Source organism: Mus caroli, unplaced genomic scaffold (assembly GCF_978045245.1).
Source record: "Mus caroli unplaced genomic scaffold, Mus_caroli_1 scaffold_12, whole genome shotgun sequence".
NCBI classification, from domain to species: Eukaryota; Metazoa; Chordata; class Mammalia; order Rodentia; family Muridae; genus Mus; species Mus caroli.
In genome coordinates, this window is record NW_028227267.1 from 34114641 (window position 1) to 34402998 (window position 288358).

Genomic DNA, 288358 nt, shown 5'->3' on the forward strand with positions numbered 1-288358 from the left:
TAACAAATAGTTGTGTGGTGTAGATAAAATGGAAGATTTATACAGGAAATGACTTAGTACAGCTGTTGTAGAAAACAGTGTTGGGATTACTAAAAAGAAAATAAAACAACCCCCAAAACTAGAACTATTATGTCTGGCAATATATAGACTTGAAATGCAATCAACAAACCAAAACAATACTTGCACACTTATGCTTATTGAAGCATCATTCACCATAGCTTAAATATGCCAACAGCCTAGGATATGCCTATCAATGGATGAATGCATAATGTGGTATAAATCCACAGTGGGATATTATCCATGCATAATAAAAAAAAACCCATCATTTGTAGAACATTGGTAGATGTGAAGAGCATCATATTAAATGAAAACCAGACACAGAAAGACAAATGCCCCATGTTCTGGCTTTTATGGCTACTAAAACATATGCCAACCTGAATGTAGAATAGTAACTAGTCAAAACAGGTGGGAAGGGGGGCATCGATAACACTAGACTGGTTTGACTAGCTTGCATTGTTGTATGTGTGCTCTTTAAGAGATTCATAACAAACTATGGGGCAGGGATAGCTGTCAAAGAAGAGGAAGTGTAGTATGTTTTTGTCCCCACAGAACCCTACCCAACACACCATATCCTCAGACGAAGCAGAACGAGAAGGGGTTTAGAGACTAAGTCCTATGCAGAGTATTGGAGAGAGAAGAGAAAAGAGATGAAATTCCAGATTTGAAAACAAGAGAAACCAGGCCTTCCCAAGGCAAGAAGTGCAATTAAGATAGGCTGTATTGTAGCCTCCAACAAGCCTGAAGCAGGCTGAGCCAGACCTTCACTTTGTTGCCACTAAGGAGATTACTTAGGGTGGAGCCTGCCTCCCTAGATCACTCTGTTGTTCAGCCACTGTCCCTGCTGCTACCTGCTGGGAGTCGGCCTAGCTGTTCTGGAGTCTACATCTGATCCTACGGGTAGTCACCTGCAGCTGGGCTCCAAGGATGATTTGGTGGGAATGGGCTTCCCCTTTTCTTTATAAAGCATGTCCACCATTAAAAATTTGAGCCTCGATCAGAATACTGTCTTGGTTCCATCTCTCTCTCTCTCCGCCTAGTTTCCCTCTTCTTTTTCAGCTCCAGGCTGCCTCCCAGGCTTGAATCCGGACATGAGACCTGCAGGCCAGCCCCAACACTGTATGTGAATTTTCTGGAAGATTCTAGACTTCCTAGTCTTTCCCATGATGAATCACAGAGAGTTACATGGCAGGGTCACATCACATATCTAGCGACGCATCCTGCTGAGGCAGGTACTCCTTGATTTACCTTAAGCATCTCCTAGCCTGAGGTCTCACTACAGTGACCGACAGATCTAATCCTTGCCCCCACATCACCTGCTCAAGAGTGTCTCTTCTTAGGCTCCAATTGCCCCTTTCAACAAATTCTGGGGACTGGCAGGTATCTAAATCCTCCAAAGAGATGATCAAAAGTGACTAGTGGTTTCTTTGCCCAAGGCCCAACCAAAGAGCAGGAAATATAAAGGGATGAGACCAGTCCCTAGACCACTGTAGGATAAAAAGCACCCAACATTCAATCCCCAGCTTCCTCTGGGATCAAGAGAGAAATAGAGATCTCAGAGAGGGAGCTGCTACATCAAGTCCCATTGTTCTTGTGGCTGCTCCTGGATAAGTCCACTTTGTTTTACCTTAGACCTACCTTCTCTTACACTTTAATCCATTCAGCCTACTTATTCTAAGTGTCATTGGCTTCCTTCTAGCCAACCAAAATGCAAACTAGGACAAGAAACATAGTATTTTTTCCATATGGAGTCTTCTTGTTTTAATTCAAAGCATTATTGAGCTACCAGACAACAGGAAAGGACAGAGAGAGCCTTGGAGCACAGCAGCAGGTGTTTTAAGACAAAGGCATTCTCCAGAGCTCCCTGGGACTAAACCACCAACCAAAGAAAACACATGGTGGGACTCATGGCTCTAGCTGCATATGTAGCAGAGGATAGCCTAGTCGGTCATCAATGGGAGGAGAGGTCCTTGGTCCTGTGAAGGTTATAGGCTCCAGTATAGGGGAAGTTCAGGACCAGGAAGTGTATGTGGGAGTGGGTGGGTTGGTGAGCAGAGGGAGGGAGAAAGGGATACGGGATTTTCAGAGAGGAAACTAGAAAAGGGGATAACATTTGAAATGTAATTAAAGAAAATATCTAACAAAAAAAGCATATAAAAAAGAAATTTGAGTTCTGGAAAAAAAAAAAAAAAGAAAACAGAAAAAAAAAAAAGAAAAAAAAAAAAGAAAAGAGAGAAAGGCATTCAAAGAGACAAGACGTCCTGAGCTTCATGGCTGAACGAACCTGTGTGGAGCCATGGCTGTGGCTATCAGAACTCTGAGACTGTTCTTAGTCAAGCAACAAGTATTCTACATCAACACAGATATCTGACCCAGAGGTCAATAAATGAATATAAATTACATAGAAGGGGATTGCTAGAGATAGAGAAGTTATTTATAGTTTTTTAATGATACTATTTATTGAAATAATAATCTTTCAATTTATTTTATAGCATTGTCATTCAACTTTCTCCTTAAGATCAAGATCTTTAAGATGAAACCTACTTATTAGATCCTGGTCTTATGAACAGAATTTAAGCATTTGGATCCTGTCTGTACTCAATGGAACCTAAGTACCTGAAGAAGCTTATTTCTCCAATGTCTTGTGAGATTTTCATGACTTATACAGCTTTAATGATGGTTGCTCCTTTTCACTAAGACTTGAGTGCAACAGATTACTCGTTCAACAAAGACCTTCCTTGGAGCTTTACATTGAGAACAACTGTTGATAAATTATATTTGACCAGACTTTTTCATATACGTACAGGAGCACATTTTTGGCTCCTATGCCCTCACTCTACCTTTTAGGACTTATTGTATTTTAAGTGTGTTTGGTGTGCATGTGTGTGTGTATGTGTGTATATGTGTGTGTGTGTGTGTGTGTGTGTGTAGGTACCTCTAGAGTTCAGAGCAGGGAGAGTGTCAGTTTCCTTGGAGCTGGAGTTATAGGTAGTTATTGTAAGTCATCCAAAATGAATGGTGTATAAGAAATAAACTCGGGACTGACAAGATGGCTTAGTGGTTAAGAGCTCTTCCAGAGGTCCTGAGTTCAATTTACAGCAATCACATGGTGGCTCACAACCATCTGCAATGGGATCTGATGCCCTCTTCTGGTGTTTCTGAAGACAGCTACAGTGTATTTATAGGCATAAAAAAATTAAACACACACACAAAACCAGACAGAAATAAACTCAGATTTTCTGCAAGAGATGTGTCCCCTCTTAAACACTGATACATTTCTCCTGCTGGAGAGCCTCAGTGTTATGAAAAGTTAGGAAAGTCAGTTTGGACAATTGAGGTTCATGAAAAAGATAGGAAGTCACTATCGCAAAAGGAATGACACCGACAGACCTGTGCCCTTATTTGAAATTTGAGGATGGCAACTGAGATTCTTTGTAAAACCCAGTGTAATATCTCTTAGGAAGACCACCATACTTCAGTAAATTCTAAGATGTCAATTAGTGTTACATGTTACATTTCCAAGGCTGCCCTCTTGCTTTACCTGTATGAACAGTGAAGCCCCTGTCTCTGGTAATGTAAATACTTACGTTAGGTGACCCACTAATTACTACTTGTTCCACAGGAGGCATCCAAGGCAGTATGGTATTGACCCAATGGTAGCATCACAGTGATAGTATCCACAGGAGCAGACAGATTCCTTTGCTTTCTTGACATGTACAGTGGGAGGAAGAAGGTATATGTTGGGGTATCACACATAGGGAGGAAATTTGGGTGAGCTCTTGCCAAAAGACAGAGAACCTGACTTCCAGTTTGGGATCTTATAGCCACCATCCAATTTCTGAAGGCTTGCTGAATTGGAAACATAGTATTTGATCCCATTGAAGCTTCAGCTCAGGGGTAGTGTGTCCCTTCACTTGTGTTGCTTCTTTATTGAGTTCCCCACTCTTGCCCATGAGACTCTGCAGGGTCAGTATTTTGGGGGCTAATTCCTTTGCTTATTAGTCCTACTGGTAAACTAGAGAATACACTAACTTAGTCAGCAGGAACACTGAACTTTGCCCAGAAGACTCAATATAAAATAAAGTCTTTGGCTCCATCATTTGTCAAAGATTATTTGGTAAATATTATTCTCACTTAGAGACACACAAGCTGAGAATTTGTAATACTTAGTAGGTGTCTCAGTTAGAGAGGTAGCTAACAGTCAAGATCTGTTTAATGTAGAAGCCTTTGTTCTTTTAACTTTACCATCCCCCACTTTACCTGTTAAAGAAGACTGGTATGTTCCTTGTGGCTTTTGAAAGGATTAAATGAATTTCCAAGTGAATACCTGAACACAAAGCTGTACAAAGAAACACAAATTCCAATATCCCCTTGTAATGTTTTAAGTGGGTTCTGCCAATAAAATCTGTTTATAAGTCTATGGAGCCTCATTTTTCCCACCACATTTGCAGTGTAGATAAAATATTAAAAACTAATTAACATTCCCCATAGGCACCATTTAATCAAAAGGAACAATTGCTAACTGCTGGAACAGGATAATATCAGGAGTTTATCCATTCTCAGAACAAGAAGAATCCAGGGATCCCAGGGGAGGAGTCAGGTCAGCTGGATTATGAGAGGAAACACATGGTGGGCTAAAAACACACCCTGTCCAAAAAAAAAAATATGTTTGGCAGGAAACATGGACACCAGGGGGAAACTCAGTTCCTAGGAGGAAGAAGTTCATATCCAAGTTGATCCCAGATCACCTGGGGGATCAGGTTAGTTCACATTCCAACCCCCTATTCCCAGCTTACCTGGATCACCCTTCTCACCCCGTGGACCTTCTCTCCCATCCCGTCCATCACGACCAGGCAGGCCATTCTCTGTCGGGCTACACATAACTAGGGTGCAGGTGTTGGGTACTGATCTCTGAGAGAGGGTCTTCATTTCTGCTCCTAGATTTCCCAGGGGCTGTACAAGCAAGACAAGCATGGAGAGAACGGGCAGCATGGCCTGCAGGGATGAGAAAGAGAAAAGAGGCAATGATGGTTCTAGGCTAAGGTTCTAGGTAGTGGCTACTAAGTCCAGAGAAGAGAAACCTTCATCCCCCACATCGTTCCCCATGATGAACACCCAGAGCAATAAGACAGTAAGACTCCAAAAGCAGTTTATGGAGGTAGGTACATGGTCTGGCCTTTGAGGGAATGAATAGCCTGACTAGCACTCTAACACGGGTTGACTTGTTGTGTTCATCTCTGGTGCCCCATGAGAACAGTGGCTGAGTCTAGTGTCCATCACTGAGGACTGTCTCATCCCTGGTCCTCCTTCTATGTTCTAGGACAGCTGGTTTAACTCATTTGAGGCTGAGTCTGCATTCTCTCCCTGGCTTCTGGGATTAGCACCGACATTGAATACCACTGATCCAGAGATGAACCTGGCTCTGAGCACTTCTAGATGCTTATACTGAGTTCAGGCTGGAGTACAGCCACATGCTTGCCAGGCTGTTTGGCATTCCTGGACCAGGCAGAGTCCATATGGAAAGTACTAGAGAGAATGCAGATAAAGAGCTTGAGAGATATTAAGTTGGCAGTTGAACAGACTCAGAGATACCCAGAAGTCTACAATCTGAGAGGGCTCCAGGGAAAAGTTTTGGTGCTGGGGGGGGGGGGCTGGGAACATTCCAGATGGGCTTATTTAGATTGGAGGTTGGTTTGAGGAGGAACCAAGAGAAAACATTTAGCAGAGTATCCATCCAGTCACTGTCTGAGAGGGACATAGTCCGGCTGAGACCTCACTGCAGGATGCTAGACTTTGGTAACTCCCTACACAGGGTATCAAGGTCTTAACTTCTCATGACCAGCATTTTCCAATAGTGACACAAGGCTGATAACTATACACGTCTGGGATATAGGATACAGGGGGCCAAGACCTGAATTATAATAACATCTTTCCTCTCAAGGAAGGAAAGAGCCCATAGGCAGCAGGGTGGCTGAAAACAAAGCCAAAGAGGCTTCTACAATGAGGAAGAGTTTCAGCACAGCTGGGGGTGGATTGCATGTTTGTCAGGTTTCCGGACCTGCTGTTTCTCTACTTGGTGATTCTGTGTTAAATCTTTGTGCTTCTTATTTACAATTGCCTCAGGTCTCTTGGGACTTCCTAGAAATACCTTAGTGAGCTCACAAGCCACTTCTTTACCATTGTTTTAGCAGAGGTTCTGTCCTCAGTACTGAAGGGCAGGCCCAAGTCAGAGCAAGGCCACTGTTCCTTGGCTAGTAGCCATCTTAACTTTGGGGCCCCATGCCTCATTCTGTGGAAGAATCAAGAAAAAGGGCCTTCTGATCTACCATCGGTTCACCTTAGCAATAATGAAGTCTGCAGAGATCAGATCTACAGGCTTCCAGATCTGAGACAGATTAATTAGCTGGAGCAGTGGATGGAGTGTGCAGAGAGAGACACAGCCCACAGTGTGCGTAGCACTCCGTGCTTTGAGAGTAAAAGTTCATTGAGAACAGAAGCTGTTTGTAATGTTGGCTGGCAAATCAGAGGCTGTGAGCTGTTAGGTTTATTGTTTAATAAAGGGTTTAGGCTAAGAGAGAACTCATTTTGTCCTTGTTTCTATGCTTTTGGCACCAGCCTGAGCTTAAAACCCCAGCCTAGGGAAGGCTAGGGAGTTCTTCCTCTATTATTTTTCTTATGAAATTGAGATTCAACCAAAATTCACCTGAGTTCTCCATATAATCTGTGTAGGTCTATGGAATCATCACATAACATGCATCAACACGACTCCATCTCAGAAACCAAATTTTTCTCTGAGTCAAGGAAGGTGACACAGGGACGGGATTCTTTTCCCTCACTGTGTCACTCACCTCCACCCCTCAAATCCCTGGTCCCCATCCAGAACCTAGAACCAGAATCTTATTCCCCTTTCTCAAAATCAGTGGGATAAACAACCCAGATGGACAAAGCCATCTCCACAGGAGGTAGGGAAATAAAATGAGAAGTAGAGGCACTCACAGATTGCTTCCTTGTTGGCCCCAGGAGGTCCAGGTAAATGCACCTCTGTTTGTCAGGCTCAACTATTTATGCCTGCCCTATTTATGCCTGCCCTGTAAGTGGATCTACCCAGCATTGGTCTTCTGAGAAAAGCCACACACACACACACACACACACACACACACACAATTTTTTCCTGTTGACTCACCCACTCTTACTCCACCTACACTCTGGAAACCTGCCTTCAATATACTTAACACTATGGGCACCTGCTACCTTAGCCATGCACGGTCGGGCAGTGAGCTCTACAACCCTTCTGCAGCTCCAGGAGTGAGGAAGTATTCCCAATGCCTGAGTGTTTGAGATGTCCAAGAATCTGAGGTCCAGAGCCCATTATTTTGCACAGTAGCCTACAAAGCTTGAAGAAAAAGAAAAGAAAACCCTCACATTTGCATATCTCCAAAGATAGAATCCATTGCTGTGTCCACTTCCTTTTTCATCTGAAAAGCATTGCAGAGATGTTGAGAAAGAGCTGGGAGCTGCTTGGCATAGCAAGGAGGGGTGGGGCAGATAAGGAGGCTACAAAGGCAGCAACCCCTGGGGATTGTAGTACAGGCAGCTGCAGCCTGGAAGGAATCACTGTTTTGAATACTGCTCTAAAATACAAAGAGCTCATCACTTATCATCCATGGAATGGACTTCCCTTAGCATGTGGCATGTTGGCCCTTGTTCTTCCATCTTCCTAGCAATAATTTGACTTGTATGTTGCCCTGGTCATTAAAGAGACACCTTGAACTCTTGATGGATCAAAACCCATCAGGCAGCTCTTAATTTCCAGAGTTTATTGGGAAGCTGTCTATCTTACCACCATTGTTATAATCTTTGTTTCTAGATTCCTGTGACTTGAGGGTTTTTTTTTTCTTCCCAAATTGCCCCCCACCCATTGTGTTTATGCTCACCCATTCAAGCTCCATATATCTCAAGGTCAAGGTGACTTTAGCTCCTTTTCCTAGAATTAAGACAATATTTCTCTTTCTAAGCAAGTTTCATTCTGATGAAAGACAATTTAGGTACTTATTTCTCTAAGTGAAAACAAGAGATTACAACATAAATAGCTAAAGGAAACACAACACACATACTCATAGGGCCAGCAGGGACAGACAGTACCAGCCTCTCTGAGAGGGAAGATGAGTCAATACAGTTGACAGGGAAGACAATGACGACCATATCCATAGCACTAAGGCTGTCATTAGTCCTCTGAAGTGCCTGATCATAGAAATGGATGGCTGTGTGAACGAACTAACCCAACCTTTCCCAGTTATTCCAGACAAGGTCAATGGCCCTACACTCCATATTGATCTGGACACGATTCTATGCAATGTGTGCACACTGTAACAAACCAGTATGCCTTTCTCTTCATATATAAGTGCAGAGGCTCAGGCCCAGGAAGCTATTGAACACTTTCAGAGAATGGTGTTGCCCTCCCCTTATGAAATGGCGTCTTGGTCTGGGCTTGTATTATCTCTGAGACCCTGGTCAGAGGTTTCATTTTTTTTACCTGTTAACTAATTTGTTCTTTTCTCCAGTTTGTTGGCATATGTGTTATATAGCATACTCACTTATGTATCCCAGCAGTAGATACAATCTATGGATGCACAGTGGTTCCATGTCAGAAAATTAAAATTTAAGCCAAGAAAAATAAAAGTTGACATATTGACATCTGAGCCCTTGACAGAATGTATCAAGAGGAGCAAAAAGTAATTTTATGTGTGTATGTGTGTGTGTGTGTGCACACACGCGTGTGTGATTCTTTTGCCAGAGTCGTATAACCTCAGTATAATTACAACAAAATTTCAGACAATCCCATGTTGAGGAACAATGCAAAACAGTGCATCATTCAGGTCCAAGGCATGAGCTGTACCAAGTAAAAGCATGCTAAGGAAACATAACAACTAAATTGAATGTGAGATATGGACAAAACCCTAGACCAGAAACATAGCATGAGAGCAGAAACTTGCAGAATTTGAGTAAAGCCTTGGATTCCCAAATAGCACTGAGCCCAGGTTAATTTCCTGAACTAGGTTATCGTACTGTGGCTGTGGGACATTATAGAAACCCTTGAGCCAACACCACATGTTGAAGAAAGAATGCTTCCTTCCCTGAGACTGGTTATCAGTGTCCCTTGCCACTCTACTGAAGGCCACTACTTAAGACATGAAGATAGGAAAATATGTCATATTAGAAAGAAATTAAACTGTCTTTATCCATCACTGGCACGTAAGAGTAGGAAGTCCTGAAGGACATGCATAGAGCAGCTTCAGTTAGCAGTTTTCTGAGGTTACAGGAAGCAAGATCAACATACAAAAAGCAATTGCATTTCCACATGATACACACATTTAATAACAAGAAATTTGGCAATGGCACAAAGCAGCCAAATGGAAACTATTTCTAAATAATTTAAAATATAGTCAAGATATTCACACTGGAATCCTATAAAACATCCATGCAAATTTTAAATGTTAAGTAGGTATGTTTATGTTGCGGCCTGCCTGCAGTCCACAACACGAACGGTTCAACTGAGAATGGCAGTTCAGGCTGAAAAGAGAGGAATCTAGACGGGGCGGAAGAAACAATGGAGCCAAGACAACAAGTTCTGATCAAGGCTCAATTTTACTAATTCCAGACACTCAGTTATAAAGGAAGGGGGAGGGAACCCAATATCCCGCCAAGTAACTCAGGGTCCAGTAGCAGGACGAACACGTGTGTGCCTCCAGGCAGCAAAGGCAGGTTCCAGCAGTAGGTAGGCGTGACAGGACGAATGAGCACGTAGCTCCACCCTTGAGCAGGCAGGTTCCAGGCTGGGGGAAGGGAGGCCACATGTTTATATAATAAAGGACTTAATATTGTTAATTCAAATTCTTCTGAATTGATCTACATACTCAATTCAGTACCTATCAATACTTTAGTAGTAATTATATAGAAACTAACCTGACTCTAAAATTGATATTAAAATATGAATTTTTATAGACAACCTATACTAAATATAATATAAAATAAAATGTATAATACATATAATATTATATAGTATGCATACTTATAACATTATAATTAATATGTCAAATAGTATAATATATAAGATATTATATTACATAATATAAATAGTAATATATAAAATATGATTTAGTATAAAATATAGACTATCTAGAACATAATTTAGAAGATATGTACTACTGATTTTTTTGTATGTATTTCTTTTTCTTTCCTAAACAGACCTCAAATGTGTATCATTCACTTGATCTTATTCAAAGGTGGCAAGATACTTTAGTGATTGGTACTGGAACACCATATGGGAAATGGCTGCAAAAAAAAAAATCATTTCAACCTTATTTACCCCACAAACATGAAGTTGAGATGGATTATACAATGTTTTTTTAGCTGTATTAATTGACCATTCTGGAAACAACTCAAGCCACAAACCATAAATGGATAAATTGTCATATATAGGAACAATGAAATGTTGCTCAGCAGTGACAAGAGGGATAAACTATTGACAGGCACAGCATGAATAATCTCAAAAAACAGGCAGAGTAAAAGAAAGAAACAAATAGACAAAAGAACATGCTGCCAAATGAATCCCATTATTTTTTAATTAAATAAAAATAACAAAAAGTAAGAGGATATTCTTCATAATTATGTGAAGTTCTGGAAATGAGAAGCCCTGTGTTTTAACAGAAAGCAGAGCAGTGGGTCTGGGCCTCAGTGGCTAGAGGAAATTACTGAAGAGGGATTGCCAAGATTGTGGTGGTTACAGAAGGAGGAGGCAGGAAGATCATAAGGTCTAGGCTAGCCTGGGCTACATAGCAAGACTGTCTCAAAATGCTGAGATATACTCATCGATAGAGTGCTTGCCTAGCATCACTGAGTCTTGGGTTCTTTTTTTTTTTTTTTTTTTTTTGAGACAGGGTTTCTCTGTATAGCCCTGGCTGTCCTGCAACTCACTTTGTAGACCAGGCTGGCCTCGAACTCAGAAATTTGCCTGCCTCTGCCTCCCAAGTGCTGGGATTAAAGGCATGTGCCACCACCACCACCCAAGTCTTAGGTTCTTAACGTTACACAAATAAATAAAAGGTAACTATAGATTGGATTTTTATGACTTTATTTCATAATAATCATTGTGTATTACCCAAGAGACCCATTTCAAAGCTCATCTTCCGAGCTCAGCACCCCACACCCCTTGTCTAAAAGGTGCAGTTAGGGTCTGGAGAGATAGCTCAGTGGATAAGACAAACTTTTGTTGATCTTCAGAGGACCTGAGTTTGCTTTCCAGCACCCAAATTAGATGGCTCACAACCCCTTGTAACTCCAGGTTCTAGAGATCCAATGTCCTTCTTCTGACTTACACACACACCGTTTTTAAAATTACTTTTATTTTATTTTTTTTACAGTTCAGTTGTTACCCTTCTCTCTGTCTGTCCTCCCACTATTCCCCCTGTCTCCAAGAAGATGTCCCTACCCCTCTACCCACACCTCCTGCCAGACCTCCCCACTCTCTGGAGCCTCAAGTCTCTCGAGGGTTAGGTCTCACTGAGGCTAGACCAGGCAGTCCTCTATAGATTCTGAAAGACCCACAACATGAGGACTCCTCCACGTTCTGACTCAGGAGAGCGACACCCCAAAATCACACATAAAAAACGGTCTTGCTGCAAACTGCAAGAGGATTTTTATTCAAGAGTGCTCTCAGGCCCACGGTCATACACCACGCAGGGGTAGAGGACCGTGGCTCCCTGAGTAGCTGGATAAGGGGGTAGTTAAAGGGAGAAACCACAACTCAGGGAAGTGGGGAGGGCGTTGGTGGAAAAAAAAATACCAAAGATACCAGTTAAGAGTCACAAGGAGTAGCTGGGCGTGGTGGCGCACGCCTTTAATCCCAGCACTCGGGAGGCAGAGGCAGGTGGATTTCTGAGTTCGAGGCCAGCCTGGTCTACAGAGTGAGTTCCAGGATCAGCCAGGACTACACAGAGAAACCCTGTCTCGAAAAACCAAAAAAAAAAAAAAAAAAAAAAAAAAGAGTCACAAGGAAGTGCAAAGTCACAAGTGTCACAAGGAATACCTGGTAATTCTCAAGACAGTTTCTAAGAGCCCCTAACAATCTAAGAGCCCCTAACAATAGCACATTTGCATTGCAGGTTCCAGTAATGGTCAGGGTGACTTTCTTTGAATGAACACTCCTTGAACCCAGGAAGCGGGTGGGTGGAGGAATGTCACTATCTGTTTTATGATTAGCGTACCTTGGAGCATTGAGTCATAGAGGTCACATTTACAAGCCTGGGCCTAAAGGCCTAGCATTTTGTTTTTACGTTATCCTTCTCAATTCCATGCAATCCCCATTAAAATTCCAACTCAATTCTTCACAGAGTTAGAAAGGACAATTCACAAATTCATCTGGAATAACAAAAAAGACAGGATAGCGAGAACTATTTTCAACAATAAAAGAACTTCTGGGGGAATCACCATCCCTGACCTCAAGTTGTACTATGGAGCAATTGTGATAAAAACTGCATGGTATTGGTACAGTGACAGGCAGGAAGATCAATGGAATTGAAGGCCCAGAAATAAACCCACACACCTATGGTCACTTGATCTTTGACAAAGGAGCTAAAACCATTGGAGGGTTTTCAGAGGGGAAACATTTGAAATGTAAATAAAGAAAACACTTAATAAAAAATAAATAAAAACAGAAAGAAAAGAAATTAAAAACCGGGATTTAGGGAACAAAAGGAAAAAGCATTGCTGAGGTAACTTTACATCTTGAGGTAGTTTACTTAGCACAGCTATGCCTGACTTTGCCCTATATCACAATGGTCTTTTCACTGTGGTCTTTGCATTGTCAGGAGGCAGGGATCCCACAAGCATAGGCTTTTTCACATGCAGAGAGGCCTTCCTTTCTTCCCTGCACACTTGGTGGTATTGTTCAGAGTAGCTAAAGTGCATCACCTGGCTAATATGCATTACAGTCAGTACAGTATCAGGAGGTGGAGGCCTAGCCTCATTTAACTGATGGGCACTGTTCTCCATAATGGTTAATTTCCAACAGGATCTCATTGAGCCTGGTAAATTAACAAATTAAGTGTGTTCACCCCTTTGTGTATAATGTGGCTGGTACTCTGGTTTGTTTTCGGGGACACCTTAAGCAGTCAGTTAAATATTCCTCTAGATTAAAAACAGAAACAACATTCTCCAATTTACTAAGCTTACCAGATGATGGACTTTAAGCTTTTTTGGGAGCTCAGGGTTGGGTTGTAGTTCAATCATCACAAGGGACACACCCCAATGCCTGCCTCAGCTCTTATAAGAGCACATGGGTAGACTGAGAGCACCTTTGGGCCATTCAACTCCTCCACAGAAAGGAGACTTTACCAAAGGGAGCTCATATCATTAAAATAGACTTTTAGCAAATATAAAATCCACCTGAGAGAGAATGGTGGGAATCAGGGACTGTAGTCAGCCTGAAAGGCCTCCTTGGGGATACCCCCCACCCATGTCATGAGATAGCGTGCAACCAAAGAATCACAAGAGACCTTCTTGATGTAAACACATAAGGTAGTTTAATGATGGAGCTCCGGGCTGACACGCATCTCATGCAGGAGACAGGGGTGTCAATCATGAGGCTCAGAAGCTAGGGTTTTATATAGGAAAAGAGTGGGGGTAGGGGAAGAATTGGCTTGGCTGCACACAATTGGACAGTTTAAACATCAGCAAACTGTACGTGCAGATCGAGGTAACAGCAGAGCATCTGGTTAACATTTAACCCATGTCAGAAGGGTGGGAGATAGGGAGGCGCCGGGCCAGTCTGGACATTCTTGTATGTCTTCCCTATCTTTATGGCTAGTTGCTTCCTGGGATGATTTACAGCCATTGTTCTTTGTTCTAGGCCCCAAAAGCCCTCCTAACTAGCAAGCCACATGAGTCGTGGACCTTGAATTTTAATTTTCTTTCAAGCCCCACCCTGAAGCATACAGCACCACTCCCGTGAACCAGGGTACCATGCAGTACCCAAAGGGTTATAGGTGTGGTAAGGTGGGGAAGTCCCAGCTGGATGGGAGAAATTTCTGTTGTGTCAAATTTTCCAGATCTGCAAGAATTCAGCCCCCACCCCCATCCCCACCCCCCTTTTATGATGTCAAAAATGGAACCCAGGGTCTCGTCCATGCTGGGCAAGCACCCTGACCAGGGTGGCCATTTAGCTTTATGATGGCTTGCCTGGTCTACTCTCAGTTGGAGTAGGTAACATTGGCCACTGCGCCTCACTTTCCCTGTTCACTTGTTCACAGTTCTCCACTGTACAGTACTGAGCCAGCAGGCTATCTAGCACTTCCCATCAGAGCTGAGGTAGAATATTTTGGATCTGTATTTTCTAATTCTTTTTTTTTGGGGGGGGGGAACCAAGGGTTCAATCTCTAGGTATTTTCCTTGCAGTTCTACTTTCTCTGATGATTTAAAACGAAAACAAAAACAAAAACAAACCAAAAAATAAAAAAAAAACAAAAATCCGGGCAGTGGTGGCCCACACCTTTAATCCCAGCCCTTGGGAGGCAGAGGCAGGCAGATTTCTGAGTTTGAGGCCAGCCTGGTCTGCAGAGTGAGTTCCAGGGCAGCCAGGGCTACGAAAAACAAGACAACCAAAACCAAACCAAAACAAAAGACATGAGGTGGGGGGATGGGGAAGAAGGATGGGGAAGGGACATTAGCTAAATTCTAGAGTTCCTGGGGCCTCCTAGGAATCCAGAAGCCTGTTGGGGGAAAGGTTGCTCCAGGCTTGGTAGAACCCATAATTTCGTTTTTTTTTTTTTTTTTTTTTCGTTTTATTTCCATTAATCACGAGGGCTAGTTGAACAGACTGCTCAGATTTTGGAAAGATGTGAGCATTTGGGTGAGCAGACTTCTTCAGTGGCTCCAGAAGTGTTCACTCTTTTTTTTTTTTAATTAGGTATTTTCCTCAATTACATTTCCAATGCTATCCAAAAAGTCCCCAATACACCCCCCCCCAGTCCCTCACCAACCGATCCCCACCCCTTGGCCCTAGCATTCCCCTGTACTGGGGCATATAAAGTTGGCAAGTCCAATGGGCCTCTCTTTCCAGTGATGGCCGATTAGGCCATCTTTTGATACAAATGCAGCTAGAGTCAAGAGCTCTGGGGTACTGGTTAGTTCATAATAATGATCCACCTATGGGGTTGCAGTTCCCTTTAGCTCCTTGGGTACTTTCTCTAGCTTCTCCATTGGGAGCCCTGTGATCCATCCAATAGCTGACTGTGAGCATCCACTTCTGTGTTTGCTAGGCCCCGGCATTGTCTCACAAGAGACAGCTATATCTGGGTCCTTTCAGCAAAATCTTGCTAGTGTATGCAATGGTGTCAGTGTTTGGAAGCTGATTATGGGATGGATCCCTGGATATGGCAGTCTTTAGATGGTCCATCCTTTCGTCACAGCTCCAAACTTTATCTCTGTAACTCTTTCCATGGGTGTTTTGTTCCCAATTCCAAGAAGGGGCACAGTGTCCACACTTTGGTCTTCTTTCTTCTCGAGTTTCATGCGTTTAACAAATTGTATCTTATATCTTGGGTATCCTAAGTTTTTGGGCTAATATCCACTTATCAGTGAGTACATATTGTGTGAGTTCCTTTGTGAATATGTTACCTCACTCAGGATGATGCCCTCCAGGTCCATCCATTTGGCTAGGAATTTCATAAATTCATTCCTTTTAATAGCTGAGTAGTACTCCATTGTGTAAATGTACCACATTTTCTGTATCCATTCCTCTGTTGAGGGGAATCTGGGTTCTTTCCAGCTTCTGGCTATTATAAATAAGGCTGCTATGAACATAGTGGAGCATGTGTCCTTCTTACCGGTTGGAACATCTTCTGGATATATGCCCAGGAGAGGTATTGCTGGATCCTCTGGTAGTATTATGTCCAATATTCTGAGGAACCGCCAAACTGATTTCCAGAGTGGTTGTACCAGCTTGCAATCCCACCAACAATGGAGGAGTGTCACCTGAATTTTTGATCTTAGCCATTCTGACTGGTGTGAGGTGGAATCTCAGGGTTGTTTTGAGTTGCATTTCCCTGATGATTAAGGATGTTGAACATTTTTTCAGGTGCTTCTCTGCCATTTGGTATTCCTCAGGTGAGAATTCTTTGTTCAGTTCTGAGCCCCATTTTTTAATGGGGTTATTTGATTTTCTGGAGTCCACCTTCTTGAGTTCCTTATATATATTGGATATTAGTCCCCTATCTGATTTAGGATAGGTAAAGATCCTTTCCCAATCTGTTGGTGGTCTTTTTGTCTTATTGATGGTGTCTTTTGCCTTGCAGAAGCTTTGCAACTTTATGAGGTCCCATTTATTGATTCTCGATCTTACAGCACAAGCCATTGCTGTTCTATTCAGGAATTTTTCCCCTGTACCCATATTTTCTAGGCTTTTCCCTACTTTCTCCTCTATAAGTTTCAGTGTCTCTGGTTTTATGTGGAGTTCCTTAATCCACTTAGATTTGACCTTGGTACAAGGAGATAGGAATGGATCAATTCGCATTCTTCTACATGATAACCGCCAGTTGTGCCAGCACCATTTGTTGAAAATGCTGTCTTTTTTCCACTGGATGTTTTTAGCTCCCTTGTCAAAGATCAAGTGACCATAGGTGTATGGGTTCATCTCAGGGTCTTCAATTCTGTTCCATTGGTCTACTTGTCTGTCGTTATACCAGTACCATGCAGTTTTTATCACAATTGCTCTGTAGTAGAGCTTTAGGTCCGGCATGGTGATTCCACCAGAGGTTCTTTTATCCTTGAGAAGAGTTTTTGCTATCCTAGGTTTTTTGTTGTTCCAGATGAATTTGCAGATTGCCCTTCCTAATTCGTTGAAGAATTGAGTTGGAATTTTGATGGGGATTGCATTGAATCTATAGATTGCTTTTGGTAAGATAGCCATTTTTACAATGTTGATCCTGCCAATCCATGAGCATGGGAGGTTTTTCCATCTTCTGAGATCTTCTTTAATTTCTTTCTTCAGGGACTTGAAGTTCTTGTCATACAGATCTTTCACTTCCTTAGTTAGAGTCATGCCCAGGTATTTTATATTGTTTGTGACTATTGAGAAGGGTGTTGTTTCCCTAATTTCCTTCTCTGCCTGTTTATCCTTTGTGTACAAAAAGGCCATTGACTTGCTTGAGTTAATTTTATATCCAGCTACTTCACCGAAGCTATTTATCAGGCTTAGGAGTTCTCTGGTGGAATTTTTAGGGTCACTTATGTATACTATCATATCATCTGCAAAAAGCGATATTTTGACTTCTTCTTTTCCAATTTGTATCCCCTAGATCTCCTTTTGTTGTCTAATTGCTCTGGCTAGGACTTCAAGTACAATGTTGAATAGGTAGGGAGAGAGTAGACAGCCTTGTCTAGTCCCTGGTTTTAGTGGGATTGCTTCCAGCTTCTCACCATTTACTTTGATGTTGGCTACTGGTTTGCTGTATATTGCTTTTATCATGGTTAGGTATGGGCCTTGAATTCCTGATCTTTCCAAGACTTTTATCATGAATGGGTGTTGGATTTTGTCAAATGCTTTTTCAGCATCTAACGAGATGATCATGTGGTTTTTGTCTTTGAGTTTGTTTATATAATGGATTACATTGATGGATTTTCGTATATTGAACCATCCTTGCATCCCTGGAATGAATCCTACTTGGTCAGGATGGATCATTGTTTTGATGTGTTCTTGGATTCGGTTAGCGAGAACTTTATTGAGGATTTTTGCATCAATATTCATAAGGGAAATTGGTCTGAAGTTCTCTATTTTTGTTGGGTCTTTATGTGTTTTAGCTATCAGAGTAATTGTGGCTTCATAGAATGAGTTGGGTAGAGTACCTTCTGATTCTATTTTGTGGAATAGTTTGTGAAGAACTGGAATTAGTTCTTCTTTGAAGGTTTGATAGAACTCTGCACTAAACCCATCTGGTCCTGGGCTTTTCTTGGTTGGGAGACTATTAATGACTGCTTCTATTTCTTTAGGGGATATGGGACTGTTTAGATCATTAATCTGATCTTGATTTAACTTTGGTACCTGGTATCTATCTAGATACTTGTCAATTTCATCCAGGTTCTCCAGTTTTGTTGAGTATAGCCTTTTGTAGAATGATCTGATGGTGTCTTGGATTTCTTCAGGGTCTGTTGTTATGTCTCCCTTTTCATTTCTGATTTTGTTAATTAGAATACTTTCCCTATGCCCTCTAGTGAGTCTGGCTAAGGGTTTATCTATCTTGTTGATTTTCTCAAAGAACCAGCTCCTCGATTGATTGATTCTTTGAATATTTCTTCTTGTTTCCACTTGGTTGATTTCACCCCTGAGTTTGATTATTTCTTGCTGTCTATTCCTCTTGGGTGAATTTGCTTCCTTTCGTTCTAGAGCTTTTAGGTGTGTTGTCAATCTGCTAATGTGTGCTCTCTCTAGTTTCTTTTTGGAGGCACTCAGAGCTATGAGTTTTCCTCTTAGAAATGCTTTCAATGTGTCCCATATTTGGGTATGTTGTGTCTTCATTTTCATTAAACTCGAGAAAGTCCTTAATTTCTTTCTTTATTCCTTCCTTGACCAAGGTATCATTGAGAAGAGTGTTGTTTAGTTTCCACGTGTGTGTTGGCTTTCTATTATTTATTTTGTTATTGAAGATCAGTCTTAGTCCATGGTGATCTGATAGGGTGCATGGGACAATTTCAATATTTTTGTATATGTTGAGGCTTGTTTTGTGACCAATTATGTGGTCAATTTTGGAGAAGGTACCGTGAGGTGCTGAGAAGAAGGTATATCCTTTCGTTTTAGGATAAAATGTTCTGTAGATATCTGCCAGATCCATTTGTTTCATAACCTCTGTTAGTTTCACTGTGTCCCTGTTTAGTTTCTGTTTCCATGATCTGTCCATTGGTGAAAGTGGTGTGTTGAAGTCTCCCACTATTATTGTGTGAGGTGCAATGTGTGCTTTGAGCTTTACTAAAGTATCTTTAATGAATGAGGCTGCCCTTGTATTTGGAGCATAGATATTCAGGATTGATAGTTCCTCTTGGAGGATTTTACCTTTGATGAGAATGAAGTGCCCTTCCTTGTCTTTTTTGATGACTCTCGGTTGGAAGTCAATCTTATCAGATATTAGAATGGCTACTCCAGCTTGTTTCTTCCTACCATTTGCTTGGAAAATTGTTTTCCAGCCTTTCATTCTGAGGTAGTGTCTATCTTTTTCTCTGAGATGAGTTTCCTGTAAGCAGCAAAATGTTGGGTCTTGTTTCTGTAGCCAGCCTGTTAGTCTATGTCTTTTTATTGGGGAGTTGAGTCCATTGATATTAAGAGATATTAGGGAGAAGTAATTGTTGCTTCCTTTTATTTTTGTTGTTAGAGTTGGTGTTCTGTTCTTGTGGCTGTCTTCTTTTAGGTTTGTTGAGGGATTACCTTCTTGCTTTTTCTAGGACGTGGTTTCCGTCCTTGTATTGGTTTTTTTCTGTTATTATCCTTTGAAGGGCTGGATTCGTGGAAAGATAATGTGTGAATTTGGTTTTGTCGTGGAATACTTTGGTTTCTCCATCTATGTTAATTGAGAGTTTGACTGGGTATAGTAGCCTGGGCTGGAAATTGTGTTCTCTTAGTTTCTGTATAACATCTGTTCAGGCCCTTCTGGCTTTCATAGTCTCTGGTGAAAAATCCGGTGTAATTCTGATAGGCTTGCCTTTATATGTTACTTGACCTTTTTCCCTTACTGCTTTTAGTATTCTATCTTTGTTTAGTGCATTTGTTGTTCTGATTATTATGTGTCAGAAGGAATTTCTTTTCGGGTCCAGTCTATTTGGAGTTCTGTAAGCTTCTTGTATGTTCATGGGCATCTCTTTCTTTAGGTTTGGAAAGTTTTCTTCTATAATTTTGTTGAAGATATTTGCAGGTCCTTTGAGTTGTAAATCTTCATTCTCATCTACTCCTATTATCCGTAGGTTTGGTCTTCTCATTTTGTGCTGGATTTCCTGTATGTTTTGAGTTAGGATCTTTTTGGATTTTGTATTTTCTTTGATTGTCGTGCCGATGTTCTCTATGGAGTCTTCTGCACCTGAGATTCTCTCTTCCATCTCTTGTATTCTGTTGCTGATGCTCGCTTCTATGGTTCCAGATTTCTTTCCTAGTGTTTCTATCTCCAGTGTTGCCTCAATTTGGGTTTTCTTCATTGTCTCTACTTCCTTTTTTAGGTCTTGGATGTTTTTATTCAATTCCATCACCTGTTTGGTCTGGTTTTCCTGCAATTCTTTAAGGGATTTTTGTGCTTCCTCTTTAATGTCTTCTACCTGTTTAGCAGTGTTCTCCTGCAATTCTTTAATGGATTTTTGTGCTTCCTCTTTAATGTCTTCTACCTGTTTAGCAGTGTTCTCCTGCAATTCTTTAAGGGATTTTTGTGCTTCCTCTTTAATGTCTTCTACCTGTTTAGCAGTGTTCTCCTGTATTTCTTTAAGTGTGTTATTAAAGTCCTTCTTGATGTCCTCTACCATCATCATGAGATATGCTTTTAGATCTGGGTCTAGCTTTTCCGGTGTGTTGGGGTGCCCTGGACTGGGTGAAGTGGGAGTGCTGGGTTCTGATGATGGTGAGTGGTCTTGGTTTCTGTTAGTAAGATTATTACGTTTACCTTTCGCCATCTGGTAATCTCTGGGGTTAGTTGTTATCGTTGTCACTGTTTAAAGATTGGAGCAGACTCTGTGTTCCACTCACCAGAAGTCTCAAAATCCTGTGGCGGGTGTCGTGGGTAGCTGGCAGGTGTTAGCCGACCTTGTGCTCTAGCTACCCAGGTGCTGGTCAGACCCAAAGAGGCTTGTGGCCCTACTCAGGCCGGTTTTCTGCTTCCCTAACTAATGCAGTCTCAGGCCCCGAGCGCAATTGGATTGGAGCAGAAGCTGTGTTTCACTCACCAGAAGTCTTAAGATCCTGTGGCGGGTGTTGTGGGTAGCTGGCGAGTGTCAGCCGACCCTGCACCCTAGCTACCCCCGTGCTGGTCTGCAGAAGTGTTCACTCTTTACAGGCAGGTAGCTTCAAGGAGGGAAGCCCGGATCTGCCCAGTCTCTCTGGGGCTGAGCAGGATGGTGGGTGTTGGCTGCCTGAGAAGAACCACACTGTGCTAGGAGTCTTGACGAAGCAGGAACTCGCTTTATTGCTGCAGTCTCTCCGTTTTATAGAGCAGATTGAAGAAGGGGTATGGGGTGATCTGGTGGGGCCTATGAGATTATTCTACATCAGTAGTTGCAGGGAAGGCAAGGGTCTTGTAGGTTGTGATGAGTCACTCTGCAGTGGAAATGACCAGGATAGGTCACAAAAATCAAACCAGGCTCAATCCGTTCCAGGATAAGGCCCAACACAGAAGTAGAAGGAAGGAACCAGGGGACAGCAGCACCCTATTTCTCCAAGTGGGGGGGAAGTAGAGAATTAAAACTTTATTTTCCTGCAGAGCCATGGAGGAGAGCTTTGGCTAACAGGCCCAATTGGGGCTACTGGGCTAGTGCAGGCAGGAGGGGTTCGAGGCAGCTTGGCTGGTGGAGAGGGTCCCTCCCTCGGCAGACACACAGCCAGCCTTAGCTTCTCTGGAAGCAGCATGGCAACCTGCTGCTGCCACCGAGCCAGCCCATGTCCTCATTCTTAATAGCTGAATAGTATCCCACTGTGTAAATGAATCACATTTGCTGTATCCATTCTTCTCTTGTGGGCCATCTGGGTTGTTTCCAGCTTCTGGCTATCACAGAGAAGGCTACTATGAACATAATGGAGCACATGCCCCTGTGGCATGGTTGGGCATATTTTGGGTATATGCCCTAGAGTGGTATAGCTGGGTGTTCAGGTAGATCTATTTCCAATTTTCTGAGGAACCTCCAGATTGATTTCCAGAGTGGTTGTACCAGTTTGCAGTCCTACCAGCAATGGAGGAGTGTTACTTTTTCTTCACATCCTTGCCAACATGTGCTGTTACCTGAGTTTTTGATCTTAGCCACTCTAATTGGTGTAAGATGGAATCTCAGGGTAGTTTTGATTTGCATTTCCCTCATCACTAAGGACTTTGAACATTTCTTTAAGCACACATACCTTTTGAAGGAGGCACTTTTATAGCAAAATAATTGTAGTAGGTTCACCTCTAGGATCTATGCTTTGAGTATATCAGCCAAAGGCTCTTGGTCAGATTTATAGTAGCAGACATGAATTTCCTTCTGGGAAGCATTCTGTATGTTGGGGTTAACCCCATGATATTCATGCTACTTTTGCATGTGTATCTTTCCAGGCTGGTCATTACTATAACACGCAGTATTCACAAGTGGCTAAGACAGATCATACTTTCTCCAGGCAGCATGCTGTGAGACTCAGAGTAGAAACTCACAGGTTCATATCTCCCGCTCCCACATGGAATTCCAGCAATATCAGATGGCTTGCTAGATATCCTTCTAAACACTGGCGAATTAGTAAGCTCCCTCCTCCCCCATTGGTTATTGTAAATGTCCCCTGATCCCAAGGGAGGGCTGTTGAGCTCCCAGCCACACTGTGGTGCCTTCGGGACAGAGGCATTACAGTCTTCCCACTAACCCTTTGTTCTAGGATGTTTTCCCTTGGGTGAGATTCTTTCCCTTCTCCTCTGAGTCCTGTCCCTTTTCTAGATGCTGGGTGAACAATTCTCTGGCCATTGTTCAGGGCACTGGCCCTGAGATCAGCCCTCAAGTTCACTTTGTGACAACCTAGTGATCTGGCTGGCCATTTCTAGCTACAGCATTTGTCCTCTGGATGCCGGAATGGACAGATAGCTATCTCTCATCCAGAAGGGAAAGTCTTCAACGCCAAACTTCCTGGTCTAATTCAGAGGCTAAATTTGGCCCCTAATATACCCACCAACAAATAACTCTAAATAGCCATTTACTGGATCTTTAAAGATAAACATTCACAACTCTCTTGCCAGTGATCTGTGGTCTTTCCCTACTCACCATTCTCTCACCACTTGCCCTCTGCTTCGGGTTCTCTGCCCCCTGACTTTGCTTCTGGCTTTCAGCCCTGCACTTCACTCTCTTGTTTCCTACCTGATCTGGCTCCACAGCAGCCAAGCCAGCTGGTGTGGCCCTGCCTGGGAAATGGCTTCACTGCTCATTCACCTGCTTCCTGCCCCTGCCCAATACTCCACTCTGCAGAGCTGCTGCCCATGCTTCCTTGCTCCTGAGGCTACTGCCTCCCACCAAGCTGTTCCTCACACCCCTTGCACTGTGCTGTTTCTGTTTGTCTGTATGTTTGTCTCTGCCATGCTTCTGCTATTCCATTCTAAGATACACAGTCTCATTTCTGCCACTCCATTCTAAGTTATAATATATGACTTTCCGTGCCATCTTGTTTGGGGGCAGTTCCGTGACTGTCTGCCATCTTTGTTGTGGTCAGATAAGGTTTTCCTATGCTATTGCTTCAGTGCTATGTTAGCTAAGGGCAATCACGTGGTGGACTGTGATTCAGCTCCATCTTAACTAAGGGTAGCCACAGGACCATCCACCATCTTTGTTATGGGAAGTTCCCAACACACTGCCTCCTTACCTTTAGACAGCCTGACTTAAGGTTCCAAAGACACTTTCCGATTAGGATAAGGTTTTCGTTTTATCCTGCCTTGGTAAATAATGATTTTTTTAGTGTTAATTTAAAGATTTATAACAGTGAAAAAGTTAAAGATCACTGCCTTAAATATATGTTTAGCCTTGCTTTTGTTACTGTCATTAAGTCACAGTGTACTCTCTTTATTTGCTAGATACATCCAGGACAAGTAATTAAACAAACACAGGTTGTCTAACTTAGATATGCTTAATAGATAGATACTGGCTTTCAATCTTGTCAGAAATCTGCCACCTATAATGTTAAATATTCAAGCTTATTATACTAGATAGAGACTCCCAAATCCTGATGGTTTACCAGCTAAGGTCTCTGAGAAGATATGAGCATAGTGACAAGATTCTGCCTGGATTGTGGTATGATGACCATTGAAAACACTGCTCCTCGCTTTGCCAGATGCCAGGGCTCAGTCTTCACTGTGGACAAACAGAAGATACCTAGAGAGTTAAATGTCTCATATTGCCTAGGTCAAGGTGGGTCATTTCTCCCACATACCTACTCTACAAGAAAAAGCTTTTCATCTTTTGGGCCTGATGGCCAGACTGACTCTGTTCAAGTTATGGGAAGAGACCACAGGGACCTGGGAACTATTTAGGTAGTGGACTCTATAGACCAACCTCTGCCATTTTAACCAATACAAGATGTTTAGATGACAATTTATTCTTCCCAGATTTCTGACTACATTGACAACTAAGACAACTGCAGGTTGACAGTTAGAAAACAGACCTCTCACTCCTTACCCTAAGGTAACCCACCATCTTATTAGCTCATTAGTCAATTTGTTAACTAGTTAGGATTACCAGATATCTTATCAAAGAGAGGCAGATTTGCCTTACTTACAGACTTCATGATAAATGATATACAAGTTCAGATGTACCCTTTCACAGATGTAACCTTCTGCTATTTCCTTATGGAAACTCAGTCTCCAGTGACTAAATGCTTCAGACTTTCTCCCCTTGTTATGCCACTATCCTAAAAGTAATCAATAGAGTTCTTATAAATTAGTCTAACTCTAATAAAACATTCCACTATATGATTCAACTTTTATAATCACAAGTTCAAATTTTAAGTTTCCTTTGATTGTCTTGCAACTGTAGACTTAAGGTGATCAACTATCATATTCACAAGGTCAAGGTTTTAAGTTTCCTCTAGTTGTCTTTTAAATGTAAACTTAAAATTGTTTCTCATTATGATACATATATATATATGTATATATGATATATGTATATGTGTGTGTGTGTGTTGGTGTGTGTGTTAGCATCTTGCCAAGTCCAGGTGTTACTCAAAATCTAAATCTACATCTATGACAGCTTGTGTGTATGTGTGTGTGTGTTTTAGCATCTTGCCAAGTCCAGGTGTTTACTTGAAATCTACACACATGACAGCTCCAGAGAAGCAACCCATAGATGGTCCAATCTACTCTCACAATCACAGATGCTTTTACTGGACCTGGTTTTACAGATCCTAGAAAGCAAGGGAACAGCAAACTCTCTCCTAAGACTGGACCAACAGTCTCATCTTTATTTTCTTAGGTTTCCCAGAGATATGGCAACCCTATTCCTGCTTAATCACCTCTTTCTAGGTTTTCCTTTTTAAAATTAAACCAAAATGGAGGAATGTTAGTATTCCTTCTAGGCTCTGCTCCACAGTTACCTGGCAACAGGTAGGTATGCCTGGCTTACTATAAAAGGGGCTGTTCACCCCCTCCTCACTCTCTTTTTTACTCTTACTCTCTGACCCTTTTCTCTCCTTCCCCTTTCCCCTTCTCCACATGTTCCTCTCCTCCTCACCCCTCTCTCTCTCCATACTATATGGAACTCTGTTCCATACTATATCCATTGTATGGCTGGTTCCTCAGGGAGAAGGGATGCCTCATCACGGGCCCACTGAGGCACCCCTCTCACCTCATCATTCCTGGCACCTCTTCAAACATATCCTTGGCTTTTTCTTTTTTATAAAACACAACAGCCTGCATTTCACCTTCTAGTTCTATGGAAGCTAGTCAGCATGGAGGAATCTTTCAGGTCAATAGTATGACCTGTGCCTGAGGCTGCTACTACTAGATGTCTCTATCAAAAACCAGGAGGCAGATGTTGGTGGAAGAGACATTTTTTATTCAAGTCTGGCTTGGGAAAATGAGGAAGACATTATGCCTCTTAGGAAAATATTTCTTATGTTTGAAAGAGAAGGTAGACTCAGGAGGTTTTATGGGGCACAATTTTAAGAAGCATTAAGAAGGCAGTTCTCCCATGCTCCAACGTTGCTCTCTTTTTTTGGACTTTTTCTTGAGGTCCTGTAACATTCTATGTCTCTATCAATGTACTAATAGGTAAAAGGGAGACTTCTGGATGTTGGAAGAGCAAGTAAACAATGTTACTAGGTAAGGGTCAGCAGGGCTTTGCTTATTTTGTCAATCAACGCTCATCTGAGGGATGCTATAGCTTCCTGATGAGCCATATCCCCTTCTCTATATTTAGTCAGCTCTGCTACACTGCCAGCTTTGTTACTTAAAGTCCTGCCACTAAGTTGTAGTGTCCTCAGCAGTAGGTTCCCACTCTAAATTCTGGTGAGTAATGAAGAACAATGGCCTGTATTGTTTTGGAAACTCTCTGGGATAGCCTTGACCAACAGCTTGAGGGAAGTATTTCACACCTGACACAGGGACGTTTATTTGGCAACTTATGGCTTTGGGAGAAGCAATATCTCCATTGGTAAATCCATTAAACATATTTTATAGGTAGGTGTGTGTGTGTGTGTGTGTGTGTGTGTGTGTGTGTGTGTGTGTAGGAGGCTTATGAGATACTTGGGTTTTATATGGTTTTGTAATGCCTTACCTTTCTGATACCTCCTTCCCCTCTTTAACCTTTTCTCTGAGTATCTTCTTTCACCCTCCATAATCACCTTGTTCTATCATTCCTCTATTAAAACCTTCTTTTCCCCAGGACCACTACATCTTAAATTTCTTAAGCTGCCTGGGACAACTGCTTATCACCCACATTTCCTACTTAACATCCTAAAGAGACATTGCAAATAAGTGGCTCTTTGGTCTCTCCAGACCTCCTCCTGGTCCTGTTATAAAGTATAATAATCTTGGGCCTTGACCAAGGATACTTTACCCTCCCTGTTATGTCAGAGAGCCACTGTACATAAACGCATCTGTTGGAAGAGACTTACAGTGATGCCCTTAGCTTAGGGACACTTCGCTTGCTTGCCTGATTCTGTCATTTTTTTTTCTGTCCTCCACAAAGAGTGACAGCAGAGAGCTCCTGGCACAGTATTTGTAGCCTTGGCAGTTCTTTGTTGTTGAGTCACCCAAACTAATGTTCTGGAATACTTTACAAGACTGGTGATAACAAAGGGTGTTAAAGGCTGTCCAGGGTGCAAAAAGTCATAGGGAATGGTAAGGACACAGAGAGCTGTCCTTGCCTCCCTACTTAACTCGCCCTGTTTACAAGAAGCTGACTTTTCCAGAAGACTTTCTTGGGATACAGGAAAGCCCTTCAGTATCTTTCCCTGCCCAAAGCAAGAGACCTGCTTCTTCCTTTTATGATAAGAATTAAACCAGTTGAAATTTCCTGCTGCACTTACAAGCCAAAGCTAACATACTGTGCTCTGTTTCTGTACTTCTGCTGACTTCCTGCATCAGCTGAAGCCCCTTTCCTTATCTTGAGAAATGTGCACTTGCAAAATAGCTATTCTAAGCTTATTGGTCCCACTTCTATAAATACTTGCTGAAGAGAAACTTCTGCTCATAGTCTTCAGTAGGATATGCTAAAATTCAAACCCACCAATGACCTGAAAGGTAAAAAACAATGCTGAATAGTCTATACACTTTGTGAAAAACTCTGGATTGGGGCCCAGCCTATCAGAAAATTAGCACAGCTGTCCCATAGGTGCAATAAATCTGAGTTCTCAACCTTTCTGGGTGTTTTCTGACTTTTGTAACACTGAGAAACCTCTCACTACATCATCTGTGGGGAACTGAAAATTCACTTTCCAAACACTGCCGAGAAATGGCTCTTCCCCTCTTTAAAGTCTTTCTATTCAGCCAGATGAGGGAAAAATGGCTACTGAGAAATTAGGTCCACATGAAGGCAGAAGATAAAAGATTAGTCTTCTGAATTTTACAAGTACCTGGGGAAGATCCACAGAGCTGTAGAGTGTGTGTGTGTGTGTGTGTGTGTGTGTGTGTGTGTGTGTGTGTGTGTGTGGTGTGGTGTGGTGTGGTGGTGATAGAACAAAGAGAAATGACGTGAATAGTGATCATGATTTCATCTCATCAAGATGCCTCAGTAGAAAAAGTTAATTCCAGCCACTGTGCTATTAGCAACAGGTATGATAAACTATTAAGCAATCATGTTGGAGCCACCTGAGGAGTGGGGCTCTCCAAGTAAGCTGTCATGTACCAAAACCAAGGACTTTCAGGTAGATTGTGATGATCCAATCCTTGACTCAGGAGGCTGAGGCAAGATGATCAGCAAGCAAATGGCCAGCCTGAGCTATTGAGACCTAGTCTGAAGTGGGAGGGTGGGGGGAGTTGAGCCAAGTAGTAGTTACCTGTTTCTCACAAAGAAACAGAGAGAAAACATTTCTACTAAAGCTCCGAATGCCAGCATGAGCAGTTAGTACTGCAGAGGCTCTCAGAAGAGTCCTTCTGAGATCACACATGTTCCTCCTAGGAGAGGTGGCACTGCCAGCTCTGACTGACAATGTGAATGAGTCTGCAATAACTATGAGAGATGAAAAGGACAACAAGGGACAAGAAAGGGGCACATAGGATGTACAGTGTTACAGAAACCCATTTTGGTGCAGCTCTGAATAGTGAAAAACAGTGAGAGCCATGAAGCCAGCACAGCAGTTTGACACAGCCTGGAAAATCTGAGTCGGATGCTGTTCTTCTCACCAGTGTTCTCTCTTTCACTTCAGGTTTCTGATCTCCATGTGTTACATTGGTAGGGGACTTTTTACATTATTTCTGCTCCCAATGAGGTAACTTTATCTGGCCCTACAGGGAGTCTTTCTTGCCACAGAGATTGTGAAAACCACAAAAACAAACCAAACCAAAACCAAAACCAAACTAAAACCAAAAACCAAAAACCCAACAAAACAAAACAAAACAAAACAAAACAAAACAAAACAAAACAAAACAAAGCACTGTTGGATAGCCCCAGAGGTCTCTTGGCACACCTGTCTCTAAGCAAACTGAGAAACAATAGACTTGGCAATAAATCAGATTACAGGATTTCTCCTATACGTAGTCTAAAGGACATTGATCCCAGAAAATAAAATTTAGTAACAAGGTTAGCTTTCCTAAAACAGCCTTTGATAACATATATAGATGATATAAATTTAATATAAAATTAATTTGCCAATAATAAGTAGACTGGTTTGCATTAAGTTACAGTGAGGTCTTTTAACTAAAATGCAAAGGGAAAACAAATGACTAGAACAAATCAGCCTGTAGCTAGGGAGAGCTTTCAAACTTTGTAGCTAGGCTAGCTCACAAGTTGTATTACAACCACTTTGCATTGTTCAAACCTTGGGAATGAAAGACCCACAATGTGAGGACTCCCTCACGTTCTGACTCAGGAGAGGCAACACCCCAAATCACTCACGAGAAACGGTCTTGCTGAAAACTGCAAGAGGACTTTTAATTCAAGAGTGCTCTCTGGCTTACGGTCATACACCACTCAGAGGTAGAGGACCATGGCGCCCTGAGTAGCTGGGTAAGGGGGTATTTAAAGGAAGAAACCACAACTCAAGGAAGTGGGGAGGGCACTGTTGGAAAGTACCAAAGATACCAGTAAAGAGTCACAAGGAAGTGCAAAGTCACAAGTGTCACAAGGAATACCTAGTAATTGTTCGGGTTATCTCTCAAGACAGTTTCTAAGAGCCCCTAACAATAGCACATTCTTTGAATTAACACTCTTTGAACCCAGGAAGCAGGTGGGTGGAGGAATGTCGCTATCTGTTTTATGATTAGCATACCTTGAGCATTGAGTCACAAAGGTCACATTCCCAAGCCTGGGTCTAAAGGCCTAGAATTTTGTTTTTACGTTATACTTTTTCAGGAACTTGTCTAGACTGACTCAGATATTTTTCTGTTTAATATTTTACTTTCCTGAACAATAGAATATCATATGCCATAAATGCATATGTAGTCTAAAATGATTTCAGATTGATAGTATCTATGCTTTCTGTAATTTTTACAGTTTTTGACTTAGTGGTCCTGAATTCCATTCAATTATTTAATAGTTAACATATTTTTTTCTCTTCAGTTATGACCATTGGAATTGTCAGGTCTAGTAATCTGAGTTAGCAGTTATTGCTTTTTATAGTTTGTAATGTGTCTCTCTATGCCCCCTTTCAACAACAACAACACCACAAAAATATCTTTAGAATTTTGAAAACACTGTTAATCTAGTGTGTTCCATCATGTCTATGATATGATCTGGGTTAGTTAAATTCCTAACATATCCCTTCTTCCTTCTATAGATTTGTGGGATGTTCTTTTTTATACTCAATAACTTAAAAATCTGCTCTGACACGAGCCTATTTCCATCCACTGTACACTGGACATTGGATGAAGGCCATGCCCACACTATCACAAGCTCTGTCACTGAGTCACATTCCAAGCCTCAATGACCCTTTAAATCTAAAAATGCAGAGATCCACAGGATGCAAACATTACACCATCGTCAGAGCATCTTGTGGAAGAGTTGGGGGAAGGGTTTGTGGGAGCTGGAGGGGTTAGGACATCACAAGATCTACTGAGTCAACTAATCTGGGCCCATGGGTGCTCACAGAGACAGAACCACAAACCAACACCACGCAGGGGCTTGAACTGTGCCCCCTACACATATGTTGCAGGTGTGCAGCTTGGTTTTTGTGTGGGTCCCCCTAACAATTGGAATGGGGGCTGTCTCTGACTTAGACTCTGTTAACTGCCTTTGGATCACTTTCCCATAGCTGGGCTGCCTTGTCTGGCCTCAGTGGAGGATGTACTTATTCCTGATGCAACTTGATGTGCCAGGGTGGGTTGGTACTGGGGGATAAAGGAGGTCCCTTTATTTGGGGAGAAGGATAGGAAAATGGGGGAGAAGGAGTAGGAGGGTGAGTGGGACTGAGAAGAGAGGAGGGAGGTCGTTGTAATCTGATGGAAATAAATAAATAATTCAATGAAACACATCCTTTGGCTTTTGGAGACTTTCTGTTCAAGTATGTCTTTGACCATGTTCTCCATGGTCTTCTCTCCCCTCCCCTTCAGGCAATGCTCCTACCTCCTTCCCTATCACCTTCTTTTTTTGAGACAAAGTCTGTAGTAGAACCAACTTAAGCTTATCCCTGACTTGCTCTCAAATAAATGACTCAGAATATGGTTATTTGATCTGTCTTTGACAATTACTGTGGGAGGTGATGTGTTTATAAAAAAAAATAAAGAGAGAAGGAATATGTTTTGATGGATGTGTGGTAAGGTATCTGGGAAGGAGTTGCCTCTGTGAGCTCATGCCAAGGCATCCCTTCTCCCCAAGGAACCAGCCACATGATGGTATAGTATAGAATAGAGTTTATTCATGGCATGGGGAGGGGAGTTAATAGGGTAGTAAAGGCAGAGAAAGGCAGAGATAGGAAAACAAGAGGCATCAAGAAGTAGAGGCTTGTCATAAGCACTTGTGACCTGTCCAGCAGGTCCAGTTATTCGAGGGTCTAAGAACCAAATGGGGGGAGAGAAAGACGGACACCAAGTGAGAGGAAAGACATGGAACCAGTCTGAGTAGCATCAAGTTGTCACTGTATTCAGCAAGGCTCAAGGCTTAAATGCACAAGAAAAGGAGGAAGTACTTCTCAGCAGGAGGGATGGGGCAGCAGAAATGCACAAGCAAAAGAGGAAGTACTTCTCAGCAGGAGGAATGGGGCAGCGGAAATGCACAAAGGAGGAAGTACTTCTCAGCAGGAAGGATGGGGCAGCAGAAATTTTTCTTTTGGCGACTACAGGGGGAAGCAGGAACTTGGTGGTATCAGGGTACATCTTGTAGTCAGGACATCTGGAGTTGACTTAGGGCTGGAACAATCTGTGGTTATTCTCGGAGCGGTGCGTTGGTGGCCCGCTTTTGACCCCCTTTTCTTCTCAGGGGGAGAGGCCCAATTCAGAGATCAGGACAATTGTGTTGTCTTAATAGCTCCCAACGCACTTGAAGAGAGAGAGGGAAGGTAAAGGGGAGAGAGGGGGGAAGGGGCGAAAGGAAAGAGAAGGAGCAGGAAGCCAAAATCAAGAGAGTGAGGAGGGGCCAAGCAGACCCTTTTATAGTGAGTCAAGCATATCTGTCTGTTGCCACATAACTGAGATAGACCATACCTGGCTATTGCTAGGTAACTGTGGGGTGGAGCTTAGACAAAATGTGAACTGGAGGAGTAAACCCTAATCTACCTTTCTAACTGTTGGCCTGGCTACCTCCCCAGTGGTGCACCCTAAATACTTGCTGTTTCTCCTCCATATGTGCTCATGGCACCTCTCCTCCATGGTGCCTTCTCCTCTCTTTTTTGTAGTTTCTTCTCTTATCTCTTGCTTCTCCACCCACAACCAGGTAACTCAAAACTCACCTATGTCTAATCCCTCCAGTAAATACTGGTAGCCAATTTTATTTAAACAATGGTGTTAAATTAAGAAACAATACTTACACAACAAAAGCTTTTGATGTGAGAATTCTGTCCTAGGCCCAGAGCTTTCCAGGAACAGAATTTAGCATTACAATACATAGCAAGAGATGGAACCTCAAGGAATGTCTTAAAGTAATGAAAGTGACTTAAAATTCCTTATGTAGTCAAGGATGCTCCTGAACTCCTGATTCTGACTCCCTCCCTAGTGCTGGGATTCCAAGCACGGGTGTGAGATGTCAGTAAATCCAGTATCAAGGGATATGGTGCTTTCTTCTGTGTCTCCTGACACCATGTACACACACAATGCATGGAAATACATGCTGCCAAAATACCCATCCATATATTTTTTAAATAGTGATTGGAAAGTCTGATTGCATGGAGAACTTTTCATATAGGTTTAATTTTTATTCTTATATGAGAGTATGGACAAGCTCATGCTACTTTGTGAGGAGAGAGAGGTCAGAAGACATCCTTGGAGAATTATTTCCTTCAACATCTGCCCTATGGAGCATACTCAGGTCATCAGGCATAGCAGCAAGCGCCTTTACGTGCTGAGGTATACCAATGGCCCATGTACAAGTGTTGGCTGTGCATCTTTCTGTATGTGAACTGGTGGGACTATTTCCTTATAATAAATATATTCAGTATTCTTTTGTTAGGCCTGTCCGAATCCCAAAAGCAGATTATTCATTAGTCCCTGGATGCACTTGACTTGGAGCTGAAAGAAGGCCTGGGTTCCACAATTTATTTGTGAATATTTGCATTATCCCCTCCTATAGGTATAAAGTCCCCTTAAGAGATAAACCTAAAACCTCCCAACCTCAGGCACTTATTTAATTTGATTCTTAATAAAAAAAACCCAAAATCTCCACAAACTGTTTAGACTGCATTGATTTCATAGCATTCTGTCTGCCTGTGCCTCTCCTGGTATTAAAGGCAAGTGTCACCATACTAGGCTAGATTACTGTGTCTTGCAAGATTGAACTAGATCATCTGGGCCACTGTAAAGTGATCTTCTGGTACACATAACAGGAAAGTAGGACCACATCCCTGTCATGTGAGTGTCCAGGGAACAAGGTGGTACATGATTAATCTATGTGGGCTGAAAAGAGAAGGAGAATGTTCTTCAGAGGAATGAACTACAGCAATGACTGTTTCTTCTTGACCTTGAACCAACTCCACTGTATATATTCAGAATAGAAAGCAATTGTCTCAGCAGCAAATTCACAAGACAGTGACTTTCATCACTATCCTTATGCTGCCTAGACCACAGATCCAAAGACCTTCTAGTAGTGGGAATACCTTCTAGCCTGGAAAACTATCAGACACTCTGTTCTAGGCCTCTGCCTGCCCCTCACATTCCAATGTCTACTACTAGGTCAATTTAATCTTCTCAAAGTCTACTGATGTCAGCCTGGGCATATACCTTCATCTTAGGGTCCTTTGTACTTTGCAGCTGGTGTCTGCTTAAACCTAGGAGTGCTAGCACTGTAGACTATTTGATAACTTATTGTGTCAGAGGATGATATTTGCATATGGCAGTACAGGTGACCTGGACCAGCTGTGCATCACCCAGGTAAGCCATCCTCACTAAAGCTGACTCTGACATCTAGTGAGGCTTCAACAGGCCACAGGGATTAGTGCGAATTTCATCACAGTTTTTTGTCTCTTTTAGGTAATCAAAGGCATACAATAAAGCAAAACAATAGCAACAAAGAAACAGCAATGAAACAACAGCATCAGCTACAGTTGACCAGGCATATATAGAAAACCATTTAGAGCAGTTTGGACCACATGATGTTCTCACCTCAGTTACAAGTTCCCTATATCCATAATCCCTAGCCTGTGTTTCAGGTGTTGGTCTGATGCTGGCCTCCTTGGTTTCTCTAACTTCTGGGCAACAAAAGTAAAAATAAAAAAGTACTGAATCTCTGAAATGGAGCACAGAGTCATATAATTACCTGTGTGTATCAGATGGAGAGTTCTCAGTGTAAGTGAGCAGGGGGAAACTTGAGCTGCTAAGACCTGGCACCCCACCTACATGAAAGTCAGGGGACAATTTATGGAGTTGTTTTTATCTCCTATCATGTGGGTCACAGGGAAGGAACTCAGGTCTCTAAGCTTGGTCAAATTACCTTTATCCACTGAGGCATCTTGTCAGCCAATCACCACAGACACAGAATTTAATAATCTATGTATCTGTATTTATATTCTGAGTTATACCCCAAGTATGAAAACTTTCCCCAGAGAATATATCTACCCAATTAAGGGCAATAAATGGAGTCTGGGGGTGGATCTATGAGGAGGGTGGCAGACTTTAAAAGCCTCCATGGAGCCTCACAGTTTTTTGTCTCCAACAAGTCTCGATGAGATGGGGTAATTTTTCCTTCTCTGTGACCTCCCAGTGCTATATGATTGAACCTAGTAAAAGTCCATGCTCCCTGAGTTACATTCCAGGCCTGTAAATTCATTCATCTGCTACAACAGATACAAGGCAAGTGGCAATTTGAGACTCCATAGTCAGTTTGGCTGCTACAAGATTGGTCCTTGAGAATGACTGACAGAATGCTTTCAAGACAAGGAATATCTATCTGAAAGAGAAAAGGAAGTGTCTCAGTCCACACTGCATACTCGGGACAGTTTAGTCATTTAAAGGCTGATGTCAAGCTGTTATCTACCTGCATGAACAGCAGTAGTAGAAGCCAGATTAATCTACCAGACAGGTAGCATTTACCAAAACAGCCAAGCAGTATACTGAGAACCTACAAATAAGTAAGGCCCAGGCTCCACCAGAGAATTGAAAGATGGACAAGAAGACCCGTATCACTTGATGATGATTGGTTTCCTGTGTGCTTACAGGTGTCCCTTTCTGGTTCAGAGTTAGCTTAGAAAGAGAAGGTGTTCAAAGGCAGTGAGTAACTGAACCCATTCCCCAATCTTTCTCAGCCTGCCGCTGAAAAGCCCTGGTTTGACAGCATCAGTTTGGGGAGCCAGGGGATTAATTCCTTCACACATCAAGTCTCTGACTCACTGTTAGTCTCAAATCAGATCTGTTCCAGGAGATCTTCACAAGAATGAAGCATCCACTGGAAGAAATATTTATTTAACACACTCTGAGATCTACTGTGGTTAAACATCAGCATCAACCATTGCTCTCCCTTTCTAGCCTTGCACAGACATGCTATCCGCTATAGATATATGTCTGCTTCAGGCTCCATCCATGCAGGGTAGTTTGAAGCTTCATCTCAACACTGGTTAGCTGACTTTAACTATTCCTCCCTCTACCTCTACACCCAGGATGAACCTCTCAATTCTTCAGTTCATCAATTAGGCATTTCACGACTAATCTGCATGGTTATCTTAGATGAGAGGTGACAGATCTGCTCCAACCTTGACAATTCTATGACATTATCTTGAACCCACAATAGTTCTGCATGGGTGCCTGTTAACCTAGGAAAATTAGCATGCCATCTTCAAGCATCTGAACCTATAGGTCTCCATAAACTTCTATCTTTGATTTTGGATGATCTTGTTCAATTGAAAACCACACAATCTGGAAGGACAAAGAAGAAATGTAGGGTAGGGACAGGAAAGAAGGCTCTTCCATTAAGAGCATTTGTCTATCCACCAGAGGGCCCCCAAGGCCATTCATCTCTGGGTTGAATACCATGCCTTCTTGTGGCCTATGGAGGAATTTCATGCATTTGGTGCAAAGACATCCAGCAGGCAAAAAATACATATAAACAAAAGAAATAAATAGCAACACTCTAAATTCACCCAAATAAACAAAACCCAAAAGGCTTCAAATGTGTCGCCACAATAAAATTACCTAAAAAGAAAGCCATGTCTCAACATGTCTGGGAAATCTCAACATGGGTATTTGGGAGGTCTTTTTCTGGAAAGTCAGTATTTCTGCTTTACAGTTATCACCAATGCTGTATTTCCAGGAAATGAGAGGCAGATAGCTCTGGGTTTCCTGAATTCTTATGAGCCCCCAATGAAAATTCATTTCCTAAGAGCAATACAGTTGGTCAGCATGACTATTACAGGAACATGTGAATGCCATGTACCATGTTTTAGAGGTATCTAAATATATGACCTAAAGGATACAGTATAGATACATTTTCTATCATGAAGTGCTTATACACAGAGTAGGCCATGACATCCACGCCCCCAAAAATGTACCCCTGTGAAGCCCTGGCTGTCTGGGAATTCTCAATTTAGGCCATGATGCCTGGAGCTTAAAGAAAACCATCTCTGCCTGTGAATTCTGGGGCTCCAGGAGTTTGACACCATACCTGGCTAAAACCACTGGCCTAAGAGTGAAGGCTTTGGACTTGTTTTTTCTCTCTTCTTTTCTTTTCTTTGTTAATACATAAAAATGTAGACATTTCACTCAGTATGGGTTTAAAAAGAACCTCTCTCTACTCAGCTGGATTAGTATATGCAGAGTATATAGCTTCAGCAAAATATCAAAATAACAACCAGAAAAAAGAAAGAAAATAAATATCAAACCCTCAAATCAATACAACCAAAAATTCTAAGCCCCAAAGCAAACAAAACCCAAACCAACAATCAAATAAACAAAATATCAAGTTAAACTGTATTCTCTTGGGGCAGTTGAGTGGCACTGAATTACAACATGTGGTCAACCTTGAAGACAAGCTAGAAAGGCAGTTTCAGATGTAATAGCCTATCAAGGCAAGCGTTGCCATGTTTCTTTGGGGGCTTTGTAAGTTAAGTCTTCATAGGACAAGGATGAGACATATTACAGGATTTTGCTCAGTCTTTTAACTTTACTTAACTCACCTCCATTAAATATTCTTGGTGGCGGGTGAGGGAAAGTTTTAATTTACAGCCTTAGACATTTTCTCCTGAATGCTGAGCAGCTCTGAATGTGCTTCTGCCTTCTCTGAAGCCCTGCCTGGTGCAACCTCAGCAAGAGAAGAAGCCCATGCACCTCTGTGTGGAAATAAACTGCTCCTGCCGACCTGGAACATCATCTAACCTCTGTTCATGTCTTTCAACTCCTAAGAAGATGAATGTCTTCTTGATGTACAACAATAATTTTGTAGTATAACAAATATAATGTAATATAAACAATATAGTATAGAATACAATTTGTAGCAACCTAAGTGTTCTTGATGCTTTGTCCTGGAAGCACATAGCTCCCTCCCCCTTTTTCTGACATGTACTACACACAGCAGCACAGATCTGAGTATGGTATTGCTCCCTTCTCTCTGAAATGGCTGTTGAGCCTAATGAACTCAAAGCTTTGTTCATCCCCAAGTCTACACATTTTACATTAGCTGCAAATAGTGAAGTTTCTTAGGTTCTCAGCTTGGAGCATGATAGAAGCTCTTATTGTCCATAAACAGTTATTTCCTATAGTGACCTTGTCCAACCCTACAACTTGGAGAAATGAATGACTGCAGTTACACACTACAACCAGTAAAATTCTCTGAAAAGCTCTTTTGCAACATGATTTACAGTTACACCTTTTCAGATAATCCGTCTGAAACTCTAAAAGGTGTTCTATTGCTGCCACTCTGAGGATGAAATTTCCAGGGTTTGCACATGCCTCAACTGCCTCTTGCTCCAGGCCTGCTTCCCTCAGCCTCAAGCTCTCTGGCCTCACAAAAATCAATAGTCTATAATTCATTAAGAGCTTCTTGGAGTCTCCTTACAAACACACCCAAAGGAAGTTCCCCATGCCTTCATTTAAGGATTTTTTATAAGATAGCCTATGGCTCTTGGGGGAGACTTTTTATCTCAGTAGCATAGCTCTCTCTCTCTCTCTTTCTGTTTCTCTCCCTCCCTCTCCCCTCCCCTTTCCCCTCTCCCCTCTCTCTCCCCCTCTCCCCCCTCTCTGTGACTGTGTGTGTGTATGCATGTGTTATACAATTTTTATAAATATAAATTAATATGACCCCTTAAGTCAATTTCAAAAACTTTAGTGTTAGTTATTCCTACAAATTCCCTCTCCTTCTGTATTGTCCCCTTCGTCCTTCTCAAATTCAACCTCTTCCTGTTTCATCCATTTTCCTTTTCATATCACTTTATCACCTGTATCCTGCTAGCCTATACTACTCCCATGGTCTCCATTTACTTTTTTGTTTTCTATGTTTACTGCAGGTTAATACCAATTGAATAGTGGTGAGCTTTTTTTTTTCAGTATTCTACTCTTCAGAACACAGGTCATCAAGAGAAGAGATAGAGAAACATTAGAATTAAATGATATTATGGATCAAATGGACAGATATGTGCAGAATATTCTACCCATCTACCAAAGAATAAGCATTCTACTCAACAATCCAGGGACTCTTCTCTAAAATAGAGAAATTCCTGGGCTACAAAACAAATTTGAGCAAAACCAAAATAACTCCATATATCCCATTGCAACACAGTACAGTAGTACTTAAAACCAACAGAAAACAAATCTGTAATATGTACAAAACTGATTGTGATTAAACAACTCAGTGCTGGACAATGATACATCAAAGAAGAAATCAAAAAAAGAAAAGAAGTAAAGATGGACTATCCAGAGACTATCCCACCCGGGGATCCATCCCATAATCAGCCACCAACCCCAGACACTATTGCACAATGCCAGAAAGATTTTGCTGAAGGGACCCTGTTATAGCTGTTTCATATGAGGCTATGCCAGTGCCTGGCAAATACAGAAGTGGATGCTCACAGTCATCTATAAGATGGAACACAGGGCCCCCAATGGGGAAGATAGAGAAAACACCCAAGGAGCTGAAGGGGTCTGCAACCCTATAGGTGGAACAAAAATATGAACTAATCAGTACCCCCAGAGCTCGTATCTCTAGCTGCATATGTAGCAGAAGATGGCCTAGTTGGCCATCACTGGAAAGAGAGGCCCCTTGGTCTTGCAAACTTTATATGTCCCAATACAGGGGAATGCCAGGGTCAAGAAGCAGGAGTCAGTGGGTAGGGGAGCAGGGCTAAGGGAGGGTATAGGAAACTTTTGGGATAGCTTTTGAAATGCATATAAAGAAAATATCTTTTTAAAAAAAAAGTAAAAATTTCTAGGAAAGAACAACACAACAAAATTTCCAGCACATGTCAAAATCTGTTCTACAAGGGAAATTTATATCTCTAAGTTCCTCCATTTTAATAATATTTCTTCCATTATATGTCTGGGATTTCAGGTCATAAAACTGTGCCACCAAACTACAGGGTGGATCTTCTGTACCCAGTTAATCCTTTTTGGAAATGTCCTCATATATATATCTGTAGGTTTTACCTCATTCAGATAATAGGTAGTTCTTAATCCAGTAAATTTGGCAAAAGAAATTAACCATTCAATGTATATTTGGAACTTACATTTTCAGAAAATGTGTCTGTGGCCATCATGGCTGGAGAGTATGGCATCAGGCGGTCAGGCAGTCAGTCATTGTGCTAGAGCAGTAGCTGAGAGATTACAGCTTCATCCTCAACAAGATAATTAGAGGGACACTAGGAATGGCATGAGCCTAGTGAACACACACACACACACACACACACACACATACATACACATACACATACATACACATACACAAATACCACATCTCTAATCTTTCCCAGTTTCACCACAGGAGAGCTGGTCCTGGCTGTCATCTGCAGTGAGGTGGCCAGAATTCAGCGGAGATGCCCTACCTGCCCTTACCCTTTGCCACCTTAGGTAGACAGGAATGAAGCCCGAGGGACAAGAGAGAGTGACAGCTTACCCACCCCTCACAAACTATAACTGTTAGAGCAGCACACCCAGCATATCACCTGGGCTGCACACTATAGCTGAGCCAGGTTGCAGGAGCAACAGTGACCCTTCTCCAAGAATGTGAGTACAGCAGAGATGATTCTGACACTTGTCAGCTGAGAGGTGGCATGGGCATCGGAGATATGTTGTCCCCAATTCCCCAATGGTGTGCCAGGTAGGGGAGCAGCCTCTACTGACAGGGGATCTTTTTGTTTCCAGTAGAATGTACCAGACTTGCATCTTTGCTGCTTGTGCAAGGGCTTTTTAAAAACATAAACACCCCCTGAACGGGCCTCAGATGCAAAATTTCTAATTCTGTCCTTTCCTCTCCAGACCAACTGTCTCAAAATCCTGATGACCTCTTATTAGTTTGCTCCAAATCTCTATTTCTTGGGATTAGTGAATACTGCTCTAATGAAGGAGAAGGTAACATTGTGGCTTAGAGTAGTGCCTGAGTATTAGAATAACCATTAGAGCTTCCTGGAAGATACCAATGCCTGATCCCATTCCTGCTGTTTTGAGTCAAGGACTGTAGAGTATCAGAGTGAGCCTTTAGTATAAAGACACCTCCAGTGGTCAGCATGCATAACCAGGGTTGACAATCACGGGAGCTCAAGGGCAAGGCCCCTTGATTTTCCTAGCAGGAATAAGAGAGAGGAAACTGGAGATGATCCCATCACAGGTTTTATTCTAGTCTACTTTTCTTTGATTATTGGCACAAAAAAGAGGAAAACTTCACCAAATCTCAGTAGGTCTTCCAAGTTTGAGGAGATGGAGGACTATAGCTATACAGAGTAGAAGAAAGTCACCATGACAGTGAGGAGCTGATGGCATGCAAGGAGAAATGGTAGGGGCAGCCTAGGGGGTTACCCAGGACCAAAGCCTTTCACTAAGTACTGAATGCCTTATGTATTTCTTTCACTAAGTACGGAATGCCTTATGCATTTCTACCTTCAGGTTCTGCTTACAGATCATTGTTCTCTGAAGAATGGAAAGTCTGCGGCAGGGCATGACATTCTTCAATGGTTGTTAGATAAATAATTTTTATAAAAATGTGTCTGTGTGTGTGTGTGTGTGATATATGTAGTACACGTGAACATTTTAATATGGAGGCATACACACATTTGTGGCATGTCTAGGTCAGATAAGAACATCAAGTGTCCTGTTCTATTATTTTCTGTCCTATTACTTCCAGAGATTACTTACTGCCTGGGTCATCTTTCCAGGTCTTCCTTTCTTTAAATGTATTTTTCTCTCCTCCATGTATCACCCCACTGTATATCCTCTTAGGATCTAATTTGGCCAAAAGACATAAGTTATGGTTATGGTATGGTTAGTGCATAGGTTGTGTGGGGAGCAGAGCAAGGATGTATGATGTGTGGTGTGATTTCAGAGATGATGAGATGGTTGTTGCAGAGATTTGTTTAGAAGTAAGGAGACAGATGTTGTTAGATAAAAGATTTCAAACTACAATATACTCTAGAAATATACTCTAGTACTTAACACTGTAGAAGGGAAAGTTCACTTCCCAGAAACTTACTATATATTTTATGGAGAACTTAAGTAAATAGTTCATAGTCTCTAAATGGAAAAATGTGAAAGGGTGGACAAATGAAAAGGCTCATTAAAGGTGGTAGTTTCATTTCTCTTGCTGTGATGAAATATCCAAGACAAAAAGTGTCTTAGGGAAGAAGCAGTTCATTTAGCTTATGTTCATTTAGTTTTATGTGACTGTCCAGCATTGCAGGAAGTCATAACAGCTGGTGCTTGAGAGTACTGGTCACATCACACTGACATTCCAATGCAGAGACAAATGAACACAGATATGCTCACTAGCTTGCTTGAGTGCTTACTTGTGTTCAGCTCAATTCTCCACCTTTATGCATTCAGGACCCCCTCCCTGCCTAGGGAATATTGCCTCTGAGAGTGGGCTGTGGTTTTTGACATCAATTAATTTGACTAAGAGAACTAACCACAAAGATGTACACATAGGCCACCCATGGATAATCCCTTGATGAGACTCTCCTCCCAGATGACCCCTGGGTGGATCCAATTGACAATTACAGCTAACCCTCACAGACAAGTTTATGGTTACAGCAAGTACTTGTTTAAGAAAAACATTTATATACTACTCACTATGTATTTAAGGCTATAGAGGTCATTTTTTTTACCAGGTAGTCAGACACTTTCTCTTTTTCAGTTTAATGAGGCTGAGTCCTGCCATGATGCCCATGCTGGCCATGAACTCTTGCCCTAGTATTCCAAGGTTGAGAGGCCTCCCATCTCTGCTCAGGTAAGCCAGCACTTTAAAATAAATAAGGTTCCAAATAAGAACTTTTATATTCTAACTATTTTGATGAAAAGTATCTTAACACACTGTGCCTGTTTTCTCCACATTCCATATTTCTTTCTTTCTTTCTTTCTTTCTTTCTTTCTGCAAAAGAGTATTTAGCAACTTTAAAGCAATCTGGCAAGTTCTGTATCTTCAGGTTCATATGATAATGGACATTATACCTGTCAGAATAAAATTCAAGGGTCAAAAGCTGCTTCTACCAAAAAACAATCCAAGAAGAAAACATTAGGTCAGTCAGAAATGGGAGTTCAAAGCTCCCAATGAAAAGAAATGTTAAATGATTTGATAGTTTTACATTGCGTTCTTGTATTGAAGCTTCAAAAAAACATAAATTTGCATGCCAGTTGAAAAACCTTAACATTGCCAACCATCCTGCTAGACAAAGCGAAAAGTGATTTTGCTTAAAACGTATTTTTCTAAATCCAGTACAGAAATATAAAGAAGACATGTTCCCTCAGTGGAAAGTCAAAACTTTATCTTAGAGAAACAGGAAGACTGGGGTTGGCTAGTGTAGTGTAGTGTAGTGTAGTGTAGTGTAGTGTAGTGTAGTGTAGTGTAGTGTAGTGTAGTGTCCCGCGCTGATTTTCCCGCCAGCAAGAAACAACGCGGCACACAAACAGGATCCTTCTGTAGCAAGCTTTAATGCGTCTTGAGAGGGAGAGCATCAGCTTCACAAGGCAGAGACCCCAAGCCCGAAAACCGCCTCCCTTATATAGGAGATTTCTCTCGCCTCGGACGTGGCGATTCCCTATAGGCCAAATTCTTGTCACCCGAGGTGACGTTGTCAGGCGGGCAACTGGCACCATGAACGGTTAATGCCAGCACATGCGCGGATCACTTGTTCATCTCCAGAGGCAGGCGATGTCGGTGCCATCTTATAATGGCGACGATGTGGGGTGGCGCCCCACATCTCCCCCTTTTCTATACAAAGGCAAGCCAGCCACCCATTCAAGGAGGGCGGAAGTAGAGGCCGAATCCCCAAAGATAATTTAAAAACAAAAGATATGTGCAGGGGTCTTGTCTAGGCTCTAGGTGGGACCCGACATACTCCTGACCGATCTCTCTGTCGTTTTTCTTGAGGAAGGGACACTAGGACAGGCAACCCTTTTCAAGACGGCATGCTTCCCAGAGAGAGCGGGGGTATCTCTCTGTGCGATGCTTAGCTCAACAACCCTCATGGGCTGCTCAAACCGGGCACTCATCCTCGTGCGACGCATAGAGATGCTGAGGGTGCAAGAGCTGCCTGGCCGGCGACCGGCTGCTAACATCTACTGCCGTTTTAGTGCCGCAAGCCAGACTTCCGCTGACCTTCCATGCTCTAAGGCCATGAGTGCCTGAGTTATCATAATTTTTTCTCTCTTGTTTTTACTATAAATTTTGCAAATTAGCCAAAGCATAAAGCCCAGTCCGAGGCAGAAAAATGCTCCAAACATTCCCACCCCCACCCACTCTTTAAAATAAGAAAATGCTGAAGAAATCCAGGAGGCGAGGCCTTTGGTGAGGGACAGGTCTAGGCGGGTGGAGTTGATTTGTAATATCGCTGTTCGGAGTTCCCGCAGGGTCTGGTCAAATTCAACTGTCCAATTCTGTAACAAATGCTGGGATAAAGCTTTAGAAAGATTAGCAGCCCGTGTGAAATTGTCATACTGTACAGAGGTCACACAAAGACCTGGCAATCTTCTTTCGCACCCTAATTGGGCAACTTGCCACAAAACATCTAATTGCTCTTGGACTAAATCTATGCGTTGATTCACTAGCAATAACCTGCCTTGAATCTGGGTATAAGCTAGATGTCCAGCCTCCATGGCCGTGGTCACCGTAGAGGACAATTTATTTATGGTGGCAGCCGACTGCACCGTGCCCGAAAGGGTCAGGGCCGAAGCAGTAACCGATGCTGTTACAGCGGTGGCTGCGATGATGCCCACAATTACGGCAGAAATTCCAAAATCTCTCCTTTCTCTGAATAATGCCATTGAACTTGGGGCCTCCACAGGAACAGGCACAAATCGGGGCAGGCGTGCTACCAGGGCCAAGGGGAACTCAGAAGCATTCCAGCACAGAACATAATAACATGGTTGCATCATACAATCAAGCTTATCGGAATTACTTGGCAAGGAAGCATTACTAACAATCTAAAGAAAAGGGGGCCATACGCATATTGGCATCCTGACCAAGGCAAAGGGGAATGCGAGTCCTCCTTTGCATGGCAGAACGGGGCCAACTTTGGTTGTCTGAGACCTTCAGAATAATTAGCCCAAATAATTCTGTAAAATTCCCGCCCCAATGTGTAGCATTTGTCCATCCATTAATAATATTTGACATAGATTGAGTATGTAACCCAATATAACTGGGCACCGTCCCATTGATGCTAAAGCATAGGCTACCCAGAAGGTAGTGAGTTCTATTATCCACTACTCGTTCTATTTGAGAATCCCAGGGCAAAAACGGAAGGCCTAATTCTTTATCAGTAGTAAACAAGCGAGGGAAAACTTGGGCGTTATACATCACCGGCATTGGAAGTGGGAAGGTTGACATGATTCCCCATCGAAACTCATGTGTCCTTATCGTTGGCGCTAGGGTTATCCACAGAAAGGTCAGGAGAATGATCATCTTCTTGGTTTATACTTCGTGTTAGCCGCTCCGGGATCCAAAAAGGATTTTGTTCACTCTGTGGAAAAACACAAACAGCTCCCCTGGATCTTATTAGGATAGGATCCGGGCCTTTCCATTGATTAGTCAACACATCCTTCCATTTTACCAATTCTTTTGGTCTCTTTGGTTCCGAGCAGTGGCGCTCTGCAGCGCTCCTTCCTGCATCGTCCAGGTTTAAGAAATTTAGAGTAAAGAGTGCCATGGATAGTGCCACTCTTGGGCCAGGGGGCAACTCTGTTATCGCTCCCCCTTTCTGTTTAAATAAATAGGATTTGAGCGTTCGATGAGCTCTTTCAATGATGCCTTGTCCTTGAGGGTTATAAGGAAGTCCAGTGATATGGGTCACCTGCATTTGTGCACAGAATTGTTTGAATTTATTTGAGGTATAAGCAGGTCCATTGTCTGTCTTAAGACATTTTGGTCTACCCCAGGCACTCCAGGCCTCGAGGCAATGTTGAATTACATGAGATGTCCTTTCTCCTGAAAGTGGAGTTGCAAATAACACACCAGAACAAGTGTCAATAGACACATGAACGTATTGCGTCTTACCAAAAGATGCAATATGAGTGACATCCATCTGCCAAACTTGTAGGGGGGAGAGTCCCCTCGGATTGACACCATAATGAGGTGTGGGCAGAAACTGACAACAGTTTTGGCACTGTGTGACTATCTCGCGGGCTTCTTTCCTTGTTAAAGAGAAGCGCCGGCGAAGTGTTTCAGAGGTAACATGAAACTTACTATGAAAATTTTTGGCGGCCTCTAGTGGTGAGGATAGTGCTGTGGCCACAAGTCGCGTAGCCTGATCTGCCAGCTCATTACCCTCTGTCATGGGGCCAGGGAATCCAGAATGGGCTCTCATATGTACGATATAAAAGGGATGTTTTCTTTGTAATAGAAGGTTTCTAATCTGTTCAAAGGTTTGTGCTACCCTACTAGAAGGTTTTATTAGGCCCGCAGTTTCTAGCAGGCGAACTGCATTAACCACATACAAGGAATCAGAAATAATATTGAGCGGGCAATCAAATTGCTGTAAAACTTCTAATACTATCAAACACTCAACAATTTGAGGGGAAACCTCCGAATATTGTCTGATATGGGTAATGTTATTAACTACATAGGCCCCTTGCCCGGTTTTGGAGCCATCTGTATAAATTACAAGACCATTTTTAAGTGGGAAATGACTTGTTACTTTGGGAAAAACTAATGGATGGGTCAGGGCAAAGTGTAACAATGGGTGCTTTGGATAATGATTATCAAATTTTCCACTAAATGTGACACATAGAATGGACCAATCATTAGAAGCAGCAGCTAACACCTGTATTTGATTAGGGGTATAGGGAATGACAATGATATTAGGTTCAAGGCCGAAGTATTTGATTGTCATTTTTAATCCCTTTAATGCTAATTGTGCTACTGCGGCCGGATACCAATCGATAATCTTTGCAGGGGAGGCTTGTGGATGAACCCAGCATAGGGGCCCCTCTTGCCAAATGACAGCAGTTGGTAAGCCTCGAGTGTCCAAGATACATAACAAAACCGGCTTGGAATAATCTATTCTAACAAGCTGCGCTTGACTTATTGCTTTTTCTACTTTATTAAGTGCCTCCACTGCCAAAGGATTCAATTTTCTAGGAGAGGTGATATGAGAATCCCCTTCCAAGATATCAAACAGGGGTTTCAATTCTGTTGAAGGGATTTTTAAAAAAGGTCTAAGCCAATTGATATCTCCCAACAATTTTTGAAAGTCATTTAAAGTATGTAAATTATCCATCCTGATTTCTATTTTTTGTGGCTTAATAATGTTGGGCTGTATAAAAGAACCTAGAAACTGTCCAGAGTCTGCCAATTGCACCTTTTCAGTGGCTATCTGTAGCCCCCATTGCTCTAATGTTTTCTGTAACACAGGAAAAACCTGTTGCAGTACAGATGGATTCTTATGGCAAAGCAGGACGTCATCCATGTAATGGATAGACACTATTTGTGGAAATTGTCTCTTTATCGGGGCGAGTGCTTGGTCTACATACAGTTGGCAGATAGTAGGGCTATTGGCCATCCCTTGGGGCAAGACTCTCCATTGATACCTCTTATCTGGTTCTGTATGATTGATAGAGGGGACACTAAAGGCAAAGCGAGGTCTATCCGCAGGGTGTAACGGTATGGAAAAAAAGCAATCTCTGATGTCTATAATGAGGATGTTCCAGCCCTTAGGAAGGGCGGACAGCATAGGTAATCCTCTCTGTACAGGCCCTAACAGGGACATCTGTCCATTTATAGCTCTTAAATCATGTAACAGACGCCATTTGCCAGACTTTTTCTTTATTACAAATATGGGGGTGTTCCAGGGGGAAGTAGAGGGTTCAATATGGCCGAGTTTTAGTTGTTCTGCAATAATTTGTGTTACAACGCTCAATTTCTCGGAGGTTAGCGGCCACTGAGGAACCCACACAGGATCCTCCGTTTTCCATGGTATAGGTCGTACTGCCTCAGTGGCGCCTAGGAAAAACCCAGGCCTGCTCTGTCCTTATTGGCCTTGTGTGAGATTGGGCGCGGTTCGCCTTGTTCATGGCGTCCCAAACCCTGGCCTTCTTGATAACCCATTTTCTCCATCATTTCTCTAAGACGTAATGAATAATCATTGGTCAGAGTCAGTCCTAAATCTGTCATGACATCTCTCCCCCAGAGATTTACAGGTAGGGGTAGAACGTAGGGGGAAAAGCATCCTTTTAAACCCTCTGGTGACGTCCAGACCAGCCGGTTGGTACTAATGTCTGGACTGGATTGATACCCCAGGCCTTGTAAAGAATGAGAAGATTTTGTCACTGGCCAAGCTTTAGGCCACCAATGTGTGGAAATAATACTCTTATCAGCTCCGGTGTCAAGAATGCCCTCAAAATTTTTACCATTTATGTTAAGGATTAATTTCGGGCGCGAATCAAGTGACAATGTCAAATAGGCCGAATCCATTTCTGAAGATCCCATAAGTTTTTTATCTTGATTGGGTAATTCTCCCAGCAGCGGGAGGAGGAGGAGCTGAGCAAATCTGTCCCCTTTTTTAATAGAAAATACACCATGAGGGCTGGAGCATAGAATCTGCATATTTGGGATGTGTTGATTATCTGTTATGCCTGGATGGACTATTAGTCCGCATGCGGTAAGGGCACCACGGCCAATGATAAGTCCCACCGCGTTGTCCGGTATGGGAGGCCCTAAGGGCATGGCAGGGACAGGTTGAACCCCCATCTGAGGTGTTAATAAGATTGAGGTGGTGGCGCACAAGTCCATTCTTGTGCCTTGGCTTGATCTGCCTCCTCGCTCAGGGGACTGGTCCCAGCGAATTGGGTCCCGTATTTTTGAGGGCCCCGGGGCCGGGGGCCCGCAGGCCCGTTTTTTGGCTCCTGTCTAACAGGGATAGCAGGCGGGAGGAGGTTGCCTTTAATGTCTCTAGTTGATCTGCATTGACTGACTGGATGGTAACCCTTTCTACATCGGGAACATAGGGTAAGAGTTCTCTGGTTTTGCTTAGGTGCTCGGCAATCTTTTGCGAGATGCCCTGATTTCCCACAGTTGAAGCAGGTGCGACTGCTGCCCCCCGTAGGGGGAGGTCGCCTTTGTGCCTGTAAAATGGCTGCGGCGAGCCCAGAGTTACTCAACGGTCCACCAATCTCTCTACATATTCTAAGCCATTCTGACAATCCCTTGTTTTTCCTCGGCGCTATTGCACTTCTGCACTCCTGAGTGGCTTGTTCAAAGATTAATTGCTCTATAAAGGGTCCGGCACAATCAGGATCCCCGAAAATCTTTCCTGCTACCTCCATCATCCTGGCCACATAGTCTGAGAATGGTTCCTGAGGTCCCTGTATAATCTTGGTGAGCTGATTACTAGTTTCTCCTTTACGGTTGAGTGATTTCCATGCTCGTATAGCAGTACTGGATATTTGGGCATAAGCTCCCCAATGATAATTGACCTGATCTGCTGCATAAGGACCCTGTCCTGTAAGGAGTTCAAAGGTCCAGTCTCTTTGCTCTGGGGTCAGGGCTGCGGCATTAGTCCTAGCCTGGGCCTGTGCCGCCTCATGCCATAGGGCCTTCCATTCCATGTATTGTCCCATGCTTGGTAGCACAGCTTTCACCACTGTTTGCCAGTCACTGGGCGTCAGGGCGGTTAATGCCAGTCGATCTAACTGCATTAGAGTAAAACTGGCATTTGCTCCAAACTTTCTAACTGATTCTGCAAGCTCCTTTATTTGGTTATAATCAACAGGAGCATATACTCTCCCACCATCTTGCTCATAGACAGGGTAAGCGAGCCTGAGCTTGCGATGCACCTTTTCAGGTAACAATGAGAAAGCTTTAGGGCGTATCTCATAAGGTGGTGGGGCAGAGGGAACTGTCTGTACGGGATTCCTGGGTAAAGCATTAGGTTTTGTTGAAATGGCAGGTTTAGAGGTCCGTTTATTTAACGGCCTCTCATCAGGATAATACCTCTCTCTCTCATATCTGGTTGCTTCCTCATCAAGTTCTTCCTCTTCCTCTGTATCTAGTCTCCCACTCTCTGCTCCGGATGACTCTTCAGAGCTTTGAATATTGAGTGCTTCAAGCTCTTGGGTTGGGTACAACCCAGGCTTAGATATAGGTTGAAAAATCGGTACTCCCTCGGAGTCCGATTCCTCATGTGGGGAGGCAGGTATACTGCTTGTTCCCCTCTCTCCCGCCCTCTTAGGCTTCCTGGGAGGTCCTTTTTCACTTTTATTCTTTGGGATCCTCTTCCTAGTTTGTGCACGTGCACCCATCCTCTCACTACGCTCAGATTCTGACATGCCATCCTGAACGGTCTCCAAAGCTATTTGTCCCTTTTTTCTGACTTCCTCACATGTTTCATCCTCAAGGCAGTTTTTGATCATCTTCCAAACTGCTTTGGTGCCCATACGTAAGTCGGGGCACAAATCAAGATCCTTCCCCAATTTTTTCCATGAGGCCAAGGTCAAGGAGCCAGAAACGGCATACCAAGGGGCAACTCTATCTACCTCCTCAACAAAGTGCTTAAGAACCTTGTCCCCTAGCTTTAGGTCTCTTTTCTTAAGGAGATTTTCAAGTGATGTTTGGATTGACTGTGACGACCCCATAACGGGTCAAAAGTAACTGCAGCTTATCTACGTCCGCCTTAAGTCACTGTTAGAATCAAAAAGATGTCTTGGCGCGGCCCACGGCTTATCTACGTCCGACTTACGGCAACAGCGAGAAACCGAAAGTACGGCTCGCCTTTCTGCTCTTTCATTTACAAGAGACTAATTTGGCGCCGCGATGGAGTGCAACGCCGCTTATCTACAACGGACTGATATGCTGTTGGAAACTTGTTAACACCACCGCCTATGTTCACAGATATAACTGGCCAGGAGGAAGAGTAGAAGAGCTAAAATAGCGATGATAATGGCCTCTGGAAATCTAAACCACAATCCGGACAAACCCAATACCTGGGAAAGAGTTAAAGAAAAGAGTTCATGTTCAGGCATACCTTTCCGATGCGTAGTCTAGCCACAGTTCTGAACCCTCCCCGTCGCCGAGGGGTCTCCGAAGGTGCTGACGATGGTCTGGTCACAATTCCCGGGTTTTTCGGCACCAAATGTCCCGCGCTGATTTTCCCGCCAGCAAGAAACAACGCGGCACACAAACAGGATCCTTCTGTAGCAAGCTTTAATGCGTCTTGAGAGGGAGAGCATCAGCTTCACAAGGCGGAGACCCCAAGCCCGAAAACCGCCTCCCTTATATAGGAGATTTCTCTCGCCTCGGACGTGGCGATTCCCTATAGGCCAAATTCTTGTCACCCGAGGTGACGTTGTCAGGCGGGCAACTGGCACCATGAACGGTTAATGCCAGCACATGCGCGGATCACTTGTTCATCTCCAGAGGCAGGCGATGTCGGTGCCATCTTATAATGGCGACGATGTGGGGTGGCGCCCCACAGTGTAGTGTAGTGTAGTGTAGTGAAGTGAAGTGTAGTTTAATGTAATGCTCAATGTTTAGTGTGCCTGAGACCCTGGGCTCCCTCTCTAGTAATGCCCACTTAGAAAAGCTGAAATCAGAACAGCAGGTGACAGATCTTGGGACAGATGTTGAGAGGGTCATGGTAGGCAATGAGTTGCAAACTCAGCTACCAATGGATTACCTCTTCTGTAGAAGTACTGTGGTGGGAAGCAATTGGCCAAATATCTCCAAGCTACTGCTAAAGAGGAATTGGTATGTTCTCACCACACCACACCACACACACACACACACACACACACACACACACACACACACACACTAATGTGATAGAAGTCTGACCTGATGGATGTGCCAATTACCATCTTCTTCAGCAATGTGGTCTTACCACTGACTTCTGGAAAGTATCCAAGAGCAATCACAATAGCCTTTAATGTTTCCTGAGTGGGTATTAGACTTCCATGATGACCAACCCAAAACAAAATAACCTAAAACTGCCCCTGTTTTATTTTTATTTTTATTTTTTTTTGTCTCTGTAACTCCTTCTATGGGTGATTGTTTCCAATTCTAAGAAAGGGCAAAGTGTACACACTTTGGTCTTCGTTCTTCTTCAGTTTCATGTGTTTTGCAAATTGTATCTTATATCTTGGGTATACTAAGTTTCTGGGCTAATATCCACTTATCAGTGAGTACATATCACGAGTTCTTTTGTGATTGTGTTACCTCACTCAGGATGATGCCCTCCAGGTCCAACCATTTGCCTAGGAATTTCATAAATTCATTCCTTTTAATAGCTGAGTAGTACTCCATTGTGTAAATGTACCACATTTTTTGTATCCATTCCTCTGTTGAGGGGCATCTGGGTTCTTTCCAGCTTCTGGCTATTATAAATAAGGCTGCTATGAACATAGTGGAACATGTGTACTTCTTACTGGTTGGTTCATTTGATAGTTTATGGGATTTAGGGGACGAATTGTCAGAGCATAATAGAGGAATTCTATTTAAACATCGTTTATATGAATTTGTATATTATAAAGATACTACAATTGTTGGTTTCCATGAAGCCTTTCAAAAGTCTTCAGTCACTTATCCCACCTCCATACTACCTCCTTGTCTTGTGCAGTTTTGCTTTTTGCCCTGCAGTAGAGGTGTGGAAAAGCCACTGGGCAGACCAAATGCAGAGATGTTAGACTATATTTACCATAAGCCCACTGTCTGGTATTGACATGGATGGAAATGCAGATACACTACTTAGAAGGTAGGAAAATGTAGCCTTGGATGTGGGAGGTTGAAACTGGGCTTATATTTTCAAAATTTTAGTACATTTTTGTCTTGGCAAAAGCATGGCATCATATGGGCAGACATGGTGTGGGAGTTCTGTATCTGTAACTCCAGGAAGCAAGAATACCTGTTCTGAGCTGGTGAACCTTTAAAGCTGTTTTTAATAACAGGAATTACAGAGGGCTACAGACACAACATAGTGTTTGTGCTTCTGACTATCATGAGCCTAAGGGGCTCTCTGAGGCAGCCCTGTTCTTACGTTTCACCATACTTATGGCCCTTTGGCTTGGGACAGTCTCAACCCCAAGCAACTCAGTCTTTCAAATCATAACACCTTGAACAAACTCCAAGGAAGGGAGACTTAGTGAAGCATAGGCAAAGTTGGAAAGAAAATGGTAGCAGGCAAACAGGAAAACAAACTAGGATGCCAAGAATATGCAAGAATCCCCCTGGTTTTCCAGTGTGCAGTTACTATTCACCAAGTACAGAGAAGGAACACAAAGGCTTAGCCAGCCTTTTTGACTCTCAGCCAAATGGGTTTAACACAGCAGACTCATCACTAATTCCAGGTTCCTCCTTCCTTTCTTTTCTTACAAATGATTTCAATACAGATAAGCACTTTTCCCTCTATAACCCTTCAAAATCTGACTTTACACCATGTTTGTCTCCATTTGTTCTAGTGAGCTAGGTGGAGAGGCATGATGAAGAGTCGTTTCCCCAATGCAAAATGAACCGACTGAGTACTTTTCTCTTTTAAGTTGTCCTCTATTATATCCTTTAAGATGTTTGCTCACCAAGTGACTATGTGAATATAAACAAACAAATACATACAAATGTGTACAGAGACACATGAATACGTGCCTTCACTAATACATGCACACACACATAAAAGAAAAGAATACATGAATGAACAGTACTATATACTAGCACCTACAACAAGCACCTACCATTACACAAATATGACACATAAACATGCTCACAAACACCTGGACAAAAACACATACACACACACAGACAAACACACACACACACACATACCAATGAAAATACTGCTATATTACAGCACATTTCTTGAAAATTGAGGAAGTATTGGGACCTCAGCTGTGTAATAGATTCTTAAATTAACCCAGCCTGTCCTACCTTGGCCTGTACTGATTTCCTTCTCAGGAACTTTTTCCATGCAGATATTTGCTGCTTCTACAACTATGATATAAAACAGACAAGTGGGTCTTCTGCACAGACAAGTTGGTCCACACAAGATTCAAGGTTCTAAAAAAAGAGGGTTTCAAGAACATTCTCCAGCAAGCTCCAAGTGGAAATATATTCTGCTCTCTAAACCTAAGTTAGCTACTTCTCATAAGACTCTTGTAGCACCAATAAAAACAGTTAGCCATAGATATTATCCAGTAGCTGCAATTCAACACATTACAGTTCATGTGATATAATGCCAGGGCCAGGAACCAGGAGAGGGTGAGTTGGTAAGAAGGGGAGTGGAAAGGGAATTGGGGGAGGTTTTTTTTTTTTTTGTTTTTTGTTTTTTTTTTTTTTTTTTTTTTAATGAGGGGAAACCAGGAAACGGGATAATATTTGTAATGTGAAAAAAAAGAAAATACCCAATTTAAACACACAGGTGCGCGCGCACACACACACACACACACACACACACACACCATTCCTAATGTCAGCCAAAATGAGATTAGTGACTTAAATGCCTTAAGTTTTCTGAAATGAAGCACTCTGCAAAATAATGAGGGGGAATCTGTACAGAAGCGAAGTCATTTCCATGATACACTCAGCAAAACGATGTCAGCAGAGGGATGCACTGTAGGATTCCATGAATCTGCTTGGTGAAGCCAATAAGACACTCATTAGATTCCAGGGGTTTATCTTAGTGCAATGAAGGCAAAGGAGTCTAATTTTTATTTTTAAAATGCTTACCTGTTTAACTTTTTATTACTAAAGACTTTAATTAGAAAACAATAAAACTGGAGACTGTCCTTCTGTCCTAGGAGTTCTGTCCTAGGTGCTCTGAGATAGCTGCCATAGAGAAGATGGGAGGACCTGGTTCCTAGATAATTCCGGAAGTGACATCCTGAGGCACCTTTCCATACCATAGAGCTGGAAGGGTTTGCTGTCAGGTGTCCAGGAACTCCTCTGCCTAGAAAGAAAAGCTAGCAGTGACCAGCTGGGAGGGGGACCAGAGCGTGTGGCTGGATTGGAAGTAGCCACAAAGGTCACATCTGGCCTGGTCTCCTGACCTCCTGACCCCAGGGTCTGAGTATCTCCTGTGATCCTTGCTGGCGTCCACGAGGCAGGCAAGAGAAAGAGTGCTTTGTGAAGGCCTTGCAGCAAAAGACAGACACAGAAGTGGAGCTTCAGGAAGAAGCTTGATCCCCAGGGCCACTGGAGTCTGAGGACCAGTAGATGGAGAGCCATGAGAATCCAGGTAAGTTGGCTTCTGTGGTCCCTCAAACAACACCAATGCTTTCCCACCAGGTCAGGGAACCATCTTTTGTGACTCCAGGGTGCCTGGACTCCTGCCTCTTGGCCTCCAAGAACCCAACACTCCCATCATAGAATGATAGGCTGGTGTTTTAGGTTCCTTAGTGTTCTTTCAATAGGACCACACAGATTCTTGGAGCTCCGTTTTGTCTCATGTCTTCAGCTAGCTGTTTTTGAGCACCCCTTTTGTGTCCCATATTATGCTGGGGTTACAAGGGTAACATGCCTGCTTCGTGGTGGATTTTTTTTTTTTTTCACATGGGTGGGCCTCCAAACCCTGGGTCTGGAAGTTGTAACGAATGAGGGAAGGACTGGGAAGGGGAATCTGAGGTCACATGGTAAGATTTGGAAAAGGTGGGCTGGACTATCTATGTTTTTATTCACTTTTAACTGTTGGCAACATGGTTTCTCTTGGTTTAGTAAGGCATTTGTGGTTGAAACACTCAACCGTGGGTAACATGTAGCCCAGGTTTCTTGGGTAAGACCCACACTGGTCAACCCCCTCCCTACTACTACTCCCTAAACTTTCCATCATGATGAGATAAAACTCATGAGAAGGCACAGTGGGCCAAGTTGTGTGTCTCACACTTGGAGCAGACAGCATTGGCTTCCTCCTTGTTAATGAATTGGCACTTACAAAAACAAACAAAAAACCCAAAACACTAAAATGTTTGTATAAAGTTGTAGAAAATGCCATCATAATCTTCCTAGCTATGAGCAATTGAACCTCCTAACAATTAATTGAGTCCAAACCATACAAGGATCTCTGCCTGGGGGGTGACAGAAGATTCAAAGATGCTGGTAGGATAGCTGAAGCAAAAGAGGAAGTCTCAGGTTCAGTGACAGACCTGGGTTCTAGGGAATATGTTACAGAAAGACTGAACAAAAAACAAACAAACAAAAAGATGCTGTCTAAATAAATAAATAAATAAATAAATAAATAAATAAATAAATAAATAAAACAAAAAAAGGAAGACTGATAAAAACCTTACATAAATAACTGGGCTTTGAACACACTCCCAATATACACATTGGTACAGATATGCTTATGCCACACACAATCTCTCTCTCTCTCTCTCTCTCTCTCTCTCTCTCTCTCTCTCTCTCTCTCTCTGTCCAAAAATCATAAGTGAGTAGAAAACTATGAGGAGATAGCAATGGATGGTAGAGAAACAGTTGAATAGAGACTATGAAAGACTTCTGTTTAATGTGAGACACAGGACTCTGCTATGCATCCCTTGGGCACTAAAAATTCTTAGGGGGCACACTTCTTATACTAGGTTGAGAGTGTTAGTGAAATTTCATTCTTGAAGCCTCACATCTCTCACACCAACACTCAGCCTGAGAGAAGCCTTTCTCACATCCCTGTTGATCCAGTCAGCTCCAGAATATAAGCTGTAGGAAAGAACTCTAGCAACACTGACAGAAAACAGTCCTGACAAGTACCTGCTCAGGCTCTTGCAGTGTGAGCCAAGATCTAGGCAGAGTGATGAGACCATCTTGCAATGCAGGGAAAGGGGAGAGAAAACATAAAATCCCCCATCCCCGAAAAGCAATGATAACCACTCATTTGGCAATTCCACTGGGATCTAATACTTGCAAATTTTGTCCTGCCTGTGATCTCACGTGACCCCTAAGAAGCAAATGACTTCATCAATCAACATTCTGTGTTACTACAATGGAGGCAAGCACCTAGAACACATTTAGCATACTGGCATGTGCTTGTGTAATGTGTGTTCAACATATCTATCATAAGGAAATGCAGCTTTTATTTGAGCAGGATTGTTTACTTCCCAAACATGTAGTTTCTTGAAAGAGGATAACTGCACATAATATATTGGAAATGATCACAGATATGAACACCTGGATGAGACATAGGAGAGAGCCTGGATAAGGTGCAGGATGGTTGCTTAGGCTTGACTGTGTTTAAGGTTAGTCATGACTGCAACCTGCTCCTCATGATTCATGCATCCTACCTTCTGCTGCTTGGTACATAGGTCATTGGTCTTCAGGCTGTCTTCTTTACACAGCCTCTTTGATTCGTTGGAGCATTCTTCTAATCCAATCTGCTCCTCTAGCAGCTGTCTGCTCTCCTTCCACAACATCCTGACTTTGTGCTGGAGATGGTTAGATTCACTCTGGAGGTGGCAGTGCCTGATGCTGACTCACAAACAAAAAATGGTCACACAAATCAGCATCCATCTTCCTCCCACTCCTCCAAGGACCAACCCTGTCACAATGGGCCCTGGTCCCCAGACATCCCCAGCCAACTGTCCAGATTGGCCATGGAGCATCACATAGAGGGAGGTCAAATCCAGAGGACAGCCATATTTCAGAAAAAAAAACTGTCTACTCCCAGGTCAATTTAATCGTTTCAAAGCCTACTGTTGTCAGCCTGGGCATATGCTTCCATCTTAGGGTCCTTTGTACTTTGCAACTGGTGTCTGCTTAAACCTAGGAGTGCTAGCACTGTAAACAATTTCACTCTGTGTCACTGATAACTGCTATTTTGTCAGAGGATGATATTAGCATATGGCAGTACAGGCGACCTGGACCAGTTGTGCATCCAGGCAATTCATCCTCACTATATCTGACTCTGACATCTAGTGAGGCTTCAACAGGCCACAGGGATTAGTGCAAATTTCATCACAGGTTTTTTTGTCTCTTTGAGGTAATCAGAGGTAGACAATAAAACAAAACTATAGCAACAAAGAAACAACAATGAAATAACAGCATCTACTACAGTTGGCCATGCATGTATTGAAAACCATTTAGAGCAGTTTGGAACACATTTTCACACCTCAGTTACAAGTTCCCTATATTCACACCTCAGTTACAAGTTCCCTATATCCATAATCCCTAACCAGTGTTTCAGGTGTTGGTCTGATGCTGGCCTCCTTGGTTTCTCTAGCTTCTGGGCAACAAAAGTGAAAAAAGAAGAGGACTGAATCTCTGAAATGGAGCACAGAGTCATATAATTACATGAGTGTATCAGATGGAGAGTTCTCAGTGTAAGTGAGCAGTGGGAAACTTGAGCTGCTAAGACCTGGCACCCCCACCTACATGAAAGTCAGAGGACAATTTATGGAGTCGTTTCTCTTCTATGATGTGGGTCACAGGAAAGGAACTCAGGTCTCTATGCTTGGTCTCATTACCTTTATCCACTGAGCCATCTAGTGAGCCAGTAACCACAGACACAGAGTTTAATGATCTATGTATTCGTATTTATATTCTGGGTTATACCCCAACTATGAAAACTTTCCCTAGAGAATATATATACCCAATTAAGGGCAATAAATGGAGTCTGGGAGGGATCTATGAAGAGGGTGGCAGACTTTAAAAGCCTACATGGAGCCTCACAGTTTTTTTTTTTTTGTATTGTTTTGTTTTGTTTTTTGTCTACAACAAGTCTCGATGAGATGGGGTAATTTTTCCTTCTGTTTGACCTCCCAGTGTTATTATTGAACCTAATAAAAGTCCATGCCCCCTGAGTTACATTCCAGGCCTGTAACTTCATTCATCTACTACAACATCTACAAGGCAAGTGGCAATTTGAGACTCCATAGTCAGTTTGGCTGCTACAAGACTGGTCCTTGAAAATGGCTGACAGAATAATTTCAAGCCTCAGAATATCTATCTGAAAGAGAAAAGGAAGTGTCTCAGTCCACTCTGCATACTCGGGACAGTTTAGTCATTTAAAGACTGATGTCAAGCTGTTATCTACCTGCACAAATAGCATTACTAGATATCAGGTTAAGCTACCTGACAGGTAGCATTTACCAAAACAGCCAAGCACTACACTGAAGACACAAGTAAATAAGGCTCAGGATCCACCAGAGAATTGAAAGATGGACAAGAAAACCCGTATCACTTGATGATGATTGGTTTCTTGTGTGTTTACAGGTGTCCCTTTCTGTGTCAGAGTTAGCTTAGAAAGAGAAGGTGTCCAAAGACAGTGAGCAACTTAACACATCCCTCAATCCTTCTCAGTCTTCTGCTTAAAAGCCCTGGTTTGACAGCACTAGTTTCAGGATCCAGGGGATTAATTCCTTAACACATTAAGTGTGTGATTCACAGTTAGTCTCAGAAATGAGATCTGTTCCAGGAGACCTTCACAAGCATGAAGCATCCACTGGAAGAAGTACTTCCTCAATAAACTCTGAGATCTAGTGTGGTTAAGATCAATATCAACCATCACTCTCTCTTCCTAGCCTTGCACAGACAGGCTCTCCACCATAGGCATGTGACCTCTATTTCAGGCTCCATCCATGCAGGAGAGTTTGAAGTTTCATCCCAATACTGGTTAGATGGCCTTAAATGGTTATTCCTTCCTCTACCTCTACTCACTGAGGAACTTCTCAATTCTGCATTTCATCAAGTAGGCATTTTATGCCTAGTCTGCCTGATTATCCTACATGAGAGGTAACAGGTCTGCTCCAACTTTGTCAATTCTATGGCCTTATCTTGAACCCACAAGAGCTCTGCATGGGTGCCAGGTAACCTATGGAAATTAACATTCCATCTTCAAGCACCTGAACCTATAGGTCTCCATAAACTTCTATCTTTGATTTTAGATGATCGTGTTCAATTAAAAACCACACAATCTGGAAGGACAAAGAAGAAATGTAGAGTAGGGACAGGAAAGAATGCTCTTCCATTAAGAACATTTGTTTATCCACCAGAGGATCCAGAGGCAGCTAACAATCCTATTAATACTTCTCTGGGTTGAACACCATGCCATCTTCTGGCTTCTGGAGGAATTGCATGCATTTGGTGCACAGATGTGGTTATGGTGGGATTTCTAGAGTCCCTGCTGGGTGCCTGTTGGGGCCTGCCCCATGTGCCTGGCTCACTTGCTGGTACCAGGTGCAGGTTGCAGCAGGCAAAACATACATATAATTAAAAAAAATAGCAACGCTCCAAATTCAAACAAATAAAACCCCAAAAGGCTCCAAATGTGTAGTCAAACTAATATTACCTAAAAAGAAAGCCATGTCTCAACATGCCTGGGAAATTTCAACATGGGTAGTTGGGAAGTCTTTTTCTGGAAAGTCAGTATTTCTGCTTTACAGTTATCACAAAGGCTGTATTTCAAGGAAATGAGAGGCAGAGAGCTCTGGGTTTCCTGATTCCTTATGAACCCCAAATGAATATTCATTTCCTAAGAAGCTTTAGAGCAATATAGTTGTGACTCTTGGAAGTCGCTACACAAGCCCCTCTTCTCACACCTGGGAGACCTATGTTTACTGCCCCTGAACCCCACCATCTTAAGGGCGGTTGCTTTTGCATGGGTTGAAACTTAAGGGCCAGTCCCAGTTAGCTAGAAAAGTCCCCAAGTTACTTTTTCAGTACAGGATGAGTCCTGAAAAAGTGTGATGGATCTGCCTTTCCTACACCCTTGGGATCTTAGTGTTTGTGCGCGGGTGGGGGTGGGTGGCACGACACTTCTCCCCTTCCAGGGCCCCTCACTCTCCCACCTCTAGTAGTCCCAGCCCTCCCCAACCAGATGGTCTGTCCTCCCTGAGTACCCACCAGTTAGGTCGTCTGAGTTGGAGGAGTATTTCGTCTCCCACTAAGCTTGCCATACTCCAAAGACCATTTGTGAGAGCTAGTCCCTTTCAAATGTCTCCCGGTACAAAAACTGAACGTAGAAAGAAAGGAAACAATCTCCAAGCAGATGTCTGACCACCCCCACTGGCGTATTGGCAGCATGGGGTTACAGGGTCCTAGGAGCCCCAACCCCGTTCTGCGGCCCCACACCGGTGAATCCCTGGTGCTTTCATGCCAGCTTCCGAATTACCCCAGGTCGCCCCGTACCCCGCACGATTAGGACCCAGTAGTCAGAGAGGGCAGGGGAGAACAAAGATATAGGTATAAATATTGAGCCATGACATTGAAGCGCCCTGCTCCTCCCATCCCCCGCGCTCCGGGCAGACTCCCGGCTGCTCGGCACGCCCCCTCTTGTCCCACTGCTTCCCGCGCGGCACTCATCCCCGAGGGTCCCCAGCAACCTTTCCCTCCCGAAGACTGCACGAACCCTGCTGGGGAAGAAAAGTAACTTGGTTTTTCTCCAAGAAACCCGACCGGATTAAGCAGCCAGGGCGAGTAGAGGGGAGGAGGAGGGGAGCTGGTGGAACCCAGTGGAAGTCTCCCGAGCAGTCTGATCACACTTTCTCCTTGTCCTCCTGTCTCCTCCTCCTAGGTGCAGAGATTGTGGGCAGACTCTGTAATCACTGAGGAGGGGGAAGAGGAGGGATCGGAGCTCTCCTGTAGTGATGGCGCAGCGCGGCGACTTGGCTAGGCGGAGTTTCAATGGCGGCTGCGCCCGAGGTCCTTCCTTTTAGCCTGGCGGCCGCGAGTCCAACTCCGTGCCTCCCGGAGGCCTCTAAGGCAGCGAGTGCGCACCCCGGTTCCTCTGTGTCATGCCGGCAGCCTGCAGCCAGCATGGAGAAGAACAGCCTGAGTCGCGCCGATCAGCAGTATGAGTGCGTGACGGAGATCTGCTAAGGCGCCTACAGGAAGGTGTTCAAGGCCCGCGACTTGAAGAAAGTCTACCTCTTCGTGAATCTGAAGTGCGTGTGAGAGTGCAGACCTGTGAGGAGGGCATGCGGCTCTCCACCATCCGCGAGGTGGCGGTGCTGAGGCACATGGAGAATTCGAGCACCCCAATGTGGTCAGGTGAGCTGGGAGCCCTGGCCATGGGGTCCAGGAAGGTGCTGGGCAAGGGGCGGCTGGTGGCCCAACTAAAGTTAAGAGTTGTGTTTCCCCAAATAAAACCGGTGACCCTGCTAGACAGTGCAGAAAAGTTGACCTGCGGTGGCTTCCAAGCAGCCAAGCTATTCTGAAGAGCTTTTGTCCTGCCTGCCCCAAGGGGTCCAGGGGTGTCTTTTAGGGACAAAACCAGACAAGCCCAGAAATGTCCGTCCAGCCCTTACTTAACTTTTCCCATCCGTGGGGGGATTTTTGAGAGACAGAGTGAGATAGTTATCCAGCTTGCAGATAATTAGAAGGAAACTTTAAGGGTAGAGCATAATGTAAATAAAGTTTAAGAAAATGCAGAAATGTGCAAGAATGTGTTTGCCAATCACACCCACAGTGGTGCCATTGTTATATAGTTGTAAATTGGCTTCTGATAGTCTTAGAAGTTCAGAAGTTTAGACTCTGACATCTAGTGTTAAACATTGTTTGAAAAATGTCTCTCAAGGCTGGGTACTGGGAACATTGAACCAGGAAGATCTAGAGTTCAAGATCCTCCTGAGCTACAAAAGACTCTGTCTGAGAAAAGAAAGGGATGGGGAGTAGATAGTAGGGTGGAGGGCAATTGCTTCTCAAAAGGTTTTCTGATTGTATCATTTAGTATCTGTGGACTGGTATGATCTGACTTAGAATGCCTCTCTCATTGGTTAGATGTGAGTCTGTGCTTTAGATTCTAAAGCCTCTGTTTTCCCTGGAAGAGTTGTGCAGGTGGGTGGGGGAGGCATTCCTAACCCACTCTCCTGTGATTGAAGAGAATGGTGTTTTCTTAAGGATGCTGGGATTTCCCCATTGTGCCTTTTCTCATTCTCTTTTTTAAACAGATGCATAGCTGGAAGTTAAAAGGGAAATCACAGACTTTTCTACAAATTAGGTGATGAGTTAACATTCTCAGGTCTTCTTTTTAGAGGGATGATCTTGGCGTCTTCATCCTGTCTTCTCATTCCTGTAGGGATTACTTAAAACAAATATGTGCCTACTGAATGCCCTGGTGTATCCCAGGCTTGATGAGCCAATAGTGTCCTACACATAGATTTGCTCTAGTTTTACAGTTCTTAATCTTGAATTCTGGAGCCTTTGTCAGAATAAGACTGTAGAGCCAGAGTGTTCCCATTCCACAGGTGAGTTCTGTTTGTCATCCTTGTAGACTGTGAATCTATCTTTGGAGAAAGTATTCCATGGCCACTGTGTGCTCCCTGAGATTTGTGTTTACTCCTTCAGGTTAGTCCAGCCTTGAGTAGACTTTGAAGGTACAGATAGAACCAGAGGCTGATGGACACCTCTTCCAAATGACTAACTTGTCCAGTCACTGGTTTTTAAGCTTTTCCCATGTTATTTTATTTCGGGATTATCAAATTGACTCCTTTTCTTTGATTTCTGGAGATCATCTGCAGACTTTGAAATGATAATTCCACTCAATCTTATATAAAAGCACTAAGGTTAGTTGTCCTGAAACTACTTAAGCAGCTACTCAACATCCTGTAGGAAGACAAAACACAAAATTAAGTACATATAATAGGGGACAATTTACTCCAAAAGAGAGAACAGGGTTTGTAGACAAGAGCAAACAGCCAATAAGGCTAAAAAACCGGTGGGGCTCTGCAGCCTGGAAATGGGACAACAATGTATGGTTCTGTGCCATTACTGACAGTCAAGGTCAGAATTCTTCCTCATCCTTAGGGAATAAGCCACCTCCAGATGAAAATTAAAATTCTTTCTTTCTTTCTTTCTTTTTTTTTTCCTGTTATGGGACAATTTGAATAATCTTAACTTACTCCATTCTTTTTTTTTTTAAGTTTTAATATTTTTTATTACGTATTTTCCTCAATTACATTTCCAATGCTATCCCAAAAGTCTCCCATACCCGCCCCCCCCCCCCCACTTCCCTACCCACCCATTCCCATTCTTTTGGCCCTGGCATTCCCCTGTATTGGGGCATATAAAGTTTGCAAATCCAATGGGCCTCTCTTTCCAGTGATGGCCAATTAGGCCATCTTTCGATACATATGCAGCTAGAGACAAGAGCTCTGGGGTACTGGTTAGTTCATCATGTTGTTTCCCCTATAGGGTTGCAGATCCCTTTAACTCCTTGGGTACTTTCTCTAGCTTCTCCATTGGGAGCCCTGTGATCCATCCAATAGCTGACTGTGAGCATCCACTTCTGTGTTTGCTAGGCCCTGGCATCGTCTCACAAGAGACACTTATATCTGGGTCCTTTCAGCAAAATCTTGCTAGTGTATGCAATGGTGTCAGCGTTTGGAAGCTGATTATGGGATGGATCCCTGGATATGGCAGTCTCTAGATGGTCCATCCTTTCATCACAGCTCCAAACTTTGTCTCTGTAACCCCTTCCATGGGTGTTTTGTTCCCAATTCTAAGAAGGGGCACAGTGTCCACACTTTGGTCTTCGTTCTTCTTGAGTTTCATGCGTTTAGCAAATTGTATCTTATATCTTGGGTATCCTAAGTTTTGGGCTAATATCCACTTATCAGTGAATACATATTGTGTGAGTTCCTTTGTGATTGTGTTACCTCACTCAAGATGATGCCCTCCAGGTCCATCCATTTGGCTAGGAATTTCATAAATTCATTCTTTTTAATAGCTGAGTAGTACTCCATTGTGTAAATGTACCATAATTTCTGTATCCATTCCTCTGTTGAGGGGCATCTGGGTTCTTTCCAGCTTCTGGCTATTATAAATAAGGCTGCTATGAACATAGTGGAGCTTGTGTCCTTCTTACCGGTTGGGACATCTTCTGGATATATGCCCAGGAGAGGTATTGCTGGATCCTCCGGTAGTACTATGTCCAATTTTCTGAGGAACTGCCAGAATGATTTCCAGAGTGGTTGTACAAGCTTGCAATCCCACCAACAATGGAGGAGTGTTCCTCTTTCTCCACATCCTCGCCGGCATCTGCTGTCACCTGAATTTTTCATCTTAGCCATTCTGACCTGTGTGAGGTGGAATCTCAGGGTTGTTTTGATTTGCATTTCCCTGATGATTAAGGATGTTGAACATTTTTTCAGGTGCTTCTCTGCCATTCGGTATTCCTCAGGTGAGAATTCTTTGTTCAGTTCTTAGCCCCATTTTTTAATGGGGTTATTTGATTTTCTGGAGTCCACCTTCTTGAGTTCTTTATATATATTGGATTTTAGTCCCTTATCTGATTTAGGATAGGTGAAGATCCTTTCCCAATCTGTTGGTGGTTTTTTTGTCTTATTGATGGTGTCTTTTGCCTTGCAGAAGCTTTGCAGTTTCATGAGGTCCCACTTGTCAATTCTCAATCTTACAGCACAAGCCATTGCTGTTCTATTCAAGAATTTTTCCCCTGTGCCCATATCTTCAAGGCATTTCCCCACTTTCTCCTCTATAAGTTTCAGTGTCTCTGGTTTTATGTGAAGTTCCTTGATCTACTTAGATTTGACCTTAGTACAAGGAGACAGGAATGGATCAATTCGCATTCTAGATCAATTCGCATTCTGGATCAATTCGCATTCTTCTACATGATAACCGCCAGTTGTGCCAGCACCATTTGTTGAAAATGCTGTCTTTCTTCCACTGGATGGTTTTAGCTCCCTTGTCGAAGATCAAGTGACCATAGGTGTGTGGCTTCATTTCTGGGTCTTCAATTCTATTCCATTGTTCTACTTGTCTGTCACTATACCAGTACCATGCAGTTTTTATCACAATTGCTCTGTAGTAAAGCTTTAGGTCCGGCATGGTGATTCCACCAGAGGTTCTTTTATCCTTGAGAAGAGTTTTTGCTATCCTAGGTTTTTTGTTGCTCCAGATGAATTTGCAGAGATCTAGTTTTCAAATAGACCTTAGCCTTTTCCAGTGACATCATCAGTAATGCCTCCTTTGGCCAATCTCTTGTATCTAGGAGAGAAATAGAATCTTCTGTGATGTCACCTGTGTCATGGTGACAACACCTGCCTTTGGGATATCCCTTCAGTGCCTTTTGGGTTCTCAATCATTCATGTTTTCCTGTCTGTGCAGGCTATTTCACAAGGAGAATGGAGATCAAGGAGACAGCAGACCAAGGCAGAAGGAATCTGTCATCATTTCTTGTAAAAATGGAAGAATGAAATCATTCTGGGGAAGGCACAGTGAGTCCTGGGCAGAGTTGGGGAAATTTCTAGAACAGATAGGCTTGAGCTGAGCCTTCCATGAGTAGATATTAAGAGCTGGAGCCTTGGAGTTTCTTAATGACTGACCAAGAGACTAGAATTTCTGACAATTCATTTGACAGAGGCAGGAATTGACAAGCCTGCAGCTACTTTTCTGGGAGCTATCTAATTTCATTTGGAGTGTCAAAGAATGCCCTGAGAAGGCACTATGAGAATAACAATGTGTCCCTTATTGGTAGGGAGTTGAAGCACTTCGTCTTCTAGATTACTGTAGGATACATGAGTCTCTGATGCAGAGAACAGAAAAGGATTCTATCCTGGTCATGTGTTGATGTCTCAGACACTTTGAGTTTGAACACACATGACCAGGTATTGTGGTGCTAAGCACTATGAACTTCAGGTTTTCTTGGTGTAACTTATGACATGAGCTGAAAATGTTCCCCAAATCTTTGTCTGAGGCAGCTTATGAATTTCAGGAATGGGTAATGTCATAAAGAGTGTGTGGTAGTTGTGACCAACAGTGGTGGTTGGGAAAAGGAACATAGCTTAGCAGACCAGCTCAAGTATAGCCTTTCTGCTTTTTCAGTGATTAATCCTGTCTCTAGCTTTTCTCTTCCTCAACCTTCTCTTTGGGACTCAGAAAGATCTCCCCTGCCCTGGGCCATCAACTATGCAAATGAATTTGTGTTTATCTATCTTCAGTGTCTGCTGGGAAAACATCATCCCAAAATTGCAACATCACTAATCATATGAAGAACATGAATAAACTAGAAGATATGAAATTTTATATCAGGAAGATAAATGCTGAGAGGTTAGAACTTTTTCGGATCTTGGACATTGACATGAATACTGATTTGAACTACAGGTAAAATGCCCAGTTTCTTGTTGACTGTATTGTGCCCTCTCTGTTGACCAACATTTTCTCCCATGAATGGAGTGTGTCATCTCTCACATTCATTATAAGATGTCTTGACAGTTGTTAAATTGTTGGATGAGATAATTGCTGTGAGTTCTATGGTCATCCTCTTTTGTACTTGCCCTTGTGGTACTTGGAGTCTGATTGGTTCTGTCAACAGCTGGAAGGACCTGGTCACAATAGCTGCCTTACTGTGTAAGAATGCAATGTCTACAGGCCATTACTGCTTTACTCTTGTTTTCTTCATTGTACTCTGAAACTATGGAACCTACCTGGATTTATTTGGCATTTTAATTTTCATGTGTGTGAAGTTTGTTTTATGCGTTTTGTTCACGATCTGGAGTTATGGGAACTTTGTTGGGATCTGAGGATTTGTGTGATGCACAGTTTGTAGGGCATGCTACTGTTGAACCTTTAGAGGCTCATATTGATCATCAGGGTACTTTGTTCTCTGTGTTTACCTTGGTGTCACATAGGAATGGCCTGGAGTAGGAGGTGTTATGAAACCTTTTTCCTTGTAAATACTAGTTATGTCGTCTGAGAATTCATGTAGCAATAGGAACAAAGGATTATCCCTGCCTTAAAACTAAGAGGAGAAAAAAGCCTTAAATCTAAGGACCAAAGACTATGGCACAGTCTTGTAGAAACATCTCACAGAACTAGTATATTCCTTCAGACTCACGTAAGAAACGCTTGGAGATCAGCTATCTCCATTTGATCCCCTGGCTCTGCTGTCCTCTGCCCAAGATATTTAACCAATAGGACCCAGTTGGAAGGAGCAAGGATGTGGCATACAATTGGCTTGGGTAGTCCACATACAGCCTTTTTGCACATGATACTTGATTGCTTAGTTCAGAGGATTATTTGCTCTTTGGGCCATGCTCTACCACAAGATGAACATTGAATTTGCCATCATTAAATCACAACATGAGAAGACAATGTTGGATATGGAAAAAATGATGCAGTCAATAAGTGATACCATTGAGAAGTACAAGGAATTCATAGAAGATAAGGATTCCTACAGGTGAGTCCCAGACACAGCTGAGACCCTGCACTAGTCAGGGAATGCTTGTGGCCTTCCAGGACTTTGACCAAAAGTAATAGCTCTGTTCTATAATATCTGTTTCTTAATAGTAGACCTTCCTTGAGGCAAGAGTCTTGGATTTGTACCTTTGGACACAGTTTTCCTAAGTGTGAAGATTGTCGAAGATTGTCTTTATTCTTCCAAATTCAGGATCCTCTTTATAGAAACAATTTCCACCATGCTGAGAATCACAAGCAACCCTGATCTCTAGGGTTCTGACAGCAGATTAAAAGATATGGGATCCATGACAAAAATGGAAAGATTTTATACCTTTTGGGTCTCCTCTCCTCCCTCAGAGGGGATTTGCCCTCTCCCTACTGATGGTTTTCTGGTACCACAGACATATAAGCACCCATGGCGAACATTTCCTCTTCTGTGATGTACATGGGACACTGTTGGTGTCAGGGTTTTCAGAAGTCCTTTGATTCTTGTGGCATGTGGCTGGTCTCTGGATTTGACCTGCCTCTATTTGGTACTGATGGGTATACTGTGGACTCCAGTCTGGGGCTGTTTGGGGATCAGGACTCTTGCAGGGATCATAGTACTTGGAGGAGTGGCAGACAAAAGGAAGCTTGCTGGGAATCACCTTTTTTTATTTGTTTGTTTGTTTGTTTGTTTGTTTGTTTGTGGTTCAGCTTCACGCACACCTACCTCCTGAAAGAATGCAATCAATTGAAGGAAAAAGTAAGGATGTTGCTGAATAAGACCAGAAAGCTGCTGGTAGAACAGGCTGACCAGGAAGCATCTTATGTTGTAGAAAAGAGGTTCTGTGATGAGGCGAGCAAGAACATGCATCCCAAGTGCTAAGCAGTAGCAGGTAGGATGATGTGTATCAGAGGCAGATTGCCCTCATGGCTACCCATAAACATAGACAATCCAATGAAACAGTCCTCCAACTTATCCAGGCACTCCCCGATGTCTCCTCCAAGTGTTTATTTAGGTGATCATCTACAAGGCTTTCTCTGGAGGTAGCCTTTTTTAAGAAACTATATGTTTAGCAAGCAAATATTTCTGCTCTGCTAGAATCTGCAGTTTACTAAGGGAGATTAGTTGATTGCACATCACAACTCTACATGACATTAAGTTTGTAGGGTGCTGGGCTGGAGCCTTTCTTTAGAATAGTAGAGATGGAATAGTAGAGAGCTTTGAAGGAAGAAGTCCTGAAGCTCATTTGCTTTATGGGGATTAGGTGGGATTCCTGAAAGGAAGTAGATTGCCATGGATGAGAGCTTAGTGGAATAGACAAATAAGTGGATTTCATTGTTGCCTTTTGGAAGTTTTTCCTCCCCACCCCAACCCTTTCCCCTGTAGATCTTGACTCACACTGAGTGAGCCTGAGTAGCAGCTTGTCAGTCCTATTTTCTTTGAGTGCTGTTGGAGTTGGAGTTCCTGGGCTTTGTGGTCTGGACCTGGCTGAATGAGCAGGGATGTAGGAAAGGCTTCTCACAATCTCAGTTGGTGTGAGAGTTTTGAGGCTTCATGAAAAAATTTCTCTATATATACTCCTCCTTCTGACCAAGAAGAATGTTGTCTAGTTTCTATTTCCCTAGTAAGAAAACCAGAGTTGTGTTTCTCAGTTGAAACATCTGCTCTGCATAGTCTAAATTTTTTGTTCCACTAGCATGACAGATTCTTCATTGTTTTTTGCTCCTTTATGATTTTAGATGTGTGTGTGTGTGTGTTTATGGATGCTTATGCCAATCTGTACCTTTGTGGATATTTTGTAAGGCCAGTTAAGGACATCTGATATTTTGTACTCATTCTCTAACTTAGTTCTTTGGGCCTACATCTCTCAATAAACCTGATACTTCCTATTGTCTAATGTCCAGTAGAGTTTTCATCTCCTATCCACTACCAGGTAGAGATCTGTTTCTTCTTTATATCAACAAATCATTAAACAATAATACTATTTTTAAAATTAGTATTACATTTCTTAATTTTTTCTGCTTAGGGTTATTGCCTGGGAGATTCTGGCTTGTCTTATTGGCTTAACCATCGGCATACATAGAAGCCTACAGTGCATCACTCTACTGACGTTGTTTTGCTAACTGTATTTTGGGCATGACTTTGTTTCAGAATAGATTCTCACTCAGAGTTGTGCAGAGTGCTGCATTTCAGAAATGTCACAGCAGGTCATTTAACTAGATTTCTCCTGACTGATTTTGAGGATGATTTAATATCATATTATAAGTAATATGTTGAAAAGATCCTGAGTAATGACCAAAAGTCACAGTCTTCCTCGGATGCTCAAAAGGACTCAGTGTAGGTTTAGTGACAGGGCCTTGATGAGTCAAAATGGGGCTTACTGGAGGCTATACACAGAAATCTCTTTCATGGCAATTTAGTGCTGTGTTGTCCAGGATATCTGTGTAGAGCTTGTAATTTCCTTGTAGGACCAGCAAATATTTGCATAGAAAAAGTTCCTGAAGAGGAGATAAGTACAGGTCAGGGCTGCGAAGCCCCCTTGAGTCTAAAAGCCTTGTACACATCATAGGTCCCACTACATGCTCATACAATAGAAAATATGCTAGATAAGAGCAAGAATTTCACTGTTCTATGTGTGTTTGTGTCAGTCTTTGTGTGGTTTGTGGTGTGTGTGTGTGTGTGTGTGTGTGTGTGTGTGTGTGTACCAGCTGTGACTCAGTGTGTTTATTCTAAGTTGTGTGTTTGTATAATGCAAAATGCCTTTGCAAGTGTTTGTGGTATGGATGCTTGAATATACAACTGTGTTTGTGTGTGTATATGTGTTTGTATGTGTGTTTGTGTGGACATGCAACCATGTTTGTCTGTAGAGGCCAAGCATGATGAGTAAAGCCCCTGAGATTTCAGATTGCCCATGAAAAATCAAATAACAGCAGTCCAATTACTGTGCATCTCTACCTAGCTCCCAAGGGAAAAAAAAGGACACAAAAACTCATGTAAAGTCAGACTCTCAACTGACTAGGCACCATATTGCTGATCCTCATTGAAATCCTTTGGAGAAAATCAATGGAATATGGTACATAGTGTTGAGGAGGAGGTTGGTGTATAAAACCCATGTGTTATGTCCCTTTTCTGCTCTGGAAGAATTAAGAAGGCCCACTGTAATGTCAGGTGGCTCACTGTGTCTTCTCAGCAATCCAGATTGTTTCCATCATTGCCTTCCTCCATCACTTTCCGGCTACCTGTACTCAGTAAAATGTTGCCTTATAATTTGGCTTGGATTCTAATCATTGAGAGATTGAGTTGCACGTAGCTGTACATGCATCCAGCAGAATTCCCATACTGTGGTACAAAACAGGGCTGTTTCAGGAACCCCTTGAGGATCATGATAATCTAAAGAACTCACACTATGTTATCTGTGTAGCATTCTGCAATTGCTGTTATTCAAAATCATTTTCTCAGTGTTAAAATCAGCCTCAACAGAGGTTGGGAGAAATGAGGACCTTCAGACAGGTCTGGTAGTATAAAATCAGGTAGGTGTTTGAGAAGCGAGGTTCAGAAAGTAGAAAAAAAGTCCCCTTTGACCCACTGATTGCAGAACAAGTACATATCCAGAGAGTCTCTAGGGCACATGAGGTCTATACTGGTCCTCAGAGTAGCCCAGAAAAAGATGATATCCTGATGTCAATCAGGTAAAGAGTGAAAATATACTATGTGATGCAGCCCTTTCATGAAGTATAGCTCAGTGTTAGATAATCCATGTAAGTATTTTACTTTCAACTAGTTAGCCTCATCTTACTCAAAATATCCATGACACATTCACATTATTGGGTGAAAATTGGTCCATTAGATACTATTTATAGTGACTTCCTGTTTTTCTGGGATCATACCTTTGGAAACCAAGTCAGTCAGGCAATGACAAAGGGAGTCTCTAATGGAAGGAACTTTTTACTTTGGGAAAAGACTGAAACAGTGAAGCAGAGGCTAGTCCACTACCACCGTGTGATCCTTTGCTGGCAGACAAGCCTACTCTACATAGCTTTTGGAACTTGCTAAGACATATTGGATAATATGCCAAGAACCCTGATTCTGAGTCTGTGTTTATGAGGGGAAAGCTTATCACTGACTGAGCTGTCTATATGCTTTGCTCATTACATACCTATCCCATTCAAGATTTGTTTTTTATGACTCCAAAATATCCTGGGAGATTTTATAATAGCATTAGCTAGGAAACTAAACTAAACAGGTTACTGAGGTATACTGTGCTTGTGTTATGTGAACACAAATAATTTGCATATTTGAAAGAGTGCTCTACAACAGTCTTAGATGTTCAGGTGTGTTGTTATGTTCCTTCATGACCATCACTTTTAAAACTCAGTTCCTAGTCTTGGGAACATTTTCAGTTAGCACATTCTTTCTGATTTTAGGACCCATGCAGTGCTTGTGAATTTCATGTGATGTGTTTTCTCTGGTTATTTCCAGATATAGTGGTTGATGAGTGGTACCTTGTCAGGATCCTGCACTAGAGAAATAATCATAACCTTCACTTCAAATTCTAGGCAGGTTCCCCATAAGGCATCCACATGGTTTTCTAGGTTGTTCACATCTCTCTTGAACTCAGATTTGGACATTCCTACAATGTTATTATTCAATATATTATACCTGGACTATTGGAGTAATATAGTGTTTTTCTTTTAAACTCCAGTACAGTGTGTAGTTCACAGCTCAGTTTCTAGCAGTTTTTAAAAGCTGAGAAATAATTCCAAGCCCAGGTGCTCTATGACACTTGGGGATGCAGGGAATGACCTCAGCTAATGATAGGTTATAATAGATTATCCAGCTGAATAGATCTAGTGTGGGATGGAGAGCTGAATTGACAAATCCTAATCAGGCCTTTATTTTTTCCTTCCCTAGGTGTGAAATACTCCAGCAGAAACTGGAACATGGAACAGACCAGGACAAGGTCTCCTTTGAAGATAACTTCTATAGGGGGAGATCTGCATGTGCGAAGCAAATATTTCCTCTTATCCCTAGTAATCATGGCTATCATCTGCTGCATTTTCTTCCTTTACTTTTGTTTCATTGGAATGAATAACCCTTAATTTCATCTGGGCTCTGGCTCAGCAAGAGTGAGCATGTAGAGGGATTCAGACATGTGCTGAGACACATCACGAGCTGCTGGGAAAACAGGAAGATTCTGAGAGTATAAATTTTTCTTGTCCTGAGAGGTCATCAAGGAAAATTACAAAATCATTCTACAAAATTGCAAAGACTTTGAGCCAAAGTCTGTAACATGTTTTCTTATTAGTCTTGGGTGTTCTTATTCTTCAAACCCATACTCCAAAAAAGGAGACCTACTTAAATTTCTGTTGTAAAGATTGTTACCAGAAGTAACTTATTTTCTACTGTGTTGCCAAGGACAGCCATGGGCTGTAAGTCTGTGCTGCAAAATAACAGCCAAAGAAGGCTCTTTAGCATAATTCTTGTTTTTAGATTTTGGTTTGAGATTTGATTAATTTTGTTATTTGGTTTTTTGATTCATTAGAAGTTTTATCTTTGTTTCTTTGCTGTTGTTTTGTTTTGTAATTGATTTAATATTTTGATAAGTTTTTACACTGTACATATTGACTGCCCACTTTTAGTTACTATTGAGTAAATTGGATGTATTCTTATGAATAAAACAGTGATCTCCAACTCTCCACTCATAAGAAACTTCTTTATTCAACTGTGGTATCACCCTACTGAAATCTCACACCTATCAGACACAGATGGATCTAAGTAAGGGGCTTGGGTTCCATAATGACTTCCCAGCCAGACTGAGCTACAAAATGATTGATTTTACATTCAGTGTGGATAGTGTGTCCAACTCTGTGGATACCGATATCATGATGGAAAAATTACCCATATTGTATCCTTGCATGTCAAATATTTAGCTGCTGCTAAAATACTGTGAATGATAGTGTTGAACAAATTAATGGGAAATATATCAGTATTTCTGAAATGTCTTTCAGGAAATAAAAACATATTCTAAGGGAATATAAAAGCTGTCAGAAAACACAGACATGTATGCTTCTGCTTTCCTTCAAATGTTCTATCAGTGGTAACTACTACTAGAGAGATTCAATTTTAGGACCTTTTGAGATAGGGATTTATTATTTTTTTGGTTATTTTGTTGTTTTTTTTTATTATGAGAGTGAATTTTGTGCTTGACAATACATTTGGTTCTTTAAGGGAGTTTTAACACAAGCACAGTGTGTAGTTCAGTATTCAGTATCAGATGTTTTTAAAAGCTGAGACAAAATCCAGGCCCATATGCTCTATGAGTTTTCTCCCTCGGTTTTTTTGTCCAGTGGCGATTCTGTTTGTTATTTGGATTTATTTTATATTTATGCATGATTTGCCTTCTGTAGGTCTGTGCAACACTTGCATGCCATTCCCCAAAGGCCAGAAGAAGTTGTTGGGTTTCACCTGGAACGAAAATGACAGAGGACTGTTAGATGCCATGTGGGTCTTTTGAGAAGCATATTCTCAAATGAAGAGCTCTCTCTCCATCCCCTAATATGGACTTTTGTCCTTCTTTGTGTGCTATATTAGTGGAATGGATCATACCTATAGAAAGTGTTTCTTGAGATATGTTTACTTTGTTGTAAAAAAGTAGAAGCACCCATCTCCTTTCAGAGCCAAAGCAGTTTAGGATGTGATTTGAAGTTTCTCTTTGGATCAGAGAATAGGTTTTGTGAGCACCAACACCAGGTAACAGGGACAAATCATAGTGCAGAGCTCATCACTGACACTACCACAGGAAAGTGGACAATGCAGAGTATACTGGCATAAGACAATGGAGCTGGTGTCAAGTTAAAATCTTGCAATTGCAGTGGCTCTGAAAATGAGATAGAGCCTTCCCAGATGGTGGCTGAATGGACTCTTCCATTTCTTTACAATAGGAAACATGGTATCCATTTGAATAGCTGGTGTGTACTGGAGATTCATCCTCTGCTTTGCAGGGTAGGGCTCTGATGGGAAAGCCTCTACCAAAGCACCGAATGGGTCAGAGGTGCTTAACCCTTATCTCAGTACTTCTGCTAGCTTTCTGATTCTGTACATTGCACACAAAAACCATTGTAAGAGTCCCAGTGTTTTGGCTTAGTTTGACTGGCATACAGTATGACATATTCTATACTTTACTATTCAGAACTACTCTCAAATGTTTTGTAAAACTAATTTCATAACTTCAATAATTTTTACATTTCTCAGGTCGCAATGTTGTTTCTATTTCATTTTCTAATAATTTCTTCAAAGTTTCTTTTAAAGTTATGCATTAATTTAGAACTACCATTATACAGTTATTATTACATTGTTTCCAAGATGAGAACACACAGCCTACACCTGGAATATTTTGAATTGTGCTGTACTGAGCCCTTATACCTCAGTTTTTCATAGTTTAAGAATCATTACATCAAGAAACATCGAGTTTCACAGACTCCACCAAAGCAGAAGAAGAAAGAAATAGGAAATTCAGATATAATAGAAGAAGTATACATATCAAGGCCAGCTGAAAAGCAGTCATGCACAATGAATTCTATACAGTGATTGTACAGGGCTAAGGTTAAGATAAAGGGGAATTACGTTTTAGTATGAAGACCTTCCACAGGCTATTGAGATGTTTCTATCAGAGCCTACATCAGGCAGTCCCTTATTTCAAATGGCAGGTACCCAGGAGGAATGTGTCTCCTACTTCTCAAGACCACAGTCACCATCCTTTTTTACAAGTAACTGCTGCAGGCTCCTGAGAGGTTTCCATTGTGACCTGTTGTGGGCAGTCCCTCTAATTGCATGCTCTCTCCATCACCCTTTAAATGTAAAAATGCAGAGACCCACAGCCAAACATTAGGCTGTGGTCAGAGAGTCTTGTGGAAGTGTTGGTGGAAGTGTTGTAGTAGCCAGCAGGGTTAGGAAGCCACAAGAGGACCTACAGAGTCAACTAATCTCGGCTTTTGGGGGTTCACAGAGACTGAACCATGAGCCAACACCATGTAGAGGTTTGAACTAGGACCCTTACATAAATGAAACAGATATGCAGCTTGGTCTTCATGTGGGCGACTAACAACTGGAGTGGGTGCTGCCTCGGATTTAGACTCTGTTACTTGCCTTTAGATCTCCTTTCCCTAGCTGGGCTGCCCTGTCTGGGCTCAGTGAGAGAGGATGCACTTATTCCTGATGCAACTTGATGTGCCAGGGTGAGTTGGTACTGGGGAAAAAGGATGGTCCCTTTCTCTGGGGAGAAGGGGATAGGGAATTGGAGGGGGAAGGATGTTACATTGGATCTGAGTGGGAAGAGAGGGAGGGGCTGTGATCAGATGGAAATAAATAAATAATTCAATAAAAATATGTGTACATACTATGGCTTTTGGAGACTTTCTGTTCAAGTATGTCTTTGACCATTTTCTCCATGGTCTTCTCTCCTCTCCCTTCCAGCCAATGCTCTTCTCCTTCCCCATCACTTTCTTTTTTGAGACAAACGTTTAGTAGAACCAATTTAAGCTCATCCTGACTTGCTTCCAAACAAATGACTCAGACTATGCTTATATCATTTGGCTTTGACAATTTCTGTGAGGTGGTGGTGCACATGTTTACTCCCAGTGCTTGTGAGGCAGAGGCAGGAGGATTTCTGAGTTTGAGGCCAGCCTGATCTACAAAGTGAGTTCCAGATCAGCCAGGGATATACAGAGAAACCCTGTCTTAAAAAACAAACACAGAGATAATTACTGTGGGGTGACCCGTAATCTGCTTTTCTGACAGCTCACCTCGCTACCTCCCCAGGGGTGGACCCCAAATACTTGCTGTTTCTCCTCCATATGTTCTCATGGTACCTCTCTTCCATGGTGCCTTTCACTTTTTTCTAGTTTCTCCTCTTATCTTTCACTTCTCCACCAGCAACCAGATAACTAAAACTCACATATGTCTAATGCCTCCAGTAAATACCAGTAGCCAATTTTAATTAACCAATGGTTTTAAATTAAGCAACAATATTTGCACAACAAAAGCTTTTGATGTGACAATTCTCTCCTAGGCCCATACCTTCCCAGGAAAAGAATTTAGCATTACAATACGTAGCAACAGATGGAAACTCAATGAAGTTCTTATAGTAATGAAGGTGATTTAAAATTCCTTATGTAGTCAAGGATGCTCCTGAACTCCTGATTCTGACCCCCTCTCCCAAGTGCTAAATTTCAAGCAATGGTGTGAGATGTCAGTAACTCCAGTTTCAAGGGATATGAGGCCTTTTTCTGTGTCTCCTGACACCATGTACCCACATCATGCATGGAAATACATGGTGCCAAAAAACCTGTCCAAATGTGGGCTATGCATCTTACTGTATATGAATAGGTGGGACAATTTCCTTATAATAACTACGTTTAGTAGTCTTCTGTTAGCCTAGTCAGAATCCCCAAAGCAGATTATTAATTATTCCCCTGGATGCACTTTCCTTGTAGCTGAATGATGGATGGCCCGGGTTCTACAATTTATCTGTGAATATTTTCATTATCCCCTCCTACAAGTACAAAGTTCCCTTAACAGGTAAACCTAAAACCTCCCAACCTCAGGAAGTTATTTGACTTGATCCTGAATAAGAAAACATAATCTCCACCAACTGTTTGGACTGCATTGATTTCATAGCATTCTATCTGTCCATGCCTCTCCTGGTATTAAAGGCAAGTGTCACCATACTAGGCTAGATTATTGTGTCTTGCAAGATTGAACTAGATCATCTGGGCCACTATAAAGTGATCTTCTGGTACACATAACAGGAAAGTAGGACCATATCCCTGTCATGTGAGTGTCCAGGGAACAAGGTGGTACATGATTAATCTATGTGGGATGAAAAGAGAAGGAGAATGTTCTTCAGAGGAATGAACTACAGCAATGGCTGTTTCTTCTTGACCTTGAGCCAACTCCACTGTGTATATTCAGAATAGAAAGCAATTGTCTCAGCAGCAAATTCACAAGACAGTGACTTCATTACTCTCCATATGCTGCCTAGACCACAGATCCAAAGACCTTCTAGTATTGGGAATACCTTCTACCTGGAAAACTGTCAGTCACTCTGTACTAGGCCTCTGCCTGCACCTCACATTCCACTGTCTACTCCCAGGTCAATATAATCGTTTTAAAGCTTACTGTTGTCAGCCGGGGCATATGCCTCCATCTTAGGGTACTTTGTACTTTCCAACTGGTGTCTGCTTAAACTTAAGAGTGCTAGCACTGTAAATCGTTTCACTCTGTGTCACTGATAACTGCTATTTTGTCAGAGGAAGATATTTGCATATGGCATTACAGGCGACTCGGAGCAGCTGTGCATCATCCAGGCCAGAATCCTCACTAAAGCCGACTCTGACATCTAATGAGGATTCAACAGGACAGAGGAATTATTGGGAATTTCATCACAGGTTTTGTCTCTTTGAGGTAATCAGAGGTAGACAATAAAACAAAACAATAGCAACAAAGAAACAGTAGTGAAACAACAGCATCAGCTACAGTTGGCCATGAATGTATAGAAAACCATTTAGAGCAGTTTGGAACTCATGATGTTCGAACCTCAGTTACAAGTTCCCTGTATCCATAATCCCTAACCTGGGTTTCAAGTGATGGTCCCATGCTGGCCTCCTTGGTTTCTCTCGCTTCTGGACAACAAAAGTAAAAATAAAAAAAGTACTGAATCTTTCAAATGGAGCACAGAGTCATATACTTACATGTGTGTATCAGGTGGAAAGTTTTCAGTGTAAGCGAGCCGTGGGAAAGTTGAGATGCTGTGGGCTAAGACCTGGTTCCCCCACCTACATGAAAGTCAGAGGACAACTGATAGAGTTTTTTCTCTCCTATGATGTGGATCACAGGGAAGGAACTCAGGTCTCTATGCTTGGTTGCCTTACCTTTATCCACTGAGCCATCTCATCAGCCAGTCATCACAGACACAGAATTTAATGATCTATGTATTTGTATTTATATTCTGGTTATAACCCGACTATGAAAACTTTCCCCAGAGAATATATCTACTCAATTAGGGGCAATAAATGGAGTCTGGGAGGGATCTATGAGGAGGGTAGCAGACTTTAAAAGCCTCCATGGAGCCTCAAAGTTTTTTTTGGTCTCCAACAAGTCTGGATGAGATGGGGTAATTTTTCCTTCTCTTTCACCTCCCAGTGCTATGATTGAACATAATAAATGTCCATGCTCCCTGAGTTACATTCCAGGCCTGTAACTTTATTCATCTGCTACAACAGCTACAAGGCAAGTGGCAATTTGATACTCTGTAGTCAGTTTGGATGCTACAAGATTGGTTCTTGAGAATGGCTTTCAAAATACTTTCAAGACTAGGAATATCTATCTGAAAGAGAAAAGGAAGTGTCTCAGTCCACACTGCATGCTCAGGACAGTTTAGTCATTTAAAGAGTGATGTCAAGCTGTTATCTACCTGCTCAAATAGCATTAGTAGATATCAGGTTAAGCTACCTGACAGGTAGCATTTACCAAAACAGCCAAGCACTACACTGAAGACCTACAAGTAAATAAGGCTCAGGACCCACCAGAGAATTAAGAGATGGACAAGAAGACCCGTATCACTTGATAATGATTGGTTTCCTGTGTGTTTACAGGTGTCCCTTTCTGTGTCAGAGTTAGCTTAGAAAGAGAAGGTGTCCAAAGACAGTGAGCAATTTAACACATCCCCCAGTCCTTCTCAGGCTTCTGCTTTAAAGCCCTGGTTTGACAGCATCAGTTTGGGGATCCACGGGATGAATTCCTTCACACATTATGTCTCTGACTCACATTTAGTCTCAGAAATGAGATCTGTTCCAGGAGACCTTCACAAGCATGAAGCATCCACTGGAAGAAGTACTTCCTCAATAAACTCTGAGATCTAGTGTGGTTAAGATCAATATCAGCCATCGCTCTCCCTTCCTAGCCTTGCACAGACATGCTCTCCACCATAGGCATGTGACCTCTATTTCAGGCTCCATCCATGCAGGAGAGTTTGAAGTTTCATCACAACAGTGGTGAGCTGGCCTTAAATGGTTATTCCTTCCTCCACTTCTACCCACTGAGGAACTTCTCAATTCTGCATTTCATCAAGTAGGCATTTCATGCCTAATCTGCCTGGTTATCCTACATGAGAGGTGACAGATCTGCTCCAGCCTTGACAATTCTATGGCATTATCTTGAACCCACAACAGATCTGTATGGGTGCCAGGTAACCTATGAAAATTAGAATTCCATCTTCAAGCACCTGAACCTATAGGTCTCCATAAACTTCTATCTTTGATTTTGGATGATCTTGTTCAATTGAAAACCACACAATCTTGAAGGACAAAGAAGAAATATAGTGTAGAGACAGGAAAGAAGTCTCCTCCATTAAGAGCATTTGTCTATCCAACAGAGGACCCAGAGGGCAGCTAACAATCCTATTAATGAGTCTCTGGGTTGAACACGATGCCCTCTTCTGGCCTCTGGAGGAATTGCATGCATTTGGTGCACAGATGTGGTCCAGAGGCATTTTCTAGAGCCCCCTCTGGGATCCTGTGGGGGTCTGCCCCTCCTGCCTGGCTGGCTTGCTTTTGCAGGTTTTGCTGGTACCAGGTGCGGGTTGCAGTAGGTAAAACATACATATATTAAAAAAAATAGCAATGCTCCAAATTCAAACAAATAAACAAAAACCAAAAAGGCATCAAATGTGTCATCACACTAATATTACCTAAAAAGAAAGCCCTATCTCAACATGTATGGGAAATCTCCACATGGGTAGTAGGGAGGTCTTTTTCTTAAGTATTTCTGCTTTACAGTTATCACCAATGCTGTATTTTGAGGAAATGAGAAGCAGATAGCTCTGGGTTACCTGATTTCTATATTTTAATTAGGTATTTATTTCATTTACATTTCCAATGCTATCCTAAAAGTCCCCCACTCGCTCCCCCATCCACTCCCCCACCCACCCACTCCCACGTCTTGGCCCTGACTTTCCCCTGTACTGAGGCAGATAATGTTTGCATGACCAATGGACCTCTCTTTCCACTAATGGCCTACTAGGCCATCTTCTGATACATATGCAGCTATAGACACGATCTCCGGGGTGTACTGGTTAGTTCATAATGTTGTTCCACCTATAGGGTTGCAGTTCCCTTTAGCTCCTTGGGTAATTTCTCTAGCTCCTCCATTGGGGGCCCTGTGATCCATCCAATAGCTGACTGTGAGCATCCACTTGTGTGTTTGCTAGGCCCTGGCATAGTCTCACAAGAGACAGCTATATCTGGGTCCTGATTTCTTATGAACCCCAAATGAATATTCATTTCCTACGAAGCTTTAGAGCAATACAGTTGTGACTCTTATTAATTTGTGCCACAGACCCTCTGGGTCTCTTTGTTTGCGTGGAACGGGTCTTTAGTCACCTGTGGGCAAAGCGTCGGATGAATGACAAACAGATGCACACAGGAGAGGTCTTGTGGAATCTGAATGTAATGCCAATTCGAGCATCAGACTTTTTATGCAGAAGACAATAACGAAGTTGGGCGACATACTCGCAAGGTACAAATGAGGGAACCGGATGCTTAATGACTCTTACACAGAACAGAGGAATGAAAATGCAAAGACTGGCAGGAACTGGGCAATAAAATAACTGAGACAAAGTCATCCCTATCTAAGGTCAGCTATACCCTTAGAAGCCAGGTGTGAGATCTTTTCACTCCTAGGGCAAGGGCTTTCACACCCAAGTCATGGTTCTAACTAGGGAGTTCCATTCTAGCTAACCATCTCATGAATAATGCAATACTCTAAAACCACAGCCCTAAACTACTTCCTAAACCATTGTAAATTCCTGTATATGGGAGCGACTTGACTTTTATTCTAAGTGATAGTGTAGTACCAGAGGCTATTCTGAATGTCAGTGAATAAGCAACATTCTTACTGAATTTCAAGCCCATGGTCTTGCTCAAGGACGTTCTAGGACTGTTGGAACACTAAGTCTTTAGCTATGTCAGAATTCAATCTTAAAAGGCATTTATAATAAAGAGAGAACGTGGATCCATCCACTAGACTAACGTGGGAATGGAAAATTAATGTATGGGTTAGAGAGAAAGCCAGACTCCAGGAGCAAGTTTCTGTGAAACTCTTTTTGCTTCATGAGCAGCTTTTATTTAGGCATCCCTGCCTGAAAAGCTGACTCGACCAGAGTGCCATGGCAAATGTGGTCAGCATGACTATTACAGGAACATGTGAATGCCATGTACCATATTTTAGGGGTATCTAAATATATGACCTAAAGGATACAGTATAAATCCATTTTCTATCATGAAGTGCTTATTCACAGAGTAGGCCATGACATCCACACACCCCAAAATGTACCCTTGTGAAGCACTGGGAATTCATGATTTAGACCATGATGCCTGGAGAGTACAGAAAAACATCTCTGCCTGTGAATACTGGAGCTCCAGAAGTGTGACACCATAGCTGGCTAAAAATGCTGGGCTTGAGAGTGTAGGCTTTGAACTTGTTTCCTTATTGTTGGTTTGTTTTTCAATTCATAAAAATGCAGACATTTCACTCGGTACGGGCGTAAAAAGACCCTCTCTCTACTCAGCTGGATCAGTATATGCAGTGTATATAGCTTTAGCAAAATATCAAAATAGTGACCAGAAAAAAGAAAGAGAAAATAAATATCAAATCCTCAAACTAATGCAACCAAAAACGCTAAGCCCCTAAGCAAACAAAACCCAAACAAACAGGGGCAGTTTAGTGGCACTGAATTACAACAAGTGGTCAACCATGAAGACAAGGTAGAAAGTTTCATATGTAATAGCCTATCAAGGCAAGCATTGCCATGTTTCTTTGGGGGCTTTGTAGTTTAAGACTTTGTAAGACCAAGGATGACACATGTTACAGGATTTTGCTCAAAGTCTTTTAAATTTACTTAACTCACATCGATTCTTGGTGGTTGGTGAGGACAAGTATTAATTTACAGTCTTAGACATTTTCTCCTGAATGCTGAGCAGCTCTGGATGAGCTTCTGCCTTCTCTGAAGCACTGCCAGGTGCAACCTCAGCAAGAGGGGAAGCCCATACACCTCTATGTGGAAATAAACTACCCCTGCTTACCAGCAACATCATCTAATCTCTGCTCAGGTCTTTCAACTCCTAAGAAGATGAATATCTTCTTGATGTACAATAATAATTTTGTAGCATAAATATAATATAATATAGCATAACCAATATAGTATAGAATACAAATTCTTGCAACCTAAGTGTTCTCAATGCTTTGTCCTGGAGCACATAGCTCCCCTCCCCCTTTTCCTGACATGTACTACACACAGCACCAGCCCAGACCTGAGTATGGTATTGCTCCTTTCTCTCTGAAATGGCTATTGAGCCTAATGAACTCAAAGCTTTGTTCATCCCCAAGTCTACACATTTTACATTAGCTGCAAATAATGAAGTTTCTTAGGTTCTCAGCTTGGAGCATGATAGAAGTTCTTATTGTCCATAAACACTTATTTCTTATAGTGATCTTGTCCATCCCTACAACTTGGAGAAATGAATGACAACAGTTATACACTACAACCAGTAGAATTCTCTGAAAAGCTCTTTTGCAACATGATTTGCAGTTACACCTTTTCAGATAATCCGTCTGAAACTCTAAAATGTATTCTATTGCTGCCACTCTGAGGATGAAATTTCCAGGGTTTGGACATGCCTCAACTGCCTCTTGCTCCAGGCCTGCTTCTCTCAGCCCCTAGCTCTCCGGCCTCACAAAAATCAATAGTCTATAATTCATTAAGAGACTCTTGGAGCCTTCTGACTAACACAGCCAAAGGATGTATTCCATGCCTTATATTGGGATTTTTTGTTTGATAGCCTATGGCTCTGGGGAAGACTTTTTATCCCAGTAGCATAACTCTCTCTCTCTCTCTCTCTCCCCCCGTGTTACTGTGTGTGATTGTGTATGTGTGTTATACAATTTTTCATATTTGTAAATTTATATGACCGCTTAAGTCATATTAATTTAGTGTTAGTTTTTCCTACAAATTCCCTCTCCTTCTGTATTATCCCCTTCATCCTTCTCAAATTAAGCCTCTCCCTGTTTTGTCCACTTTCCTTTTCATATCACCTTATCACCTGTATCCTGATAGCCTATTCTACTCCCATAGTCACCATTTACATTTTTGTTTTCTATGGTTACTGCAAATTAATACCAATTGAATAGTAGTGAGCTATTTTGCAGTATGCTACTCTCCAGAACACAGGTCATCAAGACAAAAGATAAAGAAACATGAGAATTAAATATTACACATCAAATGGACAGATATGTGCAGAATATTCTACCCAAGTACCAAAGAATAAACATTCTACTCAACAATCCAGGGACTCTTCTCTAAAATAGACACGTTTGTGGGCCACAAAAGAAATATGAGCAAAATTGAAATAAGTCTACATATCCTATTGCAACACAGTACAGTAACATTTAAAACCAACAGCAAACAAATCTCTAATAAGTACAAAACTTATTGTAATTAAATAACTCAGTGCTGGATAATGATACATCAAAGAAGAAATCAAAAAGAAAAAAGTAGAAAATTTCCAGGAAAGAACAACACAATAGTATCTCTAGCACATGTCAAAATCTGTTCTACAAGGGAAATTTATATCTCTAAGTTCTTCCATTTTAATAATATTTCTTCAATTACATGTCTGGGATTTAAGGACATAAAACTGTGCCACCAAACTGCAGGGTGGGTCTTTTGTACCCAGTTAATCCTCTTTGGAAATGTCCTCGTACATATATCTGTAGTTTTTAACCTCATTCCGATACTAGGTAGTTTTTATTTGTTTGTTTGTTTGTTTGTTTGTTTATTTTTTGAGACAGGGATTCTCTGTATAGCCCTGGCTGCCCTGGAACTCACTTTGTAGAGCAGGCTGGCTTTGAACTCAGAAATCCGACTGCCTCTGCCCCCCACCCCCTGCCCCTGAGTGCTGGGATTAAAGGCATGTGCCACCACACCCTGCCCACTAGGTAGTTCTTAATCCAGTAAATTTGCAAAAGAATTTAACCATTAAATGCATATTTGGAACTTAAAATTTCAAAAAATGTGTCTGTGGCCATCATGGCTAGAGAGTATGGCATCAGGCAGTCAGGCAGTAAGTCATTGTGCTGAGAGATTACAACTTCACACACACACACACACACACACACACACACACACACACACACACACACACACGCACACACTAATGCCACATCTCTTGATCTTCCCCAGTTTCACCACAGGATAGCTGGTCCTGCCACTCATCTGCAGTGAGGTAGACAGAATGCAGGGGAGATGTCCTTCCTGCTCTTACCCTTTGCCACCTTAGTTAGACAGGAATGAAGCCTGAGAGACAAGAGAGAGTGACAGTTTACCCATCCCTCACAGACTATAGCTGTTAGAGCAGCACACCCAGCATATCACCTGGGCTGCACACTAGATCTGGGCCAGGTTGCAGGAGCAACAGTGACCCAGCCCCAAGAATGTGAGTACAGCAGACATGATTCTGTCACTTGGCAGCTGAGCTGTGGCATGGGCATGGGAGAGAGGTTGTCCCCAAATTCCCAACCCTGTGCCAGGTATGGGAGCAGGATGTAGGGCCATACAAGTGTCACAGTTGGCCCTGCTCCTCACCAGCTGAAGCATTCAGGAGAGCAGGCCCTGCAAATTGCCTGGGTAGCACAGAAAGCTAGCCCTTGTCTAAGGATATTATATCACAGCAACAGGAAAAGAAATTAAGTCACCATAGTTTTGAACTCCTGAATTTCAGAATTGAGGATAAAAATCCTCTATTGATTAAGGCATCCACTTTGTGGTACTTTGTAATGATAGCTCCAGAAAATTAACATGGGACTTTTCAAATGGCTATTCTTCAAACATTTGCTGATATTTATTTCACAGATAATGATGTCAGCCTTCACTCACATGAAATCTGTTTGTTTCCTGTAGAATGTACCAGACTTGCATCTTTCCTGTTTGTGCAAGGGCTTTTTAAAAACATGAACACCTCCTGAAGGGGCCTCAGATGCAAAATTTCTGATCTTTCCCTTTCCTCCCCAGACCAACTGTCTCAAAGTCCTGGTGACCTCTTATTAGTTTGCACCAAATCTGTATTTCTTGGGATTAGAGAATACTGCTCTAATGAGGGAGAAGGTAACATTGTGGCTTAGAGCAGTGCCTGAGTATTAGAATAACCATTAGAGCTTCCTGGAAGACACCTATGCCTGATCCCATTCCTGCTGTTTAGAGTCAAAGACTGTAGAGTATAGGGTTGAGCCTTTAGTAGAAAGACACCTCCAGTGGTCAGCATGCATAACCAGGGTTGACATTCACTGAAGCTCAGGGGCATTGCCCCTTGTTTTTCCTAGCAGGAATAATAGAGAGGAAACTGTAGATGATCCCATCACAGGATTTTTGGGGACAGCCCTGGGGCTGATTATATTTGATGTTAATTCTGTTCTCCTGTGAGTGGTTGTGAACAAGGAATGAGTCAGCAGTCAGTTGATTTCCTATAAACCTGATTCCCATTTTAATTTGTAAAATAGAGGAGAGCTGATGACTGGGCAGGTAAAAGGGAAGGTGGAGGGGAAGGAGAAGGAGAAAATGGAAGAGGGAGAGGACACAGAGGAGGAGGAAGAAAGAGAAAATTGGAGCAGAAGCACATGGTCTGGAGAAACTGCAAGTTCTAAGGGGTATCTTAAGCTCTGAAAGATGTTAGTGTAGTGGTAGGTCTGCCCAATTATCCGGTAACGCGGGATTCAGTTATTCGTGGGTGCGAGGGTGACCGCGAACCTGGAAGGAAATGGGAGGAAAAGAAAGAGAAGCGGAGACCAAGTATATTGTACCTATCAAGGTCTCGTTTATTATGCTGAGGTGCCTTCTTTTTAAAGCATACATCACGGAGAATATGGGAGGGGTCGAGGGAGAATTATACAAAGAACAAAGAAGTGGGCATCTGCTGACATGGGGGCTGAGGTCAGGCGCCAAACTGCGGGCACTCTGCATCTTATCTCTGGAACATAGATCCTCCTTGACAACCTTGGGTGTCAGGCTGGGCTCAGGCGTAACTCATGTCCTTGGATGTCATGGGAACTCAGAAAGAGATAAGGAAGAGGGGACCATTATTCAACTTTACAGCCTTAGGTGTTAGGAAGGGAATAAGGAGAAAGGGGGTCGGCAACCAGCTCTTAGCACAAGGCCATTTGATTTGTTAAAGAGATTTGAGAAGGGACCACTTTCTCACGGGATGGTCTCTGACACCCAATCTAGGTGCACTGCATGTAATCATATTGTATTGTTCCTTGCCAGGATATATTTGGGTTGGAGAGATTTACTGCAACACTGGCTTTATTCTAGTCTACATTCCTTTGATTATGACACAAAAAAGACAAAACTTTCAACAAATCTCAGTAGGTCTTCCAAGTATGAGGAGATGAAAGGACTATAGCTGTACAGAGTAGAAGAAAGTCACCATGACAGTGAGGAGCAGATGGCATGCAATGAGAAATGGTAGGGGCAGCCTAGGGGGTTACCCAGGACCAAGGCCTTTCATTAAGTACTGAATGCCTTATGCATTTGTAACTTCTGGTTCTGCTTACACATCATCGTTCTCTGAAGAATGGAAAGTCAGGTACAGGGCATGATATTCTTCAGTGGTTGTTAGATAAAGAATTTTTATAAAAATGTGTGTGTGTGTGTGTGTGTGTGTCTGATATATGTAGCACACATGAACATTTTAACATGGAGGGATACACACATTTGTGGCATATCTAGGTCAGATAAGAACATCAAGGTTCCTGTTCTATTACTTTCTGTCCTATTACTTGCAGAGAATATTTACAGTCTGGGTTATCTTTCCAGGTCTTCCTTTCTTTAAATGTATTTTTCTCTCCTCCATGTATCACCCCACTGTGTATCCTCTTAGGATTTAATTTGGCCAAAAGACATAAGCCATGCTTATGGTACGGATAGTGCATAGGTTGTGCGGGAAGCAGAGCAAGGATGTATGATGTGTGGTGTGATTTCAGAGTTGATGAGATGGTTGTTGCAGAGATTTGTTTAGAAGGAAGGAGATGGATACTGTTAGATAAGAGATTTCAAACAACAATATACTCTCGAAATATACTCTAGTACATAACACCGTAGAAGGGAATGCTCACTCCCCAGAAACTTACTATATATTTTATGGAGAACTTAAGTAAATAGTTCAAAGTCTCTAAATGGAAAGATGTGAAAGGGTGGACAAATGAAAAGGCTCATTAGAGGTGATAGTTCATTTCTCTTGCTGTGATGAAATATCCAAGCCAAAAATGTCTCAGGGAAGAGGCAGTTCTTTTAGCTTACAGGTTTATGTGACTGTTCATCATTGCAGGAATAACAGCTGGTGGTTGACATTACTGGTCTCATCACACAGACAGTCCAAAGCAGAGAGAAATGAACACATATGCTCACTTGCTCACTTGAGTGCTCTCTTGTGTTCAGCTCAATTCTCCACCTTTATGCAGTTCAGGACCCCCTCCCTGTCTAGGGTATTGTGCCTCTGACAGTAGGCTGTGGTTTTTGACATCAATTAATTTGACTAAGAGAACTAACCCCAAAGATATGCCCATAGGCCACCCATGGATAATCCCTTGATGAGACTCTTCTCCGAGATGACCCCTGGTTAGATGTAATTGACAATTAAAGTTAACCCTCACAGACAGCAAGTTTATGGTTAGAAAAAGTACTTGTTTAAGAAAAACATTTATATACTACTCTCTATGTATTTAAGGCTATAAAGGTCATTTTTGTATCAGGTAGTCAGACACTTTCTCTTTTTCAGTTTAATGAGGCTGAGTCCTGCCATGTTGTCCATGCTGGCCATGAACTCTTGCCCCAGAATCCCAAGTTCCAGGTTGAGAGGCCTATACATCTCTGCTCAGGTAAGCTGGTCCTTAAAAATAGAGAAGGTTCTAATTAAGAACTTTTATATTTAACTATTTTTGAAAAGTATCTTAACACCAGTTCCTGTGTTCTCCACAATCCACAATTTTTTGTGCAAAAGAGTATTTAGCAACTTTAAAGCTATCTCGTAAGTTCAGTATCTTCAGGTTCATATGGTAATGGACATTATACCTGTCAGAATAAAATTAAAGAGTCAGAAGCTGTTTCTACCAAAAAACAAACCAAGAAGAAAACATTAGTTCAGTCAGAAATGGGAGTTCAAAGCTCCCAAGGAAAAGAAATGTTAAATGATTTGATAGTTTTACATTGCATTCTTGTATTGAAGCTTCAAAAAAACATAAATTTGCATGCCAGTTGAAAAACCTTAACATTGCCAAACAGCCTTCTAGACAAAGCCAAAAGTGATTTTGCTTAAAACATATTTTTCTAAATCCAGTATAGAAATATAAAGAAGATATGTTCCCTCAGTGGAAAGTCAAAACTTTATCTTAGAGAAACAGGAAGACTGGGGTTGGCTAGTGTAGTGTAGTGTAGTGAAGTGAAGTATAGTTTAATGTAATGCGTAATGTTTAGTGTGCCCGAGACCCTGGGCTCCCTCTCTAGTAATGCCCACTTAGAAAAGCTGAAATCAGAAAAGCAGGTGACATATCTTGGGACAGATGTTGAGAGGGTCATGGTAGGCGATGAGTTGCAAACTCAGCTACCAATGGATTACCTCTTCTGTAGAAGTACTGTGGTGGGCAGCAATTGGCCAAATATCTCCAAGTAACTGCTAAAGAGAAATTGGTGTGTTCTCAACACACACCACACACACAAACATCCATACACACACACACAAACTAATGTGATAGATGTCTGACCTGATGGATGTTCCAATTACCACCTTCTTCAGCAATGTGGTCTTACCACTGACTTCTAGAAAGTATCCAAGAGCAATCACAATAGCCTTTAATGTTTCCTGAGTGGGTATTAGACTTCCATGATGAACAACCCAAAACAAAATAACCAAAAACTGCCCCTGGGTTTTTCATTTGATAGTTTATGGGATTTAGGGGAGGCATTGTCAGAGCATAATAGAGTAATTTTATTTAAACATTGTTTATATTGATTTGTATATTATAAAGGTTCTACAATGGTTGGTTTCCATGTAGCCTTTCAAAAGTCTTCAGTCAGTTATCTCACCTCCATACTACCTCCTTGTCTTAGTGCAGTTTTGCTTTTTCCCTGCAGTAAAGGTGTGGAAAAGCACTGGGAAGACCAAATGCAGAGATGTTAGACTATATTTACCATAATCCCTCTGTCTGGTATTGACCTGGATGAAAATGCAGATACACTACTTAGACAGTAGGAAAATGTAGCCTTGGATGTGGGAGGTTGAAACTGGGCTTATAATTTCAAAATTTTAGTACATTTTTGTCTTGGCAAAAGCATGGCATCCTATGGGCAGACATGGTGTGGGAGTTCTGTATCTGGAACTCCAGGAAGCAAGAATACCTGTCCTGAGCTGGTGAACCTTTAAAGCTGTTTTTAATAACAGGAATTACAGAGGGCTACAGACACAACATAGTGTTTGTGCTTCTGAATATCATGAGCCCATGAGCCTAAGGGGCTCTCTGAGGCAGCCCTGTTCTTACGTTTCACCATACTTATGGCCCTTTGGCTTGGGACAGTCTCAACCCCAAGCAACTCAGTCTTTCAAATCATAACACCCTGAACAAACTCCAAGGAAGGGAGACTTAGTGAAGCATAGGCAAAGTTGGAAAGAAAATGGTAGCAGGCAAACAGGAAAACAAACTAGGATGCCAAGAATATGCAAGAATCCCCCTGGTTTTCCAGTGTGCAGTTACTATTCACCAAGTACAGAGAAGGAACACAAAGGCTTAGCCAGCCTTTTTGACTCTCAGCCAAATGGGTTTAACACAGCAGACTCATCACTAATTCCAGGTTCCACCTTCCTTTCTTTTCTTACAAATGATTTCAATGCAGATAAGCACTTTTCCCTCTACAAACCCTTCAAAATCTGACTTTACACCATGTTTGTCTCCATTTGTTCTAGTGAGCTGGGTGGAGAGGCATGATGAAGAGCTGTTTCCCCAATGCAAAATGAACTGACAGAGTACTTTTCTCTTTTAAGTTGTCCTCTATTATATAGTTTAAGATGTTTGCTCACCAAGTGATTATGTGAATATATACAAACACATACATACATATGTGTACAGAGACACATGAATACATGCCTTCACATATACATGCACACACACATAAAAGAAAAGAATACATGAATGAACAGTACTATGTTCTAGCACCTACAACAGGTACCTACCATTACACAAATATGACACATAAACATGTTCACAAACACCTGGGCAAAAACACACACACACACTCACACACACACACACAAACACACCAATGAAAACACTGCTATATTACATATATTACAGCACATTTCCTGACAATTGACCTAGTATTGGGACCTGAGCTGTGTAGTAGATTCTTAAATTAACCCAGCCTGTGCTGTCTGGGCCTGTCCTGATTTCCTTGTCATGAACTTTTTCCATGCAGATATTTGCTGCTTCTCCAAGTATGGTATAAAACAGACAAGCGGATCCTCTGCACACACAAGTGGGTCCACACAAGATTCAAGGTTCTAAAAAAGGGTTTCAAAACATCCTCCAGCAAGCTCCAAGTTGAAATATATTCTGCTCTCTAAACCTAACTTGGCTAGTTCTCATAAGACTCTTGTAGCACCAATAAAAACAGTTAGCCATAGATATTATCCAGTAGCTGCAATTCAACACATTACAGTTCATGTGATATAATGTCAGGGCCAGGAACCAGGAGTGGGTGAGTTGTAAGAAGGGGAGGGGAAAGGGAATTGGGGGAGGATTTTTTAATGGGGGGATACCAGGAAACGGGATAATATTTAAAATGTAAATTTAAAAAATCCCAATTTAAACACACAGGCGTGCAATAGCACGTGCGCGCGTGCGCGCACACACACACACACACACACACACACACACACACACACATACACACTCATCATTCCTAATGTGGGCCAAAATGAATGATATTAGTGACTTAACATGCCTTGTTTTTTTTTTTTTCTGAAATGAGGCACTCTGCAAAATAATGAGGTGGAAGACATGAGAAGAGAAGTCATTTCCATGATACACTCAGCAAAAACAATGTCAGCAGAGGGATGCACTGTATTATTCCAAGAATCCACTTGGTGAAGCCAGTAAGACACTCCATTAATTTTCAGGGGGTTATCTTAGTGCAAGGAAGGCAAAGGAGTCTAATTTTTATTTTTAAATGCTTACATATTTAACTTTTTATTACTAAAGACTTTAATTAGAAAACAATAAAACTGGAGACTGTCCTTCTGTCCTAGGAGTAGATGGGGCCAGAGGTGCTCTGAGTTAGCTGCCATAGAGAAGATCGGAGGACTTGGTTCCTAGATAATTCCGGAAGTGACATCCCGAGGTACCTTTCCATACCATAGAGCTGGAAGGGGTTGTTTTCAGGGGTCCAGGAACTCCTATACCTAGAAAGGAAAGCTAGCCGTGACCAACTGGGAGGGGGACCAGGGCATGTGGCTGGATTAGAACTGGCCACAAAGGTCATATCTGGCCTGGTCTCCTGACCTCCTGACTCCAGTGTCTGAGTATCTGCTGCGACCCCTGCCAGCATCCACGATGCATGCAAGAGAAAGAGTGCTGTGTGAAGGCTTCGCAGCAGAAGAGAGGCCCAGAAGTGGAGCTTCAGGAAGAAGCTTGATCCCCAGGGCCACTGGAGTCTGAGGACCAGTAAATGGAGAGCCATGAGAATCCAGGTAAGTTGGATTCTGTGGTCCCTCAACCAACACCAATGCTTTCCCACCAGGCCACAGAACCATCTTTCATGACTCCGGGGTGCCTGGATTCCTGCCCCTTGTCCTCCAAGAGCCCTACACTCCCATCATAGAATGATAGGCTGGTGTTTTAGGTTCCTAAGTGTTCTTTCAATAGGAACATTGAGATCCTTGGAGCCCTGTTTTGTCTCATGTCTTCAGCTAGCTGTTTTTGAGCTCCCTTTTTGTGCCCCATATCATGCTCGGGTTCCAAGGGTACCATGCTTCGTGGTACCCCTTTTTTTTTTCACATGGGTGGGCCTCCAAACCCTGGGTCTGGAAGTTGTAGTGAATGAGGGAAGGACTGGGAAGGGGACTCTGAGGTCACACGATAAGATTTGGAAAAGGTGGGCTGGACTATCTATGTTTTTATTCACTTTTAAATGTTGGCAACATGGTTTCTCTCTCTCTCTCCCCCTCCCCCTCCCCCTCCTCCTCCCCGCCCCTTTCCCTCTCCCTCTCCCCCTTCCCCTCCTTCCTTCCCTCCCTCCCTCCCTCCCTCCCTCCCTCCCTCCCTCCCTCCCTCCCTCCCACCACCAAAAAATCATAAGTGAGTCTAAAACTATAGGAGATAGCAATGGATGGTAGAGAAACAGTTGAATGGAGACTATGAAAGACTTATGTTTAATGTGAGACACAGGACTCTGCTATCCATCACTGGGGAATAAAAATTTTTAGGGGGCACACTCTTAGACTAGGTTGCGAGCATTAGTGAAATTTCATTTTTGAAGACTCACATCTCTCACACTGACACTCAGCCTGAGAGAAGCCTATTTCACATCCCTGTTGATCCAGTCAGCTCCAGAATATAAGCTCTAGGAAAGAACTCGAGCAACACTGACAGAAAACAGGACTGACAAGTACCTGCTCAGGCTCTTTCAGTGTGAGTCAAGATCTAGGCAGGGTGAAGAGACCATCTTGCAATGCAGGGAAAGGGGAGAGAAAACATAAAATCCCCCCCCCCCAAAGGCAATGATAACCATTCATTTGGCAATTCCACTGGGATCTAATACTTGTAAATTTTGTCCTGCCTGTCTCACGTGACCCCTAAGAAGCAAATGACCATTTTTTTAAGGTGCTTCTCTGCCATTCAGTATTCCTCAGGTGAGAATTCTTTGTTTGGTTCTGAGCCCCATTTTTTAATGGGGTTATTTGATTTTCTGGAGTCCACCATCTTGAGTTCTTTATATATATTGGATATTAGTCCCCTATCTGATTTAGGAGAGGTAAAGATCCTTTCCCAATCTGTTGGTGGCCTTTTTGTCTTATTGGCGGTGTCTTTTGCCTTGCAGAAGCTTAAAGTTTCATGAGGTTCCATTTGTCAATTAACGATCTTACAGCAAAAGCCATTGCTGTTCTATTCAGGAATTTTTCCCCTGTGCCCATATCTTCAAGGCATTTCCCCACTTTCTTCTCTATAAGTTTCAGTGTTTCTGGTTTTATGTGGAGTTCCTTGATCCACTTAGATCTGACCTTAGTACAAGGAGATAGAAATGGATCAATTCACATTCTTCTACATGATAACAACCAGTTGTGCCAGCATAATTTGTTGAAAATGCTGTCTTTCTTCCACTGGATGGTTTTAGCTCCCTTGTCAAAGATCAAGTGACCAGAGGTGTGTGGGTTCATTTCTGGGTCTTCAATTTTATTCCATTGGACTACTTGTCTGTCACTATACCAGTACCATGCAGTTTTTATCACAATTGCTCTGTAGTAAAGCTTTATGTCAGGCATGGTGATTCCACCAGAGGTTCTTTTATCCTTGAGAAGAGTTTTTGCTATCCTAGGTTTTTTGTTGCTCCAGATGAATTTGCAGATTGCTCTTTCTAATTGGTTGAAGAATTGAGTTGGAATTTTGATGGGGATTGCATTGAATCTGTAGATTGCTTTTGGTAAGATAGCCATTTTTACAGTGTTGATCCTGCCAATCCATGAGCATGGGAGATCTTTCCATTTTCTGAGATCTTCTGGTTTAGAGGCAAACAGTATATAAACTGAGCCCCTACTTTGGTTCAAAGACAAGGATGGGCAGACATATCCTGTGCCTAGTGCAAGGATCATGATCCTGTTAGTCACTCACCAGTAGAATTGATTTTCTTTAGTCAACTCCTTGTACTTGTACAAGGCTTCACTAATGTCCTGAGGCATTCTCTTCAGGTCAGTCATCACCTGATCATGTTGCATGTTGAGCATGAATGTCCTAATTTTGATTCAGTGGGAGGGCATGGCCCAAGGAGCAAATAATCCCATGAACTATGGATACAAGGATCATGTTAATTCAAGCTGAATAATGGACTACCCCAACACATATATACCAGGACATTGCTCCATGTTACCAGTTCCACTTGGAGCTTATTAAACTTATTACTCTTTGCCTGGGGTCAGTAGAGGCAGGGAAGTAAAGGCAGGGATTTGACCTACTTTATCTCCCCGAAGGGGCATGAAAGAATAGACTAGCACTCCAAGAACCTTCCAGGAACCTGTGCTGTAGTCCTGGGTCCACCTACATATCTGTTTGTAGACAAGGAATTGTCAATCCTTGCTTCTATTGCTACATAAACTCCCAAAGGACATAATCAGTACCTACAGGATACTACATTTCCAGTGTGCACCTAAGGTGAGCACAGAGCTCATATGCTGTGCTGCTCAAAGTGAGGCTCCCTCTGTCTTCACTATTTTTGGCTGGAAACTGTGTCAAGCAAAATCTCAGGCCCCAGCATACCACACAGACACTCCAGCTCTTAAGTGGAACACACACACACACACACACACACACACACACACTGACACCCCCCCCATAATCAAACACAATCAGAATGCCAAATGAACACACATTATCTGATAGTATAGTGAATAGAATGTGATAAAAGCAGTGATGAACTATGGCCAATCCAGTTATACTGAGAGACAGTATGTGGGACCAGGCCCCTCCAGCTGTTGACATTACCAGTTGAACACAAATTATTTCCAGGTCAACTGCAAACATGATTGGCCATAAACACAGTGTACTTTGCATCTCCCCAAAACTTATACCTGTATAGGATTCTTACATTGCAGGATTAGGGCTCACACACTACAACCCTAAAGCCCAGACTGTAATTCATACCACAGGCTCTGATTTACCTTTGGAGAAATCAAATTGCCTGAGTCCCATTTCACTCCTATCTGAACTTGAAGTTCTGTGTCGAAAATCCATTCAGCAAAATGAATTTGGATGTGTGGACAGCCTGGTGTTTTAGCCTCCTGTGATATGAGGGAAACTGAGGTTAACAGAGAGGGCCCAAGACAGTCAGCAAAGAACTGGGCATAATGACTACCTGTTGTTCAAATCCTTGTTAGTGTAATTGGCTAGGATTCCCTGGAGTTCGTCTCTCTCATTTTTGATCCCTTTGAGCTTCTCCATCCTCTTGATTCTCTGATCCTGCTTATTGGTGGTGGAGGGTTGGGGTGATGCCTTTCCAACAGACCATGTAGGTTGATAAACACTATTAAACTCATAGAGATAATAGGGCAGGGAATGGTGACAACATGCTTTTCCTTTTCTTTGGGTCTCTTGTGAGATTATTCATTTGTTGTGTTTTCTTGGGTATGTTTACACTTATTCTGTTTGAATTTTGCTTCTAGTATCCTCTGTAGTGTTGGATTAGTGGAAAGATATTGTTTGAATTGGTTTTTGTTGCAGAATATCTTAGTTTCTCCAACTATGGTCATAAAGAGTTTTCTGGGTATAGTAGCCAGGGCTGGCATTTGTATTCTCTTAGAGTTTGCAAGACATTTGTCCAAGATCTTCTAGATATTATCATTTCTGGTGACAAGTCTGATGTAATTCTCATAGGTCTTCCTTTGTATGTTATTTGACTTTTTTTCCCTTAGAGCTTGTAATATTTTCTTTTTTTATTCTGTACATTTATACTTTTGTTTAATATGTGACAGGATGATTTTCTGTATTGGTCGAATCGATTTGGTGTGTTGTAGGTTTCTTGTAAACTTAAGACCATCTCTGTCTTTAGGTTAAGGACTTTTAAAAATGATATTGTTGAAGATGTTTTCTGGGTCTTTGAATTGTTAAGTCTCACCCACTTCTTTTTCTATTATTCTTAGTTTTGTTCTTTTTATTGTGTCCTGTATTTGCTAGATGTTTTGAGTTAGGAGTTTTTTACTCTTTGTATTTTCTTTGAGTGACTTTGTAATATCATTTATGGTATTTCCTTTGCCTGTAATTCTCTTTTCTAAGTTCTTTTGGTGAGGCTTGTATCTGTAGATCCTGATCTATTTTGTAGATTGTCCTTCTCCAGGGTTGCCCCATTTGTGATTTTTATAACTTTATTTTTACTTTTTCTTTATTGATTTTCTTATGTATTTCCATTCCAAATGTTATCCTCCTTCTCAGTTTCCCCTCCAAAAACCCCATCCCCTCCACTTCTAGCGTTGCCTTTATGTATGAGGGTGCTCCTATACCCCCTCCTCCCCTCACTCCTGCCTCAGTGCCCTAGCATTGCCCAACCCTGGATCATCATGCCTGTACAGGACCAAGGGCATTCCCTCCCATTGATGCCAGATAAGGCATTCTTCTGCTACGTATCCAGCTGGAACTCTGGATATCCCCTCATGTACTATGTGCTTGGTGGTTTAGTGCATGTGAATTTTGCAAGGCTCTGTTTGGTTGAATTTGTTGTTCTCCTTATGGAGTTGCAATCCCCTTCTGTTCCTTCAGTCCTTGTCCTAACTTCACAATCTGGGTCCCCTTGCTCGGTCTCATGTTTGGCTGCATGCATAGCATTTCAAGAGAGACCAAATACCAAAGTTGCAGTTATGAAGTAGCATTTCAATAATTACATGGTATGGGGGGGGAGTATCACCAAAACATGAAGAAGTACATAAAAGATTTGCTGCAGCATTAGGAAGGTTGAGGACCATTGCTACATACTGATATACTGAATCGTCTCCTGATTACCCATAATCCTAACTTGATACAAATGTTATCTATCAATGTTACACTGTGTTTAGGGAAAAGCAACAAAAATATTCCTGCACCTGTGGGGAAAAAAAAGGAGAGAGAGAAGAGAGAGAGAGAAACTTGCCAGGTTCCTGACAGCATCAGATTTCTTGACATCAGCAATAGTGACTGGGTTTGGTGTCTCCAGATGGAATGGATCCCAAGTTGGGGCAGTCTCTAGATGGCCTTTCCTTCAAGCTCTGCTCCTCTCTTTATCCCTGCATTTACTTTTGAGAGAAGGAATTCTGGATTAATACTTTTGAGATGGTTGGGTGGCTACATCCTTCGAAGGTTTCCATGCTTATCCAATAAATATGGTCTGTATAGTTCCTACTTCTTCTTTGTTTGGTATTCGGCTAATGTCCTTCATGTTGGGTTCTGGGAATCTCTTGGGTCCCTGGCATCTGAGACTTTATAGTGGTTACACACAGTTCCCCCTCCCCAGTGGCTACAGACCTCCTTTCAAATGACTTTCACTCTGTACTTCTTCCCGGTCTCCTCCCATGTCTGAACCAGAACCCCCTTTACCTCCTACTCTTCTCTCCATCCCAGATCCTTCTCTCCTCCTACTTCCAAACATTCTTTTCTTCCCCCTTCTGAGTAGAACTGTAGCATTCACACTTTGGTGTGATCTTCCTTCTTCTTCGGTTTCCCATAGTCTGTTAGTTGTATCGTGAGGATTCCATGCATTTTTTGAACAATTTCCACTTATCAATAACTACATACCATCTATATCCTTTTGTGACTAGGATACCACACTCAGGATGATATTTCAACTTCCAAACATTGGCCTTTGACTTTCATGAAGTAATGTTTTTAAAGCTGAGTAGTACTTCTGTACAATGTACCATATTTTCTGTATCCATTCCTCTGTTGAGGGACATCTGGGTTGTTTTCGCATCTGGTCATTATAAGGTTGCTATGAAAGTAGTGGTGCATGTGTCCTTTTAATATATTGTAGAATCTTTTGGGTGTATGTACCATGGTGGTATAACTGTATTTGTGTTAGAACTATTTCCAACTTTCTCAGGAATTGCCAGATTGATCTCCAAAGTGGTTTTTCCAACTTGCTGTCCCAGCATGAATGGAGGAATGTTCTTCTTTCTTCACATTCTTGCCAGAATCCCCTGTCAGCTGACTTTTGTTCTTTGCCCATCTGAGTGCTGTGAAGTGGAATTTTAGGTTCATTTTGATTTGCATTTCCCTGATGACTAAAGATATTGAACATTTCTTTAAGTACATCTCAACCATTCAAGATTCCTCAGTTGAGAATTTTCTGTTTAGGCTGTACCCCATTCTTTAATAGGGTTATTAAGATCTCTGGAGTGTAACTTCTTGAGTTCTTGGTATTTTTTGGATATTAGCCCTCTATCAGACGTAGGGTTGGTACAGATGTTTTCCCAATATGTGTGTGCAATTTTGTCCTTTAGACAGCATCCTTTGCCTTACAAAGCTTTTCAATTTTATGGGGTCCCATTTGACAATGTTTTTTATCTTACAGCATGAGCCATTGGTGTCCTGTACAGCAACATTTCCCCTTTGCCAATATGTTTGAGGTTCTCTACTGTTCTCTCTTGTATTAGATCCAGTGTATCTTGTTTTATGTGGAGGTCCTTGAGTGACTTGGACTTGAGCTTTGTACAAGGAGATAAGAATAGATCAATTTGCATTCTTCTATATGCATACTGCCAGTTGAACAAGGACCAATTGTTGAAAATGCTGTCTTTTATCCACTGGATGGTTTTGGCTCCTTTGACAAAGATCAAGTACCATATGAGTGTAGGTCCATTTCTAGGTCTTCAATTCCATTCCATCGGTCTACTTGTCTCTCTATACCAGTACCATGCCATTTTTATCACTATTGCCCTGTGGTATATTTTGAGATCAGGGATGGTGATTTCCCCAGCCATTCTTTTATTGTTAAGAATAGTTTTTTCTATACTGTGGTTTCTGTTATTCCAGATAAATTTGAGAATTGCTTTTTCTATCTCTGTGAGGAAATGAGTTAGAATTGTGATGGGGATTGCATTGAATCCGTAGATTATTTTGGTGAGATGGACCTTTTTTACTATATTAATCCTGCTCATTAATGACCATGGGAGATCTTTCCATATTCTATGGTCTTCTTTGATTTCTTTGTTCAGAGACTTAATGTTCTTGTCATTCAGATCTTTCCCTTGATTTGTTAGAGTCACACCAAGATATTGTTTGTGACTATTGTGAAGTATGTTGTTTTTTAAAATTTCTTCCTCAACCTAATTACCCTTTGAGTAGAGGAAAGTTCCTGGATTTTTTGAGTTAATTTTATATCCATTGACTTTGCTGAAGTGGTTTATCATCTGTAGGAGTTCTCTCCTGGATTTTTTTGGGCTCACTTATGTGTAATATCCCATACTCCTCAAATTGTAGTGTCTTGAATTCCTCCCTCCCAATTTGTATCACTTTGATCTGCTTTTTTTGCCTGATTGCTCTGGGTAAAATGTCAAGAACTATGTTGAATACATAGAGGAAGAGGGGGAAGTCTTTCCTTGTCTCTGATTTTAAGGGGACGGCTTCAAATTTTTATCCATATATTTTGATGTTGGCAACTGGATTGCTCTATGTTGCTCTTATTATATTCAGATATAGACCGTGATTTCTGATCCCTCCAGTGCATTGAACTTGAAGTTGTATTGTATTTTGTCAAACACTTTTTCAGCATCTGATGAGATTATTCAATATATTTTAAGTTATTTTATATAGTGGATTACATTGATGGATTTCCATATATTGAATCATTCCTGCATCCGTGGGATGAAACAGCATCTAAAGAGATGATCAAGTAATACTTTCTTAAATTTATTACATAGTATATTACTTTGATGAATTCCAAAACATTGAATCATTCTTACATCCTATGCATGATGCCTATTAGATCATGGTGAATGATCATTTGCATGTGTTATTAGATTCAGTTTCCAAGAAGTTATTGAGTATTTTTGCATCAATATTTGTTATGGTTTTTATATGCTCAGCCCACTGAGTGGCAATATAAGAAGGTGTGGCCAAGTTGGAGTATAGGGTGTGGTCAAGACCCTCACCCTAGCTGCCTGGACATTAATGTTCTATTAGCAGCCTTCACATGAACACGTAGGAATTTCAGCTTCTCCTGTACCATGCCTTTCGGGATTCGTCCATGTGGCCACCTTGTTAGTACTTGACTGATCCTCTTAACCTGTAAGGCATCCCCATTGAATTGTAGGAGAAGCTGCAGTGCAGCCAGACTTGGAGGAGTCCCAAAACCCTCCTGGTACAACTAGTCATGGAGTTTGTTCAGCAGCCATCCGTCTGCAGGAGTCAGGGTGTTATTCAGAGTCACACCTCTTATCTAAAGCTTTGGAGAACCACCTGTCTGAGGGCCAGAAGCTCTTGTGGGTATCGGCTGATGCAGAGTTAGAAACAGCTCTATAAGTACTCAGCCTGATACACAGAGTCCTAAGAGGAGAAACAGCAAATACAGAGGTCTGAAGGAAAGGACAAAGTACCCAAAAAATGAGTATCCAAGGCTGTATCCTCAGATTAGAAAAGAGAACAGAAAAAATGGAGAGGGAACCCAGTAAGTGGCAATGGGGAGAATGGAGGCCAGGTGTTCCTGGTGGTCATGAACTGCAGAGAGTTCACAGCAAATTTTAATGTGGATTATGAAAGTAGAAAATGTTCCCTTTGTTTTATTACATTCACCTTGTTTGGGCAGATAATCCATGCAGGAAGGCTGAGCAAGTGCTAAGAAAGAAAGTTGATCTCAGAGAAACAGGAGGACTGGGGTTCTCTAGTGTAGTATACTGTAGTGTGGTGTGGGGCAGTGTGTTGTGGTGAAGTGTAGTGTTTACTCGTGTAGTGTTTGCTGCTTGGTATACATGAGGCCCTGGGCTCCCTCTCCAGTTTAGCCCACTTAGAGAAGCTGAAGTTAGAATATCAGTTGGCAGATTTTAGGAGGGTGATGGTGGCCTGGGAGATGCAATCTCAGCTAACAAGGGATTACCTCTTCTATAGAAATAGAGTAGATGAGATAGTTCTTGTAGAGACCTGAGTAGAAGGAAGGAGATGGGGATTGTTAGATAACAGATGTCAAATTACAATAAGAACAAAGAAATTAATTCTAGTACTTAACATTGTAGAAGGGAAAGTTCAGTTCCCAGAAACATATTATATTTGATGGAGAATTAAAGTAAAAAGAGTTCCAAGCCTCCAAATGAGAAGATCTGACAGGGTGGGCAAATGAAAAGACGCTTCAGAAAAAGCATCTTAGGAGAGAAACAGTTTGTTTAGCTTACAGTTTCATGTGACTGCCCAGCATTGCAGGAAGTCGTGACAGCTGGTGCTTGAGAGTACTGGTCACATCACTCTGACCTTCCAATGCAGAGACAAATGAACACAGATATGCGCACTAGCTCGCTTGAGTGCTTACTTGTGTTCAGCTCAATTCTCCACCTTTATGTATTCGGGGCCTCTTCCTTGTCTAGGGAATATTGCCTCTGAGAGTGGGCTGTGGTTTTTGATATCAATTAATTTGACTAGGAGAACTAACCCCAAAGATATGTCCACAGGCCACCCAGGGAAATATCCCGTGTTGAGACTCTCCTCCCAGATTGACTCCAGGTTGTTTCCAACTGACAATTAAAGCTAACCCTCCCAAACTTGGTTACAGCAAGTCCTTGTTTAAGAAAAACATTTCTATACTACAGGTGAGCTGTTCCTTCGAAATAAACCAGAAACTAGGTAAGAGGTTTTATATTCTGACTATTTTGGTGAAAGTATTTTAAAACCCAACCCCCAGATTCTCCATAATCCATAATTTGTTTGCAAAAGAGTTATTTAGCCATGTTAAAGCTATCTGATGAGATGAATATTTTCAGGGTTGTATGGCAATGGTCATTATACCTAGGAGAAGAAAATTAAAGAATGTGGAACAGCTTCTACCACAATACCAACCAACAAGAAAACATTAGGTCAAAATGAAAATGGGAGTTGAAAGCTCCCAATGAAAAGAAATGATAAATGATTTGATAGTTGTACATTGTGTTCTTATATTGAATCTTCACAAAGGATAAAGTTGCATGTCAATTGAAAATCTTTAACATTGCCAACAAACTTGCTAGACAAACACCAAAGTGATCTTGGTTAAAACATATTTTCCTATATCCAGTGCAGATATATAAAGAAGACATGTTCCCATAGTGGACAGCCAAAGTTGATCTCAGAGAAAAAGGAGGACTGGGGTTATCTAGTGTAGTATACTGTAGTGTGGTGTGGTGCGGTGTGCTGTGGTGAAGTGTAGTGTATTGTCCTGTAGTGTTTGCTGCTTGGTGTGCCTGAGGCCCTGGGCTCCCTCTCCAGTTTATCCCACTTAGAGAAGCTGAAATTAGAATATCAGTTGCCAGATTTTAGCCAGATTTTAGGTGTGGGAAACCAACTGGGCAGACCAAATGCAGACATGGTAGATTGTATGTATCCTAAGCCCACTGTCTGGTATTGACCTGGATTGAAATGCAATTACACTACTTAGGGTGTGGAAGAATGTAGCCTTGGGCATGGGAGATGGAAGCTGGGGTTCCCTGACACCTTGGAGTCCATTTGACATTGAAAACCACAGGCAAGAGTAGAGAATGGAGGTTCTGAATTCCATGGGCCTATGTTAAGGAGTCTGGGGACATGGACCCAGGAAATCCTGGACATCCAGACAGTGCTGAGTTGCAGGGAGTTTATAGCAGGTTAGAGCCTGCTGGCCTGCAAGGAGACCAGGCCAAGGGGTTCTCAGAATCTTGGACATGCAGGTACTGCTAGAAGTCACAGAGGAGCTGAGCATGGAGGAGGTCAGCTGGCTGAGAACTAGCCCTGAAACAGGGAATGGGGAATTCTGTATTAGCTCAGAAGTGACTAGTCCAGGAGAATTAAGAGGCCTTCTGTTGGAGACTTAGATGGCATGGCTCTGTAGGCAAAGGCTTTTTCTTCGTATAACCCACAGTTGATTTGATGAGAGAGATAGTCCTTGGTTCTAAACTGTTTATTGATTGTTTTTCATGGAAATGAAAGCGTAACATGTCTTGAGGTTAGACTAGAAGTTAAGTACATTCTGAGGAAGGAATGTCCGGGAAGGGAAGCTTAGTGACTGAACCCTACCATCTTCTAGGTACCTCATTAGTAGGGGTAACCCTATTCTGTTCTAACTGACCACAGGCCATGTTCCTATATAGAGGTTTTGGTCCCATGAAAGAGGCCTGGTAGGAAGCAGGTGACCCTTTTGCCATCTACTGTGGGTCTGGGACTTCCAACCCACTCAACTTTACCAAATTACGGACATGGTGGTCTACTGTCCCAGGTCTTTGGGTTTTATTGATGTGAGGAGACACCAGGACCAAGGCCACTTTTCATTGGCACTGGCTTATAGGTTCAGAGGCTCAGTCCATTGATTTCAAGACAGGAAGCATGGCAGCATCTAGACAGACATTAGTTTGGAGAAGAAGCTAAGAGCTCTACATCTTATTCTGAAGGCACCAAGAAGACTGTCTTACTGGTGTTTAGTAGGAGGATCTTAAAGCTCACCCTCCACACTGACACACTGTTTCTAACAAGGCCACAACTCCTAAAGGTACCACTCCCATAATCAAGCATATTCAAGCCACCACAGTCCTCTGCAATCTCCCAAGATATTTACCTCACTCTGTCCTACTGTTTTCCTTTTTTCTCCTTCACAAATTATGTGTTCTATTATTTTCTTGAAATATCCTCCTATAACCCAACACTAGTGCATTACCTTCTCTGGATACTGCAGTTTAAATACACATCTCTAGACATTCAAAGTTACCATCCACATAAGACACATCATGTGGTATTTGTCTTTTTGGGTCTGGGTTATATCACTCAGAAAGATTATTCATGTCTCCATCCTTTAACCTGTAAATGTCATTTATATTGTCACAGTTCATTACCATTGTGTATATGAACCATATATTCATTATTCTTTCATCAGTTATATTTACGTCTGGGTTGTTTTGATGTCCTGCCTATTGTGAATAAATCAGTAAGGAACATGAGCACACCCAGGTCTCTGTTTTAGGATAATGCCTTTGGCTATATGCCCTGGAATAGTGTCTGAGTCTGTGTTCACTTGCTAGAAAGAAACAACAGGACCATGATAGGTCCTTTTAACGAGAGCATTTAAATGGGGGTCTTTTCAGAATTTTAGTACATTTTTGTCTTGACAGAATCATGCACAGGCAGACATGGTGTTGGAGAAGTAGCTGAGAGCTCTGTATCTGGATCTGCAGGAAGCAGGGATACTGGCCCTCAGCTGGGCTTTTGAAACTTTAAAGCCCACCCCCACAGAAGGCCACAGCTTCAAATTCGATCAAATAGTGCTATACCCTGTTGACCAAGTATTCAAATATATGAGCCTATAAGGGTTCTTCTCATTCACACCACCACAAATAGTACAGCTGGTTCATATAGAAGATCTATCTCTAGCAATGTTTTGCAGAACATTTCTCCTGTTTTTCATAGTGACTGTACAGGTGAATATATGTTCTCTTACCCCACACTCATGCCAACAGTTGTGGTCCTTAGTCTACTGGTAATAGCCATTCTGACTGCAGTAAGATACAAGGTTAAAACTATTTTAATTTGCATTTTCCTATGAGGAAGGATATTAAATATTTAAATACATATCTATGATCCATTTCTTTCTCTTCTTTTGAAGATTCTGTTCGGTTCGACAGAACATTAGAAGGGAGTGTGTTTGAGACTGGGACTCTCTAGTTACCCCTGCTGTCCCAGAATCTAGTACATAGACCAGGCTGTCCAGAGGCTCATGCAGTTCTTCTTGCCTCTGCCTTCTGACTGCTGGGATTACAGGTGTGTACTACCATGTACAGCCATAGAACATTTTGAAATGTTTAAATTTATAATGTTTTAATATTTAACAGGCAGGTTTCCTGGTGTTTGGTTTTAAACACCATCCGATTGTCTAGAAATGAACTCTCTGTCATATGTACACTTAGTAAAGATCCTCTCCCATCTTGTAGCTGATCTTTGCATTGATTAAGAGTTTCTTTTGCTTTCTTATTCACTGTTTTATTGCTAGGGCACTCCTTGACCAGGATAACGTATAAAGAAAATATTCAATTGGGGTTGGCCAACAATATAAAAGGGTGATCCAGGATTGTCAAGGTGGGGAACTTGGCAGTAGGCAGGCAGGCATGCATACAGGCATCATGGAACTAGAGGAGTAGATGAACTTGCATCTTATACATATAGAGGAGGCAGAGGAAAGAGATAGATAGATACAGATGGACAGACAAACAGAAAGACTGAGGCAGAGACAGAGACATTGTAGACTGAGATATAGAGAAAAAGAGAGAGAAACATAGTGAGATCAACAGAGACAGAGAGATAGTGACAAAGACAGGGACAAAGACAGAGGCAGGGATTGGCATGAGCTTTTGAAACCTCAATGCTAACCTCCATTGTCACAACTCCTCCAGCAAGTCCATATCTACTACTCCTTTGTAAAACAGTTCTATGAAGTAGGATTCAAACCTTCAATTATGAAATGACCTTTGAAGGTCATTTTAATCCCAATCACTTCATTTATAATTCAGAAGATTTTAATTACTCAGAGTGAATATTTTTGTTTCCTGGGATGTATTAGAGAAATACTGTTGTGTTTCTAATTTGTTTGTCCGACATGGTCATCCACAGGAGAGTACATTATGACTGTAGCTAAATTTTTGACTATAGAGATAGAGCATGGATACTTTTTCCATCCTGACATTGGGATCCACATAGTTTGACACATTATCCACATCAAAAGCTCAATTTTCTCTGGAGCTCTGGCTGGCTGGGCACTACTTATGAAGCCTAAACAACATAATACTTGAAGAGTCCCATTCCTGCCTGAAACTTCTAGTGTTACAGGACTATGTATGAACCACACATAAATGCAGAATGTCCTTATAATAGAAATAATTAGAGATGATGTTTTATCCATAACAATACACTAATTTTATTCAATAACATCTTAACGTGGGGAGTCAGTTTATAAAATATATAGACTTAGCAAAAAATACAAATTAGGTATAGTAACAAAAAAATAATGAATATATAATGAAACTTCAAATGAAAACACAGGAAAACCAAAGACCCAAAGAAATCAAAACTCTAACCAAAAACCAAACAAAATAATTAAGCTAAGCATTTTCTTGCTGCAGATGTTCAGCACAGACCCACAGCCTGTTGCTGGCCTTGGTGAAATAGTGCAAAGCAGTCACTGATGGTAATAATCTGTTGAAGATGAATATAGGCGTGCCTCATTGGGGTGGGTGTTCTGCTGATGGATTAGTCCTTCAAGGCTAACATGAGAGATGTTACAGATGATACCTCAAAGTTTTTCAAATTCACTTGACTGATCACTATGAAATAATTCTTGATGACCCAACAGGACCAGCCAAAATTGGCATTCTCAGAGTCCTGCTGTATGCCCAGCAGATCTTGATGTATCTCAGTACTTCTCTGAAGCCTTCCAAACAGGCAGTCTTGCTGGACCAGAGGCTAGACAAAATAAAGGCCTCATTACCCATAGCAAACCAAAATAGAAGAAAATGCAGCCCAAGATTGCCATGGTTACAAGGATTAGATGCAATGGTGGTTAATTTGCTTTGTACATTCAGTGCTCCTGGTGAACAGTTGTGTTGGAGCAAGATCTTGACCTGGTCTCTGATCTGTTTGAGCTTCTGCAGAATATTTCAGACCTATGGGAGGAAGAGAAAAAAGCCTGGTGAGATCTTGCCATGTCAGCGATCCAGGAAACATCAGCTTTACTCATCAGGATAATCCAGTATGACCTTTCATCTGAGATCTTTCCTGTATCGCCCATAGGAGAAGGGTCAGAGAGCACCTGGGCATGGATGTTTTTTTCAAATGTAAAATATTGCTTGACACTGAATTGTGAACTACACACTGTGCTGTAGTTAAAGTAAAACACCACATTTCTCCAATAGTCTAAATATTTTTTATATTGAAAAATAAGTGTACATCAGGGTCTGAATCTATTATTGAACAGAGGCAATCTAGGGAGCCTAGCAAACTTTGAAGTGAAGGCTCTTATTATTTCTGGAGTGCTGAATCCTTCCTTGGCTCTCCTTGTGAACCCCTATATCTGGGAATCCCCAGAGAAACCATCTCACAGGAAATTCATGCACACTGAAAGGATACTGTAATCAGCAAGAGTGTACTTCATGGAATTCTTCCCAAGGGTAAGCATTGAACTCTAAAGGGGATATTCATGAAGGAAAAACAAAAACAAAAACAAAAACAAAACCCAATAGCCCTGCTATGTGTATGGCTCCTTAGATACTGCCATCCTGTACCAGTACTTCATCTCAGAGACATGTAAAGGACGCTGCATCTTTTCAGCCAAGCCATGAGACACATGCACACACATATACATACACAATAAAATTGGAGCCTGCCCTTCTGTCCTAGGAGAGGACAGGCTCAAGCCCCTCTGGATGAGTTTCCATAGAGCAGAACAGAGCAGAGAATTATCCTAGATAATTCAGAAAGTGGCATCCTGAGGCACCTCTCCATACCATAGAGCCTAAAGATGTTGTGTTCAGGGGTCCAGGATCTCCTCTGCCTAGAGTGGCAAGCTAGAGGTGGCCGACTGGTATTGGGAAGAGAGGGCATGGCTGAAATCCAATTTCTTCAAAAGAGGGTAACTCCACAGAAAGTCTTGGAAATGATCACAGAAGTGTAAAACTGGATGAGACATAGGAGAGAGCCTGGATAAGGTGCAGGATGGTTACATAGGCTTGACTGTCTTTATGATTACACATTAGGGCATTCTGCCCATGATGCTTCATTCATCCTACCTGCTGCTGCGTAGTATAGTGGTCTTTGATCTTCTGGCTGCGTTCTTTACATAGTATTTTTGTTTCTATGTTGTATTCTGCCAATGCAATCTGATCCCTTAGCAGCTGTCTGTTCTCACTCCTCAACATCCTGACTTTGTGCTGGATGAGCTTAGATTCAATCAGGAGGTGGCAGTTCCTAAAGCTGAACCACAAACAAAACATGGTGATTCCAGGCAGTATCCATCCATCTTCCTCCCATTCCTCCAAGCACCATTCCTTCATCATGGGCCCTGATCCCCAGACAGCCCCAGACAAGTATCCAGATTGGCCATAGAGGGAGATCAAATCCAGAGGACTGCCACTTTCCAGAAGACCCAAGGTACTTTTGAAAACCCTGACAACCAACAGGGACTCATGTATCTCTCAGAAAAGAACATGGTGTCTATATGTGCTTATGAGTCTGTGGAATTAAAAAACCACCTGTAGGTATAGGGAAAAATTCTCTAGGAGTGAAGAGACCCAAGCATCACACTATCTTTCTATGTTTCTCCTGGAAACCCCATCTATGAATCTACTTTCAGAGCCCACGAGGCCCAAGATTGATTGATATCTCCATCATGGTGGAAACGTTTCGATCTTGAGGATACTTAGTTGGAAAGGACAGTGGCTTGAGGGGCTCCCAGACTCTTCACCCTTGGTCAAAATGAGTCTAAGATGTTAAAATCTTAGTGCCTTGTTTGAAGGAGGCAGGCTTCCTGTTTAGAGACTAAGAGTATAGAACCTAAGCCCCCACGTTAGTTCAAAGACAAGGATTGTCAGACATATCCTGGGCCTATTTCTTGGGTCATGACCCTGTTAGTCACTCACCAGTAGAACTGATTTTCTTTAGTCAACTCCTTACACTTGGATAAGGCCTCACTGATGTCCCTGGGCATTCTCTTCAGGTCAGTCATCACCTGGTCATGTTGCATCTCAAGCATATATGTCTCAAAGTTGATCCTGTGGGAGGGCATGGCCCAAGTAACAAATTGTCCCGTGAACTAAGGATACAAGGATCATTTCAATTCAAGGTGAATCATGCACTTCCCTACCACATATATGCTACTGGACCTAGCTCCTTGTTACCTGTTCAACTTGGTGCTTATTAAACTTATTACTCTTTACCTTGGGCCATTAAGCCCAGGGAAGAAAAGGCAGGGTGCTGATCTGCTTCAGCTCCCTGAAGGGGTTTGAAAGAATAGACTGACTCTCCCAGAACTTTCCAGGAATCTGTGTCAAAGGCCTGGGTCCACGCTAAATCTGTATGATTCTCCTCCTGGTTTCGACATGGAATAGTCAATCCTTGGCTCTATTGCTACATAAATTCCCAAAGGACATAATCATATCTACAGGGAAAAGTCTTTATAACACACCAGGAGATTCCAATGTGCATCCATGGTGAGCACAGAGGTCAAGTCCTCTGCTACTCAGAATGAACCTCCCTGGCTTCCTCACTGCTATTGCCTGGAAATGGAGTCAGGCAAAACCTGAGGATATATCACATGAAACACTCTCTAGATCTTAAGCTGCACACACAGGAACACACACACACACAGGAACACACACATCCACAAACACACACACAAGCTCACATGCATCCAGTATCTCTCTGAGTCTGTGTCTCTGTCTCTCTCTCTCTCTTTTACACACACACACACACACACACACACACACACACACACACACACACACACACACTTACACTCAATCAGAATGCCAAATAAATAAATTGATTTGGCTTTATCTGAGAGTATAATGAACAAAATTTGAGAAAAGCCATTATGAACTGCAGCTAACCCAGTCATACTGAGAGGCAGTATGTGGGACAGGCCTCTCCAGCTGTTGAGAGGACCAATTGTTCCCAAATTACTGCCTGGTCAATTATGGAAAGGATTGGCTATAAACAAACATTACCTAGCAACTCCCACAAACCAACACCTGTGTAAGCTTTTTAAATGGCAGGATGAGAGCTCACACATTACTACCTTCATCCCCAGACTGTGATTCATGCCACAGGCTCTGAATAACTTTTGGAGGAATCAAAATGTCTGTGACCCCATATCACTCCTATCTGAACTTGAAGTTCTGTGTCGACAATCCAATCAGCAAAATTGATTTGGATATGCAGACAGCCTGGAGTTGTAGCCACCTGTGGTATGAGGGAATCTGGGCTTAACAGGGATGGACCAAGATAGTCAGCAGAGATCTGGGCATAAAGACTACCTGTCATTTAAATCCTTGTTAGTGTAGTTGGCCAGGATTCCCTGAAGTTCGTCTCTGGCATTTTTTATGTTCTGGAGCTCTCTTTTGAGCTTCTCCAAACTCTTGCATCTCTTCTCCTGCTCATTGATGGTCGGGGGTTGGGGTGATGGCTCCCCAACAGACCCTGTAGGTAGAAAAACACTAGTAACCTTGTAGAGATAATAGGGCAGGGAAAGGGAAACCATGCTTTGTCCCACACAGAAGCCTGAGAAAGGGGAAAATCTAGAGACACCGAGAATCCCTTATAGTGCATCATAGGTATCTTCAAGCTGGGCTCCTCAGCTAGGTCCCTGTTCACAACCACCATCACTAAACATATGCCTGACTTCCTATTGTAATCACCCTAGCCCTGAAATGCATAAGCTGTGCCAGGCAAGAATAAATGGAGGGCATTGTCAGCTCATATCTGACAACAAAATCCGTACCTCTTAGCACACTAGCCAAAACTTTTCTAGTCTTCTTCAAATGCATGATGAGAGCTCATACACTACTATAGGAACCCCAGACTGTGAATCAGTCCACATCATATGTGTTCAATACCAAAGTGTCTGAGACCTTGATTCATAGGCAGGGGAATAGCCCTCTCTGTTCTTGGCATCACATGCTCATGTAACCTAGAGGAAACTATATTAAGATGAAGTGTATGAACACTCTATCCTGAGAACAACACTTTTCTATTCTCACAGAGCTTGCTCTTTGTGTAATTTTCCATTCAGGGGAAAATTAAGATCTCCCAGCAAAGCAACTGCAGGCTTGTCAATACCAGGCTGTCTGTAAAATTAATCATCAGACACTCTTGACTCTGGTTCTACCATTGAGGAATCTGAAGGATCCAGATCATAATCCCTATTCCTGGAAGGACCAGCTGAAGCCCACATCCTCTCGGCAGCTCCCCAAACCTTGCCCAGGACTCACTGTGCCTTCTCCATGACCAGTTGTTTCTTGCCCTTTCCCACCATGATGGGCGTCCAGACTCTCTCTGCCTTGGTCTGGTGTCTGTGTGTATTCTATTCTCTCTCCCAAATACCCTGAGGAGCATGGACAACATGCCTCCTTGGGAACCCATGAGGATCTGAAGGAATACCCCACAAGCCTCTCTGGTTACCACAACACTGGTGACATCACAGAAGATTCTAGGGTTCTCTTGGATAAAAGAGATTGTCTAGGGAAGTGAGTACTGATGATGTCATCTGGAACTTCCATGGCCTACGGGCTTACCAGCTTGCCCCATCTTGACCAGTTTCTGAGGTGCCCTTTCCTGGAGTCTCTCTTTTGCCCCTGTGCATACCTCTTGGCAACTTCTCCTTCCAAACCTAGAGATTTCTCTCTGCTTCACTACAAGTCCAGTGCTTTGAATGGGGAGAGTTTGTTAGTGCCATGGCATGGGTCGCTCATCTTTGTTAGGATCCTTTTATGAGGGAGATTCTTCTCCAATATAAATCTACTTCTGGGGTCCATTCATGTAACAAATAGTTGATTTACCCATGTGTCTCTGTTTCCCAGAGGCCAAAAAACTACTCCTGCCCCTTTACTTGTACAGGAGTTGGGTTATATATTTTAGTGTGCAACTGCCTTGAGAGGAGACATTGTTTCAATGTAGTTAGCCATGGGTTTTCACAAAATCTCTGATTTACAACCCCATTTCTTTGCAATGAAAACTCCCTTGTACTTGGCAATAGAAGAAGTCAGGTACAGGGGCAACATCAAATTGTAAAGTTTATGTCCCTTCTTCAAAAGCTAAAATCCCACATTCTCTCTATCTCCAAAACAACCAGACAAAATAGATATCTGTGAACAAAGGCCTACAGGGACATTGAATTTCTTCCTCATAGTCCCATTAGCTCTCACTTCTCCAGTTTCTACCTTTTTAAGTTCCCAGTTCTAGGCCTGAGACTGTTGGGGGTTTGAATATGATTCTGTATTCATAAGATATCCAACATTCAATTGGATGGATAGGGGATGAAAAGGCCTCGTGTCCAGTGAAACCTCAATCTGAATGGATCTATAATTTCAAAAGGGGCTCTCTTTGGCATTGATATCAGTGCCTTCTGCCTTCTTGACCTGGCTGTGCTGAGTGCATGGTAAAATGCCACCTAACCTCGCAGGTATAAGAGTGGAGAAATCATGCAAAAGCTTTCCAATTCGATTGTGTCGTCTTTGGCTACCACCTTTGATTATGGAACATCACTACAACAAGCCCCAAAGGTGTCTGGAGAGATGGTGGGGTACTAGGAAGTCCACTCTGTCTCTCTGTTAGTCGTATGAAGAGCCTTTATGGGGAACCAGAGAACATGGATAATGAAAAAGAAATAGTTATATTTTGGCTAGCTAATGATATCTGAGCTGGGAAAGCAATGGGGCAGGCATTACAATAAAATAGTATAGGGATGAATCCCTCCCTGTATTGGGTACAATAGGCCCAAAGTAAGAAGGAGGCCCATACACCTGTCCCTGAACTCTTCTGAGAGTTTTGTAGTGTTTCCGTTAAGGAACTCTCCTTTACTTGCATGAGACCAGAACTCTGAGGTCTGCATGCACCATGAAGTTTCCTATGTATTCATAAATCATTCAGTGTTTATTGACAGCTTTTGGCTATGAATGCTCCGCTATAGTTTGACACAATTGAAAGGGCGTGGTATAATTGTTGGTTAAGTGCCTTGAAGAGCTTTTCAGCTACTCTTTTAGAAGTTTCAGACTAGTGGATACGCCCATAGAAGTTTTCATTAAAAACAAGCTTGGACTCTTATCATCCTCCAGCAGGACACATATCAGTGATGTTAGTTTCCCACAATTGACCATAGTTTGGCCCCTCATATGTTCCCACTTCTGGCAGAAGTATCTGTCTTTACATGTATTTTCCTGAAAAACTGACATATTGCTTAGAGGAACTGAGCCAGGCTGTTAAGTCCAGTTATACCATACCTTGTTATGAGCAACTTAGAAAATTGTGTGGATGCCAGTCCTGTAGTCTGGTGAAGGTTTGTTTCCAGAAACCTGCCCGTATTTCTTGGCAGAGTGATCCTTCCCTCTGGTGTCCACCACCAAACATTGGTTTCAGCTACCCTTTTGATATTTTTACACTCCCCTTGTTTATACTATAGATTCTCAATCTGCAGTGGGTCACAGTATGTCACCAGAATGTCAGTAGAAACCACTGTTCTTTGTTTGTTTATTTGTTTGTTTCTTTCCAGACAGGGTTTCTCTATATTGCCTGGCTGTCCTGGAACTTACTCTGTAGACCAGGCTGGCCTCGAACTTAGAAATCTGCCTGCCTCTGCCTCCCAATTGCTGAGATTAAAGGCTCGAGCCACTATGCCAGGCTTCCACTGTTCTTCGGGACAATTTTTGGCCAGCCAACTCAGTGCCCTGATTACTTGTGTCCTCAATGGAGTAATTATCTGCTGAAGACCCTGTGTACCTGGTTCCAGGTTTAATAAAGATGTTCCATTCATGTAGAGCATTCCTCAGAATCTTTCATGGGATGTGGAGGTGTTCATTAGTTCTAGTCAGATCTGTATCTTCATGTTTCTTTTGTCATGCAATTATTAATGAGCTTCTGTGGGTCATCATCTGTCAAGATGGTGGCAGAATTGAAGACAATGTGTTTTTCAAACCAGACTCCAGGATAGTCCAAGAGTAGGCCCTTCACCCATGCATTGAACAGCCAGGGCTGTGGTGTTACTTTGAGAAGAAACTTAACTGCATGGGGTGATGTAAGTATAAGATGCTGACCCAGAGGTAACTTATCTGCTTCTCTCAGTAGAATAGTTGTAGACACCACAGCTCTTAGACAAGAGGACCAGCCTGAGGATAAAGGATTCAATATCTGGACAGGTTGCAAATATTTTGTGATTCCATGAGCCTCAAATATGTAGTTCCACACTTTTTGCAAATTGAATCATTTCTGCATTCCTTGCATGGTACCTAGTAGATCAACATGAACGATCATTGTGATGTGTTCTTAGATTCTATTTTCGAGAATTTTATTGAGCATTTTTACATCAATATTTGTTATGGTTTGTCTATGCTCAATCCACTGAATAGCACTCATAGACACTGTGGCCCTGTTGGAGTAGATGTGTCACTGTTGGTGTGGGCAAGACCCTAAGTAACCCTTACTACCTGGAAGTTAGTGTTTGATTAGCTGCCTTCAGATGACGATGTAGGAATCTCAGATTCTCCTGTACCATTCCCTCCTGGATGCCACCATGTTCCCACCTTGATCATTTGGGATTGAACCTCTGAATCTGTAAGCCATCCCTATTCAAATGGAAGGGGAAGCTACAGAGGAGCCTCAAGAACCTCTTGGTACAACTAGGCATGAAGTTTGTTTAGCTGAGTCAGAGTGTTGTTCACAGACATATCTACTATCTAAGCTCTGGAGAACCACCTGTCTTTGAGGGATAGAAGCTCCTGTGGGTATCAGGTGATGGAGAGTTAGAAACAGCTCTACTAAGTACTCAACCTGATACACAGAGTCATAAGAGGAGACACAGCTCATACACAGGTCTTAAGGGAAGGGCAAACTATCCAGAATCTGAGTACCCAAGGCTGTTTATTCAGATTAGACAAAACAACAGAAAAAAAAGGGGAGAACCTAGTAAGAGCCAATGGGGAGAATGTGGCCAGGTGCTCCTGGCGATCATGAACTCCTCTGAGATTTCCCACCAAATGTTAATGTGGATTATGAAAATAGAAAACGTTCACTTTGTTTTATTACATTTACCCTGTTAGAGTTGATAATCCATGCAGGGAGGCTGATAAAGCGCTAAGATTTCCACCATTCTTGAAAGCCACTACTCTTCTTTAGGTCCCCAGAAGGTGGAGATTAACAATGAGTTGAGCAAACAGCGTCCTTGAAACATTTGGAGATCTGCTTTGGGTGGCAGATCTTGGAAGCAGCAGACTCAACCAGGAATCAGGAGTTTCTTAAGTATACCTGTCTGTTTCCATGGCTTGTTTCCCTGTGAGGTAGAACAAATTTCAGGGCCAGCTCTGTGTACACAGGAAAATCCAAGAGGTAATTTTGATTTCTTTGTCAGAAATCACAGTAACTGTGTAGGCAGCATGACAGTTATGTGATAAATTGAACTGAGTGTATCATCAAGCCTGGTGCATGTCCTCGATCTGTTATTACTCTTTGTGTGATTCATTCAGCTTCCTAAACAGTCTCAGTTATCCTGGTTGCTTGGTGTCTTTGAAATAGGGAAGCCTGGCATAGACAGTGCCTGAAAAGCCCTGCATTTCCAGCCAAAGTCATCATCATCAAGGAAATGCAAATCTAAAGTACTCTGAGATCTTACAGCCCTCAGAATGGCTAAGGTCAAAAAACAAAGGGATATCTCATGCTGATGAAATTGTGAGCCAAGGAGAACACAGTTGCTGGTGGGAGTGCAAATTTGTACTACTATATTGGAAATCAACTTGATGGTTTCTCTGAAAATTGTAAATATTTCTACCTCAGGACCCAGTTGAACCATTCCTTGGCATATATGTAAATGATGCTCTACCAAACTACAAGGGCACTTGCACACCTCTCTTCATAGCAGTACCTGGATTGAAGGTGGGAGGCACTCTAGGAAGAATTAGAAACCTAGGACAATGGAAACCCCCAGGAAACTTGGAGGGTGGCTGTAGCTAAGACTCTTAGAAATGGGGGATGTGGAGTCTGAACTGGCCATCTCCTGTAACCAGGCAAGTCTTCCAATGGAGGGACTGAAACAACAACCCAGCCACCAAACGTTAGACCCACAATTTTTCCTGTTTTTAAGATGTTCAAGATAAAAGATGAGGTAGAATTTGTGGAAAGGGCCAAATAATGAATAGCCCAGTTGAGACCCATGCCATGAGAGGGAACCCCCACCCCCACATAATTAACGATATTCTTCTATACTTGCAGACAGGGGTCTAGCATAACTATCATCAGAGAGAGACTTCACCCAGCAGCTCTGGAAACAGATAAAGAGGCTTGGGGAATTTGTGGAAGAGGCAGAGGAAGGGTTGAAGTAGCCACAGTGGTCAAGGACACCACAAGATAATCTACAGATTCAACTAATCTGAGCCCATAGTAACTCATAGAGACTGAACTGTGAACCAGAGACTATGTAAGGGATGGACCTAGGTCCTCTCCACATATGTAACAGTTTCATAGCTGGGTCTTCATGTGGCACTCCTGAAGTGGGAGCAGAGACTGTCTCTGACTGTATTGCCTTCCTTGGCATCCCCTTCTCCTGACTGCAATGCTTCATCTAGCCTGAAAAGGGGAAGATGCACCTAGGCTGACTGCAACGTGATATGAGAAGACTGGTTGTTATTCCTAGGAGGCCTCCTCTTTTCTGAGGGGAAGGGCAGGAAGAGTGGCCTGCAGGGGGCCACTGGAAAGAGGGATTGTGAAGGGAGGAGGGTGAAGCTAAGATCTGCATATAAATAAATAACTGATTAAACATTAAAACATTAATAATAATTTTAAATCCTTACTTTTTCATAGTGATGAGAAGTTAATAAATCTAATGGTAATGAAACAACTTGACTATAACATAGCAAACATGTTCAATTCCATTAGAAGATGCCATTTTTTTAAGAAACATTCCCCCTAGATTCACACATTTCTTAAGTTGTTGTTTCTGTTGCTATTGATGTTTTTTGTTTTAAATTAGATATTTTTTTTATTTATATTTCATAGTTTTCCCTCTGAAAATCTCCTCTCACCCTCACCAATCCCCTGCTACCCAACCCACCCACTCCCACTCCTGGTCGTGGGATTCCTCCATACTGTGGCATAGAAAATTCAAAGGACCAAGGGCCTATCCTCTGATTGATGACTAACTAGGCCATTCCCTAATACATATATAGCTAGAGCCACAAGTTCTACCATGTGTTTTCTTTGATTGTTGGTATAGTTCCAAGGAGCTCTGAAGGTACTGGTTAGTTCATATTGATGTTCCTCCTATTGGGCTTCAGTCCCCTTAAGCTCCCTGGGTACTTCTCTGGCTCTTTCACTGGGGACCTTGTGCTCCATCCAATGCATGACTGTGAGCATCCACTTCTGTATTTGCCTGGCAGTGGCTGAGCCTCACAGAAGACAGCTATATCAGGCTCCTGTCAGCAGGCTCTTGTTGGCATCTGCCTAGTGACTGGGTTTGGTGATGGTTTATGGGGTGAGTCCCAGGAGGGGCAGTCTCTGGATGATCCTTCCTTCTGTCTCTGCTCCCAACTTTGTCTCTGTAACTCCCTGCATGGGCATTTTATTCCCCATTCTAAGGAGGAACGAAGTATCCACACTTTGGTCTTCCTTCTTCTTGAGGTTCATGTTTGTTGCAAATTGTATCTTGGGTATTCTAAGTTTCTGGCCAATATCCACTTATCAATGAGTACGTCTCATGGAAGCTTGTGTTGTTTTTAATGAGTTATTTTTTTATACTAGCTTTATCACTCATATAAAATTTACAGGATTTAAAAATCCTAACTTGTTCTGCTTCTCTGCATGGTCCACACTTCTGCTTCTAATTATCTCTGTTTTGCTTGACCTAGCAGCCTAGTTCTTCCCTTGGCCAGGGAGGTGGGTGCAGCAAGGAGTGGTTAAGAGCAGCTGTGGGCTCCAAATAGAGCAGCAGGTGCTGGAGCAGAGGTGGTGCTTCCACCATCTCTCCCTGACTGCAGTAGCCTGTGTTCAGCCCCACATCCCTGGAAGAGCTCATCCTTGCCATCCTTGTTAGCACTGCCTATGCTCCTCCCAGTGGCACCAGAGCACTGTGATTTCTTTGGCACTACTTCCTGGTAAGGTGGCATAGGCCTGGTTCCCACACTGGAGTCCTGAGCATAAGCAGCAAGAGCCCAGGTCTAGGATGAAGTTCAAGACCAAACAGACACTGAATATACCCTCAAGGGCTTCAACAATGAACAGCCTGCCTGTGCTTCCACAGCAAGCAGGAGGAAGAGGTGCCTTTGGTGAGTAGCAGTAGTACCCAGAGCAATGGATTGTCCCAGGAGGAGGGTTGGAGACAGAGTAGGAGCCTGGCTGTGCTGCTGTGAGGGAGGTTTATGAAGAGGCTGGAGGTAAAGAAAAATTAGTCAGACTCCTGGGAATATTTGAGCAGACTCAACACTGGAAGCCCAGAACACATGTTTATGTTCTAACAGTCACTGAACTATTGGAAGGCTGGGAAGACTCTGACTATAGGAAGGAAGAGAGAGTGGTTCAAAGGAGATGTAATCAAGGTTCTTCAGTGACATTAGCCTGTCCACACAGAGTATCTAGAAAACTAGAGCTGGGGTGTTCTCCAACCAATGGAGAGTCCAGGGTCCCTTCCCTCCCAGATAACAATGCCTTGTTTGTGAGTGCTGCACAGCCCTCTGGGGTGCCTTCCAGTATAAAGTAGAGAATGGAAGCCCCTCCCATTATGCCATGCATATGTCACAAGGAGAGGTTCCTTTCTCTTTTCTTCTAACACCTCTGAGTGCTGCTGGCAAACTGTGCATTTGCTAGGCAGGGATTTCAAATAATTTTCATGTATTTCATCTGCTTTCAAGTCTTTTAAACTAAATAATAAAATAGCAAAAATATTTTTAAGACGCCAAAGGCATGTGGAAGTTTTTTAAAGCCTTCATTGTACTCCATTACTTTGTTTTTCATTTAATAAACTTTTTAATATTATCACATTGGTCCACTTAACATTGTATGGTTTATTTTGACAGCTCACCTAGTTATTGTGTATATTATTTCCCTGAGTTTTTTCTTACAATATCAAATAGGCTCCAACTGTTTGTTGGGAATTAATGAAAAATTTGGGAATGTAAAGAAATATATCCACCCCAAAACGCAACAGAGTCCTGCTCTCCATTTGTAAACTACAGATTTGGGTTGTTTTTGTATGGGCCAGTAGCCTTTGACGAAGCACTTTAGCTTACTATTTCTGAAAACCTGTTCACAGGCAGAATTATGTTACAGTCAATGTACTAGGACCGGTTCCCCATGGACCCAGTGATTTGATGTGAAAGAGTGTGCTGTTTTTTTAGGGAAAACTGTCAGTACCGGCATGTGACTCAGCACAGCTCATCCTCAATTTCCAAAATTGTGTGTGTGTGTTTCAGGATACATGTGTGTTAGTGTGTGTGTACATGTGTTTGTGTGATATATATAGTATATGTGAACATGTTGACTGTGAGGGATACACACATGTGTGAAATGTCCAGACAAGAAAAGAACATTAAGTGTCCTGTTCTGTTCCTCTCTGTCCTATTCCCTCCAGACTGTGTTAACTATCTGGGCCATTTTTTTGACTCTTCCTCTCTTAAACTGTCTTTTACTGTCCTCCATATATTGCCCTCATTGTATATATTCTTAGGATCTAATTGGTCCAAAAAAAGATGAGCTATGCTTATGATGTGATTTGCGCATAGTTAGGGTGGGGAGTAGATCAAGGAAGTATGATGCATGGTGTGATTGAAGAGTAGATGAGATAGTTCTTGCAGAGACCTGAGTAGAAGGAAGGAGATGGGGATTGTTAGATAACAGATGTCAAATTACAATAAGAAAAAGAAATTAATTCTAGTACTTAACATTGTAGAAGGGAAAGTTCAGTTCCCAGAAACATATTACATTTGATGGAGAAATAAAGTAAAAATAGTTCCAAGCCTCCAAATGAGAAGATATGACAGGGTGGACAAATGAAAAGACGCTTCAGAAAAAGCATCTTAGGAGAGAAACAGTTTGTTTAGCTTCCATTTTCATGTGACTGCCCAGCATTGCAGGAAGTCGTAACAGGTGGTGCTTGAGAGTACTGGTCACATCACACTGACATTGCAATGCAGAGACAAATGAACACAGATATGCTCACTAGCTCACTTGAGTGCTTACTTGTGTTCAGCTCAATTCTCCACCTTTATGCAGTTCAGGGCCTCCTCCCTGTCTAGGGAATATTGCCTCTGAGAGTGGGCTGTGGTTTTTGATATCATTTAATTTGACTAAGAGAACCAACCCCAAAGATATGCCCACAGGCCACCCATGGAAAAATCCCTTGTTGAGACTCTCCTCTGAGATTGACTCCAGGTTGTTTCCAACTGACAATTAAAGCTAATCTTCACAGACTTGGTTACAGCAAGTCCTTGTTTAAGAAAAACATTTCTATGTTACAGGTAAGCTGTTCCTTTAAAATAAACCAGAAACTAGTCAAGAGGTTTTATATTCTGACTTTTTTGATGAAAGTACTTTAAAATTCAACCCCCGGATTCTCCATAATCCATAATTTGTTTGCAAAAGAGTATTTAGCCACTTTAAAGGTATCTGATGAGATGAATATTTTCAGGGTCATATGGTAATGGTCATTATACCTAGGAGAAGAAAATTAAAGAGTGTGGAACAGCTTCTACCACAATACCAACCAACAAGAAAACATTAGGTCAAAATGAAAATGGGAGTTGAAAGCTCCCAATGAAAAGAAATGATAAGTGATTTGATAGTTGTACATTGTGTTCTTGTATTGAATCTTCACAGAGGATAAAGTTGTATGCCAATTAGAAAATCTTTAACATTGCCAACACTCTTGCTAGACAAACACCAAAGTGATCTTGGTTAAAACATATTTTCCTATATCCACTGCAGATATATAAAGAAGACATGTTCCCACAGTAGACAGCCAAAGTTGATCTCAGCGAAACAGGAGATCTGTGGTTCTCTAGTGTAGTATACTGTAGTGCCCTGTGGTGCAGTGTGCTGTGGTGAAGTATAGTGTATTTTCCTGTAGTGTTTGTTGCTTGGTGTGCCTGAGGCCCTGGGCTCCCTCTCCAGTTTAGCCCATTTAGAGAAGCTGAAATTAGAATATCAATTGCCAGATCTTATGACAGATGTTGGGAGGGTGATGGTGGTCTGGGAGTTGCAATCTAGGCTACCAAGAGATTACCTCTTCTATAGACATTTGGTGGGTTGCAATGGGTCAAATATCTTCAAGGAACTGCTAAAGAGTAATAGATAAGTTCTCAACATACAGAAAATAATGCGATAGATGCCTGAATTGATGGCTGTGCCAGAATACCATCTTTTTCAGCAATGTGATCTTACCATTGACTTCCAGAAAGGAAGGGAGAGCAATGGCAGCAGTCTTTAATGATTGGGGAGTGTGTATGAGACTCAATGATGAGCAACCCCAAACAAGGTACCCCAAACTTGGCCCTGGGCTTTTTATTGGGTAGTATATTGTGTTCAGGGGGTGAATTGTCAGAGCATAATAGGGTATTTTCATTTAAACCTCCTTTATATGGGTTTGTGAATTATAAAGCTTCCTCAATTATAGGTTTCCTCATGGCCTTTCAAAAGTCTTCAGTCATTATCCCACCTCTATACTACTTCCTTGTCATAGTGTGGTTTTGCTTTCTGCCCGGAATTGATGGCTGTGCCAGATACCATCTTCTTCAGCAATGTGGTCTTACCATTGACTTCCAAAAAGGAAGGAAGAGCAATGGCAGCAGTCTTTAATGATTGGGGAGTGTGTATGAGACTCAGTGATGAGCAAATCCAAACAAGATAACTCAAACTTGGACCTGGGCTTTTCATTGGGAAGTATATTATGTTCAGGGGAGTAATTGTCAGAGCATAATAGGGTATTTTCATTTAAACCTCCTTTATATGGGTTTGTGTATTATAAAGCTTCTTCAATTGTAGGTTTCCACATGGCCTTTCAAAAGTCTTCAGTCAGTTATCCCATCTCTATACTACTTCCTTGTCTTAGTGTGGTTTTGCTTTCTGCCCTGAGGCACAGGTGTGGGAAACCAACTGGGCAGACCAAATGCAGACATGGTAGAATGTATTTATCCTAAGCCCACTGTCTGATATTGACCTGGATGAAAATGCAATTACACAACTTAGGGGATAGAAGAATGTACCTTTGGGCATGGGAGGTGGAAGCTGGGGTTCCCTGACTCCTTGGAGTCCATTTGTAATGGAAACCACAGGCAAGAGTTGAAAATGGAGGTTCTGAATTCCATTGGCCTATGTTTAGGAGTTGTGGACAGGGACCCAGGAAATCCTGGACATACAGACAGTTCTGGGTTGCACGGAGTTCACAGCAGGTTTGAGCCTGCTGGCCTGCAAAGAGACCAGGGCAAGGGGTTCTCAGAATCTTGGACATGCAGGTACTGCTAGAAGTCACAGAGGAGCTGAGCATGGAGGAGGTCAGCAGACTGAGAACTAGCCTGGAAAACAGGGAGTGGGGAATTCTGGGTTGGCTCAGAGGTGGCTAGTCCATGAGTATTGAGGGGCCTTCTGTTGGAGACTTAGATGGCAAGGCTCTGTAGGCAAAGTCTTTTTCTCCGTATAACCCACAGTTGGTTTGCTGAGAGAGACAGTCCTTGGTTCTAAACTGTTTATTGATTGTTTTTCATGGAAATGAAAGCATAACACGTCTTGAGGTTAGACTAGAAGGTAAGTACCTTCTGAGGAAGGAATGTCCAGGAAGGGAAGCTTATTGACTGAACCCTACCATCTTCTAGGTACCTCATTAGCAGGGAGAACCCTATTCTGTTCTAAATGACCACAGGCCATGTTCCTATGGAGAGATTTTTAGATGTATTAGAGAAATACTATTGTATTTCTCATTTGTTAAATCGACGTGGTCATCCACAGGAGAGAACATTATAACTTTAACTAAATTTATGACTATAAAGATAGAGCATGGATCCTTTTTTTCATCCTGACATTGGGATCCACATAGTTTGACACATTATCCACATCAAAAGCTCAATTTTCTCTGGAGCTCTGGCTGGCTGGGCACTACTTATGAAGCCTAAACAACATGATACTTGAAGAGTCCCATTCCTCCTGAAACTTCTAGTGTTACAGAACTATTTATGAACCACACATAAATGCAGAATGTCCTTATGATAGAAATAATTAGGGATGATGTTTTATTCATAATTCACTAATTTTATTCAATAACATCTTAAAGTGGGGAGTCAGTTTATACACTATATAGACTTACCAAAAACACAAATTAATTACATTAACAAAAATATAATGAATATATAATGAAACTTCAAATGAAAACATAGGAAAACCAAAGACCCAAAGAAATCAAAACTCTAACCAAAAACGAAACACAATAATTAAGCTAAGCATTATTCTCTTGCTGCAGATGTTCAGCACAGACCCACAGCCTGTTACTGGCCTTGGTAAAATAGTGCAAAGGAAGTCACTGATGGTAATAATCTGTTGAAGATGAATATAGGCGTGCCTCATTGGGGTGGGTGTTCTGCTGATGGACTAGTCCTTCCAAGGCTAACATGAGAGATGTTACAGATGATACCTCAAAGTTTTTCAAATTCAAATGACTGGTCACCATGAAATAATTCTTTATGACCCAACAGGATCAGCCAAAATTGGCATTGTCAGAGTCCTGCTGGATATCCAGCAGATCTTGATGTATGTCAGCACTTCTCTGAAGCCTTCCAAACAGGCAGTCTTGCTGGACAGAGGCTAGACAAAATAAAGGCCTCATTACCCATAGCTAACCAAAATAGAAGAAAATGCAGCCCAAGGTTGCCATGGTTACAAGGATTAGATGTGGTTAATTTGCTTTGCACACCCAGTGCTCCTGGTGAACAGTTGTGTCGGAGCAAGATCTTGACCTGGTCTCTGATCTGTTTGAGCTTCTGCAGAATATTTCAGACCTATGGGAAGAAGAGAAAAAAAGCCTGTTGAGATCTTGCCATGTCAGCGATCAAGCAAACCCCAGCTTTACTCAGCAGGACAATCCAGTATGATCTTTCATCTGAGATCTTTCCTGTATCCCTACAGGAGAAGGGGCAGAGAGCACCTGGGCCTGGATGTTTTTCTCAAATGTAAAAAATTGCTTGACACTGAACTGTGAACTAGAAACTGTGCTGGAGTTAAAGTAAAACACCACATTTCTCCAATAGTCTAAATACTTTCTATTGATAAATAAGTGTGTATCAGTATCTGAATCTAACATTGAACAGAGGCCTTCTAGGGAGCCTAGCAAATGTTGAAGTGAAGGCACTTCTTATTTCTGGAGTGCAGAATCCTTCTTGGCTCTCCTTGTGAACCCCTATATGTGGGAATCCCCAGAGAAACCATCTCACAGGAAATCCATGTACATTGAAAGGATACTGTAATCAGTAAGAGTGTGCTTCATGCAAATCTTTCCAAGGGTAAGGACTGAACTCTAAAAGGATATACAGGAAGGAAAAAAAAAAAAACCAAAAATCAATAGCCCCGCTGTGCTTATGGCTCCTTAGGTACTTGCTCATCTCAGAGACAGCGAAAGGACTCTGCATCTTTTCAGCCAGGCCATGACAAACCTGCACACACATACACACTGAGAGACAGAGAGAGACAGAGAAAGAGAGAGAGAGAGACAGAGACAGAGACAGAGACAGAGACACAGAGAGAGAGACAGAGAGAGAGACAGAGAGAGACAGAGAGAGACAGAGACACAGAGACAGAGAAGACACACCCACACACAGACCTATGCAGAGATACAGAAAGAGACGAGAGAGACAGAGAGAGATCCAGACACACACATTCCTACATTTCTGAACGAATACAAGCACTTGTATTCACACATACAAGTGTATTTCATTGAAGAAACATGTTTACTTTACAAGCTAATGATAAAAAAAGAGACCTCCCAGGATAGTACAGAGCCAGAATTTAAAAAAAAAAAACATTTAATTGAAAAATAAAAGGCTGAAGATGTAGCTCAGCATTTAGCAACAGTGTCTGTCTTCTTGGCTTCCAGAGTTGAATTCCCAGCAAAAACATGGTTGCTTACAACCGTCTTCAGAAGGATCTGAAGACCTCTTCTGGAGTTTCTGAAGAGAGGAATAGTGTACTCACATACTTTAAAGAAATGTTTTTTTTTTTTTTCTTAAAAGAAAAAGTAAAAGAAAATAATCGTGACTGGGATAAGAACATAGTACGCATAGCCTATAGACAGCTCAGTCAATAATGTGCTTTATCCTAATAAACAGAAAATGGAAATATGGGTTTGTGGCCAAAGCTGCTTAGGAAGTTCCCAAGGCTATGCACAGTAGGTTTGTTTCCCAGCAAAGGCACACTGGATGGAGGTAGACCAGCCTGTTCCTGCCTCTTCTCACTGTTCCTCAGTGGCTCCAAAGTGAGCAGAATCTTCCAATAGGCCCTTCATTTACAATATCCTGTGTGAGTCTGGATCCAAGCTAGGAGCCCAGGCAACTAGTAAATCTCCATAACCAGGATGCTAAGTGAAACTTCTTTCCCTGTAAGGAGATTCTGCCAGAGATGTTTTGAGAAAAATAAGTCTGAATAGTTCACAGTCAAATGGTTGCATGTGTTATTCCACTAGGCAATACTCCATGGAAAGGTTGGACTCAGTGTAATTTTCACTGCTTTACTGATGGACTTAGGGAAAGTTTCTAGGTCAGTGCTTCTATGAGGAATATCCCTAAAACCATGATGTGCCCTAATTTTTCTGTGGACACCTACTGCTTGTTCTGGAATTGCCAGGTCCCTGCGCAATGCAGTACAATGTTTTTAAGAGTTGGACATGGCATCTCACAGGGTGACCCCATTTGAATCCACCAGCAATGTCTGAGTATCCTCATTTCTCCCCAGCCTCCTTGAGGATGATTTTAACACCGAGTGAATGATGTTGAATAAGAGTAGTTACAGAGTGCTACAGAGAGACCAGTGTTTGTTCTGTAGACAATCATGAGTCTAAGGGGCTGTCTGAGGCAGTCCTGTTCTTGCATTTCACCATAGGTATGCACCTTAAGATTAGTACATTATCAACACCAAGCCACTCATTCTTTCAAATCATAACACCCTGAACAAACTCCAAGTCAAGAACAACTGAGTGAAGCATGGGCAAAGTTGGAAAGAAAATGGTAGCAAGGAAGGAGGAAAACAAACTGGGATGCTGATAAGATGCAACAAGTCCCCTGATCTTCCAGTGGGCAGTCACTATTCACTGAGTACAGAGAAGGAACACAAAGTATTTTCTTTTTGGTATTATTATTTTTTATGAGATATTTTCTTCATTTACGTTTCCAATGCTATCCCAAAACTGTCCCATACCCCCTCAACTCTACACACCCACTCCCACAACTAGGCCATCTTTTGATACATATGCAGCTAGAGACACGAGCTCCTGGGGGTACTGGTTAGTTCATATTGTTGTTCCACTTGTAGGATTGCAGGTCCCTTTAGTTCCTTGGGTACTTTCTCTAGCTCCTCCATTAGGAGCCCTGTGATCCATCTAACAGTGAGAATCCACTTTTGTGTTTGCTAGGCCCCGGCTTAGCCTCTCAAGAGACAGCTATATCAGGGTCATTTCAGCAAAATCTTGCTAGTGTATGCAAGGGTGTCAGCGTTTGGAGGCTGATTATGGGATGGATCCCCTGGTGTGGCAGTCTCTAGATGGTCCATCCTTTTGTCTCAGTTCCAAACTTTGTCTCTGTAACTCCTTACATGTGTGTTTTGTCCCCAATTCTAAGAAGGATCAAAGTGTCCACACTTTGGTCTTCATTCTTCTTGAGTTTCATGTGTTTTGCAAATTGTATCTAATAGAGGAACACTCCTCCATTGTTGGTGGGATTGCAAGCTTGTACAAGCACTCTGGAAATCAGCCTGACGGTTCCTCAGATAATTGGACATAGTACTACTGGAGGATCCTGCAATACCTCTCCTGGGCATATACCCAGAAAATGTTACACCCAGTAAGAAGTACACATGTTCCACTATGTTCATAGCAGCCTTATTTATAATAGCCAGAAGCTGGAAAGAACCCAGATGCCCCTCAACAGAGGAATGGATACAGAAAATGTGGTACATTTACACAATGGAGTACTACTCAGCTATTAAAAAGAATGAATTCATGAAATTCCTAGGCAAATGGATGGACCAGTTGGGCAGCATCCTGAGTGAGGAGACCCAAACACAAAAGAACTTACATGATATGTACTCACTGATAAGTGGGTATTAGCCCAGAGACTTAGAATACCCCAGATATAAGATACAATTTGCAAAACACATGAAACTCAAGGAACACAAAGTCTTAGCCAGCCTTTTTGACTCTCAGGCACATTGATTTGACTCAGTAGCCTCCTCCTTACTTCCAGTTACCACAATCCTTTGTTTTCCCACAAATGATTTTAGTACAGTTAAATTCTTTTCCCTCTCAATTCTCTTGAAAATCTGACTTTATACATTTTTTGTCTTCTTTAGTTCTAGTGAGCTAGGTGGACAGGCATGATGATGGGCTGCTGTATTTGATGTTTTTCCAAGGCAATATGAACTGACTGAGTACTTTTCTCATTAAATATTTTGCCTATTAACAATTAAGATGTTTTCTGAACAAGTGAATATATGAATATATATAGATACAATTAAATACATATATGTATAGAGACACACAAGTGCATCCCTACACACACACACACACACACACACATGCACACACACACACATACAAAAAGAATACATGAATACACACTTGTATTAAAAAGAACTTACAAGCACCTAACATTACACAAATTCAAAACACATGTGGTCAAAACCCCTGGGTAAAAGCACAGAAACACACATGCACACACACACACACACACACACACACACACACACACACACACACACACACTCACCCCAGTGAAAACACTGCTATATTACAGCACATTTCCTGTTACTTGAGGAATTAATGATACCTAAGGTGTGTTAAAGGCTCTTAGATTAACCCAGTGTGCCCTGGCCTGTATTTATTTCTTCTTCAGGAACTCTTTCCATTCAGATACTGGCCGATCCTACAAGTATGGTATAAGTTCTGCACATACAAGCTGGTGCACACAAGATTCAAGGTCTTAATTACAGAGTTCCAAGAATATCTTACAGCAAGCTCAAAGTTCAAATATATTCTGCTCTCTAAACCTACCTTGGCTACTTATCAGAAGACCCTGGTAGCATCAATAAAAAGTTAGTTGCAGTTATTATCCAGGATGTTTTCATAACATTGCTGTTCATGTGATATAAAATTCATCTCTAATGTCAGTCAAAAGGAGGCTCGTGAATTGACATGCAAGGATATTATGAAATGCAGCAGTCTGAAAAACTATGAGGGGGAATCTGTACTAAAGCAAAGCCATGCCATGATATACTAAGCAAAACAATGTCAGGTGAGGGATGCAGTGTAGGGTTCCCTGAATCCTCTTGGTGAAGATAGTAAGACACATCATGCAATTCTAGGGGGCTAATTTAGTTCAAGATAGGCAAAGATCTCTAATTGCTATGTTTAAAATACATATTTTGTATAACTTTCTGTTTCTTACTAAAGAATTTAATTATAAAGCAATAAAATTGGAGCCTACCCTTCTGTCCTAGGAGAGGACTGGCCCAAGCTCCTCTGGGTGAGTTGCCATAGAGTAGAACAGAGGACCTGGTTCCTAGATAATTTAGGAAGTGGCTTTTTAGGCACCTCTCCATACCGTAGAGACTTGAGTGGTTGCTGTCAGCTGTCCAGGATATCCTCTGCCTAGAGTGGCAAGCTAGAGGTGGCTGACTGGGATGGGGAGGAGAGGGCATGGCAGAAATCCAATTTCTTCAAAAGAGGGTAACTACGCAGAAAGTCTTGGAAATGATCACAGAAGTGTAAAACTGGATGAGACATAGGAGAGAGCCTGGATAAGGTGCAGGATGGTTACATAGGCTGGACTGTGTTATGATTACACATTAGGGCATTCTGCCCATGATACTTCATTCATCCTACCTGCTGCTGCTTAGTATAGTGGTCTTTGATCTTCTGGCTGCCTTCTTTACATAGTATTTTTGTTGCTATGTTGCATTGTTCCAATGCAATCTGATCCCTTAGCAGCTGTCTGTTCTCACTCCTCAACATCCTGACTTTGTGCTGGATGAGCTTAGATTCAATCAGGAGGTGGCAGTTCCTAAAGCTGAGCCACAAACAAAACATGGTGATTCCAGGCAGCATCCATCCATCTTCCTCCCATTCCTCCAAGCACCATTCCTTCATCATGGGCCCTGATCCCCAGACAGCCCCAGACAAGTATCCAGATTGGCCATAGAGGGAGATCAAATCCAGAGGACTGCCACTTTCCAGAAGACCCAAGGTACTTTGAAAACCCTGACATCTTCAGGGACTCATGTATCTTTCAGAAAAGAACATGGTGTCTATATGTGCTTATGAGTCTGTGGAATTAAAAAACCACCTATAGGTATAGGGAAAAATTCTCTAGGAGTGAAGATACCCAAGCATCACACTATCTTTCTATGTTTCTTCTGGAAACCCCATCTATGAATCTACTTTCAGAGCTCAAAAGGTCCAAGGTTGATTGATATCTCCATCATCTTAGAAACATTTTCAATCTTGAGGATACTGAGTTGGAAAGGACAGTGACTTGAGGGGCTCCCAGACTCTTCACACTTGGTCAAAATGAGTCTAAGATGTTAAAATCTTAGTGCCATGTTTGAAGGAGGCAGGCTTCCTGTTTAGAGACTAAGAGTATAGAACCTGAGCCCCATGTTAGTTCAAAGACAAGGATTGTCAGACATATCCTGGGCCTATTTCTTGGGTCATGATCCTGTTAGTCACTCACCAGTAGAACTGATTTTCTTTAGTCAACTCCTTACACTTGGACAAGGCCTCACTGATGTCCTGGGGCATTCTCTTCAGGTCAGTCATCACCTGGTCATGTTGCATCTCAAGCATATATGTCTCAAAGTTGATCCTGTGGGAGGGCATGGCCCAAGCAACAAATTGTCCCGTGAACTAAGGATACAAGGATCATTTCAATTCAAGCTGAATCATGAACTAGCCTACCCCATATATGGCACTGGACCTAGCTCCTTCTTACCTTTTCCACTTGGTGCTTATTAAAATTATTGCTCTTCAGCTTGGGCCAGTAAGCCCAGGGAAGAAAAAGCAGGGTGTTGATCTGCTTCAGCTCCCTGAAGGGGTTTGAAAGAATAGACTAGCTCTCCCAGAACTTTCCAGGAATCTGTGTCACAGGCCTGGGTCCACGTTAAACCTGTATTATTCTCCTCCTGGTTTTAGACAAGGAATTGCCAATCCTTGACTCTATTGCTACAAAAATTCCCAAAGGACATAATCATATCTACAGGGAAAAGCCTTTATAACACACCAGGAGATTCCAATGTGCATCCACGGTGAGCACAGAGGTCAAGACCTGTGCTACTCAAAATGAACCTCCCTGGCTTTTTCACTGTTATTGCCTGGAAATGGAGTCAGGACAAACTCAATGATATATTACTTGACACAGACTCTCTAGATCTTAAGCTGCACACACAGGAACACAGACACACAGGAACACACACACACAGGAACACACACATCCACAAAAGCACACTCGAGATCACATGCACACAGTATCTCTCTCAGTCTCTGTCTCTCTGTCAGTCTCTGTTTCTATCTCTTTTACACACACACACTCACAAACAGACAGACACAAGACACACACACACACACACACATCCACACACACTTACAATCAGAATGCCAAATAAATGAAATGATTGGCTTTATCTGAGAGTATAATGAACAAAAATTGAGAAAAACAGTGATGAACTGCAGCCAATCCAGTCATACTGAGAGGCAGTATGTGGGAAAGTCTGCTCCAGCTGTTGACTGGACCATTTGGATCCAAATTATAGCCTTGTCAATTATGGAAAGGATTGGCTATAAACAAACATTACCTAGCAACTCCCACAAACCAACACCTGTGTAAGCTTCTTAAATGGCAGGATGAGAGCTCACACATTACTACCTTCATCCCCAGACTGTAATTCATGCCACAGCCTCTGAATTACTTTTGGAGGAATGAAAAGTGCGTGTGACCCCATCTCACTCCTATCTGAACTTGAAGTTCTGTGTCGACAGTCCAATCAGCAAAATTGATTTGGATATGCAGACAGCCTGGATTTCTAGCCCACTGTGGTATGAGGGAATCTGGGCTTAACAGGGATGGCCCAAGATAGTCAGCAGAGTACTGGGCATAAAGACTACCTGTCATTTAAATCCTTGATAGTGTAATTGGCCAGAATTCCCTGAAGTTCTTCTCTGGCATTTTTTATGTTCTGGAGCTCTCTTTTGAGCTTCTCCAACTTCTCGAGTCTCTTCTCCTGCTCATTGATGGTGGGGGGTTGGGATGATGGCTCCCCAACAGAGCCTGTAGGTAGAAAAACACTAGTAACCTTGTAGAGATAATAGGGCAGGGAAAGGGAAACCATGCTTTGTCCTAAACAGAAGCCTGAGGAAGAGGAAAATCTAGAGACACCAAGAATCCCTGATAGTGCATCATAGGTATCTTCAAGCTTGGCTCCTCAGCTAGGTCCCTGTTCACAACCATGATCACTAAGCATATACCTGACTTCCTCTTGTAATCGCCCTAGCCCTGAAATTCTTAAGCTGTACCAGGCAAGAATAAGTGGAGGGCATTGTCAGCTCATATCTGACAACAAAGTTTGTACCTCTTAGCACTCTAGCCAACACTTTTCTAGTCTTCTTCAAATGCATGATGAGAGCTCGTACACTACTACAGGAACCCCAGACTGTGAATCAGTCCACATCATGTGTGTTCAATACCAAAGTGTCTGAGACCTTAGCCCTCTCTTTTCTTGGCATCACATGCTCATGTATCCTAGAGGAAACTATATTAAGAAGAAGTGCATGAACACTCTATCCTGAGAACAACACTTTTCTATTCTCACAGAGCTTGCTCTGCATAATTTTTCATTCAGGGGGAAATTAAGTTCTCTCAGCAAAGCAACTGCAGGCTTTTCAATACCAGGCTGTCTGTAAAACTAATCATCAGACACTCTTGACTCTGGTTCTACCATTGAGGAATATGAAGGATCCAGATCATAATCCCTATTCCTGGAAGGACCAGCTGAAGCCCACATCCTCTCGGCAGCTCCCCAAACCTTGCCCAGGACTCACTGTGCCATCTCCATGACCAGTTGTTTCTTGCCCTTTCCCACCATGACGGGCGGCTGGACTCTTTCTGCCTTGTTCTGGTGTCTGTGTGTATTCTATTCTCTCTCTGAAATACCCCGAGGAGCATGGACAACATGCCTCCTTGGGAACCCATGAGGATCTGAAGGAATACCCCACAAGCCTCTCTGGTTACCACAACACTGGTGACATCACAGAAGATTCTAGGGTTCTCTTGGATACAAGAGATTGTCTGGGAAGTGACTACTGATGATGTCACTGGGAAATTCCATAGCCTACCAGCTTGCCCCATCTTGACCAGTTTCTGAGGTGCCCTTTCCTGGAGTTTCTCTTTTGCCCCTGGGGATACCTCTTGGCAACATCTCCTTCCAAATCTAGAGTTATCTCTCTGCTTCACTACAAGTCCAGTGTTGAATGGGGTGAGTTTGTTTGTTCCATGGCATGGGTAGCTCATCTTTGTTAGGATCCTTTTATGAGGGAGATTCTTCTCCAATATAAATCTACTTCTGGGGTCCATTCATGGAACAAACAATCGATTTACCCAGGTGTCTCTGTTTCCCAGAGGCCAAAAACCTACTTCTGCACCTTTACTTTTACACAAGTTGGATTCTATGTTTTAGAGTGCAACTGCCTTGAGAGGAGAGACTGTTTGAATATATTGAGCCATGTGATTTCACACAATCTCTGATTTACAACCCCATTTCTTTTCTTTTTTTTTCCTATTGAAAATTCCATTTTATTGTCCTCTTTTTTTTAATTTTTAATATTTTTTATTACATATTTTCCTCAATTACATTTCCAATGCTATCCCAAAAGTCCCCCATAGCGCCCCCCACTTCCTTACCCACCCATTCCCATTCTTTTGGCCCTGGCATTCCCTATATTGGGGCATATAAAGTTTGCAAGTCCAATGGGCCTCTCTTTCCAGTGATGGCCGACTAGGCCATCTTTCGATACATATGCAGCTAGAGACAAGAGCTCCGGGGTACTGGTTAGTTCATCATGTTGTTCCAACTATAGGGTTGCAGATCCCTTTAGCTCCTTGGGTACTTTCTCTAGCTTCTCCATTGGGAGCCCTGTGATACATCCAATAGCTGACTGTGAGCATCCACTTCTGTGTTTGCTAGGCCCTGGAATCGTCTCACAAGAGACAGCTATATTTGGGTCCTTTCAGCAAAATCTTGCTAGTGTATGCAATGGTGTCAGCGTTTAGAAGCTGATTATGGGATGGATCCCTGGATACGGCAGTCCCTAGATGGTCCATCCTTTCATCACAGCTCCAAACTTTGTCTCTGTAACTCCTTCCATGGGTGTTTTGTTCCTAATTCTAAGAAGGGGCACAGTGTCCTCACTTTGGTCTTCATTCTTCTTGAGTTTCCTGCGTTTAGCAAATTGTATCTTATATCTTGGGTATCCTAAGTTTTGGGCTAATATCCACTTATCAGTGAATACATATTGTGTGAGTTCCTTTGTGATTGTGTTACCTCACTCAAGATGATGCCCTCCAGGTCCATCCATTTGGCTAGGAATTTCATAAATTCATTCTTTTTAATAGCTGAGTAGTACTCCATTGTGTAAATGTACCATAATTTCTGTATCCATTCCTCTGTTGAGGGACATCTGGGTTCTTTCCAGCTTCTGGCTATTATAAATAGGGCTGCTATGAACATAGTGGGGCATGTGTCCTTCTTATCGGTTGGGACATCTTCTGGATATATGCCCAGGAGAGGTATTGCTGGATCCTCCGGTAGTACTATGTCCAATTTTCTGAGGAACCGCCAGACTGATTTCCAGAGTGGTTGTACAAGCTTGCAATCCCACCAACAATGGAGGAGTGTTCCTCTTTCTCCACATCCTCGCCAGCATCTGCTGTCACCTGAATTTTTCATCTTACCCATTCTGACTGGTGTGAGGTGGAATCTCAGGGTTGTTTTGATTTGCATTTCCCTGATGATTAAGGATGTTGAACATTTTTTCAGGTGCTTCTCTGCCATTCGGTATTCCTCAGATGAGAATTCTTTGTTCAGTTCTGAGCCCCATTTTTTAATGGGGTTATTTGACTTTCTGGAGTCCACCTTCTTGAGTTCTTTATATATATTGGATATTAGTCCCTTATCTGATTTAGGATAGGTAAAGATCCTTTCCCAATCTGTTGGTGGTTTTTTTGTCTTATTGATGGTGTCTTTTGCCTTGCAGAAGCTTTGCAGTTTCATGAGGTCCCACTTGTCAATTCTCGATCTTACAGCACAAGCCATTGCTGTTCTATTCAAGAATTTTTCCCCTGTGCCCATATCTTCAAGACTTTTCCCCACTTTCTCCTCTATAAGTTTCAGTGTCTCTGGTTTTATGTGAAGTTCCTTGATCCACTTAGACTTGACCTTAGTACAAGGAGATAGGAATGGATCGATTCGCATTCTTCTACATGTTAACAACCAGTTGTGCCAGCACCATTTGTTGAAAATGCTGTCTTTCTTCCACTGGATGTTTTTAGCTCCCTTGTCGAAGATCAAGTGACCAGAGGTGTGTGGGTTCATTTCTGGGTCTTCAATTCTATTGCATTGGTCTATTTGTCTGTCAATATACCAGTACCACGCAGTTTTTTATCACAATTGCTCTGTAGTAAAGCTTTAGGTCCGGCATGGTGATTCCACCAGAGGTTCTTTTATCCTTGAGAAGAGTTTTTGCTATCCTAGGTTTTTTGTTATTCCAGATGAATTTGCAGATTGCACTTTCTAATTCACAACCCCATTTCTTTGCAATGAAAACTCCCTTGTACTTGGCAATAGAAGAAGTCACTACAGGGGCAACATCATACTATAAAATTTATGTCCCTTCTTCAAAAGCTAAAATCTTACATTCTCTCTATCTCCAAAACAACCAGACAAAATAGGCATCTGTGAACAAAGGCCAAGAGGGACATTGAATTGCTGCTTCCTGGTCCCATTAGCTCTTACTTCTCCAGTATCTACATTTTTAAGTTCTCAGTTCCAGGCCTGAGTCTGTTGGGGGTTGGAATATGATCCTGTATTCATAAGATACCTAACACTCAATTGGATGGATAGGGGATGAAAGGCCTCGGGTCCAGTGAAACCTCTATTTTAATGGATTCATAATTTCAGAAGGGGCTCCTTTTGGCATTGACATCAGTGCCTTCTGCCTTCTTGACCTGGGTGTGCTGAGTGCATGGTAAAATGCCACCTATCCTCAGAGGTGTAAGAGTGTAGAAATCATGCAAAAGCTTTCCACATTGATTGTGTTGTCTTTGGCTACCACCTTTGGTTATGGAATATCACTACAACAAGGCCCAAAGGTGTCTGGGGAGATGGTTGGGCAGTCAAAAGTCTACTCTGTTTCTCTGGCAGTCGTATGAAGAGCCTTTATGGAGAACTGGAGAACATGGCTAATGAAAAAGAAATAGTTATATTTTAGCTAGCTGATGATATCTGAGCCTAGAAAGCTATGGGGCAGGCATTCCAATAAAATAGTATAGGGATGAATTCCTCCCTGTATTGGGTACAATAGGCCCAAAGTAAGAAGGAGGCTCAGCCACCTTTCCCTGAACTCTTCAGAGAGATTTGTAGTGTTTCCGTTAAGGAACTCTTCTTTACTTTCATGAGACCAGAACTCTGAGGTCTGCACGTACCATGAAGATTCCCAACTATTCCTAAATCATTCACTGTTTATTGACAGCTTTTGGCTATGAATGCTCTGCTATAGTTTGCCACAGTTCAAAGGGTGTGTTATAATTGTTGGTCAAGTGCCTTGAGGAGCTTTTCAGCTACTCTTTTAGAAGTTTCAGACTAGTGGATAAACGCATAGAAGGTTTCAGTAAAAAAAAAAAAAAAAAAAAAAGCATGGACTCTTACTCTCCCCCATCAGGACACACATCAGTGAAGTCAGTTTCCCACAATTGACTACTGTTTGGCCCCTCATATGTTCCCACTTCTAGCAGAAGTATCTGTCTTTACATGTATTTTACTATTAAGCTGATATATTGCTTGGAGGAATTAAGCCATGCTGTTAAGTCCAGTTTTACCATACCTTGTTATGAGCAACTTAGAAAGTAGTGTGTATGCCAGTCAGGTAGTCTGGTGAAGGTTTGTTTCCAGAAACTTGCCAGTATTTCCTGGCAGAGTGTTCCTTCCCTCTGGTGTCCACCACCAAACTTTGGTTTCAGCTATGCTTTAGATATTTTTACATCCCTTATTTCCCCTTGTTTACACTATGGATTCTCAGGCTACAGTGGGTCACAGTATGTCACCTGAATGTCAGTAGATTCCACTGTTTTTTGTTTGTTTGTTTTTTGATTGGTTTGTTTCTAGACAGGATTTCTCTGTATTGCCTGGCTGTCCTGGAACTCACTCTGTAGACCAGTCTGGCATAGAACTTAGAAATCTGCCTGCATCTGCCTCCCAATTGCTGGGATCAAAGGCATGTGCCACCATGCACAGCATACACTGATCTCAAACAATTTTTGGCATGCCAACTCAGTGACCTGATTACTTGTGACCTCAAGGGGGTCATTAAGTTGATGTGCTTTGCCTTGAAACCAAGAGTATCATGGAGGAATTCAAAGAGTTTCCAGGAGAGCCAAGAATTCCTCTGTGTTTTTAATGTTCTTTCTGCCAGCAATGATGAGCCCTCCTTCCCACATATTTATTAAGTAAAGCATATTGACATTCCTGCTAAGTGATGACTGGTGTTTTCTTTCACCATAGACTTGGTCTATATATCTTGAGGCCAAATAATTTCAGCTACAATATCTCCCGAAGCCCCTGTGTAACTGGTTCCATGTTTAATTGAGGTGTTCCCATCCATGTAGAACATTCCCTCAGAATCTTTCCTGGGATGTGGGGGTGTCCAATATGTCTAGACTGATCTGTTTCTTCATGCTTCTTTCCTCATACAATTATTGATGAACTTCTGTGGGTCTTCATCTGTCAAGATGTTAGCAGACGTGATGACAGTGGGTTTTTCAAACTAGACTCCTGGATAGTCAAACAGTCGGACTTTGACCCTTGCTTTCAACAGCCAGAATTGTGGGGTTGCTTTGAGAAGAACCTCAACTGCGTGGGGTGATGTAAATATAAGATGCTGACCCAGAGATTACTTCTCTGTTTCTTTCACTAGATAGTGGGACCCACCAAGCTCTAAGACAAGAGGACCAGCCTGAGGATAAAGGATTCAATATCTTGACAGGTCTATTATAAACTTCTCACAGAATTAGTATATTACTTCAGGCTCACCCAAGGAGCTCTTGAGGGTCATTACTCTTCATTTGGTTCCCAGGCTGTGCTGTCCTCTGGGCAAGATAATAAGTTTACTCAGTACTAATAGGACCCTCTTTGAAGGAATAAGGATGTGGCATACAATTGGCTTGGGTAGTCCAGATACAACCTTTTTGCACATGATAACTTGATTGCTTAGTTCAGAGGATATTTGCTCTTTGGGCCATGCTCTACCGCAGGATGAACATTGAATTCACCATCATTAAATCACAACATGAGAAGACAATGTTGGATATGGAAAAAATGACCCAGTCAATAAGTGATATGATAGAGAAGTTCAAGGAACTCATAGAAGATAACTATTCCTACATGTGAGTCCCTGACACAGGTAAGGAGCAGCACTAGGCAGGGAATGCTTGTGGCCTTCTAGGACTTTGAACAAAAATAAGGGCTCTAGTTCTATACTACCTGTTTCTTTTTTTTTTAAATTATTTATTATATGTGTAAGTACATTGTAGCTGTCTTCAGACACTCCAGAAGAGGAGGTCAGATCACATTACGGATGGCTATGAGCCACCATGTAGTTCCTTGGAATTGAACTCAGGACCTCTGAGCCATCTCTCCAGCTCCACTATCTGTTCCTTAATAGGAGCCCTCCCTTGAGGCAAGGGTCTTGAATTTGTACCTCTTGGACTCAGTTTTCTTAAGTGTGAAGAGTGTCCAAGACACTCCAAACTTTATTCTTCCAAATTCAGGATCCTCTGCATAGAAACCATTTCCACCACGCTGGGAATATCAAGCAACCCTGAAACTTTAGGATTCTGACAGCAGATTCAAAGTTCTGGGATCCATGACAAAAATGGAAAGAGTTTATACCTGTTGGTCTTCTCTTCTCCCTCAGAGTGTTTTTGCCCTTTCCCTGCTGATTGTTTTCTGATAACAAGACATATAAGCAACCATGAGGAACATTTCCTCTTCAGTAATGTACATGGAACACTATTGATGTTATGGTTTTCCTAAGTCCTTTGAGACTTGTGGCATGCGGCTGATCTCTGGATTTGACCTACCTCGATTTGGTACTGATAGGTATAGTGTGGATTCTAGTCTGAGGCTGTCCGGGGATCAGGACACTTGTAGGAATCCTAGTTCTAAAAGAGTGGCAGAGAAATGTAAGCTTGCTGGAAATGACCATTTTTTGTTTCTTTTTTTGTGGATCAGCTTCAGGCACTGTTACCTCCTGAGTGACTGCAATTAATTGAAGGAAAAAGTAAGGATGGTGCTGAATGAGAACAGGAAGCTGCTGGTGGGGCCGGCTGAACAGGAAGCATCCTTTGGTGAAGAAAAAGGATCTGTGATGAGGCCAGCAAGAACATTTTTGTCACCAGTCCCAAGCAGCAGCAGGTAGGGTGATGTGTATCAGAGGCAGATTGCTGTCATGGCTCACCATAAACATAGAAAGTCCAATGGAACAGTCCAGCAACTTACCAGACACTTGCCTATGCCTCCTCCAAATGTTTATTTATGGGATCATCTACCAGGCTTTTTGTGGAGGTAGCCTTTATCAAGAAACTGCATGTTTGACAAGCAAATTTTTCTCTTCTGCCAGAATCTGCAGTTCACTAGGGGAGATAAGTTGATTACACATCACGACTCTATATGACATTGAGTTTGAAGGGTGCTGTGTTGGAGCTCTTCTTTAGAATAGTAGAGTGCTTTGCAGGAAGATGTAAAGGCCTTCAAAATTTTGTGGGGAGCATGTGAGATTTCAGGTAGGAAGTAGTTTGCAGGGATGAGAGCTTAGTGGGATTGAGAAATAAGTGGATTTCATTGTTGCCGTTTGGCAGTTTTTGCCCCCCACCCCAACCCTTTCCCCTGTAGATCTTGATTCACACTCAGTGAGCCTGAGTAGCAGCATGTCAGTCCTATTTTCTTTGAGTGCTGTTGGAGTTTTCTTTCCTGGGCCTTGTGGTCTGGAGCTGGCTGGATGAGCAGGGATGTAGGAAAGGCTTCTCACAATCTCAGTTGGTGTGAGAGTTTTGAGGCTTCATGAAAAAAATTCTTTCTGTATGCTCCTCATTCTGTCCAAGAAGAATGTTGTCTAGATCTTTCTATTTCCCTAGTAAGAATACCAGAGTTGTGTTTCTCAGTTGAAGCATCTGCTCTGCATAGTCTAAATTTTTTTTTCCACTAGCACGACAGATTCTTCATTGTTTTTGCTCCCTTATGATTTTAGGTGTGTGTGTGTGTGTGTGTGTGTGTGTGTGTGTGTATGTGTATGTATATGTGTGTTTATGGATGCTTATGCAAATCTGTACCTTTGTGGGTATTTTGTAAGGCCAGTTAAGGACATCTGATTTTGTGTAGTCATTCTTTAACTTAGTTCTTTGGGCCTATGTCTCTCAATAAACCTGATACTTCCTGTTGTTCGATGTCCAGTAGAATTTTCATCTGTCCACTACCAGGTGGAGATCTGTCTCTTATTTATATCAACAAATCATTAAACAATACTACTATTTTTAAAATTAGTATTACATTTCTTAATTTTTCCTGCTTAGAGTTATTGCCTGGGAGATTCTGGCTTGTCTTATTGGCTTAACCATGGGCATACATAGAAGCCTACAGTGCTCACTCTGCTGACATTGTTTTGCTAACTATATTTTGGGCATGGCTTTGTTTCAGGATACATTCTCACTCAGAGTTGTGCAGAGTGCTGCATTTCAGAAATGTCACAGCAGGTCATTTAACTAGATTTCTCCTGACTGATTTTGAGGATGGTTTAATATCATATAATAAGTAATGTGTTCATAAGTTCCTGAGTAATGATCAAAAGTCACAGTCTTCCTCGGATGCTCAAAAGGACTCAGTGTAGGTTTAGTGAGAGGGCCTTGATGAGTCAAAATGGGGCTTACTGGAGGCTATACATAGAAATCTCTTACTTGGCAATTTAGTGCTGTGTTGTCCAGGATATCTGTGTAGAGCTTGTAATTTCCCTTTAGGACCAGCAAGTATTTGCATAGAAAAAGTTCCTGAAGAGGAGACAAGTACAGGTCAGGGCTGCAAAGCCCCCTTGAGTCTAAGAGCCTTATACACATCATAGGTCCCACTACGTGCTCATGCAACAGAAAATATGCTAGATAAGAGCAAGAATTTCATTGATGTTTGTGTGTTTGTGTCAGTCTTTGTGTGGTATGTGGTGTGTGTGTTGGTGTGCGTGCGTGTGTGTGTGTGTGTGTGTGTGTGTGTGTGTGTGTTTGTGTACCAGCTGTGACTCAGTGTGTTTATTCTATGTTGTGTGTTTGCGTAAGGCAAAATGCCTTTGCAAGTGTTTGTGGTATGGATGCTTGAATATACAACTGTGTGTGTGTGTGTGTGTGTGTGTATGTTTGTGTGTGTGTTTGTGTAGACATGTAACCATGTCTGTCTCTAGAGGCCAAGCATGATGAGTAAAGCCCCTGAGATTACAGACTGCACCCATGAAAAATCAAATATAGCAGTCCAATTAGTGTGCATCTCTACCTAGATTCCAAGACAAAAAAAAAAAGGACACAAAATCTAAAGTCAGACTCTCAACTGGCTAGGGGCAATACTACTGATCCTCATTGAAATCCTTTGGAGAAAATCAATGGAATATGGTACATAGTGTTGAGGAGGAAGTTGGTGTATAAAATCCATGTGTTATGTCCCTTTTCTGCTCTGGAAGAATTAAAAAGACCGACTGGAATATCAGGTGGCTCACTGTGTATTCTCAGCATTCCACATTCTTTTCATCATTGCCTGCTACCATTGCCTATCCTGCTACCTCTACTCAGTCAAACGTTGCCTTATCATATGGCTTGGATTCTAATCATTGAGAGATTGAGTTGCACGTAGCTGTACATGCATCCAGCAGAATTCCCACAGCTGTGGTGCAAAACAGAGCTGTTTCAGGAGCCCCTTGAGGGTCATGATAATCTAAAAACTCACAATATGTTATCTGTGTGGGATTCTGCAATTGCTGTTATACAAAATCATTTTCTCAGTGTTAAAATCAGCCTTGCCGGGCGTGGTGGCACACGCCTTTAATCCCAGCACTCGGGAGGCAGAGGCAGGCGGATTTCTGAGTTCAAGGCCAGCCTGGTCTACAAAGTGAGCTCCAGGACAGCCAGAGCTATAAAGAGAAACCCTGTCTCGAAAAACAAAAAAATAAAAAAAAAAAAATAAAATAAAATCAGCCTCAATGGGTGTTGGGAGAAATGAGGACGTTCAGACAGGTCTGGTAGTATAAAAACAGGTGTTTGAGAAGCGAGGTTCAGAAAGTAGAAAAGAAGTCCCCTTTGACCCACTGATTCCAGAACAAGGAGTCGATATCCACAGAGTCTGTAGGACACATGAGGTCTGTAATTGTCCTCAGAGTAGTCCAGAAGAAGATGATATCCTGATGTCCATCAGCTAAAGAGTGAAACTGTACTATGTGATGCAGCCCTTTCATGAACTACTGCTCAGTGTTAGATAATCCATGCAAGTATTTGACCTTCAACTAGTTAGCCTCATTTTACTCAAAATATCCTTGACACAGTCACATTATTGGGAGAAAATTGTTCCATTGGTTCCTATTTATAATGACTTCCTATTTTTCTGGGATCATACCTTTGGACACCAAGTCAGTCAAGCAATGACAAAGGGAGCCTCTAATGGAGGGAACTGTTTACTTTGGAACAAAACTGAAACAGTGAAGGAGAGGCTAGTCCATCACCAACACGTGATCCTTTGCTGGCAGAGAAGCCTACTCTACACAGCTTTTGGAACTTGCTAAGACAGATTGGATACTATGCCAAGAACCCTGATTCTGAGTCTGTGTTTATGAGGGGAAAGCTTCTCACTGACTGAGCTGTCTATATGCTTTGCTCATTACGTACCTATCCCATTCAAGATTTGTTTTTATGACTCCAAAATATCCTGGGAGATTTTTATAATAGCATTAGCTAGGAAAATAAACAGGTTACTGAGGTATACTGTGCTTGGGTTGTGTGAATACAAATAAATTGCATATTTGACAGAGTGCTCTACAACAGTCTCAGATGTACAGGTGTGTTATGTTCCTTCATGGACATCACTTTTAAAATTCAGTTCCTAGCCTGGGGAATATTTTCAGTTAGCACATTCTTTCTGATTTTAGGACACATGCAGTGCCTGTGATTTTAATGTTATAGGTTTTCTCTGGTTATTTCCAGATACAAGGGTTGATGAGTGGTACCTTGTCAGGGTCCTGCACTAGAGAAATAATCGTAACCTTCACTTCAATTCTAGGCAGGTTCCCCATAAGGCATCCACATGGTTTTCTAGGTTGTTCACATCTCACTTGAACTCAGATTCAGACATTGCTACATTGTTATTATTCAATATATTATACATGGACTATTGGAGAAATATAGTGTTTTTCTTTTAAACTCCAGTACAATGTGTATTTCTCAGCTCAGTTTCTAGCAGTTTTTAAAAGCTGAAAAATAATTCCAAGCCCAGGTGCTCTATGACACTTGGGGATGCAGGGAATGACCTCAGCCAATGATAGGTCATAGTAGATTATCCAGATGAATAGATCTAGTGTGGGATGGAGAGCTGAATTGACAAATCCTAATCAGGTTGTTCTTCCTTCCTTCCCTAGGTGTGAAATACTCCAGCAGAAACTGGAACATGGAACAGACCAGGACAAGGTCTCCTTTGAAGATAACTTCTATAGGGGGATATCTGCATGTGCAAAGCAAATATTTCATCTCATCCCCAGTAATCATGGCTATCATCTGCTGCATTTTCTTCCTTTACTTTTGTTTCCTTGCAATGAATAACCCTTAATTTCATCTGTGCTCTGGCTCAGCAAGAGTGAGCATGTAGAGGGATTCAGACATGTGCTGAGACACATCAAGAGCTGCTGGGAAAACATGAAGATTCTGAGAGTGTAAATTTTTCTTGTCCTGATAGGTCGTCAAGGAAAATTACAAAATCTATCTACAAGATCGTAAAGACTTTGAGCCAAAGTCTGTAACATGTTTTCTGCTTAGTCTTGGGTGTCCTTGTTCTTCAAACCCATACTCCAAAAAAGGAGACCTACTTAAATTTCTCTTGTAAAGATTGTTACCAGAAGTAACTTATTTTCTACTGTGTTTCCAAGGACAGCCATGGGCTGTAAGTCTGTGCTGCAAAATAACAGCCAAAGAAGGCTCTTTAGCACAATTGTTTTTAGATTTTGGTTTGAGCTTTGATTACTTTTGTTATTTTGTTTCTCTTTTGTTTCATTTAAAGTTTACTTTTTGTTTGTTTCTTTGCTGTTGTTTTATTTTGTAATTGATTTACTTTTTTGATAAGGCTATACACTGTACATATTGACTGCCCACTTTTAGTTACTATGGAGTAAATTGGATGTTTTCTTATGAATAAAACAGTGATCTCTAACTCTTCCTTCTTAAGAAACTTTTTTTTTTTTTTTGGTTTTTGGAGACAGGGTTTCTCTGTATAGCCCTGGCTGTCCTGGAACTCACTTTGTAAACCAGGCTGGCCTCGAACTCAGAAATCCGCCTGCCTCTGCCTCCAGAGTGCTGGGATTAAAGACGTGCACCACCACGCCCGGCTAAGAAACTTCTTTATTCAGCTGTGGTATCACCCTATTGAAATCCCACACCTATCAGACACAGGTGGATCTAAGTAAGGGGCTTGGGTTCCATAATGACTTCCTAGCCAGACTGAGCTACAAAAGTAATAGTTTGTACATTCAGTGTGTCTAGTGTGTCCAACTCTGTGAATTCCAACTTGAAGGTGGAAAAATTACCCATATTGTATCCTTTCATATCAAACATTTAGCTGCTGCTAAAATACTGTGTATGATAGTGTTGAACAAATTAATGGGAAATATATCAGTATTTCTGAAATGTCTTTCAGGAAATAAAAACATATTCTAAGGGAATATAAAAGCTGTCAGAAAACACAGACATGTATGCTTCTGCTTTCCTTCAAATGTTCTATCAGTGGTAACTACTACTAGAGAGATTCAATTTTAGGACCTTTTGAGATAGGGATTTATTATTATTTGGTGATTTTGTTATTTTTCATTATTATGAGAGTGAATTTTGTGCTTGACAATACATTTGGTTCCATTTTATGGTTTTAACACAAGCACAGTGTGTAGTTCAGTATTCAGTACCCAGATGTTTTTTAAAAGCTGAGACCAAATCCAGGCCCATATGCTTTGTGAGTTTTCTCCCTTGGTTTTTGTTCCCCCCAGTGGCGATTCTGTTTGTTATTTGGTTTTATTTTATATTCACGCATGATTTGCCTTTTGTAGGTCTGTGCAACACTTGCATGCCACTCCCCAAAGGCCAGAAGAAGTTACTGGGTTTCACCTGGAACTAAAATGACAGAGGACTGTTAGATGCCATGTGGGTCTTTTGAGAAACATATTCTCAAATGAAGAGCTATCTCTCCATCGCCTAATATGGACTTTTGTCCTTCCTTGTGTGCTATATTAGTGGGATGGATCATATCTATAGAAAGTTTTTCTTGAGATATGTTTACTTTGTTGTAAAAAAGTAGAAGCACCCATTTCCTTTCAGGGCCAAAGCAGTTTAGAATGTGATTTGAAGTTTCTCTTTGGATCAGAGAATAGGTTTTGTGAGCAGCAACACCAGGTCAGGTAACAGGGACAAATCATAGTGCAGAGCTCATCACTGACACTACCACAGGAAAGTGGACAATACAGAGAATACTGGCATAAGACAATGGAGCTGGGGCTAAGTTAAAATCTTGCAATTGCAGTGGCTCTGAAAATGAGATAGAGCCTTCTCAGATGGTGGCTGGATGGAGTCCTCCATTTCTTTACAAAAGGAAACATGGCATCCATTTGAGTAGCTGGTGTGTACTGGAGATCCAACCCCTGCTTTGCAGGGTATGGCTCTGATGGGAAAACCTCTACCAAAGCACTGAATGGGTCAGAGGTGCTTAACCCTTAACTCAGTACTTCTGCTAGCTTTCTGATTCTGTACATTGCACACAATAACCCTTGTAAGAGTCCCAGTGTTTTAACTTATTTTGACTGACATACTTTATGACATATTCTATACTTTACTATTCAGGACTACTCTCAAATGTTGTGTGAAACTAATTTCATAACGTCAATGACTTTTACATTTCTCGGGTCCCAATGTTGTCTCTATTTCATTTTCTAATAATTTCTTCAAACTGTCTTTGAAAGTTATGCATTAATCTGGTACTACCATTACACAGTTATTATTACATTGTTTCCAAGATGAGTACACACAGCATACACCTGGGAAATTTTAAACTGTGCTGTACTGAGTCCTTATATCTCAGGTTTTCATAGTTTAAAATCATTACATCAAGAAACATCGAGTTTCACAGACTACAACTGAGCAGAAGAAGAAAGAAATAGGAAATTCAGATATAATAAAATAAGTATACATATCAAGGACAGCTGAAAAGCAGTCATGCACAATGAATTCTATACAATGATTGTACAGGGCTAAGGTTAAGATAAAGGGGAATTATGTTTTAGTATGAAGAGCTTCCACAGGCTATTGAGATGTTTCTATCACAGCCTACATCAAGCAGTCCCTTATTTCAAATGGCAGGTACCCAGGAAGAATGTGTCTCCTACTTCTCAAGACCACAGACACCATCTTTTTTTACAAGTAGCTGCTGCAGGCTGCTGAGAGGTTTCCATTTTGACCTGTTGTGTGCAGTCCCTCTAATTGCTTGTTCTCTCCATCACCCTTTAAATGTAAAAATGCAGAGACCCACTGCTGAACATTAGACTGTGGTCAGAGAGTCTTGTGGAAGTGTTGGTGGAAGGGTTGTAGTAGCCAGAAGGGTTAGGAAGCCACAAGAGGACCTACAGAGTCAACTAATATGAACCCTTGGGGGTTCAGAGAGACTGAACCATGAGACAACCCCATGTAGGGGTTTGAACTAGGACCGTTACATAAATGAAACAGATATGCAGCTTGGTCTTCATGTGGGCGACTAACAACTGGAGTGGGTGCTGCCTCGGATTTAGACTCTGTTACCTGCCTTTAGATCTCTTTTCCCTTGCTGGGCTGCCCTGTCTGTGCTCAGTGAGAGAGGATGCACTTAATTCTGATGGAACTTGATGTGCCAGGATGGGTTGGTATTGGGGGAAAAAAGCTGGTCGTTTTCTCTGGGGAGAAGGGAATAGGGAATTGGCGGGGGGAGGAGTGGGACATTGAGTCTGACTGGGAAGAGAGGGAGGGGCTGTGATCAGATGGAAATAAATAATTCAATAAAAAAATGCACATCTTTTGACTCTTGAAGACTTTCTATTCAAGTATGTCTTTGACCATTTTCTCCATGGTCTTCTCTCCTCTCCCCTCCAGCCAATGCTCTTCTCTTTCCCCATCACCTTCTGTTTTGAGACAAAGTTTCAGTAGAACCAATGGAAGCTCAATCTGACTTGCTTCTAAAGAAATGACTCAGACTATTGTTATATCATTTGGCTTTGATAATTACTATGAGGTGGTGGTGTACACTTTTACTCCCAGCACTTGTGAGACAGAGGCAGGAGGATTTCTGAGTTTGACGCCAGCCTGATCTACAAAGTGAGTTCCAGGACAGCCAGGGATATACAGGGAACACTGTCTTAAAAAAAACAAAAATAGAGACAATTACTGTGGGTCGGGTGACCCCTAATCTGCTTTTCTAACATCTCACCTGGCTACCTTTCTAGTGGTGCACCCCAAATACTTGCGGTTTTTCCTCCATATGTGCTCGTGGTACAGGTCCCCCATGGTGCCTTCTCTCTTTTTTCTAGTTTCTCCTCTTATCTTTCACTTCTACACCCACAACCACATAACTAGAAACTCAAATATGTCTAATCCGTCCAGTAAATACCAGTAGCCAATTTTATTTAACCAATGGCTTTAAATTAAGCAAAAATATTTGCACAACAAAAGCTTTTGTTAGGAGAATACTCTCCTAGTTCCAGACCTTCCTAGGAACAGGATTTAGCATTACAATTCATAGCAACAGATGGAAACTCAATGAAGTTCTTAGAGGAATGAAGGTAACTTAAAATTTCTTATATAGTCAAGGATGCTCCTGAACTCCTGATTCTGACCTCCTCTCCCAAGTGCTGGTATTTCAAGCAATGGTGTGAGATGTTAGTAACTCCAGTTTCAAGGGAAATGAGGCCTTCTTCTGTGTCTCCTGACACCATGTACCCACATCATGCATGGCAATACATGGTGCCAAAAGACCTGTCCAAATGTGGGCTCTGCATCTTACTGTATATGAACTGGTGGGACAATTCCCTTATAATAACTACATTTAATAATCTTCTGTTAGCCTAGTCTGGATCCCCAAAGCAGATTATCCATTAGTCCCCTGGATGCACTTGCCTTGGAGCTGAATGAAGGCCTGGACAAGAAGAGCTGTATCACTTGATAATGATTGGTTTCCTGTGTGTTTACAGGTGTCCCTTTCTGTGTCAGAGTTAGCTTAGAAAGAGAAGGTGTCCAAAGGCAGAGAGCAACTTAACACATCCCCCAATCCTTCTCAGGCTTCTGCTTAAAAGCCCTGGTTTGACAGCACCAGTTTGGGGATCCAGGGGATTAATTCCTTTACACATTAAGTGTGTGATTCACAGTTAGTCTCAGGAATGAGATCTGTTGCAGGAGACCTTCACAAGCATGAAGCATCCACTGGAAGAAGTACTTCCTCAATAAACTCTGAGATCTAGTGTGGTTAAGATCAATATCAACCATCACTCTCCCTTCCTAGCCTTGCACAGACATGCTCTCCACCATAGGCATGTGACCTCTATTTCAGGATCCATCCATGCAGATGTGTTTGAAGTTTCATCCCAACACTGGTGAGCTGGCCTTAAATGGTTGTTCCTTCCTCTATCTCTTCTCACTGAGGATCTTCTCAATTCTGCATTTCATCAATTAGGCATTTCATGCCTAGTCTGCATGGTTATCCTACATGAGAAGTGACAGATCTGCTCCAGCCTTGACAATTCTATCTTGAACCCACAAGAGCTCTGCATGGGTGCAAGGTAACCTAGGAAAATTAGCATTCCATCTTCAAGCACCTTAACCTATAGGTCTTCATAAATTTCTATCTTTGATTGTGGATGATCTTGTTCAATTAAAAACCACACAATCTGGAAGGACAAAGAAGAAATGTAGGGTAGGGACAGGAAAGAAGTCTCTTCCATTAAGAACATTTGTCACTGAACAAAGAATTCTCACCTGAGGAATACCGAATGGCAGAGAAGCACCTGAAAAAATGTTCAACATCCTTAATCATCAGGGAAATGCAACTCAAAACAACCCTGAGATTCCACCTCACACCAGTCAGAATGTCTAGGATCAAAACTTCAGGTGACAGCAGATGCTGGCGAGGATGTGGAGAAAGTTGAACACTCCTCCATTGTTGGTGGGATTGCAAGCTTTTACAACCACTCTGGAAATCAGTCTGGCTATTCCTTAGAAAATTGGACATAGTACTACTGGAGGATCCAGCAATACCTACTCCTGGGCATATATCCAGAAGATGTTCCAACTGGCAAGAAGGACACATGCTCCACTATGTTCATAACAGCCTTATTTATAATAGCCAGAAGCTGGAAAGAACCCAGATGCCCCTCAACAGAGGAATGGATACAGAAAATGTGGTACATTTACACAATGGAGTACTACTACTCAGCTATTAAAAAGAATGAATTTATGAAATTCCTAGCCAAGTGGATGGACCTGGAGGGCATCATCCTGAGTGAGGTAACACAATCACAAAGGAACTCACACAATATGTACTCACTGATAAGTGGATATTAGCCCCAAACTTAGGATACCCAAGATATAAGATACAGTTTGATAAACACATGAAACTCAAGAAGAATGAACACTGAAGTGTGGACACTATGCCCCTCCTTAGAATTGGGAACAGAACACCCATGGAAGAAGTTACAGAGACAAAGTTTGGAGCTGTGACAAAAAGATGGACCATCTAGAGACTGCCATATCCAGGGATCCACCCCATAATCAGCTTCCAAACGCTGACACCGTTGCATACACTAGCAAGATTTTACTGAAAGGACGCAGATATAGCTGTCTCTTGTGAGACCATGCCGGGGCCTAGCAAACACAGAAGTGGATGCTCACAGTCAGCTAGTGGATGGATCACAGGGCCTCCAATGGAGGAGCTGGAGAAAGTACCCAAAGAGCTGAAGGGATCCGCAACCCTATGTGTGGAACAATATTATGAACTAACCAGTACCCCGGAGCTCTTGACTCTAGCTTAATATGTATCAAAAGATAGCCTAGTCGGCCATCACCGGAAAGAGAGGCCTATTGGACATGCAAACTTTATATGCCCCAGTACAGGGGAATGCCAGGGCAAAAAAAAAAAAAAAAAAAAAAAAAACAAAAACAAAAAAAAACTGGGAATGGGTGGGTAGGGAAGTGGGGGGTGGGAGGGTATGGGGGACTTTTGGGATAGCATTGGAAATGTAATTGAGGAAAAGATGTAATAAAAAATATTTTAAAAAAGTAATAAAGGCACAGAAATTCAAAAAAAAAAAAAAAAAAAAAAGAATTTGTCTATCCACCAGAGGGCCCAGTAGGCATCTAACAATCCTATTAATGAGTCTCTTGGTTGAACACCATGCCCTCTTCTGGCTTCTGGAGGAATTGCATGCATTTGGTGCACAGTTGTGGTCATGGTGGGGTTTCTAGAGACCTGCTGGGTGCCAATGGGGGCCTGCCCCATGTGCCTGGCTTGCTTGCTTTTTGCCGCTTTTGCTGGTACCAGGTGCGGGTTGCAGCAGGCCAAACATACATATAATAAAACAAATTAAAAATAGCAACGCTCCAAATTCAAACAAATAAACAAAACCCAAAAGGGCTCCAAATGTGCAGTCACACTAATATTGCCTAAAAAGAAAGCCATGTCTCAACATGCCTGGGAAATCTCAACACGGGTAGTTGGGAAGCCCTTTTCTGGAAAGTCAGTATTTCTGCTTTACAGTTATCACCAATGCTGTATTTCAAGGAAATGAGAGGCAGATAGCTCTGGGTTTCCTGATTTCTTATGAACCCCAAATGAATATTCATTTCCTAAGAAGCTTTAGAGCAATACAGTTGTGACTCTTGGAAGTCACTACACAAGGACCGCCCCATCTCCCCTCTGGGAGACCTATGTTTATTGCCCCCGACCCCCACTATCATAAGGGCAGTTGCTTTTGCACTGGTTGAAAACTTAAGGGACAGTCCCAGTTAGCTAGAAAAGTCCAGAAGTTACTTTTTCAGGACAGGATGAGCGAAAGTGTGATGGACCTGCCTTTCCTACACCCTTGGGATCTTAGTGTGTGTGCGGGGGAGGGAGACAGGACACTTCTCCCCTTCCAGGACCCCTCACTCGCCCACCTCTAGTAGCCCCAGCCCTCCCCTACCAGATGGTCTGTCCTCCCTGAGTATCCACCAGTTATGTCTCTGAGTTGGAGGAGAATTTCGTCTCCCACTAAGCTTGCCATACCCCAAAGACCATTTGTGAGAGCTAGTCCCTTTCAAATGTCTCCCTGTAGAAAAACTGAACCTGGAAAGAAAGGAAACAATCTCCAAGCAGATGTCTGACCACCCCCACTGGCATACTGGCAGCATGGGGTTACAGGGTCCTAGGAGCCCCAACCCCGTTCTGTGGCCTCACACCTGTGAACCCTGGTGCTTTCATGCCAGCTTCAGAATTACCCCAGGTCGCCCCGTACCCCGCAGGATTAGTCAGGGAGGGCAGCTGAGAACAATGATATAGGTATAAATATTGAGCCATGACATTGAAGCGCCAGGCTCCTCCCCTCCCCCCGCGCACCAGGCACACTCTGAGCTGCTCTGCACGCCCGGTTGCCTTCCGCTGCTTCCAGCGAGGCGCTCATACCCGAGGTTCCCCAACAACCTTTTCCTCGCTAAGACTGCAAGAGTCCTGCTGGGGAAGAAGTAACTTGGTTTTTCTCCGAGAAACCCGGCCGGATTAGGCAGCCAGGGCGAGTAGAGGGGAGAAAGGAGGGGAGCTGGTGGAACCTGGTGGAAGTCTCCTGGGCAGTCTGATCACACTTTCTCCTTGTCCTCCTGTCTCCTCCTCCTAGGTGCAGAGATTGTGGGCGGACTCTGTAATCACTGAGGAGGGGGAAGACGAGGGATCGGAGCTCTCCTGCAGTGATGGCATGGCGCAGCGCGGCGTGGTGACTTGGATAGGCGGAGTTTCAAGGCTGCTGTGCTTGAAGTCTGTCCTTCTAGCCTGGCGGGCGCCAGTCCAACTCCGTGCCTCCCGGAGGCCTGTAAGGTAGCGAGTGCGCACCCCAGTTCCACTGTATAACTCCATCAGCCTGCAGCCAGCATGGAGAAGGACAGCTTGAGTCGCCCCGATCAGCAGTATAAGTGCGTGATGGAGATCAACTAAGGCGCCTATGAGAAGGTGTCAAGGCCCACGACTTGAAGAAAGGCTGCCTCTTCGTGAATGTGAAGCACATTTGAGTGCAGACCTGTGAGGAGGGCATGCAGCTTTCCACCATCAGCGAGGTGGCGATGCTGAGGCACCTGGAGCACCCCAATGTGGTCAGGGGAGCTGGGAGCCCTGGCCATGGGGTCCAGGAAGGTGCTGGGCAAGGGGCAGCTGGTGGCCAAACTAAAGTTAAGAGTTGAGTTTCCCCAGATAAAACCGGTGACCCTGCTAGACAGCGCAGAAAAAGAGACCTGCAGTAGCTTCCAGGCAGCCAAGCTATTCTGAAGAGCTTTTGCTCTGCCTGCCCCAAGGGGTCCAGGGGCACTGGGTGTCTTTTAGGGACAAAATCAGACAACCCCAGAAATGTCCGTCCAGCCCTTACTTAACTTTTTCCGTCCATGGGGGAATTTTTGAGAGACACAGTGAGATAGTTATCCAGCTTGCAGATAATTGGAAGGAAACTTTAAGGGTAGAGCATAATGTAAATAAAGTTTAAGAAAATGCAGAAATGTGCAAGAATGTGTTTGCCAATCACACCCACAGTGGTGCCTTTTTTATATAGTCCTAAATTGGCTTCTGATAGTCTTAGAAGTTCAGAAGTTTAGAGTCTGACACCTAGTGTTAAACATTGTTTGAAAAATGTCTTTCAAAGCTGGGTACTGGGAACACTGAACCAGGAAGATCCAGAGTTCAAGACCCTCCTGAGCTACAAAAGACCCTGTCTGAGAAAAGAAAGGGAGGGGGAGTAGGTAGTAGGGTGGAGGGCGATTGCATCTCAAAAGGTTTTCTGATTGTATCATTTAGTATCTGTGGACTGGTATGATCTGACTTAGAATGCCTTTCTCATTGGTTAGATGTGAGTTTGTGCTTTAGATTCTAAAGCCTCTGTTTTCCCTGGAAGAGTTGTGCAGGTGTGTGGGGGAGGTATTCCTAACCCACTCTCCTGTGGTTGAAGAGAATGGTGTTTTCTTGAAGATGCTGGGATTTCCCCATTGTGCCTTTTCTCATTCTCTTATTTAAACAGATGCATAGCTGGAAGTTAAAAGGGAAAGCACAGCCTTTTCTACATTAGGTGATGAGTTAACATTCTCAGGTCTTCTTTTTAGAGGGGTGATCTTGGCATATTCATCCTGTCTTCTCATTCCTGTAGGGATTACTTAAAACAAATATGTGCCTACTGAATGCCCTGGTGTATCCCAGGCTTGATGAGCCAATAGTGTCCTGCACACAGATTTGCTCTAGTTTTACAGTACGTAATCTTGAATTCTGGAGCCCTTGTCAAAATAAGACTGTACAGCCAGAGTGTTCCCATTCCACAGGTGAGTTCTGTTTGTCATTGTTATAGACTGTCTGAATCTATCTTTGGTGAAAGTATTCCATGACCACTGTGTGCTCCCTGAGATTTGTGTTTACTCCTTCAGGTTAGTCCAGCCTTGAGTAGACTTTGAAGGTACAGATAGAACCAGAGGCTGATGGACACCTCTTCCAAATGACTAACTTGTCCAGTCACTGGCTTTTAAGCTTTTCCCATGTTATTTTATTTCAGGATTATCAAATTGACTCCTTTGTTTTCTGGAGGTCATCTGCAGACTTTGAAATGATAATCCCACTCAATCTCCAGCTCCCTGGTCCTGGCATTCCTGAGCACTGGGGCATCGAGCCTTCACAGGACTAAGGACCTTTTCTCTCATTGATGACCAACAAAGCCATCCTCTGCTAAATATGCAGCTCAAAAAATGGTTCTCTCCATATGTACTCTTGGGCTAGTGCTTTAGTCCTTAAGATCGCTGGGGGTACTGGTTGGTTCATATTGTTCCTCCTATGGGGCTGGAAAACCCTTCAGTACCTTGGGTCCTTACTCTATCTCCACTACTGCAGTCCCTGTGATCAGTCAATGGTTGGCTGAGAGCATCCTCCTCAGTATTTGACAGGCACTAACAGAGACTCTCAGGAGATAGCTATACCAGGCTCTGGTCAGCAAGCTCTTATTGGCATCCACAGTAGCACCTGGGATTAGTGACAGTATAGGGAATGGTTAGACAGATGGGGCTGTTTCTCAATGACCTTTCATTCAGTCTCTGCTCCACACTTTGTCTCTCTGTCTCCACCCATGGGTATTTTGTTCCCCCTTCTAAGAAGAACCAAAGTATCCACATTTTTGTCTTCCTTATTTTGAGCTTCATGTGGGCTGTTAATTGTATCTTGGATATTCCAAGCTTCAGGGCTAGTATCCACTTATAAGTGAGTGCATACCATGTGTGTTCTTTTCTGATTGAGTTACCTCACTCAGGATGATATTTTCTAGTTCTATCCATTTGCCTAAGAATTTTATAAATTCATTGTTTTTAATAGCTGAATAGTACTCCATTGTGTAATTACATCACATTTTCTGCATCCATTCCTCTGTTGAGGGACATCTGGGTTCTTTCCAGCTACTGGCTATTATAATAAGGTTACTACGAAAATAGTGGAGCATGTGTCATTATTACATGTTGGAGCATCTTCTCGGTATATGCCCAGGAGTGTTATTGCTGGGTCCTCAGGTAGTACTATATCCAGTTTTCTGAGGAACCACCAAAATGATTTCCAGAGTGGTTTTCAACCATCAGTGGACTCAGTTCCCAAATAAAAGGACATAGTCTAAAAGACTCGAAAAGTAAACAGCACCCAGGATTTTGCTGCATACAGGATATGCACCTCACTGACAAAGACAGATACTACCTTAGAATTTAAAGCTGAAAAATAATTTCCCAGACTAATGTTCCCAAGAAATAAGATGAAGTAGGCATTCTAATATCAAATAAAATCGAGTTTCTGCCTAAGTTTTTCAAAAAAGATAAGGAAGGACACTTCATATTCATCAAAGGAAAAATCTACCGATATGAACTGCCAATTCTGAACATCTATGCTCCAATTGCAAGGGCAACCAAAGTCGGAAAAGAAATTTTACAAAAGTTCAAAGCACACATTGTAACTCACACAACAATGGAGGGAGAGGTCAAGTACCCCACTCTCATCAATGGTCAGATCATGGATACAGAATCTAAACAGAGACACAGTGAACCTAACAGAAGTTATGAACTAAATTGATTTAACAGATATCTATAGAACATTTCATCCTAAATCAAAAGAATATACCTTCTTCTCCACACCTCATGTCACCTTCTACAAAGTTGACCATATAATCGTTCACAAAACAGGCCACAACAGATACAAAAAATTGAAATAATCTGATGCAACCTATCAGATCACCACGGACTAAGGCTGTTCTTCAATAACAACAAAAACAACAGAAAGCCTACATACATATGGAAGCTAAACAATGCTTTCCTCAATTATAACTTGGCCAAGGAGGAAATGAAGAAAGAAATTAAAGACTTTTTAGAATTTAGTGAAAACAAAATTACAACACACCCAAACTTAAGGGACACAATAAAAACCATGTTAAGTGGAAAACTCATAGCTCTGAATACCTCCTAAAAGAAACTGGAGAGAGTATATACTAGCAGCTTGACTGAACATCTGAAAATTCTAGTGCAAACAGAAGCAAATATACCCAAGAGGAGTAGATGGCAGGAAATAATCAAACTCAGAGCTGAAATCAACCAACCAACCAACCAACCAAACAAACAAACAAAAAAACTATACAATGAATCAAGAAAACAAGGCACTGATTCTTTGACAAAATCAACAAGATAGAAAATCCCTTATCCAGACTAACCTGATGGCACAGAGACAGTATTGAAATTAACAAAATCAGAAATGAAAAAGGAAACATAATGACAGAAACCAATGTAATCAAAAAAAAAAAAAAAAAAAAAAACCAATCATCAAATCCTACTGCAAAGCTGTAGTCAACCAAACTGGAAAATCTGTTTGAAATGGACAATTATCTTAACAGATACCAGGTACCAAAATTAAATCAGGATCAGATAAACCATGTGAACTGTCCTACATCCCCTAAAGAAATAGAAGCAATGGGTAAAATCTCCCAACCAACAATAGCTCCGGACCAGATGGGTTTAGTGCAGAATTCTTTCAAACCTTCAAAGAAGACCTAATACCAATTCCCTTCAAACTATTCCACAAAATAGAAACAAAAGGAATAATACCCAATGTGCTCTATGGAGCCACAGTTACACTGATAACAAAGCCACAAAAAAGAAAGAACTTCTGAATTTCATTTATGGATACCAGTGCAAAATTATGCATTTCACTTCTCAAAAACCAAAACCAAGAACAAATCATGAAGATCATTCGTCCTTATCAAGTGGATTTCATCCCATGTATGGAGGAATGGTTCCATATACAGAAATCCGTCTGCATAATCCATTATCTAAAAAAATCTCAAGAAAAACACTACATGATCATTTCATGCTGAGAAAGCATTTGACCAAATTCAACATCTATTTATGATAAAAGTCTAGGGAAGATCAGGAATTCATGGCCCATACCTAAACATAGTATAATTGATATACAACAAACCTGTAGCCAACATCAAACTAAAGGGAGAGAAACTGGAAGCAATGCCACTAAAATGAGGGAGTAGACAAGGCTGCCTTCTCAGTCCCTACCTATTCAATATTGTACTCAGAGTCCTAGCCAGAGCAATTAGACAACATAAGGAGGACAAAGGGATACAAATTGGAAAGGAAGAAATTAAAATACCAGTATTTGCAGATGATAGGATCATATACTTAACTGACCACAAAAGTTCCAACAGAGAATTCCTTCCTTTTTTCTTTCTTCTATTTAAAAAATTTTTTTCCTTTATATATTTTAAACTCCAGATTTGTTTGTTTGTTGTTTTTGTTTTGTTTTGTTTTGTTTTGTTTCAAGACAGGGTTTCTCTGGGTAGCCCTGGAAGTCCTGGAATTCACTTTATAGACCAGGCTGGCCTGGAACTCAGAAATCTGCCTGCCTCTGCCTCCGGAGTGCTGGGATTAAAGGTATGTGTCACCAGGCCAGGCTAAACTCCAGATTTTATTCCTCTCCTGATCCACCCCCATATCATTACCCATACCACCACCCCCAAAACCCTGTGTCCACAGGATGTCCCCACCCCCACGCCCACCTGCACCAGACCTTTGAACTCTCTAGGGCCTCCATTCTCTTGAGGCTTATGTGCATTTTCTCTGACTGAATCCAGACCTGGCAGTTCTCTGCTGTATATATTTTGGGGGCCTGATAACAGTGGTTATATGCAGCCTGGTTGGCATTGCAGTGTCTGAGAGATCTCCAGGGTCCAGGATTATTGAGTGTTCTTGTCCTCCAACAGGTTTGACCCACCCCCACCCCCCCACCCCCACCCCCCACCCCCACCCCCCCTGCTCCTCAGCTTCTTCCAGCTTTCCAACCACAGGGGTTAGCAGCTTTCCATAATTCAACCACAGTGGTCAGCACACAACCAATGGTTAGAAGCACTGACCACCAGAGAACTGCTAAACCTGATATACAACTTCAGCACAGTGGCTGGATGTGAATTATATCAAACAAATTAGTTTCCTTATTTTATTAAAAAAATAAACAGGCTAAGAAAGAAATTAGGGAAACCACATCCTTCTCAATAGTCACAAACAAAAGAAAATACCTTGAATGAGACTCTAACCAGGCAAGTGAAATATTGGTATGACAAGAACTTCAAGTCTCTGAAGAAAGAAATCAAAGAACATCTCATAAGATAGAAAGATATCCACTTCTCATGGATTGGCAGGATTAATATAGTAAAAATGGCCATCATGCATTTGCAGATTCAACGCAATCCCCATCAAAATTCCAAATCAATTGTTCTTATACTTAGAAAAGCAATTTGCAAATTCATTTAAATAACAAAAAAGTGTCATAGAAGGTTGAACAAAAGAGTCACAGGAAGAAATGTGGAGACAAGCTGTGGAACTGAGACTGAAGCAAAGGCCATCCTGAGAATTCCCACCTGGGGATCCATCCCATATACAGACACCAAACTCAGACACTATCAAAGATGCCAAGAAGTGTTTGATGACAGGAGCCTGCTACAGCTGTCTCCTCAGAGGCTCTGCCTAAGACTGATGAATACAGAAACAGATGCTTGCAGCAACCCTTTGGAATGAGCATAGGGTCCCCAATTGAGGAGTTAGAGAAAGGACTGAAGGGGCTAAATGGATTTGCAACTATTGGAAGAACAACAATGTCAACCAACCAGATACTCCAGAGCTCACAGGAACTGAACCACCAATCAAAGAGTACATATGGAGCAACCCAAGGCTCTAGCTACATATGCAGCAGACAATGGCCTTGTCAGACATTAATGGGAAGAGAGGCCCTTGTTCCTTTGAAAGTTCAATGCCCCAGTATAGGGGAATGCCTGGGCAAGGAGACAGCAGTGTTTGTGTGAGTGGGGAACTCTCTCATAGATGCAGATGGAGGGGGCATGAGATAACAGGTTTTGAACCAGAAACCAGGAAACAGGATAAATTTTGAAGTGTAAGATTAAAATATTTTAAAATATAAAAACAAAATTAATTGAAGACCCAGAAATTTAACCATACATATCGACACATGATCTTTGACAAAGAAGCCAAAAATATACAATGGAAAAAAGAAAGCATCTTCAATAAATGGTGCTGGTCCTACTGTCAGTAAGTAAGTATGTAGAAAAATGAAAGTAGATCCATATTTGTCACCAGGAATAAAACTCAAGGCCAGGTGGATCAAAGACTTCAACATAAAACCAGATTCACTGAATCTAATTGAAGAGAAATTGAGAAAGAGCTTCAAACTCACAGGAGTAGGGGCAAATTTTCTAAATATGCTCCGATGGCTCAGGTTCTAACATCAAAAATTGATAAATGGGACCTCATGAAACTGAAAAACTTATGTAAGGCAAAGGGCATAGTCAGTAGGACAAATTGGTAACCTACATATTGGGAAAAAAATTTCACTAACCTTACATTCCAAAATATCTAAATAACTCAAGTAGATAAACACCAAAAAGAAAAGAACCCAGTCTGAAAGTCGCAAAGAACTATAGAAAAAAATCAAAACAAGGAAACTTGAATGGCTGAGATGCAGTTAAAGAAATGTGGAAAGTCCTTAGTCTTCCGGGAAATGAAAACCAAAGCAATTGAGATTGGTATAAGGCCGTATACTTTCCAATAAAGAATGGCCAAGATCAAAAACTGGCAAAAGCACATGTTGGTGAGAATGTGAGAAAAGAGAAACAAAACTTCATTTCTGGTGGGAGTGCAAAGTACTATGACAACTATGGAAATCAATCTGGAGGTTCCTCAGAAAATTCGAAATAGATCTGCCTGAAGGCCAAAGACTTACCTTCATGGCCTATGCCTTCCGAATTTCATGTTTCATCCAATGGCATATTATTTAGATCTTCCTATTGGGCTTCGACTTTGATCTTGGTAAGCATTTGGTCTCTGATTCTCAAACAGTTCTCTGTCCTCACACTTTTTTGAGGTATCGCCAACCCCAGGGACATATTTTTTCCTTCAAATTTCTCCAAATTTGGGGACTTCTAATATTTGGGGAAACTGGGTGACAAAAGCAATGTATGCTGAGCACTTTAGTGTCCAGTGCGTACGAAACTATGTGTGTTTAGATATGGTAATCCTCTAGAACATACTTTTTGAAAGAAGCAGTATGCTCTTAGGTTCCCTGTTTGACCTCACTTAACTTTGCCAGCTTTGTAGGCTGCTGTACTGCTGCTCTGAGAATAATCAGAAACTCCTGGAATAGATGCCTCATGTCTCATTGCCTTTGCCAGGCTTAGGACACTAGTGGGAGTAGGTTTGATGGAACATTAACAAAACCAGTGCTTCTTGTGAACCATCTGAATGAAGTACCATGTTCCAGGACAGTTCTGTATGAACTTGTCATATCCAGGAAATGGAGCAAGAGAAAAGCCAAGCAAAAGGCATCCTTTTACAGCACCCTCGACACCTTTTCACAGGACGGGGTAAGTTGGCTTTGGTAGAAGAAGAGATGTTCTGAGATAGTTGCCCCTCATCTGATCAGAGAATAAGAGTTCATGAATTTTGGGGAAACATTGTGAGTGTGGGGTTGCAGTAAGCATCATGTAATGTGAATGAGCAATAACTATATTAATACTAAAACAAAATTAAAGTATAATTAAAATGGGGCAAAATATATTGTTCTACTAACTCTAGTATGTATACACTGGCAAACACTTTAACATCTAGAATGGCTAGATGTTGTAAAGTAGGGTGGCTTTGTCATTGACATATACTGTGTACATAGCAAAGATGAATAAAATGGAGGACTTGCACCCCAAAGATCCATTATTCCCCTCACATCAAAGTGACTGTACCACCTTTAATAGAAATCTAGAGGCTTCTTTTCATCCTGGTCTCAGGGCTCATCCATAATACAGTACCAAACAAGCTCTGGCCATGTGTTCCTGTGTTACTGGCAGATTTCTGCCTCAGGGTTCAGAGGCACCGAAGGACCAGTTTTGGCCTTCCGGGGCAGCCATTCTTTCAGCTATACCAGGCCCTCTGCCACCTAAATGGAGACTTCCACAAAGGCCTGTCATCTCAAAAACTGAAGCTAAGTTAATCCAAAATATTGAGATGTCACTCTACAGTCATGTTGAGTTGGTTCCATGAGATCATACAAGGTAACTAATGTCTCTGTGACTGTTTTCCTTATTTGAAAGTGAGTAATGAGATCATCTGAGGAGTAACCACTTCTGACTAACATGAATGATAGGACTGTACAGAGCATGGGCTTAACGTTCTAGGTACAGTACAAATAACTGGGGGAGTTAACAACAAAAACCAAAGGAAACAATAGGAATACTAACAACAACATTTTTAAAAAAAAATACTTAGTGCTGGGATTAAAGGCATGTACCCACTCTGGCTAGCTTTATATATAATAAAAACCAAACAAACTACCCTATTACAGTTCTAGCAGTTGCAGTAGAGGGAGCTGTGTGATTCTGTGTGCTGCTTCCTTTCCCCAGATACCTCAGGTCTTCAGTCTTCTACCAGGTGAGCTGGACCTAAGAGCAGCCTAGTTGACCTTCCTACTGGCATGGCATGATTCTGCAAAAATCCTTTTCATGATAAAAAAAGTATGGAGGAGACCCCTTGTTGGTGCATCCAGAATCCTTTAGGCCAGGAAACAACCAAGCCACAGATAGTGAAAAACCAAAGGAAAAATCACATTGCCAAAATAGGGGCTCCATATTGGAAGAAAATGCCCTCAACTTCTAAGGTATCAACAATATCTGCCCCTCAATTGTGAGCTCTGCATGTTGGTATTGTGTGGCTCCAGGTGGTAGTCAAAGGCAGATGTCTTCCCGCAAAAGACATACATGATTTTTCATCTTGCATATGTGAGGATAGGTTTCATTCTAGCACAGATTCAGCACACCCAGCATAAGAACACAGAAGCCTCGGATGACAAAGCCAAAGGGACTCCATCCTGAACTTATAGACCCATTAAAATTGAAGTTTAACCTGAACTCAGGCCATTCCACTCCTTGCCCTACCTCCTGAGTTTTATGTTTGCTATGAGTAGAGTATTATGATACAACCCAAGCATCCCATGCCTGCACTTGGGTATTCAGGAAGACTGATATTAGAGAACTGATGGCTATGAGGCTACAATGCAGTACAGTCCAGGTTGACCTTTGCTCAATGATGTCCACTTTAATTGTCTGGTTGTATTTTAGAAAGGGAGGGTGTGCAAGTTAATAATTTGAAGATGGGACAGGAAGTTTACCACTTTATATTTGTCCTGTCGCTGAGCCCCTATGTTCCAAAGAAAAGGGAGTTTTCCTTGCAAAAGATGGGATTGTAAACGGGAGATTTTTTGAAACACATGGATATGTATATAGGAACAATACCCAGTATCAAGATATGCACAGTAACAAGATATTATCCAGATTTTATACAATTAAAGGTATAGGAGAAAGATATTGGCCTTTGTGAAACAGGGAAAACCTGGGGAATTAGACTGTATGTCACATGAATTCACTCAGATAGTATATTTATTATTGAGAAATATCTCTTCACCATCCCTAGAGATTTGGATGCTAACAAAAATCTCTTCTGCATATCAGGGTCCTAATCAATGCTTCCCATTGAAAGCACTTGTCTTCTAATGAAGCATATGAAAAATCTCCGAATTTAGAAAGAGAGGTTGCAATAGGGTATTTGCCAGGTCACAGGAGAGGCTCCAGGAAATGCACAACAGAAACTGGTAAATTTGGGGAGATCTAGTTATCAAATAGGCCTTAGCCTTTCCCAGTGACATCATCAGTAATGCCTTCCTTGGACAATCTCTTGTATCTAGGATAGAACTAGAATCTTCTGTGATGTCACCTGTGTTGTGGCTACAGCAACTGCCTGTGGGATATTCCTTCAGTGCCTTTTGGGTTCTCTCAATCAGGCATGTTTTCCTGGCTGCGCAGGCAATTTCACAAGGAGAATGGCGATCAAGGAGAGACCAGACCAAGGCAGAAGGAATCTGGCATCCTTTCTTGTAAAAACAGAAGAAGGAAATCATTCTGGGGAAGGCACAGTGAGTCTTGGGCAGAGTTTGGGAAATTCTGGAACAGGTAGGCTTGAGCTGAGCCTTCCCTGAGTAGATATTAAGAGCTGGAGCCTTGGACTTTCTTAATGACAGACCAAGAGACTAGAATTTCTGAAAATTCATTTGACAGAGCCAGGAATTGACAATCCTGGAGCTTCTTTTCTAGGAGCCATTTAATTTCATTTAGAGTGTCAAAGAATGCCCTGAGAAGGCACTATGAGAATAACAATGTGTCCCTTATTGGTAGGGAGTTGAAGCACTTCATCTTCTAGATTATTGTAGGATACATGAGTCTCTAATGCAGAGAACAGAGGAGGATTCCAATCTGGTCATTTGTTGATGTCTCAGCCACTTTGAGTTTGAACACACATGACTAGGTATTGATGGTTTTCTTGGCATAACATATGACATGAGCTGAAATTGTTCCCTAAATCTTTATGTGTGAGGCAGCTTATGGATTTCAGGGCAAGGGGTAATATAATAAAGAGTGTGTGTTAGTTGTGACCAACAGTGGTGGTTGGGAAGAGGAATATAACTTAGCAGACCAGCTCAAATATAGCCTTTCTGCTTTTTCAGTGATTAATCCTGTCTCTAGCTTTTCTCTTCCTCAACCTTCTCTTTGGGACTCAGAATGGTCTCCCCTGCCCTGGGCCATCAACTATGCAAATGCATTTGTGTTGATCTATCTTCAGTGTCTGCTGGTAAAACATCACCCCAAAATTGCAACATCACTAATCATATGAAGAATATGAATAAAGTAGAAGATATGAAATTTTATATCAGGAAGATAAATGCTGAGAGATTAGAACTTTTTCGAATCTTGGACATTGACATGAATACTGATTTGAACTACAGGTAAAATTATGCCCTGTATCCTGTTGACTGTATTGTGCCCTCTCTGTTAACCCACATTTTCTCTCATAATGGAGTGTGTCATCTCTCACATTCATTATAAGAAGTCTTGACAGTTGTTAAATTGTTGGATAAGTGCTGTGTGTTCTATGGTCATCCTCTTTTGTACTTGCCCTTGCTGTGCTTGGAGTCTGATTGGTTTTGTTAACAACTGGTCACAATTGCTGCCTTACTGTGTAAGAATGCAATGTCTGCAGGCCATTACTGCTTTAATATAATTTTGTTCATTGTACTCTCAGACTGTGGAACCTACCTGGATTTATTTGGCGTTTTAACTTGTGTGTGTGTATGTGTGTGTGTGTGTGTGTGTGTGTGTGTGTGTGAAGTTAGTTGTTTGCGTTTTGTTCAGGATCTGGGGTTCTGAGACCTTTGATGGGATCTGAGGATTTGTGTGATGCACAGTTTGTAGTGCATGATAGTGTTGAGTCCTTAGAGGCCCAAGTTGATCATCAGGGTACTTTGTTCCCTGTGTTTACCTTGGTATCACAAGGAATCTCCTGGGGTAGGAGGTGTTATAAAGCCTTTTTCTTCGTAAATACTAGTTATGTCCTCTGAGAATTTATTTAGCAATTGGATCAAAGGATTATCCCTGCCTTAAAACCAAGAGGAGAAAAATCCTTATATCTAAGGACCAAAGCCTGTGGCACAGTCTAGTAGAAACATCTCACAGAACTAGTATATTCTTTCAGGCTCACAAAAGAAGCTCTTGAAGGTCAGCCATCTCCATTTGGTCGCCTGGCTCTGCTGTCCTCTGCACAAGATATTTAATCAGTACCAATAGGACCCACTTTGAAGGAGCAATGATGTGGCATACAATTGGCTTGGGTAGTCCAGATACAGCCTTTTTGCACATGATACTTGATTGCTTTAGTTCAGAGGATTATTTACTCTTTGGGCCATGCTCTACCACAGGATGAACATTGAATTCACCATCATTAAATCACAACATGAGAAGACAATGTTGGATATGGAAAAAATGACCCAGTCAATAAGTGATACCATTGAGATGTACAAGGAATTCATAGAAGATAAAGATTCCTACAGGTGAGTCCCAGACACAGCTGAGACCCTGCCCTAGGCAGGAAATGCTTGTGGTCATCCAGGACTTTGAACAAAAGTAAGAGCTCTAGTTCTATACCATCTGTTTCTTAATAGGAGCCCTCCCTTGAGGCAAAGGTCTTGGATTTGTACCTCTTGGACTCATTTTTCCTAAGTGTGAAGATTGTCCAAGACAGTCAGTCTTTATTCTTCCAAATTCAGGATCCTCTGGGAATCCCATGCTGGGAATCTCAAGCAACCCTGACCTCTAGGGTTCTGACAGCAGATTAAAAGATCTGCGATCCATGACAAAAATCGAAAGAGTTTATACCTTTTGGGTCTCCTCTCCTCCCTCAGAGGGGATTTGCACTCTTCCTGCTGATGGTTTTCTGGTACCACAGACATATAAGCAACCATGAGGTACATTTCCTCCTCTGTGACGTACATGGGGCACTCTTAGTGTCAGGATTTTCAGAAGTCCTTTGATTCTTGTGGCATGTGGCTGGTCCCTGGATTTGACCTGCCTCTATATTGGACTGATGGGTATACTGTGGACTCTAGTCTGGGGCTGTCTGGGGATCTGGGCCCTTGCAGAGATCATAGTACTTGGTGGAGTGGCATGCAAATAGAAGCTTGCTGGGAATCACCTTTTTTGTTTGTTTGTTTGTTTGTTTGTTTTTGGTTCAGCTTCAAGCACACCTACCTCCTGAAAGAATGCAATCAATTGAAGGAAAAAGTAAGGATGTTGCTGAATGAGAACAGAAAGCTGCTGGTAGAGCAGGCTGACCAGGAAGCATCCTATGGTGAAGAAAAGAGGTTCTGTGATGAGACCTCCAAGAACATACATCCCAAGTGCTAAGCAGTAGCAGGTAGGATGATGTGTATCAGAGGCAGATTGCCCTCATGGCTACCCATAAACATAGACAATCCAATGTAACAGTCCTCCAACTTATCCAGGCACTCCCCGATGTCTCCTCCAAGTGTTTATTTAGGTGATCATCTACAAGGCTTTCTCTGGAGGTAGCCTTTTTCAAGAAACTATATGTTTAGCAAGCAAATTTTTCTGCCCTGCTATAATCTGCAGTTCACTACGGGAGATTAGTTGATTACACATCACAACTCTACATGATATTAAGTTTGAAGGGTGCTGTGCTGGAGTCCTTCTTCAGATCAGTGGAGAGCTTTGAAGGAAGAAGTAAAGTCCTGAAGCTCATTTGCTTTATGGGCATTAGGTAGGATTCCAGGTAGGACATAGATTGCAGGGATGATAGCTTAGTGGAACTGACAAATAAGTGGATTTCATTATTGCCTTTTGGAAGTTTTTGTCCCTCACCCCAACCTTTTCCCCTGTAGATCTTGATTCACACTGAGTGAACCTGAGTAGCAGCATGTCAGTCCTATTTTCTTTGAGTGCTGTTGGAGTTTTCTTTCCTGGGCCTTGTGGTCTGGAGCTGGCTGAATGAGCAGGGATGTAGGAAAGGCTTCTCACAATCTCAGGTTTGGTGTGAGAGTTTTGAGGCTTCATGTAAAAATTTCTCCATATATACCCCTCATCTGACCAAGAATGTTTTATAGGGATTTCTATTTCTCTAGTAAGAATACTAGAGTTGAAATTCTCAGTTTAAATATCTGCTCTGCATAGTCTAAAATATTTTTTCATCTAGCATGATAGATTCTTCATTGTTTTTTGCTCCCTTATGTTTTTATGTGTGTGTGTGTTTGTGTATGTGTGTTTATGGGTGCTTATGCCAATCTGTACCTTTGTGGGTATTTTGTAAGGCCAGTTAAGGACATCTGATTTTGTGTAGTCATTCTTAACTTATTTCTTTGGGCCTAGGTCTCTCAATAAACCTGATACTTCCTGTTGTTCGATGTCCAGTAGACTTTTCATCTCCTGTCCACTACCAGGTGGACATCTGTCTCTTATTTAAACCAACAAATCATTAAACAATACTACTATTTTTAAACTAAGTATTAGATTTTTTCATTTTTCCTGCTTAGAGTTATTGCCTGGGATATTCTGGCTGTTCTTATTGGCTTAACCATGGGCATACATAGAAGCCTACAGGACATCATTCTGCTGACATTGTTTTGCTAACTATATTTTGGGCATGGCTCTGTTTCAGGATAGATTCTCAGAGTTGTGTAGAGTGCTGCATTTCAGATATGTCACAACAGGTCATCTAACTAGATTTCTCCTGACTGATTTTGAGAATGATTTAATATCATATAATAAGTAAGGTGTTGTAAACTTCCTGAGTAATGAACAAAGTCACAGTCTTCCTCAGATGCTAAAAAGGACTCAGTGTAGGTTTAGTGAGGGGACTGTGATGAGTCACAATGGGGCTTAGTGGAGGCTATAGGTAGAAAGCTCTTTCTTGGCAATTTAGATCTACGTTGTCCAGGATATCTGTGTAGAGATTTTAATGTCCTTGTAGAACCAGCAAGTATTTTCATAGAAAAAGTTTCTAAAGAGGAGATAAGTACAGGTCAGGGCTGCAAAGCCCCCTTGAGTCTAAAACCCATAGGTCCCACTACATGCTCATACAACAAAAATATGCTAGATAAGAGCAAGAATTTCATTGATGTATGTGTTTTTGTTTCAGTCTTTTTGTGCTATGTGGTGTGTGTGTTAGGGTGTGTTTGTGTGTGTGTGTGTGTGTGTGTGTGTGTACCAGCTGTGACTCAGTGTGTTTATTCTAAGTTGTGTGTTTGTATAATGCAAAATGCCTTTGTAAGTGTTTGTGGTATGGATATATACAACTGTGTTTCTATGTCTATACGTGTTTGTGTGTCTGTTTGTGTAGACTTGCAACCATGTCCGTCTTTAGCGACCAAGCATGATGAGTAAAGCCCCTGAGATTTCAGATTGCACCCATGAAAAATCAAATACAGCAGTCCATTTAGTATGCAACTCTAACTAGCTCCCAAGTGAAATAAAAAGGGACACAAAAGCTCATATAAAGTCATACTTTCTACTGGCTAGGGGCCATATTACTGATCCTCATTGAAAACTTTTGGAAAAAAATCATCGGTATATGGTACATAGAGTCGAGGAGGACATTAGTATATAAAATCCATGTTATGTCCCTTTTCTGCTCTGGAAGAATTATGAAGGCCCACTGTAATGTCAGGTGGCTCACTGTGTCTTTTCAGCATTCCAGATTCTTTCCTCACTGCTTGCTACCATTGCCTTTCCAGCTTTCTCTACTCAGTAAAACTTTGCCTTATAATTTGGTTTCGATTCTAATCATTGAGAGATTGTGTTGCTTGTAGTTGTACCTGTATCCAGCACAATTCCCATAGCTGTGGTGCAAAACAGGGCTGTTTCAGGAGCCCCTTGATAATAATAATAATAATAATAATGACAATCTAAAGAACTCACACTATGTTATTTGTGTAACATTCTGCAATTGCTGTTATTCAAAATCATTTTCTCAGAGTTAGAGTCAGCCTAATTGGGGGTTGGGAGAAATTAGGACCTTCAGACAGGTCTGGTAATATAAAATCAGGTAGGTGTTTGAGAAGCAAGGTTCAGAAAGTAGAAAAGAAGTCTCCTTGGATCCAGAGATTCCAGAACAAGAGTAGATATCCACAGAATCTCTAGGGCACATGAGGTCTGTGTTGATCCTCAGGGTAGTCCGGAAGAAGATGATATCCTGATATCCATCAGCTAAAGAGTGAAATTGTACTATGTGATGCAGCCCTTTCATGAACTATTACTCAGTGTTAGTTAATACATGCAAGTATTTGACCTTCAACTAGTTAGCCTTACCTTACTCAAAATATCCCTGACACAATCATATTATTTGAAGAAAATTGATCCATTGGATCCTATTTTTTTTTAATTTTTAATATTTTTATTACATATTTTCCTCAGTTACATTTCCAATGCTATCCCAAAAGTCCCCAATAGCGCCCCCCGCTTCCCTACCCACCCATTCCCATTCTTTTGGCCCTGGCATTCCCCTATATTGGGGCATATAAAGTTTGCAAGTCCAATGGGCCTCTCTTTCCAGTGATGGCCGACTAGGCCATCTTTCGATACATATGCAGCTAGAGACAAGAGCTCCGGGGTTCTGGTTAGTACATCATGTTGTTCCAACAATAGGGTTGCAGATCCCTTTAGCTCTTTGGGTACTTTCTCTAGCTTCTCCATTGGGAGCCCTATGACACATCCAATAGCTGACTGTGAACATCCACTCCTGTGTTTGCTAGGCCCCGGCATGGTCTCACAAGAGACAGCTATATTTGGGTCCTTTCAGCAAAATCTTGCTAGTGTATGCAATGGTGTCAGCGTTTAGAAGCTGATTATGGGATGGATCCCTGGATACGGCAGTCTCTAAATGGTCCATCCTTTCATCACAGCTATGAACTTTGTCTCTGTAACTCCTTCCCTGGGTGTTTTGTTCCCAATTCTAAGAAGGTGCACAGTGTCCACACTTTGGTCTTCATTCTTCTTGAGTTTCATGCGTTTAGCAAATTGTATCTTATATCTTGGGTATCCTAAGTTTTGGGCTAATATCCACTTATCAGTGAATACATATTGTGTGAGTTCTTTTGTGATTGTGTTACTTCACTCAAGATGATGCCCTCCAGGTCCATCCATTTGGCTAGGAATTTCATAAATTCATTCTTTTTAATAGCTGAGTAGTACTCCATTGTGTAAATGTACCATAATTTCTGTATCCATTCCTCTGTTGAGGGACATCTGGGTTCTTTCCAGCTACTGGCTATTATAAATAGGGCTGCTATGAACATAGTGGAGCATGTGTCCTTTTTACCGGTTGGGACATCTTCTGGATATATGCCCAGGAGAGGTATTGCTGGATCCTTTGGTAGTACTATGTCCAATTTTCTGAGGAACCGCCAGACTGATTTCCAGAGTGGTTGTACAAGCTTGCAATCCCACCAACAATGGAGGAGTGTTCCTCTTTCTCCACATCCTCACCAGCATCTGCTGTCACCTGAATTTTTGATCTTAGCCATTCTGACTGGTGTGAGGTGGAATCTCAGAGTTGTTTTGATTTGCATTTCTCTGATGATTAAGGATGTTGAACATTTTTTCAGGTGCTTCTCTGCCATTCGGTATTCCTCAGGTGAGAATTCTTTGTTCAGTTCTGAGCCCCATTTTTAATGGGGTTATTTGACTTTCTGGAGTCCACCTTCTTGAGTTCTTTATATATATTTATTGGATATTAGTCCCTTATCTGATTTAGGATAGGTGAAGATCCTTTCCCAATCTGTTGGTGGTTTTTTTGTCTTATTGATGGTGTCTTTAGCCTTGCAGAAGCTTTGCAGTTTCATGAGGTCCCACTTGTCAATTCTCGATCTTACAGCACAAGCCATTACTGTTCTATTCAAGTATTTTTCCCCTGTGCCCATATCTTCAAGGCTTTTCCCCACTTTCTCCTCTATAAGTTCAGTGTCTCTGGTTTTATGTGAAGTTCCTTGATCCACTTAGACTTGACCTTAGAACAAGGAGATAGGAATGGATCGATTTGCATTCTTCTACATGTTAACAACCAGTTGTGCCAGCACCATTTGTTGAAAATGCTGTCTTTCTTCCACTGGATGTTTTTAGCTCCCTTGTCGAAGATCAAGTGACCGTAGGTGTGTGGGTTCATTTCTGGGTCTTCAATTCTATTCCATTGGTCTATTTGTCTGTCACTATACCAGTACCACGCAGTTTTTATCACAATTGCTCTGTAGTAAAGCTTTAGGTCCGGCATGGTGATTCCAGCAGAGGTTCTTTTATCCTTGAGAAGAGTTTTTGCTATCCTAGGTTTTCTGTTATTCCAGATGAATTTGCAGATTGCACTTTCTAATTCGTTGAAGAATTGAGTTGGAATTTTGATGGGGATTGCATTGAATCTGTAGATTGCTTTTGGCAAGATAGCCATTTTTACAATGTTGATCCTGCCAATCCATGAGCATGGGAGATCTTTCCATCTTCTGAGACCTTCTATAATTTCTTTCTTCAGAGACTTGAAGTTTTTATTATACAGATCTTTCACTTCCTTAGTTAGAGTCACGCCAAGATATTTTATATTATTTGTGACTATTGAGAAGGGTGTTGTTTCCCTAATTTCCTTCTCAGCCTGTTTATTCTTTGTGTAGAGAAAGGCCATTGATTTGTTTGAGTTAATTTTATATCCAGCTACTTCACCGAAGCTGTTTATCAGGCTTAGGAGTTCTCTGGTGGAATTTTTAGGGTCACTTATATATACTATCATATCATCTGCAAAGAGTGATATTTTGACTTCATCTTTTCCAATTTGTATCCCTTTGATCTCCTTTTGTTGTCGAATTGCTCTGGCTAGGACTTCAAGTACAATGTTGAATAGGTATGGAGAAAGTGGACAGCCTTGTCTAGTCCCTGATTTTAGAGGGATTGCTTCAAGCTTCTCACCATTTACTTTGATGTTGGCTACTGATTTGCTGTAGATTGCTTTTATTATGTTTAGGTATGGGCCTTGAATTCCTGATCTTTCCAAGACTTTTATCATGAATGGGTGTTGGATCTTGTCAAATGCTTTTTCCGCATCTAACGAGATGACCATGTGGTTTTTGTCTTTGAGTTTGTTTATATACTGGATTACGTTGATGGATTTCCGTATATTGAACCATCCCTGCATCCCTGGGATGAAACCTACTTGGTCAGGATGGATGATTGTTTTGATGTGTTCTTGGATTCGGTTAGCAAGAACTTTATTGAGGATTTTTGCATCAATATTCATAAGGGATATTGGTCTGAAGTTTTCTATCTTTGTTGGGTCTTTTTGTGGTTTAGGTATCAGAGTAATTGTGGCTTCATAGAATGAGTTGGGTAGAGTACCTTCTGTTTCTATTTTGTGGAATAGTTTGTGAAGAACTGGGATTAGATCTTCTTTGAAGGTCTGATAGAACTCTGCACTAAACCCATCTGGTCCTGGGCTTTTTTTAGTTGGGAGACTATTAATGACTGCTTCTATTTCTTTGGGGGATATAGGGCTGTTTAGATCATTAACCTGATCTTGGTTCAACTTTGGTACCTGGTATCTGTCTAGGAACTTCTCCATTTCATCCAGGTTCTCCAGTTTTGTTGAGTATAGCCTTTGGAAGAAGGATCTGATGGTGTTTTGGATGTCTTCAGGATCTGTTGTTATGTCTCCTTTTTCATTTCTGATTTTGTTAATTAGGATGCTTTCCCTGTGCCCTCTAGTGAGTCTGGCTAAGGGTTTATCTATCTTGTTGATTTTCTCAAAGAACCAGCTCCTTGATTGGTTGATTCTTTGAATAGTTCTTCTTGTTTCCACTTGGTTGATTTCGCCCCTGAGTTTGATTATTTCCTGCCGTCTACTCCTCTTGGGTGAGTTTGCTTCCTTTTGTTCTAGTGCTTTTAGGTGTGTTGTCAAGTTGCTAATGTGTGCTCTCTCTAGTTTCTTTTTGGAGGCACTCAGAGCTATGAGTTTTCCTCTTAGAAATGCTTTCATTGCGTCCCATAAGTTTGGGTATGTTGTGGCTTCATTTTCAATGAACTCTAAAAAGTCCTTAATTTCTTTCTTTATTCCTTCCTTGACCAAGGTATCATTGAGAAGAGTGTTGTTCAGTTTCCACGTGAAGGTTGGCTTTCTATTATTTATTTTGTTATTGAAGATCAGCCTTAGTCCATGGTGATCTGATAGGATGCATGGGAAAATTTCAATATTTTTGTATCTGTTGAGGCCTGTTTTGTGACCAATTATGTGGTCAATTTTGGAGAAGGTACCATGAGGTGCTGAAAAGAAGGTATATCCTTTTGTTTTAGGATAGAATGTTCTGTAGATATCTGCCAGATCCTACAAATATTTTCAGTTAACACATTCTTGCTGATTATAGGACCCATGCAGTGCCTGTGGACTTCATGTGATATATTTTCACTGGTTATTTCCAGATATAGGGGTTGATGAGTGGTACCCTGTCAGGATCCTGCACTAGAGAAATAATCATAACCTTAACTTCAATTCTAGGCATGTTCCCCATAAGGCATCCACATGGTTTTCTAGGTTGATCATATCTCTCTTGAACTCAGATTCAGACATTGCTACAATGTTATTATTCTATATATTATACATGGACTATTGGAGTAATATAGGGTTTTTTTTTTTAAAACTCCAGTATAGTGTGTATTTCACAGCTCAGTTTCTAGCTGTTTTTAAAAGCTGAGAAATAATTACAAGCCCAAGTGCTCTGTGACACTTGGGGATGCAGGCAATGACCTCAGCAGATGATAAGTTGTAATAGATTGTCCAGCTTAATAGATCTAGTGTGAGACGTAGAGCTGAATTGAAAAACACTTACTGGGCCGTTGTTCCTTCCTTCCCTAGGTGTGAAATACTCCAGCAGAAATTGTAACATGGAACTGACCAGGACAAGACCTCCTTTGAAGAGATCTTCTATAGGGGAAGCTCTGCATGTGCAAAGCAAATATTTCATCTCCTTCCCAGTAATCATAGATATCATCTGCTGTATTTTCTTCCTTTATTTTTGTTTCATTGCAATGAATAGCCCTTAATTTCATCTGGGCTCTGGCTCAGCAATAGTGAACATGTAGAGTGATTCAGACATGTGCTGAGACAGATCAAAAGCTGCTAGGCAAGCAGGAAGATTCTGAGAGTGTAAATTTACCTTGATCTGATAGGTCATCCAGGAAAATTACAAAATCATTCTACAAAATTGTAAAGATTTGAGCCAAAGTTGGTAACATGTATTCTGCTAAGTCTTGGGTGTCCATATTCTTCAAACCCACACTCCAAAATAGGAGACCTACTTAAATTTCTCTTGTAAAGATTGTTACCAGAAGTAACTCGTTTTCTACTGTGTTGCCAAGGACAGTCATTTGCTGTCAGTGTTTGCTATAAAATAACAGAAAAGAAGGCTGTTTAGCACAATTCCTCTTTTGGGATTTTGGTTTGAGCTTTGATTACTTTTGTTCTTTGGTTTTCTTTCCTTTCATTAGGAAGTTTTTTGTTTGTTTCTTTGCTGTTGTTTTCTTTTGTAATTGATTTAATATTTTGATAAGGCTATACACTGTACATATTGACTGCCCACTCTTAGTTATTATTGAATAAATTGGATGTATTCTTAAGATTAAAACAGTGATCTCCAACTCTTCACTCATATGAAACTTCTTTATCCAGGTGTGGTATCACCCTACTGAAATCCCACACCTATCAGACACAAATGGATCTCGCTAAGGGGCCTGGGTTCCATAATGACTTCTCAGTCAGACTGAGCTACAAAAGTGATTTACTTTACATTCAGTGTGGATAGTGTGTCCAACTCTGTGTATACCGATGTCATGATGAAAAAATTACCCATATTGTATCCTTGCATGTCAAATATTTAGCTGCTGCTAAAATGCTGTGGATGATAGTGTTGAAGAAATTAATGGGAAATATATCAGTATTTCTGAAATGTCTTTCAGGAAATAAAAATATATTCTAAGGGAATATAAAAGCTGTCAGAAAACACAGACATGTATGCTTCTGCTTTCCTTCAAATGTTCTATCAGTGGTAACTACTACTAGAGATATTCAATTTTAGGACCTTTCGAGATAGGGTATTTTTTGGTGATTTTGTTGTTTTTCTTGATTATGAGAGTGAATTTTGTGCTTGACAATACATTTGGTTCCTTTTAGGGGTTTTAACACAAGCACAGTGTAGAGTTCAGTATTCAGTATCCAGATGTTTTTAAAAGCTGAGACAAAATCCAGGCCCTTATGATCTATGAGTTTTCTCCCTCTGTTTTCTTCCCCCCCCCGCCCAGTGGTGATTCTGTTTGTTATTTTGATTTATTTTATATTTATGCATGTTTTACCTTCTGTAGGTCTGTGCAACACTTGCATGCCATTTCCCAAAGGCCAGAAGAAGTTATGGGGTTTCACCTGGAACTAAAATGACAGAGGACTGTTAGATGCCATGTGGGTCTTTTGAGAAACATATTCTCAAATGAAGAGCTATCTCTCCATCCCCTGATATGCACTTTTGTCATTCCTTGTGTGCTATATTAGTGGAATGTATCATACATATAGAAACTCTTTCTTGAGATATGTTTACTTTGTTGTAAAAAAGTAGAAGCACCCATCTCCTTTCAGAGCAAAAGCAGTTTAGAATGTGATTTGAAGTTTCTCTTTGGATCAGAGAAGCAGATTTGGGGAACAGTAAAACCAGGTAATAGGGATAAATCATAGTGCAGAGCCCATCACTGACACTACCACGGGAAAGTGGGAAATGCAGAGAATACTGGCATAAGACAATGGAGCTGGAGCCAAGATAAAATCTTGCAATTGTAGTGGCTCTGAAAATGAGATAGAGCCTTCCCAGATGGTGGCTGAATGGCCTCCTCCATTTCTTTACAAAAGGAAACAAGGCATTCAATTACATTGCAAAAAATAACTCTCATAAAAGAATCCCAGTGTTTTGACTTAGTTTGACTGGCATACAGCACATGACATAATCTATACTTTATTATTCAGGACTACTCTCAAATGTTGTGTGAAACTAATTTCAGAACATCAATAACTTTTATATTTCTCGGGTTCCAATGTTGTCTCTATTTCATTTTCTAATAATTTATTCAAACTTTCTTTAAAAGTCATGAATTAATCTGGAACTATCATTACACAGTTATTACATAGTTTCCAAGATGAGAACACACAGCATACTCCTGGGACATTTTGAAGTGTGCTTTTCTGAGCCCCTTATATCTCAATTTTTCATAGTTTAAGAATCATTACATCAAGAAACATCGAGTTTCACAGACTACACCAAAGCAGAAGAAGAAAGAAATAGGAAATTCAGATATAATAGAATAATTATACACATCAAGACCAGCTGCAAAGCAGTCATGCACAATGAATTCTATACAGTGATTGTACAGGGCTAATGTTAAGATAACTGGGAATCACGTTTTAGTATGAAGAGCTTCCACAGGCTATTGAAATGTTTCTATCACAGCCTACATCAGGCAGTCCCTTATTTCAAATGGTAGGTACCCAGGAGGAATGTGTCTCCTGCTTCTCAAGAACACAGACACCATCCTTTTTTACAAGTAGCTGCTGCAGGCTCCTGAGAGGTTTCCATTGAGACCTGTTGTGGGTAGTGCATGCTCTAATTGCATGCTCTCTCTATCACCATTTAAATGTAAATATGCAGAGACCTACAGCCACAGCTGGCCTCCTTGGTTTTTCTAATTCTGGGCAACAAAAGTAAAAATAAAGAAGTACTGAATCTCTCTCAAATGGAGCACAGAATCATATAATTACATGTGTGTATCTGATGGAGAGTTCTCAGTAAGTGAGCAGTGGGAAACTTGAGCTGCTGTGGGCTAAGACTTGGCACCCCCACCTACATGAAAGCCAGAGGACAAAATATGGAGTTTTTTCTCTCCTATCATGTGGGTCACAGGGAAGGAACTCAGGTCTCTATGCTTGGTCTCATTACCATTATCCACTGAGCCATCTCATCAGCCAGTCACCACAGACACAGAGTTTAAGAATCTATGTATTCATATTTACATTCGGGGTTATACCGCAACTATGAAAACTTTCCCCAGAGAATATATCTACTCAATTAAGGGCAATAAATGGAGTCTGGGAGGGATCTATGAGGAGGGTGGCAGGCTTTAAAACTTCAATGGAGCCTCACAGTTTTTTGTATCCAACAAGTCTGGATGAGATGGGGTAATTTTTCCTTCTCTTTGACCTCCCTGTGCTATGATTGAACCTAATAAATGTCCATGCTCCCTGAGTTACATTCCAGGCCTGTAACTTCATTCATCTGCTACAACAGCTACAAGGCAAGTAGCAATTTGAGACACCATAGTCAGTTTGGCTGCTACAAGATTGGTCTTTGAGAGTGGCTGAGAGAATGCTTTCAAGACTAGGAATATCTATCTGAAAGAGAAAAGGAAGTGTCTCACTTCACACTGCATACTCGGGAGAGTTTAGTCGTTTAAAGACTGATGTCAAGCTGTTATCTACCTGCACAAATAGCATTAGTAGATATCAGGTTAAGCTACCTGACATCTACCAAAACAGTCAAGCACTACACTGAAGACCTACAATTAAATAAGGCTCAGGATCCACCAGAGAATTGAAAGATGGACAAGAAGAGCTGCATCACGTGATAATGATCGGTTTCCTGTGTGTTTACAGGTGTCCCTTTCTGTGTCAGAGTTAGCTTAGAAAGAGAAGGTGTCCAAAGGCAGAGAGCAACTTAACACATCCCCCAATCCTTCTCAGGCTTCTGCTTAAAAGCCCTGGTTTGACAGCACCAGTTTGGGGATCCAGGGGATTAATTCCTTCACACATTAAGTCTCTGACTCACAGTCTCAGAAATGAGATCTGTTCCAGGAGACCTTCACAAGCATGAAGCATCCACTGGAAGAAATACTTCCTCAATAAACTCTGAGATCTAATGTTGTTAAGATAAATATCAGCCATCGCTCTCCCTTCCTAGCCTTACACAGACATGCTCTCCACCATAGGCTTGTGACCTCTATTTCAGGATCCATCCATGCAGGATAGTTTGAAGTTTCATCCCAACACTGGTTAGCTGGCCTTAAATTTTTATTCCTTCGTCCACTTCTACTCACTGAGGAACTTCTCAATTCTGCATTTCTTCAATTAGGCATTTAATGCCTAGTCTGCAGTGTTATCCTACATGAGAGGAGACAGATTTGCTCCATCCTTGACAATTCTATGGCATTATCTTGAACCCACAGGAGCTCTGAATGGGTGCCAGGTAACCTAGGAAAATTAGCATTCCATCTTCAAGCACCTGAACCTATAGGTCTCCATAAACTTCTATCTTTGATTATGGATGATCTTGTTCAATTAAAAACCACACAATCTGGAAGGACATAGAAGAAATGTAGAGTAGGGACAGGAAAGAAGGCTCTTCCATTAAGAACATTTGTTTATCCACCAGAGGATCCAGTGGGCAGCTAACATTCCTATTAATGAGTCTCTGGGTTGAATACCATGCCCTCTTCTGGCCTCTGGAGGAATTGCATGCATTTGGTGCACAGATGTGGTCCTGGGGGATTTCTAGAGTCCCCTCTGGGCACCCCTAGGGTCCTGCCCTGCAGGCCTGGCTTGCTTGCTTTTTGCTGGTTTTGTGATACCAGGTGCGGGTTGCAGCAGGCAAAACATACATATAAATTAAAAAAATGACAACGTTCCAAATTCAAACAAATAAAACCCAAATAGGCTCCAAATGTGTAGTCACACTAATATTACCTAAAAAGAAAGCCATGTCTCAACATGTCTGGGAAATCTCAACATGGGTAGAGGGAGGTAGTTTTCTGGAAAGTCAGTATTTCTGCTTTACAGTTACCACCAATGCTGTATATCAAGGAAGTGAGAGGCAGATAGCTCTGGGTTTCCTGATTTCTTATGAACCCCGAATGAATATTCATTTCATAACAAGCTTTAGAGCAATACAGTTGTGACTCTCATAATTTGGTCAGCATGCTTATTATAGGAACATGCGAATGCCATGTACCGTATTTTAGGGGTACCTAAATATATGACCTAAAGGATACAGTATAGATCCATTTTCTATCATGAAGTGCTTATACACAGAGTAGGATATGACATCCATGCCCCCCAAAATGTACCCTTGTGAAGGACTGGCTGTCTGGGAATTCTCGATTTAGACCATGATGCCTGGAGTTTACAGAAAACCATCTCTGCCTGTGAATTCTGGAGCTCCAGGTGTGTGACACCATACCTGGCTAAAAACGCTGGGCTTGATAGTGTAGGATTTGAACTTGTTTTCTTTTTTTTGTTTGTTTTTTAATTCATAAAAGTGCAGACATTTCACTCAGTATGGATTTTAAAAGAATCTCTCTCTACTTAGCTGTATCAGTATATGCAGTGTATATGGCTTCAGCAAAATATCAAAATAGTGACCAGAAAAAAGAAAGAGAAAATAAAAATCAAATCTGCAACACCAAGGTAACCAAAAATTCTAATCCCCTAAGCAATCAAAACCAAAACCTACAGGGGCAGTTTAGTAGCACTGAATTACAACATGTGGTCAACCGTGAAGCAAGGTAGAAAGGCAGTTTCAGATGTAATAGCCCATCAAGACAATCGTTGCCATGTTTCTTTGGGGGCTTTGTAGTTCAGACTTTGTAAGACCAAGGTTGACACATGTTACAGGATTTTGCTCAAAGTCTTTTAACTTTACTTAACTCACCTCCATTAAATATTCTTGGTGTTGGGTGAGGACAAGTATTAATTTACAGTCTTAGATATTTCCTCCTGAATGCTGAGCAGCTCTGGATGTGCTTCTTCCTTCTCTGAAGCTCTGCCTGGTGCAACCTCAGCAAGAGGGGTAGCCCATACACCTCTGTGTGGAAATATACTGCCCCTGCCGACCTGGAACATCATCTGACCTCTGTTCATGTCTTTCAACTCCTAAGAAGATGAATGTCTTCTTGATGTACAACAATAATTTTGTAGCATAAATATAATATAACATAACATAAACAGTATAGTATAGAATACAAATTCTAGCAACCTAAGTGTTCTTAATGCTTTGTCCTGGAAGCACATAGCTCCCCTCCCCCTTTTCCTGACATGTACTACACACAGCAGCACAGACATGAGTATGGTATTGCTCCCTTCTCTCTGAAATGGCTGTTGAGCCTAATGAACTTAAAGCTTTGTTCATCCCCAAGTCTACACATTTTACATTAGCTGCAAATAGTGAAGTTTCTTAGGTTCTCAGCTTGGAGAATGATAGAAGCTCTTATTGTCCATAAACAGTTGTTTCTTATAGTGACCTTGTCCAACCCTACAACTTGGAGAAATGAATGACTGCAGTTATACACTAAAAGCAGTAGAATTCTATCAAATTCTCTTTTGCAACATGATTTACAGTTACACCTTTTCAGATGAACCGTCTGAAACTCTAAAAGGTATTCTATTGCTGCCACTCTGAGGATGAAATTTCCAGGGTATGGACATGCCTCAACTACCTCTTGCTCCAGGCCTGCTTCTCTCAGCCCCTAGCTCTCTGGCCTCACAAAAATCAATAGTCTATAATTCATTAAGGGTGTCTTGGAGTCTCCTTACAAACACAGCCAAAGGATGTCTCCCATGCCTTCTATTGGGACTTTATATTTCATAGCCTATGGCTCTTGGGGAAGACTTTTTATCCCAGTAGCATAACACTCTCTCTCTCTCTCTCTCTCTCTCTCTCTCTCTCTCTCTCTCTCTCTCTCTCTCTCTCTCTCTCTCTCTCTCTCCTTGTGACTGTGTGTGTGTGTATGTGTGTTATATAATTTATATATATGTAAATTAATGCGACCCGTTAAGTCTATTTCAAACAATTTAGAGTTAATTTTTCCTACAAATTCCCTCTCCTTCTGTATTGTGCCATTTGTTCTAGTGATCTAGGTGGAGAGGCATGATGAAGAGCTGTTTCCCCAATGCAAAATGAACTGACAGAGTACTTTTCTCTTTTAAGTTGTCCTCTATTATATCGTTTAAGATATTTGCTGACCAAGTGACTATGTGAATATATAAAAAAATACATGCATATGTGTACAGAGACATATGAATACTTGCCTTCACAAATACATGCACACACACATAAAAGAATATATGAATGAACAGTACTATATACTAGCACCTACAACAAGCACCTATCATTACACAAATATGACACATAAACATGCTCACAAACACCTGGGCAAAAACACATACACACACACACACACACACACACACACCAATGAAAACACTGCTATATTACAGCACATTTCCTGACAACTGAGGAAGTATTGGGACCTGAGCTGTGTAATAGATTCTTAAATTAACCCAACTTGTGCTGCCTGGGCCTGTACGGATTTCCTTGTCAGGAACTTTTGCCATGCAGATATTTGCTGCTTCTACAAGTATGATATAAAATAGACAAATGGGTCCTCTGCATACACAAGTGGGTCCACACAAGATTCAAGGTTCTAAAAGAGGGTTCCAAGAATATCTTCCAGCAAGCTCCAAGTGGAAATATATTCTGCTCTCTAAACCTAACTTAGCAATTTCTCATAAGACTCTGGTAGCACCAATAAAAACAGTTAGCCATAGATATTATCCAGTAGCTGCAATCAACAGAGATTGATTCATGAGATATAATGCCAGGGCCAGGAACCAGGAGTGGGTAGATTGGTAAGAAGGGGAGTGGAAAAGGAATTGGGGGAGGGTTTTTTTTTTTTTTTTTATGATGGGAAACCAGGAAACAGGATAATGTGAGCAAAGAAAATACCCAATTTAAAAACAAAGTTGTGCTTGTGCCCGCGAGTACACACACACACACACACACACACACACACACACGTCAGTAATGTCAGCCAAAAAGAGTTTAGTGACTTAACATACCTTGATTTTTTTGAAATGCAGCACTCTGCAAAACAATGAGGGGGAATCTGTACAGAAGCAAAGTCATGTCTATGATACACTCAGCAAAATAACGTCAGCAAAGGGATGCAGTATAGGATTCCATGAATCCACTTGGTGAAGCCAGTAAGACACTCATTAGATTCCAGGGGTTTATCTTAGTGCAATGAGGCAAAGGAGTCTAAGTTTTATTTTTAAAATGCTTACATGTTTAACTTTTTATTACTAAAGACTTTAATTAGAAAACAATAAAACTGGAGACTGTCCTTCTGTCCTAGGAGTGTATTGGGCCCGAGGAGCTCTGCTCTGAGATAGCTGCCATAGAGAAGATCGGAGGACCTGGTTCCTAGATAATTCCGGAAGTGACATCCTGATTCACCTCTCCATACCATAGAGCTGGAAGGGGTTGCTGTCAGGGGTCCAGGAACTCCTCTGCCTAGAAAGGAAAGCTAGCAGTGACCAACTGGGAGGGGGACAAGAGCATGTGTCTGGATTGGAAGTGGCCACGAAGGTCACATCTGGCCTGGTCTCCTGACCTCCTGACCCCAGGGTCTGAGTATCTCCTGTGATCCCTGCAAGCATCCACGAGGCAGGCAAGAGGAAGAGTGCTTTGTGAAGGCCCTGCAGCAGAAGACAGACACAGAAGTGGAGCTTCACGAAGAAGCTTGAACCCAGGGCCACTGGAGTCTGAGGACCAGTGGATGGAGAACCATGATAATCCAGGTAAGTTGGCTTCTGTGGTCCCTCAACCAACACCAATGCTTTTGCACAACATCAGGGAATCATCTTTGTGACTATGGGGTGCCTGGACTCCTGCCCCTTGACCTCCAAGAGCCCCACACTCGCATCTTAGAATAATAGGCTGTTGTTTTAGGTTCCTAAGTGTTCTTTCAATCGAAACATCGAGATCCTTGGAGCCCCGTTTTGTTCATTTCTTCAACTAGCTGTTTTTGAGCAACCCTTTTGTGCCCCATATCATACTCGTATTCCAAGGGTACCATGTCTGTTTTGCGGTTTTTTTCTCGCGTGGGTCGGCCTCCAAACCCAGGGTCTGGAAATTGTAAGGAATGAGGAAAGACTGGGAAGGGGAATCTGAGGTCACATCGTAAGATTCGGAAAAGGTGGGCTGGACTATCCTATGTTTTCATTCACTTTTAAGTGTTGGCAACATGGCTTCTCTTGGATTAGTAAGACATTAATTGTTGAAACATTCAACTGTGGGTAACATGTAGCCCAGATTTCTTGGGTAAGACCACGACTAGTCTACCCCCTCCCTACTAATTCTTTCTGAAGTTTCCTTCATGATGAGATAAAACTCATGAGAAGGCACAGTGAGCCAAGTTGTGTATCTGACACCTGAAGTAGACAGCATTGACTTCCTCTTTGTTAATGAATTGGCACTTAGAAAAACAAACAAATAAAAAAACCCCAAAACACTAAAATGCTTGTATAAAATTATAGAAAATAGCACCATGATATTCCTAGCTATGAGCAATTGAACCTCATAACAATTAATTGAGACCAAACCATACAAAGATTTCTGCCTGGGAGGTGACAGAAAATTCAAAGATGCTGGTCAGACAGCTTAAACAAAACAGGAAGTCTCAGGTTCAGTAACAGACCTGGTTTCTAGGGAATATGTTACCAAAAGACTGAAAAAAAAAACAAACAAAACGATGCTGTCCCAATCAATCAATCAATCAATAAATAAAACAAAAAAAGAAAAACTGAACAAAATCTTACATAAATAACTGGACTTTCAATACACCCACCAATATATGTATTGGTACAGACATGCTTATGCCACACACAAACACATGCTCTCTCTAGATAGATAGATAGATAGATAGATAGATAGATAGATAGATAGATAGATAGATACCACACACAAACACATAGTCTCTCTCTCTCTCTAGATAGATAGATAGATAGATAGATAGATAGATAGATAGATATAGATATATGTTGCTTTCTCTGTCTAAAAATCATAAGTGAGTAGAAAACTATGAGGAGATAACAATGGATGGTAGAGAAACAGTTGAATGGGGACTATGGAAGGCTTATGTTTAATGTGAGACTCTGGACTCTGCTATCCATCTCTTGGGCACTAACATTTCTTAGGGGGCACATGTCTTAGACTAGGTTGAGAGTGTTAGTGAATTTTCATTCTTGAAGCCTCACATCTCTCACACCAACACTCAGCCTGAGAGAAGCTTTTCTCACATCCTGGTTGATCCAGTGAGCTCCAGAATATAAGCTCTAGGAAGGAACTCTAGCAACACTGACAGAAAACAGTCCTGACAAGTACCTGCTCAGGCTCTTTCAGTGTGATTCAAGATCTAGGCAGAGTGATGAGACCATCTTGCAATGCAAGGAAAGGGGAGAGAAAGCATACAAGCACCCCCTCCCAAAAAAAGCAATGATTTCCACTCATATGGAAATTCCACTGGGATCTAATACTTGCAAATTTTGTCCTGCCTGTGATCTCACATGACCCCTAAGAAGCAAATGACTTCATCAATCAACATTCTGTGCTACTACAATGGAGGCAAGCACATAGAACACATTTAGCACACTGGCATGTACTTGTGTACTGTGTGTTCAACCTATCTATCATAAGGAAATGCAGCTTTTAGTTCAGCAGGATTGTTTACTTCCCAAACATGTAGTTTCTTGAAAGAGGATAACTGCACAAAAAGTCTTTGAAATGATCACAGAAATGAACAACTGGTTGAGACATAGGAGAGAGCCTAGATAAGGTGCAGGATGGTTGCTTAGGCTTGAATGTGTTTAAGGTTAGACATGACTGCAACCTGCTCCTCATGATTTATGCATACTACATGCTGCTGCTTGGTACATAGGTCATTGGTCTTCAGGCTGCCTTCTTTACACAGCCTCTTTGATTCGTTGGAGCATTCTTCTAATGCAATCTGCTCCTCTAGCAACTGTCTGTTCTCCTTCCACAACATTCCGACTTTGTGCTGGAGATGGTTAGATTCACTCTGGAGGTGGCAGTGCCTGATGCTGAGTCACAAACAAATGGTTACACAAGTCAGCATCCATCTTCCTCCCACTCCTCCAAGGACCATCCCTGCCACAATGGGCCCTGGTGCCCAGACAGCCCCAGCCAACTGTCCAGATTGGCCCTGGAGCATCACATTGGGAGAGGTCAAATCCAGAGGACAGCCATATTTCAGAAGCCGAGGTACATCTGTAAACCCTGACACTAACAGGGACTTACGAATCTCTCACAAGAGGACATGGCACACATGTGTGCTTATATGTCCATGTTATTTAAAAATCACCTGTAAGTAGAAGGCAGACCTTCTCTAGGAGAAGAGAAGAGTCCCAACCAACATACAGTCTTTCTAGGTGTCCCATGGAAATTTTATCTATGTATCTACTTTCAAAGCCCAAGAGGCTCAAAGTTGATTGATATCTTCATCATGGTGTTAATCTTTTCTGTTTCAAATATACTTTGTTGGAAACGAAAATGATTTGAGTTTCTCACAGACTCGTCACACTTGGCCAAAATGACTTTAAGAGATAAAAATCCTAGAGCCTTGATTTGAAGGAGGCAGGCTTCTGGTTTAGAGGCAAACAGTATATAAACTGAGCTCCTGCTTTGGTTCATAGACAAGTATGGGCAGACATATCCTGTGCCTAGTGCTTGGATCATGACCCTGTTAGTCACTCACCAGTAGAATTGATTTTCTTTAGTCAACTCCTTGCACTTCTACAAGGCCTGACTTATGTCCTGAGGCATTCTCTTCAGGTCAGTCATCACCTGGTCATGTTGCATCTTGAGCATGAATGTCCTAATTTTGATTCTGTGGGAGGGCATGGCCCTAGGAGTAAATAATCCCATGAACTAAGGATACAAGGATCATGTTAATTCAAGGTGAATCGTGGACTACCCCAACACATCTATGCCACAACATTGCTCCATGTTAACAGTTGCACTTGGAGCTTATTAAACGTATTACTCTTTGCCTGGGGTCAGTAGAGGCAGGAAAGTAAAGGTAGGGATTTGACCTACTTTATCTCCTCAGAGGGGCATGAAAGAATAGACTAGCTCTCCAAGAACTTTCCAGGAACCTGTGCCATAGTCTTGGGTCCACTTTAAACCTGTGATGACACATCTGTTTGTAGACAAGGAATTGTCAATCCTTGCTTCTGTTGCTACATAAACTCCCAAAGGACATAATCAGTACCTACAGGATACTACATTTCCAGTGGGCACTAAGGTGAGCAGAACTCATATGCTGTGCTGCTCAAAGTGAGGCTCCCTCTGTCTTCACTATTTTTGGCTGGAAACTGTGTCAAGCAATATCTCAGGCCCCAGCATACCATACAGACTCTCCAGCTCTTAAGTGGAACACACACACACACACACACACACACACACACACACACACACACTGACCCCTCCCATAATCAAACACAATCAGAATGGCAAATGGACACACATTATCTGATAGTATAGTGAATAAAATTTGATAAAAGCAGTGATGAACTATGGTCAATCCAGTTCTACTGAGAGAAAGTATGTGGGACCAGGCCCTTCCAACTGTTGAAAGGACCAGTTTAACCCAAATTACTTCCAGGTTAACTGCAAACATGATTGGCCATAAACACAGTGTACTTTGCATCACCCCAAAATTTATACCTGTATAGGATTCTTACAATGCAGGATTAGGACTCACACTTTACAACCCTTATCCCCAGACTGTAATTCATACCACAGGCTCTGATTTACTTTTAGAGAAATCAAATTGCCTGAGTCCCATTTCACTCCTATCTGAACTTGAAGTTCTGTGTCGAAAATCCATTCAGCAAAATGAATTGGGATGTGTGGACAGCCTGGTGTTGTAGCCTCCTGTGATATGAGGGACTCTGAGGTTAACAGAGAGGGCCCAAGACAGTCAGCAAAGAACTGGGCATAATGACTACCTGTTGTTCAAATCCTTGTTAGTGTAATTGGCTAGGATTCCCTTGAGTTCCTGTCTCTCATTTTTGATCTTCTGGAGAATCCTTTTGAACTTCTCCATCCTCTTCATTCTCAGCTCCTGCTTATTGGTGGTGGAGGGTTGGGGTGATGCCTTTCCAACAGACCATGTAGGTTGACAAACACTAGTAAACTCGTAGAGATAATAGGGCAGGGAATGGTGACAACATGCTTTTCATTGGGGCTCTTGTGAGATTATTAATTTGTTGTGTTTTCTTGGGTATAATTACACTCATTCTGTTGGAATTTTGCTTCTAGTATCCTCTGTAGTGCTGGATTAGTGGAAAGATACTGTTTGAATTTGTTTTTGTTGCAGAATATCTTAGTTTCTCCAACTATGGTCATAAAGAGTTTTCTGGGTATAGTAGCCAGGGCTGGCATTTGTGTTCTCTTAGAGTCTGCAAGACATTTGTCCAAGATCTTCTAGATATTATCGTTTCTGGTGACAAGTCTGATGTAATTCTCATAGGTCTTCCTTTGTATGTTACTTGACTTTTTTCCCTTAAAGTTTGTAATATTTTCTTTCTTTATTCTGTACATTTATACTTTTGTTTAATATGTGACAGGATGATTTTCTGTATTTTTCCAATCGATTTGGTGTGTTGTAGGTTTCTTGTAAACTTAAGGCCATCTCTGTCTTTAGATTAAGGATTTTAATAATGATATTGTTGAAGATGTTTTCTGGGTCTTTGAACTGTTAACCCTCACCCACTTCTGTTTCTATTATTCTTAGTTTTGTTCTTTTTATTGTGTCCTGCATTTGCTAGATGTTTTGAGTTAGGAGTTTTTTACTCTTTGTATTTTCTTTGAGTGACTTTTTAATATCATCTATGGTATTTCCTTTGCCTGTGATTCTATTTTCTATGTTCTGTTGGTGAGGCTTGCATCTGTAGATCCTGGTCTCTTTTGTAGGTTGTCCTTCTCCAGGGTTGCCCCATTTGTGATTTTTATAACTTTATTTTTACTTTTTCTTTATTGATTTTCTTATGTATTTCCATTCCAAATGTTATCCTCCTTCTCAGTTCCCCCTGCAAAAACCCCATCCCCTCCACTTCTAGCATTACCTCTATGTATGAGGGTGCTCCTATACCCCCTCTTCTCACTCCTGCCTCAGTGCCCTAGCATTGCCCAACCCTGGATCATCATGCCTGTACAGGACCAAGGGCATTCCCTTCCATTGATGTTAGATAAGGCATTTCTCTGCTATGTATCCAGCTGGAACTATGGATACCCAGACATGTACTATATGCTTGGTGGTTTAGTGCATGTGAGTTTTGCAGGGCTTTGTTTGGTTGATTTTGTCATTTTCCTTATGGGTTTGCAAGCCCCTTCTGTTCCTTCAGCCCTTGTCCTAACTTCACAATCTGGGTCCCCTAGCTCGTTCCCATGTTTGGCTTCGTGCCTAGCATTTCAAGAGACACCAAATACCAAAAGTAACAGTTATGAAGTAGCATTACAATAATTACATGGTATGGGGGCAGGAGTATCACCAAAACATAAGAGTACATAAAAGGTTTGCAGCATTAGGAATGTTGAGAACCATTGCTTTATACTGATATACTGAATCCTCTCCTGATTACCCATAATCCTAACTTGATACAAATGTTATCTATCATTGTTACACTGTGTTTACGGAAAAGCAACAACATTGTTCCTTCACCTGTGGGATAAAAAGGAGAGAGAGAGAGAGAGAGAGAGAGAGAGAGAGAGAGAGAGAGAGAGAGAGAGAGACAGAGACAGAGACAGAGACAGAGACAGAGACAGAGACAGAGACAGAGACAGAGAGAAATATACCAGGCTCCTGACAGCATCAAATTTCTTGACATCAGCAATAGTGACTGGGTTTGGTGTCTCCAGATGGAATGGATCCCAAGTTGGGGCAGTCTCTGGATGGCCTTTCCTTCAAGCTCTGCTCCTCTCTTTACCCCTGCATTTCCTTTTGATAGAAGGAATTCTGGATTAATACTTTTGAGATGGTTGGGTGGCTACATCCTTCAAAGGTTGCCATGCTAATCCAATAAATATGGTCTGTATAGTTCCTACTTCCCCTTTGTTTGGTATTTAGGTTAATGTCCTCCCTGTTGAGTTCTGGGAATCACTTGGGTCCCTGGCATCTGAGACTTTATAGTGGCTACACACAGTTCCCCCTCCCCAATAGGTACAGACCTTCTTTCAAATGACTTTCCCTCTGTACTTCTTCCCCATCTCCTCCTGTATCTGAACCAGAACCCCCTTTACCTCCTACTCTTCTCTCCCTCCCAGATCCTTCTCTCCTCCTACTTCCAAACATTCTTTTCTTCTCCCTTCTGAGTAGAACTTTAGCATTCACACTTTGGTGTGAACTTCCTTCTTCTTCGGTTTCCCATAGTCTGTTAGTTGTATCGTGGGCATTCCATGCACTTTTTGAACAATTTCCACTTATCAATAACTACATATCATGTGTATCCTTTTGTGACTAGGATACCACACTCAGGATGATATTTCAACTTCCAAACATTGGCCTTTGAATTTCATGAAGTAATGTTTTTAAAGCTGAGTAGTACTTCTGTACAATGTACCATATTTTCTGTATCCATTCCTCTGTTGATGGACATCTGGGTTGTTTTCAGTGTCTGGTCATTTTAAATATGGCTGCTATGAACATAGTGGTGCATGTGTCCTATTAATATATTGGAGAATCTTTTGGGTATATGCACCATGGTGGTATAATTCTATTTGAGGTAGAACTATTTCCAACCTTCTCAGGAATTGCCAGATTGATCTCCAAAGTGGTTTTTCCAACTTGCTGTCCCAGCAGGAATGGAGGAATGTTCTTCTTTCTTCACATTTTTGCCAGAATCACCTGTCAGCTGAGTTTTGTTCTTGGCCCATCTGAGTGCTGTGAAGTGGAATCTTAGGTTCATTTGGATTTCATTTCCCTGATGACTAAAGATGTTGAACATTTCTTTAAGTACATCTCAGCCATTCAAATTTCCTCAGTTGAGAATTTTCTGTTTAGCTCTGTACCCCATTCTTTAATAGGGTTATTAGGATCTCTGGAGTGTAACTTCTTGAGTTCTTTATATATTTTGGATATCTCCACGTACTTTGGTTGAGTCAGTTTGACATAGCGAAACCTGGGAAGCTGACCTATGCAGCAATGAGTTTCAAGGAAACTCTCTTCCTGGAGTCTGGCACTTTCTCCCCTAAATCTTTATAAACCATAAAATCAATCTTCCATCCCCGCATTAGCCTAGTGTATGGATTCACATGCGCTCTATTTAGTATTACCTTAATGCCTTTAAAGATTGAATTCTAACATAGCTAAAGCCTTTCCCAGTGTTCTAAGGTCCCAGCAAGGAGCTTAAACTATTCAGTAACTAATTAAGCACTGCAATAAAACAATAAAGCACTAGCCATTAGCTCAGTTATCTGCAGAAAGAGATTGGAATTCTCACTGAGATAGAAATTCTTTTTACAGACTACATTCCATGCCAACAGCAAGTTAATATACTATACTGATAAATGGGAATTCTCCAGACATAGATAAGAATTAAAAAGACTTAAGAATTCCAAGGTCCTTGACACTACTTTATTCCTGAGGCCAGGCAAGAGTTAATACTCCCCTAGCCCATTAACATTAAAGTGTGAAACTCTTGCCTGGCACAGGGCTGATCCAAAGCAGGTGCTAATCTCTAATGTAAACATCGTCCTTTTGAAGTCACTCCTCTTACATCTGGAGGGATGCTTATCTCTAATGTAAACATTTATCTGGTTCCTACAAATTCTTTTTATAGTCACTCCTCTTGCACCTGGAAAACTTCTATGTACCCTATCTGCTATGTTTTACAATTTATGATATTCGCTGTAATATAATTAGTCTAAGTTCGACCAGAAAATTACATTCAGATTCTGCACAACCTCTCCTGTGTCTGACTGTTTGTCACTCCATCCTAAGCTTTACCCACCTACTCTAGAGAACCATTTCACGCAGGCACGGGACCCAGAGGGTCTGCAGCAGGATAGTACTCCTCTATCAGACGTAGGGTTGGTACAGATGTCTTCCCAATATGTGTGTGCAATTTTGTCCTTTTGACAGTATCCTTTGACCTACAAAGCTTTTGAATTTTATGGGGTACCATTTGACAATGTTTTTTGTCTTACAGCATGAGCCATTGGTGTCCTGTATGGGAACATTTCCCCTGTGCCAATGTGTTTGAAGTTCTTTACTGCTCTCTCTTGTATTAGATTCAGTGTATCTTGTTTTATGTGGAGGTCCTTGAGTGACTTGGAATTGAGCATTGTACAAGGAGATAAGAATAGATCAATTTGCATTCTTCTATATGAAGACTGCCAGTTGAACAAGCACCAATTGTTGAAAATGCTGTCTTTTATCCACTGGATGGTGTTGGCTCCTTTGACAAAGATCAAGTACCATATGAGTGTAGGTCCATTTCTAGATCTTCAATTCTATTCCATCGGTCTACTTGTCTCTCTATACCAGTACCATGCCATTTTCATCACTGTTGCCCTGTGGTATATTTTGAGATCAGGGATGGTGATTTCCCCAGCCATTCTTTTATTGTTAAGAATAGTTTTTGCTATACTGGGGTTTATGTTATTCCAGATAAATTTGAGAATTGCTTTTTCTATCTCTGTGAAGAAATGAGTTGGAATTGTGATGGGGATTGCATTGAATCCGTAGATTGTTTTGGCGAGATGGACCTTTTTTACTATATTAATCCTGCTCATCAATGACCATGGGAGATCTTTCCATCTTCTACGGTCTTCTTTGATTTTTTTGTTCAGAGACTTAATGTTCTTATCATTCAGATCTTTCCCTTGCTTTGTTAGAATCACACCAGGATATTGTTTGTGACTATTGTGAAGTATGTAGTTTTTAAAAATTTCTTCCTCAGCCTAATTATCCTTTGAGTAGTGGAAAGTTCCTGGATTGTTTGAGTTAATTTTATATCCATTGACATTGCTGAAGTTATTTATCAGCTGTAGGAGTTCTCTCCTGGATATTTTGGGGCTCATTTATGTGTAATATCCCATACTCCTCAAATTGTAGTGTCTTGAATTCTTCCCTTCCAATTTGCATCACTTTGATCTGCCTTTTTTGCCTGATTGCTATGGCTAAAATGTCAAGGACTATGTTGAATACATAGCGGAAGAGGGGGAAGTCTTTCCTTGTCTCTGATTTTAATGGGATTGCTTCAAATTTTTCTCCATATATTTTGATTTTGGCAACTGTATTGCTCTATGTTGCTCTTATTATATTCAGATATAGACCGTGACTTTCTGATTCTTCCAATGCATTCACCTTGAAGTTGTATTGTATATTGTCAAACACTTTTTCAGCATCTGATGAGATTATCCATTATGTTTTAAGATATTTTATATAGGGGATTACATTGATGGATGTCCATAATGAGTCATTCCTGCATTTGTGGGATGATACAGCATCTAATGAGATGATCAAGTAAAAATTTCTTAAATTTATTACATAGTATATTACTTTGATGAATTCCAAAACATTGAATCATTCTTATATCCTATGCATGATGACTATTGGATCATGGTGAATGATCATTTGCATGTACTATTAGATTCAGTTTCCATGAAGTTATTGTGTATTTTTGCATCAATATTTTTTATGGTTTTTATATGCTCAACCCACCCACTGAGTGGCAATATAAGAAGGTGTGGCCATGTTAGAGTATAGCGTGTGGTCAAGACCCTCACCCTAGCTGCCTGGACATTAATGTTCTATTAGCAGCCTTCACATGAACATGTAGGACTTTCAGCTTCTCCTGCATCATGCCTTTCTGGATGCATCCATGTGGCTACCTTGTTGGTACTTGACTGATCCTCTTAACCTGTAAGACATCCACATTGAATTGTAAGGGAAGCTGCAGTGCAGCCAGATTTGGAGGAGTCCCAAAACCCTCCTGGAACACTCTTCCAAGTCATGGAGTTTGTTCAGCAGCCATCCCTCTGCAGGAGTCAGGGTGTTGTTCAGAGTCACACCTCTTATCTAAAGCTTTGAAGAACCACCTATCTGAGGGCCAGAAGCTCTTGTGGGTATCTGCTGATGCAGAGTTAGAAACAGCTCTACTAAGTACTCAGCCTGATACACAGAGTCCTAAGGAGAGACACAGCAAATACAGAGGTCTGAAGGAAAGGACAAAGTACCCAAAATCTGAGTATCCAAGGCTGTACCCTCAGATTAGAAAAGAGAACAGAAAAAATGGAGAGAGAACCCAGTAAGTGGCAATGGGGAGAAGGGAGGTGATGTGTTCCTGGTGGTCATGAACTCTGCAGAGAGTTCACAGCAAATTTCAATGTGGATTTTGAAAGTAGAAAATGTTCCCTTTGTTTTAGTACATCCACCTTGTTTGGGCAGATAATCCATGCAGGAAGGCTGAGAAAGGGCTAAGAAAGAAAGTTGACCTCAGAGAAACAGGAGGACTGGGGTTCTCTAGTGTAGTATACTGTAGTGTGGAGAGGGGTGGTGTGTTGTGGTGAAGTGTAGTGTATACTCGTGTAGTGTTTGCTGCTTGGTATACATGAGGCCCTGGGCTCCCTCTCCAGTTTAGCCCACTTAGAGAAGCTGAAGTTAGAACATCAGTTGCCAGATTTTTGAGGGTGATGGTGGACTGGGAGTTGCAATCTCAGCTACCAAGGGATTACCTCTTCTATAGAAATAGAGTAGATGAGATAGTTCTTGTAGAGACCTGAGTAGAAGGAAGGTGATGGGGATTGTTAGATAACAGATGTCAAATTACAATAAGAACGAAGAAATTAATTCTAGTACTTAACATTGTAGAAGGGAAAGTTCAGTTCCCAGAAACGTATTATATTTGATGGAGAATTAAAGTAAAAATAGTTTCAAGTCTCCAAATGAGAAGATCTGACAGGGTGGACAAATGAAAAGACACTTCAGAAGAAGCATCTTAGGAGAGAAACAGTTTGTTTAGTTTAGAGTTTCATGTGACTGCCCAGCATTGCAGGAAGTCGTAACAGCTGGTGCTTGAGAGTACTGGTCACATCACACTGACATTCCAATGCAGAGACAAATGAACACAGATATGCTCACTAGCTCGCTTGAGTGCTTACTTGTGTTCAGTTCAATTCTCCACCTTTATGCATTTCAGGGCCTCCTCCCTGCCTAGGGAATATTGCCTCTGAGAGTGGGCTGTGGTTTTTGATATCATTTAATTTGACTAAGAGAACCAACCCCAAAGATATGCCCACAGGCCACCCAGGGAAAAATCCCTTGTTGAGATTCTGCTCCGAGATTGACTCCAGGTTGTTTCCAACTGACAATTAAAGCTAATCCTCACAGACTTGGTTACAGCAAGTCCTTGATTAAGAAAATCATTTCTATACTTCAGGTAAGCTGATCCTTTTAAATAAACCAGAAACTAGTTAAGAGGTTTTATATTCTGTCTATTTTGTAAAAGTATTTTACAACCCAACCCCAAGATTCTCCATAATCCATAATTTCTTTACAAAAGAGTATTTAGCCACTTTAAAGGTATCTGATGAGATGAATATTTTCAGGGTCGTATGGTAATGGTCATTATACCTAGGAGAAGAAAATTAAAGAATGTGGAACAGCTTCTACCACAATACCAACCAACAAGAAAACATTAGGTCAAAATGAAAATGGGAGTTGAAAGCTCCCAATGAAAAGAAATGATAAATGATTTGATAGTTGTACATTGTGTTCTTATATTGAATCTTCACAAAGGATAAAGTTGCATGCCAATTGAAAATCTTTAACATTGCCAACAAACTTGCTAGACAAACACCAAAGTGATCTTGGTTAAAACATATTTTCCTATATCCAGTGCAGATATATAAAGAAGACATGTTCCCACAGTGGACAGCCAAAGTTGATCTCAGAGAAAAAGGAGGACTGGGGTTATCTAGTGTAGTATACTGTAGTGTGGTGTGGTGCGGTGTGCTGTGGTGAAGTGTAGTGTATTGTCATGTAGTGTTTGCTGCATGGTGTGCCTGAGGCCCTGGGCTCCCTCTCCAGTTTAGCCCACTTAGAGAAGCTGAAATTAGAATATCAGTTGCCAGATTTTAGGAGGGTGATGGTGGACTGGGATTTGCAATCTCAGCTACCAAGGGATTATCTCTTCTATAGACATTTGGTGGGTTGCAATGGGCCAAATATCTCCAAGTAACTGCTAAAGAGTAATAGATATGTTCTCAACACACAGAAAATAATGAGATAGATGCCTGAATTGATGGCTGTGCCAGATACCATCCTCTTCAGCAATGTGGTCTGACCATTGACTTCCAGAGAGGAAGGAAGAGCAATGGCAGCAGTCTTTAATGATTGGGGAGTGTGTATGAGACTCAGTGATGAGCAACTCCAAAGAAGATAACGCAAACCTGGCCCTGGGCTTTTCATTGGGTAGTATATTATGTTCAGGGGAGGAATTGTCAGAGCATAATAGGGTATTTTCATTTAAACCTCCTTTATATGGGTTTGTGTATTATAAAGCTTCTTAAATTGTAGGCTTACAGGTGGCCTTTCAAAAGTCTGCAGTCAGTTATCCCACCTCCATACTACTTCCTTGTCTTAGTGTTGTTTTGCTTTCTGGTCTGCAGCACAGGTGTGGGAAACCCACTGGGCAGACCAAATGCAGAAATGGTAGATTGTATGTATCCTAAGCCCACTGTCTGGTATTGACCTGGATTGAAATGCAATTACACTACTTAGGGGGTGGAAGAATGTAGCCTTGGGCATGGGAGGCAGCAGCTGGGGTTCCCTGACACCTTGGAGTCCATTTGACAATGAAAACCACAGGCAAGAGTAGAGAATGGAGGTTCTGAATTCCATGGGCCTATGTTAAGGAGTCTGGGGACAGGGACCCAGGAAATCCTGGACATCCAGACAGTGCTGGGTTGCAGGGAGTTTATAGCAGGTTAGAGCCTGCTGGCCTGCAAGGAGACCAGGCCAAGGGGTTCTCAGAATCTTGGACATGCAGGTACTGCTAGAAGTCACAGAGGAGCTGAGCATGTAGGAGGCCAGCAGGCTGAGAACTAGCCCTGAAAACAGGGAATGGGGAATTCTGGGTTAGCTCAGAGGTGGCTAGTCCAGGAGTATTAAGGGGCCTTCTGTTGGAGACTTAGATGACATGGCTCTGTAGGCAAAGGTTTTTTCTCCATATAACCCACAGTTGGTTTGATGAGAGAGACAGTCCTTGGTTCTAAACTGTTTATTGATTGTTTTTCATGGAAATGAAAGCATAACATGTCTTGAGGTTAGACTAGAAGTTAAGTACCTTCTGAGGAAGGAATGTCCAGGAAGGGAAGCTTATTGACTAAACCCTACCATCTTCTAGGTACCTCATTAGTAGGGGGAACCCTATTCTGTTCTAAATGACCACAGGCCATGTTCCTATGTAGAGATTTTGGTCCCATGAAAGAGGCCTTTTAGGAAGCAGGTGACACTTTTGCCATCTGCTGTGGGTCTGGGACTTCCAACCACTCAACCTTACCAAATTCCTGACATGGTGGTCTACTGTCCCAGGTCTTTGAGTTTTATTGATGTGAGGAGACACCAGGACCAAGGCCACTTTTCATTGGGACTGGCTTATCAGTTCAGAGGCTCAGTCCATTGATTTCAAGGCAGGAAGCATGGCAGCATCTAGACAGACATTACTTTGGAGAAGAAGCTAAGAGCTCTATATCTTATTCTGAAGGCACCAAGAAGACTGTCTAACTGGTGTTTAGTAGGAGGGTCTCAAAGCCCACCCTCCACACTGACACACTGTTTCTAACAAGGCCACAACTCCTAAAGGTACCACTCCCATGATCAAGCATATTCAAGCCACCACACTCCTCTGCAATCTCCCAAGATATTTACCTCACTCGGTCCTACTGTTTTCCTTTTTTCTCCTTCACCAATTATGTGTTCTATTATTTTCTTGAAATATCCTCCTATAACTCAACACTATGCATTACCTTCAATGGATACTGCAGTTTAAATACACATCTCTAGACATTCAAAGTTACCATCAACATAACACACATCATATGGTATTTGTCTTTTTGGGTCTGGGTTATATCACTCAGGAAGATTATTCATGTCTCCATCCTTTAACCTGTAAATTTCATTTATATTGTCACAGTTCATTACCATTGTGTATATGAACCATGTATTCATTATCCTTTCATCAGTTATATTTACGTCTGGGTTGTTTTGATGTCCTGCCTATTGTGAATAAATCAGTAAGGAACATGAGCACACCCAGGTCTCTGTCTTAGGATAATGCCTTTGGCTATATGCCCTGGAATAGTGTCTGAGTCTGTGTTCTCTTGCTAGAAAGAGACAACAGGACCATGATAGGTCCTTTTAACGAGAGCATTTAAATGGGGGTCTGCTTACCATTTCAGAATTTTAGTACATTTTTGTCCTGACAGAATCATGCACAGGCAGACATGGTGTTGGAGAAGTAGCTGAGAGTTCTGGATCTGGATCTGCAGGAAGCAGGGATACTGGCCCTGAGCTGGGCTTTTGAAACTTAAAAGCCCACCCCCACAGAAGGCCACAGCTCCAAATTCGATCAAATAGTGCTATACCCTGTTGACCAAGTATCCAAATCTATGAGCCTATAAGCGTTCTTCTCATTCACACCACCACAAATAGTACAGCTGGTTCATATAGAAGATCTATCTAGTAATGTTTTCCAGAACATTTCTCCTGTTTTTCGTAATGACTGTACAGGTGAATATATGTTCTCTTACCCCACACTCATGCCAACCGTTGTGGTCCTTAGTCTATTGGAATAGCCATTCTGACTGCAGTAAGATACAAGGTTAAAACTATTTTAATTTGCATTTTCCTATGAGGAAGGATATTAAATGTGTAAATACATATCTATGATCCATTTCTTTCTCTTTCTTGAAGATTCTGTTCAGTTTGACAGAACATCAGAAGGGAGTATGTTTGAGACCGGGACTCTCTAGTTAACCCTGCTGTCCCAGAATCTAGTACATAGACCAGACTGTCCAGAGGCTCATGCAGTTCTTCTTGCCTCTGCCTTCTGACTGCTGGGATTACAGGTGTGCACTACCATGTACAGCCATAGAACATTTTGAAATGTTTAAATTTATAATGTTTTAATATTTAACAGGCAGGTTTCCTGGTGTTTGGTTTTAAACACCATCCGATTGTCTAGAAATGAACTCTCTGTCATATGTACACTTAGTAAAGATCCTCTCCCATCTTGTAGCTGATCTTTGCATTGATTAAGAGTTTCTTTTGCTTTCTTATTCACTGTTTTATTGCTAGGACACATCTTGACCAGGATAACGTATAAAGAAAATATTCAATTGGGGTTGGCCAACAATATAAAAGGGTGATTGAGGATTGTCAAGGTGGGGAACGTGGCAGTAGGCAGGCAGGCATGCATACAGGCATCATAAAAATAGAGGAGTAGATGAACTTGTATCTGATACATATAGAGGAGGCAGAGGAAAGAGATAGATAGATACAGATTGACAGACAAACAGAAAGACTGAGGCAGAGACGGAGACAGAGACATTATAGACTGAGATATAGGGAAAAAAAAGAGAGAAACATAGTGAGATCAACAGAGACAGAGAGAGAGTGACAAAGACAGGGACAAAGACAGAGGCAGAGATTGGCATGAGCTTTTGAAACCTCAATGCCAACCTCCATTGTCACAACTCCTCCAGCAAGTCCATATCTACTAGTCCTTTCTAAAACTCTATGAAGTAGGTATCAAACATTCAATTATGAAATGAACTTTGAAGGTCATTTTAATCCCAATCACTTCATTTATAATTCAGAAGATTTTAATTACTCAATGTGAATATTTTTGTTTCCTGAGATGTATTAGAGAAATACTGTTGTGTTTCTAATTTGTTTGTCTGACGTGGTCATCCACAAGAGAGTACATTATGACTGTAGCTAAATTTTTGACTATAGAGATAGAGCATGGATACTTTTTCCCTCCTGACATCAGGATCCACATAGTTTGATACATTATCCACATCAAAAGCTCAATTTTATGTGGAGATCTGGCTGGCTGGGCACTACTTATGAAGCCTAAACAACATAATACTTGAAGAGTCCCATTCCTGCCTGAAACTTCTAGTGTTACAGGACTATGTATGAACCACACATAAATGCAGAATATCCTTATAATAGAAATAATTAGAGATGATGTTTTATCCATAACAATACACTAATTTTATTCAATAAATTCTTAACGTGGGGAGTCAGTTTATACAAGATATAGACTTAGCAAAATGCAAATTAATTACATTAACAAAAAGATAATGAATATATATTGAAACTTCAAATGAAAACACAGGAAAACCAAAGACCCAAAGAAATCAAAACTCTAACCAAAAACCAAACAAAATAATTAAGCTAAGCATCATTCTCTTGCTGCAGATGTTCAGCACAGACCCACAGCCTATTGCTGGCCTTGGTAAAATAGTGCAAAGGCAGTCACTGATGGTAATAATCTGTTGAAGATGAATATAGGCATGCCTCATTGGGGTTGGTGTTCTGCTCATGGACTAGTCCATCAAGGCTAACATGAGAGATGTTACAGATGATACCTCAAAGTTTTTCAAATTCACATGACTGAACACTATGAATTATATCTTGATGACCCAACAGGACCTGCCAAAATTGGCATTGTCAGAGTCCTGCTGGATGCCCAGTAGATCTTGATGTATCTCAGTACTTCTCTGAAGCCTTCCAAACAGGCAGTCTTGCTGGACCAGAGGCTAGACAAAATAAAGGCCTCATTACCCATAGCAAACTAAAAAAGAAGAAAATGCAGCCCAAGATTGCCATGGTTACAAGGATTAGATGCAATGGTGGTTAATTTGCTTTGTACATCCAGTGCTCCTAGTGAACAATTGTGTCGGAGCAAGATCTTGACCTGGTCTCTGATCTGTTTGAGCTTCTGCAGAATATTTCAGACCTATGGGAGGAAGAGAAAAAAGCCTGGTGAGATCTTGCCATGTCAGCGATCCAAGAAACACCAGCTTTACTCATCAGGATAATCTAGTATGACCTTTCATCTGAGATCTTTCCTGTATCCCCATAGGAGAAGGGGCAGAGAGAACCTGGGCCTGGATGTTTTTCTCAAATGTAAAAAATTGCTTGACACTGAATTGTGAACTACACACTGTGCTGGAGTTAAAGTAAAACACCACATTTCGCCAATAGTCTAAATGTTTATATTGAAAAATAAGTGTGTATCAGTGTCTGAATCTAACATTGAACAGAGGCCTTCTAAGGAGCCTAGCAAACTTTGAAGTGAAGGCTCTTATTATTTCTGGAGTGCAGAATCCTTCCTTGGCTCTCCTTGTGAACCCCTATATCTGGGAATCCCCAGAGAAACCATCTCACAGGAAATCCATGCACACTGAAAAGATACTGTAATCAGCAAGAGTGTGCTTCGTGCAATTCTTCCCAAGGGTAAGCATTGAACTCTAAAGGGGATACTCATGAAGGAAAAAAGAAAAGCAAAACCAAAAACCAATTGCCCTGCTATGTGTATGGCTCCTTAGATACTGCCATCCTGTACTAGTACTTCATCTCGGAGACATCGAAAGGACACTGCATCTTTTCAGCCAAGCCATGACACACACGCACACCCATACACACATACACATACACAATAAAATTGGAGCATGCCCTTCTGTCCTAGGAGAGGACAGGCCCAGGCCCCTCTGGATGAGTTGCCATAGAGCAAAACAGAGGGCCTGATTCCTAGATAATTCAGGAAATGGCATCCCGAGTCACCTCTCCATACCATAGAGCCTCGAGGGGTAGCTGTCAGGGGTCCAGGATCTACTCTGCCTAGAGTGGCAAGCTAGAGGTGGCCAACTGGGATGGGGAGGAGAGGGCATGGCAGAAATCCAATTTCTTCAAAAGAGGGTAACTCCACAGGAAGTCTTGGAAATGATCACAGAAGTGTAAAACTGGATGAGACATAGGAGAGAGCCTGGATAAGGTGCAGGATGGTTACATAGGCTTGACTCTCTTTATGATTACACATTAGGGCATTCTGCCCATGATGCTTCATTCATCCTACCTGCTGCTGCTTAGTATAGTGGTCTTTGATCTTCTGGCTGCCTTCTTTACATAGTATTTTTGTTGCTATGTTGCATTCTTCCAATGCAGTCTGATCCCATACCAGCTGTCTGTTCTCACTCCTCAACATCCTGACTTTGTGCTGGATGAGCTTAGATTCAATCAGGAGGTGGCAGTTCCTGAAGCTGAACCACAAACAAAACATGGTGATTACAGGCAGCATCCATCCATCTTCCTCCCATTCCTCCAAGCACCATTCCTTCATCATGGGCCCTGATCCCCAGACAGCCCCAGACAAGTATCCAGATTGGCCATAGAGGGAGATCAAATCCAGAGGACTGCCACTTTCCAGAAGTCCCAAGGTACTTTTGAAAACTCTGACACCAACAGGGACTCATGTATCTCTCAGAAAAGAACATGGTGTCTATATGTGCTTATGAGTCTGTGGTATTAAAAAAACCACCTGTAGGTATAGGGCAAAATTCTCTAGGAGTGAAGAGAACCAAGCATCATACTATCTTTCTATGTTTCTCCTGGAAACCCCTTCTATGAATCTACCTTCAGAGCTCAAGAGGTCCAAGGTTGATTGATATCTCCATCATGGTAGAAACCTTTCAATCTTGAGGATACTGAGTTGGAAAGGACAGTGACTTGAGGGGCTCCCAGACTCTTCACACTTGGTCAAAATGACTCTAAGATGTTAAAATCTTAGTGCCTCATTTGAAGGAGGCAGGCTTCCTCTTTAGAGACTAAGAGTATAGAACCTGAGCCCCATGTTTGTTCAAAGACAAGGATTGTCAGACATATCCTGGGCCTAGTTCTTGGGTCATGACCCTGTTAGTCACTCACCAGTAGAACTGATTTTCTTTAGTCAACTCCTTGCACTTGGACAAGGCCTCACTGATGTCCTGGGGCATTCTCTTCAGGTCAGTCATCACCTGGTCATGTTGCATCTCAAGCATATATGTCTCAAAGTTGATCCTGTGGGAGGGCATGGCCCAAGCAACAAATTGTCCCATGAACTAAGGATACAAGGATCATTTCAATTCAAGCTGAATCATGTACTACCCTACCCCATATATGCCACTGGACCTAGCTCCTTGTTACCTTTTCCACTTGGTGCTTATTAAAATTATTGCTCTTCAGCTTGGGCCATTAAGCCCAGTGAAGAAAAGGCAGGGTGCTGATCTGCTTCAACTCCCTGAAGGGGTTTGAAAGAATAGACTAGCTGTCCCAGAACTTTCTAGGAATCTGTGTCACAGGCCTGGGTCCACGTTAAATCTGTATGATTCTCCTCCTGGTTTTAGACAAGGAATTCCTAATCCTTGGTTCTATTGCTACAAAAATTCCCAAAGGACATAATCATATCTACAGGGAAAAGCCTTTATAACACACCAGGAGATTCCAATGTGCATTCACGGTGAGCACAGAGGTCAAGTCCTCTGCTACTCAAAATGAACCTCCCTGGCTTCCTCACTGTTATTGCCTGGAAATGGAGTCTTGCAAAACTCAATGATATATCACATGACACAGACTCTCTAGATCTTAAGCTGCACACACAGGAACACACACACACAGGAACATATACACACAGGAACACACACATTCACAAACGCACACACAAGCTCACATGCAAACAGTATCTCTCTCAGTCTCTGTCTCTCTGTCAGTATCTCTCTCTGTCTCTCTCTATCTCTTTTACACACACACACACACACACACACACACACACACATACTCACACACAGACAGACGCAAGACAGAAGATACACACACACAAGACACACACACACAATCAGAATGCCAAATAATTAAAATGATTTGGCTTTATCTGAGAGTATAATGAACAAAATTTGAGAAAAGCAGTGATGAACTGCAGCCAATCCAGTCATACTGAGAGACAATATGTGGGACAGCCTGCTCCAGCTGTTGACAGGACCAATTGGATCCAAATTATAGCCTGGTCAGTTATGGAAAGCATTGGCTATAAACAAACATTACCTAGCAACTCCCACAAACCAACACCTGTGTAAGCTTCTTAAATGGCAGGATGAGAACTTACACATTACTACCTTCATCCCCAGACTGTGATTCATGCCACAGCCTCTGAATTACTTTTGGAGGAATGAAAAGTGCCTGTGACCCCATCTCACTCCTATCTGAACTTGAAGTTCTGTGTCGACAGTCCAATCAGCAAAATTAATTTGTATATGCAGACAGCCTGGAGTTGTAGTCCACTGTGGTATGAGGGAATCTGGGCTTAACAGGGATGGCCCAAGATAGTCATCAGAGAACTGGGCATAAAGACTACCTGTCATTTAAATCCTTGTTAGTATAATTGGCCAAGATTCCCTGAAGTTCTTCTCTGGCATTTTTTATGTTCTGGAGCTCTCTTTTGAGCTTCTCCAACCTCTCGAGTCTCTTCTCCTGCTCATTGATGGTGGGGGTTTGGGGTGATGCCTCCCCAACAGAGCCTGTAGGTAGAAAAACACTAGTAACTTTGTAGAGATAATAGGGCAGGGAAAGGGAAACCATGCTTTGTCCCACACAGAAGCCTGAGGAAGAGGAACATCTAGAGACACCAAGAATCCCTGATAGTGCATCATAGGTTTCTTCAAGCTTGGCTCCTCAGCTAGGTCCCTGTTCTCAACCACCATCACTAAACATATGCCTGACTTCCTATTGTAATCGCCCTAGCCCTGAAATGCATAAGCTGCCCCAGGCAAGAATAAGTGGTTGGCATTTGTATATGCAGACAGCCTGGAGTTGTAGTCCACTGTGGTATGAGGGAATCTGGGCTTAACAGGGATGGCCCAAGATAGTTATCAGAGAACTGGGCATAAAGACTACCTGTCATTTAAATCCTTGTTAGTGTAATTGGCCAAGATTCCCTGAAGTTCTTCTCTGGCATTTTTTATGTTCTGGAGCTCTCTTTTGAGCTTCTCCAACCTCTCGCATCTCTTCTCCTGCTCATTGATGGCATTGTCAGCTCATATCTGACAACAAAGTCTGTACCTCTTAGCATACTAGCCAACATTTTTCTAGTCTTCTTCAAATGCATGATGAGAGCTCATACACTACTACAGGAACCCCAGACTATGAATCAGTCCACATCACGTGTGTTCCATACCAAAGTGTCTGAGACCTTGATTCATAGGCAGGGGAATAGCCCTCTCTGTTCTTGGCATCACAAGCTCATGTAACCTAGAGGAAACTATATTAAGATGAAGTACATGAATACTCTATCCTTAGAACAACACTTTTCTATTCTCACAGAGCTTGCTCTGCATAATTTTTCATTCAGGAGGAAATTAAGATCTCTCAGCAAAGAAAGTGCAGGCTTTTGAATACCAGGCTGTCTGTAAAACTAATCATCAGATATTCTTGACTCTGGTTCTACCATTGAGGAATATGAAGGATCCAGATCATAATCCCTATTCCTGGAAGGACCAGCTGAAGCCCACAACCTCTCAGCAGCTCCCCAAACCTTGCCCAGGACTCACTGTGCCATCTCCATGACCAGTTGTTTCTTGCCCTTTCCCACCATGACGGGCGGCTGGACTCTTTCTGCCTTACTCTGGTGTCTGAGTGTATCCTATTCTCTCTCCAAAATACCCTGAGGAGCATGGACAACATGCCTCCTTGGGAACCCATGAGGATCTGAAGGAATACCCCACAAGCCGCTCTGGTTACCACAACACTGGTGACATCACAGAAGATTCTAGGGTTCTCTTGGATACAAGAGATTGTCTGGGAAGTGACTACTGATGATGTCACTGGGAAATTCCATGGCCTACCGGCTTACCAGCCTGCCCAATCTTGACCAGTTTCTGAGGTGCCTTTGCCTGGAATTTCTCTTTTGCCCCTTGGGATACCTCTTGGCAAATTCTCCTTCCAAAGCTAGAGATTTCTCTCTGCTTCACTGCAAGTCCAGTGCTTTGAATGGGGAGAGTTTGTTAGTGCAATGGAATGGGTCGCTCATCTTTGTTAGGATCCTTTTATGAGGGAGATTCTTCTCCAATATAAATCTACTTCTGGGGTCCATTCATGGAACAAACAGTCGATTTATCCAGGTGTCTTTGTTTCCCAGAGGCCAAAAACCTACTCTTGCACCTTTACTCTTACACAAGTTGGATTATATGTTTTAGACTGCCACTGCCTTGGGAGGAGACACTGTTTCAATATATCGATCCCTGATTTCACACAATCTCTGATGCTAAAAAGGACTCAGTGTAGGTTTAGTGAGAGGGCCTTGATGAGTCAAAACGGGCTTAGTGGAGGCTATAGGTAGAAAGCTCTTTCTTGGCAATTTAGTGCTGTGTTGTCCAGGATATCCGTGTAGAGCTTGTAATTTCCTAGTAGCACAGCAAGTATTTGCATATAAAATATTCCTGAGGAGGAGATAAGTACAGGTCAGGGCTGCAAAGCCCCCTTAAGTCTAAGAGCCTTGTGCACATCATAGGTCCCACTACATGCTCATACAATAGAAAATATGCTAGATAAGAGCAAGAATTTCATTGTTGTATGTGTGTTTGTGTCAGTCTTTGTGTGGTATGTGGTGTGTGTGTTGGTGTGTCTGTGTGTGTGTGTGTGTACCAGCTATGACTCAGTGTGTTTATTCTAAGTTGTGTGTTTGTGTAAGGCAAAATGCCTTTGCAAGTGTTTGTGGTATGGATGCTTGAATACACAACTGTGTTTGTGTGTGTATATATGTTTGTGTGTGTGTTTGTGTAGACATGTAACCATGTCTGTTCTAGAGGCCAAGCATGATGAAAAGCCCCTGAGATTACAGACTGCACGCATAAAAAATCAAATACGGCAGTCAAATTAGTGTGCAACTCTACCTAGCTTTCCAGAAAAAAAAAAAAAGGACACAAAAACTCATGTAAAGTCAGGCTCTCAAATGGCTAGTGGCAATAGTACTAATCCTCATTGAAATCCTTTGGAGAAAATCATCAGAATATGGTACATAGTGTTGAGGAGGACGTTGGTGTATAACATCCATGTGTTATGTCCCTTTTCTGCTCTGGAAGAATTATGAAGGGCCACTGGAATATCAGGTGGCTCACTGTGTATTCTCAGCATTCCAGATTCTTTTCGTCATTGCCTGCTACCATTGCCTATCCAGCTACCTATACTCAGTAAAACGTTGCCTTATCATATGTCTTGGATTCTAATCATTGAGAGATTGAGTTGCATATGGCTGTACATGCATCCAGCAGAATTCCTATAGCTGTGGTGCAAAACAGGGGTGTTTCAGGAGCCCCTTGGGGTCATAATAATCTAAAGAACTCACACTATGTTATCTGTGTAGCATTCTGCAATTGCTGTTATTCAAACTCATTTTCTCAGTGTTAAAATCAACCTCAATGGGGGTTGGGGGAAATGAGGACATTCAGACAGGTCTGGTAGTATAAAATCAGGTAGGTGTTTGAGAAGCAAGGTTCAGAAAGTAGAAAAGAAGTCCCCTTTGACCCACTGATTGCAGAACAAGGAGTCGATATCCAGAGAGTCTCTAGGGCACATGAGGTCTGTACTGGTCCTCAGAGTAGTCCAGAAGAAGATGATATCCTGATTCCATCAGCTAAAGAGTGAAATTGTACTATGTGATGCAGCCCTTTCATGAACTATTACTCAGTGTTAGATAATCCATGCAAGTATTTGCCCTTCAACTAGTTAGCCGCATCTTACTCAAAATATCCCTGACACAGTCACATTATTGGGAGAAAATTGTTCCATTTGTTCCTATTTATAGTGACTTCCTATTTTTCTGGGATCATACCTTTGGACACCTAGTCAGTTAGGCAATGACAAAGGGAGCCTCTAATGGAAGGAAATGTTTTCTTTGGGAAAAGACTGAAACAGTGAAGGAGAGGCTAGTCCACTACCACCATGTGATCCTTTGCTGGCAGACAAGCCTTCTCTACCTACCTTTTGGAACTTGCTAAGACAGATTGGATACTATGCCAAGAACCCTGATTCTGAGTCTGTGTTTATGAGCGGAAAGCTTTTCACTGACTGAGCTGTCTATATGCTTTGCTCATTATGTACCTATTGCATTCAAGATTTGTTTTTTATGACTCCAAAATATCCTGGGAGATTTTTATAATAGCATTACCTAGGAAACAACACTAAACAGGTTACTGAGGTATACTGTGCTTGTGTTGTGTGAACACAAATAATGTGCATATTTGACAGAGTGCTCTACAACAGTCTCAGATGTACAGGTGTGTTGCTATGTTCCTTCATGACCATCACTTTTTAAATTCAGTTCCTAGTATTAGAAATATTTTCAGTTAACACATTCTTGCTGATTATAGGACCCATGCAGTGCCTGTAGATTTCATGTGATATTTTTTCTCTGGTTATTTCCAGATATAAGGGTTGATGAGTGGTACCCTGTCAGGATCCTGCACTAGAGAAATAATCATAATCTTCGCTTAATTCTAGGCAGGTTCCCCATATGGCATCCACATGATTTTCTAGGTTGTTCACATCTCTCTTGAACTCAGATTTGGGCATTCCTACAATGTTAGTTTTCAATATATTATACCTGGACTATTGGAGTAATATAGTGTTTTTCTTTTAAACTCCAGTACAATGTGTAGTTCACAGCTCAGTTTCTAGCAGTTTTTAAAAGCTGAGAAATAATTCCAAGCCCAGGTGCTCTATGACACTTGGGGATGCAGGGAATGACCTCAGCCAATGATGGGGATGCAGGGAATGACATCAGCCAATGATGGGGATGCAGGGAATGACCTCAGCCAACGATAGGTCATAATATATTATCCAGCTTAATAGATCTAGTGTGGGATGGAGAGCTGAATTGACAAATCGTAATCAGGCCGTTGTTCCTTCCTACACTTGGTGTGAAATACTCCAGCAGAAACTGGAACATGGAACAGACCAGGACAAGGTCTCCTTTGAAGATAACTTCTATAGGGGCATCTCTGTGTGTGCAAAACAAATATTTCATCTCATCCCCAGTAATCATGGCTATCATCTGTTGCATTTTCTTCCTTTGCTTTTGTTTCCTTGCAATGAATAGCTATTAATTTCATCTGGGTTCTGGCTCAGCAAGAGTGAGCATGTAGAGGGATTCAGACATGTGCTGAGACACATCAAGAGTTGCTGGGAAAACAGGAAGATTCTGAGAGTGTAAATTTTTCTTGTCCTGATAGGTCATCAAGGAAAATTACAAAATCATTCTACAAAATCGCAAAGACTTTGAGCCAAAGTCTGTAACATGTTTTCTGCTTAGTGTTGGGTGTCCTTATTCTTCAAACCCATATTCCAAAAAAGGAGACCTACTTAAATTTCTCTTGTAAAGATTGTTACCAGAAGTAACTTATTTTCTACTGTGTTGCTAAGGACAGTCATGGGCTGTAAGTCTGTGCTGCAAAATAACAGCCAAAGAAGGCTCTTTAGCACAATTCTTATTTTTAGATTTTGGTTTGAGCTTTGATTGCTTTTGTTATTTGGTTTTCTATTGTTTCATTAGAAGTTTTTTTGTTTGTTTCTTTGCTGTTGTTTTGTTTCGTTATTGATTTAATATTTTGATAAGGCTATACACTGTACATATTGACTGCCCACTTTTAGTTTCTATTGAGTAAATTGGATATATTCTAAGAATAAAACAGTGATCTCCAACTCTTCACTCTTAAGAAACTTCTTTATTCAGATGTGGTATCATCCTACTGAAATCTCACACATATCAGACACAGATGGATCTAAGTAAGGGGCTTGGGTTCCATAATGACTTCCCAGCCAGATTGAGCTACAAAAGGAATAGATTGTACATTCAGTGTGTCTAGTGTGTCCAACTCTGTGAATTCCAACTTCAAGATGGAAAAATTATCCATGCTGTATCCTTGCATGTCAAATATTTAGCTGCTGCTAAAATACTGTGGATGATAGTGTTGAACAAATTAATGGGAAATATATCAGTATTTCTGAAATGTCTTTCAGGAAATAAAAACATATTCTAAGGGAATATAAAAGCTGTCAGAAAACACAGAAATGCATTCTTCTGCTTTCCTTCAAATGTTCTACCAGTGGTAACTACTACTAGAGATATTCATATTTAGGACCTTTCGAGTAGGGATTTATCATTTTTTGGTTATTTTGTTGTTTTTCTTTGTTATGAGAGTGAATTTTGTGCTTGACAATACATTTGGTTCCTTTTTGCGTTTTTAACACAAACACAGTGTGTAGTTCAGTATTCAGTATACAAATGTTTTTAAAAGCTGAGACAAAATCCAGGCCCATATGCTTTATGAGTTTTCTCCTTCTTCACCACCCCCCCCCCCGTGGTGATTCTGCTTGTTATTTGGAATTATTTTATATTTATGCATGATTGGCCTTCTGTAGGTCTGTGCAACTTTTGCATGCCATTCCAAAAGGCCAGAAGAAGTTATTGGGTTTCACCTGGAACTAAAATGACAAAGGACTGTTAGATGACATGTGGGTATTTTGAGAAACATATTCTCAAATGAAGAGCTATCTCTCCATCCCCTGATATGCACTTTTGTCCTTCTTTGTGTGCTATATTAGTGGAATGGATCATACCTATAGAAAGTGGTTCTTGAGATATGTTTACTTTGTTGTAAAAAAGTAGAAGCACCCATTTCCTTTCAGAGCCAAAGCAGTTTAGAATGTGATTTGAAGTTTCTCTTGTGATAAGAGAAGCAGGTTTTGGGAGCAGCAACACCAGGTAACAGGGACAAATCATAGTGCAGAGCCCAACACTGACACTACCACAGGAAAGTGGGCAATGCAGAGAATACTTGCATAAGACAATGGAGCTGGTGCCAAGTTAAAATCCTGCAATTGCAGTGGCTTGGAAAATGAGAAAGAGCCTTCCCAGATGGTGCCTGAATGGAGTCCTCCATTTCTTTACAATAGGAAACATGGTATCCATTTGAGTAGCTGGTGTGTACTGGAGATCCAATCTCTGCTTTGCAGGGTAGGGCTCTCATGAGAAATCCTCTACCAAAGCACTGAATGGGTCAGAGGTACTTAGCCCTTAACTGAGTACTTCTCCTAGCTTTCTGATTCTGTACATTGCACACAATAATCCTTGTAAGATTCCCAGTGTTTTGACTTAGTTTGACTGGCATATAGCATATGACATATTCCATACTTTATTATTCAGGACTACTCTCAAATGTTGTGTGAAACTAATTTCAGAACATCAATAACTTTTACATTTCTCAGGTCCAATTGTTGTCTCTATTTCATTTTCTAATAATTTCTTCAAAATGTCTTTGAAAGTTATGCATTAATCTCGAACTACCATTACTCAGTTATTATTACATTGTTTCCAAGATGAGAACACACAGCATACGTCTGGGACATTTTGATCTGTGCTGTACTGAGCGCTTATATCTCAATTTTTTCATAGTTTAAGAATCATTACATCAAGAAACATCAAGTTTCACAGACTACACTAGAGAAGAAGAAAAAAGAAACAGGAAATTCAAATATAATAGAATAATTATATGCATCTAGGCCAGCTGAAAAACAGTTATGAATTCTATACAGTGATTGTATAGGACTAAGGTTAAGATAAAGCGGAATTACATTTTAGTATGAAGAGCTTCCACAGGCTATTGAGATGTTTCTATCTCAGCCTACAACAGGCAGGCCCTTATTTCCAATTGCAGGTACCCAGGAGGAATGTGTCTCCTGCTTCTCAAGACCACAGACACCATCCTTTTTTACAAGTAGCTGCTGCAGGCTGCTGAGAGGTATCCATTTTGACCTGTTGTGGGCAGTCTCTCTAGTTGCATGCTATCTCCATCACCCTTTAAATGTAAAAATGCAGAGACCCACAGGCAAACATTAGGCTGTGGTCTGAGATTTATGTGGAAGTGTTGGTGGAAGGGTTGTAGTAGCCAGAAGGGTTAGGAAGCCACAAGAGGACCTACAGAGTCAATTAATATGAACCCTTAGGGGCAAACAGAGACTGAACCATGAGTCAACACCACATAGGGGTTTGAACTAGGACCCTTACATATATGAAACAGATATGCAACTTGGTCTTCATGTGGGCGACTAACAACTGGAGTGGGTGCTGCCTCGGATTTAGACTCTGTTACCTGCCTTTAGATCTCTTTTCCCTAGCTGGGCTGCCCTGTCTGGGCTCAGTGAGAGAGGATGCACTTATTCTTGATGCAACTTGATGTGCCGGGTGAGTTGTTACAGGGGAAAAAAGGAGGGTCACTTTCTCTGGGGAGAAGGGGATAGGAAATTGTGGGGGGGGGATTGGGACATTGATTCTGACTGGGAAGAGAAGGAGGGACTATGATCAGATGGAAATAAATAAATAATTCAACGAAAAAATGCACACCCACTGGCTCTTGGAGACTTTCTGTTCAAGTATGTCTTTGATCATTTTCTTCATGGTCTTCTCTCCCTTCCCCTCCAGGCAATGCTCTACTCCTTCCCCATCACCTTCTTTTTTGATACAAAATTTCAGTAGAACCAATTGAAGCTCATCTGGACTTGCTTCCAAACAAATGACTCAGACTATGCTTATATCATTTGACTTTGACAATTATTGTGAAGTGGTGGTGCACACTTTTACTCCCAGCACTTGCAAGGCAGAGGCAGGATTTCTGAGTTTGAGGCCAGCCTGATCTACAAAGTGAGTTCCAGGACAGTCAGGGATATTCAGAGAAACCCCATGTTAAAAAAACAAAAACAGAGACAATTACTGTGGGTTTGGTCACCCCTAATCTGCTTTTCTACCAGCTCACCTGGCTACCTCCCCAGTGGTGCACCCCAAATACTTGCTGTTTCTCCTCCAAACGCATGAAACTCAAGGAGAATGAAGACCAAAGTGTGGACACTGTGCCCCTTCTTAGAATTGGGAACAAAACACCCATGGAAGGAGTTACAGAGACAAAGTTTGGAGCTGTGATGAAAGGATGGACCATCTAGAGACTGCCATATCCAGGGATCCATCCCATAATCAGCTTCCAAACGCTGACACCATTGCATACACTAGCAAGATTTTGCTGAAAGGACTCAGATATAGCTGTCTCTTGTGAGACTATGCCGGGGCCTAGCAAACACAGAAGTGGATGCTCACAGTCAGCTATTGGATGGATCACAGGGCCTCCCAATGGAGAAGCTAGAGAAAGTACCCAAGGAGTTAAAGAGATATGCAACCCTATAGGGGGAACAACATGATGAACTAACCAGTACCCCGGAGCTCTTGTCTCTAGCTGCATATGTATAGAAAGATGGCCTAGTCGGCCATCACTGGAAAGAGAGGCCCATTGGACTTGCAAACTTTATATGCCCCAATACAGGGGAATGCCAGGGCCAAAAGAATGGGAATGGGTGGGTAGGGAAGGAGGGGAGGTATGGGGGACTTTTGGGATAGCATTGGAAATGTAATTGAGGAAAATATGTAATAAAAAATATTAAAAAAAAATAATGAGCCAGTGAGTAGGTAGGACTGACTGCAGAGCCCACATGTAGCGCCAGCTTCAGGTGTGGAGGATCACAAGGGGACCCTGTTAAATGTGGATCATGATTCAGGAGCTCCAGGTGCTAGAACAGTCACACTTGGGACAGGTTCAAAGGTCATGCTGCTAGCTGCAGATAGCAGTCTCTTGAAGGACATTGCCATCTGTTTCAGAGCTGGAAAGTGGTGAAGGTAATCATAATGGCTTGAAGGAAATGGTTAAAAACGAGCAAGGCTTACATGAGACTTCAGGAATGTGACTACGGGCTGAGGGAAACCTGGAAGGAGGAGGGGGTAAGTTTGGACAGGTGGAGTCCTGCTGGATCAGAGCCCTGTCAATGCCAAGTGAGTCACTCAGATACAGAGCTGATGAATATTTGGAAATGGTCTTAGATTTTTGCCTAATCTAATTTCTCACTGAAGCATGCTCCTGATATACAGTCACTGCCGGCCTCCACAGCCACTGGGGAGCCAAATTCTTGTAACAAAGTGGCACCCCAAAAGAACCATTTCAGGTCAGAAAAGAAGCACGGGGAAGGGTTCTGCAGGTCAGGCGCTGTGGCTGATGGGTCATGGAGCAGCGCAGAGAAAATGGGGACTGAGGAAAAAAAAATAAATAAAAAAAAACAAAAACAGAGACAATTACTGTGGGTTTGGTCACCCCTAATCTGCTTTTCTACCAGCTCACCTGGCTACCTCCCCAGTGGTGCACCCCAAATACTTGCTGTTTCTCCTCCATATGCACACAGGGTACCTCTCCTCCATGGTACCTTTTCTCTTTTTTTCTAATTTCTCCTCTTATCTTTCAGTTCTCCACCCACAACCAGATAACTAAAAACTCACATATGTCTACTGCCTCCATTAAATACGAGTAGTCAGTTTTATTTAACCAATGGTTTTAAATTAAGCAACAATATTTGCACAACAAAATTTTTAGATAGGAGAATTCTCTCCTAGTTCCAGACCTTCCCAGGAATAGAATTTAGCATTACAATACATAGCAACAGATGGAAACTTAATGAAGTTCTTAGAGTAATGAAGGTGACTTAAAATTTCTTATGTAGTCAAGGATGCTCCTGAACTGATTCTGACCTCCTCTCCCAAGTGCTGGGATTACAAGCAATGTTGTGAGATGTCAGTAATTCCATTTTCAAGGGATATGAGGCCTTCTTCTGTGTCTCCTGACACCATGTACCCACATCATGAATGGAAATACATGGTGCCAAAAAACCCATCCAAATGTGGGTTATGCATCTTACTGTATATGAACTGGTGTGAGTATTTCCTTATAATAACTACGTTTAGCACTCTTCTGTTAGGCTAGGCAGAATCCCCAAAGCAGATTATCCATTAGTCCCCTGGATGCACTTGCCTTGGTGCTGAATGAAGGTCTGGGTTCCACAATTTATCTGTGAATATTTGCATTATCCCCTCCTACAAGTACAAAGTCCCATTAACTGGTAAACCTAAAACCTTCAAACCTCAGAAACTTATTTGACTTGATCCCGAATAAAAAACATAATCTCCACCAACTGTTTAGACTGCATTGATTTCATAGCATTCTGTCTGCCTGTACCTTTCCTGGCATTAAACGCAAGTGCCACCATACTAGGTTAGATTGTTATGTCTTGTAAGATTGAACTAGATCATTGGGCCATTGTAAAGTGATCTTCTGGTACACATAACAGGAAAGTAGGACCATATCCCTGTCATGTGAGTGTCCATGGAACAAGGTTGTACATGATTAATCTATGTGGGCTGAAAAGAGAAGGAGAATGTTCTTCAGAGGAATGAACTACAGCAATGGCTGTTTCTTCTTAACCTTGAGCCAACTCCACTGTGTATATTCAGAAGAGAAAGCAATTGTCTCAGCAGTAAATTCACAAGACAGTGACTTTCATCACTCTCCTTATGCTGCCTAGACCACAGATCCAAAGACCTTCTAGTAGTGGGAGTACCTTCTACCTGGAAAACTGTCAGACACTCTGTACTAGGCCTCTGCCTGCACCTCACATTCCACTGCCTACTCCCAGGTCAATTTAATCGTTTCAAAGCCTACTGTTGTAAGCCTGGGCATGTGCTTCCATCTTTGGGTCCTTTGTACTTTGCTACTGGTGTCTGCTTAAACCTAGGAGTGCTAGCACTGTAAATCATTTCACTCTGTGTCACTGATAACTGCTATTTTGTCAGAGGAATATATTAGCATATGGCAGTACAGGTGACCCGGAGCAGTTGTGCATCATCCAGGCAAATCATCCTCACTAAAGCTGACTCGGACATTTAGTGAGCCTTCAACAGGCCTCAGGGATTAGTGCAAATTTCATCAGTTTTTTTTTTTTGTCTCTTTGAAGTAATCAGAGGTAGACAATAAAACAAAACTATAGCAACAAAGAAACAGCAGTGAAACAACAGCATCTACTACAGTTGGCCACACATGTATTGAAAACCATTTAGAGCAGTTTGGAACACATGAGGTTACCACCTCAGTTACAAATTCCCTATATCCATAATCCCTAAACTGCATTTCAGTTGTTGGTCTGATGCTGGCCTCCTTGGTTTCTCTAACTTCTGGGCAACAAAAGAAAAATAAAAAAGTACTGAATCTCTGAAATAGAGCACAGAGTCATATAATTACCTGTGTGTATCAGGTGGAGAGTTCTCAGTGTAAGTGAGCAGTGGGAAACTTTAGCTGCTAAGACCTGACACTCCCACCTACATGAAAGTCAGAGGACAATTTATGGAGTTTTTTCTCTCCTATGATGTGGGTCACAGGGAAGGAACTCAGGTCTCTATGCCTGGTCACATTACCTGTATCCATGAGCCATCTCATCAGCCAGTCTCCAGAGATACAGAATTTAATGATCAATGTATTGGTATTTATATTCTGGGTTATACCCGAATTATGAAAACTTTCCCCAGAGAATATATCTACTCAATTAAGGGCAATAAATGGAGTCTGGGAGGGATCTATGAGGAGGGTGGCAGACTTTAAAAGCCTCCATGGAGCCTCACAGTTTTTTGTCTCCAACAAGTCTGGATGAGATGGGGTAATTTTTCCTTCTCTTTGACCTCCCCGTGCTATGATTGAACCTAATAAATGTCCATGCTCCCTGAGTTACATTCCAGGCCTGTAACTTTATTCATCTGCTACAACAGCTGCAAGGCAAGTGGCAATTTGAGACTCTATAGTCAATTTGGCTGCTACAAGATTGGTCCTTGAAAATGGCTGACAGAATGCTTTAAAGACTAGGAATATCTATCTGAAAGAGAAAAGGAAGTGTCTCAGTCCACACTGCAAACTCAGGACAGTTTACTCAATTAAAGACTGATGTCAAGCTGTTATCTACCTGCACAAATAGCATTACTAGATATCAGGTAAGCTATCTGACAGGTAGCATTTACCAAAACAGCCAAGCACTACACTGAAGACCTACAAGTAAATAAGGCTCAGGACCCACCAGAGAATTAAAAGATGGACAAGAAGAGCTGTATCACTTGATAATGATTGGTTTCCTGTGTGTTTACAGGTGTCCCTTTCTGTGTCACAATCAGCTTAGAAAGAGAAGGTGTCCAAAGACAGTGAGCAACTTAACACATCCCTGAATCTTTCTCAGGCTTCTGCTTAAAAGTCCTGGTTTGACAGCATCAGTTTGGGGATCCAGGGGATTAATTCCTTCACACATTAAGTCTCTGACTCACAGTCTCAGCAATGAGATCTCTTCCAGGAGACCTTCACAAGCATGAAGCATCCACTGGAAGAAATACTTCCTCAATAAACTCTGAGATCTAGTGTGGTTAAGATCAATATCAGCCATCGCTCTCCCTTCCTAGCCTTACACAGACATGCTCTCCACCATAGGCATGTGACCTCTATTTCAGGATCCATCCATGCAGGATAGTTTGTAGTTTCATCCCAACACTGGTTAGCTGGCCTTAAATTTTTATTCCTTCGTCCACTTCTACTCACTGAGGAACTTCTCAATTCTGCATTTCATCGATTAGTCATTTCATGCCTAGTCTGCAGTGTTATTCTACATGAGAGGTGACAGATCTGCTGCAACCTTGACAATTCTATGGCATTATATTGAACCCACAAGAGCTCTGAATAGGTGTCAGGTAACCTAGGAAAATTAGCATTCCATCTTCAAGCACCTGAACCTATGGGTCTCCATAAACTTCTATCTTTGATTTTGAATGATCTTACTCAATTAAAAACCACACAATCTGGAAGGACAAAGAAGAAATGTAGAGTAGGGACAGGAAAGAAGGCTCTTCCATTAAGAACATTTGTTTATCCACCAGAGGACCCAGAGGGCATCTAACAATCCTATTAATGCTTCTCTGGGTTGAACATAATGCCCTCTTCTGGCTTCTGGAGGAATTGCATGCATTTGGTGCACAGATGTGGTCCTGGTGGGATTTCTAGAGCCCCCTCTGGGCGCCCGTGGGGTCCTGCCCCGTGCGCCTGGCTCACTTGCTTTTTGCTGGTTTTCTGGTACCAGGTGAGGGTTGCAGCAGGCAAAACATACTTATAATAAAAAAAAATAGCGACGCTCCAAATTCAAACAAATAAAACCCAAAAGGCTCCAAATTTGTAGTCACACTAATATTACCTTAAAAGAAAGCCATGTCTCAACATGTCTGGGAAATCTCAACATGGGTAGTTCGAAAGTCTTTTTCTGGAAAGTCAGTATTTCTGCTTTACAGTTATCACCAGTGCTGTATTTCAAGGAAATGAGAGGCAGATAGCTCTGGGTTTCCTGATTTCTTATGAACCCCAAATGAATATTCATTTCCTAAGAAGCTCTATAGCTTTAGAGTTGTGACTCTCAGAAGTAGGGACACAAGGGCCGCCCCTTCTCACACCTGGGAGACGTATGTTTACTGCCCCCCAAACCCACCATCATAAGGGCGGTTGCTTGTGCATGGGTTGAAAACTTAAGGACCAGTCCCAGTTAGCTAGAAAAGTCCTGAAGTTACTTTTTCAGGACAGGATGGGTGAAAGTGTGATGGACCTGCCTTTCCTACACCCTTGGGATCTTAGTGTGTGTGCGGGGGTGGAGGTGGGTGTGGGGGGCACGACACTTCTCCCCTTCCAGGGCCCCTCACTCTCCCACCTCTAGTAGCCCCAGCCCTCCCCTACCAGATGGTCTGGTCTCCCTGATTATCCACCAGGGAGGCCCTCCAAGTCAGAGGCAGAATTTCATCTTCCACTAAGCTTGCCTTACCCCAAAGACCATTTGTGAGAGCGAGTACCTTTCAAATGTCTCCCTGTAGAAAAACTGAAAGTAGAAAGAAAGGAAGCAATCTCCAAGTAGATGTCTGACCACGCCTACTCACATACTCACAGCATTGGGTTTCGGGGTCCTAGGAGCCCCAACTCCATTCTGCAGCCCCAAATGGGTGAACAGCTGGTGCTTTCACTCCAACTTCTGAATTCCCACAGGTCGCTCCATACTCTGCACGATTAGGACCCCGTAGTCAGGGAGGGCAGCGGAGAACAACGATATAGGTATAAATATTGAGCCACGACATTGACGTGCCCGGCTCCTCCCCTCCCCCGCGCTCCGGACACACTCTAGGCTGCTAGGCACGCCCCATCTCGTCCTACTGCTTCCCGCGCAGCGCTTATCCCCGAGGTGCCCCAGCAATCTTTTCCTAGATAAGACTGCACGAGCCCTGCTGGGGAAGAAAAGTAACTTTTGTTCTGTTTTTGTTTGTTTGTTTGTTTTTTCTGAGAAACCCGGCCGGATTAGACAGCCAGGGCGGGGGGGGGGGGGGGGGAGCTGGTGGAAACCGGTGGAAGTCTCCCAGACAGTCTGATCATACTTTCTCCTTGTCCTCCTGTCTCCTCCTCCTAGGTGCAGAGATTGTGGGCAGACTCTGTAATCACTGAGGAGGGGGAAGAGGAGGGATCAGAGCTCTCCTGCAGTGATGGCTCAGGGCGGCGACATGGGTAGGCGGAGTTTCTTGGAGGCTGTGCCAGAGGTCCTTCCTTCTAGCCTGGCTGACGCGAGTCCAACTCCTTACCTCCCTGAGGCCTGTAAGGCAGCGAGTGCGCACCCCGGTTCCACTGTGCCCCGCCGGCAGCCTGCAGCCAGCATGGAGAAGGACAGCCTGAGCCGCGCCCATCAGCAGTATGAGTGCGTGACGGAGATGTGCTAAGGCGCCTACGGAAGGTGTTCAAGGCACGGGACCTGAAGAAAGGTGGCCACTTCTTGAATCTGGAGCAAGTGTGAAGGCAGACAAGTGAGGAGGGCATGCGGCTCTCCACCATCCGCGAGGTGGCGGTGCTGAGGCACCTGGAGAATTCAAGCATCCCAATGTGGTCAGGTGAGCAGAGACCTGAATATAGGGTCCAGGAAGGTGCTGGGCAAGGGGCAGCTGGTGGCCCAACTAAAGTTAAGAGTTGAGTTTCCCCAGATAAAACCGGTGACCCTGCTAGACAGTGCAGAAAAGTTGACCTGCAGTGGCTTCCAGGCAGCCAAGCTATTCTGAAGAGCTTTCTCTCTGCCTGCTCCAAGGGGTCCAGGGATATTGGGTGTCTTTTAGGGACAAAACCAGACAACCCCAGAAATGTCCCTCCAGCCCTTAATTAACTTTTCCCGTCCGTGGGGGGGATTTTTGAGAGACAGAGTGAGATAGTTATCCAGCTTGCAGATAATAGAAGGAAACTTTAAGGGTGGAGCATAATGTAAATAAAGTTTAAGAAAATGCAGAAATGTGCAAGAATGTGTTGGCCAATCACACCCACAGTGGTGCCTTTTTTATATAGTTGTAAATTGGCTTCTGATAGTCTTAGAAGTTCAGAAGTTTAGAGTCTGACACCTGGTGTTAAACATTGTTTGAAAAATGTCTCTCAAGGCTGGGGTACTAGGAACATTGAACCAGGAAGATCCAGAGTTCAAGACCCTCCTGAGCTACAAAAGACCCTGTCTGAGAAAAGAAAGGGAGGGGGAGTAGGTAGTAGGGTGGAGGGCGATTGCTTCTCAAAAGGTTTTCTGATTGTATCATTTAGTATCTGTGGACTGGTATGATCTGACTTAGAATGCCTCTCTCACAGGTAAGATGTGAGTCTGCACTTAGATTCTAAAGCCTCTGTTTTCCCTGGAAGAGTTGTCCAGGTGGGTGGGGGAGGCATTCCTAACCCACTCTCCTGTGGTTGAAGAGAATGGTGTTTTCTTGAAGATGCTGGGATTTCCCCATTGTGCCTTTTCTCATTCTCTTTTTAAACACATGCATAGCTGGAAGTTAAAAGGGAAAGCACAGACTTTTCTACAAATTAGGTGATGAGTTAACATTCTCAGCTCTTCTTTTTAGAGGGATGATCTTGGAGTCTTCATCCTGTCTTCTCATTCCTGTAGGGATTCCTTACAACAAATATGTGCCTACTGTATGCCCTGGTGCGTCCCAGGCTTGATGAGCCAATAGTGTTCTGCACACAAATTTGCTCTAGTTTTATGGTTTGTAATCTTGAAATCTGGAGCCTTTGTCAGAATAAGACTGTACGGCCAGAGTGTTCCTATTCCACAGGTGAGTTCTGTTTGTCATCCTTATAGACCTGTGATGGCACATCTGTTTGTAGACAAGGAATTGTCAATCCTTGGTTCTATTGCTTACATAAATTCTCAAAGGACATAATCACTATCTACAGGTAAAAGCCTTTATAACATACACCAGGAGTTTCCAGTGTGCATCTAAGGTGAGCACAGAGGTCATGTGCTGTGCTGCTCAAAGTGAGGCTCCCTGGCATCTTCATTATTATTGCCTGTAAACTGTGTCATGCAAAATCTCAGGCCCCAGGATACTACACAGTCACTCTAGATTTTAAGTGGAACATACACACACAAACACACACACAGACCACATCATTAAACACAATCAGAATTCCAAATAAACACACATTATCTAAGAGTATAATGAACAAAATTTGAGAAAAGCAGTGATGAACTACAGCCAATCCAGTCATCATGAGAGGCAGTATGTGGGACCAGGCTCCTCCAGCTGTTGACTGGACTAGTTGGACCCAACTTACCTCCATGTAAACTGCAATCATGATTGGCCATAAACAGAGAGGACCTTGTATCTCCCACAAACCAACATCTTTATAGGATTTTTACAATGCAGAATTAGGGCTCACACACTACTACCCTTATCCCCAGACTGAGATTCATACCACAGGCTCTGATTTCCTTTTGGAGGAATCAAAAGTGCCTAAGACCCATATCACTCCTATCTGAACTTGAAGTTCTGTGTCGAAATTCCAATCAGCAAAATGAATTTGGATGTGTGGACAGCCTTGTGTTGCAGTCTCCTGTGATATGAGGGAATCTGAGGTTAACAGAGAGGGCCCAAGACAGTCAGCAAAGAACTGGGCATAATGACTCCCTGTTGTTCAAATCCTTGTTAGTGTAATTGACTAGGATTCCCTGGAGTTCGTCTCTCTCATTTTTGATCTTCTGGAGATCCCTTTTGAGCTTCTTTATCCTCTTCATTCTCTGCCCCTTCTTATTGATGGTGGAGGTTTGTGGTGATGCCTTTCCAACAGTTGATAAACACTAGTAAACTCGTAGAGATAATAGGGCACGGAATGGAGACACCATGCTTTGTTGCACACAGAAGTCTGAGGAAGAGGAAAATCTAGAGTCACAGAGAATCCCTGAAAGAGCAGGAAAGCTATCTTCAGGCTGGGCTCCTTAGCTAGATCCCTGTTCCCAGAAACCATCATTAAGCATATTCCTCCCTCCCTATTGCAATTTCCCTCGCCCTGAAATGCATAAGCTCTCCCATGCAAGAATAATTGGAGGGCATTGTCAGCTCTTATCTGACAATGTAGTCTGTTCTACTTAGCATAAAAAAGTTTGACCATAAACATTAACACCTAACATCTCCCGTAAGCCAACACCTGTCCATGCTTCTTAAAATGCATGATGAGAGCTCCCACATTACTACACTAACCTCAGACTGTGAATCAGTCCTCATCTTGTGTGCTCAATGCCAAAGTGTCAGAGACCTTGATTCATGAGCAGGGGAATATCCCACTCTGTACTTGCCATCACATCCTCATATAACCTACTGGAAACTCTAACAGGATGAAGTGCTTCAACACTCTATCCTGAGAACAACACTCTGTTATCCTCACAGAGCTTCCTCCGGGCATATTTTTACCACTTGGGATGATATTAAAATTTCTTAACAAAGCATGTACAGGTTTCTCAATTCCTAGCTCTCAGCAAACTAATCATCATAAATTCTTGTTTCTGGGTCTGTGATTGAAGAATTTTGAGGATCCAAATCATAAGCCCTATTCCTGAAAGGACCAGCTCAAGCCCACATCCTCAATGTAGCTCCCCAACCTTTGCACAGGAAATATTGTGCCTTCTCCAGGACCATTTCTTTCTTCCCACTTCCCAAGATGACAGAAGGCTGGCCTCATTCCTCCAAAGTCTGGTCTCTGTGTGTATTGTATTTTCCCTCCAAAATAGCGTGAGCTGCATGGACAACATGCTTGCCTGTGAAACCAATTGGTTCTGAAGGAATACACTACAGGCCTTTGGTGTCACCACAACAATGGTGACATCACAGAAGAGTCAAGGGTTCTCCTGGATACAAGAGATTGTCCAGGGATGTGACTACTGATGATGTCACTGGGAACTACCATGGTGCACTGGCTTACCAGCTTGCCCCATTTAGACCCGTTTCTGAGGTGCCTGTACAATTTGATATTCCCCCTGTACCTGAGATTCCCTATTGCCATGAACAAGGGAGTTTTAATTACAAAAAAAAAAAAAAATGGGATTCTCTCTTTTGACCCAGGGGTTCCCTTTGTCACCTTCTCCTTCCAAAGCTGGAGAGTTCTCTCTGCTTCACTACATGTCAAGTGCTTAGGATGGGGAGAGATTCATAGGGCCTAAACATGGATAGCTCATCTTCGTTAAGGCCTAGAGCTCTAGGATCCTTGCATGTGGTAGATTGTTCTCCAATGTAAATCTACTTCTGGTGTCCATTCATATAACATATAGTCCAATTCCCCAGGTTGCTCTGGTTTTCAGAGGACAAAATCATTCTCCTGCACATTTAATTTTCTGCATGTTGGGTTATGTTTTTTAGTGGGCACATACCTTGAGAGGAGTCATTGTTTCAATATATTGAGATATGTGCTTTCAAAAAAGCTCTGTTTTAAGATCAGATTTTTTTTCAATGAAATTTCCTTGTACTTGGCAATAGAGGAACTCAGATACAGGGGGAATATCAAATTGTAAAGTTTATGTCCCTTCTTCAAAAGCTAAAATCCCACATTCTCTCTTCATCCAAAAGAACAAGACAAAGTAGGCATCTGTGAGCAAAGGTCAACAGGGGTCTTGGATTGCTGCTCTGTAGTCCCATTAGCTCTCCCTTCTCCAATATTTACCTTCTGATGTTCCCAGTTCCAAGTCTGAGGCTGTTGGGCATTGAATTATGATCCCATAGTCGACTACAAGATACGTAATACTCAATATGGTGGATAGGCAATGGAAAGGGCTCAGGTCTGTGGAAACCTCAATTTTAATGGGTCCATAATTTCAGGATGGTCTCTGTTTGGCATTGTCATCTCTGGCTTCTAGCTTTTCGACATGGGCCTGCTGAATGCATGGTAAAATGCCACCTAACCTCTCAGGTGTAAGAGTGGAAAAATCATGTAAGTGTTTTTCAAATTGATTGTGTTGTCTTTAGCTACCCTTTTCAGCCAAGTAGTATCACTACAACAAGGCTCAGAGGTGGCTAGGATGATGGTGGAAAAGTCAGAAGTCCACTATGTCTCTCAAAGAGTTGATGAATAGCCTTTATGGAAACAGGAGGACCTGGACAATGAAAAAGAAATACTTATAGTTTGGTTAACTGATTATCTTTGATATTGGGAAGCAATGGGGGAGGCATTCTAAACAAATACTATAGGGATGGATTCCTACATGCATTGGGTACAAAATGCCAAAGTAAGAAGGAGGCCCATCCATCCTTCCAGGAAATCTCCTGAGAGTTAAGTACCGTTTCCATTAGTGAACTATTCTTCATTTGAATGTGAGCAGAACTCTGAGGTCTGCATATACAATGAAGTTTCTCAGCTATTCAGAAATCATCCACTGTTACTTGACAAGTTTTGGCTATGAGTTCTCTGCTATAATCTGACACAATTCCAAGCAAGTGGTAAAATTGTTGGTCCAGCACCTGGAATAGCTTTTGAGCTACTCTTTGAGACCTTTGAGACTAGTGGATAAAACTTACCTATCCAAATAAGGTATCACTAAAAAGAAGCATGGACTCTTATCCTCCCCTAGCAGGCCACATATCACTGAAGTCAGTTTCTCACAATTGACCATAGTTTGGCCCCTCGTATGTGCCCACTTCTGGGATAAGTGTCTGTCTTTACATTTATTTTACTATAAATCTGACATATTGCTTACATAAATCGGGCCAGGCTGTCATGTCTAGTTATAACATGCCTTTTTCTGGGCAACTCAGAAAGTATACTGGACCTCTGTCTGGTACCCTGGTGAAAGTTACTTTCCAGAACCCTGCCAATATTTCCTGGCAGAATGATCTTCCCTCTGGCTTCCACCACCATTCGTTTGGTTCTTCTACCCTTTGGATATTTTTATATTCCCTATGTCCCCTTGGTTGTATATGGATTCTCAGGCAGCAGTGATGCACTTTATGTCACCAGAATGTCAGTAGGCCTCACTGGTTTTTGGGCCGATTTTTGGGTAGCCAAGTCAATTCCCTGGTGACTTGTGGCCTCAAGGGTGTTTTAAAGTTGATGTCCTAAGCATTGAAACCAAGAAACTCCTAGAGGAAGGCAGAGAGTTTCCAGGAGAGGCAAGAACTCCTCTTTGTTTTTAATGTTCTTTCTGCCAGCAGTGATGAGCCCTCCTTCTTGATAGATAAGAACATTCACATGTGCAGAATCTAAGGCATAGTGACATTCCTGGTATGAGATAACAGGTCTTCTTTTTCACCATATATTTGGTCTATAAGTCTGGGGTCCAAATCATTTCAGTTGCAATTTCTGCTGAAGCCCCTGTGTCTCTGAATCCATGTTTAAAGATGGTGCTCCCAACCATGCCTCATTGTCTCAGAATGCCAAGCATTGCCTCAGAACTGAAAGATTTCATTGGATGTGGGGATATTTATTAGGTTTAGGTAGACAGATTTTTCTTTCTTTCTTTCTTTCTTTCTTTCTTTCTTTCTTTCTTTCTTTCTTTCTTTCTTTCTTTCTTTCTTTCTTCCTTCTTCCTTCCTTCCTTTCGTTCTTTCTTTTGTTCATTTGTTCTTTCTTTCTTTCTTACTTTCTTTCTTTCTTTCTTTTAATTTCTTATTAGAGATTTTCCTCATTTACATTTCAAATGCTATCCCAAAAGTTCCCTATACCCTCCTCCCACCCTGTTCCCCAACCCACACACTTCCACCTCCTGGCTCTGGCATTCTCCTGTGCTGGGGCATATAATCTTCCCAAGACCAAGGGCCTCTCCTGCCAATGATGGGCAACTAGGCCATCTTCTGCTACATATGCAGCTAGAGACATGAGCTCTGGGGGTATTGGTTAGTTCATATTGGCTGCAGACCTGTTCAGCTCCACAGGTACTTTCTTTAGCTCCTCCATTGGGGGCTAAGTCTTCCATCCAAGAGATGTCTGTGAGCATCCACTTCTGTATTTGCCAGGCACTGGCATAGCTTCACAAGAGACAGCTATATCAGGGTCTTGTCAGCAAAATCTTGCTGGCATAAGCAATAATGTCTGGGTTTGGTGGTTGTTTATGGGATAGATCCCCAGGTGGGACAGTCTCTGTGTGACCTTCCTTCTGTCTCAGATCCAAACTTTGTCTCTGTAAGTCCTTCTATGGGTACATGAGTTACAGAGACAGATCTCTTTCATCACATTTCTTTCCTCAGACAATTACTGATGAGTTTCTGTGTGTCAGCATCTGGCAAGAATGTAGCAGGACTGATGACAGTGGGGTTTTCTATCTAGATTCCAAGGATAGTCCAAGAAAAGGACCTGCTACTTTTTCAAACATGGCTTGATCAGCCAGGGTTCTGGTTTTCCTTTGAGAAGAACCTTCACTGCATGGGGTGATGTAAGTATAAGATGCTGACCCAGAGTTAACGTCTCTGCTTCTCTTGCTAAAATAGTAGTAGCCAACATAGCTCATTTTTTATTAGATATTTTCTTTATTTACATTTCAAATGCTATCCCAAAAGTTCCCTGTCCCCTCCCCCCGCTCAGCTCCTCTACCCACCCACTCCCACTTCTTGGCCCTGGTGTTCCCCTGTACTGGGACACATAAAGTGTGCAATACCAAGGGGCCTCTCTTCCCAATGATGGCCGACTAGGCCATCTTCTGCTACATATGTAGCTAGAGACACGAGCTCTGGGGGTACTGGTTAGTTCATATTGTTGTTCCACCTATCGGGTTGCAGACCACTTCAGCTCCTTGGGTACTTTCTCTAGCTCTGCCATTCGGGGCCCTGTGTTCCATCCAATAGCTGACTATGAGCATCCATGTCTGTATTTGACAGGCACTTGCAGAGCCTCACATGAGACTATAGGTATTTTGTTCCCTAAGTGGAACAACCTGAGGAGACAGAGTCCAGTAGCCTGGACAGGGCTGTTACACGGTGGTACAATGGGCCTAAAATACGTAGTTTCACACTACTTGCAGTAAAATTTGTTTTATGGACCTGTAGATGAAAAGGCTTGGAGGCATCTGGAGTTGCTAGGGTTTTGAACTAAAGCCCCATCTTTAAGGTCCCAAACATAATTTGTGCAGACTCATTCCAGATTAGAGAGTCAATGCCCTCATTTTCACTTTTTTTGTTTTTGTTTTATTTTTTGTTTTTGTTTTGGTTGGGAGGATTCTAATGACTACTTCTGTTTCTGTAGAGGTTATGGGACTTTTTATATAGTTTACTTATCTTGATTTTAGTTTGGTATGTGGTATTGGGCTGGAGAGATGGGTCAGCAGTTGGGAGCTCTGGGTTTCTTCCAGAGGTCCTGAGTCCAATTTCCAGCAGCAGCATGGTGGCTCACAAAAATCTATCATGGGATCTGATGCCCTCTTCTGACACATGTGTGTATATGCAGCAGAGCACTCATACATTCCAAAATAAACCTTAAAATAAAATAATATCTTCCATTTCATCTACATTTTCCAGGTTGGTTGAGCATAGGTGTTTCTAGTCAGACAGGCTGAGTTTTTAAATTCCTCAGTTTCTGTTGTTATGTTTCCCTTTTCATTTCTGTTTTTCTTAATTTTGGTACTGTTTTTGTGCCCTTTAGTTAGTTTGGCTAACTGTTTTCTCAAAGAGCCAGCTCTGGGATTCTTTGATTCTTTGTATCTTGCTCTTTGTTTCTATTTGGTTGACTTCAGCCCTGAGTTTGAGTATTTTCTGACATTTACACCTCTTCAATGTGTTTGCTTCTTTTCATCCTAGAGAATTTAGGTGTGTTCTTAAGGTGCTGTTGACTCCTTATTAAGATGACTCCAAATTCTTTTTTTTTCCCCTATCGTCAATTTACTCTGTTTTTTAATTGGATATTTTATTTATTTGATTTTCAAATCTTATACTCTTTGCAGGTTTCCCCTCTGCAAACTCCCATGCCATCCCCCTTTATCATGCTTCTATGAGGGTTTTCCCTTGCTCCATTGCTTCAGCATGGCCGGTCCCAATGAGAACAGGCAGTCAATGGTTTTAAAGCATGTATTTTAGAAAGGCACAGAGAGGAAGAGAGCAAGGAAACAGGGAGGCTCGCTATGGCCATATGGAGAGAAAGTAGAAGAGGATGGGGAAAGGAGGAGAAAGTGGGAAGCAAGAATAAGAGAGACATGAGAGTAAAAGTGTAAGAGGTTAAGAAAGGGAGAAGGGGGCAAATAACCCCTTTTAGAGTGCACAGGTCTACCTGGCTGTTGCCAAGTAATTGTGGAGAGGAAACTAGATGTGGCCAGGTAATTGGCAGTGTGGAGACCATACAGAATACCAGGAGCTTGGGGCCTTGTCTATGTGACTGATGGGCACACACACCCCTGCAGGGGGACTGTGGGAGGCTGTGGCTGCAGTAGGAACCAGGGGCCCAGGAGATGTGGCTGAACACCTGCTGTCCCATGCAGGCAGAAGTCACCATATACCAGGTCACCATGGTTCAAGGCCTGTGCTCTACTAGGGACCAGCCTGTAGGTGCACAGCTCACTGTCCCACAAATCAAGGCAAGTTTTAGAGTGTAAAATGACACCATGACTCAAATGTTTATGTTGGAGTCTGAGAATCGTCACACACACCACTCAGACACTGGTGCCTCCCATCAAACAGGAATGGTCTATCAAACACCATACCCCATGGCTGATAGATCAGGGACTCCAGTCAGACGTGGGAGCAGACTGTCACCTTGTGTCAAGATCCAGTAGGGCTTTTTAAGCCTGAGATTACAAATATATGTGCCAAGATTTTCACCCATCAGGATTTAGGGATGGGGGTTTCCTTAGGAACATGTCTTTGTTGTACACTCATCCTGTTCCCATTGGTTGGAGTATTCAACTGTGGCAAAGGACTTGCCTTGTCTAACCTTCATGTGTTAACTTGTCAACCAGGATGGGATTTGTCTAACCTTCATGTGTTAACTTGTCAACCAGGATGGGATTTGTCTGACCTTCATGTGTTAACTTGTCAACCAGGATGGAATTTGTCTAAACTTCATGTCTTAACTTGCCAACCAGGATGTCAGTTACCCATATACACATCTCTTTGTACCAAGTAGGATGCCAGCTCCCAGAACGGTCCTGGCAACTTAAACTTTACTTGACCCTTACTCAAAATGGAAGCTTTAATCTAAATAGATGCAGGTGTCTCTCTTATGATTGGGTCCATCCCAGGGGCAACTTATAAAAGCAAATACCATAAGGATTTATACACAGGTGCAGGAAGTGCTGTTGTTGAGTGGTTGGTTCGGGATGAAGCTTATTGTGGGTACCTAGACAAAGCAGTTCTATTGAATTTTATCTTAATTTCAAGGGCACAGAACAGAAAAGAATATGTAATCAACTTGGCATTAGCAAGTTTCCTAATGACAGCAGAAGCAACACGTGAGAAAGTTTCATTATAATATTAGTAACAGCACAAAATGACAGGCTATCCAGGAAACAGTTACCTAGGCCTTAACATTTTTACTTAGGTTTTAACATTCCATCTTGGCCTTGCTATTTTACCTAGGTCTTAACAATTTGAATCCTGCTACTAAGGAATATGGAGATAAGGGTGAGGGTGAAGTGAAGCGGTGGATCAACCAGCAAAGGCCCTTGCCATGAATGTATGGCAACCTGAGTTTGATTCCTAGAACCCAAGTAACGGTTATTGGCCAACATCTGACCTATAAAATATAAGCAAACATAAGCAAAAAAGATTTTAATCCTGTTGGACGCTGTCGAAGATTTTGTCAAAGATCAGTCATGTACTGGAAGGGCCATCAGAAGGCCATGCATGTCTCATGTGTCCCAAGGAAATATTCCAGCGCAGAGAAAAGCAAAGAAGACAGGATTGCAGATAGATCCCCATGAGAGTACTGATCCTTCCAAAGACAGATGATATAAAACCTATATGTACATCACTGTGCCATGAAAAAGGGGCAACAGAAACTGGCCATGGATCAATGTGGAGAGCACCTTTCCTCTCTAAGTCCTGCAGTTAAGAAAAATCATGGAATACATGATTCATTCCATCCAGGGAGGGATGTCACTCTGTAAATGGGAACTTGACTGTTCTTGGGTAGAGAGTTACCTACAGTAAAGCAAGAATATCAGGGCTATGGTCTTCACAATGTTGCTGCCCTCATTCTTTACACATCTTGGAGCAATGCAGAGGACGTGCTCCTATCCCAATAAGGACTTGGAGGTAGAATGTACTCTTTTGTCTCCTTGGGGCAGCTTCAAATATGTGTTGGTGTTTGTACACACCTTCTTGTACTAGATAGAATCTTTAGCAACTGGGGTTGAAACGATTACAGAGGAGTCAAATATGTTTTTCTAAAGGACACTGTCCAAGGTTTGGTCTCTTCTGGTCATTTAAGACTCACAGATTAACCTTTATTTACACATGTGATTATCTATATTCACAGCTCTAGGGATAAAATATTACCCAAACTCTGCTTGGAAGCCCCAAAGCTCATGTGGTATTGAAATTATTAACGAAGCTCTTAAGTAGATCCTAGGAAAACGTTACCAAGAAATTGAAAGACCCACAAAGTTAGGACTCCCCCATGTTCTGACTCAGGAGAGGCGACACCCCAAATCACTCACCAGAAATGGCCTTGATGCAAACCGCAAGAGGATTTTTTTTTTATTCCAGGCAAGCTCTAGGCCCCACAGTCGCACACCACGCAGGGGTAGAAGACTGTGGACCCCGAGTAGCTGGAAAAGGAGGTATTTAAAGGAAAAAAACACAGCCCAAGGGGGTAGGGAGGGCATTATTGGAAAATGCCAAAAATACTGGTGAAAAATCCTAAGGGGGAACTAAAAATTACAAGGGGAAACTCCCTGCTTCTGAAGATTGTTCTCAAGATTTTAATCTAACTTTTGTGAACAACCAGGCCCTGGAACAGGGTCACTGAACCAGCTAACCTACATTCTTGGTGCTAGGGGTCTGAATTTTTACTGGTCTTTCAAAACCTCTGATAAATGGGTGAATCTGTTCTTGTTGCCCCCAGGGGTGTTAGAATAGCTCCCCAAACTGACACCAAATATAGTCCTTGGTTGTTGTATAGCTTTTCCTCACATGAGTCCTGGGTTAGACTCTGAGGTCAATCAGATGATTCAGTACAATACACTACGAACTTGGGGCAAATCCAATAACCCTACAAGAGTATGGAAACAAAGTTGTACGCACTCAGTCTGAATGGATCTGGCTTCTCCTGGTAAAATCCACAGAATAGTTGGATCCTCTGTGGAAGGGACCTTACCAGGTGGTTCTGAGAACCCCAATGACTGTCACATTGTTTGATGTTAATACCTGGGGTTATAGTTTCAAGCTAAAATCAGCAACCTCAAAGCAGAGATTCCACCTGAGGACATAGAGGAATAACCCCCACCTATGATCCAAGGAAGGCTCTCCAACTTCTCTTAATGGACCAATGAATTGGCTCAGCAAATGAAAGCACTGCTGATGTCCCAAGTTTGAGCTGCAGAGTCCATGTATTGGAAGAAGGGAACCAGATTCTGTAAGTTCTCCTTTGATACCCACATACATGACCACCACATACATGTCTTCCACATACATGCTATGGTATGTGTGCCCCCACCAACACAATAAATGTAAAGCATTAAAATAAAACATCAAACAATAAACAAACCTCCACCCCCATGAAATGCCATCACCCCCTATCTAGACTAAGATCATCACCTGTAACATAATCTTATCAGGGAGAAAATAGTGTGGGAGAGCATAAGGCATGCTAGCTGTACAGAGAAAAGTGCCAACAACTATCTCAGAGACAAGAATGGTCACATGGATAAACATGAGAAGGAATGGCTCTGTTACCATTTCCTATGGAATTTGTTAGCTTAATGAAGAGAGGAAGACAAAGCTATAGAATGCTGAGCCTCTCTCTTCTCAGATGGATGGGCCACCCAAGAAAGGACAGTTTGAAGATTCACTTCCTGGTTTTTGTCTGTGTAAAGGTTAGATACAAAGCAGTAGTGTTTATCATGGACATTTCACTCACTTGTGTAATCATAATTTCTCCTTCATTCCTCTGCCTCTCTGATCTGTCTTGCACTTCCTCACCCTGTGTGGCTGGTTCTCTTGTTTCACACAGTCCCAGCTTCTGCTTTCCTATTCCATGTATTCTACTCCCCTATTTTACACTTTCCTTTAGATTTCATCTTTGCTTTTCATCTAAATCCATGTATGGTTACATATAAGTACACACACACACACACACACACACCCCACTTTTAAAAATCCATTGAGGTGGAGAGATATCTCGGCAGTTAAGAACACTGATTGCTCTTGCAGAGGACCTGTGATTCATTCCTAGTTCCCATGTAGCTAACAAACATCTGTAACCCCAGGGCAGGCCCTCTCATTATTCATCTCTTTCCTGTGCAGATTCCAGTTCCCTTATCTTGGAATCTGTCCTTCTGGTTTGAGTTGAATGTTCTCGTAATTGATCTTTAAGGACAGCTGTACAAGGAGAGGGCAAGGGATAGCCTCATCCAGAGATCCCAATTCCCTGGTCTCCTCTGCCAGCCACCTCTTTCCCACAGTGAAATTTTAGGTAAGATGCTGTGTGGGAACTTTTGGGAAAGATGTCCATATTTTCTCAGATTCATTTGTTTCTAGGGACTGGGAAGATTCCTAAATTGGTATAAGGCCCTGCCTCAACACACACACACACACAACACACACACACTTTTCTGTGTGTGTCTCTTCCCCTTCCTCTTTCCACAACACTGACAGACACAAAGATACCAGAGATCTAGATTTGTACGCAAAGGTGTTTATTAGTAAGAAAATATCTGTTCAGCTAAATTAAAGGTAGTCAGGGACAGGTTACACGAGGACATGTGCTATATGGAGTGCAGACAGAGGAACTGTCTCTTCATTACTATGATCTTGCAAGTAGCAGATGAGTGAAGGTGCAAAGTGCTGGCACTGGAGTTAAAATGTCCCATCCAAGTGAACTGGTACCACTGGATACATGGGACTATCCTGTTGAGTTCTGGGGTTACAGGCAACTGTGTAGTACTCCACTGATCTTCTTGGTTGGTATCTGCATTGGGTATAAGGTGTTCTCCTCCGACTTGTGATGTTACAGACAGTTATATGCACCCGAGATGAACTATTATGACAGTTTCTACTTATATTGTCACTGCACAAGCCACTTGGATTTCCACACACACCAACAGCATTAGCAAAACTTGTATGAAGAAAAGTATTTAGGCCCTTACATGTTCTTCTAAACCTGTTAATACGCTGCATTTCAACATTACATTGGAGGTTGGCATTATTATTGATATGCTGGATGGCAAACCATTGGGAAGGGGTTTGTCCCAGGCATGAGGAAAGCATTAGGACAAGTCCTAGCAGCAGCAGGAGACAAAGTCGGGACTCAAGCAGCTTCGGACCCATGTTTCCTGTGAGGAGAGAAGAGAAGTGACTGCTCCCACCTTGCCTTAGTTTTCCCTATGTCTTCCTGAAGGCCCTTGCTGTCACTATGGGTTCACAGTGCCACTTTTCCTGGACACTGCCCCATTACCTGCCCACCCTGTCCCAGGCATAGGCAGTCAGTGTCTTACCCCATCTGCTTTGTGGTTCCCGTGGACCTGAGGTCTGGTTGTCCTGGAAATCAGGGATAATGGGTGAGCACCACTTGGGCCCTTAGATATACAGCAGGCTCTGTGGGTGGAGCTGGTGGAGAACCCACAGATTGGTACATTGCCTGCTTGTGCAACCAGCCTTCTGTTTCTTCACTTGGCCAAGCCATGGTGCTGCTGGCTCCATTGTAAGGAATAAATTCCAAGCCCTCTTGTGCAGGGCAGTTTGAAGTCTGAATTGGAACTCTCCACAGAAATCTCTGTATTGCCTTTTGATTGGCTGTAGGCTTCGTGTCTGTTTTCAGTAAGGAACAGACAAGTTTTCTATTAGCCTGACTACACACTTTTAGGAAGCATTGGGAAGCCGGAATCATAAGAGATATTTACCTTTCTGTCTTGCATCTTTAAAATTATATGATGGTGAGGTCTGCAGAGATGGCTCAGTTGTTAAGAGTACTTGATGCTCTCCAGAGGACCCAAGGTTGGTTTCAGTACCTATGCTGGATGGCTTACAATTGCCTGTAACTCCATCCAGCACATATCATGTCTTCTAATAGCATCTGTTGGCATGTTCATACACATGTGCACAGACAGACAGAGACACATTAGTAAAAATAGGTCTTAGAAATCAGTGAGATGATAGTGGTTAAGAGAACTTCCACTCTTCCAGATTCCTCCTCTTCCAGAAGATCACAGTTTGTCATGCAGAGGCCACAACTTGAGATAACTCTAGGTCCAGGGGAATTGGACACCTGTTTGGTTTTTGTTAGTACCTGTACACACATGGCACATGTGAGTTCAGACACATGTAAATGTTAAAAAGGCAAACTTTAAATATTGCATATAGGAACACTGTCATAGTTATAAGAAAACACTGTACTCACGGCATAGTTCATAGTACTTTTCTGATTGTTTTCTATATAAGATTCCTTTCTACATTTCCATCTACCCTCATTTGTTCCAGAGCTAGTACCAATGGTCTAGTTTTACAACATGGACCCTCAGAAAACATCTCTTTATCTAAGATGCCAGAGTTACTATAAGCCAATGTTAAAAATGGTGCAATAACTCTAAAAGAATTTTGATTTCTGTTTTTCTTCATACTGGAGTTTGAACCAGGCTTTTTGCAATCTAGAGACATGAACTGCTGCTGGTCTACATCCCTAGTGTCACCTAGATAGAGAGTTTGGGCTTCCATTGTTTAAAAGCCTCTCTAAGTTTTTTGTTATCCAAACCTCCCTTGCACTCCCACCCACTGACACATGCCCAGACCTGCTCTCAGTTCTGTTGTGAAGTACAGCCGAAGTTATAGCCCAAGAGTAAGTCTTGGGATTTTCTTTCCAATCTTGATGAATATCATAATAATATCTCAAGAAATACTTTTGCACTTGACCTATAAGCTACAATGACTATTTTGCTTTCCCAATTGATAGATGTTTTTTGTGCAGATTCCATCGATGAGAGATTGTTTCCAAAACTTGGAATTTCTTCAACCCTGGGATCCTCATGCAATGACTGCTCTTGACTTACTGACTGACAGATGCCCAGTGTCAGTGTAGTATTTGACACAGCTCTGTCAAGTGCTCCGGCTGTCTATGGAAATGACAGTGGACAACATTTATAAAATTGTCACAGGAACCTGTTTTTAGGGACTAATCTTTTGGGGGTCTAAGGAGTGTTGAGTAGGGTATCACTCTGTAGCCTGGGTTTGGTTTCAACTTGCTTAGAAACCCAGATTGGATTCAAAATTTTCTGTCCTTCTGCCTCAGGCTGGAAGTTGTAGGCTCCCAGACTTGCAATTCCAGACCCAGCTTATGAACCAAGTTGTAAGCAGCCTGTGCTGCTGTGAGTGGATGCTCAGCTTTAGGAAGTAAGACTCAGCAGCAAGAAGCTAGGATGCCATGGGCTTGCCCTTGAAGGATGTTTGGGGACGCAGTGCCCTTTCCTGTCCTCCTTTCTTCTGCCTTGACCTTGAGCAGCATTGCTTTAACACACACCTCCCATCGTGGGCGTTTCTCTACCACAGACTCCGGAATAAGAAAGCCAACTGACGGGATGTTATCCCTGACACTAAAATTAAATGAATGTCTGTTTCCCTTCATAGTTGTTCCCGTACACACATGCACACATGCACACACATGCACACATGCACACATATGCACGTGCACCCACATTTATTCATTGACTCAAAGCACTAGAGAGATTCCTAGATGGAAGGAATCTATGAGATCTTTTATTACAGATCCTTCATTTCACAAAAGAAGACCAGAATCCGGTGTGATGTCCCAGGCTGACACAATATGGGACTGGTGACTCTCCGATCTTAGGGACACACAGCACTCTGACAACTTCAGGGTTGAGGTGGAGATCTCCTGCAGAGTGTGCAGTCTCAGAAAGAGAAGAAGAGGCTGAAGCTGGGCGCCTGCAGGAGGCTAAGAAAGGTTGGGCTATCAGCTAGCACAGAATGAGGTCTATAAGACCTCACTGTGGTCAGCAGAGGGCAGGAGAGGGCCTGTAGTCCTGTGCTGGTGTGGGGCCTGGGAAAAGAGGACCTGGCCTGGAGATGGCCTCATTTCTTCCTGAAACACAGAAAACACAGATGTGGATGTTCTTCCCACTGGAACCTTCTCAACTAGAGTCTCTTTACTAGACTAAGAATGTTGTAACTTTCAATGGACTGCCCAGCCTCCTCACTCTGTTAATAGGATAACCTGTAATGATGTGTGTGGGGTGCTGCTTCACTCTGAAATGAGAGATCATCCCAGTGGGGTTGTGCTTCAATGTTCAGCAGCCTTCCCCTTTGATGACACTAACCTGGGATACAGCTGTTTAGAACACTCTAGAGATGAAAGCAGTTAGGATAAGTCCTGAGGACAGTCATTTAGAGGCTGCATGTTGGTCTCTAGGAAACCCTTGCTCTTGCCTCCTTCCCTAACCTACACGGCTTTTATTCTCAGTTTTATCAATAAAATACTCTCTTCAGTTTCATGGTGCTTTGGGGGACTCAAGGGGTCAGGAGCTCTGGTCCTGTTCAGTGTATGGCCCTTACCCAGCACCAGACTGTAGGTGCCACCAACTGTCCAACTTCTGTCTGATTTGCCTCAGCCAGGCCACTCTCTTTGAACCAGTACTATTCTTGGCATTGCCTCCCAAGTGCTGGATTACTGAATAAACTTCCCACCTTCTCAGGGGCTGAGGACTGTTTTTGGTTTGTTTTATTTGTTTGTTTTCTGAACAACAGTTCTCACTATTTAGCCGTGGGTGGCTTGGAATTTGCTATGTAGATCAGGCTGGCCTCAGAATCAGACAGAGCCCCTTGATTCTGATTCTCAAGTGTTGGGGTAAAAGCTTGTGCCACTATGTCTGATGCCACTGAAGAAAGCTTCTCGTTCAGATTCTGTTGGGCACAGCATCTGGGAAATTTAGATCCACACTGTGCAGACTTTATGATTTCTCACAAGGCAGAAATAAAGATTACTTTTATGTTGAAAACTGTAAATATTTATGTATGTATTTATTTATTTAATGTATGTAAGTACACTGTCACCATTTTCAGACAGACCAGAAGTGAGCATCAGATTCCATTATAGACAAGCCACCATGTGTTTTCTGGGAATCAAACTCAGGAATCCTGTAAGAGCAGTCAGTGCTCTTAGCCATTGAGCCATCTCTCTCGAAAACAGTTTATCTTTATATTTGTAGTTAATTAAAAAACATAAAAGGGACAGTGTAGTTCAGCCAGAACACATGTAGGGGCATCAGGTCTCTGCTCCTACTTAGTGACCTTATCCTTTGCTTTGTAGTTCATGGCCACATCATCCCCCTTTACTATGACTGCGAACTTGCAGGAAGAACAGTATAGAGCTAGGCACACCAACAAGTCAGCTAGTGGAAATTAGGTAAGCCTATCACAACATTGCTATGGACAACACGTTTGAAGAAGCTGTCTGTCCTAGCAAACATGACCTGATTGCCAGGTTTTTGTGTTAAATAAAAAGCAGCTACTTCACTCAGGGTGCAGGAGGGACAAACAGGCTTAGCATACTAGCACTGGTTGCCTCTTCAGGCCTGTTCCATTCATCTTCTATTTTCTTTCTCCTGCCAGATCATCTCCTTGGAGTTGTGGTTCTTTAAAGTTTCTTGTTTTCTCAGCATGTCCTTCAGGCCACCTTGGGTCTTTTGCCTTTTTCCTCCCAAAGTATTGGAATCATGGCAGGAGCAGTTGACCCAAATGGACTTTGCATTGGTGTACGTGAGCTCTCTTGCTGATTTGCAGTGGTAAGGAGTGTTAAGAGATGGTGAGATGGCTCAGCTTGGAAAGTACTGAGAAGAGGGGTGGGTAATGAATGAGATCTCAGTGGAATAAGGGTAGCTTATGCCTGAAGCCTTATATACTTGCATGAGCTGTCCTTAAATACCTTTCTGTAATCATGAATGTTCATGTGATAATAACAAAACCATACAACATGGGTTCTAGTTTAAAGTTTATTATAAAATCATCCTCTCTTGTGCCTTGAAGCTCCCTCCTCCTTCAAAAAAAAAAAAAGAAAAAAGAAAAAGAAAAGAAAAATGTTGTCATTCTGTTGTCCCCAGAACATGTTAGATAAAAGGCACTAAGCAATAAGGTGTTGTTATGGGTTAACAAGCCGCTTATCAGAACTCAGATGGTGAAAGCAGAATCCGTTACTTCACCACCCCTCTATCTCTTCTGTCTTGGTCTATCTTCAGGCAGAAGTCCCACACGCATTGATAAGAAATTCGTTTTGTGGCAATCTTTCTGGAATCAGCCCACTGATACCAGAGAGACCAGAAGAGAGGTGATGTCACCTGTGGACTGAAGCTAGGATAAATCCTGGAAGGGCTCTCAGGGTGGGGTTGGCTTTTATTCTCATTTTATACTCTAGGACCACCAGGTTGGGCAGATAAGCAAGCAAGAGATTATAGAAGCATAGCTGACAGTCAGCAGGTTAAAATTAGCAGACCCTTGCCATTTCTCCAAGCCATTCTGTTTCAGGTAGCAGGTGAAGTCATGGTTGACCAACAGGCAGTACAAACAGTATCAGTAAATCAAGTATATAACTAAATAAACCAATAAGTCTATATCTAGTAATTGGTCTTTTCTAGCATATTCTACTCCAGTGGCAGCAGGGCCAAACCCTACTGTCTCAAGAATGAGAGGAGCGGGTAAGGTCTCCATCTTTGTCCCTCAACACTCTCAAGACAATGTTTCTGAGTGTCAAGGGTCTCCCAGTGATAGAACAGTGGATCCCAGGAGCAAGAAGCTGTCGCTGATTACTTCATGTTTGCACCAATAACCCTGGTGGTCCATCAACTCTTCTGTGGTAGCTGTGTGTCAGCTCTTCTCTTTCCACTGCTTATGTGTATGAAGCCAACTTTATATAATTCAACAGAATAATGATGTAGAACAGTACAGATAAAAATCAGATTTGGAATCAAGATGTCAGCCTCTAAAGAGATTTTGAAAATATAATCCAGCATCAATTTTTCTTATTTATCTTTTTGTTTGGAAAAGGATGTGTTTACTAGCCAGATCTGGTGACACATGTTCCTCCAGACCTGGCAGAGTTGTGTTCAGAGTGTTAGGCACCGCAGACAGCTCTGGGCGCTGTGGAAGGCCTCGTTCTGGAGTCTGTGGTCCACACAGAGTCCAGGGGTGTCAGGTTCTCAGGCTTGGACACTGCAGATGCCACTGGATGACCCTGAAGAGCTGAGACCAAAGAAGGGGTGACTGGAAGAGGGGAAGCTCAGGCAGACTCTGGTCTGGGGCCTGAAGGGAAATTTCCAGGAGGAGGGAGTGCTGGCTCAGTTCCCATGGGGAGGAGAGTGTCTGCCTAGCTCTGCTGGCTTCCTTAGTGGGCAGGTTGATGGTGGTGGTGGCTGGGAACCAGAGAGATCTCCTGGTGGGAGGTTCTGAGCAAGCACCTCCTTACAGGAATGTCTGCTCCATTGCTTCAGCTCAGCAGGTCTGATGAGAAAAGGCAGTTAATGGTTTTAAGGCATTTATTGTAGGAAGGCAGAGATAGGGAGAGAGCAGGGAAGCAGAGGTTCTGGCAACTTGAACTTTACTTGACCCTTACTCAAAATGGAAGTCTTAATATAAATTGATGCAAGTGTCTCTCTTATGTTGGGTTCCATCCCAGGCATAATGTATAAAAGTAAATATCATAAGGGGTTATACACAGATGCAGGAAGTGCTGCTGTGTGGTTGGTTCAGTTTTAAGCTTATGTGGGCACCTATACAAAGCATTTCTATTGACTTTTATCATGATTTCCAAGGGCACAGAACATAATAGAATATTTAATCAATTTGGCATGAGAAAATTTTCTAGTTACAACAGAAACAACACATGAGAAAGTTTCCTTATAATATTAGTAACAGCACAAAATAACAGGTTAGCCAGGAAACAGTTACCTAGGCCTGATATTTTCACTTAGGCCTTAACATTCCATCTTGGCCTTGCTATTTTACCTAGGTCTTAACAATGTGAATCCTGCTACTAAGGAATATGGACATAAGGGTGAGGGTGGAGTGAGGTGGTGGACCAACCAGCAAAGGCCCTTGCTATTCATGTTTGGCAACCCGAATTTGATTCCTAGGACCTATGTAAAGATGGAAAAGAAGAATAGATTCCACAAAGATGACCTATGTCTTCCACATCCCCCCATAACACTAAACAGAAATTAAGAGGGATTGGAGAGAGGACTCAGTGGTTAAATTGTTAATCAATTTAACCACTCAGTGGTAAATTGTTAATCTGCTCTGAGCTCCCAGTGGGAGCATTCATAGCCCTGTAGTCCCTCAAGAGACCTGGACTCATGATTGAAAGACACACACATGCCGGCTGACTTTTGATATGCCTTACTAGCTCAGTGGTTGGGCACTTCCAAACCTCCCTGTGGCAAGCACACACTCCCTCTGGTATTCCAGAGTTAACACTTTCTATATCCCAACATCTCATCCTTTCTGTTGGGAATTGGTTTTAATGCTTTATCTTAATTAGGTTCCCAAAATCACACAGGAAATTGTGTGTCCAAACACTGAGGGCCCCTGACCCCAGTTGTTTTCAGAAGGTAGTGCAGGATGTCTTTGAAGCAAGTCTTGAGGCTCCATAGCCTAGCCTCATGCCTGGCTCATTGTCTGCTTTCTGAGTGTGGATGTAATGTGACTAGCTCTTTTCCTACTAGTATGACTTCCTCGTCTGCTGTCATAACTTTGACAGATGCTGGACTGTGTCCCAGTGTCTGCCTGGAGCTGTAAGTCAAAGTAACCCATTCTTATACAAGTTGGTTTTTCCCTATTTTATCACAGCAGTGATAAAAGGCAATGCTAATGATCTGAATTTGACCTGCACAATCCATATGGCAGAAGGCGGGAACCAACTGCTGTAAGTTGTCCATTGACCTCCACATACATGACCTCACACAGTGTGCTGTGGTATGTGTGCACCAACCAACACAATAAACGTAAACCATGATAATAAAGCAAAACAGCAAACAAAAACATGGATAATAAACAAAGGATCTCACAACCTCCCTTAAACCCCAAGAGCTACTGGCCAGATTCAGACCATTGCCTGTAACATCTGCTTCTCAGAGAGATTACAGTGTGGGAGAGCCTAAGCCACCCTAGCTACATAGAAGGAAGAGACCAAAGGGAGAAAATGCCAACACCTGTCTCAGAGATTAGCATGGCCATGTGGATAAACATGAGATGGAATGTCTCTGTCTCCATTTCCTATGGACTCTGCTAGGATCACTCCAGAAAGTTCAGGTTAAAGATCAAACAGACCCACAACCTCCTTTTCTAGATGTTCGACCTGACTTTCCTGTGAGTCCAGCAGGTACAGTCACAGCCCTGTCTCCAGGACACACAGACTTTATCTCCTACCCCACCTCAGAATACTAACTCTATCCGTTTTCTTCAGTTCCAGAGACGAGGTGCCCAATGTTATGACAAGCTGTGGGTCCCCAAAGCTGAGTAGCTAAGGCTGGTTTCTGCTTCTGTTGCCAAAACTGTCTGGCCCTGTTGTTGGAAGACGTTTTATAGCTCGAGTTCAGAGGTCAATGTTTGCTTGTCTTTTTCACACTGAAGTTGTTTTCTTTAAGGAGGTCAAGACATTCCTTCACTGGACTAAATTTCCTTTTTCATTTGTCATTAACATTCATCCTGGTCACATGCAGACACTTGTTATGTGGTAAGTGTACAGTGCCCGGTGTGGGTGCTTCTCCTTCTAACTTTATTCTATCCAAATTCTCCTGTCTTTTCACTAAATTTTATTTTAAGTGTATGGGTGTTTTGTTTTGTTTTGTTTTGTTTTGTTTTGTTTTGTTTTGTTTTGTTTTGTTTTTCTGTGAAATTCTCCACAACACAAATTGCTCTAAAATTTCCCCTGCTTCACTCGCTCTCCTTCTGCTTTATAAGAGCTGTTCCAACTGCCAGCATCCTCCCTCCTCCTGATTTTTCATAACAAGGGGTCATTTCACAAAGAAATCCTGGGAGGTGAGCTGCAAAGAATGAGCTTGGACAAGTGAGTGGCCCCTCAGCTTTGGGTTGGGGACACTGGTGCCCCCTCTGGAGGGAAATGTTGCCAGAGACAGGTAAAATTTCCCCAAAGTGACTGAAAGAGATCTGGGAACAACTATAGTTGAAAGATAGTTTAGTCTGCTGTAAAAACAACAACAACAACAACATACACACAAAGAGAGAGTGAGAGTGCCACATGTCTTTCTTCTGGCACACTGGGCAACATCTGATCCATTTAGGAAGACTTAGAACTGATAAAGTAGGAAAGGGAATCTGGTGAGTGAGCCTCTTTCCTAGGAACTGAAGAAAACTGATAGTGTCAGTTGTCTGAGATGGTTTAGGAGATAAGGTCTGTGTGTCCTGGAGACAGGGCTGTGACTGCTCCTGCAGGACTTGCCAGTCAGGGCAACCATCTGGAAAAGGGGACTGTGTGTCTGTTTGACCTCAACCCAGGGCTTGGATGTTTGAATCATCTCTTCTCAGAGTTGATGTAGATTGGGAAAGGATCTTTACCTATCCTAAATCAGATAGGGGACTAATATCCAATATATATAAAGAACTCAAGAAGGTGGACTCCAGAAAATCAAATAACCCCATTAAAAAATGGGGCTCAGAACTGAACAAAGAATTCTCACCTGAGGAATACCGAATGGCAGAGAAGCACCTGAAAAAATGTTCAACATCCTTAATCATCAGGGAAATGCAAATCAAAGCAACCCTGAGATTCCACCTCACACCAGTCAGAATGGCTAAGATGAAAAATTCAGGTGACAGCAGATGCTGGCGAGGATGTGGAGAAAGAGGAACACTCCTCCATTGTTGGTGGGATTGCAAGCTTGTACAACCACTCTGGAAATCAGTCTAGCAGTTCCTTAGAAAATTGGATATAGTACTACCAGAGGATCCTGCAATACCTCTCCTGGGCATATATCCAGAAGATGTCCCAACCGGTAAGAAGGATACATGCTCCACTATGTTCATAGCAGCCTTATTTATAATAGCCAGAAGCTGGAAGGAACCAAGATGCCCCTCAACAGAGGAATGGATACAGAAAATGTGGTACATTTATACAATGGAGTACTACTCAGCTATTAAAAGGAATGAATTTATGAAATCCCTAGGCAAATGAATGGACCTGGAGGGCATCATCCTGAGTGAGGTAACACAATCACAAAGGAACTCACACAATATGTACTCACTGATAAGTGGATATTAGTCCAAAAACTTAGGACCCCAAGATATAAGATACAATTTGTTAAAAGCATGAAACTCAAGAAGAACAAAGACCAAAGTGTGGACACTGTGCCCCTTCTTAGAATTGGGAATAAAACACCCATGGAAGGAGTTACAGAGATAAAGTTTGGAGCTGTGATGAAAGGATGGACCATCTAAAGACTGCCATATCCAGGGATCCATCCCATAATCAGCTTCCAAACGCTGACACCATTGCATACACTAGCAAGATTTTGCTGAAAGGACACAGATATAGCTGTCTCTTGCAAGACAATGCCGGGGCCTAGCAAACACAGAAGTGGATGCTCACAGTCAGCTAGTGAGTGGATGGATCACAGGGCCCCCAATGGAGGAGCTAGAGAAAGTACCCAAGGAGCTAAAGGGAACTGCAACCCTATAGGTGGAACAACATTATGAACTAACCAGTAACCCAGAGCTCTTGATTCTAGCTGCATATGTATCAAAAGATGGCCTAGTATATCATCACTGGAAAGAGAGGCCCATAGGACTTGCAAACTTTATATGCCCCAGTATAGGGGAATGCCAGGGCCAAGGTGTGGGAGTGGGTGGGTAGGGGAGTAGGGGGGGAGTGTATTGGGGACTTTTTGGATAGCATTGGAAGTGTAAATGAGGAAAATACCTAATAAAAAAGATTAATTAAAAAAAATTGTTATGTAGTCAAGGATGCTCCTGAACTGATTCTGACCTCCTCTCCCAAGTGCTGGGATTTCAAGCAATGGTGTGAGATGTCAGTAACTTCAGTTTCAAGGGATATGAGGCCTTCTTCTGTGTCTCCTGACACCATGAACCCACATCATGCATGGAAATACATGGTGCCAAAAAACCTGTCCAAATGTGGGCTATGCATCTTACTGTATATGAACTGGTCGGACTATTTCCTTATAATAACTACGTTTAGGACTCTTCTGTTAGGCTGGTCAGAATCCCCAAAGCATATTATTCATTAGTCCCCTGGATGCACTTGCCTTGGAGCTGAATGAAGGCCTGGGTTCCACAATTTATCTGTGAATATTTGCATTATTCCTTCCTACAAGTACAAAGTCCTCTTAAAAGGTAAACCTAAAACCTCCCAACCTTAGGATCTTATTTGACTTGATCCTGAATAAAAAACACAAAAAAACAAAACAAAAAAAACCCCATAATCTCCACCAACTGTTTAGACTGCATTGATTTCATAACATTCTGTCTGCCTGTGACTCTCTGGGTATTAAAGGCAAGTGCCACCATACTAGGCTAGGTCATTGTGTCTTGCAAGATTGAACTAGATCATCTGGGCCATTGTAAAGTAATCTTCTGGTACACATAACAGGAAAGTGGTATCATATTCCTGTCATGTCAGTGTCCAGGGAACAAGTTGGTACATGATTAATCTATGTGGGCTGAAAAGAGAAGGAGAATGTTCTTCAGAGGAATGAACTACAACAATGGCTGTTTCTTCTTGACCTTGAGCCAACTCCACTGTGTATATTCAGAAGAGAAAGCAATTGTCTCAGCAGCAAATTCACAAGACAGTGACTTTCATCACTCTCCTTATGCTGCCTAGACCACAGATCCAAAGACCTTCTAGTAGTGGGAACACCTTCTAGCCTGGATAATTGTCAGACACTCTGTACTAGGCCTCTGCCTGCACCTCACATTCCACTGTCTACTCCCAGGTCAATTTAATCGTTTCAAAGCCTACTGTTGTCAGCCTGGGCATGTGCTTCCATCTTTGGGTCCTTTGTACTTTGCTACTGGTGTCTGCTTAAACCTAAGAGTGCTAGCACTGTAAATCATTTCACTCTGTTTCACTGATAACTGCTACTTTGTCAGAGGAAGATATTAGCATATGGCAGTACAGGCGACCCGGAGCAGTTGTGCATCATCCAGGCAAATCATCCTCACTAAACCTGACTCTGACATCTAGTGAGGCTTCAACAGGCCACAGGGATTAGTGCAAATTTCATCACAGTTTTTTTTTTTTTTGGTCTCTTTGAGATAATCAGAGGTAGACAATAAAACAAAACTATAGCAACAAAGAAATAGCAATGAAATAACAGCATCTACTACAGTTGGCCATGCATGTATAGAAAACCATTTAGAGCAGTTTGGAACACATGATGTTCACACCTCAGTTACAAGTTCCCTATTTCCATAATCCCTAACCAGTGTTTCAGGTGTTGGTCTGATGCTGGCCTCCTTGGTTTCTCTAACTTCTGGGCAACAAAAGTGAAAATAAAAAAGTACTGAATCTCTTAAATGGAGCACAGAGTCATATAATTACATGAGTGTATCAGATGGAGAGTTCTCAGTGTAAGTGAGCAGTGGGAAACTTGAGCTGCTAAGACCTGGCACCCCCACCTACATGAAAGTCAGAGGACAATTTATGGAGTTTTTTTCTCTCCTATGATGTGGGTTACAGGGAAGGAACTCAGGTCTCTATGCTTGGTCCCATTAACTTTATCAACTGAGCCATCTAGTCAGCCAGTTACCACAGACACAGAATTTAATAATCTATGTATTCATATTTATATTCTGGGTTATACACCCCACTATGAAAACTTTCCATAGGGCAATAAATGGAGTCTGGGAGGGATCTATGAAGAGGGTGGCAGACTTTAAAAGCTTCCATGGAGCCTCACAGTTTTGTTTTGTTTTGTTTTGTTTTGTTTTGTTTTGTTTTGTTTTGTTTTGTCTCCAACAAGTCTGGATGAGATGGGGTAATTTTTCCTTCTCTTTGACCTCCCTGTGCTATGATTGAACCTAATAATGTCCATGCTCCCTGAGTTACATTCCAGGCCTGTAACTTCATTCATCTGCTACAACAGCTACAAGGCAAGTGGCAATTTGAGACTCCATAGTCAGTTTGGCTGCTATAAGACTGGTCCTTGAGAATGGCTGACAGAATAATTTCAAGCCTAGGAATATCTATCTGAAAGAGAAAAGTAAGTGTCTCAGTCCACTCTGCAAACTCGGGATAGTTTAGTCGTTTAAAGACTGATGTCAAGCTGTTATCTACCTGCACAAATAGCATTACTAGATATCAGGTTAAGCTACCCAACAGGTAACATTTACCAAAACAGCCAAGCACTACACTGAAGTAAATAAGGCTCAGGATCCACCAGAGAATTGAAAGATGGATAAGAAGAGCCATATCACTTGATAATGATTGGTTTCCTGTGTGTTTACAGGTGTCCCTTTCTGTGTCAGAGTTAGCTTAGAGAAGGTGACCAAAGACAGTGAGCAACTTAACCCATCCCTCAATCCTCAGGCTTCTGCTTAAAAGCCCTGGTTTGACAGCACCAGTTTTGGGATCCAGGGGATTAATTCCTTCACACATTAAGTCTCTGACTCACAGTTAGTCTCAGAAATGAGATGTGTTCCAGGAGACCTTCACAAGCATGAAGCATCCACTGGAAGAAGTACTTCCTCAATAAACTCTAAGATCTAGTGTGGTTAAGATCAATATCAACCATCGCTCTCCCTTCCTAGCCTTGCACAGACATGCTCTCCACCATAGGCATGTGACCTCGATTTCAAGATCCATCCATGCAGGAGAGTGTGAGGTTTCATCCCATCACCAGTTAGCTGGCCTTAAATGGTTATTCCTTCCTCTACTTCTACCCATTGAGGAAATTCTCAATTCTGCATTTCATCAATTAGGCATTTCATGCCTAGTCTGCCTGGTTATATGACATGAGAGGTAACAGATCTGCTCCAACTTTGTCAATTCTATGACCTTATCTTGAACCCACAAGAGCTCTGGATGGGTGCCAGGTAACCTAGGAAAATTAGCATTCCATCTTCAAGCACCTGAACCTATAGGTCTCCATAAACTTCTATCTTTGATTGTGGATGATCTTGTTCAATTAAAAACCACACAATCTGGAAGGACAAAGAAGAAATGTAGGGTAGGGACAGGAAAGAAGGCTCTTCCATTAAGAGCATTTGTCTATCCACCAGAGGATCCAGAGGGCAGCTAACAATCCTATTAATGCATTTCTGGGTTGAACACCATGCCCTCTTCTGGCTTCTGGAGGAATTGCATGCATTGGTGCACAGATGTGGTTGTGGTGGGATTTCTAGAGTCCCCTCTGGGTGCCAGTGGGGGCCTGCTCCATGTGCCTGGCTAGCTTGCTTTTTGCCGGTTTTGCTGGTACCAGGTGAGGGTTGCAGCAGGCAAAACATACATATAATTTTATAAAAATAGTAATGCTCCAAATTCAAACAAATAAACGAAACCCAAAAAGGCTCCAAATGTGTAGTCACACTTATATTACCTAAAAGGAAAGCCATGTCTCAACATGTCTGGGAAACCTCATCATGGGTAGTTGGGAAGTCTTTTTCTGGAAAGTCGGTATTTCTGCTTTACAGTTATCACCAGTGCTGTATTTCCAGGAAATGAGAGGCAGATAGCTCTGGGTTTCCTGATTTCTTATGAACTCCAAGTGAATATTCATTTCCTAAGAAGCTTTAGAGCAATACAGTTGTGACTCTTAGAAGTCTCTACACAAGGGCCGCCCCTTCTAACACCCGGAGACCTAAGTTTACTGCCCCTGACCCCCACCATCTTAAGGGCGGTTGCTTTTGCAAGGGTTGAAAACTTAAGAGCCAGTCCCAGTTAGCTAGAAAAGTCCTGAAGTTACTTTTTCAGGACAGGATGAGTGAAAGTGTGATGGACCTGCCTTTCCTACACCCTTGGGATCTTAGTGTTTGTGCGCGGGTGGGGGTGGGTGGCACGACACTTCTCCCCTTCCAGGGCCCCTCACTCTCCCTCCTCTAGTCGCCCCAGCCCTCCCTAACAGATGGTCTGTCCTCCCTGAGCATCCACCAGTTAGGTCTCTGAGTTGGAGGAGAATTTCATCTCCCACTAAGCTTGCCATACCCCAAGGAACATTTGTGAGAGCTAGTCCCTTTCAAATGTCTCACTGTCGAAAAACTGAAAGTAGAAAGAAAGGAAACAATCTCCATGCAGATGTCTAACCACCCCCACTGGCATACTGGCAGCATGGGGTTACAGGGTCCTAGGAGCCCCAACCCCGTTCTGTGGCCCCACACAGGTGACCCCCGGTGCTTTCACACCAGCTTCCGAATTACCCCAGGTCGACCCCGCACGATTAGGACCCCGGAGTCAGGGAGGGCAGCGGAGAACAATGATATAGGTATAAATATTGAGCCAAAGGGCAGCTAACAATCCTATTAATGCATTTCTGGGTTGAACACCATGCCCTCTTCTGGCTTCTGGGGGAATTGCATGCATTGGTGCACAGATGTGGTTGTGGTGGGATTTCTAGAGTCCCCACTGGGTGCCCGAGGTGGTCTGCTCCATGTGCCTGGCTAGCTTGCTTTTTGGCAGTTTTGCTGGTACCAGGTGCGGGTTGCAGCAGGCAAAACATATATATAATTTAAAAAAAATAGTAATGCCCTTCCAGGGCCCCTCACTCTCCCTCCTCTAGTCGCCCCAGCCCTCCCTAACAGATGGCCATGACATTGAAGCGCGGGGCTCCTCCCCCGCGCCCCAGGCACACTCTGGGCTGCTCCGCACGCCCCCTCTCTTTCTGCTGCTTCACGCCCAGCTCTCATCCCGAGAGGCCCCAGCAACCTTTTCCTCGCTAAGACTGCATGAGCCCTGCTGGGGAAGAAAAGTAACTTGGTTTTTCTCCGAGAAACCCGGCCGGATTAGGCAGCCAGGGCGAGTAGAGGAGAGGAGGCGGGGAGCTGGTGGAACCCTGTGGAAGTCTCCTGGGCAGTCTAATCGCACTTTCTTCTTGTCCTCCTGTCTCCTCCTCCTAGGTGCAAAGATTGTGGGCGGACTATGCAATCACTGAGGAGGGGGAAGAGGAGGGATCAGAGCTCTCCTGCAGTGATGGTGCAGCGCGGCGCGGCGAGGCGCGGCCTGGCGACTTGGCTAGGTGGAGTATCACAGCTGCTGTGCTTGAGGTCCTTCATTCTAGCCTGGCGGCTGCGAGTTCAACTCCGTGCCTCCCCGAGGCCTGTAAGGCAGCGAGTGTGCACCCGGTTCCACTGTGTCACGCCGGCAGCCTGCAGCCAGCATGGAGAAGGACAGCCTGAGTCGCTCTGATCAGCAGTTTGAGTACATAATGGAGATCAGCGAAGGCGCCTAAGTGAAGGTGTTCAAGGCCTGCAACTTGAAGAAAGGCTTCCTCTTCGTGAATCTGAAACTCTTGTGAGTGCAGACCAGTGAGGAGGGCATGCCGCTCTCCACCATCCGCAAGGTGGCGGTGCTGAGGCAGCAGGAGAATTCCAGCACCCTAATGTGGTCAGGTGAGCTGGGAGCCCTGGCCATGGGGTCCAGGAAGGTGTTGGGCAAAGTGTTGCTGGTGGCCCAACTAAAGTTAAGAGTTGAGTTTCCCCAGATAAAACTGGTGACCCTGTTAGACAGCGCAGAAAAAGAGACCTGCAGTGGCTTCCAGGCAGCCAAGCTATTCTGAAGAGCAGGCTCTGCCTGCCCCAAGGGGTCCAGGGGCATTGGGTCTGCCTGCCCCAAGGGGTCCAGGGGCATTGGGTGTCTTTTAGGGACAAAACCAGACAACCCCAGAAATGTCCCTCCAGCCCTTACTTAACTTTTCCCATCCGTGGGGGGATTTTTGAGAGACAGAGTGAGATAGTTATCCAACTTGCAGATAATTAGAAGGAAACTTCAAGGGTAGAGCATAATGTAAATAAAGTTTAAGAAAATGCAGAAATGTGCAAGAATGTATTTGCCAATCACACCCACAGTGGTGCCTTTTTTATATAGTTGTAAATTGGCTTCTGATAGTCTTAGAAGTTCAGAAGTTTAGAGTCTGGCATCTAGTGTTAAACATTGTTTGAAAAATGTCTCTCAAGGCTGGGGTACTAGGAACACTGAATCAGGAAGATCCAGAGTTCAAGACCCTCCTGAGCTACAAAAGACCCTGTCTGAGAAAAGAAAGGGAGGGGGAGTAGGTAGTAGGGTGGAGGGCGATTGCTTCTCAAAAGGTTTTCTGATTGTATCATTTAGTATCTGTGGACTGGTATGATCTGACTTAGAATGCCTTTCTCACAGGTGAGATGTGAGTCTGCACTTAGATTCTAAAGCCTCTGTTTTCCCTGGAAGAGTTGTGCAGGTGGGTGGGGGAGGCATTCCTAACCCACTCTCCTGTGATTGAAGAGAATGGTGTTTTCTTCAAGATGCTGGGATTTCCCCATTGTGCCTTTTCTCATCCTCTTTTTTAAACAGATGCATAGCTGGAAGTTAAAAGGGAATGCACAGACTTTTCTACAAATAAGGTGATGAGTTAACATTCTCAGGTCTTCTTTTTAGAGGGATGATCTTGGCGTCTTCATCCTGTCTTCTCATTCCTGTAGGGATTCCTTAAAACAAATATGTGCCTACTGTATGCCCTGGTGCATCCCAGGCTTGATGAGCCAATAGTGTTCTGCACACAGATTTGCTCTAGTTTTATGGTTCGTAATCTTGAATTCTGGAGCCTTTGTCAGAATAAATCTGTATGGCCAGAGTGTTCCCATTCCACAGGAAGTTCTGTTTGTCATCCTTATAGACTGTCCGAAACTATCTTTGGAGAAAGTTTCCGTGGACATTGTGTGCTTCCTGAGATTCGTGTTTACTCCTTCAGGTTAGTCCAGCCTTGAGTAGACTTTGAAGATACAGAAAGAACCAGAGGCTGATGAACACCTCTTCCAAATGACTAACTTGTCCAGTCACTGGTTTTTAAGCTTTTCCCATGTTATTTTATTTCGGGATTATCAAATTGACTCCTTTTCTATGTTTTCTGGAGATCATCTGGAGATTTTGAAATGATGATTCCACTCAATCTTATATAAAAGCACTAAGATTAGTGGTCCTGAAACTACTTAAGCAGTTACTCAACATCCTGTAGGAAGACAAAACACAAAATTAAGTACATATAATAAGGGACAATTTACTCCAAAGGAGAGAGAGCAGGATTTGTAGAGAAGAGCAAATAATGATTAAGGCTCATAAACCAGTGGAACTCTGCAGCCTGGATATGGGACAACAATGTATGGTTCCGTGCCATTCCTGAAAGAAAAGGTCAGAATTCATCCTCATCCTTAGGGAATAAGCCACCTCCAGATGAAAATTAAAATTATTTCCTTCAACTACCCTCCCCAACACACAGAGAAACCTGTCTTGATTTATACAAGGACACACAGGTTAGGAAGATTAGCCAAGACCTTCTCAAGTCTCATAATCTCTAGATAATTTAGAAGTTCAGTTTATTTATTATTTTTAAAATATTTTTATTTAAATATTTTCTTTATTTACATTTAAATGTTATTCCATTTCCTGGTTACCTCTCTGAAAACCCCTAATCCCCTACCATCTCCCCCAGCTCACTAGCCCACCTACTCCAGCTCCCTGGTCCTGGCATTCCTGAGCACGGGGGCATGGAGCCTTTACAGGACTAAGGGCCTCTCCTCCCATTGATGACCAACAAAGCCATCCTCTGCTAAATATGCAGCTAGAGAAATGGTTCCCTCCATGTGTACTCTTGGGCTAGTGCTTTAGTCCCTAAGATCACTGGGGGTACTGGTTGGTTCATATTGTTCCTCCTATGGGGCTGCAAAACCCTTCAGTACCTTGGGTCCTTTCTGTATCTCCACTACTGCAGTCCCTGTGATCAGTCCAATGGTTGGCTGAGAGCATCCTCCTCAGAATTTGACAGGCACTGACAGAGTCTCTCAGGAGGTAGCTATACCAGGCTCTGGTCAGCAAGCTCTTGTTGGTATCCACAAGAGCACCTGGGTGTAGTGACACTATAGGGAATAGTTAGACAGACAGGACAGTCTCTTAATGACCTTTCATTCAGTCTCTGCTCCACACTTTGTCTCTCTGTCTCCACCCATGGGTATCTTGTTCCCCCTTCTAAGAAGAACCAACATATCCACATTTTGGTCTTCCTTCTTTTGAGCTTCATGTGGTCTGTTAATTGTATCTTGGGTATTCCAAGCTTCAGGGCTAGTATCCACTTATAAGTGAGTGCATACCATGTGTGTTCTTTTGTGATTGAGTTACCTCACTCAAGATGATATTTTCTAGTTCTATTCATTTGCCTAAGAATTTCATAAATCATTGTTTTTAATAGCTGAATAGTACTCCATTGTGTAATTACATCACATTTTCTGCATCTATTCCTCTGTTGAGGGACATTTGGGTTCTTTCTAGCTACTGGTTATTATAATAAGCCTGCTATGAAAATAGTGGAGCATGTGTCATCATTACATGTGGGAGCATCTTCTCGGTATATGCCCAGGAGTGTTATTGCTGGGTCCTCAGGTAGTACTATATCCAGTTTTCTGAGGAACCACCAAAATGATTTCCAGAGTGGTTTTCAAGCATCAGTGGACTCAGTTCCCAAATAAAAGGACATAGTCTAAAAGATTGGAAAAGTAAACATCACCCGGGATTTTGCTGCATACAGGATATGCACCTCACTGACAAAGACAGATACTACCTTAGAATTAAAAGCTGAAAAACAATTTCCCAGACTAATGTTCCCAAGAAATAAGATGAAGTAGGCATTCTAATATCAAATAAATCGACTTCCAGCCTAAAGTTTTCAAAAAAGACAAGGAAAGACACTTCATATTCATCAAAGGAAATATCTACCGAGATAAACTTTCAATTCTGAACATCTATGCTCCAATTGCAAGGGCAACCAAAACCAGAAAAGAACTTTTACTAAAGTTCAAAGCACACATTGTAACTCCCACAACACTGGAGGGAGACTTCAAGTACCCCACTCTCATCAATGGTCAGATCATGGATACAGAATCTAAACAGAGACAAAATGAACCTAACAGAAGTTATGAACTAAATTGATTTAACAGATATATATATATATATATATATATATATATATAGAACATTTCATCCTAAATCAAAAGAATATACCTTCTTCTCAGCACCTCATGGCAACTTCTACAAAATTGACCATATAATCATTCACAAAACAGGCCACAACAGATACAAAATATTGAAATAATCTGATGCAACCTATCATATCACCACGGACTAAGGCTGGTCTTCAATAACAACAAAAACAACAGAAAGCCCACATACACATGGAAGCTAAACAATGCTTTCCTCAATTATAACTTGGCCAAGGAAGAAATGAAGAAAGAAATGAAAGACTTTTTAGAATTTAGTGAAAACAAAGTTACAACACACCCAAACTTATGGGGCAAAATAAAAACCATGTTAAGTGGAAAACTCATAGCTCTGAATACCTCCTAAAAGAAACTGGAGAGAGTATATACTAGCAGCTTGACAGAACATCTGAAAATTCTAGAGCAAACAGAAGCAAATATATCCAAGAGGAGTAGATGGAAGGAAATAATCAAACTCAGGGCTGAAATCAACCAAAGAAACAAAGAAACAAACAAACAACAACAACAACAAAACTATACAATGAGCCAACAAAACAAGGAGCTGATTCTTAGACAAAATCAACAAGATAGAAAATCCCTTATCCAGACTAACCTGATGGCACAGACACAGTATCCAAATTAACAAAATCAGAAATGAAAAAGGAGACATAATGACAGAAACCAAGTTAATTAAAAAAAATCATCAAATCCTACTACAAAAATGTACTCAACAAAACTGGAAAATCAGTATGAAATGGACAATTATCTTAACAGATAACTGGTACCAAAATTAAATCAGGATCAGATAAACCATGTGAACTGTCCTATAACCCCTAAAGAAATAGAAGCAATGGGTAAAATCTCCCAGCTAACAAAAGCTCGAGACCAGATGGGTTTAGTGCAGAATTCTTTCAAACCTTCAAAGAAGACCTAATACCTATTCCCTTCAAACTATTCCACAAAATAGAAACAAAATGAATAATACCCAATGTGCTCTATGGAGCCACAGTTACACTGATACCAAAACCACACAAAGACCCAACAAAGAAAGAACTTCTGAATTTCATTTATGGATACCAGTGCAAAATTATGCATTTCACTTCTCAAAAACCAAATCCAAGAACAAATCAGGAAGATCATTCGTCATTATCAAGTGGACTTCATCCCATGGATGCAGGGATGGTTCCATATACAAAAATCCATCTGCATAATCCACTATCTAAAAAATCTCAAAGAAAACCACTACATGATCATTTCATTATATGATGAGAAACCATTTGACAAACTTCAACATCTATTTATGATAAAAGTCTAGGGAAGATCAGGAATTCATGGCCCATACCTAAACATAGTAAAATCAATATACAACAAACCTGTAGCCAACATCAAAGAAGGGAGAGAAACTGGAAGCAATCCCACTAAAATGAGGGAGTAGACAAGGCTGCCTTCTCAGTCCCTACCTATTCAATATTGTACTCAGTGTCCTAGCCAGAGCAATTAGACAACATAAGGAGGACAAAGGGATACAAATTGGAAAGGAAGAAGTTAAAATACCACTATTTTCAGATAATAGGATCATATTCTGAACTGACCACAAGTTCCACCAAAGATTTCCTTCTTTTATCTTTCTTCTATTTTTAAAATTTTTTTCGTTTATATATTTTAAACTCCAGAATTTTGTTTGTTTGTTTTTTGTTTTTGTTTTGTTTTGCTTTGCTTTGCTTTGTTTTGTTTCAGGACAGGGTTTCTTGGTGTAGCCCTGGCTGTCCTGGAACTCACTTTATAGACCAGGCTGTCCTGGAACTCAGATATCTATCTGCCTCTGCCTCCCAAGTGCTGGGATTAAAAGTGTGCGTCACCATGCCAGGCTAAACTCCAGATTTTATTCCTCTCCTGGTCCACCCCCATACCATATCCCATACCACCACCCCCAAACCCCTGTGTCCACAGGATGTTCCCACCACCAGGCCAACCCCCACCAGACCTTCAAACTCTCTAGGGCCTCCATTCTCTTGAGGCTTATGTGCATTTTCTCTGACTGAATCCAGCCTGGCAGTCTTCTGCTGTATATATTTTGGGGGCCTCATAACAGATGTTGTATGCAGCCTGGTTGGTATTGCAGTGTCTGAGAGATCTCCAGTGTCCAGGATTACTGAGTGTTCTTGTCCTCCAACAAGGTTGCCCCCCCCCCCTCCTCAGCTTCTTTCAGCTTTCCAACAACTGGGGTTAGCAGGTTTCCATAATTCAACCACAGGGGTCAGCACACAACCAATGGTTAGAAGCACTGACCACCAGAGAACTGCTAAACCTGATATACAACTTCAGCAAAGTGACTTGATATGAATTATATCAAACAAATCAGTATCCTTTTTTTACTCAAAAAATAAACAGGCTGAGAAAGAAATTAGGGAAACCACATCCTTCTCAATAATCACAAATAAAAGAAAATACCTTTTTTTTAATTTTTAATATTTTTATTACATATTTTCCTCAATTACATTTCCAATGCTATCCCAAAAGTCCCCCATAGCGCCCCCCACTTCCCTACCCACCCATTCCCATTCTTTTGGCCCTGGCATTCCCCTATATTGGGGCATATAAAGTTTGCAAGTCCAATGGGCCTCTATTTCCAGTGATGGCCAACTAGGCCATCTTTCGATACATATGCAGCTAGAGACAAGAGGTCCAGGGTTCTGGTTAGTACATCATGTTGTTCCAACAATAGGGTTGCAGATCCCTTTAGCTCCTTGGGTACTTTCTCTAGCTTCTCCATTGGGAGCCCTGTGATATATCCAATAGCTGACTGTGAACATCCACTCCTGTGTTTGCTAGGCCCCGGCATCGTCTCACAAGAGACAGCTATATTTGGGTCCTTTCAGCAAAATCTTGCTAGTGTATGCAATGGTGTCAGCGTTTAGAAGCTGATTATGGGATGGATCCCTGGATACGGCAGTCTCTAAATGGTCCATCCTTTCACCACAGCTACGAACTTTGTCTCTGTAACTCCTTCCCTGGGTGTTTTGTTCCCAATTTTAGGAAGGGTCACAGTGTCCACACTTTGGTCTTCATTCTTCTTGAGTTTCATGCGTTTAGCAAATTGTATCTTATATCTTGGGTATCCTAAGTTTGGGGCTAATATCCACTTATCAGTGAATACATATTGTGTGAGTTCTTTTGTGATTGTGTTACTTCACTCAAGATGATGCCCTCCAGGTCCATCCATTTGGCCAGGAATTTCATAAATTCATTCTTTTTAATAGCTGAGTAGTACTCCGTTGTGTAAATGTACCATAATTTCTGTATCCATTCCTCTGTTGAGGGACATCTGGGTTCTTTCCAGCTTCTGGCTATTATAAATAGGGCTGCTATGAACATAGTGGAGCATGTGTCCTTTTTACCGGTTGGGACATCTTCTGGATATATGCCCAGGAGAGGTATTGCTGGATCCTCCGGTAGTACTATGTCCAATTTTCTGAGGAACCGCCAGACTGATTTCCAGAGTGGTTGTACAAGCTTGCAATCCCACCAACAATGGAGGAGTGTTCCTCTTTCTCCACATCCTCGCCAGCATCTGCTGTCACCTGAATTTTTGATCTTAGCCATTCTGACTGGTGTGAGGTGGAATCTCAGGGTTGTTTTGATTTGCATTTCCCTGATGATTAAGGATGTTGAACATTTTTTCAGGTGCTTCTCTGCCATTCGGTATTCCTCAGGTGAGAATTCTTTGTTCAGTTCTGAGCCCCATTTTTAATGGGGTTATTTGACTTTCTGGAGTCCACCTTCTTGAGTTCTTTATATATATTGGATATTAGTCCCTTATCTGATTTAGGATAGGTGAAGATCCTTTCCCAATCTGTTGGTGGTTTTTTTGTCTTATTGATGGTGTCTTTAGCCTTGCAGAAGCTTTGCAGTTTCATGAGGTCCCACTTGTCAATTCTCGATCTTACAGCACAAGCCATTACTGTTCTATTCAAGAATTTTTCCCCTGTGCCCATATCTTCAAGGCTTTTCCCCACTTTCTCCAAAGACAAAAACCACATGGTCATCTCGTTAGATGCGGAAAAAGCATTTGACAAGATCCAACACCCATTCATGATAAAAGTCTTGGAAAGATCAGGAATTCAAGGCCCATACCTAAACATGATAAAAGCAATCTACAGCAAACCAGTAGCCAACATCAAAGTAAATGGTGAGAAGCTTGAAGCAATCCCTCTAAAATCAGGGACTAGACAAGGCTGTCCACTTTCTCCATACCTATTCAACATTGTACTTGAAGTCCTAGCCAGAGCAATTCCACAACAAAAGGAGATCAAAGGGATACAAATTGGAAAAGATGAAGTCAAAATATTACTTTTTGCAGATGATATGATAGTATATATAAGTGACCCTAAAAATTCCACCAGAGAACTCCTAAGCCTGATAAACAGCTTCGGTGAAGTAGCTGGATATAAAATTAACTCAAACAAATCAATGGCCTTTCTCTACACAAAGAATAAACAGGCTGAGAAAGAAATTAGGGAAACAACACCCTTCTCAATAGTCACAAATAATATAAAATATCTTGGCGTGACTCTAACTAAGGAAGTGAAAGATCTGTATAATAAAAACTTCAAGTCTCTGAAGAAAGAAATTATAGAAGATCTCAGAAGATGGAAAGATCTCCCATGCTCATGGATTGGCAGGATCAACATTGTAAAAATGGCTATCTTGCCAAAAGCAATCTACAGATTCAATGCAATCCCCATCAAAATTCCAAATCAATTCTTCAACGAATTAGAAAGTGCAATCTGCAAATTCATCTGGAATAACAAAAAACCTAGGATAGCAAAAACTCTTCTCAAGGATAAAAGAACCTCTGGTGGAATCACCATGCCGGACCTAAAGCTTTACTACAGAGCAATTGTGATAAAAACTGCATGGTACTGGTATAGTGACAGACAAATAGACCAATGGAATAGAATTGAAGACCCAGAAATGAACCCACACACCTACGGTCACTTGATCTTCGACAAGGGAGCTAAAAACATTCAGTGGAAGAAAGACAGCATTTTCAACAAATGGTGCTGGCACAACTGGTTGTTAACATGTAGAAGAATGCGAATCGATCCATTCCTATCTCCTTGTACTAAGGTCAAGTCTAAGTGGATCAAGGAACTTCACATAAAACCAGAGACACTGAAACTTCTAGAGGAAAAGAAAATACCTTGAAGGAGACTCTAACCAGGAAAGTGAAATATCTGTATGACACGATCTTCAAGTCTCTGAAGAAAGAAATCAAAGAACATCTCAGAAGATAGAAAGATCTCCCCTTCTCATGGATTGGCAGGATTGATATAGTGAAAATGGCCATCATGCATCTGCAGACTCAATTCAATCCCCATCAAATTTCCAAATCAATTGTTCTTATACTTAGAAAAGCAATTTGCAATTTCATTTAGAATAACAAAAAAAAATATGTCATAGAAGAGTGAACAAAAGTGTCACAGGAGGAAATGTGGAGACAAGCTGTGGAACTGAGACTGAAGGAAAGGCCATCCTGAGAATTCCCACCTGGGGATCCATCCCATATACAGACACCAAACTCAGACACTGTCAAAGATGCGAAGAAGTGTTTGATGACAGGAGCCTGCTACAGCTGTCTCCTCAGAGGCTCTGCCTGAGACTGATGAATACAGAGAAGGATGCTTGCAGCAACCCTTTGGAATGAGCATAGGGTCCCCAATTGAGGAGTTAGAGAAAGGACTGAAGGGGCTAAATGGGTTTGCAACAATTGGAAGAACAACAATGTCAACCAACCAGATACTCCAGAGCTCACAGGAACTAAACCACCAATCAAAGAGTACACATGGAGCAACCCAAGGCTCTAGTTACATATGCATCAGACAATGGCCTTGCCAGACATTAATGGGAAGAGAGGCCCTTGTTCCTTTGAAGGCTCAATGCCTCAGTGTAGGGGAATGCCTGGGCAAGTAGACAGCAGTGTTTGTGTGAGTGGGGAACTCTCTCATAGATGCAGATGGAGGGGGCATGAGATAAAAGGTTTTGAACTAGAAACCAGGAAACAGGATAAATTTTGAAGTGTAAGATTAAAATATTTTAAAATAGAAAAACAAAATGAATTGAAGACCCAGAAATTTAACCACACATATCGACACATGATCTTTGACAGAGAAGCCAAAAATATACAATGGAAAAAAGAAAGCATCTTCAATCAATGGTGCTGGTCCTACTGTCAGTAAGTAAGTATGTAGAAAATGAAACTAGATCCATATTTGTCACCAGGAATAAAACTCAAGGCCAGGTGGATCAAAGACTTCAACATAAAACCAGATTCACTGAATCTAATTGAAGAGAAATTGAGAAAGAGCTTCAAACTCACAGGAATTGGAGCAAATTTTCTAAATACGCTCCGATGGCTCAGGTTCTAACATCAAAAATTGATAAATCGGACCTCATGAAACTGAAAAACTTATGTAAGGCAAAGGGCATAGCCAGTAGGACAAATTGATAGCCTACATATTGGGAAAAATTTTCACTAACCTTACATTCCAAAATATCTAAAGAACTCAAGTAGCTAAACACCAAGAAGAATAGAACCCAGTCTAAAAATGTCGTAAAGAACTATAGAAAAAAATCACAACAAGGATCCTTGAATGGCCGAGAAGCACTTAAAGAAATGTGGAAAGTCCTTAGTCTTCAGGGAAATGAAAACCAAGGCGACTGAGATTCGTATAAGGCAGTATAATTTCCAAATAAGAAACGCCAAGATCAAAAACTGGTAAAAGCACATGTTGGTGAGAATGTGAGAAAAGAGAAACAAAACTTCATTTCTAGTGGGAGTGCAAAGTGCTTTGAGAGCTATGGAAATCAATCTGGAGGTTCTCAGCAATCTTCCATTTGCCTGCCACTCCTCCAAGTACTATGATCCCTGCAAGGGCCCTGATCCCCAGACAGCCCCAGACTAGAGACCACACTATACCCATCAGTCCAAAAGAGAGGCAGGTCAAATCCAGGGACCAGCCAAATGCCACAAGAATCAAAGGACTTCTGAAAACCCTGACACTAAGTGTGTCCCATGTACATCACAGAGGAGGAAATGTACCTCATGGTTGCTTATATGTCTGTGGTACCAGAAAAACCATCAGTAGGAAGAGTGTAAATCCCCTCTGAGGGAGGAGAGGAGACCCAAAAGGTATAAACTCTTTCGATTTTTGTCATGGATCCCAGATCAGTGTCTGTGGATTTCATGTGATATGTTTTCTCTGGTTATTTCCAGATATAGGGGTTGATGAGTGGTACCCTGTCAGGATCCTGCACTAGAGAAATAATCATAACCTTCACTTCAATTCTAGGCAGGTTCCCCATAAGGCATCCACATGGTTTTCTAGGTTGTTCACATCTCTCTTGAACTCAGATTCAGACATTATTACAATGTTATTATTCAATATATTATACATGGGCTATTGGAGTAATGTAGTGTTTTTTTTTAAACTCCACTACAGTGTGTAGTTCAAAGCTCAGTTTCCAGCTGTTTTTAAAAGCTGAGAAATAATTACAAGCCCAAGTGCTCTATGACAGTTGGGAATGCAGGTAATGACCTCAGCAGACGATAGGTCATAATAATTGGTTGTCCAGCTGAATAGATCTAGTGTGGGACGTAAAGCTGAATTGAAAAACAACACTAACGGGGCTGTTGTTCCTTCCTTCCCTAGGTGTAAAATACTCCAGCAGAAACTGGAACATGGAACAGACCAGGACAAGGTCTCCTTTGAAGAGAACTTCTATAGGGGAAGCTCTGCATGTGCAAAGCAAATATTTCATCTCATCCTCAGTAATCATAGCTATCATCTGCTGCATTAATTTCCTTTATTTTTGTTTCATTGGAATGAATAGCTCTTAATTTCATCTGGGCTCTGGCTCAGCAAGTGTGAACATGTAGAGGGATTCAGACATGTGTTGAGACACATCAAGAGCTGCTAGGAAAGCAGGAAGATTCTGAGAGTGTAAATTTTTCTTGTCCTAATAGGTCATCCAGGAAAATTAAAAAATCATTCTACAAAATTGTAAAGATTTGAGCCAAGGTTGGTAACATGTATTCTGCTTAGTCTTGGGTGTTCTTATTCTTCAAACCCACACTCCAAAAAAGGAGACCTACTAAAATTTCTCTTGTAAAGATTGTTACCAGAAGTAACTCATTTTCTACTGTGTTGCCAAGGACAGTCATTGGCTGTAAGTCTTTGCTATAAAATAACAGCAAAAGAAGGCTGTTTAGCACAATTCTTGTTTTTGGATTTTGGTTTGAGCTTTGATTACTTTTGTTCTTTGGTTTTCTTTCATTTCATTAGAAGTTTTTTTGTTTGTTTCTTTGCTGTTGTTTTGTTTTGTAATTGATTTAATATTTTGATAAGGCTATACACTGTACATATTGACTGCCCACTTTTAGTTACTATTGAATAAATTGGATGTTTTCTTAAGATTAAAACAATGATCTCCACCTCTTCACTCATAAGAAACTTCTTTATTCAGCTGTGGTATCATCCTACTGAAATCTCACACCTATCAGACACAGATGGATCTCTGTAAGGGGCTTGGGTTCCATAATGACTTCTCAGCCAGACTGAGCTACAAAAGTGATTGATTTTACATTCAGTGTGTCTAGTGTGTCCAACTCTGTGGATACCGATGTCATGATGGAAAAATTCACCATGCTGTATCCTTGCATGTCAAATATTTAGCTGCTGCTAAAATACTGTGGATGATAGTGTTGAACAAATTAATGGGAAATATATCAGTATTTCTGAAATGTCTTTCAGGAAATAAAAACATATTCTAATGGAATATAAAAGCTGTCAGAAAACACAGACATGTATGCTTCTGCTTTCCTTCAAATGTTCATTCAGTGGTAACTACTACTAGAGATACTCAATTTTAGGACCTTTTGAGATAGGGAAATTTTTTGGTGATTTTGTTGTTTTTCTTGATTATGAGAGTGAATTTTGTGCTTGACAATACATTTGGTTCCTTTTGGGGGTTTTAACACAAGCACAGTGTGTAGTTCAGTATTCAGTATCCAGATGTTTTTAAAAGCTGAGACAAAATCCAGGCCCATATGATCTATGAGTTTTCTCCCTCTGTTTTCTTTCGCCCCAGTGGTGATTTTGTTTGTTATTTTGATTTATTTTATATTTATGCATGTTTTACCTTCTGTAGGTCTGTGCAACACTTGCATGCCATTTCCCAAAGGCCAGAAGAAGTTATGGGGTTTCACCTGGAACTAAAATGACAGAGGACTGTTAGATGCCAGGTGGGTTTTTTGAGAAACATATTCTCAGATGAAGAGCTATTTCTCCATCCCCTGATATGCACTTTTGTCCTTCCTTGTGTGCTATATTAGTGGAATGGATCATACCTATAGAAAGAGTTTCTTGAGATATGTTTACTTTGTTGTAAAAAAGTAGAAGCACCCATCTCCTTTCAGAGCAAAAGCAGTTTAGAATGTGATTTGAAGTTTCTCTTTAGATCAGAGAAGCAGATTTTGGGAACAGTAACACCAGGTAACAGGGATAAATCATAGTGCAGAGCCCATCACTGACACTACCACGGGAAAGTGGGCAATGCAGAGAATACTGGCATAAGACAATGGAGCTGGTGCCAAGTTAAAATCTTGCAATTGTAGTGGCTCTGAAAATGAGATAGAGCCTTCCCAGATGGTGGCTGAATGGCCTCCTCCATTTCTTTACAAAAGGAAACAAGGTATCCAATTGAGTAGCTGGTGTGTACTGGAGATTCATCCTCTGCTTTGCAGGGTAGGGCTCTCATGGGAAAGCCTCTACCAAAGCACTGAATGGGTCAGAGGTGCTTAACCCTTAACTCAGTACTTCTGCTAGCTTTCTGATTCTGTACATTGCACACAATAACTCTCATAAAAGAGTCCCAGTGTTTTGACTTAGTTTGACTGGCATACAGTATGACATATTCTATACTTTATTATTCAGGACTACTCTCAAATGTTGTGTGAAACTAATTTCCGAACATCAATAACTTTTACATTTCTCGGGTCCAAATGTTGTCCCTATTTCATTTTCTAATACATTATTCAAACTTTCTTTAAAAGTCATGAATTAATCTGGAACTATCATTATACAGTTTTTACGTAGTTTCCAAGATGAGAACACACAGCATACACCTTGGACATTTTGAAGTGTGCTGTACTGAGCTCCTTATATCACAATTTTTCATACTTTAAGAATCATTACATCAAGAAACATCGAGTTTCACAGACTACACCAAAGCAGAAATAGAAAGAAATAGAAAATTCAGATATAATAGAATAATTATACACATCAAGGCCAGCTGAAAAGCAGTCATGCACAATGAATTCTCTACAGTGATTGTACAGGGCTAAGGTTAAGATAAAGGGGAATTATGTTTTAGTTTCAAAAGCTTCCACAGGCTATTGAGATGTTTCTATCACAGCCTACATCAGGCAGTCCCTTATTTCAAATGGCAGGTACCCAGGAGGAAGGTATCTCCTGCTTCTCAAGAACACAGACACCATCCTTTTTTACAAGTAGCTGCTGCAGGCTCCTGAGAGTTTTCCATTGTGTCCTGTTGTGGGCAGTCCCTCCAATTGTCACTCTCCATCATCATTTAAATGTAAATATGCAGAGACCTACAGCCACAGCTGGCCTCCTTGGTTTTTCTAATTCTGGGCAACAAAAGTAAAAATAAAGAAGTACTGAATCTCTCAAATGGAGCATAGAATCATATAATTACATGTGTGTATCTGATGGAGAGTTCTCAATAAGTGAGCAATGGGAAACTTGAGCTGCTGTGGGCTAAGACTTGGCACCCCTACCTACATGAAAGCCAGAGGACAAAATATGGAGTTTTTTCTCTCCTATCATGTGGGTCACAGGGAAGGAACTCAGGTCTCTATGCTTGGTCGCATTACCATTATCCACTGAGCCATCTCATCAGCCAGTCACCACAGACACAGAATGTCATAATCTATGTATTCGTATGTACATTCAGGCTTATACCTCAACTATGGAAACTTTCCCCAGAGAATATATCTACTCAATTAAGGGCAATAAATGGAGTCTGGGAGGGATCTATGAGGAGGGTGGCAGACTTTAAAAGCTTCCATGGAGCCTCTGGTTTGTTGACATTGTTTTTCTCCCTATTGGGTTGCAAACCCCTTCTGCTCCTTCAGTCCTTGCCCTAACTTCACAATCTGGGTTCCCTCACTCAATGTTTGGCGGTCTGCATAGCATTTCAAGAGACAGCAATAACAAAAGTTACAGTTATGAAGTAGCATTGCAATACTTATATGGTAAGGGGGCGGGGAGCATCACCAAAAACTAAAGAACTTCATAAAAGTGTCACAGGATAGGAAGGTTGAGAAGCACAATGTTGAATAGGTATGGAGAGAGTGGACAGCCTTGTCTAGTCCCTGATTTTAGTGGGATAGCCAACATCAAAGTAAATGGTGAGAAGCTGGAAGCAATCCCACTAAAATCAGGGACTAGACAAGGCTGTCCACTCTCGCCCTACCTATTCAACATTGTACTTGAAGTCCTAGCCAGAGCAATTCGACAACAAAAGGAGATCAAGGGGATACAAATTGGAAAAGATGAAGTCAAAATATCACTTTTTGCAGATGATATGATAGTATATATAAGTGACCCTAAAAATTCCACCAGAGAACTCCTAAACCTGATAAACAGCTTCGGTGAAGTAGCTGGATATAAAATTAACTCAAACAAGTCAATGGCCTTTCTCTACACAAAGAATAAACAGGCTGAGAAAGAAATTAGGGAAACAACACCCTTCTCAATAGTCACAAATAATATAAAATATCTTGGTGTGACTCTAACTAAAGAAGTGAAAGATCTGTATAATAAAAACTTCAAGTCTCTGAAGAAAGAAATTATAGAAGATCTCAGAAGATGGAAAGATCTCCCATGCTCATGGATTGGCAGGATCAACATTGTAAAAATGGCTATCTTGCCAAAAGCAATCTACAGATTCAATGCAATCCCCATCAAAATTCCAACTCAATTCTTCAACGAATTAGAAAGTGCAATCTGCAAATTCATCTGGAGTAACAAGAAACCTAGGATAGCAAAAACTCTTCTCAAGGATAAAAGAACCTCTGGTGGAATCACGATGCCTGACCTAAAGCTTTCCTACAGAGCAATTGTGATAAAAACGGCATGGTACTGGTATACTGACAGACAAGTAGACCAATGGAATAGAATTGAAGATGCAGAAATGAAGCCACACACCTATGGTCACTTGATCTTTGACAAGGGAGCTAAACCATCCAGTGGAAGAAAGACAGCATTTTCAACAAATGGTGCTGGCACAACTGGTTGTTATCATGTAGAAGAATGCGAATTGATCCATTCCTATCTCCTTGTACTAAGGTCAAATCCAAGTGGATCAAGGAACTTCACATAAAACCAGAGACACTGAAACTTATAGAGGAGAAAGTGGGAAAAAGCCTTGAAGATATGGGCACAGGGGAAAAATTCTTGAATAGAACAGCAAATGCTTGTGCGGTAAGATCGAGAATTGACAAGTGGGACCTCATGAAACTGCAAAGATTCTGCAAGGCAAAAGACACTGTCAATAAGACAAAAAGACCACCAACAGATTGGGAAAGGATCTTTACATATCCTAAATCAGATAGGGGACTAATATCCATTATATATAAAGAACTAAAGAAGGTGGACTCCAGAAAATCAAATAACCCCATTAAAAAATGGGGCTCAGAACTGAACAAAGAATTCTCACCTGAGGAATACCGAATGGTAGAGAAGCACCTGAAAAAATGTTCAACATCTTTAATCATCAGGGAAATGCAAATCAAAACAACCCTGAGATTCCACCTCACACCAGTCAGAATGGCTAAGATCAAAAATTCAGGTGACAGCAGATGCTGGCGAGGATGTGGAGAAAGAGGAACACTCCTCCATTGTTGGTGGGATTGCAAGCTTGTACAACCACTCTGTAAATCAGTCTGGCGGTTCCTTAGAAAATTGGACATGGTACTACCAGAGGATCCAGCAATACCTTTCCTGGGCATATATCCAGAAGATGTCCCAACAGGTAAGAAGGACACATGCTCCACTATGTTCATAGCAGCCCTATTTATAATAGCCAGAAACTGGAAAGAACCCAGATGTCCCTCAACAGAGGAATGGATACAGAAAATATGGTACATTTACACAATGGAGTACTACTCAGCTATTAAAAAGAATGAATTTATGAAATTCCTGGCCAAATGGATGGACCTGGAGGGCATCATCTTGAGTGAAGTAACACAATCACAAAAGAACTCACACAATATGTATTCACTGATAAGTGGATATTAGCCCAAAACTTAGGATACTCAAGATAAAAGATACAATTTGCTAAACGCATGAAACTGAAGAAGAATGAAGACCAAAGTGTGGACACTGTGCCCCTTCTTAGAATTGGAAACAAAACACTCATGGAAGCAGTGACAGAGACAAAGTTTGGAGCTGTGATGAAAGGATGGACCATCTAGAGACTGCCATATCCAGGGATCCATCCCATAATCAGCTTCCAAATGCTGACACCATTGCATACACTAGCAAGCTTTTGCTGAAAGGACCCAGATATAGCTCTCCCTTGTGAAACTATGCCGGGGTAACAAACACAGAAGTGGATGCTCACAGGCTGGAGAAAGTACCCAAGGAGCTTTGGGGATCTGCAACCCTATAGTTGGAACAGCATGATGAACTGACCAGTACCCCGGAGCTCTTGTATGTATCAAAAGATGGCCTAGTCGGCCATCACTGGAAAGAGAGGCCATTGGATTTGCAAACTTTGTATGCCCCAATGCAGGGGAATGCCAGGGCCAAAAGAATGGGAATGGGTGGGTAGGTAAGTGGGGGGGGTATGGGGAACTTTTGGGATAGCATTGGAAATGTAATTGAGGAAAATACGTAATAAAAGAATATTAAAAAAAAAAAAGGAAGGTTGAGAAGCACTGCTCTGTACTGATACACTGAAACATCTCCTGATTGCCCATAATCCTAACTTGATACATATGTTATCTATCATTGTTACACTCTTTAGGGAAACAAGACAAAAAGATTATCCCCCTGTGGGAGAGAGAGAGAGAGAGAGAGAGAGAGAGAGAGAGAGAGAGAGAGAGAGAGAGAGAGAGAGAGAGAGAGAGAGAGAGAGAGAGAGAGAGACCAGGTTCCTGTCAGCGCCAAATTTTTTCACATTGGCTATATTGACTGAGTTTGGTGTTTGCAAATGGGATGGAACAGTAGGTGTGTCAGTCTCTGGGTGGCCTTTCCTTCAATCTCTGCTCCTTTCTTTATCTCTGCATTTTCTTTTGAGAGAAGTAATTCTGAATTAGTATTTTTGAGGCAGTTAAATGGCCCCACTCTTCAACTGTGGCCATGCATATTCACTGAATATGGTTTGTATAGTTCATACCTGCCCTTTGTTTGGTATTTAGGCTAATGTCCTCCATGTTGCGTCCTGGGAATCTCTTGGGTCCCTGGCATCTGGGACTTTATAGTGGCTACAAACACTTCCCCCTCCCCCATGGCTACAGACCTCCATTCAAATGAGTTACCCTCTGTACTTCTCCCCTATCTCCTCCCATATCTGAACCAGCCCACTCTTACCTCTTACTCTTCTCTCCATCCCAGATCCTTCTCTCCTCCTATCTCCAAACATTCTTGTCTTCCCCCTTCTGAGTAGGACAGAAACATCCACATTTTGTGTGGTCTTCCTTCTTTCTGGGTTACATATTGTGTGTGAATTGTTTCATGAGCATTCCATGCAGTTTTTTGACTAACATCTACTTATTAAAAGTACATACCATGTGTGTCCTTTTGTGACTGGGATACCAAACTCAAGATGATATTTCAGCTTCCAACCATTGGTCTTCAAATTTCATGAAGTCTTTTTTTTAATAGCTGTATAGTATTCCACTGTACAATGTACCATATTTTCTGTATCCATTCCTCTGTTGAGGGACATCTGGGTTGTTTTCATCTTCTGATTATTATATAATAAGGCTGCTATTAATATACTGGTGCATATTCCTTTTAATGTATTGGAGAATCTTTTGCTTATATGCACCATAGTGGCATAGCTGCATTTAAGGTAGAACTATTTCCAACTTTCTGAGAAATTGCCAGATTGATCTCCAAAGTGATTTTTGCCAACTTGTTGTCTCAGCAGAAATGGAGGAATTTTCTTTTTCATCACATCTTTGCCAGCATCAGCTGTCAGTTGAGTTTTGATTTTAGCCAATCTGACTGCTGTGAAGTGGAATCTCAGGATCAGTTTTATTTGAATTTCCCTGATGACTAAAGATGTTGAACATTTCTTTAAGTACATCTCAGCCATTCAAGATTCCTCCGTTGAGAATTTTCTGTTTATCTCTGTACCCTATTCATTAATAGGGTTATTTGGTTCTCTGGAGTGTAACTTCTTGAGTTCTTTGTATATTTTGGATATTAGCCCTCTATCAGATATAGGGTTGGTAAAGATGTTTTCTTAGTATGTGCATTGCCATTTTGTCCTATTGGCACAATAAGAAGGTGTGGCACTGTTGGAGTAGATGTGACATTGTGTCAAGACCCTCAACCTAGCTGCTTTGAAATTAGTGTTATATTAGCAGCCTTCAGATGAAGATGTAGGACTCTCAGATTCTCCTGGACCATGCCTTTCTGGATGCTAGTATGTTGCCAACTTGTTGATACTGGATTGATCCTCTGAATATGTAAGGCATCCCCATTAAACTGTAGGGGAAGCTGCAGTGCAAGGAGATTTGGAGGAGTCCCAAAGACCTCCTTGTACAACTAGTCATGGAGTTTGTTCATCAGATATCCATCTGCAGGAGTCAGGGTGTTGTTCACAGTCATGTCTCTTATCTGAGCTTTGGAAAATCACCTGCCTGGGGGGCCAGAAGCTCCCATGGGTATCTGCTGATGCAGAGCTGGAATAAGCTCTAATAAGAACTCAGGCTGATTCACAGAGTCCTAAAGGGAGACATAGGCAATACACAGATTCTGAACGAAATGGCAAAATACCCCAAATCTGAGTTCCCAAGGCTGATTGTTCAGATTAGAAAAGAGAATAGAAAAAATGGAGGGGGACACCAGTAAGGGCCATTGGGAAGAAGGGAGGCCAGGTGCTTCTGTTGGTCATGAACTCTGCTGAGAGTTCACACCAAATTTCAGTGTGGATCATGAAGGTAGAAAATGCTCAATTTGTTTTATTACATTCACCCTATTTGGGCTGATAATCCATGCAAGGAGACTGAGAAAGGTCTAAGGTTTCCACCATTCTTGAAGCCACTACTCTTTTTCAGGTCCCCAGAAGGTGGAGATTAACAATGAGTTGACCAAACAGGGTCCTTGAAACATTAGCAGATCTGCTTCAGGTGGCAGATCTTGGAAGTTTATGAGTCAACCAGGAAACAGGATTTTCTTAAGTATACCTGTCTGTGTTCATGGCTCATTTCCACATAAGGCAGACTAAATTTCAGGGGCAGCTATGTGTACACTGGAAAATCCAAGAGGTAATTTTTATTTGTTTTTCAGAAACCACAGTATCTTTGTAGGCAGGCTGACAGTTATAAGATAAATTGAACTCATTGTGTTGTCAAGCCTGTAACAAATCCTTGATCTCTTGTTACTCTTTCTGTGATCTGCTTAGCTTCCTAGACAGTGCCTGAATAGCCCTGCATTTATGCATTATCTGCAAAGATATTGGAATTAAAGAGTTTTTTAACTCATAGGTAGCTGCATATTTCAATGTGGATTTTGAAACCAGAACATGCTAGCCTTTTTAGGAAGCACTCCTAAGGTTCATCTCAAGGAATACTGGAAACTATGCCACTCTGCTTGTGAGTAGCCTGTATATCATTGGAAACAGAATTAACTAGAGTCTCTTTCTTTAAGTGTTACCAGTCTGGGTCAGAAAATGGTGTCCTGCCTTAATGTGTAGTGGGATGATTTGTGCCAAATTATGTAAGCTATTAGATTACATCTTAGCATGAACAGTTTCATTAGGAAAAGTGTCAACCTATTGTGATGGACAGAGTATGGTAGAGGACAAGGCCCTGCTCTTCATCCTGAAAAGTTGACAGAGAAGATGCCTCCAGATGAATGTCTGTCCAGCTATTCATGCCATATTTCAGGTAGTTTTCAAGCTTTGGAATTACACAGAACCTTTAGGATTCTGGCTTAGTACTTCAAATTCAGTTATTGAAGAAGTTAAAGTGTCCCTTCTGTAGGGTGTGGGGCTTCTTTAAACTCAGAAGATTGATATTAGCATGGGGAAGAAATTATGTCTTTGAAAGAGTGTAATTCAAAGCTACTTTTGAAGACTCTTTCTGTGATGGGTAAATCCTAAGCCTTTCAGGATGCATTGACTGCAAAGGCTCAGCATCAGGTTAGTACTGTGTCCTGTGCCTTCACGTTAAACCCTATTTGCTAGCAATAGACAATGAATTTAGGTGAGTCCCATTTGGGTATGTCAGAGTGGAAGGGAAGGAGAAACTTGGATAAGGACAGGAGAGTCTGATGTAGGCTAGAATCTCTTCACAAGACACATACATAGTGGTCAATGTAATGGTTTTTATGGTATAATAATCCATAAATTGTGGCATGTGCCCTCTATTTTTATCATGTTGTGCATTGTTTATACACTTATGAATTATTGTATCCATCTCTGTGCTTGTTGCCCCCACACTTGGGTGAAGCCTAAAAGATAAGTTGTGAATCAATTTACTCTTGTCTTTCAATTGTTGGAGATCAAATTCTGGTCTCCAGCTTGGTTGCAATCACCGTCACTATTGTGACATCCCACGAGTTCATTATATTCATTTTCTTTTACTGTTTTGAAGATAGTATCTATAGTCCTAGCTATAGATGTGGAACACAAGAATACCAATGTCTAAACCTAGAGTTAAAAACACTCATTATCAAAAAAAGTCTGTTGTGTCTTTCAAGGATATGTATTAGATGTTTCCAATTAACAACTAGGTTTCTTCAGCACATGTATATAGCATTGAGCAAGTGGTACATCATAAAGTTGCCTACCATCTATTGGACTGAGAAAGAAATTAGGGAAACAACACACTTCACAATAGCCACAAATAATATTAAATATCTTGGTGTAACTCTATCCAAGCAAATGAAAGACCTTTATGTCAGGAATTTTCACACCTGTAAGACAGAAATTGAAGAAAATATCACCAGATGAAATGATCTCCCATTTTCATGGATTAGTAGGATTTACATAGTAAGAGTGGACATCTTACCAAAGGCAATCTACAGACTCAGTGCAAAACATCCATTAAATTTCCAACACAATTCTTTTCAGACTTTGATAGGACATTACACAACTCAATATGGAAAGCCAAAAAAAAAAAAAAAAAAAGAAAGAAAGAAAATCAAAAACAAAAAACAAACAAAAAAACCATACCACCACAACCAACACCACCAAAAGCAAAAAACAAAACAATACCAAAACCCTGTAAAACCAAAACAATCACCTACAGTAAAGGTATTTCTGGAGGCATCACCATCTTTGATTTAAGCTTTACTAGAGAGCAATAGCAACCAAACAAAGTGCTACAGGCACGGATATAGAAAGTTTGACCAATGGAATTGAACTGAAGACCCAGAAGCAAATACCCTTACCTTGATGAGAACTTAATTTTTCACCAAGAAACTAAAACTGTATAGTGGGGTGGAAAAAAAAAAGCATCTTCAACAAATGGCTCAGGTCTAATTGAATGACTGCATGTTAAAGAATGAAAATACACCCATATTATTCACCCTGCACAAAACACAAGTCCAACTGGATCAAAGACCTCATCTAAAACATGATATACTAAATCTGATAGAAGAGAAAGGGAGGAATAACCTTGAACACAATCACACAGGAGACAGCTTCCTGTACAGAATGCCAACAGGTCTAACACTTATAGCAAAAATTTAATAAATGGGACTTCATAAAACTGAAAAGCTTCACAATGGCACAGGTAATATCAAAAGGGCAAAAGTGCAACCTACAGAATGCGAAAAGATCTTCACTAACTCTTATATAACTCACCAAACTATGTATCTACAAACTAAATAAAATTTTATCCCAATTTTAAAGTTGGGTACAGATCTAAAGAGAGTATTCCAACAGAAGAATCTCACTAGGCCTAGAAGCACTTATGGATATGTTCAATATTCTTAGTCATCATCATCAGGGAAATGCAAATCAAAAGTACTCTGAGATCTTACAGGCCTCAGAATGGATAAAGTAAAAATCTCAAGGGACAGCTCATGCTGATGAAAATGTGTGCCAAGGATAACACTGCTGCTAGAGGGAGTACAAATTTGTCCTACCATATTGGAAATCAACTTGATGCTTTCTCTGAAAACAGGAAATATTTCTACCTCAAGACCCAGTTGAACTTTGCCTGGGCATATATGTAAATGATGCTCTACCATACCACAAGAACACTTGCATACCTCTCTTCATAGCAGCACCTGTATTGGGGGTGGGAGGCTCTCTGGGAAGAGCTAGAATCCCAGGACAGTGGAAAACCCCAGGAATCTTTTAGGGTGGCTCTAGACTCAAATTGGAAAGTCTGGATTCTGAACTGGCCATCTCCTGTAACCGGACAAGACTTCCAGTGGAGGGACTGAAACAACAACTCAGCCACCAAAACTTAGACCCACAATTTTTCTTGCTTTTAAGATGTGCATGGTAAAAGATGAAGTTGAATTTTATGAAAGCACAAAATAATGGTTTGCCCAACTTGAGACCCATGCCAAGAAATGGAGCCTCCCCACCCCCTACATAGTTAATGATATTCGTGTATATGTGCAGCCATGGATCTAGCATAACTATTGTTAGAGAGAAAGCCTTCACTCAGCAGCTTCTGGAAACAGATGCAGAGGCTTGGGGAATTCTGTGGAAGAGGGAGAGGCAGGGTTGAAGGAGCCACAGTGATCAAGGACACCACTTGATAACCTACAGTTTCAACAAATCTGAGCTCTGAATAACTCATAGAGACTGAACTTTGAACCAGAGAATATATGGGGGATGAACCTAGGCCTTCTCCAAAGAAGTAACAGTTGCATAGCTTGGTCTTCCCGTGGGAATCGTAAAACTAGAGAAGAGATTGTCTCTGACAATATTGCCTAACTTTGGATCCCCTTGTCTTAACTGTCATGATTTATCTAGCCTGAAAAGACAAAGATGCACCTAGGTATACTGCACCTTGATAATGCAAGGCTGGTTGTTATTCATAGGAGGCCTCCTCAATTCTGAGGAGAAGGGTAGGAAGGGTGGATAGCAGGGAGCCACTGGAAAGAGGGATTGTGAAGGGAGGAGGGTGAAGCTGAGATCTGGATATAAATAAATAATTAACATTAATAATAATTTTGAAAACCTTAATTTTTATTGGTGATGAGATGTTAATAAATTCTTCCTCATACCTTTCTAATGCTAGTGAAACAAACTGACTAATACATAGCAAACATATTCAGTTCCGTTAGAAGATGCCATTTTTTTTTTCTTTTTAAGAGAGACATGCCCCTTAGATTCACACAAAGTCCATTATTTAAGTTGTTGTTTTTGGTGCTGTTGTTGATCTTCCAGTGGGCAATCACTATTCACCAAGTGCAGAGAAGGAACACAAAGCCTTAGCCAGCTTTTTTTGACTCTCAGGCACATGGATTTGACATAGGAGCCTTTTCCTTACTTCCAGGTACCACAATTATTTGTTTTCCTACAAATAAAATCAAAACAGATAAGTATTTTTCAATCTACAAATTTTGGAATATCAGATTTTATACCATTTTTTGTCTTCTTTAGTTCTAGTGACCTAGGTGGATAGGCATGAAGATGGGCTACTATGTTTGAGGTTCTTAAAATGCAATATGAATTGACAGAGTACAATTCTCATTAAAGATTTCCTCCATTACCATTTAAGATGTTTAATGACCAAGCAAATGTATGAATATATATAGACACAATTACATACGTATATGTACAGAGACCCACAATTACATCCCTTCAAAGACACATGCACACACACATACAAAAAGAGTACATGAATACACACTTGTATAATGAAGCAACTATAACAAGCACCTACCATTACTGAAATACAAAACACACATACTAAACACCCATGGACAAGAGGACACACACACACAAATGTACACAAACACACACACTCACACACACACATAGAGACACAACCTCCGCTATGAAAAGATGGCTATGTTTCAGAACATTTCCTGTCACTTGAGGAATTATTGGGACCTAAGATGTGTAAAAGGCTCTTAGACTAACCCAGCCTGTGTGCCCTGGCCTGTACTGATTTCCTTGTCAGGAACATTTTCCATGCATATACTTGCTGATTCTACAAGTATGGTGTAAGCCTTGCACAGACAAGCTGGCACACAAGATTCAAGGTCCTAAAAAAGAGGGGTCAAAGAACATCTGAAATATATTCTGCTCCTAAACCTACCTTGGCCACATCTCAGAAGACCCTGGTAGCACCAATAAAAAGAGTTAACAATGGTTATTATACAGGAACATTTCAACACGTTGCAGTTCATGTGATATAAAAATCATCTCCAATGTCAGTCAAAATGAGGCTAGTGAATTGACATGCAATGATTGTTCTGAAATGCAGCACTCTGAAAAACTCTGAGGGGGAATCTGTACTGAAGCAAAGCCAGGGCCATGACATACTAAGGAAAACTATGTCAGGAGAGGGATGCAGAGTAGGATTTTTTGAATCCTCTTGGTGAAGCCAATCAGACATACCTTGAATGTCTAGGTGGTTAACTTATGCAAGAAAGTCAGAGAAGTCTAATTTTTATTTTTAAAATATGTATATTGTGGAACTTACTCTTTTTTACTAAAGACTTTAATTATAAAACATTAAAATTAGAGGCTGCCCTACTGTCCTAGGAGGGGACTGGGCACAAGCTCCTCTGAGTGAGTTGCCATAGATCAGTACAGAGGACCTGGTTCCTAGATAATTCAGGAAGTGGCATCCTGAGGCACCTCTCCATACCATAGAGCAATAACGTGATGGTATAAGGGGTCCAGGATCTCCTCTGCCTTATAGTGGCCAACTAGAGGTGTCCAATTGCTAGGAGGAAGAGGAGGAGGAAGAGGAGGACGAGGAGAAGGCATGGCAGTAATTACATTTCTTGAAAAAAAGGTCAAATACACAGAAAGTCTTGGTAATGATCACAGAATTGTACAACTGGATGGGACATAGCAGAGAGCCTGCATAAGTTTCAGGACAGTTGCATAGGCTTGACTGTGTTTATGCTTACACATTAGGGCAACTTGCCCCTGATGCTTCATTCAGCCTACCTGCTGCTTGCCTGCTATATTTGTCTTTGATCTTCTGGCTGCCTTCTTTACATAGTATTTTTGTTTCTATGTTGCATTCTTCCAAGGCAATCTGCTCCCTTAGCAGCTGTCTGTTCTCCTTCTGCAACATCCTGACTTTGAGCTGGATGAGCTTAGATTCAATCAGGAGGTGGCAGTTCCTGAACCTGATCCACAAACAAAATATGATGACTCCAGGCAATATCCATCTTCAGCCCACTCCTCCATGGACCATTCCCCTATCATGAGCCTTGATACCCAGACAGCCCCAGACAAGTATCCAGATTGTCCGTGGAGCATCACATAGAGAGAGGTCAAATCCATAGGCCAGCCACTTTCCAGAAAACCCAAGGTACTTCTGAAACCACTGACACCAACAGGGACTCATGTATCCCTCAGAAGGGAACATGGGGTCCATATGTGCTTATATGTCTACAGTATTAAAAAACCACCTGTTTTTAGGTATAGGGCAAAATTTCTCTAGGAGAGAAGACACCCAAGCAGCACACAGTCGTTCTATGTTCCTCAGGGAAACCTCATCTATGAATCTAATTTCAGAGCCCAAGAGGCTCAAGGTTGATAAATATTTCCATCATGGTGTAAACATTTTCTATCTTGAGGATACTTAGTTGTAAAGGACTATGACTTGAGGGGCTCACAGACTCTACACACTTTGCCAAAAAGAGTACAAGATGTTAAAATCTTACAGGCTTGCTTTAAACGAGATAGGCTTCCTGTTAGAGAAAACAGTATAGAACCTGAGCCCTCACTTTGTTTCAAAGACACATATGGACAGACATATCCCGTGTCTAGTTCTTGCTTCATGACCATGTTAGTCACTCACCAGTAATATTCATTTTCTTTAGTCAAGTCCTGGCACTTGTACAAGGCCTCACTGATGTCCTTGGGCATTCTCTTCAGGTCAGTCATCACCTGATCATGTTGCATCTCAAGCATGAATGTCTCAAAGTTGATCCTGTGGGAGGACATGGCCCAAGGAATAAATAATCCCGTGAACCAAGGGTACAAGAATCATTTCTATTCAAGGAGAATCATGCACTACCCCAACCCATGTATGCCACAACCTAGCTCCTTGTCACCAGTTCGACTTGGTGCTTATTAAATTTATTACCTTTGGCCTGGGGCCAGTAGAGACAGGGAAGTAATGGCAGGGAGCTCACCTGCTTCAGTTCACTGAAGAGGCTTGAAATAATAGATTAGCTCTCAACGAACTTTCCTGGAACCTGTGCAACAGGCCTGGGACCACGTTAAATCTCTATGACTCTCCTCCTGTTTTTAGACAAGGATTTGGCAATCCTTGGCTCTATTACTACAAAAATTCCCAAAGGACATAATCATATCTACAGGGAAAAGCCTTTATAACATATACCAGGAGATTCGAATGTAAGCACAGAAGTCAAGTCCTGTGCTGTTCAGAATGATCCTTCCTTGCTTCCTCACTGTTATTTCCTAGAAACTGTGTCAGGCAAAACATAATGACCTATCACATTACATAGATTCTCCAGATGATAAGCAAACACACACACACACACACACACACTTACACTCAATCAGAATGCTAAATAAATATAATGATGTGGCATTATCTGAGAGTATAATGAATAAAATCTGAGAAAAGCAGTGATGAACTGCAGCCAATCCCGTCATACTGAGAGGTAATATGTGGGACGAGGCCACTCCAGCTGTTGGCTGGGTCAATTGCACCCAAATTACCTCCAGATCAATTTTAAAAGGATAGGCCATAAACACACAATACCTAGCAAATCCCCCAAACTAACACCTGTGCAAGCTTCTTAAAAGGCAGGATGAGAGCTCACACATTACTACCTTCATCCCCAGATGGTGATTCATGCTAAAGGCTCTGATTTAGTTTTGGAGGCATCAAAATTCCTGTGACCCCCATCTCACTCCTATCTGAACTTCAAGTTCTGTGTTGAAACTCCAATCAGCCAAATGAGTTTGGATATGTGGACAGCCTGGGGTTGTAGTGTCCTGTTTTACGAGGGAATCTGTGCTTAACAGGAAGGTCCAAAGATAGTAAAGAAGTAGGCACAGTGACTACCTGTCATTCAAATCCTTGTTAGAGTACTTGGCCAGGATTCCCTGGAGTTTGTCTCTCTCATTTTTTATGTTCTGGAGATCTCTTTTGAGCTTCTCCAACCTCTTGATTCTTTTCTCCTGCTCATTGTTGTTGGGAGTTTGGGGTGGTGCCTTCACAACAGACCCTGTAAGTAGATAAACACTAGTAAACGTGTATAGAAAGTAGGGCAGGGAAAGCAGAAACCATGCATTGTCACACACAGAAGCCTGAGGAAGAAGAAAATCTACAGACACTGTGAATCCCTGAAAGAGCAGGAAAGCTATCTTCAAGCTGGTCTCCTCAGCTGTGTCCCTGTTCCCATCCACCATCACTAAACATATGCCTGACAACCTATTGCAATCTCCCAGGCCTGAAATTCATAATAAGCTGCTCCAGAAAGAAGACTTGGAGGGCATTTTCAGTTCATATCTTACAACTTATTCCATCCCTCTTAGCACAAGAAAATAGACAATAAACACCAGCCCCTAACATTCCATGAGCCAACACCTTTCTAGGCTTCTTACAATGTGTAATGAGAGCTCATACACTACTACACTGACCCCAGACTGTGAATCAGTCCACATCATACTTGTTCAATACCAAAGTGTCTGAAACCTTGATACATGAGCAGGGGAATATAGCTCTCAGTTCTTGGCATCACATGCTCATGTAACCTAGAGGAAACTGTATCAGCATGGAGTGCTTCAACACTCTTTCCTGAGAGCAACACTTTGTTAATCTCATAGAGCTGGGTCTTTGAATAATTTGCCATTCACAGGAAAATAAAGATCTCTCAGCAAATCAACTGCAGGCTTGTCAATTCCACACTGTCTAAAAAACTAATCATCAGATATTCTTGTCTCTGGCTTAACCATTAAGGAATCTGAAGGATCCAGATCAAACGCCGTATTCCTGCAATGACCAGCTGAAGCACACATCCCCCATGTATCTCCCCCAACCTTGCCCAGGTCTCACTGTGCCTTCTCCATGACCAGTTCTTTCTTGCCCTCTCCCAACATGATAGAGGGACAGTGTCCTTCTGCCTTGATCTGGTCTCAGTTTGTATTATATTCTCCCTCCAAAATACCCCGAGGAGCATGGACAACATACCTGCTTGGGAACCCATTAGGATGTAATGGAATACCTCACAGGCAACTCTTGTTACCACAACACTGGTGACATCACTGAAGATTCTAAGGTTCTCCTGGATACAAGAGATTGTCAAGGGAAGTGACTACTGATGATGTCACTGGGAATGTCCATGGATTACCTGCTTGCCAGCTTGCCCCATCTTGACCAGTTTTTGAAGTGCCCTTTCCTGGAGTCTCTCTTTTGACCCAGGGGTTAACTCTTGGCAACTTCTCCTTCCAAAATGAGACATTTCTCTCTGCTTCACTACAAATCAAATGATTTGAATGGGGAGATTTTCTTAGGGCCATGGCATGGGTAGCGCATCTGTGATAGGATCTAAAGCTCTAGCATCATTGGATGTGGGCGATTCTTCTTCAATATAAATCTAGTTCTGGGTGTATTCATGTAACATACTATCCTATTCCTCAGGAGGCCCTGTTTCCCAGAGGCCAAAAAGATCCTCCTGCACCTTTACTTTTATGCAAGTTGGATTATATTTTTTAGTCTGCACATGCCTTGGAAGGACACATTGTTTCACTATACTGAGCCATGTGTTTTCATTAAATCTCTGTTTTACAACCCCATTTCGTTGCAAAGAAAACTCCCTTGTACTTGGCAATAGAGGAAGGCAGATTCAGGGAGAGCATCAACTTGTAAAGTTTACATCCATTCTTCAAAAGATAAAATCCCACATTCTTCCTGTCTCCAAAACAACCACACAAAATAGGCATCTGTGAATAAAGGCCTACAGGGACATTGAATTGCTGCTCCATAGTCCCATTACCTATCCCTTCTCCAGTTTCTACCTTTTTGAGTTCTCAGTTCCAGGCCTGAGACTCTTCCAGATTGGATAATGATCCTGTATTCATGAGATGCTTAAGACTCAATATAATGGATAGGCGATGGATAGGGGATGGAAAGGCCTCTGGCCCAGTGAAACCTCAATTTTAATGGATCCATCATTTCAGGAGGGGATCTGTTTGGCATTGACATCTGTTCCTTCTGCCTTCTTGACCTGGGTGTGCTGAGTGCATGCTAAAATGATACTTAAACTCTCCAGTAAAATAGTGGAAAAATCATGTAAAGCCTTTCCAAATTTATTATGTTGTCTTGTCTACCTTCTTGAGCTATGTAATATCACTATGACAAGGCTTCAAAGTGTCTGGGGGGATGGTGGGGTAGTCAGAAGCCCAATCTGTCTCTCAGGTCGTCAGATGAATAGCCTTTATGGAGAACTGGAGAAAATGGGTAATGAAAAAGCAATAGTTATAGATTGGGTAGCTGATTATCTCTGAGCATGGAAAGCAATGCAGCATGCATTCCAATCAAATAGTATTGGGATGAATCCCTCCCTGTTTTTGTGTACAATAGGCCCAAAGTAAGAAGGAGGCCCATCCACCTTTTCCTGCACTCTACTAAGTGTTTTGTAGTGTTTCCATTAATGAAATCTTCTTTACTGCATGAGACCCGAACTCTGAAGTCTGCATGCACCATGAAGTTTCCCATCTATCCATAAATCATTCAGTTTATTGACAAGTCTTGTCTATGAATTCTTTGGTATGGTTTGACACAATTCAATGGGACTGGTAAAACTGTTGGTCCAGTATCTGGAAGAGCTTTTCAGCTACTCTTTGAGAAGTATCCTCTTCTTTTTATTTTATTTTATTTTATTTTATTAGATATTTTCTTCATTTACATTTAAAATGCTATCCCTAAAGTGCCCTATACCATCCTCCTGCCCTGCTCCCCTACCTACTCACTCCCACTTCTTGGGCTAAAATCAGGGCAGCTATTCTCAAGATAGGATATCATTCCCAACCACTGTGGCTAGTCATGTACCTCAGCACATACTGCAGTCCTACTGGCTCTGGATGGCATAAGATAGTCAGCCATGCTGTGCTTGGAGGGCATTGTCAGCTAGTATCTGATGTGATGCAAGTAGGTCCTGGATTCCCTAGTGCTTTGCACCACCAAGCTGTGATTGCCTGTGTACAAGATGAAAGTAGTAAATGTCTGAGAACTTGGAATATCCTTTCCTTGATTTTTGCTATCAGGCATACATGGAACTTAAAGCAATACACCAAGGATGCAGTGTAGCAAAAGCCTACAGACATGGACTCCTCATAGAGGACCAATTGTGTGTGTGTGTGTGTGTGTGTGTATGTGCTTGTGACCCCCATGGGTCCATGCATCCTTGGAATCTGGAGTGTACAGTGGGGCCTGTTGCAAGGTGATGCTGTCTCCATGTGCAGGGAGCCCCACCTTAGTCAGCACTGCTCTTTGTCTATATGTTCACCTTGGTGGCACATTGAAATACCATGAGGATTATATATAGCCATCCTGATACTGAGTCTCCTCCCTGCAAATACTGATTTTTTGCTCTCGGTAGCTGTGTAGCAATAAGAACCTACAACTGAGAATCTGTGTTCTGAAGATATATTTTTGAAAAAATGGTAACAGGGTTGAGGTGGGCCAGGACCTGTGGCACAGACTTCCTGGGAACTTTTTAGAAGGGCAGTCTTCCCTTCCAGGTCCATGAGGGAGGTCTTGAAGCCCTTTAACCCTTACTAAGGAACCCCAACCTGTGTTGTCCTGGCATCAGGATACTGAGTTTAATAAGCAACAGAAGGTCTCAGTATATAGGAGGCAGAATGTGACATCCACTGCATGAGGGTAGTCCAGGACATAGCCTGAATTCACATGATCCTTGAAGCCTGTGTCATGGAGTAACTTCAGTGAGTAGAAGAATGGGTTAGATTTATTTCCTATACTCAAAGCAGACAGCAAAGGATGAAAGTCCTCTATGCATTATGAAAACTACTCAGAAGAGGGTGCTAGATCCTCAGTCCCCAAAGTATCCAGAAGATGGGATAAGACAGATTGCCATCCAGTACCAAAGACATCCAGAGAGCATCTTAAGATCAAAGTCAGCTTGTGGTATAGCCCTAGGAGCAAGGAGGAGGAGTCTGCTGCCTGATGCCCTCTTCTGACAGTCAGAATGAAATTAAGGAGTTCTTGTACAGCAGCTGCAGCCTTGACAATTCCTGCTCCCTGTCAAACAAACTGCTCCAAGAAGCTCCAAGCTCCTGATTCTATTACTGGAATTCCAAGCTCAAGCCCACCTTCTCTAGGAAGCTCCCTCTTTCATGCCCAGGATTCATAGTGACTTCCCCAGGACCATTAATTCTTTCTCTTTAACACTAAGACCAAAGGCCATCTTGTGGCTGCCTCTTTCTGGTCTTTGTATGTTCATTGTTCTCACCTCCAAGAAGGCTGCTCAGTTTTGTCAGCATGTCTAAGGATGAACCTTAAAGGTAGTTAATGAATGCTCCAAGAGCAGTTGGAGTCACCACAACATTAGTAACATCACAGACAATGCCAAGGCTCTCCAGGTTACAATACAACATCTAGGGAAGGGACTTCTGATGTCACACAGGACAGCTCTTGCCTTCCTGCTGAGTACCTCACCCAAATTGACCTGAAGTCAAAGTGGCTTTTCCAGAGAGTGGGATAGATTGCCTTTTGGTACTCAAAATATTAAAAAGTGGCTATCAATCACCTTCCAATGCCAAACGTATCCAGAAGAGATCCTTTGGATCCCCATGCAAATCCACATGAAATACCCAGACTCCAGAATAAGATACTAGGCAATATACAACATATCTAGATAAAGTGTGATAGATCCCCTTGCAGTACTGAACCTATCCAGAAGAGGTTAATACACGTCCAGCCAGTTTCTATGCTATGAGGACTGACCTGGACAGAATGGAAAATGTCACAACTAATGACCAATATATGGTTATGTTGTCCAGGTGTTCTGGAAGATGTTATGTGAGAATTGCAGCCCAGATGGTTATTGCAGGAAAACAAAAACTGGTGCAAGGATTTGGTTCATGTCCTGAATCTTATTCTACAGAAAAATTTTAGCAACACTAATACATATTAGCAATGACCAATAGCTGTAAGGGAAGTAGTGTTATACTCTAAGCATACATCAGTGACATATAATAGTGTGTTAGCTTTTTAAATGTGGAAAAGAAAATGCAGATGAATGGGGAATTATGTAGAATTGGAGAGATGAAAATAAGGCATCTATTTTGAGGCAGTAGGCATTTATGGTGCATGATTTTACCTGAATCTCCCAAGGACAGCATGGTGTATGGAGTGAGGTACAGGTACAGAACAGCTAGGAATAACACACAAAAACACTGTCTCAAAACCACCATGAGAGAGAGAGAGAGAGAGAGAGAGAGAGAGAGAGAGAGAGAGAGAGAGAGAGAGAGAGAGAGGGAGAGGGAGAGAGAGACAGGAGACAGAGAGAGAGGGACACACACACAGAGAGAGAGAGAGAGAGAGAGAGAGAGACAGAGACAGAGACAGAGACAGAGAGAGACAGAGACAGACAGACAGAAACAGACACAGAGACAGACACAGAGACAGACACAGAATGAGACATAGAATGAGACAGAGCGAGACAGAGAGACAGAGACAGAGACAGAGAGACAGAGGCACACAGAAACATAATTTAGGGACACAGAGAGAGACAGAAAGAGAGACATAATCTCACTCTGGTCTAGACTATTCCCATGAGGAGAACACAAGAGGTATTCATCTACCTTGCATTACTAATAAGATCATACATTATTTGAACATAAACTGAGTCATGGACTGAGTTGGGAAAGGTACAGCAGATCTCTGCTTTGCACACAGAAGTTTCAGTCTTGACAATATCTCTGTGAAAAAAAAAACCGTTGTTCTCATCACACTCAGAAGAAACTTTTGATACAAGATGGCACCCACTTATGGGTTTCTAAAAAGGAAATCTAGTTTAGTTCCTTAACTTGATAAGAGGCCTCAACCAGAAACACACACCACACTCTGTTCCTTAGTCAGGAATCAGGAGCATTTTCTTTACAGAGGGAACTTTGACAGAGGATTTCCATCATTGGTTCCATTTAACCATTTAGGTCCAAGAAAAAGACAGCAGCATTCTTTTTCTTGATGGGAAAACTTAAATCATCGTTACACAATGATACCATTATTTACATACTAACTTAAGAGAAGGTAAAGATAAACTATTTTAGACTTGAAATACTTACTAATTTTAGAAATGAAGAAGTGGTTCTTAATTATTGATATTCAAATATTTAGCATGGCTTTTGGGATCCAAAGTCAACCTTGACCATGTTAGTGGGTTGTGTACAAGACCAGCCCTGGCTACTTAAGACTATCTAAAATCAGTAGCCTGTCTCCCACAACCATATTGCAAATACATAAGCCACATGCTATCCTGCTCTCTGGTTGGGAAACTATTCTAGGGAACCATTTGTTTTGAAGGCTTTTGCAAAAGGCAAGAATTTACTCTGATGACATTATCTAACCCACATTGCCTTCCAAAGGCCTCATCTGTAATGTCATAGATTGTTTCCACTCTCTTGCTACTTCACAATGAGGCTCAAATTTCAAGAAGAGATTTTCTGGTGGGTGAGGGAAGACTTTGTTGAGACCAAAACAGGTGAGAGGAAAAGCCTGCCAGTGTCCTGACAGCTCAGAAGAGACAACCCTGACAAAATCCTCCACCATGACAGATAGTAGCAGAGAGAGAAGTGCTGGGTGTATAGGTCATCTAAGCATCTTAATCAAGTGTGTTGTTCTTAATAAATAATGGAGAACTCATGAATGTCAGCTCAGTGTGGCCTCTCAGGACCTTTAGTGACTGAGTCATCTCCTCCTTTCCTGTATGAATGCACCAACTATAAAAAATTGAGTTTTTTACTCATTTTTAGCAAAGGTTAACTTCAAGAACTGCCCAAGTACCTCTCTCCCTGCTCCTTTCTTGCTGAGCCAATGTTCTCTGGATTGTTCATTGACTCCCCAGCATCAGTCTGGACTCAATATATTTCGTCCTGATCTGTCTTCTAAGCTGTTTCAACATTTGATTTCTGTGCCCATAGACCTTGTACTGAGTCTCACCTCACACTCCATTTCCTAGGGATTTTCCCAGCCTTTCACTGTCATAGAAGTATGCAAAGAATTCATTCACTGTTTTTTTTTTTTTTTTTTTTACATTAGAACTTCATAAGTTTTAATTTTTATTCAAGGGAAAACAAAAAGTTACATAATTTGACATAAAATTCTTCCCATATGACACATATCCTTTATGTAACACTAAACTCCCAGTTTAGAGTTTAAATTCATGAATTCTAAGAAATTCACAAAGGTGATTTTGATTTGCAACTGTGGAATATGACTGGCAGTATCAGTATAAAAACACTGGGTCCAGCCATGAGTCTTGAATGCTGTGTTTTCATGTGAAGGATATTCAACAAAGGAGTCAGACTTTGGTTCAGTTTGTAAACTTTGCAAAAATTTTGTTATGATAGCCTGCTGACAACAGAGGAAGATACCCATAAACAAAAACAACCTTATAGTTTATTATTATTGTTTTGTTTTGTTTTTCTTTCTTTGTTTTTTTTTTTTTTCCCTCCAGAGCTGAGAACCAAACCCAGAGCCTTGTGCTTGCTAGGCAAGCACTCTACCGCTGAGCTAAATCCCCAACCCCTAGTTTAATATTTTAATGCAAGCCATTGTAACTCTTTGGGTCTGAATTTTTAACCAGCTGGTACTTAATGTGAACCATAACCAGGGAAAGTACACAATGCTAAATTAACATAAAACATAAGTTGCAGCAGAAAAGAAAAGAGGACACCAAGAGAGGTAAAATCTGGTACAGTCAGCTTCATTGGTTTGGGGCGTTGTTTTTGACATTGCCCAGGTGATTTTGTAATCTAAACCATGACAATTCTCATCTGCTTGGCAACAGTTGTTTTCTAACACTATAATTAAAAATACTACATAGTATAGAATAAACACTCTTCTGTTATAAGCTATTTGCCACTTAGTATTTTTTTGAATAATTTACTTAAATGAATGCATGACACCAAGTGCTTGTTCCTGCAGCTATTTATTGACTATTATTTTTAGATGAGATAAGCATATTAATTACCAGCAAATAAATTGTTTTAAAAAGCATTGCTAAGTGTGAACAGTCATCAAAATGGGGGAGGCTCTCACTTGTATCTTCGGCTAAGAGCCTAGTGATTGGTAGTAATGCTTTTATAAGTATAAAATCTAATAATTTGCTTTGTGTATGTGATACATCTGAAACCATAAGTAAAATTTGCTCAGAAACTGGGTTTTATTTTAGAAGATGCGCTCAAACACAAAATGTGTTTTATAAGTTAAGTTTAAAGGCACATCATTGCTCTGTTTTATTATTTAAAAAATTACTACAATGTATCTGTAGTAAAAAACTGTTTGCAGTTTTCTAGAGCAACTTTTATTCCTTTAACCTTGCTTCATATTGCAACAGAATTAATTTTAAAAACGAAAAAAAAAACCTAGGGTGAAATTAGTAACATGGTCTAATATAAAAAAAAATCTTAAAAGCAATATTTCCAATTTAAACAGAATTTTGTTGATTTTTCTACAAAGTACAGAAATTGCCCCTCCTGTACTTTTTTCTCTCTCTTGCTTTAAGATGTTTAAAAGTTTTGAGATCTACAGATCTAGATTTGGGGAAAAATCGAATTATTTTCAAAGACAGCTATTTTGTTTTACTCCTTGTAGAAAGACTTGAAGACCTTTCCTCCCCTTCACCAAAATTCTCATTCTCACCTAAAGTAGCTGCATCCATTTTTTTCTCAGGTAAAAGGACATTCTTACAAAGGTTCAAATCTCAAAGTCCCCAATAAAGCACTTAAATTAAGCACTCTTCCTTATGTGTGCACATGTCTGTTATTTTGCAGTAATTTTTAATACTGAAATTGAATCTTTATAGTTCTCCAGAAATACCTTGGTGAGCCCTCAACAGTTTCTAACCACTTAATAATTGTGACCCCGCCAGCCCCTTCAAATAGATCCTTAACCACAAGTGTGCTTGGCTATTCCCAAACCATAGCCTCTGTCCAAAAAGAAAAGATAGGGCTTTGTGAGGCAGAAAGGAAGTGAGAGAAAACAAAACAAATGTAGCTCAAGCTGAAAGTGAAAAGTGCTTGGACAGATTGGTATTTTCTTTTCTGCATGGCATTCTGCCAATCTTCGCCCCACACCCCACTCCTCAATAAGGTCCGGTTTTTGCATGTAGGAAAATGTTGTTATCTGCCACCCCACGGAACCCCCATAAGTACTGTTGCTTTATTTTGTTTTCTTCTGTCCTCATCAGACTGATAACCTTCACCCACCCTGTCAACACCCAACTCTGGGGGACCTTAAGTGTTGGTGGAAACCCTGCAGACCCCCGATGCAGAATCCCACTGGATGCCTTTCATGCCACTTATTTTCAGTAGCTAGATTCCCCCACTAGAGTGGTTGCAGTGAGAACTGGAAATTTTCATTTACCTTTTCCTGGCCCTCCAGGTCCCCAGTTCTGAGCTGCTCACTGGGGAGCACAGCCTTGCTTGCTTGCTCCTGAAGGCTTTAATTTGCATGCTCACCTCCAGGTGGTTCTCAGAGGCTAGAAGGTCCAAGCCCCTCTTTCCTCCACTAGGGCACCCAGCCAGGGCTAGAGCCTGAGGCCCCTGAGCCTTCTGGGCTGCCCCATGGGCAGTAAATTCCCCTGTCCCTCCTCCCTCCCTGACTGTGCCAACCCCCTGCCCGCAGAGTGCCACTCACCTGGGCCACAGTAGTCACTTACCTGCTTCTAGGGGCAAATACGTGTGGGGGCAGACAGACACTCCAGCTTCGCAGGAGGCCGGCGCCCCTGGCCCACAGGAAAGGGGCCAAGGACTCTCGTGGGTGGGTTGAGGGGCGGGGGTCCTGGCTAGGATCCCAGTGTGTGAGAGTAAAGGGGTGTATGGGGCTGTGTGGCCCCTCGGAATCTACTTGGGTTAACATTGGGACTGGGTAGGTTATGGGGGCCAGCTGGGGGGAGCTAGAAGTCTCCAGAGGAACCTCCCACAGCGGGGACACCCTGATACCACGGTCCTATGCCAGCTTGAACAGATTTCGTGCATAAAATACTCATATGTTCACTTTTCATCGAGCTTCTCCAAACTGACTCTACTTGGACAGTCACATTTAAAATTGAACGTGCACCTTCTGGGTGGGATTCTGTGCTGCAGAATGTGTTTCCGTGCCCCCACGTTTATTTCCCCTGTGCAAGTTCCCTCTGTAGCCTCCCGAGGGGTGTGGGTATGGGCCCCATCTTCCCAACTAAGGAGTAAAAACCTTGGCCCAGGCTTCCTGCTGGCGACCCCTCAAGTTCATTATGCATGGAGTAGTGCACACAGCCCACCATGGTTAAATCCCTGCAAGTGTGCACTCTTGCTTCATGCCCCAAGTTTACTTTTCTTATTTAAAGCTTTGCAGTTCAAATGCACACCCTGGGCAGGAGCAGCCCAGGGCCTGGGGGCACACTCATCCTGTGCATGTGGGCTTTATCTGTGCAGGGGCACAACACTTCTCCCCTTCCAGGGCTCCTTGCTCTCCTACCTCTAGTAGCCCCAGCACTCCCCTACCAGATGGTCTATCCTCCCAGAGTATCCACCAGGGAGGTCCTCCAAGTCAGAGGCAGAATTTGGTCTCCCACTAAGCTTGCCATACCCCAAAGACCATTTGTGAGAATGAGTCCCTTTCAAATGTCTCCCTGTAGAAAAACTGAAAGTAGAAAGAAAGGAAGCAATCTCTGAGCAGATGTCTGACACCCCTATTAGCATACTTGCAGCATTGGGTTACAGGGTCCTAGGAGCCCCATCCCAGTTCTGTGGCCCCACACCAGTGAACCCCAGGTGCTTTCATGCCAGCTTCAGATCTCCCCCAGGTCGCCCCGTACCCCACACGACTAGGCCCCCGGAGTCAGGGAGGGCAACGGAGAACAACTATGTACGTATAAATATTGAGCCATAACATTGATGCTCCGGGCGCCTCCCATCCCCTGTGCTCTGGGCACACTCTGGGCTGCTCAGCATGCCCCCTCTTGTCCTGCTGCCTCCTGCCTGGCGCTCATCCCCCAGGGGCCCCAGCAACCTTATCCTCTGAAGATTGCATGAGCCCTGCTGGGGAAGAAAAGTAACTTGGTTTTTCTCCAAGAAACCCAGCCTGATTAGGGAGCCAGGGCCAGTCGAGGGGAGGAGAAGGGAGCTGGTGGAACCCGGTGGAAGTCTCCAGGGCAGACTGATCACGATTTCTCCTCCTGTCTCCTCCTCCTAGGTGCAGAGATTGTGGGCAGACTCTGTAATCACTGAGGAGGGTGAAGAGGTGGGATTGGTGCTCTCCGCAGTGGCAGCGGCCCAGCACAGAGACTTGGCTAGGTGGAGTTTCCTGGAGGCTGCAGGAGGCTTGCGCCCAAAGGCAAGGAGGGCAAGGTCAGTCCTGCACTGTGGCCACCCACGATTCCGACTCCAGGCATCCCTAAGGCCTGTAAGGCAGGAGTGCGCATCCTGGTTCCACTGTGCTGCACCGATAGGCTGCAGCCAGCATGGAGAAGGACAGCCTGAGTCTCACCTATCAGCAGTATGAGTGCTTGGAGGAGATCTGCTAAGGCACCTAAGGGTAGGTGTTCAAGGCCCGCTACCTGAAGAAAGGTGGCTGCTTCAGGACTCTGAAGCTCATATGAGTGCAGACCAGCTAGGAGGGCATGCGGCTCTCCACCATCGGCTAGGTGGCAGTGCTAAG

The 288358-nt window shown here is 41.9% G+C and overlaps 4 protein-coding genes, 1 long non-coding RNA gene and 3 pseudogenes across 5 annotated transcripts in view; 3 read left to right on the forward strand and 5 right to left on the reverse strand.

Moving 5' to 3' along the window:
- Positions 1–7189, reverse strand: part of Sftpd (surfactant protein D) — a 13202-nt gene extending 6013 nt beyond the window's left edge. The window contains exons 1-2 of the mRNA XM_021182578.3: positions 7054–7189; positions 4854–5052 (exon numbers count right to left, since the gene is read on the reverse strand). Of these exons, the coding sequence (XP_021038237.1) occupies positions 4854–5049 (196 nt within the window). The 5' untranslated portion in view covers positions 5050–5052; positions 7054–7189. The remainder of the gene's footprint in view (positions 1–4853; positions 5053–7053) is intronic.
- An 85148-nt stretch (positions 7190–92337) lies between these two features.
- Positions 92338–221519, reverse strand: LOC147001673 (uncharacterized). The gene is made up of 8 exons (XM_085828846.1): positions 221421–221519; positions 211475–211477; positions 138026–138081; positions 111727–111839; positions 110773–110935; positions 109378–109509; positions 108529–108712; positions 92338–92532 (listed from the first exon to the last, which is right to left on the reverse strand). Exons 1-8 carry the CDS (start codon positions 221517–221519, stop codon positions 92338–92340), a joined length of 945 nt encoding a protein of 314 aa, XP_085684972.1.
- LOC147001674 (diphosphoinositol polyphosphate phosphohydrolase NUDT4B pseudogene) lies at positions 112418–119189 on the forward strand (annotated as a pseudogene).
- Positions 138250–143953, forward strand: LOC147001675 (uncharacterized). Its single transcript, XR_015044611.1, has 3 exons — positions 138250–138395; positions 139226–139408; positions 143649–143953. It is a non-coding gene; the product is annotated as an uncharacterized LOC147001675 (long non-coding RNA).
- Positions 160296–173553, forward strand: LOC147001676 (uncharacterized; annotated as a pseudogene).
- Positions 184215–204191, reverse strand: LOC147001677 (disks large homolog 5-like; annotated as a pseudogene).
- Positions 221520–231693: 10174 nt separating the features above from the next.
- Positions 231694–232164, reverse strand: LOC147001678 (eosinophil cationic protein 2-like). Its single transcript, XM_085828930.1, has one exon. It carries the CDS (start codon positions 232162–232164, stop codon positions 231694–231696), a length of 471 nt encoding a protein of 156 aa, XP_085685056.1.
- Positions 232165–272504: 40340 nt separating this feature from the next.
- On the reverse strand, positions 272505–277714 carry LOC147001679 (disks large homolog 5-like). The gene is made up of 5 exons (XM_085828931.1): positions 277664–277714; positions 276536–276698; positions 275297–275428; positions 274435–274619; positions 272505–272824 (listed from the first exon to the last, which is right to left on the reverse strand). The coding sequence occupies exons 1-5, from the start codon at positions 277677–277679 to the stop codon at positions 272760–272762; spliced, it is 561 nt and encodes a 186-aa protein (XP_085685057.1). The 5' UTR covers positions 277680–277714; the 3' UTR covers positions 272505–272759.
- Between the last annotated feature and the right edge of the window lie 10644 nt (positions 277715–288358).

What these genes read in the sequence shown, in the direction of transcription:
- LOC147001673 (XM_085828846.1), bottom strand. Translation starts at nt 221,519, where the DNA reads ATGTTGTCCATGCAGCTCACGCTATTTTGGAGGGAAAATACAATACAC. An exon ending in GACCCTCAAGAGCTCCTTGG is followed by an intron (nt 111,840 to 138,025) that starts GTGAGCCTGAAG and finishes CATGCTCCTCAG; the next exon opens with GGTATTTGGGAGAGAGAATA. An exon ending in AACAAGGATTTAAATGACAG is followed by an intron (nt 109,510 to 110,772) that starts GTAGTCTTTATG and finishes GCCCTCCCACAG; the next exon opens with GATCAACTTTGAGACATATA.
- LOC147001678 (XM_085828930.1), bottom strand. Translation starts at nt 232,164, where the DNA reads ATGGGTCCGAAGCTGCTTGAGTCCCGACTTTGTCTCCTGCTGCTGCTA.
- LOC147001679 (XM_085828931.1), bottom strand. An exon ending in AACAAGGATTTGAATGACAG is followed by an intron (nt 275,429 to 276,535) that starts GTAGTCACTGTG and finishes GTCCTCCCACAG; the next exon opens with GATCAACTTTGAGACATTCA. An exon ending in ATATAGCAGGCAAGCAGCAG is followed by an intron (nt 272,825 to 274,434) that starts GTAGGCTGAATG and finishes TTTTATTTGTAG; the next exon opens with GAAAACAAATAATTGTGGTA.